We start from the raw sequence: 288358 nt of genomic DNA, 5'->3' as shown, positions 1-288358 counted from the left end.
AACCAGTCAAAGTGAAACAAATGCAGCAGTTTTTGGGACTCTGTAATTATTGTAGATCTTGGATCTTTTACTATTCAAGTTACATCAGTTCTGTACTGCAGGGACTTAAGGAAGTGCATAAAGTGAAGGGTCTGATCAAATGGTCTGAAGAAATGGGGTCATGCTTTCAGGAACTCAAGGCTGTGATCAGCAATTCTCTGGTCTTGGCAACCCCGAATTACAAGAACACATTTGATCTGTTGTCTTGCTCAAACGGGCAGGTGATTACAGTGGTCCATGCCCATAAAACATCACTGGCCTACAAACCTTCAGCCTACTATAACTGAAAGTTAGACCGAGTGACAGTTCCCTTGTGAGCAAACTTTAGCAGCAGCAACTTTTGCAATTCAGATGTCTTCAACCATTACTATGGGTTGCAAGGAGACATTGTATGTGGAGTGGAATTTTCAATCTTGGAAAAATCCAAGTCGACTTTGACGACCCAAACAGTGTTGGGTATGAGGTTAGTCTATCGAATACATCTATATATCCCATACGGTATCATTTAGTCAATCCTGCAACATTTGCAGCCGAGCCAGTGAAACCTGATGACATTGTCCATGATTGTGCAACATATGAGGGAGAAGAGGAAGAGAGTACGGGTGTTAAGGAGGATGCTTTGGAAGGAGGCGCGGTACTTTTTGTTGATGGGTCCTTGACAATCAATCAGGACACTGGTGATTGGCATACAGGTGCAGCTGTTGTGGACCTTGTGGTTGCAGAATACAAGGTCAGACTGAAGAAACGGTTGCCTTAGCATTACTCCATGTAAGTGGTGCAACTAGTGGCACTTATAGAGGTGAACAAGTGATTAAGGGGAAGGTGGTCACTATTTATTCTGACTCTGCGTATTTATCCTCCACTGTGCATCAGCCTTATCGAGGTGGCATAGAAGAGGGTTTAGGAGATCTGATGGGGCCCCTGTCCAGTATGCTGCACTGCTATCCAGACTAATCAAAGTGCAAACACTGTCCACAGAGGTAGGAATCATAAAGTGTGTTGCACAAACTAATCATACAAATTCAATAGCATTTGGAAATGAGGACACAGACAGTGCGGTGAAAGAAGACACATTTTTGTCATTCCCAGATCCCCAGAAAATAGAAACTGTGTCATAGCAGGTACAGTTGCCAGCTCCATACAGTGCAGTCCGGTTGCTTCTAATTATGGAAATGCAATGAAAAGCACCTAAAGAGGAACAGGAGCTTTCAGAAAAGAGAGGATGTGCCCTATCACCCACTGATTTTCTGTGGAGACAGGAGCTGATGGGGAAGGTATTAATGTCTGCAGAACTACTTCTTATGGATCTAGAGCAATATTACCCATCGCACACTTCTCAGCGAAAAATTTCAACAGAGCTCCAGGAGGTTCATACCAAACCTACAGCAACAGGTAAGTAGATTCATAGGAAACTGCATAGTTTTTAGGGAATTCAATCCTGGAAACACCAAGAGGACACTAAGGGGAGTTTTTCCTAGGCCCTCTGGGCCATTTGCAGAACTCCATATTGATTATCTCGATATGCTTGTGACATGTAACAATTACAAGTACCTTATAGTCGTAGTTTGCCAATTTTCCCAATGGCTTGAGGTTGGTCTCTGCATACACCCTGATGCTAAGTCTGCAGCAACACTTCTGGTGAGGGAGATATTTCCAAGGTGGGGAATTTGTGAGGTCCTGAAGTCCGACAATTGAACCCACTTATTTAATACCTTGTTCTCAGAAATCACTTTGCTCCTGGGAATTAAGCACAGGTTGTGTTCAGTGTACCACCCGCAGACCAATGGAATCATGGAGTGGTTAAATCGAATTCTCATGATCTGGTTGGCCAAAATGTATAGTGATTTAAGTAAAAAGTAGTCATACTATCTGTCATTGGTTTTGTTTTAATTGAGGAATCAGCCAGGGAAAGAGCACCACCTTAGCCCTCACGAGATCATGCCAGGATGTAGTTTACCCACACAGCTCTCACCTGCACACACAGCATCATATGCACATAAATCGGCAGAGGTCCTGGCTGAGGAGTTTAGGGAGTACCTTAGGGCATTAGCCAAAAGTGTCCACATTATTTATTCAAAGGTTGTGTCTTCTCATCTACAGCCTACAGGAGGAAGCAGCAAATATTCAGATGATCTGCCTAAGCAACCATTGTTTCCCTGGGATCTGATCAACATTTGCTAATTCGTCCAATGCTGGATTGAGTGTGTTCCATGGGCTGCACTGTGTGATTTTGCTGTGAAGGTGGAGGGCAGCACCAGCTGGATCCATATCAGTGATGTACAGGGTGCCTATCCATTGGAACAGGAGCAGGCTCAAAGTTCAGTATTTCTAAGGATTTGCAGTTCATTCCAGTGGAAAAGGGGGGCATGAATGAAAACCAGGAATTGAATTTCCTCCAAAAGAAAAAGATACTTTGTATCTTTAATGTGATTAGAATGATTGTTTATATGTATTTCTCGTTTCTCTTGTCATCATGTTCAAAGATGGCAAACAGCATGGATGTGAATGGTCTAAATTGATCTAGCATCATAGAATTTACTGATATTATTGAGGCCACAAAGGAATGTGAGCGCGAGATCTGTAGAATTTTGCTACTTCTGGTCTCTCTCCCCCATGCTTCGGGTGTCCCTAGGGTGTTTATCCCAGATGAAAGAGAGTTAGCAGATGCACTGTGTCTAGTGCACCTAGTTTTGTGCAGGGTCAGAGGGCGGTTCCAAGGGCCATTAGTCACGGCATCCATATTTCCTGTTGACAAAGAATGTTCAGCTACAGATCGTAAAGAGCAGAAGAATGCTCTGTGGATGCAAAGAGTCAATGGGCCTCATTCCGAGTACGGCGCTAACCAATGGCGCTATTAACGCCTTGGTTGACGCCGTACCCGGACCGGCAGCGCCTTGGTGGTTGGCGGAATTACCGCCCCATTCCAAGGTTGGCGGGGCGGTAATTCCCCAATCCCCATTTACCCTTCCCCATTCCCATTCTTGCCCCATAGGGCATAATGGGAGTGGGGAAGGCGTCAATTACGCCACCGTAAATTACGGTGGCGTAATTAACATCAAGGTCCCTTAGCGCCATGGTATTTAACGCCTGCTAAAAGCAGGTGTTAAAAGCACCATGGCGCTAAGGGAACTCGGAGTATGGCGGTAAGGGATTACCGCCACCGCTCTCGTTAGCGGTGGCCGCTATCCCTTAACGCCATACTCGGAATGAGGCCCAATTTGAGTTAGAAAAGGGCTTTTGTCACCAATAACAAATGGGAGCAAGGGGTGAAGAGTTGCAGAGCTGGAGTGATGAGGAGATTCTCAGTAGAAAGGGTGGCACGTGTATACCAAGAATGTGGAAATGTTTGAGAAAAATATGTATTTGTTTGTTTTGTTTGTTTTATTTGCTTGTATTGCTTGTATAGCACACTTAACCCTAGGGTATCTAGGTGCTTTTCTTAGGTACATGGTTACAATATGTACATGATATAGCAATAAAAGCAATGGAATACACAGTAATTAAATGTGATAATATACAAATATTCAAGTCATTACAGAGCAGAGAATATATACAGCATGTGTCAATTCATAACAGAGCTTGTGTCATCGGTTACATGAGGCTGCGCCTGTCCTAGGTGATATCAAGCTGAGCTACGGCAGGTCAAAAAGAAAGCAGGGTCAGGTAGTCGCAATAGCATAGGGTAGCTAAGGTAATTTAGTTATCTAGTGAGAACAGCCACGTTTTTACTTTCTTCCGGAAGGAGAGGAACATGGGGTAATTCCCGAGTGCTAGAGGTAACCTGTTCCATGTCTTAGCCGCGAGCACTGGAAAGCTGGTTCCTCCCGCTTTATTAAGTTTACATTATGGAATGTTCAGACAGTAGGCATAGTTAGTTCTGGTGGGTCTGGTGGGCTATTTTCTGGTGAATTTGTCTATCAGATATTTGGGAGCTGAGTTGTTTGGGCATTCATGAGTAATCATAAGCGTTCTAAAGGTGATCCTATCTTGGATAGGGAGCCAGTTGGTGTTACGACGGATTTGTGAGATGTGGTTAGATCGGGGAATACCTAAGGCAGTTCTGTGTGCGTTGTTTTGTAGAACTTAAAGTTTGTGAAGGTTCTTCTGGCTAGTACCCAAGTAGAGCGTGTTACAGTAGTCCAGTTTGGATAGTGTGAGAGCTCTAGCAAGGGTGATATAGCTGTCAGTGGACAAAAATGGTCTGCCGGCATTCTTGCTTCCTTGTCGACTTTGATGAAATTGCCGTCAATGTTTAACGAGGCGTATTTAGGACCATGTTTGTTAAGAGCTCAGTTTTGTCATCCTTTAGACAAAAGCCATTATTGCCCATCCAGGCCTGAATTTTGCTGTAGATTTCGTTTCAGAGTAAGTTACCTGAGAGAGTGATGAGAATTTGTGTATCATCTGCGTAATTCGTATATGATATGCCAAGGTCGTCTAAGTGATCAAACAGGATCTTCGTGAAAATATTATATAGGGTGGGGGGGACGGAGGAGCATTGTGGGACTCTACATGTTCTGGGGGAAGGGTCAGCTGAAGCAGCTGGGGAGAAGACCCTCATGGATCTGTCCGCCAGGAAGGAATTGACCCATGCTGCAGCTTTGGAGGAAAAGGAGGCAGCTGTGATGAGGTGGTTGGTTTGGATGTTATGGTCTACTAAGTCGAATGCTGCCGACAAGTCCAAAAGGAGGAGAAGAGCAGGCTTTCCATTATCCCTTACCTCATCCATTTTGATTTTCAGCTACAATAGGGCAGTTTGTGTCTTGTGTCTTGGTCTGAAGCCAGATTGTCTGAGGCCCAGAAGGTTATTGTTCTCAAGATGATTTTGGATCTGGACATAAGCAGCCTTGTCTAAGAAATTTAATGGGAAGGGCACAGTGGTGATGGGTCGGAAGTTGGTGGGAACATTTGGATCGAGATTAGGTTTTTTGAGGAGGGGCATGACGCAAACATCTTCAAGGTTTTTGGGAATGGAGCAGGATGCGGAAGAGGGGTTTATGAAGGAGGTGGTAAAAGGTGCAAATTCTTTGGCTCCTTCTTTTATGATGGAGGCTGGGCATATGTCTCCGTGGCACCTAGATGGCTTCTACCTCTTTGTTGGTGACAGGGGTGAATTGAAATACCTTCTTTTGATTGGCAGGTACAGAGTATTGGGGGCTTGGATTAGGTGGCGTATTGTCTAGTTTGCTAATTTTGGCAGTGGCTAATAAGCGGTTTCTTTTTGCTGCTATTTTTGATTGTAGTAGAGAGATTGTGTTGAGTAGGGCCTTTTGGATGTTGGAGCACCATTGGACGTCTTTCTTACAAGAGTCTGGAGGGGTGAAGGGAGATTGCATTTCTTTGAGGATGGTGAAAAGCTCTTTGGTACTGGATTTGGCACTGGGTATTCTGCTGTTATAATGTTTCCTTTTTGTTTCTAGGATAGCAGTTTTGTATGTGGCTGGGGCAGTTCTGAAATGATCCTTATTCAGTGTTGAGGTGTTTTTTCTCCAGGACGCCTCTGCCTCTCTTTTAGATTTACAGAGAGTTTTTAGTTCAGAGGTTAACCATTTGTTTAGATGTGCTAGTGGTTTGGCTTTCCTAAATTTAAGAGGAGCTCAATGGTCTAGTACCTTTAGAAGGTTATGGTTACATAGATCTACCATAGTGGTAGGGTCTTGGTCGGAGGATGGCTGGTAGTGGGTGATGGGCTGAAGCAGTGGGAGTATGCCTTCTAGAGAGATGAGGCAGTTGTCCCTAGTTAAGGCTGGGGGTGTCTGGAAGTCCTTGGGCGATGGATGTTTAGCATTAAGGATTTCAAAGGAGATGACATTATGGTCTGACCATGCGCATGGAGTATTGGAGAGAATGTTTGTGTTAGGGTTGAAGTCTGCTATTGAGTCTAGGATTCTGCCCTTGCAGTGAATGGGGCCATATATCCTTAGTGAAAAGCCTAGTTCAGAGATGGTGTTTTGGATTGCTACGGCTTTATAGTCTAGGTTATCGTGTAGGCCGAGATTCATGTCGCCTAGAAGCAGGATTTGCGAGCACGGTTTTGTGTTTTGTATAAGGAGGCCATTTATGTCTTCCTCAAAGGAGGAAAGTTGGCCCGGTGGTCTATATAAGATATGGATAAGGAGTGTCCGCTCAGCTGAAAGAGGGAGTTTCACTGACAGGAGTTCTCCTAAGGGGAAACCAAAGCTGTCACTTTCTCTGATGGCTAGAGAGTTTTTGGCAATAATAGCTACCCCACCTCCTCTTTTAGATGTTCTGTCGGATCTGGTGATATTATATTCATCTGTGACAGCTAGTGGAATAGCGGGGCCTGCTGCTGGGTGAAGTCAAGTCTCTGTAATTGCCAGGAAGTCCAATTTATTGGTAGTAATTAGGTCTGAGATGTCTAGGGCATGGACAATTAGTGATCGGGCGTTGATAAGGGCTCCTTTAATAGAGACAGTTTCTGGATGTAGTGTATTGGTATTAGGCATCTGAGTTTGTGGTGTGGAGGATAGTGGGAGCAAGAATCTATAGCAGTTGTGTTGAGGGTAGAGGACTTGTGTTGTGCAAAATACTTAGCAGACGTGCGGGAGCCAAGTCTTTTGTTTCTACTGATGATGGAGTAGGCTAGAGTCATGGTCATCAGTGCTGTCTTGTACACCGTGGGTTTGAAGAGCGTGGGGGGATGGCAGCTCACTTTGTGGTGCAGGATGTCTAAATCCTGCTGGGGAGTTGTAGGCAGATGCGTGTAAGGGCTAACTGAGTCGATAGTGAAGATAAAGTACAGTAAGACGAGAGGCCATGATATGTGAAAGCTCCAGCATGAGTAGGATGTTTTCCACCAAGTCGCCATAGGTAGGATAGGCTGATGAGAACTGGGTTGGTAGGTAAATTTCAGCTACCAGCTAAGCGTAGTTGTGGGTAGGGCAATCATAGTTAGGCACCAAATACTAATAGAAACAGGCCGTAGAGACGCAGAAAGGTTGGTGCGCAAACTATTGTGGTGAGAGTAGGGTATGCGGTAACACTTCACATGCAATAATGGTGGGGGATCGATTATCACCTTAGCATCTGTGATATAAATTACAAGTCGGCAGGCGGTTGGTCTAGGCAAGCTCTAACAGCTCTACACATGTTGGGCATGTATCATGTGACTCAATAAGATCATGAAGACGGCAGTTGATTATAGCATTAGGTAGAGCAGCTCGGGTCGTATGCAGCAACGTACAGTGCGTGCATATGTCTGACGCTTGGCAGGAGGTGCAGTGGATCAGGGAAAATATGGGAGTATCAATGGACGTACCACATGAGGCAGCACTACAGTTTGCTGAGATACGTTAAGTTAATGAAAGCAATAGACACACAGCTTGAGGCAGCAATTCAAATACAGTTAATAGTTGCGCGTTATTTGATAATGTGAATAAGCGCACAGGATAATGTCGCATAACTGTTAATAGTAGCACGTTAGCTTGTTCAGGCAGTGGGTGAACAATGAAGAGCAGAACAAGTCGGGAGCAGTAGTAAATGCATGAATGTTGGAACAAAAGCATGCTTCAAAGGGGTAACAATAAAATAGGACAGAGTCAGCACGTTGAGTTAGTAATGACACCTAGTCACAGTCATACAGCAGGAGGCTGTGCTACAATTGCTAATAATACGTCGTTTGAATAATGCGAATAATCGCGCAATGTGAGGCCGCATTACCAATAGTAGTAGCCCATCCAATTAATAAAGGCAGAGGGTGCAAAACATGGAACAGCACGGGTCGGTGGCAGCGGTAGGAATGGGAATAATAGAGCATGTACACACTTCAGTAGGTATAGGTTAAAGCAGGCAGCAAATACATTTGAAGGATTAGGCTGTCTGTAGGGAGACAAGCGCCATAGATGATAGCTATACATGGTGCATGGCTAATACAAATGATTTTGTAATCTATCTGCTGGTGAGGGTCAACGCATGTGTCATAATAAACGACACGCGAAGGACACATTTTAACGTAAACATGCGAGCGAAATCCGGGGCTGGGGTCCAGGAGTCTCAGAACGGGAGACGCAGCTAACTAGATCGGTAGGTGCAGATGATAAGGTGGCGTAATGTCAGATGATGGGTAAAGTTATTCCACAATATAGTATCTAGACTGTTAGTTAATATATGGATGTAATAGGGTCGCATACTATATCCGACAGTGTAGTAGAATCATGGATTAAGATATTAGATCATAGGTGGTATAATAGCACTGTGGAGGTGTCCATCTATAACGCTTAAGCGAGGATAGCGTGGGAGAAGTAAGGTCTTGGAATGGCTTACCTTAGGACACTTGTTGTGAGAAGATAAGGCACTTAGTTGTTGGAGGTCTGCACGAAGATGAAAAAGAGTTTAGGGACATGGCGTACTCATGCTCTGTCAAGCTCAGTCAGGAGCCTTTAACACAGCCTTTGACACAGGCTAGGGTGATGGCACTGTGCCTTTTGGCACAAATGGGAACCGTAGCCACAATGACTTGGCTGGAGGTACAGCTGCACTTCTAGACATTTCTTGCACTTCTGGCCCGTATGCCTACAGAAAGTTACCTCTAGCCTGGCGAAGCATGTGCAGTTTCACCACGTTACATGTGCCAGTCCTTGTTATATCTGAGCAACACTTAATCGTCCCCTGCCCTAAGCTCAAAGCCACATCTCTGCCACCTTTTTCCCCTGTGCCCCTTGCGTCCCCTGTATTATCACACATGTAGACCCCAATGACTCTGTCTGATCATGGAAAGAAGGAACTATTGCAATGGACCATCGGTTGAATTACCTTCTTCAGAAGCTTTGATGGACATCCCAGAACAGTATTGTTTGTTTAGTCCTACAGAAACGTTCTTTTCTTCCCACCTGGCACCCAAGCCGCAGCAAACGCCAAGTGGCTACAGGTGACATGGTACAAACTCTTGCTATTTGTGAATTCTTCAGAATCAGCTTACAGTGTCATCAAGGAGGAACTGCAGGTCCTGGGGCTCATAGCCTTGCAGAACAGTTATATCCTTGACCTCATAACAGCTGTGGAGGAAGGGGTCTGTCAGAAGATAGGAAGCACTCAGACTATTGCCGTTCTGCACGAGTTTAGGGTGGTCATGGAGAAAAAGGCTGGAATTATAATTGATCCTTGGTTAGACTGTCTTTTTTCTCGGTTGCCGTCTTGGATGAGACTAGCGTCAAAATGATAATGCCCATTTTTGTCTTTTTTCCTATTATCTTTTGTTCCTGTCTAATGTTTTTACGATGCTGTTCTGCCTATGTACCGAAAGCAGCTGCCATGATGACTGTGACGCTGTCCATAGCTAGAAGCACTACCATTTCATATCACATGTGTACTAGGACTGAAGCCATCTCGTGTCCTCCACCGAGTTGGGATGACTGTGTGGAGCAGCGGGTAGATTGTGGAAATGGTGTGGGGACGAGTCAGAGTTGTACAGGGTAGGAGTGAGCCCATCATGGGACCGATGTGAAGGATGATTGTAGGGCTTTCCCAGAGAAGATAGTTTTATTAGTCAAAGTATTAACTAAAGGGGGGAATGTTGGGGTGGTCAGGAAAGATCCCAATGAGAAAGAGGGGTTCACGTTGCATGCGCCATATCTGTGACTGGGGAAGCGGCAAAGTTGGCGCGATGTTGCAATTTTATATGTATTCAGTATAGTTCATGTGAAAGGGAAAAGTGTTACTTTAAGTGTTACTTTGTGTTTAAGATGATACATTTAAATTGTGCACATGCACAACAAGATAAATGTCAAAATGACCAATGAAATACAAATATAATCTGGGTACGGTGTGTCACGAAGTGCCTGAAAGCTGGGCAGTGAGGAGCTTCACAATGTGCATGTGAGAAAGAAGATTTGTTATGAAGAAACCACTGTAAAGAGGACATGGTAGTTATTAAACAGACATGCATTGATATACACAGTACGTAGTGTTCTCTTTTCATAAATTGGTTAAATTCTGCAGTCAGGATTTTGCTAGGTGTTTTCTGGGTCACTGGGAAAAACTGGTTTTGCAGCGTTTGGAGGCCAAAGGAAAGGTAATGATTAGCCATGACATTAGGCAGATGATCAGCCAACATGGGTTTTTTATGGCTTGCCAGTATTACGGAATTAAGATGCAATCTTTTAAGTGCATGGGTGCTTGGTATTTATTGTCAGGGGGATCGGCCATTTGCTTTTTGACCAGCAATAATCTTGGTGTGAAGGCAAACTCAAGGCCAGAGTGACCGATAATTCATGAGTTTTGATTGTTTTCTCAGGATGTGACTAGATGCTATGTGTGTTGAATTGGTAGTCGTTTAGATTAGAGTGTTCCGAAGACGCCAGCAAGTCAGTGTGGGTGAGATGGTTATCGCCAGTTCAAAGCAAACCTGTTAATTCTTTCCCTCCTCAAATTGTTTGAAGTTCTCTACTTGCAAACCATGTACAATTGAATTCTGGGTTAGGAGGTCTCTGGTCAGATGCGACTTGTAAAAAATTATGTTTGTATGTGAATTTGTAACTATGTGATGATGTCATGACTTACCATGGACAAATCCTAACAGGGAGTGTGCTGTATGCATTAACTGAAGATGGTAGTTAAGATAAACGTGACCAATGAGAACGGGGGAATTGGAGAAGGTTGGATTTCTTTTGTATAGGTTGGACCAATCGTGCGTGGGGAGAGGACTTGTAGTAAAATAAATGGGAGTGTTTTATCTGTTGCAAATATTTATATGATATGTCAGCTTATGTGGTTCACGGAAACTCTGGTCAGTTTAACTCTACAGCATCATATAGCTCCTCCTGGGTGATTGTACAATACATTTTTTTTACGTACAAATGTGCACTAGTTTATTAAGTGGTGGACCTGATTTGCCTTAAGGCGATTAAAGGCCCATCCACACATGTCCCAACTCTGCTCATTGATCCGATCCAGGTTTTACAATGCACCACAATTAATTCTTAGCTTGGATTCTTGTTCAAATACAGTTTATAGATGGGAGATCCCCAACAGGCTGCAATAAATCAAGCCTTACGTGGGCCAAAGGGAAAGTATGAGGAAGGTTCACCTTGAGATGCATTGGCCTCATTAGGACCCAGGCGGTAAGGGGTTTACGGCGGCGTAAACAGCGCCGACCCTTACCGCCTGATTCCAAGGTCCCTTAGCGCCATGGAGGATTTAACACCTGCTTTTAGCAGGTGTTAAAATCCATGGCGCTAAAGGACCTTGTTGTTAATTACGCCACCGTAATTTACGGTGGCGTAATTAACGCCTTCCCCACTCCCATTATGCCCTATGGGGCAAAAATGGGAATGGGGAAGGGTAAATGGGGATTGGGGACTTACCGCCCCGCCAACCTCGGAATGGGGCGGTAAGTCCGCCAACCACCATGGCGTAAACGTAGTTTACGCCATGGTGGTAAAGGTACGACCCAGGCAGTAACTTACCGCCTGGGTCGTAATGAGGCCCATTGACTCACTTGTCAAACTGAGGCGCTTCGGTTAACCAGGCACTGCATCTCTCTCGTGCTTTCATGGTTACAATACCAAAGAAGTCTTTGGAGACCCCCCACCCCTCGAGCATGCTGATCTGCCTCAGTCCTGCATCCCACAGGTGCCGCAGATTTGTAGCAATGGAAGAAATGTGATACACGTGAAGCAGGAAAAGGCACTATTCCGGCACCTCTCACTCAGAACTCCGGCAGTCTTCATTTGCCTTTGATTTTCCCCAGTGATGCAAAGCAGCTATTGGTTCCTGGCTTCTTGGAGAATATGTTCCCGGTTTTGAAGAAAGACATTTTCACTATCGTGTCCCTCGGCTTAGCTCTGCCTCTGCTGCTTCTTGACTCCACCCTTTGTGATTTCTCAATTTCCAGAAGGAGCATTTTAGTGGTTATCCAGAATCTCCTAAAAGAGATGTGGAATAGACATCATGAGGATCCCACGTGACCCTCGTTTAGCATATGGTTTACCTCTTTAGCCTATTGTCATTGTCTTCACGTTAGAGCTCAAGGTCATGGGTGATGCGCTGCCCTTTCCAGCTGTGTGTCCCTTGAGTCGCTCTTCTCGGTTGCTTCTTGAATCAATCACTCTGCGAGGTTCACCTTCTCCTCCACATTTTGTACATTTGTTCCTATTGATTTTATGAGATCTGCCTTCAATGTCTGAAACTGATCCTGAAATACGCAGGTTAGGTGTTCTTGGAAGGTTACTATCAGTGCATCAATTCTGATTTTGTTAAAGGGCCCTCATCTGGTGGGCTTCAGGGCATTGTTGGCGTTAGAGCTGCATTTGCTTTCCCTTTCCGCAGTGATTTGGGTTGCAGGCTCCATCTCACCGGGGGCTCGGCACCTCACTCATCCTCTCCCCCACACCCCACTCCTAAGATATTTGTATGTGATCCAGCACTTTCAGGCCCGGGCTAGGAAGTATGCTATTGCTGCTGGAGCGGGTCAGGGCGGCTCCACCCACCACAGTCGTAGGCTGGCCAGATGAGAGGAACCTCAGCACATTTCCATCAGCTATTGCAGCAAGCCCCGAGGTGAAGCGCTGGCCATCTTATGAGATGAAAATGGGGCCACTCTGAGGTTTAGGGTTCATGCCCTAGGGCTCTAACCTAAAACAGGATCTGGTCAAGTCGTTATTGGCTTCATTTTAGATGGGCTCCAAGCCTTGTGGAGGGAAGCTGAGCAAGCTTCCCACCCTACTCCCCAGTGGTTTATTTTTAGGTTTTGTTGTTCCTATACTTTTATTTTTTTTAAAAAGAGGTTCGGGAATGGAATTTGTTTTAAAATAAAACATACATGCCAACATTCTGACGTACCTGGGAGGGAGATTTAGTCATCGAAATCGGGAGACATAAAGTTTCCCATTGGAATTAATTGGGGCTGGGATTATTTTAGGTGGGAGAACGTGAAAAATAGCAACATTTTTCACAGAAAAATCAAATCGGAAGTCTCCCGCCTAAATCGGGAGGGTTGGCATGTATGATAAAAGTGTAGGAAGATGTTGAAACTTGCACTTCAGTGCACTGCACTGAGCATTTCCTTAAACAGCTGGTGTGTTTGTTTGGGCTTTAAATTGCATGTGGGAGGGGGCGTGGAGATGGGGTTTGTGGAGAGCGCGGGGGCAGGGCAACATAGTTCCACTACTTCTTTTCCTACACTTCGGTCACTGCTACACACCCATCCTAAAGATGTCTATAGTTTACATTTAAATGGACACATTTAAAGTTTGTAGTGTTTTATGTAACAATCCTATGACTAATAATGTGTTTATCTGTTTTGTAGTGATCAATTTATTCTAGGGCAGTCTACCTCTGCGCGTGCCGATAATATGCCAGGAGAGCAGAGCACTTCCGGGTCATATCTGTGCTTCCGGGTCAGATCTGCGCACAATAAATAACTAGAGTTTCCGCGTTTAATCCAAGCCAACATCTTCCCGCGCTGCCTCAGTGCTGTCTAAACAGGCGGTCAGCTGAGATAAACCCAGCGTGTCCTCCACTGGGATAAGCCCTCTGTAAGGACATGTGGGCGCTGCCAGAACTCCTGGACAAGGCCCAGATGGCAGGCCTGGGGACCTGGAACAGCACCGAGGCGTGTCATCACCACAGGCCCAGAGACAAGGAAGCTATGCAGGGCCATCAGCATTCTGAGATGGTCTTACACCATGCACCCATGGTGTAAGCGCCGGGTACAAGGTGCAGCACCAGGGACAGCAACAGCAAAGCCGCAGAGACCTGAAACCTTTGCAGAGTGATTAAGACTCCTGGGCGGTCACACAGCTGTATACCTAGGGACCGGGAAACTGTGCACAGCAATCAGCATTCTGACAAGGAAGGTCTTATGCATGCATGGTGTAAGCACCGGGAACAAGGTGCAGCACCAGGGACAGCACAGCACACCCCCAGAGACCTGAAACCTATGCAGCGTCATCAGGATTACTGGGGAGCTCTCACAGTGCACGCCTGGGGACCTGGAAGCCATCAGCATCCCGAGCCTGTGCAGACCTGGATAAAGGGACAGCCTGTGCAGAAGCACCACATTTCTGGAATAGACGTAGTGCAGACCTGAAACCTGTGTAGAGCCGCCAGCATTGCTGGGCAGGCCACACAGCACAGGCCTGTACAGTACCGGGCAAGTCACACAGCACATGCCTGGAACAGTGCAGTGCAAGTCACACAGCACAGGCGTAGACACCCAGAACGTGTGCAAAGCAACAAGCATTTCATTTAATGGACGTCACACAGTGTAGGCCTAAAGGTCTTGAGCCTGTAGCACTATGCAGGGAAGTCATCATTCTGGGAGAAGTCGCACAGAAGAGGCTTGGAGACCTGGAACAGCAGTTAGCATGAGACCCAGCGCATGCATGGAGACCTGTAGCCTGTCCAGAGCAGTCATCATTCTTGTGCAATCACACAGTGCAGCCGGCCTGGAAACCTGGAACCTTTAGATATACTGTGCAGGGCCTGGGCATGTCTCACAGCACAGTCATGGAGACCGGGAACAGCAGTCTGCATGTCACCCAGCGCAGACATGGAGACCTGTAACCTGTGCAGAGCAGTCATCATTCCTGTGCAATCACACAGTGCAGCATGCCTGGAAACCTGGAACCTTTAGATATACTGTGCAGGGCCTGGGCAGGTCTCGCAGCACGGTCATGGATACCGGGACCAGCAGTCTGCATGTCACCCAGGGCAGACATGGAGACCTGAAGCCTGTGCAGAGCAATATTCATTCCTGTGCAAGTCACACAGTGCAGCAGGCCTGGAAGTCTGGAACCTGTAGAAATGCTGTGCAGGGCCTGGGCAGGTCTCACAGCACAGCCATGGAGACCGGGAACAGCAGTTTACATGTCACCCAGTGCAGACATGAATACCTGTAGCCTGTGCAGAGCAATCATCATTCATGTGCAAGTCACACAGTGCAGCAGGCCTGGAAACCTGTACAGATACTGTGCAGGGCCTGGGCAGGTCTCACAGCACAGTCATGGAGCCCGAGAACAGCAGTCTGCATGTCACCCAGCGCAGATATGCAGACCGGTAACCTGTGCAGAGCGATCAGTTGTTCCATGGTGGTTCCAGGTGCCAGCCCATTCCTGTAGGCCTGCAGTAGTAATGTGCCCATGGACAAGCTTTTTTGTATTTGCTTTTCTAGGTAGGTCACACAGTGCAGGCCTGGAGACCTGGAATTATCTGGCCATCTTCATCCACTCAAGTTGAGTCCCAACTGCCTCTCCCTGAACACTCATTCAAACATGCACCAGCATTCTCCTGCGCTGTCAATCATTCAGCATGTACCAGCATTCACCTGCTCTGTCAATCATTCAGCATGCACCAGCATTCTCCGCTGTCAATCATTCAGCATGCACCAGCATTCTCCTGCGCTGTCAATCATTCAGCATGCACCAGCATTCTCCGCTGTCAATCATTCAACATGCACCAGCATTCTCCTGCGCTGTCAATCATTCAGCATGTACCAGCATTCACCTGCTCTGTCAATCATTCAGCATGCACCAGCATGCTCCGCTGTCAATCATTCAGCATGCACCAGCATTCTCCTGCGCTGTCAATCATTCAGCATGCACCAGCATTCTCCGCTGTCAATCATTCAACATGCACCAGCATTCGCCTGCGCTGTCAATCATTCAGCATGCACCAGCATTCCCCTGTGCTGTCAATCATTCAGCATGCACCAACATTCTACAGCTGGCATCCATGGATGGCCAGAAGCAACAGACATACAACAAACCCAAGATACAGCCGCTTCCTTCCTTACAGACAAGCCTCAGGGCCGGCACTAGGATGTGTGGGTCCTGGGCAGCAATAGATGTGTGGGCTCCCCTAATTTGCATGAATAGTGACAATAGTAGTATCACCAAATGAGTCTTTAGTACGCAAAGGTATCATGGAAAGTTAAATTATGTTGCCATACGAAAGATAGTAGACAAATACACTGTGAGGTCCAGTATATGACTTGTCAATATTAACATTTACCTATGTGTCAATATCAGGAGGGAGGCATTTATTTGAAGTAGCAGACTGCTGAATACCCTGTACAGACTCCTAATTTTGGTAGATCAAGCAAAGTTTGTTAAAAGTTGTGGGAACACTCACTTTGGTTAAGTGGCGAAGGCTGGATTTGAGACCAGTCTGCAATTCAAGAACTTGAATACATTTCTTCCCAGATGTAACTGATAGAAATACTGTTTGCAAAAGCTCTCTTGAAACTTTGGTTTAAAAACACTATCTGTGGAAGGCATTGCAAAAATATGGTGATTGTTTTTGCTAACTGAAACTAACTGCTGTTTTTTCAGAAGTTTCATAATTGTTTTTATTTTTATTGTGTATATATTTGTGCATATTGTTCAAATTAGCAATATGCTTTTGTTTTAGAAGCTACAGATACAGGGCAGGAGGAGTGGAGGAGAGTCGCAGTCTGGGCAGCCACTACCATGGAAGCAGTCTGTTGTCTCTTGCTATTCTTGAAGGTGGAGACACTTTGCAAAAACCTCGCCGACCCGCGGTGCGGAGTGGAGTAGAGTGGCAGTCTGGGCAGTCTGGGTGGGCTGTGCGGAGCTGTGACACAGGGGAAAGTAAAATCGGCAAGGAGCCCCTGGCAACGCCTCGGCAACCTCAGGTAGAGAAAGTGCATGGATACTGTGACAAAACAGTTGTGTGAGCTGTATAAGGTAACTTTTATTCATCCTGGACTGGTTGTCTTGAACCTGATATTCTACAGTACTATGGAAAGGAGAACGAGTACGCTGACTCTGGTATGAGGGCGCAGCAAGAACGTAACCAAACCCCCCTTACCGAGATTGCCCACAATGCGCAGCCAAATAGGGGGACCATCGACCACACTTTGGTTGGGTAAAATGCTAAAGGAGGTCCCGCTCGTTTCTGGAAACCTGTCGGGCCGCCGAAAGCAAGTATTACAAATAAACCAACAACCTGCTTGGAGACGACAACAGAAACCACACAGGCCAAGGGCCCAAAGGCAGCTAATGTGCCCCATTACGAGGTTGGAGGTATCCTTGCAGGTAAAACCAGCAAGGCTACCTCCAAACTTGCATACAGGTCCGCCACCCGCGAATGGGCAATTAACGGGCTATTCTGTCCCAGCCGGACCCGATAATTGCCCTTTTGCGGGTGCCGGGCACGGTACATCCCCATTCCCTTTGAGCCCCATAGGGCTCAATAGGAATGTGTGAGGGTGGTAGCACCGGTACTGTTAATAACGGTACCGGTGCTACCATCATGTTCTGCTCACGGGTGCTGGTGCGGCCACCAGGTCAGACCTGGTGGCTGCAAGGGTACCCGCAAAAAGAACTCCTAGTATAGTGGTACGGTAGAAATGGTGCCAGTAGCGATACCAGCGCCATTGTTGCCTTACCGCCATACTTGTAATGAGGCCCAATGTCTCTCGATGGTGGCAACCACAAACGGGACAAGAAGAGCTACTCCCCGTTTAAATAAAGCAAGGCCAGCCACAATTACGGGATTCTTTCCTTCGGTAGGCAAAAAACAAACAGCGAGTCAGCTCCGGGCCACAGTGATAACTGAGGGCACAACTTCTCCATCGCCATCCATGTGCAGAGACAACAACAATTCGCTATTGAACTTATGCTTGAATTTACAGCAAAACACAAGTAAAGCCCCAAACCTAGACACCATGGACGTTGGAGGGTCTGCAAATACAAATCTCTCGCTAACGCCGGATCTAAAAAGACTGCAATCCTCTTCCTCTAAGGATTCACTTGCTAGCGATTTTTCAAATACTCCTAATAGTGGCAGCTATTCCGGAGATCCAGTTCTGTATCCAAACATTTCTAAATTGACAGCGATATCAGCTACCATTGACGCTATTTTTGCCTCGTGTAACACACTGATGAAAGAAAAAGGGACCTGAAATTCATATTAATGAGAGTAGTAGATAGCATATTAGTTAATAGCAAGGTGTCGTTAGCCACGGTTTTGAATAACGACGACGAACTAGGGTGCAACTTATCATTGCTCTCGGACTATGGGACACCACTATTGTTGCCCTCCAGCTCATCAAATACAAATGAAGGCCCAAACCTAGGTACCGAATTGAATCGGGAGGATAGCTGAGGTGCAAAACGTTCACCTTGGAAGCAAGACGACGCAAAGCAACACAGGTTCGATCCCCGGGTGCACGCTTAGAAACCTCTGGGTATTAATCGCATTAGAAATGACCAATTATAATAATATAATAATATTTATAATCCAGAGGCATTACAAAATACGTCGGAAAATAAGATCTCGACCAAACGAAGAAGGAAAAAAAGAAAACACTGACACATAGAAGACAGCAGGAAGCGGGCCAAGAAAAGAAGAACGGTCGAATAGTCAGACTCTAGCACAGAGCATAGGTTCCAGGTTAAAATGTGTCGAAGGTAAAGACTGCTACATAATATCTCAAACAAGCATGAATAACGGCAAAAGCTCGAGACTGCATAAAGCACACCCCATCCTGAACCTGGAAAAATGTCTCAGAGCCCCAGAGTCTGGATAGCAGCCGGTTGCTGTGAATGAGTGGAAGGCACCTTACCCTCCGGCTGACAAAATGTTATCCAGGCTAAAGTGACAAAGACATTGCCGCCGACAATTAGTGTGGTGACAGATAATGAAGCTGACAAGGGACAGCAATTCAAATGTCAAAGTTTGAATGGAAACCCACACAATGCGGGTCACATAAGACCAACAAGGATATCCTATAGAAATGGATAGTCGGTACAGCAGAGCCGGCATAAGACCCCAGAAGGAGGCAACATACCCCCAACAAAATGCTTGGCTCTCCCCTAATGCAATACTCCTCACGTAAATAAACACTTCAAACAACAGTCCTTTTTTAAATCGCTCAAATTTGTTACAACTGGTACATCTGATTCCAGAACTAAATATAATAACGTCAGGAGACGTAAAGATGGTGGACTTGCCGAAGATGGGAAGCAGTACTAACTGGGCTGTAGCAACCTTCGTCTCAACAATCATTGTTCAACATATGATCGCCTGCTGTGATCAGTTTGTACAGTTGAGCTTATGGCCATCACAATACTCTGCACACAAAAGCAAGGAAACGGCAAAGACTTTGTCGATAGCGCAGAAGTGAGATCAGTGCAGAGCATAAACCACTGACCAAGTCCCCCAAAGTGTGGAACCAAATTTGTGTCTTGGAACACCAGGGGGTTCCACTCTTTTATGTTGAATCCGGATGGAGGGTCTTTACTAAATTTAGCTGACATTTTAGAAACTACAGGAAGCGTGCTCTGTAGGAAATTTGCTTATAGACGGTAATATGTTAACAACCCAAATGGCAAGCAAAGGAAAAGAAGGCCGACCCGTCTGGTGGTTTAAGAATAAGAATGAAGTATGAGGTGGCCCCTTATTTAAGTGGCATAATCTTGAAAGATTTGCTTGCTGTTCTGATCAGCAGCATTGATCATGACTCTCCATGAACCCCCAGATGGAAACTCCTCCCATGATTTACTTGAGGGTGTAACTAAGATACTGATGCAATAGTTCATGGAAGCGATATCGGGGGAGAGGACCGCGATTCTGGCAGGTGACTTCAACACCCACTGTTTATCAATGGAAGATCTGGAGGTTGGAACTTTTGGGGATGACAGTATATGTGTAAAGATGAACTTGTGTAGTAGAAGGCATTCTGTACTTTTGGAGAAAGGGAATAAATGGTCTGTTGCCCTAAATGAGTTCAGTATGCATCCACTAGTGCCGACTGATGGCACATATCTCCTGAACCTATGTACCTGCCAAGCTAGAAGGCAATCATCCTGTTTAGATGCCATTTTTATAACAGAAAATATAAATCTAAGAAAGACTAAGTGGTTAAGTTACACAACATGAGCGATCATGCAACAATGTCAGTCACATTAGCACTCCCAAGGAACCAAACTAAGAAATTAGTAGCAGCTCTCGAGACAGTCAACCCGCAAGGACATCGCTTAAGATGGACGGTTGCGAACATAGATCTGGCCAATCAAATGTTAACAAAGCTGATCAGCAGGTTGGAGAGCAGGGAGCACTAACAATGCAAAATATGCCTGATCTGGCGCTAAAGATCACTGACGCTGTTAGGTTAGACAAGAGAACCCACTCTATCACAGACCGCAAGGAGAATCTTTACGATCTAACGATACACAAGCTAAAGAAGCAACATCGTAATAGCGCTTGATCGATCAGAAAAGGGAAAATGCTAACGTATGAGGAAAAGGCGTTAGCCCTGAAAAAACTGCAGACCAAATATAAATCTCTTCTAAGACATCATAAGTAAAGCAAAAATTCAAGCATCTGGAAGATGGTCTACAGATTAATCAGGACTAAAGACGCTAAGAACGTTTGGCAACTATATCGCTCATATATAGCGATAAGCGCACCCCAGGAACTGGCGAACATAACTGTAGTTTCCTGAGAAAAATATATTGGAGAAACCTTTTGTACAGAGGTAGAAAGAATTGAGCAAACTCATACAGGTCAGGAGCTTTTCGGACTAGGTCAATTGATATTTGACAAGGACGATATATACCATCTAATTATAAAATCAAAGCCCTCTAGAGCACCCGAACACGGACAATTTACCAAATGTTGTGATTGGAAGGGATCCGGTGTTGTGGGCAAAGTTCTTCTATCAAGCCTTTAAGGCTATTATGAAGTGTGGCAATAACCATGACAGCAGGCCATCCTCCATTCTCATACCAGTTCACAAGAAAGGCGCAAGAGATGATCCAAAGAATTATAGACTGCTGGCGATGCTGGACACCATCAGCAGAAAGTTTGCAAAAATACTCTTAAAAGACCTAAATAGCTGGTGTGAAAATGGAGGATTGCTAGACTTGACCCAAACGTGCTTTAGTAAGGGTTGTAGCACAGCGCATTGTATCTGGGTCATTAGGCAAATACTAGCTGAAAGAAATCCTGGTTCTCGCTTATATGTCTCTCTTGTGGATTACTCGTGTGCGTTCAAATTGTGTCAACTGAGCCAGGTTGTGGCAAAAGTTAACATATTGGGGCATTCATCGAACACTTCTACACTTTATCAAGTAACTATATACAGGCACCCAGGTCACAGTTGGAACATCACAAATTGGAACACTTCCTCATCCAATAGATACAAATCTGAGGTTGCAACAAGGCTGCGTGCTTGCACCAACGTTATGCAATCTATACGTGAGTGATTTCTGCAATGCATTGCAGAAATGTGGCAGCTTTCCCCCCAAACTAGCCAGCAAATCTATGACCTTTCTATGCTATGCAGATGCTACTATCCTTATGGAGCAGACCCCACTGGTGTTACAGGAATCCTTGGAAGGGTAAAAATAATATGCAAAGGACAATGGGTTAAAGATTAACTGAAATAAGACCAAAGTCTTGATTCTGACAGGGAGAAAACAAAGAAATCTTACATTTTGTTGTCATCTAGGAAGGACTAAACTTGATGTGGTAGATTCATCTGTATACCCAGGTTGCTCTATCCTAGCGGCTCCCAGTAGTAGCGCATATAAGCTGCTCCCACTGATAAAGATTCTGGGCAGACAGCAGGGTGTCGCAAACTATGTGCATCGGAGGTGTGGGGGAAGCATTGAGGCTACGCGTGAGGCATATGTGGCAAGTATGGTGCCTGCAATATTATATGCTTTGGAAACCTTCCCGGAAAAATATGTAAAATGGTTGGACCAATTATTACCAACCGGTGATGGTTCTCTTGAAGTTTCAGAGTGGCAAGGAAGCTGTTCCAGAGGGAGGCCCCAGTCGAAGACAGAGATCTACCCCCAGCTTGTTTCTTTGAAAAACAATGGAACCTGAGGGAATTAGAGGTAGAGGTACGAAGAGCTTGAAAGGGGAGGTATTTACAGAGGAATAGCTTCAGTTAATTTGGCCCCAGGCCCCAGAAAGACATGGGGACATTGCAGAGGGTTTTGAATTTATTCCTTGCGGCCACTGGGAGCCAGTGGAGAGATTTCAGGGCTGGAGAAATACGACCCCAGAGGTTGAGGCCAAGGACAAATCTTGCAGTCCTGTTCTGGACGAGTTGTAAAGGACGGAGAGCAGAGACAGGTAGATTTAGAAAGAGGCTGTCACAATAGTCCAACCTAGAGAGAATCAGGGCTCGGGAGACAGTGAGCTTCTGGGGGAAAGAGAGAAAAGGCAGACTACCTCTGAGGGGGGTGCAATAGGAAGTTTGACTTTTTAGAGACATCAGAAATGTGGGCGGAGAAGGAAAGTGTGGAATCAAAGATGACCCCGAGATTCTTAGCCTTGCAGGTCGGGGTAGGAGGAGGGCCAGGGGAGGCCGGCCGGAGGGTGAGGGGAAAGGAGAGTAAAGGTGTTGCCGATGAGTAGGATCTCCATCTTGCTGCCATTCAGTCAGAGATCATTGGCGGCACTCCAACCCTAAATGGTAGTTAGGCAATCAGAGATGAGAGAAGGAGATGAGGTGGCCTAGGGAAACATGAAAATGAGTTGAGTGTTTTCAGCATAGCACTGGAATTTGGACCAGAAAATGGCAATGCATTGGGCGAGGGTTGCCAGGTATTGGTTGAAAATCCAGGGCGAGAGATTAGACCCCTGGGGAACACCACAGATAGAAAGGGAGACAGATAAAAGGAAGGATCCAAGTTGGACCTGGGAGGGTCAATTAGAGAGGAAAGAGATCAGCCAGGCCAGAGGCTGATCGGTGATACCCAGGTTGTCACGGAGACGGTTGAGCAGGATGGTCTGGTTGACTGTGTCAAAGGCAGAAGAGAGATCAAGTAAGATGAGGACAGAGGGAATGTTAGAGTCAAGGTTGGAGAGCAGATCTTGGAAAATCAGAAGTCGAAAACACAGAACAATTAAGTAAAAATCAGAGATACATAGAATATGCAAAGCAGGGTTTTCCATTCAATACCCCACAAAGCTATATCATTAAGCGGTCAAATGTGGAATTGCGGAGGTTTACAGTATATCTGTGCTTTAATATACAGCCGGTACCAGAGTATATTGGTGCATGGAACAGGATTCCCTATGATAGACGGAACTGTAGGTTATGTTCCGACCATATAGAAACAGCGCAACACACTCTTACTGGCTGTGAAGCCCTTCTTCCCCAGTATGGGAAAGGTTACTGTGGACTTCGATATGAAGATAATAGGCGATTCCCTGGTCATTAGTGTTGCTGCCTATCACATATGAAGGCATTTTGTATGAAAATTAACCTATTTTGTAATGACCCCATAAAAATAATCAAATAATTTTTCTAAATGGTCCCCCAAAAATAACCCCCCAAAATAATTAAAGAATTTTGGGCCCCCCAAAAATAGCCCCCACTAAAATCATCAAATCATTTTTCTAAAAGGCCCCCCAAAAGTAATTAAATGTTTTTTCTAAAGGGCCCCCCAAAAATAGCCACCCAAGAATAATTAAATCATTTTTCTAAAGGCCCCCCCAAAATAGCCCACCAAAAATAATTAAATACATTTTCTAAAAGGCCCCCAAAAATATCCCCCAAAAATAATTAAATATTTTTCCTAAAGGGCCCCCCAAAAATAGCACCACAAAAATAATTTGCAGTGTCATATTCTCTTCCTCCTTACCTCAGTCTCCCTCATACATGCCCTAATCCATAGGTGTCAAAGCGCCCTTCCATGCTGTCAGTTCTGGGAGCCCCCTCTCCTCAATGATGTGCGGGCATCTGCAGTTTGCCCCCCCATCTCCCTCTCTCCCAGCTCTGTTAGCATGTACCTTATGTCTGGTTGCGTGACTCTAGAGCAGTGGTCTTCAAACTTTTTGACCCCGACCCCCCCCTAAGAAAATGTTCTCCGGCCCAGGCCCACCCTATACACATGCACTCCAAAATTGTACCTGGTTGCGAACGGTTATCGCGCGCTGGAGGAGAATGGTGCCCCTAATGCAGGAGTGGGTGCCAAACACCAACTTGTTTCAAAATCATTGCTTGCATTTCCAAACTCAAAAGTGGTGCTTAAACTTGCAATCACTTGTTTGCCTTGAAGCGTGAATCTTTTTTTGTCAGAATACCATACAAACCTAGCATAACTTCTCCGGCTGACCACTCACAGCAGCGCTGTCCAGAAATAGCCCTAATGTGGGACATTGCAAGCAGCCGCACTATTCCTATGCATAAATAGTGAAGGAAATTGAAACTGTGATGGGACACTTCGAACTGAAAGCCTCCACACAGCTGCAACTACCTCAACTCCGTGCCTGCCTGCCAGGCAAACAACGTGAGTCACAGGTGCTTCATTTGTAAAGAAGGAGAACAACATTTAGAAACACAACAAAACCATATAATATAATGATTCATGACAAGAAGTCATGTCATGTCTTAGTTAAATGATTAGCATGCCTCTTTACTGACGAGACCCTGCATGCTGGCTACAGGAGTCCAAACTTGCGAGGCAGCAGGAGAAAGGCATTGCGAGACATTTCATGCCAGCATAGCAGTCAGAACTTCAAGCATCTGCAAATAAACACTGCTGCAGAATATAGATCAATTGAAAGGTTATTCATGTGTGTAAGTTATGCAAGTAGGCTCTTTACATGTATGTGTTTGCCATCATCCCCACCAAGCCATCTCATCCAGGTTAGAAGCTGAGGCGGAGGTTTCACATTTTTATGGGCAAAACCTAAGAATGCATTTGATAAAAATTGTGTGTAGCATCCCCGAAAAGGAAAATTAAAGAACTACAGTGCATGTTGGTTACAGCATGCAGAACTCTAATGAAGTCTGCAAAGGCTCGACTGGAGGCAAGGGCTAAATCGTACAACCTTGCAAAAAGATGATACAAAATGAAAGATTAAAAGCTTTGGTTAACTTGGAATGTTCTTATCCCCACTCTACTGAGCAGGGCCGGATTGGGAGCCAAAAGGGGCCCTGGAAAATGTTGTCAAAGTTGCCCAATATTTTGCTGAACGAGCGAGCATAGCGCGTGAGCCCAACACACTGTGCATTAGACAGGCCACGAGACACCCGGTCCCGCACCAAAAGGGTGTTAGGAAACCTGCTATTATTAAGAGTAGGAGATCGAAATTAACAGGAAGAAGGAACACCTGCCCTCCCCTGCTTCCAAGATGGTGCCAACTGAAGGGTATTTCTAGGCACTTTGAAAGGGCTAGGGTCAATCCCCAGGCCATGAATGAGTCCGGTGTTGTCTTCCCGCGGACCTTCCTCTGGTTCTGTGTTAACTGACTCGTAGATTGGGTCCTTTGTTGGGCCAAAGCACAGGTAGGTAAATACGAGCTGAGGCTGTTAGGGAAAATGGGCACCGTGAAATCAATGCCAACTGCTTAGTGCTTCTGGGGCCCCTGACCATGGCACGGTTGTCCCCCATCCCCTCTCCAAGCCTAGCCCTGGGCTCTGGCAGATGTAGGCCCCCAGGGTGTGTGGTAGTCACTAGTCACATTCTGTGAAGATTTTCCTTGGATCTGCTATTTGCTCTCACTCTACTTGGCTTTGTGAGGGAAGATGAAAACTCTGTACACTTGTCCCTGCACATGCTTTCTGTGCCCCAATGTGTGCAAACAGATAGGAACTATGTGAACATGATTCTGAGGGCCCTCTCAATGGGTTAACGTGTGCAAGGGATAGGAGCTATGTGTAAAGGCTTCTGAGAGTGCTATCAATAGCACAGGGTGTGCACAGAGGTAGAGGCTGCTGACAGGAAGACAGAAGTGAAGCAATTTTTCTAACGCAAACCCTGCAGCAGGTCTCAGAATTAGCAAGGCCTCAGAACCCAAGAAGCTGACTTGACAAACCCCATGTATTCTAGAAACCCGTGTCGAGCCCAGACAGTAGCTCACCTAGCTCATGGCCAGAGCCAACGCCAGGAACAAGGATGGGAGTAATAGATGAATGGAATGCAGGCACAAGATAATAGTCCCCAGGATGAGAAATGGTAGACTCCGAAGTTAATTCTTTGAATAAGAGCACAAAAAAAACCATTTGATGTCCAGGACCACGAGATCAGTAGGCCAAAAGACTTCATAGAAAAGTAACTCACTAGTGTCCCAAGTGGCCACAAAGGACAGAACATGCACATCAGAATTAGCTAAACCCTTAATAAATAGAAGGAAATCCACTCTCAAGCATGGTACCCTAAAACGTGATCCAGATACGCAAAACACTGGCTATTCATTATGAGCCAAACATAGATAGGACACCTGCAGAACTCCTTCACTACACACGCAGACACGAGACAGCATACACGGCCAAGCACAAAGGAAAGGGAAGGCCACATTGCCTCAGGATGACCAGGCGTATTCTTCAATTCTTTAATTGAATTTATGGCAGACTATAGAATGCTCTTCCTCCACTTATGTCTCGCTCATATCTTGATGTCTCGTCAAAGTGTCCAAGGTTGGTAACCTTGGCGACAACCAATGGAAAGTCCCCTTGCCATGACACCTATGATGAATAAAGTCAACCAATTAGCTGTCTCTGTAATGTTGTACTAGAAATAGTATCTATAATGGGATGAGTTCAGGCGGAGCCATTAGATAGGCATAGACAAATAACGTAAGTAACCCCTTTGCATTCTATATGTAGTTTGAGCTATTAACCAACCCAACTTCCTCATAGGTTTTGTAGACTGATTGTGTAATGTGGCATCATTGCAACATTGCGTTGGTACAAAATGTGCTTGCAATCATTGGAATTGTTGCGAGCCATGAGAGCAAGATGCTTGTATGCTGTCACAGCTAGGTTTAATTGTTTGAACAAAGCTGGGTTTTGATGTGCACATGAGTCCTCCATCATCAAGCATTATTCTGACTAATTGTGTGTTCCTGGGCGTACCTTAACACACCTCTTTACAACCATACCAAAGGCATGTGACTCTTTCTAGACATGCCTGGAGTGTGACCCTCTTTACAGTCAGATCTTGGCATGCACTCAGATACACACTTGTTAACAGACCCACCTTGCACATGCACCTATTTACACACACACACTCATGAAGAATGCACCTATTTACAAGCATACCTGGGGCACACACCTATTTAAAGACACACCTGTAGCACACGCTTCACCTGGGCCGTGCACCACTTTACAAACATACCTGAAGAATGCACCTATTTACAAGCATACCTGAGGCATGCACTGCTTTAAAGACACATATGGAGGGTGTGCTTCACCTGGGAAATGCGCCTCCTTAAAGACACACAGGATCACGCGCTTTACCTGTGGCATGAACCTCTTTACAGACACAACCGGATTACACACCTTGCCTGTGGCATGCACCTCTTTACAGACACACCTGGAGCACCTTACCTGTGGCATGCACCTGTTTACAGACACACCTGGAGCAGGTGCTTCATTTTTCATTTTATTAAATTCATAAACGCACTTTTTTCAAAAAGCACTGTACAAAAATATTAAAAAAGCGGAACAATGACATGATAAAGCAACATGAGTAAAAACAGAAGAGGGGAAAGTGGAAAGGGAAGATGAAAGGTGAACTTTCAGGTGAAATTGGAAAATATGAAGAGATGTGGCAGAGTGAAGAGAAAGAGGAAGAGCGTTCCAATGTTTAGGAGCCAGAAGAAAAAAGGACGGAAGCAAGAAGAGGCACAGGGGGGTTTATGAACATTGAGACAAAATAGGTTGTTGTGATCTTAGAGAGATAGACGGAACATGAATGAGAGAGCAGAGAAAGATAAGAGGGAGCCAAATCATGGGTACATTTAAAGACAATAGAAAGAAAATGATAAAGCAGATGTGATTCAAAGGGTAGCAGCGAAATGGAGTGTAGGGGAGATGTAATAGAAGCACAAGAAGATAAAGAAAAAAGATTAATGGAAGAGTTACAAACAGAACGAAGGAGTAGAAGAGGAGAGGCAGGGAGGCCAAGCACAAGAGATAAACAGTAATCAATGTGGGAAAAGACTAGCGGGAAGAGAAGAAGTTTAGACAGATACACCTGAAGCACGTGCCTTACCTGTGGCATGCACCTCTTTACAGACACACCTGGAGCATACGCTTCACCTGGGCATGCGCCTCTTTATAGACACACCTGGAGCATGCGCCTTACCTGTGGCATGCACCTCTTTACAGACACTCTTGGAGCACGCGCCTCACCTGTGGCATGCACCTCTTTACAGACACACCTGGACATGCCCCTCACCTGGGGCATGCGCCTCTTTACAGACACACCTGGACATGCGCCTTACCTGGGGCATGCGCCTCTTGCTAGACACACTTGGAGCACTGGCTTCACCGGGGCATGCACATCTTTATAGACACACCTGGAGCATGCGCCTTACCTGCGGCATGATATGATATGATATGATATGATATGCTATGGCATTTATAATGCGCCTATACACAAGTGTTTCAAGGCGCGACGAGGCAAGGGAGGGGGAACAGGGGGAAAAAGAGAACGATCCTACTAGGCCAGGTGTCAATCAGATCGCGCAAGTGCATGGGAAGGGGAAGGAGGAGAAGAGCGGGGAGGGAGGGGGATGAGGACAGTGCAGTACATGGGATAAGAACAATAATAAATAACAATAAATAGGAGTACGGCCAGCAGGTGGCAAGTGAAAGGGTAAGTGCAGACGTCTGGTGGTAAGTGCAGGAAGTGGGACCGTAGGGATGCAGAAACAGTCACCAAGTGCGGGGGTTGCCAGGAAGGCAGTACAGGAGTGCGACTGGCGGGGGAGTGGACCTGGGCCCGAGATCAGAGGGTGGCCAGGTAACCAGTGCAGTTTCCGTGTCAACCAGGAAATCAGCAAGGGAGAGGAGGAGAAAAGGCAGACGCGAAGAGAAAGGTTTTGAGGTGTTTACGGAACCGAAGATGGTTCTCCTCAAGTTTTAGGGAGGCAGGGAGGCTGTTCCAGAGGGAGGCCCCAGCCGAAGAGAGAGATCTACCACCAACTTGTTGCTTGGAGAAGCGACTGACCCTGAGGGAATTGGAGGTAGATGAGCGAAGAGATCGAGAAGGAAGGTATTTAGGAAGAGAGAGTTGGATGTATTGAGGCCCCAGGCCCCAGAAGGCCTTGTGGACGCTGCAGAGGGTTTTGAACTTAAATCTCGCTGCCACTGGGAGCCAGTGCAGAGTTTTCAGTCCTGAAGAGATGCGATCCCTGGGCTTGAGGCCAAGGACAAGTCTTGCAGTTCTGTTCTGGATAAGTTGCAGAGGGCGGAGGGTAGAAGCAGGCAGATTTAGAAAGAGGCTGTTGCAATAGTCCAACTTAGAGAGAACCAGGGCTCTGGAGACAGTGAGCTTCTGGGGGAAGGAGAGGAAAGGAAGAATACCTCTGAGGAGGTGCCGCTGGTAGTCGGACTTCTTAGAGACGTGTGAGGAGAGAAGGAGAGTGTGGAGTCAAAGATGACCCCGAGGTTTTTAGCCTTGCAGGTGGGAGCAGGAAGAGGGCCAAGAGAGGCCGGCCAGTGGGTGTGCTGATGAGGAGAATCTCAGTATTACTGGCATTAAGGCAGAGGTCATTGGCGGCACACCACTCCTGGATAGCAGACAGACAGTCCGAGATGAGGGAAGTAGAGGAGGAGGCCGAGGGTAGCCTGAAGATGAGCTGAGTGTCATCCGCATGCACCTCTTTACAGACACTCTTGGAGCATGCCCCTTACTTGTGCCATGCACCTCTTTACAGCCACACCTGGAGATGATGTGCTTCTCCTGTGGCATGCACTTCTTTACAGACACACCTGAAGCATGCGCTTCACCTGGGCCATGCACCTCTTTACAGACACACCTGAAGCATGCGCTTCATCTGAGCCCTGCATCTCTTTACATACACACCTGGAGCACGAGCTTCACCTGGGACATGCATCTCTTTACATACACACCTGGAGCACACCCTCTACCTGGGTCAGGCACCTCTTTACAGACATACCTGGAGCACACACTTCACCTGGGCAATGCAGCTCTTTAGAGACACACCTGGAGCATGCGCTTAACCTGCCCCATGCACCTTGTTATAGACATACCTGGGGCATGCTCTTCACCTGGATCATGCACCTCATTACAGTCTGTAAATTACAGACACACCTGGAGCACGCGCTTCACCAGGGCCATGCACCTCTTTACAGACACACCTGGAGCATGCGTTTCACCTGGGTCATTCACCTCATTATAGACACACCTGTAGCCTGACCTTCACCTGGGGCATGCACCTCTTTACAGTCTGTAAATTACAGACACACCTGGAGCATGCGCTTCACCTGGGGCATGCACCTCTTTACAAACACACCTGGAGTACGTGCTTCACCTGGGGAATGCAACTTTTTACAGACACGCCTGGAGCACAGTCTTCACCTGGGTCATGCACTTCTTTACAAATACACTTGGAGCATGCACTTCACCTGGGGCAAGCCCCTCTTTACAGACACACCTGCATGCACCTGATTCACCTGGGGCATGCACCTCTTTACAGACACACCTGGAGCACACCCTCCATTGGGGCCATGCACCTCTTTACAGTCACACTTGAGGCACAAGCTTCACCTGGGTCATGCACCTCTTTACAGACACACCTGGAGCAATCGCCTAACCTGTGGCATGCCCCTCTTTACAGACAACACTTGGAGCATGAGCTTCACTTGGGGCATTCACGTCTTTGCAAACTCACCTGGAGCATGCCCTTCACCTGGGGGATCCATCTATTTAAAGACACACCTGGAGCAAGCGCTTCACCTGTGGCATGCGCCACTCTACAGACACACCTGGAGCCCGCGCTTCACCTGGGGCATGCACCAATTTACAGACACACCTGGAGCCCACGCTTCACCTGGGGCATGCACCTCTCTACAGACACAACAAGAGCATGCACTTCACCTGGGGCATGTACCTCTTTACAGACACACCTGGTGCATGTGCTTCATCTGGGGCATGCACCTCTTTACATAAACACATGGAGCAATCACTTCACATGGGGCATGCCCCTCTTTCAAGACACACCTGCATGCACCTGCTTCACCTTGGGCAAGCACCTCTTTACAGACAAACCTGGAGCACAGCCTTCACCTGAACCATGCACCTCTTTACAGACACACCTAGAGCACGCGCCTCACCTCAGGCATGCACTTCTTTACAGATACACCTGGAGCATGCGCTTCACCTGTGGCCATGCACCTCTTTGCAGACACACCTGGCGCATGTGCTTCACCTGGGGAATGCATCTCATTAAAGACACACCTGGAGCATGCACTTCACCTGGGGCATGCTCCTCTTTACAGACACACTCGGAGCACAAGCTACACCTGGGCCATGCACCTCTTTACAGACACACTCGGAGCACAGCTTCACCTGGGGCATGCACCTCATGACAGACACACCTGGAACATGCGCTTCACCTGGGCCATGCACCTCTTTACAGGCACACCTGGAGCACTCCTTTCACCTGGGCCATGCACCTTTTTACAGACTCACCTGGAGCCCGCGGTTCACCTGGGGCATGCACCTCTTTACAAACACACCTGGAGCATGTGCTTCACCTGGGGCATGCACCTCTTTACAAACACACCTGGAGCAAGCGCCTCACGTGGGGATGCACCTCTTTACAGACACACCTGGAGCACGCGGTTCACCTGGGGCATGCTCCTCTTTACAGACACACCCGGAGCACAAGCTACACCTGGGCCATGCACCTCTTTACAGACACACCTGGAGCATGCGCTTCACCTGGGGCATGCACCTCATGACAGACACACCTGGAACATGCGCTTCACCTGGGCCATGCACCTCTTTACAGACACACCTGGAGCACTCCTTTCACCTGGGCCATGCACCTTTTTACAGACTCACCTGGAGCATGCGCATCACCTGGGGCATGCACCTCTTTACAAACACACCTGGAGCACAAGCTACACCTGGGCCATGCACCCCTTTACAGACTCACCTGGAGCAAGCGCTTCACGTGGGGCATGCACCTCTTTACAGACACACCTGGAGCCTGCACTTCACCTGTGTAGAGGAGGAGCCAAGTACCCCCCCTCCACAGTCAGAGATCATTGGCGGCACCCCAACCCTAAATGGTAGTTAGGCAATCAGAGATGAGAGAAGGAGATGAGGTGGCCTAGGGAAACATGAAAATGAGTTGAGTGTTTTCAGCATAGCACTGGAAATTGGACCAGAAAATGGCAATGCATTGGGCGCGGGTTGCCAGGTATTGGTTGAAAATCCAGGGCGAGAGGTTAGACCCCTGGGGAACACCACAGATAGAAAGGGAGACAGATAAAAGGAAGGATCCAAGTTGGACCTGGGAGGGTCGATTAGAGAGGAAAGAGATCAGCCAGGCCAGAGGCTGATCGGTGATACCCAGGTTGTCACGGAGACGGTTGAGCAGGATGGTCTGGTTGACTGTGTCAAAGGCAGAAGAGAGATCAAGTAAGATGAGGACAGAGGGAATGTTAGCGTCAAGGTTGGAGAGCAGATCTTGGAAAATCTGAAGTCGAAAACACAGAACAATTAAGTAAAAATCAGAGATACATAGAATTTGCAAAGCAGGGTTTTCCATTCAATACCCCACAAAGCTATATCATTAAGCGGTCAAATGTGGAATTGCGGAGGTTTACAGTATATCTGTGCTTTAATATACAGCCGGTACCAGAGTATATTTGTGCATGGAACAGGATTCCCTATGATAGACGGAACTGTAGGTTATGTTCCGACCATATAGAAACAGCGCAACACACTCTTACTGGCTGTGAAGCCCTTCTTCCCCAGTATAGGAAAGGTTACTGTGGACTTCGAAATGAAGATAATAGGCGATTCCCTGGTCATTAGTGTTGCTGCCTATCACATATGAAGGCATTTTGTATGAAAATTAACCTATTTTGTAATGACCCCATAAAAATAATCAAATAATTTTTCTAAATGGTCCCCCAAAAATAGCCCCCCAAAATAATTAAAGAATTTTGGGCCCCCCAAAAATAGCCCCCACTAAAATCATCAAATCATTTTTCTAAAAGGCCCCCAAAAAGTAATTAAATTTTTTTTCTAAAGGGCCCCCCAAAAATAGCCACCCAAGAATAATTAAATAATTTTTCTAAAGGCCCCCCAAAATAGCCCACCAAAAATAATTAAATACATGTTCTAAAAGGCCCCCAAAAATAATTAAATATTTTTCCTAAAGGGCCCCCCAAAAATAGCACCACAAAAATAATTTGCAGTGTCATATTCTCTTCCTCCTTACCTCAGTCTCCCCCATACATGCCCTAATCCATAGGTGCCAAAGCGCCCTTCCATGCTGTCAGTTCTGGGAGCCCCCTCTCCTCAATGATGTGCGGGCATCTGCAGTTTGCCCCCCCATCTCTCTCTCTCCCACCTCTGTTAGCATGTACCTTATGTCTGGTTGCGTAACTCTAGAGCAGTGGTCTTCAAACATTTTGACCCCGACCCCCCCCTAAGAAAATGTTCTCCGGCCCAGGCCCACCCTATACACATGCACTCCAAAATTGTACCTGGTTGCGAACGGTTATCGCGCGCTGGAGGAGAATGGTGCCCCTAATGCAGGAGTGGGTGCCAAACACCAACTTGTTTCAAAATCATTGCTTGCATTTCCAAACTCAAAAGTGGTGCTTAAACTTGCAATCACTTGTTTGCCTTGAAGCGTGAATCTTTTTTTGTCAGAATACCATACAAACCTAGCATAACTTCTCCGGCTGACCACTCACAGCAGCGCTGTCCAGAAATAGCCCTAATGTGGGACATTGCAAGCAGCCGCACTATTCCTATGCATAAATAGTGAAGGAAATTGAAACTGTGATGGGACACTTCGAACTGAAAGCCTCCACACAGCTGCAACTACCTCAACTCCGTGCCTGCCTGCCAGGCAAACAACGTGAGTCACAGGTGCTTCATTTGTAAAGAAGGAGAACAACATTTAGAAACACAACAAAACCATATAATATAATGATTCATGACAAGAAGTCATGTCATGTCTTAGTTAAATGATTAGCATGCCTCTTTACTGACGAGACACTGCATGCTGGCTCCAGGAGTCCAAACTTGCGAGGCAGCAGGAGGAAGACATTGCGAGACATTTCATGCCAGCATAGCAGTCAGAACTTCAAGCATCTGAAAATAAACACTGCTGCAGAATATAGATCAATTGAAAGGTTATTCATGTGTGTAAGTTATGCAAGTAGGCTCTTTACATGTATGTGTTTGCCATCATCCCCACCAAGCCATCTCATCCAGGTTAGAAGCTGAGGCGGAGGTTTCACATTTTTATGGGCAAAACCTAAGAATGCATTTGATAAAAATTGTGTGTAGCATCCCCGAAAAGGAAAATTAAAGAACTGCAGTGCATGTTGGTTACAGCATGCAGAACTCTAATGAAGTCTGCAAAGGCTCGACTGGAGGCAAGGGCTAAATCGTACAACCTTGCAAAAAGATGATACAAAATGAAAGATTAAAAGCTTTGGTTAACTTGGAATGTTCTTATCCCCACTCTACTGAGCAGGGCCGGATTGGGAGCCAAAAGGGGCCCTGGAAAATGTTGTCAAAGTTGCCCAATATTTTGCTGAACGAGCGAGCATAGCGCGTGAGCCCAACACACTGTGCATTAGACAGGCCACGAGACACCCGGTCCCGCACCAAAAGGGTGTTAGGAAACCTGCTATTATTAAGAGTAGGAGATCGAAATTAACAGGAAGAAGGAACACCTGCCCTCCCCTGCTTCCAAGATGGTGCCAACTGAAGGGTATTTCTAGGCACTTTGAAAGGGCTAGGGTCAATCCCCAGGCCATGAATGAGTCCGGTGTTGTCTTCCCGCGGACCTTCCTCTGGTTCTGTGTTAACTGACTCGTAGATTGGGTCCTTTGTTGGGCCAAAGCACAGGTAGGCAAATACGAGCTGAGGCTGTTAGGGAAAATGGGCACCGTGAAATCAATGCCAACTGCTTAGTGCTTCTGGGGCCCCTGACCATGGCACGGTTGTCCCCCATCCCCTCTCCAAGCCTAGCCCTGGGCTCTGGCAGATGTAGGCCCCCAGGGTGTGTGGTAGTCACTAGTCACATTCTGTGAAGATTTTCATTGGATCTGCTATTTGCTCTCACTCTACTTGGCTTTGTGAGGGAAGATGAAAACTCTGTACACTTGTCCCTGCACATGCTTTCTGTGCCCCAATGTGTGCAAACAGATAGGAACTATGTGAACATGATTCTGAGGGCCCTCTCAATGGGTTAACGTGTGCAAGGGATAGGAGCTATGTGTAAAGGCTTCTGAGAGTGCTATCAATAGCACAGGGTGTGCACAGAGGTAGAGGCTGCTGACAGGAAGACAGAAGTGAAGCAATTTTTCTAACGCAAACCCTGCAGCAGGTCTCAGAATTAGCAAGGCCTCAGAACCCAAGAAGCTGACTTGACAAACCCCATGTATTCTAGAAACCCGTGTCGAGCCCAGACAGTAGCTCACCTAGCTCATGGCCAGAGCCAACGCCAGGAACAAGGATGGGAGTAATAGATGAATGGAATGCAGGCACAAGATAATAGTCCCCAGGATGAGAAATGGTAGACTCCGAAGTTAATTCTTTGAATAAGAGCACAAAAAAAACCATTTGATGTCCAGGACCACGAGATCAGTAGGCCAAAAGACTTCATAGAAAAGTAACTCACTAGTGTCCCAAGTGGCCACAAAGGACAGAACATGCACATCAGAATTAGCTAAACCCTTAATAAATAGAAGGAAATCCACTCTCAAGCATGGTACCCTAAAACGTGATCCAGATACGCAAAACACTGGCTATTCATTATGAGCCAAACATAGATAGGACACCTGCAGAACTCCTTCACGACACACGCAGACACGAGACAGCATACACGGCCAAGCACAAAGGAAAGGGAAGGCCACATTGCCTCAGGATGACCAGGCGTATTCTTCAATTCTTTAATTGAATTTATGGCAGACTATAGAATGCTCTTCCTCCACTTATGTCTCGCTCATATCTTGATGTCTCGTCAAAGTGTCCAAGGTTGGTAACCTTGGCGACAACCAATGGAAAGTCCCCTTGCCATGACACCTATGATGAATAAAGTAAACCAATTAGCTGTCTCTGTAATGTTGTACTAGAAATAGTATCTATAATGGGATGAGTTCAGGCGGAGCCATTAGATAGGCATAGACAAATAACGTAAGTAACCCCTTTGCATTCTATATGTAGTTTGAGCTATTAACCAACCCAACTTCCTCATAGGTTTTGTAGACTGATTGTGTAATGTGGCATCATTGCAACATTGCGTTGGTACAAAATGTGCTTGCAATCATTGGAATTGTTGCGAGCCATGAGAGCAAGATGCTTGTATGCTGTCACAGCTAGGTTTAATTGTTTGAACAAAGCTGGGTTTTGATGTGCACATGAGTCCTCCATCATCAAGCATTATTCTGACTAATTGTGTGTTCCTGGGCGTACCTTAACACACCTCTTTACAACCATACCAAAGGCATGTGACTCTTTCTAGACATGCCTGGAGTGTGACCCTCTTTACAGTCAGATCTCGGCATGCACTCAGATACACACTTGTTAACAGACCCACCTTGCACATGCACCTATTTACACACACACACTCATGAAGAATGCACCTATTTACAAGCATACCTGGGGCACACACCTATTTAAAGACACACCTGTAGCACACGCTTCACCTGGGCCGTGCACCACTTTACAAACATACCTGAAGAATGCACCTATTTACAAGCATACCTGAGGCATGCACTGCTTTAAAGACACATATGGAGGGTGCGCTTCACCTGGGAAATGCGCCTCCTTACAGACACACAGGAGCATGCGCTTTACCTGTGGCATGAACTTCTTTACAGACACATCTGTAACATGAACTTCACCTGTGGCATGCACCTGTTTACAGACACAACCGGATTACACACCTTGCCTGTGGCATGCACCTCTTTACAGACACACCTGGAGCACCTTACCTGTGGCATGCACCTGTTTACAGACACACCTGGAGCAGGTGCTTCATTTTTCATTTTATTAAATTCATAAACGCACTTTTTTCAAAAAGCACTGTACAAAAATATTAAAAAAGCGGAACAATGACATGATAAAGCAACATGAGTAAAAACAGAAGAGGGGAAAGTGGAAAGGGAAGATGAAAGGTGAACTTTCAGGTGAAATTGGAAAATATGAAGAGATGTGGCAGAGTGAAGAGAAAGAGGAAGAGCGTTCCAATGTTTAGGAGCCAGAAGAAAAAAGGACGGAAGCAAGAAGAGGCACAGGGGGGTTTATGAACATTGAGACAAAATAGGTTGTTGTGATCTTAGAGAGTTAGACGGAACATGAATGAGAGAGCAGAGAAAGATAAGAGGGAGCCAAATTGTGGGTACATTTAAAGACAATAGAAAGAAAATGATAAAGCAGATGTGATTCAAAGGGTAGCAGCGAAATGGAGTGTAGGGGAGATGTAATAGAAGCACAAGAAGATAAAGAAAAAAGATTAATGGAAGAGTTACAAACAGAACGAAGGAGTAGAAGAGGTGAGGCAGGGAGGCCAAGCACAAGAGATAAACAGTAATCAATGCGGGAAAAGACTAGAGGGAAGAGAAGAAGTTTAGACAGACACACCTGAAGCACGTGCCTTACCTGTGGCATGCGCCTCTTTACAGACACACCTGGAGCATACGCTTCACCTGGGCATGCGCCTCTTTATAGACACACCTGGAGCATGCGCCTTACCTGTGGCATGCACCTCTTTACAGACACTCTTGGAGCACGCGCCTCACCTGTGGCATGCACCTCTTTACAGACACACCTGGACATGCCCCTCACCTGGGGCATGCGCCTCTTTACAGACACACCTGGACATGCGCCTTACCTGGGGCATGCGCCTCTTGCTAGACACACTTGGAGCACTGGCTTCACCGGGGCATGCACATCTTTATAGACACACCTGGAGCATGCGCCTTACCTGCGGCATGATATGATATGATATGATATGCTATGGCATTTATAATGCGCCTATACACAAGTGTTTCAAGGCGCGACGAGGCAAGGGAGGGGGAACAGGGGGAAAAAGAGAACGATCCTACTAGGCCAGGTGTCAATCAGATCGCGCAAGTGCATGGGAAGGGGAAGGAGGAGAAGAGCGGGGAGGGAGGGGGATGAGGACAGTGCAGTACATGGGATAAGAACAATAAGAAATAACTATAAATAGGAGTACATCCAGCAGGTGGCAAGTGAAAGGGTAAGTGCAGACGTCTGGTGGTAAGTGCAGGAAGTGGGACCGTAGGGATGCAGAAACAGTCACCAAGTGCGGGGGTTGCCAGGAAGGCAGTACAGGAGTGCGACTGGCGGGGGAGTGGACCTGGGCCCGAGATCAGAGGGTGGCCAGGTAACCAGTGCAGTTTCCGTGTCAACCAGGAAATCAGCAAGGGAGAGGAGGAGAAAAGGCAGACGCGAAGAGAAAGGTTTTGAGGTGTTTACGGACCCGAAGATGGTTCTCCTCAAGTTTTAAGGAGGCAGGGAGGCTGTTCCAGAGGGAGGCCCCAGCCGAAGAGAGAGATCTACCACCAACTTGTTGCTTGGAGAAGCGACTGACCCTGAGGGAATTGGAGGTAGATGAGCGAAGAGATCGAGAAGGAAGGTATTTAGGAAGAGAGAGTTGGATGTATTGAGGCCCCAGGCCCCAGAAGGCCTTGTGGACGCTGCAGAGGGTTTTGAACTTAAATCTCGCTGCCACTGGGAGCCAGTGCAGAGTTTTCAGTCCTGAAGAGATGCTATCCCTGGGCTTGAGGCCAAGGACAAGTCTCGCAGTTCTGTTCTGGATAAGTTGCAGAGGGCGGAGGGTAGAAGCAGGCAGATTTAGAAAGAGGCTGTTGAATAGTCCAACTTAGAGAGAACCAGGGCTCTGGAGACAGTGAGCTTCTGGGGGAAGGAGAGGAAAGGAAGAATACCTCTGAGGAGGTGCCGCTGGTAGTCGGACTTCTTAGAGACGTGTGAGGAGAGAAGGAGAGTGTGGAGTCAAAGATGACCCCGAGGTTTTTAGCCTTGCAGGTGGGAGCAGGAAGAGGGCCAAGAGAGGCCGGCCAGTGGGTGTGCTGATGAGGAGAATCTCAGTATTACTGGCATTAAGGCAGAGGTCATTGGCGGCACACCACTCCTGGATAGCAGACAGACAGTCCGAGATGAGGGAAGTAGAGGAGGAGGCCGAGGGTAGCCTGAAGATGAGCTGAGTGTCATCCGCATGCACCTCTTTACAGACACTCTTGGAGCATGCCCCTCACTTGTGCCATGCACCTCTTTACAGCCACACCTGGAGATCATGTGCTTCTCCTGGGGCATGCACTTCTTTATAGACACACCTGAAGCATGCGCTTCACCTGGGCCATGCACCTCTTTACAGACACACCTGAAGCATGCGCTTCATCTGAGCCCTGCATCTCTTTACATACACACCTGGAGCACGAGCTTCACCTGGGACATGCACCTCCTTACAGGCACACCTGGAGCACACCCTTCACCTGGGCCATGCATCTCTTTACAGACACACCTGGAGCATGTGTTTAACCAGTGGCATGAACCTCTTTATAGACACACCTGTAGCCTGCCCTTCACCTGGGACATGAACTTCTTTACAGTCTGTAAATTACAGACACACCTGGTGAATGCGCTTCACCTGGGGCATGCACCTCTTTGCAGACACACTTGGAGCACGCGCTTCACCTGGGCTATATCCTCTTTAAATACACACCTGAAGCATGCGCTTCACCTGAGCCATGCATCTCTTTACATACACATCTGGAGCATGAGATTCACCTGGGCCATGCACCTCTTTACAGACACACCTGGAGCGCACCCTCCACCTGGGTCAGGCACCTCTTTAGAGACATACCTGGAGCACACCATTCACCTGGGCAATGCAGCCCTTTACATACACACCTGGAGCACGAGCTTCACCTGAGCCATGCATCTCTTTACATACACACCTGGAGCACACCCTCTACCTGGGTCAGGCACCTCTTTACAGACATACCTGGAGCACACACTTCACCTGGGCAATGCACCTCTTTAGAGACACACCTGGAGCATGCGCTTCACCTGCCCCATGCACCTTGTTATAGACATACCTGGGGCATGCTCTTCACCTGGATCATGCACCTCATTACAGTCTGTAAATTACAGACACACCTGGAGCACGCGCTTCACCAGGGCCATGCACCTCTTTACAGACACACCTGGAGAATGCGTTTCACCTGGGTCATTCACCTCATTATAGACACACCTGTAGCCTGACCTTCACCTGGGGCATGCACCTCTTTACAGTCAGTAAATTACAGACACACCTGGAGCATGCGCTTCACCTGGGGCATGCACCTCTTTACAAACACACCTGGAGTACGTGCTTTACCTGGGGAATGCAACTTTTTACAGACACGCCTGGAGCACAGTCTTCACCTGGGTCATGCACTTCTTTACAAATACACTTGGAGCATGCACTTCACCTGGGGCAAGCCCCTCTTTACAGACACACCTGCATGCACCTGATTCACCTGGGGCATGCACCTCTTTACAGACACACCTGGAGCACACCCTTCATTGGGCCATGCACCTCTTTACAGTCACACTTGAGGCACAAGCTTCACCTGGGGCATGCACCTCATGACAGACACACCTGGAACATGCGCTTCACCTGGGCCATGCACCTCTTTACAGACACACCTGGAGCACTCCTTTCACATGGGCCACGCACCTTTTTACAGACTCACCTGGAGCATGCGCATCACCTGGGGCATGCACCTCTTTACAAAGACACCTGGAGCACAAGCTACACCTGGGCCATGCACCCCTTTACAGACTCACCTGGAGCAAGCGCTTCACGTGGGGCATGCACCTCTTTACAGACACACCTGGAGCCTGCACTTCACCTGTGTAGAGGAGGAGCCAAGTACCCCCACTCCACCTGCCCCGCCTACATTACCTAAAATGTATGAACCAAAGTATTTGACGTATACTGCACCAATAAGAAAGCAAGAAGATGAGCAACAACTCTGTGCAGTACCCATAAGAATCCCTATACCTAAGAGAATATGGGAAGTGAAGTACCCATTGAGGAAACCATACCTGCATCCAAGACAATATGGTGGCCATTTGAACGCGATTCCTGATGAAACAAAGAAACTGAATGACCAGGATGAATGTGACATCATACAAAGCTGAATTGACTCCATATAGAAGATAACCAGACCAGAGAGGCAGACGATTTACATGGAACGAAGAAGTACCAGGGATAAGTGAAATCTTGGGATCAAGATGAAGAGACTTATGCCATAAACCGGATGAAGATACTTAGTTTAAACATCTACAGATGTAAACATTATATAACATCAGATCCCTCCCTCGACGGCGAAGCTGTTCACCGCCGGTTAAGAACTTCGACGGTGGTGATTTCCCTGGAGGCGATCCACCGGCACTGCCGGACACGTGGCCTGGCCTCGCCGGCCTACACAGTAGGGAGAGGGGGTCGTGGGGGTCGTGGGTCATTTTCTGTTTCCCTATAAAATGCCTTTCTCTGTGGCCCTCCTTTCCTTTGAGGTTGTTATCACTGTTATCTGTATCCTCAGCTATGGAGAGGACTCCCTTTAGATTTTGCCCGCGCTGCAAGGGCAAATTTACGTGGAAGGACAAGCACAAACGGTGTAACCGTTGCTTACCCCTCGACCACAACGAAGATGGCTGTGCGGCCTGTAAGCTTCTTCGCCCAAAGACTTTAAAGGACCGCAGAGTCAAGAGGTGGGAAGCCTACGCCATGTCTAGAGCTGATTCCTCACCTGCCGCCGCCGAGTGTGACGAGGATAGTAATAACCCTACCTCCGTTTCGGAGGTTGTAGACCTCTCGAGGGAGCGTTCCTGTTCCTCAGCGTTTGTCCTCGGCCCCGACAAGTCTGGCTCACGCCCAATTTATGGGGATGAACACCTCGGCGACACTGACGCACACAAGAAACACACACATAAGCACACAAACCACGGCTCTTCCTCGTCGAAGATGAAGAAAGCACTAGCGCCAACGGAGACGCAGGTCCTACCGGCGGCCTCCACAGACCGTAAAGGTCACAAGCCCCCCTCGCAGACGCGACTAGCGACTGGGCTACCCCCAGATAAGGGCGCTATCACCAAACCGCCAGACGACGTGCCCCGTCAGAGAGCGCCCGTTGGCGTAGAGTACGCAATACCGGTAACGTCGACGCCACATGAACCCTCGGCGGACAATTTACTCGTCAAGAGCTTGGCACGTATAGTTTCCACTGATAGCCAGAGACAGACGGCGAAAGACACGCCGAATACCGCTCACAAGGACAGGGAAACGCCCAGAGGGTCAGAAGGAAGGCAGGGACTGCCCCCTCCTTCGAAAGGAACACCTAGCCTACGAGAAGGGTTCTCAAAAGGCGAAGGGAGTTTATACTCGACGTTATGGGATAGATCGAAATGCCTACAGACGGAGGGGCTTCCCTTTCCCCCCCCCAGACCGCTCTGGGTTACCACAAGGGACTCTAGAGAGACTCCAGTTTTGAATGGATAGAATGGAGAGGTTCATGTCTACTCCAAATCAACCAGTACCCAAGAGACCAAGAGAGGGACCTCAGGAGGACCCCAGGGCCAAATACCCTAGGCTATTTAACCCCCTCCAAGAGGATGCAGACTTATATGACCTCACTGAAGAGGACTCTCACTTTCATGAAGATGAGGAGTTCTTAAATAATGAAGAAGAACAGAACCTAGACGAGGAAGGTTTTGAGGACAACCCAGACATGGGTGGTCGGGGCTTCGAAGAAGACCCAGATGAAGGTGCTTCACAGCCCTGGCAGTCCCCATGAGCATCAACAGACCCTGACGCCCTGCACCTGTCCCCCCCTAAAGACTCACCAATCAGGAACACGTCACCTATAGATGACCAACCTACCTTCAATGCGCTACTACGCAAAGCAGCAGCACATTTTGAAATTGAGACAGGGGAAATTTGTCCTGACATAGACTTTGTGGAAAAGATTGGCAAGGAGAAACCCCATGCTAGCTAAACCATTCCCCTCCTCGCCTCAGTAAAGAGAAGAATCATTCCTTCGCTGTCTACACCTGCGTTGGTCAGAGGGGTCAACCCAAGGATCGAAAAATTGTTTAGTCCCTCTCCATCGGACCCATTATACATTCGGCGGCCACTCAGTACCAGACTCCTTGGTAGTAACAAACACAAGGAAGAGGGCAGGGGTTCCGCTATCAACCAGCGAGGCACCCCCAGATAAGGAAGGAAAGAAGCTGTATGCCCTAGATAAGAGGATTACAGCCTCAGCAGCTTTTTCCACCAGAATTGCCAAGAACAACTCCTTACTTGGAAGTTATGCAGATGCCCAATGGGGTAAATTATGCCAAGTCCTCGAGGAGGTGCCTGAGCCCTTACGAGCCCGGCTGCTGGCCATGGTTACTGAAGGAACCTTAGTACACCAGAGCATCATTAAGAATACTCTAGATGCTGCAGAAACGGCTGGCCGTTCTCTAGTCCAAGGGATCCTCCTCAAACGTCATGTCTGGCTCCGTAATTCAGGGTTCAAGCCAGAAACCCAAGCGTCACTCATCAACAAACCAATAGAGGATTCCAACCTCTTTGGGAAGGCGGTGGATGACACACTGGAGACTGCAAAAAAGGATTTTGATACCATAAAAACCTAGACCAGATTTCAAGGCCTCCCAATAAGCGAGGTTATGGCAACAAATGCTCTTTTCGAGGCCAACGCCAGCAACAACAACAACAGCAGCAATACTCTGCAGGTAACTGGTCCTCTAATCAAGGAACCAGTGGACAATACACCCAGAGAGGAAAACGGTGGCAAGGGAAGAGGTCGGGGCTCCACTCCTAGAGGTTTCAAGGCCACCAACACCAAATGACCCGAAGATTCGGGTCCCCTCCCATGCATCGCCGGTCTGGGGCCGGTTAACATCCTTTCTTCCAGCATGGGAGGGAATAACATCAGACCGCTGGGTACTGTCAGCAATAGCCCGCGGCTACTGCATAGAATTCAGTCGCTCCCCCACGTACAGACCCCCAAGGGGACGACGCCTATCACCGGAGCACCTCGCCATCCTTCTTCAAGAAGTGGACCAGCTACTAGAAAAAGGAGCAATAGAGGTCATGCCTCTATCACAGGTAACGGATGTATTTATTCAGTGTACTTCCTTGTACTCAAAAAGGACTTAATCATGCGCCCTGTACTAGATCTGCGCCCAGAAAACAAATTTGTAAAACCTCAAAAATTTCGTATGGTGACATTACAGGAAGTAATCCCCCTGCTATTTTAGGGAGATTACATGACAACACTGGACATGAAAGATGCATACTTTCATATTTTGATGTTGCCAGTGCACAGAAAATACCTCAGGTTCGTGATAGAGGGCAGACACTACCAGTTCAGAGTGCTACCCTCGGCATAGCGTCAGCACCGAGGGTATTCACGAAAGTACTGGCAGTGGCAGCGGCCCACCTGCGCAGGTTGTCCATACCAGTATACCCTTACCTCGACGATTGGCTCATAACAGGGGAATCCTACGAGACATGCTTCTCAAATACCCAAAAGACTGTATACCTTTTGTTCCAACTGGGCTTCTCCATCAACGAGAAGAAGTCCAGCTTAGACCCCAGACAAATCAAACAATTCCTAGGGGCTCTAATTCGAACAAAGGACTCTATACAGATATAACACCTATGCTTAGTTATTCACTTAGAACCAAACCCGCATCCCAATAGGTTTTTGAAATTTGCCACATAGGATGACGTTTGTAATGACACAGGTCAACACGTCAACTATGACCAATTATGGGTTTAAGAACCCAGCTTTTTTATGAAATGATTGAGAGTTGAGTATCGAGCGATTGCTGATGTTCGTTGTACTACCTGTTTTAATTACATGCATTAAAACAGAAAAACTTTTGCCAAGCTATTTGTGTCATCTGAATTATTGATGTTTGTTTAAAATATGCATCCCCATCCATCTCTAGGGTATTGCTACTCATCTTAAAGGGCTGGAAGCCTCCAGTTCACTTGGTAGCAGAGATTGATGGTTAGATAAGATACCATCGGCCGTCGACATAAGTCACTTTAGAGTCTCAGAAATATCACACAACCTTTGCCATTTGGCTGACAGGACGTGAAGCTCCCCGTTGATCGTGGTTAGAATAGGACAAAATCCTTGCAAGGAGGGTGTGACGGGACCCCTAGTTTGAATAGAAACCCCTCCCACATCTACGAGAAGCAGATCAGAAAGCGGCTCAAAGAGGTGGTAACGAAGGCGGTGATCCCGAGGGTCCGGAGACGAAAAACATGCGAACGCTGAGTGAATAAGACCAAAGAGAGTGGCAAAAGGGATGCATGCGTAGTAAATAACAGAGAGTAACGGAGGGAGGTGGGATAAAATGTAATGCAAGAGTAAGAGCGTAATATATATGTATATGGGGAAAAAAAATATTTACTTGAGTTTTGCAAAGTAATATACGAGGAAAATAGTTGTGAGGTGTAGCCACGCTATGAGGATACGCCCTGTTCCTAGACATTAAAGAGTGCTAGCAGAAGCTTTAATTCAGAGCCCCTTAAGTGGGACATATAGAAGATGAGATTTGTTTAAAGACTTTCTTAAAGGAATTGGCTTAAGTTCCAATCGGAGCAGAATTTAGAGGGTAAAACGAATCCTAAGAGAGTATCGTGAGGTGCATGTACATGTGGCCGGTCAAATCTGCCTGTTTTGTTTTATGTGGTTGTAAGGGGTGATGATGTCAGAGTTGAAAAAATAAATGTTCTAAGTAAATGAGAAACGTGAAGTTAAGACGCTAAAAAGGGATTATTTTAAGATTAAACTTTGATGGTTGTTTTTAGCAAGATTAAAGTAAAAAATTGCATTGTGACGGGATTGGAGCTTGCGACGATTGGTGCTTGCTGATAAGTGTATGTTGATTGAAACATAAAACTGAAAACTGTAACTAAAGCATAAGCGAAGTGGGAGTAAAAGGAGAAGTAAACGTTAGAAATGGAAGAAGTTAAGCCGTTAGTGCATCTTTGCAAACAGCTACCAAAGCATGTGCTTAAACTTAAACAGTGCAGTGCAGAATGGGTTAAAGGGACCGCAGAAAAAATGTTCATGCCCTGGCCACAAGGAGGATTGTTATCAAGAGCAGTTTTACAGCATATGACGGCATATTTGCATGCTGCGTATACAGGAAAAAAGTTAGAAAAGCACCTAGCGAGTCTAGAGCTTTGGAAAATGTATGAACATGAGAAAGAGGAAGAACCTCTTTTAGATTGGATACTCAATATATGCAACAAGGGGGGTGAAGAGCCTTCTGCTCCGCCCGCCCCGTCCGAAATGAAAGACAAGATTAAGAAAGAGGAAGGGTTATTCCCGTTAAGTGAACCCAAAGCAGCGACAGGATATAGCAATGCGTCATACGAGTTGCCTACGCAAAGTAGTTACGAGGGCCCAGAGAAAGATGCAGAGAAAGATATAACCTCCAAAGTCCTGAGGGACAAGGAGAGACGCGATAAGGAGAGAAGTGATCGAGCAAGCACATCTCTAGACATAAAGAGAGAAATAAAGAGGCTGAAAGGGAGATAAGGATAAAACTGATGAGATAGCGCTCGTACAGAACGAGTGGTTGGGAGGTCAGATTTTACTTAAACTCAATGGTAAAGGCATCGAAGATATGACAAAGGGGTGATCAAGACGAACAACATAGAAAAGCCAAAGGAAGGGAGGAACAATTGAAAGATGAAGGAGCGAAAAGAAGAGATAGACAAAGACAAGAACAGTTATATCAAGATGAGCAAGCAAATAAAAAGAGAGAGCAGAAGAGCAAAGAAAGCGTGATAATAAAAGAAGAACAGCCGATGAAAAAGAAAGGCTGAAAGAGAAAAGAATAGAAGCTGATGAACAAGAAAAGATAAGAGAGAAAAGAGTACAGAGGCATAGAGATGAGGAAATACAAAGGGCATATGAACGAAGGGATATGAAAAACAAAGAGGAAGATAGAATAAGAGAAGAGGCGAGAAAGTGCAGAGAAGTCGATGACAACATGGAACGTAAAAGGAGACAGAGAGCACGCAATCTTGAGTATCTTGAAAGGGAAGTAAGAGATCCCAATCCACGGGTAGACTGGGAAGATATAGAGGAATTATTTCCCGAGTCCGAGCCATTACCAGGTACGTCTAGAATAAATCTAGAAGACGAGTTTGACTCGCAAAGAGAGGAGTTGCACGAGCTGGGCACAAGAAGTATCAGACGAAGAAAGGGAAACCTACTTGAGGGAACAGAGAGGTGATATATGTGATCCAGAGGAATATTCGCCTTTGTATAAAAGAGTAAGATGGTCAGATTTAAAGATCAGAGCCTTTGACACAGTCAGACCGATGTAAGGGGCAACCCCATGGTCAGAGGGGGGAGTTCCCGCCCTATGTAAGCAGGCTAAGGTAATTGCCAGGTAGACAGCTATGTGGGAATAATACTCCAACAGTCGATAGACAAAAGATTAGAGATGAGAATGAGTTTGGATCATCGTAGTTCCCCTTGTTAGAAAAGGGAGGAGCCAGGCCACAGTATATATCATAGCCCCAGATGGACGGGGAAAACTTAAAATGTAAACTCCCGAATGTAACTTTCGGCGCTGGAAAATGGATACATGAGTTAGAAAAAATGACGTGAGGTAATAAATTAGCTATAGGGGATATTAAAGGTCTTCTAATCGCCATACTTGGTGAAAGAGCTGATGATGTATGGACACAGGCAGGTTACCCTGTTGTGACTACGATCAACACAGCGCATGATGGAGCACTGTTTAACAATTGTAGAGCAGCAATTTGGAAAGCGATTTGAGTACTGTATCCGGACACGTCCGATATGGGAGCTATCATGACATAAAAAATGAAGGAAGGAGAGGATCCGTTGTTTTACATTCAAAATGTTCAAGACGCATGGGCGCTTGAAACACGTGAGGGTTGGGGGATGTCTATACCTGTATTTTATCATATATTATGCCAGGAGATGCCAGAGCAGGTGCAGAAACAGCTCAAGAAATTAGTGGGGATAGAAGCAAAACCATGGACGGAAATTCAGTTAACCATTGCACATTATTGCAGACTCCTGCAGGAAAAGAATCGCAAAAAAGATGATGCACGAAAAGGTGAAGAAGCAAAGTTAGTTCAGAAAAAATTATACAAGTATGCCATTGAGGCGGCTATGTTAACTAATGTGGGTGGATGAAATTCGCAGCAGGCAGTGCACATGCCACAAGTAAATCACCAAAGACAGTTTGATCAGACAAATAATGGATATGCTCCAAGAGGAAGGGGATATCGAGGGAGAGGTAGGCAAGGTAATCAAGGGTATTGGCAGAATAATCAGCAAGGGTTTCAGAATATGCAAAATGGTAATCAAAACATGTGATATGGGAAGATCGGGAGACAACCTCTTGTATGTTGGGCATGTGGAATGACAGGGCACATACCTCGTATGTGTAGAAGCCAAGGCAGGGTACAGAATGCTCAGTTTTCAAGACAGGGAATGCCAAATCCACCTGCATATTCGCAGCAGAGCGGAAATGAAGTTGTGCAAGATCAAACAGTGCAGCAGCAAGCGCAGAGAGTGCAACAAGGCTTGCAACCACAGCATGTGACAGGTAATCAACCGCAAGGACAATCGCAGCAATCTCCTATGCAACTTCAGCAGAACACTAACACAGATCAACCTATGACATGTAGAATCGGAGGTGTCACTGTTGATGGAGGAAATCCATTCACGAGGGATGGAGTGAGACTGTACCTGCAAAAGGACAGCTCACTGGGAGACCTGATGTGTTCAGTCCTATCTATTACGCCGAATCCTCATGAGGAGCCAAGGGTAGACGTATTTCTAGGCTGCAAAGCTTATACCTTCTTAGTGGAAACGGGTGCATCACGCTCGTGTATACGTGAGGGCAAATTTTCAATGTCTGGCGATGCGATGAATACTCAGGGCTCTACAGGAGCAACAAGTTGTGTTCCTTTTACAGAAGAATTACCAGTCTATATAGGAGAATGTGATATGAAGGTACCACTGCTTTATTTGAGGCAAACGCCTGTCAACATATAAGGACGAGATTTAATGACAAAAATGAATATGACCATTTCGTTTACAGATGGTGGTATAGTATGCTCAACACCGGGAATGCACTATTTAAACATGTGCGAAATGATCAGGGCATACGCAGAACAAATAGGGCCTAGAGCAATACCATTGGAACCCAAAGTATTCCATTATGGAATACGCATTCTGTTAACATGGCTGACAGGTCTAGTAGGCAGAAATATGAGAATACCAAATGAGTTTCTATTTAGACCTCAGATACCTATGGATGCAGAAGAGGGGCACATTTTCCCCTTAGCCTTAGAAGCAGCTATAGTCCGAGGAAATATGGCTTTGTTTGATGCTACTGATGATAAGGGTAGTTGATGGAGCACAGTAATTGCCATTGAGGAAGGCAGCAGAGTGACTGACGTCACTGATGAAGATGTGTTTGGAGATCACAGATCTGACGATTTTGTGATATTTGAAATGCGCATTACTTATTGGGTCAAAGCGATTAAGAGAGAGGTCCCGCAGAGAATGATGCTAGTAAAGAAGTGTCCTGAATATTTTGACGAAGATATGGCAAAAGTGCCAATTTTAGTATGGACCACTGGCCCTTATGATGAAGGCCTACTGAAAGGAGTTGGGGAAGTGAAGATTAAATTGAAACCAGGAGCAATTTTGCCTCGAGAACGGCAATATCCCATGTCTAAAGAAGCAGATGAAGGAATTTTCAAGACGATTTCCGCCATGATGGATCAAGGTATCTTAGTGACGTCAGAGTCATCATGTAATACTTCGATTTACCCAGTGAAAAAAGGGAAAGGGGGTTCGTGGAGGCTAATCCAAGACCTTCACACAATAAACAAGATTGTAGAAGCCGAGTTCCCTCTAGTCGCGAACCCGTCTACGATTCTATATAATATACCTGTTGATGCACAATATTTCACTGTGATTGACTTGAACATGCGTTTTTCTCAATCCCATTGCGCAAAGACTCACAAGATTTGACATCATTCACTTTTAGACAAGTGAGATTAAAAAGCATGAGGCTGCCCCAGGGGTACTGTGAGTCTCCATCAATATTTAATAGAGTCCACCAAATGGACTTGAGCAATATTGCTTTATGTTGTGTTGTGTTACAATATGTAGATGACATTTTAGTTTTCAGCACCATGGAGGAAGAGTGTAGACGTGATTCTGTTCAGCTAATGATTATACTTGCTGACAAAGGATATAAGGTTGACAAGGAAAAGTTACAATATTGTCAACAGGATGTGTTGTCCATAGGCCAATTGATTTCACATGAGGGAAAGAAAGTTACTCCTGAAAGAGCTGAGGCAATTTAAAAAGAGCTAAACCACACACGATAAAACAGATGCAGAGTTTTCTAGGACTATGTAATTATGTCACAGCATGGGTCTTTGACTACAGCTCGTATACTAGGCCGTTCTTACAGGCCTTGCAGAAAGCACGGGAAACACAAAAGAAAATCGTGTGGACTGAGGCAATGGAAGAAGGGTTTGACGAATTGAAAAACCATTTGCACGGCTCCAGTTTTAGGGATTCCCAATTATGCAAAGGAATTATTTTTATTCTCGCACACAGATGGTACTTTTATGACAACAGTACTCACACAGAGAACTACATTGGGGTACAAACCCCTTGCATATTACAGTAGAATTTTGGACCCAGTAATGAGAGGTCACTTTCCATGCGAACAAGATTTAGCAGCCACCGCGTTCGCTATAGAAAAGGCTACAAACATAGTGATGGGATGCTCCATGACGTTATTTGTTGAACATGCATTATTTGCAATTTTAGAAAAACCAAAAGGCACGTTGACTACTCAAAGGGCTTCTGCCTTTGAGGTAATCATATTGAATCCAGCGATTAAAATAGTTCGATGTAAAATAGTGAATCCAGCTATGTTTATAGCTGAGCCTATCACCGAAGGAGAACCTTTACACGATTGTGCAAACTATGAAGAGTTCTGTAATAGGCTCCCTAGGGTAAAGGAGAATGCACTCGCAGGGGGAGAGATTGTCTTTATTGACGGCTCTTCAAGAATCGATCAAAATGACGGGCAAAGATATACAGGTGCCGCGGTAGTGAAACATTTGGCCAATGGAGAATTTCGACTGCTTGTTAGTACTCGATTGCCATCACATAATTCAGTGCAAGCTACAGAATTATTGGTGTTGATACTCACAGTCGAGAATCACGCAGACCAGGAAGTGACAGTGTACAGCGACTCCGCCTATGTGACTTCGACAGTGAATGCAGGATTACCGTGCTGGAAAAGGAGGGGGTACCTCCGAGTGGACGGCACACCAGTGCAGCAAGCAGCCTTATTGGACAGGCTCATTAAGGCACTACAACTCCCAGTAGGCATAGCAGTCGTTAAATGCACAGCTCACGCGAAAGGGACAAATTTTATCTTACGCGGAAATCAAGCAGCAGACGCTGAAGCCAAACGCATAGCAAATACAGATATAGGAATGATGAATATCCAAACCATTGATGTGAATGAAAGAATGACTGTGATGACATGTGTGGATGAGGGATATAATCAAATGCCTAAAACCTAAATAGTGGAGCTCCAAGGGGAGGCATTGAAAGAGGAAAAGAGCTTATGGAAGCGAAGAGGGTGTTCTTTAAACCCCTCTGAAGCATTGTGGCGACAAGACAAGACAAACCAGTGATGCCTATAGCCTTATAAAGGGTAGCGCTGAAACAGTTACATTACCCAGCGCATACAACTAGGGAGAATCTTGCTGTAACCACTGCTGAGGATTGGTTCGTACCGAACCTAATGGAGCATGTTGCCTTTTTTTTTTACAGTAAATAGTATTATTTGCCAGCAATTTACAGCTGGGCATACACTGTGCATAGTGAGGGGGGTCATCCCAAGACCAAACGGCCCTTTTCAGCACTCGACTATGTTGACATGATACAAGTTTGTAATGGATATAGATACCTATTAGTTGTAGTATGTCCTTTCTCCAAATGGATAGAGGCAGGTCCATGTACACACCCAGACTCTACCTGTGCAGCTAAATTCTTGGTTCATGAGGTGATTCCAAGATGGGGAGTGTGTGAAGTAATGAGCTTGGATAATGGACCTCACTTTGTTAATACAGTTTTCGAGCAGATCACCTCGCTGCTTGGTATAAAACACAAGTTTTCTTCGGCTTATTATCCGCAAGGGAATGGTATCTGTGAAAAGTTTAATGGCCTGTTAAAAGAAAGAATAGCTAAGTTTCAGCTTACTTTGAATAAAGGGTGTTTTCACTGCCTATCACTGGCATTGTATGCATTAAGTTACCAACAAGGTTCTGACCACCATCTTACGCCGCACGAAATCGTGACAGGCAGGTGAATGAGGACTCCTTTAATGCCTCCATCTTGAGTTAGAAGTGATGCTCAGCCGACATCAGAAGCTTTAGGATTGGAATTGCAAAACTATTTGAACTGTTTAACTCGCTTTTCTGTAATTTCAGGACAGTTGCAGAGATGAGGGTGCACGACAGTACAGAACACAGAAGGATATGCATCAACAAATCAAACTCCCAAATTTCTATGTCCAAGATCTACCCAAAAGACAAAATCCTGATTGTAATCACACAAGGAAAAAGTGGGACGAGCCCTGCTTTCACGGTCCTTTCATTGTCGAGGACGTGAGGCCATCTGCTGTCAAAGGGTAGGCAACCTTGGATCTTCCTGGGAGACACTAAAATCTATGCCAGAGAGACTCCTCTGCTTACACCCACAGCGAAGAAGCTACAAACATCGGGGAAGAACCACAGCACGTGCAGACGAGATCCAGAATGAGCAAGAAGGACGATAACCCGACAAGAGGAAAGCGTGACAAACCTTTTAGTTGGACTGTGGTTTAATTTGAACACTCCCTTTTCAGCTATAAATAAAAGGGTAAAAGGACAAATTTGAACACTCTGTGCATCCTAGTTGCAGAGTAATAGAACATCTGCATTCTTGAAAGCCACAGTAGGCTATTGACTTTGGACTAAGGCATGCTTAAACCTTGATAACAAGAAAAGTGAGAAGGATTTATTAACTTTTGGACTGAGGCACACTTAAGCCTTGATAAGAATAAGGATATGGCAAATTTTGACCTTGGACACAGCAATTGGAAAAGGATACAGTACCCGGATTCCTTCTATACAGAGCTCTTGTTCAGTGTTACTCATGGTGTTACGCAGTGATGACCTTTCTAGGCATATACTTACCTATTTTGAGTTGATGTTACGTTCGTATGCGTCACTGGTGGGGAGAACTTGCTGCACTCCAGATTTTGTTGGTCATACTGACAACGAAGAAATCGTTAGAAGATTGCTCATAATCATAACTGAAGAGTTTTTTGCAGTTGCCTGAGTTCAGTGAGGAACACACAAATGCCTCTATCACCTGACGCAGCACATAGACTAGTCAATGTGGTGTTCTTTCGATAATTGAAGACTACCCGCATCTCGTTGGAAGACACACTGATGTGGTAACCTGTCTTAGAGACCCAAGAAATACTGGAAATTTGAAAGTGATCGCTTTACCTTGGGCATACTCCTCTTTACAGACTCACATAATGCATGCGCTTCCCCTGTAGCAAGCACCTCTTTACAGACACACCTGGAGACCGTGCATCACCTGGGGCATGCACCTATTTACAGACACACCTGGATCACGCATTTCACCTGGAGCATGCGCCTCTTTACAGACACACCTGAAGCATGCGCTTTACTTCAGGCATGCACCTCTTTACAGACACACCTGGAGAACGTGCTTCCCCTGTAGCAAGCACCTCTTTACAGACACACCTGGAGCATGAGCTTCACCTGGGCCTTGCCCCTCTTTACATACACACCTGGAGCATGCGCTTTACCTGGGGCATGCACTTCTTTACAAACACACTTGGAGCATGCGCTTTACCTGGGGCAAGCACCTCTTTACAATCACCTGGAGCTCTTGCTTCCCCTGTAGCAAGCACCTCTTTACAGACACACTTAGAGACCGTGCATCACCTGGAGCATGCACCTATTTACAGACACACCTGGAGCACACCCTTCACCTGGGGCATGCAGCTCTTTACAGACACACCTGGAGCATGCGCTTCACCTGTACTATGCACCTCTTAACAGACACACCTGGAGCATGTGCTTTACCTGGGGCATGCACCTCTTTACAAACTCACCGGGAGCACTTGCTTCCCCTGTAGCAAGCACCCCTTTACAGACACACCTGGAGCCTGCGGTTCACCTGGGCCATGCACCTCTTTTCAGACACACCTGGAGCCCGCGCTTCACCTGTGGCAAGCACCTCTTTACATACACACCTTGAGCATGCGCTTCACTTGGGCCATGCACCTCTTTAAAGATACACCTGGAGCATGCGCTTCAACTGGGCCGTGCACCTCTTTGCAGACACAGCTGGAGCATGCGCTTTACCTGGGGCATGCACCTCTTTACAGACTCACCTGGAGCCGGCGCTTCACCTGGGGCATGCACCTCTTTACATACACAACTGGAGCACACGCTTCGCCTGGGCCATGCACCTCTTTACAGACACACCTAAAGCATATGTTTCACCTGGGGCAGGCACCTTTTACAGTCACACCTGGAGCATGCACTTCACCTGGCCATGCACCTCTCTACAGACACAAATGGAGCATGCGTTTCACCTGGGGCAGGCACCTCTTTATAGACACACCTGGAGCATGTGCTTTACTTCGGGCATGCACCTCTTTACAGACACACCTGGAGAATGCGCTTCCCCTGTAGCAAGCACCTCTTTACAGACACACCTTTAGCACGAGCTTCACCTGGGGCATGCACCTCTTTACAGACACACCTGGAGCATGTGCTTTACCTGGGGCATGCACCTTTTTACAGACTCACCTGGAGCACTTGCTTCCCATGTAGCAAGCACCTCTTTACAAACACACCTGGAGCCTGCGCTTCACCTGGGCCGTGCACCTCTTTACAGACACACCTGGAGCACGCGCTTCACCTGGGGCATGCACCTCTTTACAGACACACCTGGAGAACGAGCTTCACCTTGGCCATGCACCTCTTTACAGACACACCTGGAGCCCGTGCTTCACCTGGGGCAAGCACCTTTTACATACACAACTTGAGCATGCACTTCACCTGGGCCATGCACCTCTTTAAAGACACACCTGGAGCCTGCGCTTCAACTGGGCCGTGCACCTCTTTACAGACACACCTGGAGAACGTGCTTCCCCTGTAGCAAGCACCTCTTTACAGACACACCTGGAGCATGAGCTTCACCTGGGCCATGACCCTCTTTACAGACACACCTGGAGCATGCGCTTTACCTGGGGCATGCACCTCTTTACAGACACCCCTGGAGCATGCGCTTTACCTGGGGCATGCACCCCTTTACAGACTCACCTGGAGCACACGCTTCAACTGGGCCATGCACCTCTTTACAGACACACCTGGAGCATGCATTTCACCTGGAGCAGGCACCTCTTTACAGATACACCTGGAGCATGCATTTCACATGGGCCATGCACCTCTTTACAGACACACCGGGAGCATGCTCTTTACCTGGGGCATGCACCTCTTTACAGACACACCTGGAGCCCGAGCTTCACCTGGGCCATGCACCTTTTTACAGACACACCTGGAGCCCGCACTTCACCTGGGGAAAGCACTTCTTTACAGACACACCTGGAGCCTGCGCTTCACCTGGGCCATGCACCTCTTTACAGATACACCTGGAGCCTGCGCTTCACCTGGGCCGTGCACCTCTTAACAGACACACCTGGAACACGTGCTTCACCTGGGCCATGCACCTCTTTACAGACAAACCGGGAGCACAAGCTTCACTTGTGGCATGCACCTCTTTACAGACACACCTGGAGCCTGCGCTTCACCTGGGGCATGCACATCTTTACATACACAACTGGAGCACACGCTTCACCAGGGCCATGCACATCTTTACAGACACAACTGGAGCATGCGTTTCACCTGGGGAAGGCACCTCTTTATAGACAGACCTGGAGCATGCACTTTACTTTGGGCATGCACCTCTTTACAGACACACCTGGAGAATGCACTTCCCCTGTAGCAAGTACCTCTTTACAGACACACCTTTAGCACCAGTTTCACCTGGGCAATGCCCCTCTTTACAGACACACCTGGAGCATGCACTTTACCTGGGGCATGCACCTCTTTACAGACACACCTGGAGCATGTGCTTTACCTGGGGCATGCACCTCTTTACAGATTCACCTTGAGCACTCGCTTCCCCTGTAGCAAGCACCTATTTACAGACACACCTGGAGCTTGCGCTTCACCTGGGCCGTGCACCTCTTTACAGACACACCTGGAGCACGAGCTTCACGGGCCATGCACCTCTTTACAGACACACCTGGAGCCTGCGCTTCACCTGGGGCAAGCACCTCTTTACATACACATCTTGAGCATGCGCTTCACCTGGGCCATGCACCTCTTTACATACACAACTGGAGCACACGCTTCACCTGGGTCATGCACCTCTTTAAAGACACACCTGGAGCATGCGTTTCACCTGGGGCAGGCATCTCTTTACAGACACACCTGGAGCATGCACTTCCCCTGTAGCAAGCACCTCTTTACAGACACACCTTTAGCACGAGCTTCACCTGGGCCATGCCCCTCTTTACAGACACACCTGGAGCATGCGCTTTACCTGGGGCATGCACCTCTTTCCAGACACACCTGGAGCATGTGCTTTACCTGGGGCATGCACCTCTTTCCAGACTCACCTGGAGCACTCGCTTCCCCTGTAGCAAGCACCTCTTTACAGACACACCTGGAGCCTGCGCTTCAACTGGGCCGTGCACCTCTTTACAGACACACCTGAAGCACGCGCTTCACCTGGGGCATGCACCTCTTTACATACACACTTTGAGCATGCGCATCACCTGGGCCATCCACCTCTTTAAAGACACACCTGGAGCCTGCGCTTCAACTGGGCCATGCACCTCTTTACAGACACACCTGGAGAACGCGCTTTCCCTGTAGCAAGCACCTCTTTCCAGACACACCTGGAGCATGTGCTTTACCTGGGGCATGCACCTCTTTACAGACTCACCTGGAGCACTCGCTTCCCCTGTAGCAAGCACCTCTTTACAGACACACCTGGAGCCTGCGCTTCAACTGGGCCGTGCACCTCTTTACAGACACACCTGGAGCACGCGCTTCACCTGGGCCATGCACCTCTTTAAAGACACACCTGGAGCCTGCGCTTCAACTGGGCCATGCACCTCTTTACAGTCACACTTGGAGAACGCGCTTTCCCTGTAGCAAGCACCTCTTTCCACACAAACCTGGAGCATGAGCTTCACCTGGGCCATGCCCCTCTTTACAGACACACCTGGAGCATGCGCTTTACCTGGGGCATGCACCTCTTTACAGACACACCTGGAGCATGCGCTTTACCTGGGGCATGCACCTCTTTACAGACTCACCTGGAGCCGGCGCTTCACCTGTGGCATGCACCTCTTTACATACACAACTGGAGCACACGTTTCACCTGGGCCATGCACCTCTTTACAGACACACCTGGAGCATGCGTTTCACCTGGGGCAGGCACCTCTTTACAGACACACCTGGAACATGCATTTCACCTGGGCCATGCACCTCTTTACAGACACACCTTAAACATGCACTTCACCTGGGCCATGCACCTCTTTAAAGACACACCTGGAGCCTGCGCTTCAACTGGGCCATGCACCTCTTTACAGTCACACCTGGAGAACGCGCTTTCCCTTTAGCAAGCACCTCTTTCCAGACACACCTGGAGCATGAGCTTCACCTGGGCCATGCCCCTCTTTACAGACACACCTGGAGCATGCGCTTTACCTGGGGCATGAACCTCTTTACAGACACACCTGGAGCATGCACTTTACCTGGGGCATGCACCTCTTTACAGACTCACCTGGAGCCGGCGCTTCACCTGGGGCATGCACCTCTTTACATACACAACTGGAGCACACGTTTCACCTGGGCCATGCATCTCTTTAAAGACACACCTGGAGCCTGCGCTTCAACTGGGCCATGCACCTCTTTACAGTGACACCTGGAGAACGCGCTTTCCCTGTAGCAAGCACCTCTTTCCAGACACACCTGGAGCATGAGCTTCACCTGGCCCATGCACCTCTTTAAAGATACACCTGGAGACCGCGCTTCAACTGGTCCGTGCACCTCTTTACAGACACACCTGGAGAACGCACTTCCCCTGTAGCAAGCACCTCTTCACAAACACACCTGGAGCATGAGCTTCACCTGGGCCATGCCCCTCTTTACAGACACACCTGGAGCATGCGCTTTAACTGGGGCATGCACCTCTTTACAGACACACCTGGAGAACGCACTTCCCCTGTAGCAAGCACCTCTTCACAAACACACCTGGAGCATGAGCTTCACCTGGGCCATGCCCCTCTTTACAGACACACCTGGAGCATGCGCTTTACCTGGGGCATGCACCTCTATACAGACACACCTGGAGCACGTGGTTCACCTGGGCCATGCACTCCTTTACAGACCCACTTGGAGCACAAGCTGCACCTGGGCCATACACCTCTTTACAGACACATCTAGAGCCTGCTCTTCACTTGGGTCATGCGCCTCTTGACAGACACACCTGGAGCACACGTTTCACCTGTGGCATGCACCTCTTTAAAGACAAACCTGGAGCATGCTCTTTACCTGGGGCATGCACCTCTATACAGACACACCTGGAGCCCGCGCTTCACCTGGGGCATGCACTCTTTACATATACAACTGGAGCACACACTTCACCTGGGTCAAGCACCTCTTTACAGACACACCTGGAGCATGCGTTTCACCTGGGGCAGGCACCTCTTTACAGACACACCCGGAACATGCATTTCACCTGGGCCATGCACTTCTTTACAGACACACCTGCAGCATGTGCTTCCCCTGTAGCAAGCACTTCTTTACAGACACACCTGGAGCATGCGCTTTACCCGGGGCATGCACCTCTTTACAGACACACCTGGAACATGCGCTTTACCTGGGGCATGCACCTCTTTACAGACACACCTGGAGCATTTTGTTTACCTGGGCCATGCACCTCTTTACAGACACACTTGGAGCACAAGCTGCACCTGGGCCATGCACCTCTTTATAGACACATCTGGAGCATGCTCTTCACTTGGGTCATGCGCCGCTTTACAGACACACCTGGAGCACACGTTTCACCTGTGGCATGCACCTCTTTAAAGACAAACCTGGAGCATGCTCTTTACCTGGGGCATGCACCTCTTTACAGACACACCTGGAGCCCGCGCTTCACCAGGGGCATGCACTCTTTACATACACAACTGGAGCACACACTTCACCTGGGCCAAGCACCTCTTTACAGACACACCTGGAGCATGCGTTTTACCTGGGCCAGGCACCTCTTTACAGACACACCTGGAACATGTATTTCACCTGGGCCATGCACTTCTTTAAAGACACATCTTCAGCATGTGCTTCCCCTGTAGCAAGCACTTCTTTACAGACACACCTGGAGCATGCGCTTTACCTGGGGCATGCACCTCTTTACAGACACACCTGGAACATGTGCTTTACCTGGGGCATGCACCTCTTTACAGACACACCTGGAGCATGTGGTTTACCTGGGCCATGCACCTCTTTACAGACACACTTGGAGCACAAGCTGTACCTGGGCCATGCACCTCTTTATAGACACATCTGGAGCATGCTCTTCACTTGGGTCATGCGCCTCTTTACAGACACACCTGGAGCACACGTTTCACCTGTGGCATGCACCTCTTTAAAGACAAACCTGGAGCATGCTCTTTACCTGGGGCATGCACCTCTTTACAGACACACCTGGAGCCCGCGCTTCACCAGGGGCATGCACTCTTTACATATACAACTGGAGCACACACTTCACCTGGGCCAAGCACCTCTTTACAGACACACCTGGAGCATGCGTTTTACCTGGGCCATGCACTTCTTTAAAGACACACCTGCAGCATGTGCTTCCCCTGTAGCAAGCACCTCCTTACAGACACACCTGGAGCACAAGCTGCACCTGGGCCATGCAACTCTTTACAGACACATCTGGAGCATGCTCTTCACTTGGGCCATGCACCTCTTTACAGACACACCTGGAGCACACCCTTCGCCTGGGCCATGCACCTCTTTAAAGACACTTGGAGCATGCACTTTACCTGTGGCATGAACCTCTTTACAGACACACCTGGATCCTGGGCTTCACCTGGGGCATGCACCTCTTTACAGATGCACCTGGAGCACAAGCTTCACCTGGGCCATTCACCTCTTTACTTACACACCTGGAGCCTGCACTTCACCTGGGCCATGTACCTCTTTACAGATACACCTGGAGCCTGCGCTTCACCTGGGCCGTGCACCTCGTTACAGACACACCTGGAGCACGCGCTTCACCTGGGCATGCACCTCTTTACAGACACACATGGAGCACGAGCTTCACCTGGGCCATGCACCTCTTTACAGACACACCTGGAGCCCGCACTTCACCTGGGGTAAGCATATCTTTACATACACACCTTGAGCACGCGCTTCACCTGGGCCATGCACCTCTTTAAAGACACACCTGGATCCCGTGCTTCATCTGGGCCGTGCACCTCTTCACAGACACACCTGGAGCACGAGCTTCACCTGGGCTATGCTCCTCTTTAAAATACACACCTGGAGCACGAGCTTCACCTGGGCCATGTGCCTCTTTACAGACACACCTGGAGCCCGCGTTTCACCTGGGGCAAGCACCTCTTTACAGACACACCTGGAGCATGCACTTCACCTGGGGCATGCACCTCTTTACAGACACACCTGGAGCACGAGCTTCACCTGGGCCATGCACCTCTTTTCAGACACACCTGGAACACAAGCTTTACCTGGGCCATGCACCTCTTTACAGACACACCTGGAGCCCGCGGTTCACCTGGGGCAAGCACCTCTTTACATACACACCTGGAGCACGCGCTTCACCTGGGCCATGCACCTCTTTACAGACACACCTGGACCCCGCACTTCCCCTATAGCAAGCACCTCTTTTCAGACACGTCTGGAGCATGTGCTTCACCTGGGCCATGCACCTCTTTACAGACACACCTGGAGCATGCTCTTCACTCGCTGCATGCACCTCTTTACAGACACACCTGGAGCATGCGCTTTACCTGGGGCATGCACCTCTTTACAGACACACCTGGAGCCCGCGCTTCACCTGGGGTATGCATCTCTTTACAGACACACCTGGAGCACGTGCTTCACCTGGGCCATGCACCTCTTTACAGACACACCTGGACCCCGCGCTTCCCCTGTAGCGAGCACCTCTTTTCATACACATCTGGAGCATGTGCTTCACCTGGGCCATGCACCTCTTTACAAACACACCTGGAGCATGAGCTTTACCTGGGGCATGCATCTCTTTACAGACACACCTGGAGCATGCACTTCACCTGAGGCATGCCCCTCTTTACAGACACACCTGGAGCAAGCACTTCACCTGGGTGATCCACCTCTTTACAAACACACCTGTAGCATGCGCTTCACCTGGGCCATGCACCTCTTTACAAACACACCTGGAGCATGCGCTTCACCTGGGCCATGCACCTCTTTACAGACACACCTGGAGCCCGCGCTTCAACTGGGGCATGCGCCCCTTTACATACACACCTGGAGCACACGCTTCACCTGGGTGATGCACCTCTTTACAGACACACCTGGAGCACGCGCTTCACCTGGGTGATGCACCTCTTTACAGACACACCTGGAGCACGCACTTCACCTGGGGCATGCACCTCTTTACAAACACACCTGTAGCCAGCACTTCAACTGGGGCATGCACCCCTTTACATACACACCTGGAGCACGCGCTTCACCTGAGTGATGCACCTCTTTACAGACACCCCTGGAGCATGCGCTTCACCTGGGTGATGCACCTCTTTACAGACACACCTGGAGCACGCGCTTCACCTGGGTGATGCACCTCTTTACAGACACACCTGGAGCACGTGCTTCACCTGGGGCATGTACCTCTTTACAGACTCACCTGGAGCATGTGCTTTACCTGGGCCATGCACCTCTTTGCAAACACACCTGGAGTCCGTGCTTCACCTGGGGCATGCACCTCTTTACAAACACACCCGGAGCCCGCGCTTCACCTGGGGCATGCCCCTCTTTACCTACACATCTGGAGCATGTGCTTTACCTGGGCCATGGACCTCTTTACAAACACACCTGGAGCCCGTGCTTCACCTTGGGCATGCACCTCTTTACAGACACACCTGGAGCCTGCGCTTCACCTGGGGCATGCACCTCTTTACAGACACACCTAGAGCCTGCGCTTCACTTTGGCCGTGCACCTCTTTACAGACACACCTGGAGCCTGCGCTTCACCTGGGCCGTGCTCCTCTTTACAGACACACCTGGAGCCCGCTCTTCACCTGGGGCATGCACCTCTTTACAGACACACCTAGAGCCCGCGCTTCACTTTGGCCGTGCACCTCTTTACCGACACACCTGGAGCACGAGCTTCACCTCGGCCGTGCACCTCTTTACAGACACACCTGGAGCCCGCTCTTCACCTGGGGCATGCACCTCTCTACAGTCACACCTGCAGCCCGCGCTCCACCTGGGGCATGCACCTCTTTACCGACACACCTGGAGCACAAGCTTCACCTGGGGCATGCACCTCTCTACAGTCACACCTGGAGCCCACGCTCCACCTGGGGCATGCACCTCTCTACAGTCACACCTGGAGCCCGCGCTCCACCTGGGGCATGCACCTCTTTACAGACACACCTGGAGCCCACACTTCACTTGGGCCATGCGCCTCTTTACAGACACACCTGGAGCACGCGCTTCACCTGGGCCATGCACCTCTTTACAGACACACCTGGAGCCTGTGCTTTACCTGGGGCATGCACCTCTTTACAGACACACCTGGAGCATGCACTTCACCTGGGGCATGCACCTCTTTACAGACACACCTGGAGCACGTGCTTCACCTGGGTGATGCACCTCTTTACAGACAAACCTGGAGCATGCGCTTCACCTGGGGCATGCACCTCTTTGCAGACACACCTGGAGACAGACCTGGAGCCCACGCTTCACCTGGGGCATGCACCTCTTTGCAGACACACCTGGAGACAGACCTGGAGCCCACGCTTCACCTGGGGCATGCACCTCTTTACAGACACACCTGGAGCCCACGCTCCACCTGGGGCATGCACCTCTTGGAGCGTCGCCTTTTGACAGACACACACCGGGCAGGCGGCTCCTCTTGAGTGATGCACCCGCGCGGGGCGCATTTCGTGACTTGCACATCTGCACAAGGCGCAGATAATCGCCCTCGGACGTGTGTCCTCGGCGAGCTATTGTGGGGATGTGTGTGTGCCACGTGTACTGCACGCACCCTGGGCGTGCACACGCCTACCACACCTGCACTGTGAGCCAACTCCCTCCCCGGCCGAGGTGCAGGATTCTCCATGCAGAGGCATGCCTGCAGCACTCTGCTCCTGACTGTGCAGCGCCCTCTCCCGGGCTCCCTCCTCCCTCTCATCTCAGCCCTCCCCTGAGCGGGGCTGTCACAGTCAGAGCTGGAGCTGGAAGTTCCTGGAGGAAGGTCACCCTCCACCCCGGCTCCCGAGGCCCCCCGGGGTGCAGGGCGGACCCCCGCTGACCGGCACAGGTGGCGAGAGCGCAGGAGGAGGCGCCGCCCGGACCTCAAGGTTAGAAAATCCGCGAACTGCGGGTGTGCATGAGTGAGAGAGAGAGAGAGAGTGACGGCGCCTGGGGGCGTGAAGGGAGAGTGGGAGAAAGTCACAAGAAAGTGCTCCATGTAAGAAGAGACCGCCGGGAGCGGGGCTAGAGACTGCGCCCGTAGACAGCAGGGACACAAGATTACAAGCAGTAATAAACCAAGTGACTGCTGTGACAGGGAGACGGCAAGGAGAGAAGAGATAAACAGAAGACAGGCAGAGACAGGGAGACCCGTGCAGGCAGCGGAGAGAGAGAGAGGGGGGACAGGGGCAGAAAGAGAGACCACAGAACCAGTGAGAGACAGCCAGAAAACGCAGAGAGACGCCAATACCGAGGACGCGGAGAGAACTCTCGCAAATGCACGCTGTCACCGGGCTCCATCACACATGCACGTGTGCATGTGCGTACTATATGATAAGGTGCACACATGTACTCGCGTGTATGTGCAAATATGAAGGCTACAATGACATGGGTGTGTCAATGTGTGCTTATGTGCCTATATGATTTCACGTGTGCCAGTGGTTTTAACGTGTGTGCGTCTGTGTATAAAAACATATATGTGGATTTAAATACGCATGCACTTTCACGTGTGTACTGCTGTTTAGATATGTGTATGCCCACGTGTGCATTCATTTATGTTCACATGCATAAGTGTGTGTGTGAGCATTTACACGTGCACAGGATTTCTAAGAGTGGGTGGGCAGAACATACGGGCATGTTATTTACATGTCGTGCACATCTGCAAGGCCCAGAGGTGCTGGTACACATCTTCAGATGCATGTGCCTGGATATACATACACACATTTGTATACATGTGAGTGATACTTTTGTCAAGATTGCATGCAGCGCGTTGCGCTTGCTGCCTCCCACAAGCGCTGTAGTTTAACGGAATCGTTATCTGGTGCGGTAAATGGAAAGGCCCAAGCCACGTGGTTAATCAATGTCAGCCGAACCCTATGATGGCATTATTGGTCCTTAATGCCCGTGTCCTGGCATGGCTGCGTGATTTAACATGTGAAAACATAGCTCGGCTTCACAGGGGGTACACGCCTCACACCCGGAACCCGGGCCTCACTGCGAGTTCCGCGGCGGTCGCCTTCCGAGACAGAGTGGGGGGTTTCCCTCCGGCCTGGAGCAGGGGGTAAACCTCAAACTTCACCCCAGAAACGAGTGGGTTTATCACGGGGGAACAGAGGTAATCCCACAGTAAACCGGCGGGAAGGGTAGCCGAGTGTGGCGGCATTTCCAAGACATGCCGCAGAAAGAGGCGCAGTCTTCTGCACATAAGTAGCCACCAGGGGCCAGGTTACAGAAACTTTGCACCTGTTCAAGTGCAAAGTTTGCCCTGTATTAGCACCAGGGCAACGTGTGCCCTATTTTTAAAAACACTGGGACACATTAAAAAACGATAGCACCTGGACAAGTGCAGTTTGGCATATTAAAAGCACCAGGGCAAACATTGCCCGAGTGCAAAAAGGATGCATTTTCACTACATGTTTTCACCAGGGCAAAGTTGGCCCTCGTGCTAATGTGGAATGTTATTAGCACTAGGGCACACTTTGCCCTGGTGCAAACATGCATAACACATTTATCTGTTTAGCACTAGAGCAATTTTTGCCCTGGAGCTTTTAATATGCCAAACTGCACTTGTCCGGGTGCTATGGTTTTTTAATGTGTCCCAGTGTTTTTAAAAATATAGCACACTTTGCTCTAGTGCTAATACCGTGCAAACTTTGCTCTAGTGCTAATACCGTGCACACTTTGCTCTAGTGCTAATACCGTGCACACTTTGCTCTAGTGCTAATACCGTGCACACGTTGCGCTTGCACCAGTGCAAAGTTTCTGTAATCCATGTGGTATAAGCGTGTTTATAAACCCACACGCGATTGGCATGCACCTTTTGTGGCAGGGTGAGGTTGCTTCAGCAGAGCACGGTTTGTTTCTCAGTTGAGGACATATTTGGAGCAGTAAGTTGAGTGATGATGGCCCGAGGTTACGTCACTCAGCAGGTGGGCTTTTACTGAAGACAGTTTCCAGGTTTTTTGTGTGGAATGACTGGGCTTTCGCAGCTTCTGCCCGCGGTGAGGCCCCTGGTCCTGGGGAGCCCGGAATCCCGATAATAAGCTCCGTGTTTGCTGTTACTAGGACGGGGGCTGCTGCTGAAACAAGCCGCTGTAAATACATTGGACCGCAGCTGTTCAGTGCTGGCAGGGAATGGATTCCATGGGTCCAGATCTGCCCCCCTGCACTGCCCCACTCGCAGTGTGCACCATTCCAGCTAAACACACGCTCTGGTTTTGATTATTTAAAGTGTCTGCCATGCGTGGCGATACATCAGTGCAACTGACTAGCTTCAGACCCTAGGCTGCCCATTGGTCGAAATGCATAATGCATAGAAATGTTCATTTACATGAGTTACAAAAAGGATTCAGTATGGCGTCATCTTCCAAAGGTATGATGGAATCTCTCATAGGTACGATGTCATCTCTCAAAGGTATGACATCATCGCTCAAAGGTATGACATCATCTCTCAAAGGTATGCCAGTCCCTCTCAAAGGTATGACATCATATGTCAGAGGTATGACATCATATCTCAAAGGTATGACGACATCTCTCAAAGGTATGATGGCATATCTCAAAGGTATGACATCATATCTCAAAGGTATGACATCATCTCTCAAAGGTATGATATCCTATCTGAAAGGTATGATGTCATCTCTCAAAGGTATGATGGCATCTCTCCAAGGTATGACATAATTTCTCAAAGGTATGACGTCATCTCTCAAAGGTATGCCATCCCCTCTCAAAGGTATGACATCATATCTCAGAGGTATGACATCATCTCTCAAAGGTATGACATCATATCTCAAAGGTATGATGGCATCTCTCAAAGGTATGACATCATATCTCAAAGGTATGACGTCATCTCTCAAAGGTATGCCAGCCCCTCTCTAAGGTATGACATCATATCTCAGAGGTATGACATCATCTCTCAAAGGTATGACATCATATCTAAAAGGTATGACATCATCTCTCAAAGGTATGGCATCATATCTCAAAAGTATGACTGGTCAGCATCAGACTTGCCCCCACGCTCCTACAATTCAGAAAAGAACTCAAGACCCACCTCTCCAAGAAGTCTCTCCTCCTCAACACCTAGGCCACCATGTCGCCCCTCGCGCCACCTGACTCGTTAGACGCGGCCCGCGCAATCCTCCCTGCCACCCTGGCCCTCTGTATCCTACCCGCAGTGTATATCTGTTCCCTATGAAAAGCACTCTTTTATGCATCTGTAATGTTGTACACCTCTGTAAAGAGCTCTGTTGTGTACCTGTATTGGTGTTTACCTCTGTAAAGCGTTCTGTTGCTTCTCGAAGCCAAGTCCGCGCTCAATAAATACCATCTTAATAGTCATCTTTCAAAGAGACGCCATCATTGCTATGAATTGTTGGTTCTGAATAGGCAGCATGTAATGTATATACTCATGCTTCCATACATACGTGGGTTTGTAACTATATGTAGCAAGTATTTGTATTTGTATTTATTTATTTGTGAAGCGCGGCCAAGCTCTGAGGAAACTGGGCGCTAATCTTACAGGTTACACACGTGTAGGATAAACAGGAACATTAAACATTACAAGTTTCATAGACACAGACTATCAGATCTTACTGTGTGGGCACGGAAGTGCAGATATCCCGGAGGGATATCCCGGAGGGCCCAGAAAAGGTGCATCATTAACGTTGCTTACAGTCAGAGTTTGACATGTTAAGTGTACATGAATAAATAAATACACATGCGTAAGCAATCAGTGCAGTGGAGCACTCATTACATATGAAGGGGATGTGATGGTGGAGTACAGCAAGGGAGTATATGTACAGTAGGTCTGAGAAGTAGAGGGTAGGAACTTACAGTGCTGATCGGTTGTGAAGGGAGGTTTGGTGGGTTCATTTGGCAGAGAAGACGGGTTGATGTCTTGATCATGGAACCAGCTTTTTACCTTTAAGCGAAATTGTGCGAATGAAGGTTCTTCTCTGATGTGGATGGGGAGATGATTCCATTTCTTAGCCGCAAGGACTGGGAAGCTGGCTCCGCCTGCCCGTTGTTGGTTGAAACGTGGGATGGAGACCCTATGTGCTTGAGCAGATCTAGTAGGTTGCGCAGAGGTGTGGCGTGAAAGGGTGTCCACTAGAAAGGTTGGTGCCTGATTGTAGAGACACTTGTGAGTGAGTGAAAGTGACTTCAGATCTATCCTTTGCTTGATTTTGAGCCACTTTATAGATTGTCTAGTAGTTGCAATGTGGTGTTTTCTAGGAATGTTACAGGCTGAGATGTCCCCGGGTAAAGTGCATTACAGTAGTCGAGTTTTGATAAAACAAATGCTCTTGCTACTGAAGAGCAGTTTGTCAGAGTCAGGTAGGGTCGGCAAGCTGTGATGAGCTTGCAGGTCAGTGCCGTAGAAGAGGCTAAGGCATTGGTTTGTCTCGTAAATATGAGGGCAGAGTCCATGTATATTCCTAGGGTTTTTACCTCTTTTTCTACTTTAATGAGGTTACCATCCATGTTAAAAGATGAGAACATAGGCCCTAACTTGTTCAATTTGGCAGGAGAGCCAAGAAGGAGTAATTCGGTCGTTTTGTCATTTAGACGGAGACTGTGCTTTGCCATCCAGATTTGTATAGTACTATTGTACTCAGGAGACCTCTGGTCGGCCCATATAGCCGAGGTTGGCTCAGAGAGCACTTAAGACGGGATAGCTGCACCTTGAGATTGATAGGGGTGAAGATTTATTACTCCAACACCAATCAATAAGGACAACTCAATGGTTTTGCAAAGGGAGTCCGTTTAATGACAAGTACAAAAAACGGGGAGTCATGGCAATCAGCAGTGATGCGATAGTCTGTCTCGCTTCAACTCCAATGAACTTCATAAAAAACACATAATTTATACTGAAAATTCAACATGAGTTAACAAGCATTTCTATTGGTTTGGAAAAGGTAACTTTAATATAGGTTCTATATCTCTATATGGTAACGGAGTGAAGGGATTGGGTAAATACTGTCAGGTGGGCATCTAAGCCCTTCCTTCAAAATAGCTCCTGTAGATGTCACTAAAAGTACTACGTCCCATTGGTTCTACTACTATAGGACCCTAGATTATGTGGTCCATTGTGATTGGGTTGGCATCAACCCCATGCATAAATTTCCACTTTACTTAGCAGCACGCAGAATGGTCAGCCTGGTGCAGGGTGCCCCCTCAGCTACCTGGCCTTCCTCCAATTAAGGTTACAATCAATCATCACTTCAACAACAATGTGTCAATAATGTTACTGTGGTTGGCCTCGAAACTGCATCTTCTGTCTGGGAAAGTTCCGATATCTTCTCCTGGGCAGATGCCACACGTAGGTGTGAACTCGTGCTTCTCCTCACTCGGTCACGTGATGCAGACACAGTGAATTTTCCTAGTTACTCTTGATTTGTGCATTTAATTCTTATTCAGCTTGCCAGCTGCCTACGCTTCCTTATCTTGACCTTTCAGAGACAGGATATTCTGTTCTTAAGTTTCAATTAGATGTAGCTACTGTTCGTTCCTTCTATTGGTATGACCTTGGCTCTCTTGGCATGAGTTGCATCTGCTGAGTTTCATTTCAGCCCTCTCTTCTCATTTTGCTAGAATATGAATCTTGTCTTGTTTGGCCTCTAGTAACCTGAGTTGATTCTGCCTTTCGTGTAAAGTGGAACCGCACTTATAATAATGTGCTTTGTTTTGAGGTAGATTATGTACAATGGTACTTGCCACGCTATTCTTCTACTTAGCATAGTAAGCTGTACTGTTTTCTTAGCTTTCTTGCGGTTCCAAGCATATGTACAGGTGTTAGCTGGTTGAATATCTTCATCCTGCTTACAGCTTAACTCTCTTACACTTTGATAGCTTCCTATCACTTTAAACTCACAATCTGTTTTCTCATAGCGTTTTCGTCTCCTTGTGTCATTCTTGGTTTGTCATTTCAAATGATGGTTCTATCTGTGAGTCCGTCCGGGCTCTCTTGACGTCACCATTCGTCTTCCATTAAGACCTTTTTGGTTTCTTAGGCAATCTTCATTTCGTTTCATTTGTTGGTAGGGTCAATGGATACCTTACTGTCCATGGTTGTCTGGTGATTGGTACTTCAATAGGTGTTGCTCTTCTGATGGGTACTGGTCAGAGCCCTACTGCGGCTCTCTGCTGGTTTATTTGCTCATCATACGTCACATATTTTGGTGTGAATGTTCCTGGTACTTCAAAATGGGTGATGGGAGTGCAGGCTTTATTTGGGACCTCCTCTACCCTATAGATATAATTGAGTGTCTTACTGTCTACACTGTCTTCACCAGTGATGGTATGAGTATCTGGGTATCATCCACATAATTATTGTAAATAATACCCAGATGGTCATGTATATCAAAAAGAGGCTTGGTGAACACATTGTACAGAGTTGGGAAGACGCATGATCCCTGTGGTATCCCACAGGTCATAGGTGAAGCTGGGGAGGTGGCAGAAGGGGCGAGGACTCTCATGGACCTGTTACTGAGGAAGGATTCAATCCATGCGTTAGCTTGGTCCGAGAAGTGTGCGGCAAATGACAGGTGTTTACATAAAATGTTATGGTTCACCAAGTCAAAAGTCGCAGAGAGGTCGAGTAGTAGAAGTAAGGCTGACTAGCCTTTGTCTTTTAAGTTCTGAATTTGGGATTTCAAATTGACGAGTGCTGACTCTGTCCCGTGTCTCGGTCTGAACCCTGACTGTCTTAGTCCTAGTAGATTGTTTGATTCCAGGTGTTGCTGTATCTGGAGATAAGCTGTACGGTTCAGGATTTTCAACAGGAAAGGGACTGTGGTGATGGGTCTGGAGTTGGATGGGTTATTAGGGTCCAAGGAAGGTTTTTTTTAGTAGGGGGGAGTACAGAGTTTGTGTTAAATAAGAAGTTAATGAGCGAGGTAATGAACAGAGCAAGTTCTACGGCTGCCTCTTTGATAAGCGGGCCGGGACAACTGTCACCCTGGCAGTTCGACGGTTTAAGTTTGAGTATAATTGATTAAACTTCTTTGATGGAGAGGGTTTTGAATGTAAATTGCGGTATATTCAGAACCGGGCGAAGCGGTATGTCCTCATGGGTGGCTGTATCAATAAGGCTTTTTTTCTTTGGATTTTGTCTAGGAGTAGGCTGATTTTATCTTGGAGCGCCTTCAGAATTTTCGAGCACCAAGAAGTATGTTTGGTGCAAGTATCAGGTTCGGGGGCTGGTGTTTCTAGTTCTTTCAATATATTGAATAATTCCTTGGTACTGGACATGGCTTTAGCTATGCGATCATTGAAATGATCTTTATGGCCTGGATAATAGCTGCCTTGTAGATAGTTGAGGCGGCCGTGAAGTCGTCCTTGTTGGACTCTGATGTGGACTTTTTCCAGGTGGATTCTGCTGTTGTTTTTGCTTTCCTTAAAGTCTTGAGTTGGGGGTTGTAGTCCAGAGTTAAGACATGGTTGCATGAATTTAGAAGGCCTGATGTCAGTTGAACATGGAAGAATATGTGTCATGGTGAGGTGTAAGGTAGAGCCACTGGAGCACAAGTTGGAATCCATGAGTTGGAGACAGGGTAACGTGTCGGATAATATGTTGGGCAGTGTACAATAGATGGAATCGTAAATAATGGGTGCGAGCAATAGTTGTAGTAACAACATGGCTACTATAGCTAATAAGGGTATGCAATGCACATGGGAATGACTGTGCTGGTGGGCTTGAGTGTATGTATGTGTCTCTCTGTGCACATGTATAGACCAAAATATCAGGAACTGAAAAGTCACACCGCGTCTCTTGTTGGTGCCTTGAATATGGGTCACAGAGCTGAAGCGTGCAATGGACCAGCGAACGGAAACGCTGCCCGGGTGCAAGTGCAGTGTTGCACACCATTAGCATTAGGGTCCCGACTGCCTTAGCATAGCAACCTCTCCTTTCAATGCAAGGTTTGCGCCAGTGCCAATGTGGAATGGTATTAGCACTAGGCTAGAACGGTAAAGTGATTGTTAGAAGGTTTGGAATTAGTCTAAGCCACTGGAGTTGCTCTGGGCAACCCGCCAAGCCACCATAGGTCAGCCTCACAGCATGACAGACGAGGGAAGGCCACATGCAAACCAAGGGTGGTTCTGCCGGGCCATAAGCAGCACAGCTGCAACTCTCTGATGAAGCCCAACATGGCTGAAACACGTCTGAGTGTGCGTGTGTTTCTGGGCAGAGGAGATGTGGCCTAGCACTTCAAGCTGCACTTCTCCCATTGGTCTCAGGACGAAGGGTGATTTGCATATGGTTGTTTTACATCTGCAATGGCACAGACAGGCTGAAAACAGTGGTGTGAAGGTTCACCAAACCAATGCCAGTGGCTAAGATTAATTCACAACCTCCACCCGTCACACTTTTTAGCTTTAGTTTGTCTCCATAAGTGAGGAGGCTGTGCCCAGATATGGGGCGCTTTCTACTTGCACAAGGGGATGAGGTGTCAACGACTGTGGCAATGAGGTTTACGAGGGCGGAGTGTCCGGAGGTAGTAGAGTTGGGTTACCAGAGGTTCCGTGTGAAAGCTTGTGTAGCGTTGCCTTTGAGATGTTACAAGTGTCAGCAGTTTGGACATGTGGCGAGAGTATGCAGGAATGAGAGGCACTGTGGGAGGTGTGATGGAGATCATGATATTAAGGAATGCAAGGGGGAGACCCCGGAGAAGTGTGTGAATTGTGGAGGGGGGCACTCTACTGCGTTTAGGGGGTGTGAGAGTATTAGGGTGGCAAGAGAGGTGGTGCAGGTGAGGGCGGCAGGTTTGTCTTATGCGGAGGCAGTGGCAAAGGTGAAACTGGTACGAGTAGTGAACGAGGTGTGTGGGAGAGAGCTGGTGGTGGATGAGGCTGCGGGAAGGAAGAGAGTGGTGGGAGAGGTGAAAGGCGTAGAAATGATGGTTGTCCCGAAAACTGAGTTTATGTGCTTTATAGTGAGTGTGCTGGAGCGGGTTCAGGGGAATTTGTCATTCATTGTGTCGGATCTTATGAAAGGAGTGGTGGAAGCAGGGAGGAGGTTTTTGAATGTTGTGGATGTGTTGGAACTAGATGTGTTTACGAAGGTTGCTAAAGTGCGGAAACAGAGTGGGGTGTCGGCCTGAGAATTTTGCAGTGGAATACGAGGAGCTTGTTGAGGAATGGGCAGGAGTTGAAAGCGGTGTTGTGTGGGGAATTGAATGTTGATGTGGTTTGTATCCAGGAAACGTGGTTAAGGGGTGATCTGAGGTTTGTGATGCCGGGTTTTGAGTTGTTTCGTAAGGATAGGATGGAGGGGAGAGGGGGCGGTGTAGCTCTGGCAGTTCGGAAGGGGTTGGTTGCAAGGGAGATTGTGGTAGATGGAACTGTGGAGGTTATCGGGGCGGGGATTTGGGTAGGGGGATCTGAAGTTTTGGTGTTGAATTATTATAATCCGTGTGAGATGGTGGAGGTGGATGTGCTGTCTGGTGTGATAAGGGGACATGTGGGCCCTTGTGTTTTATGTGGCAATTTCAACAGTGCCAATACGTTGTGGGGTAGTGATCGGACGGATGCTAATGGGGAATTGCAGGAAGGTATGGCGGATGAATTGAGTCTGTTTTTGCTGAATGACGGTTCGGGCACGCGGTTGGATGTGAGGACTGGGAAGTTGTCGTGTTTAGATCTGACCTGGGTGTCTGCTGCGATTGCAGGTGAATGTGACTGGACGGTGCGTGAGGATGGGGATATGGGGAGTGATCATTCTGGCATTTTGGTGACTGTGAGGGGTGAAGTAGGGGTCAGGTCTCAGGTGCTTGGGAGTCGATTGAATCTTAGGAAGGCTGATTGGGAGTTGTATAAAAGATTATGTCAGGATTTGATTGTTCCTTGAGATACAGATGGGGGGGGTGGAGGAATGGAATGAGCATTTGGTGCAGGGAATGAGAGCAGAGTTGGTGGCAGCAGTTCCGGAGGTTGAGAAGGGGAAGGGTGGGAAGGTGGAGGTTCCTTGGTGGTTGGTGGAATGTTCATGGGCTGTGGCAGCGCGTAAGAAGGTGAGGGCCAGGGCGGTGAGAACGGGAATGTTGGAGGATTTGTTAGCATATAAGAAGGCGAAGGCGGTGGTACAGAGGGTGACTAGGGAAAGAAAGTGTGGATATTGGAGGGGCTATTGTGGGTCTCTGGGGAGTAATTCTGGTGTGGGTGAGGTTTGGAAGCAGTTCAAGCGGATGTCCGGGTTGATGAGGCCGCAGGGTGGTATGTCTGTGTTGTTGAAAGGGGTGGAGGTGGTCAGTGAAGATGGGAAGAAGGTGAATTTGTTGGGGGAGCATTTTGCGGGAGTGCACAGTTCAGAGAACTTCCCAGAGGCGGTGAGACTAAGTATGGGAGTGGTTGAGGAGGAGAAGCGGGAGTTGTTGGCGAATGTTGGGCCTTGGGAAGAGCAGTATGAGGTTCTGTTTTCTATGGTGGAGTTGATGGGGCGATTCAGAATGGAAAGTGGTCTAGTCCAGGGGTGGATGGGGTCATGTATGTATTTTTGGAGAAGTTGTCAGTGGAATGTAAGTTGGAGGTGTTAGCATTGTTCAATGAGATCTGGAAGAGTGGAGTTTTACCGAGGTTGTGGAAGAGAGCGATTGTGGTGGCGATTTTGAAGGGTGGTAAGGTCCCTACAGAGTGTAAGTTGTATATGCCGATTGCACTGACTGTTGTGCTGTGTAAGGTGATGGAACGGATGGTAGTTGAGCGATTGGGGTTTTACTTGGAGTCGAATGGGTGTTTGAGTGATTTTCAGAGTGGGTTCAGGAGGAATCGGTCGGTGGCAGATCCGTTAGTGAGGTTGGTGACTGGAGTGGAGGAGGCGTTGTGTGACGGGGAGATGGTGGGGGGCGTTCTTTTTGGATTTGGAGAAGGCGTATGATATGGTGTGGAGGAGTGGGTTGCTGGTGAGACTGTTGGAGATGGGTGTGAAAGGGAGGATGTTTCAGTGGATTAGGGCGTTTTTGGCTGACAGAACCTTTCAGGTGAGAGTGAGGGGGGTGATGTCTGAGGTTTGGAAGATGGAAATTGGGACGCCGCAGGGGAGTGTGATTAGTGCGATACTGTTTAATGTGATGGTGGATGGGTTGATTCGAGCTTTGGCGGGTTTCGGGTGTCAGATGGATTTCTTCGCAGATGATGGTGTGGTATGGATAAGAGGGCGGAGTTTGTTGTTGGTGCAGAGTCGGCTGCAAGCTGCGATAGTGCGTATGGAGGAGTGGTGTGGGAAATGGGGCTTTTCGGTGTCTGTAGATAAAAGTGTGAGTATGGTTTTCTCAAGGAGAAGAGTGCAGCAAGGGTTGGACTTGGTTTTGAAAGGTGAGAGGGTGAAAAGCGTGGAAGAGTTTCGGTACTGTTACTTGGGGGTGATTTTGGATAGCAAGTAAAATTGGAATTTGCAGGTGAATTGCATGGTGGATAAGTGTAAACGTAGGTTGAATTTGTTGCGGGCGGTGACTGGGAAAGAGTGGGGTGCGCAGCAGAAGTGTCTATGAATGTTGTATAAGGGGTTGATTTTGAGTGTGATGGATTTTGGATGCCAGGTGTCTGTGGGTTTCACGGCGAGTCAGAAGTTGCGGTTGGATAGGGTACAGGCGAGGGCATTGAGGGTGTGTTCGGGTGTGATGAGGTCCTCTCCAGTGAATGCGGTTCAGGTGCTTGTGGGAGAGATGCCGTTGGGGTTGAGGAGGGATGAGTTGAATATGAGATGGTGGGTGAAATGCAGTGCGAAGAGTGTGGCTCATCCGGTGCGTGAATGTTTGAAGTATAATTGGACGTTTGACTATTATAGGGACCGGTGGAGGAGGAAGGGGGACACTTTTGGGTTTCACATGTGGGAGAAAGGAGTGCAGTGGGGTGTGGGCGATTTGATGACTGTGACGGCTACAGATTTGGAGAGATGGCCGAGGTGGATGATGGGGTCTCCAAAGGTGTGTTTGGAGTTGGCGAATGTGGTGTCGAAGAAGAGAGGATTGCCGGGCGAGATCACAGCTTTGGGTCAGGCGTATTTGGCAGGTAAGGAAGGAAGCTAGGTGTTCACGGATGGTTCGAAGGATCCTGTGTCTGGGAGAGTGGGTATGGCGTATTATCTGGAAAGCTCTGGGGAGTATAAAGTGGGACGATTGACGAATGATGTATCGATTTGTACGGCTGAGTTGGTGGCGATTGCATTAGCGATTGATAGGGTGTGCGAGTTGGGGTTAGAGAAGGTGGTGATGTTTTCAGATTCATTGAGTGGGACCAGGCGATTGTGGCAGGGGATGGTGATAGGAAGGGTGTGATTATGGACATCAGGAGGAAGATTGATCAGTGTGTGCGTGGAGGAATGGATTTGGAGTTGGTGTGGGTTCCCAGTCACAGTGGCATTTTGGGTAATGAGTTGGTGGATCTGGCGGTGGGTGAGGGTATGAGGAGGGGAGCGGTTGATGTGAGGTTGCCTTTGAGTGTGGATGAGGTAAAGACTATGGTGGTGAGACGGGTCATGGAAGAGTGGCAGGAGAGGTGGGTGAGTGGGGTGAAGGGCAGGCGGATTTTTGGTGTTCGTGGGAAAGTGTCGGTGAAGGTGGATGCGGGGAGACTGGAATGGAGGAGGGGGGAGGTGGTGATGCTAAATCGGTTGAGGATAGGACATGTGGGGCTGAACGACTGTCTGTTTCGAGTAGGGAAGCGTGAGTCGAGGGATTGTGTGGTGTGTGGGGTGCCTGAGACTGTGGGACATTTTCTGCTTAGGTGTGAGAGACATGTTGAGGAGAGAGAATTGATGAGGGTTCGGTTGTCTGCGCTGGGTGTGGCTGAGCTGAGTGGGAAGGCTTTGCTGGTAGGTGATGGGGAGAGAGGCAGGAGGAGGAACAGTGTGATGTTGGATTTTGTGAGGCAGACTGGGCGGTGGGAGGAGTTGTGAGTTTATGGGAGATAAATATTGATTGGTGGGTCTGGTGCACATCATCCTTTAGGATGGGGAAGCGCCTGCGTGGGTCTGCCCACGCCTCTGATAATTAAGAAGAAGAACCACAGGGAGACAAGGTGCACCTCACTGATGAAGCTACACATTTCTGAAACATGTCTGGCGTTGCCTGTGTTTCTGTGCAGGCGGGGTCTGGCCTAGCGCTTCGGGATAGCCTGCTCTCATTGGTGGCAGGGCCAAGTCTGATATGTAAATGACTGGTCCACGTCTGCAATGATGCAGAGAGGCTAAAAAACATTGGTGTGGAAGTTTGCACGAATCCATTGCAGTGGTTAAGATTAACTAATAAACTTCCACCTATCACATGTGTTGGTATTAGCACTAGGAACTCTGGTGCAAACATGAATGGAAAGCATACATTCTTTTAAACTACGGCAGTTTTCCCCCCAGTGTAATACTGTGCAATATTGGACTTTCACCAGGGCACATCCATGTGCACCATGTCAGAGCAGGAGAGCTCAGAATCATTTGAATACCATACGTGATACTTGGCCTGCCTGTGTGTATAACATGTGGTCTGGTGATGCCGTGACCACGTGGTGTTTGGCGATGCTGCAGGCATGTGTTATCCAGCGCTATGGCACACAAGAGAGGCCTGATCATAAGGAGGCTGCCTGTCCTCTTGTTGGTGTTTCTGGAAGTGCTTGGTGATAGTGAGCACATGGTGCCTGGTGATACTGTAAGCACGTGGCGTATGGTGATAGTGGTGCCTGGTGGTACTGTGAGCATGTGCTGTATGGTGATAGTGAGCACATGGTGCCTGGTGATAGTGTAAGCACGTGGCGTATGGTGATAGTGGTGCCTGGTGGTACTGTGAGCATGTGCTGTATGGTGATAGTGCGCACATGGTGCCTGGTGATAGTGTAAGCACGTGGCGTATGGTGATAGTGGTGCCTGGTGGTACTGTGAGCTCTCTGTGCCTGGTGATAAGGATACTGTGCGCTCTAGCACCTTGAAGCGTCTATTGTGCTAGATTGACTTACAAATAACAGTCAGAGACCCAAATGACCAGACAGACAGCAAAAACATCCATCTAGTCTTTTTATTTACTGCTATTTCATTCAATTATACTGGGTGTCATAACTCCTCTCGGCCTCTAAAAACTTGCTCACTCGATCTTGCGTAGGCTTTTTGCATCTTTAATTGTCTACTGCTTGGCACTTGCAGATGTTTTCCTCTTTGCTTAATCTAAGAGAAATATGTCCTACGTACATGGCGTATCCTTTTGACTCTCCTTGCACCTTGCAATTATTCCTTGAAATAGCATCCTTGATCCCAGGCCAACAGACTCCTCTTTATTCCTCACACAAAGCTGTTTTTCCAGTGTCTCCTGATTCTGCAGCTCTTGTCTGTCTCCAGGTAGCTTGATCGGTTTTAATATGAGTCGGCGTCCATCTTTTCCACATGGCCGCTTTAGCCACATCATACTTTCCTCTGCAGAAAGCTTCTATATGTCTCGTCTGCTTTGCGTTTCTGCGTATATATACACTTATTAGTCCGCTGGTTACTTTATCTTCTTTGCATATATGATTTCTTGATATTCGATTACACGTTTCTCTTGTTACTTCAGTTACATCTTTATTCTTAAGCAGTTGCTCATCTTTTCTGTGCGTCTTTGTGTCTTCCCTCTATGGCGTCACTCTGCTCTCGTCAGATTTCACTTTCAGCTCTTTGATGTCCAATGGTGCGTGCAAACATCCTTCTACCCTCTCAGTGCAAGGGTACATTCGATACAGTTGTCTGAGGGCATATCGTCTCTCATATACGCAATGCAGCATTGGGATGATACCTGGTGTCCCACACAGGGCTCTTCTCCTACTGCTCATGTATGACATATGTGAGGGGGCAGGAGCTAGGGATGACATGTCCAACTGCTCCTCTACACCTGTCTGTTTCATTACTGGTGATATTCAGTCCTTGGCACCCGTGATACTCTAAGCACTCGATGGCTAGTGATACTGTAACCAGACAAGCCCTGGTGATATGATGATTGGTTATTTATAACACGCTTAATACCCAGAGGTTTCTAAGCGAGGTCCCGGGAATCGAACCTGTGTTGCTCCGTGTCATCTGGCTTCCAAGGCGAGCACGTTGCACCTGGGCTATCGTCCCGAGATGTACTAAGCATGTGGTGTCTGGTGCTGATGTAAGCACTTGGTCTACGTGGTAATAGGGAGCACATGGTGCCTGGTGATACTGTAACTAGACAAGGCCTTGAGCAAGTGTAAGCACTTGTTGCATGGGGATAGTGAGCACAGGGTGCCTGGTGATCATGAGCACCTGGTGCATGGGTATAATCTAAGAAGACAAGGCTGGTGATGCAGTATGCATGTGGAAACGGGTGCTGATGAAAGCACTTGGTGCATGGTGATAGTGAGTACCTGGTGCCTGGTGATACCATTCGCAGACATGGCCTGGTGATGCAGTAAGCATGTGACAACTGGTGCTGATGTTAGCACTTGGTGCATGGTGATAGTGAGTACCTGGTGCATGGTGATCGTGAGCATGTGGTGCCTGGTGATAGTGTAAGCACTTGGTGCATGTGATAGTGTAAGCACTTGGTGCCTGGTGATACCATTCACAGACATGGCCTGGTGATGCAGTAAGCATGTGACAACTGGTGCTGATGTTAGCACTTGGTGCATGGGGATAGTGAGCACATGGTGCATGGTGATCGTGAGCATGTGGTGCCTGGTGATAGTGTAAGCACTTGGTGCATGTGATAGTGTAAGCACTTGGTGCCTGGTGATACCATTCGCAGACATGGCCTGGTGATGCAGTAAGCATGTGACAACTGGTGCTGATGTTAGCACTTGGTGCATGGTGATAGTGAGTACCTGGTGCCTGGTGATACCATTCGCAGACATGGCCTGGTGATGCAGTAAGCATGTGACAACTGGTGCTGATGTTAGCACTTGGTGCATGGGGATAGTGAGCACATGGTGCATGGTGATCGAGAGCATGTGGTGCCTGGTGATAGTGTAAGCACTTGGTGCATGTGATAGTGTAAGCACTTGGTGCCTGGTGATACCATTCGCAGACATGACCTGGTGATGCAGTAAGCATGTGACAACTGGTGCTGATGTAAGCACCTGGTGCATGGGGATAGTGAGCACATGGTGCCTGGTGATAATCTAAGTAGACAAGGCTGGGGATGCAGCATGCATGTGGTACGTGGTGATAGTGAGCACAGGGTGCCTGGTGATACCATTAGCAGACATGGCCTGGTGATGCAGTAAGCATGTGGCAACTGGTGCTGATGTAAGCACCTGGTGCATGGGGATAGTGAGCACCTGGTGCCTAGTGATAATCTAAGAAGACAAGGCTGGTGATGCAGTATGCATGTGGTACCTGGTGAAAGTGTAAGCACGTGGTGCATGGCGATAGTGAGCACATGGTGCATGGTGATAATCTAAGTAGACAAGGCTGGGGATGCAGCATGCATGTGGTACCTGGTGAAAGTGTAAGCACGTGGTGCATGGCGATAGTGAGCACATGGCACATGGTGATCATGAGCACCTGGTGCCTAGTGATAATCTAAGAAGACAAGGCTGGTGATGCAGTATGCATGTGGTACCTGGTGAAAGTGTAAGCACGTGGTGCATGGCGATAGTGAGCACATGGTGCATGGTGATAATCTAAGTAGACAAGGCTGGGGATGGAGCATGCATATGGTACCTGGTGATAGTGTAAGCACTTGGTGAATGCTGATAGAGCGCGCATGGCGCCTGGTGATACTGTAATCAGACATGGCCTGGTGATGCATTAATCGTGTGGAGCCCAGTGCTGATATAAGCACCTTGTGCATGGTGATAGTGAGCATGTGGTGATTGGTGGAAATGCAAGACAACAAAGCTTGGTCCTGGTGTAAGCACTTGTTGCATGGTGATAGTGAGCACCTGGTGCCTGGTGATACTGTAAGCAGACACAACCTGGTGATGCAGTAAGCATGTGCTGTCTGGTGATAGGGAACACACAGTGCCTGGTCATACTGTAAGCAGACACGTCCTAGTGATGCAGTAAGCTTGTGGTACCTGGTGATAGTGTATGCACTTAGTGCAAGGTGATAGTGAGCACATGGTGACTGGTGATACTTTATTTTAAGCAGACAAGGCCTTGTGATGCAGTGAGTATGTGATGGCTGGTGCTGATGTAAGCACCTGGTGCATGGGGATAGTGAGCACATGGTGCATGGTGATAATCTAAGTAGACAAGGCTGGGGATGCAGCATGCATGTGGTACCTGGTGATAGTGTAAGCACTTGGTGAATGCTGATAGAGCGCACATGGCGCCTGGTGATACTGTAATCAGACATGGCCTGGTGATGCAGTAATCGTGTGGAGCCCGGTGCTGATATAAGCACCTTGTGCATGGTGATAGTGAGCATGTGGTGATTGGTGGAAATGTAAGACAACAAAGCTTGGTCCTGGTGTAAGCACTTATTGCATGGTGATAGTGAGCACCTGGTGCCTGGTGATACTGTAAGCAGACACAACCTGGTGATGCAGTAAGCGTGTGGTACCTGGTGATAGTGTATGCACTTAGTGCAAGGTGATAGTGAGCACATGGTGACTGATGATACTTTACTTTAAGCAGACAAGGCCTTGTGATGCAGTGAGTATGTGATGGCTGGTGCTGATATAAGTACTTGGTACATGGAGATAGTGAGCACATGGTGCCGGGTGATAATGTACGCAGACATGGCCTGGTGATGCAGTACACATATATAATCTAAAAAGATTGAGGGGAAATGATTTAATGGCCCCGAGATTCATCCCCCCTAAAAGGCTGGACTAAAGAACCTCGTTGCCTTTATGCTGTGCCCCACTGGCGGGAAGAGGAACACTGAGGTAACAATACCTACACCTTGCACCAAAATTACACTCAACCACTACCAAAATTTCATATTACAAAAATGATTTTATTAAGACAATAGTTTAAAAATGTATTAAACATTCCATGATAAAAAACACACTAAACAAACAAATGATTACCTAAAATTCATACCACTCAAATTTAATCTTTCAACCAACACACCTCACATACAAATGTTAGTCCACACTCTATTCAACATACATTGTTGTTCAGACACCTGTTGAATACTCAAAACAGAGAGCACACACATTCTGAATTGCTCCCTCTAGACTCTGTGTGTCCTTATTAGGCGAATCCTTGTTGCACAAGGTTCTGATTAATTCAATAATTAATTAAGCAAAGTTGCCTACAAATATAGCAACAACAACGCCCGACATGTTTCGTTCTCTTAACAATGTTAGACCAATGACAGAACTTCTTCAGGGGGAATTCGACATGCAGGTTTTCTTAATCTTTTCAAACATTGTGTGAAAGTGTTCTTCTGTGACCCTCTGGGAGACAGCATAAAAAACAGCTATAAATGATGCTGTTACTGAATCAAATGTTGTACCAGCAATGGAGTTCCTAGTCTCCCGTGGCAGACTTACCTTGGCAGCTTGAATAAATAACGCTGTTTCGTAGGCGTGTCTTCGGAGTAAAACAGCCCACCGCTGTGGTGACCACCACGTACAATGATGCCACTGTCAATTAGCAGCTCTGGAAAAACAAACGACCCTCAGTACCAAATGTAACCATCACCATGTACTCATGGTTAATTCACATATTGTTAACTCAGTGCTGAGCCCACTCTGCGTCTAGGCAGGACTAGCAGTCATACTTCCTTGGACGTCCCCCTGCACTGGACGTCAAGGGGCACATCCCGTGCCCTCCCCAATATAGGGACCTATGGGGGAAGAACCACGCCCCTCCAGGACGAGACAGCTCCATCCCTTCAAACTGCTCCGTGACCACCAACCCTCACCGAGTGCAGATCTTCCTAACGCTCGTGGCGTGGGCCCAGCATGCAAATACATTCCCGCGCCTAGCGCAACAAGCTGAGTGTGTGCTCAAATACACGCTATAAAAACCGCCATTTCAATACTTACATGAGCGGAAAAACATCGGTGGGGGCCGTCCCTAGTCGGTTGCACTCAGTCTCGAATGCGGGACCGCCCATTTCACCGGTCCGTCCAATTACCACTGGGACAAGGCGCCACTGGCTTGGCTCTTCCTATACGTTTTGCTGGCTCGATTTTCTGCAGAACAATAAGAACCCACTACGGTCCGTATTTATCTGAAGGCATCTATAATCCATTCAGACACAGCCTCGAGGCACACACCATCTCCAAGATGCTAGCACTAACCCTTCTTAAGACAGTGACTATGGTAACCAGAGGAACTAAAATCGTACCCGAAAAAGGGGTCGCAGCAACTAACTCCCCGCATGGTAAGGGTCCTCGCGTACGTGTGTCATCAATCGCCTGGTGCTGAAAATGACACTCTCCAGTCTTTCCTTAAATAAGGCATTGGAGCAACGCCGATGCAGTGAATTAACCGAATTGGGCTCCAATGACCGAAGTCACCAAAAGCATGCGAGCTGCAAGCGCCACGGCTAGAGTTCTAGCAGCACAGGAAACTCTACCGATGTTCCGCCATTATACTACTCATGGTAAAATCGAACAAGCACGAATAGTAATGATAGTGAGAGTCACTTTGCCATGAATATTAATAATGGTAAGAGTCACCTGGCCAAACTCACGTTTTAACTACTAATTTACCGCCATTGTGCTACTTATGGCAAATTCAAACACACCAGAGTTTGAATATTAGTAAGAGTCTCCTCGCCAAAGTGGAAGGTGGCACCTGGGTTCTGTAACTACTATTAGTCATTAGAAATATACTGCAACTCAGTCCGTTTCCGCTTGCATAAAGTGTTCAGCCCAATGGGCATATCTCCCGTATTGACATTTTACACCTCACAATCCTAATCCCCTATACCGTCAACTCACACCACGCAATTCCAGTCTATGGCTTCATTAAGTCCAGTGACAGCTGTGTCACATAAAAATATGAGCCATTGTTCTTTCGCCTGTAGCTTTTTGGTTATGACTGCTTCATTACCTGGTTGAATATGGAGCAGTACTGTCCATTTGAGGTCATGTGGTCCATGGTCCATCATTAAAAAATGATTGACCATGGGTGCTGTAGAGACCTTATTCTTAATACAGTTCCTATGTTCGGAAATACGAACTTTAATTTTTCTTTTGCTCATACCAATATAAAGCTTCCCACACTGGCACGATATAGCATACACCACATTACTGATGTTGCAATTACTAAAAGTCACTTGAGACAAGGGTTTGTTTAAGCCTAGGTCAACCTGAGCCGTCCTACTAGTCAGATGACAATTGACACATTGACCACACGGTGCATGGCCTGTTGCTTATGGAAGACCCCAATTTTTTGTACTACTCATCTGTTTTGCCGGTCGTCTTGTGATGTCATTTTTAGTGAGTAGATCTTTAAGATTTGGGCCTCTCTTGAAAGTGCATAACGGGAGATCAAGAGGGCATTCTCCACCCATCAGGATACGCCAATTTTTCTTAACGATCTAACTTGGTTCGTTTGGGGGGTATATGCACTTACAAATACTATACCTTCTTGCTCTTTTACTCTGTCCTTGTATTCTAACAGACCCGCACGATCGATATTTTTAGATCTTTTGAGTGCACAACGCACTATTTTGGTCGGGTATTTTCTTGCGAACAATTTTGAGCTCAGAGAACTGGCTTACGTCAGAAACATTTCTTTTGTGGAGCTATTACGTTTCAGCCGTAAAAATTGACCAGCAGGGAGATTCCTTGTGTGCCGGGGGTGGCAACTGCCAAACTCTAAAAGCTAGTTCTGGTCTGTTGGTTTATGGTATGGTCTGACCTGTAACATGTTACGGCTAGTGTCAACCCAAATGGTGATATTCCGAAAATCAATCTCTAGATTATTATGTGTGGAAGTAAACTTTAAGTAAGGATTTTGGCAATTGATCCATAACATGAATTCTTTGAACAATTCGACAGAGCCGTCCCACACTATCAAAATGTTGTTTATATAACAACGCCACAAACCCAACTTCGAAAAGTAAGGGTTAGTGGGGCTGTAAATGACCTTGCGTTCAAAACTTTCGACAAACAGATTCTCTGCCGAGGGGGCTACTGAAGAACCCATTGCAGTGCCGTGGGTTTGATGAAAAAGTTGTCCATTGAAACTGAAATAATTCTCGATAAGCAACATTTCAGCACACCACAGAATAAAACTATTTGGTGTGCTCCCCTCTGTTCTTTTAGTGAGGAGAACCTCTTCCAACACCTGTAAAGTTTCTTGTTGTGGGATACAGGTGTAGAGTGACACTATATCTAAACTCACGAGCAGTTGTGTATTCGGGTCAAATTGCATCTCTTCCACTATATTGATGATTTCTGTGGTATCCTGCACGAAAGAGTACGTAGTATGCACATAGGGTTTCAAATACCTGTCAGCAAATTTTGATAATGGCTCAAGGATAGCACCAGTCCGGGAGACAATAGGACGGCCTGGAGGGTTGACCAAAGTCTTATGAATTTTGGGTAAGATGTAAAATGTTGGTATAGTGGGATTCTTAACCATAAGATACTCACTTTCTTGTGGGTAAATCCAGCCTCTGGCACAAGCCTTCTCAACTTTGTGATTGATCAGGATCGAAAGCCTATTCGTAGGGTCTGTGCCGATTGGTTAATAAAACTGTCTGTCTTGCAATTGGCGCTGACATTCAGTTATATATGCCTGCCGGTTGAGCATGACAATTGCACCCCCCTTATCTGCTTTCCGCAGAATGATGTCTGAATTTGTAGCCAGACTTTCAAGAGCTGCTTTCTCGATCCTGGAAATATTTTGAAAAGGGCATTTCAGACCCTGACTCTCTAGTTGATGTAAATCGTGCCACACTCTCTTAGTGAAGACAACTGCTTCAGGATTATAACTACTGACTGGTGGATTAAAGGAGGATTTATTACGAAACCCACTCTCATTTTTCTCGACATCGTAATTCAGATTGAAAAAGAATTGTCGTAGGTGGATTTTATGCAGTAACTGTTCAATCTCTGCGTGTGTACGAAATTTATCATAACTCACAGTGTGTACGAACCCGAAACCTCTATTAATCAGTGCCTCTTCTTCTACACTGGGTAGGTATGAGGAAAGGTTCACTTATAGGGTCGGCTGCTGCGCAGCAGTCTCGGTTCATCCCAAATGTCGGAATCTGGCGTGGATCTAAAAAGATTGTGGTTGTTGTTGTGGACCTCCATTCATATTGCCCTGTTTTCACGCATTGAAATTTCTTCTGCTGCGTGAAGTCCTGCCTTGTCGGCCTTGGTTCCTACCTCGATGGCGAGAACCCCTGTACCCCTTTTGATTAGAGGAGTTCCCACTATTTGAACTGCGTGAACTAAAAGAAGTGTTCCCAAAACTGACTTGTCGACCTTGGTTTTGGCCACCTTGTTGTTGACGACTGGCAAAAGGGTCATGCCCTTCTTTTGTATACCGGAAAGCATTTTCATGTGAGAATTGAAGTAGATCTTTTTTCATTCTGCTTATCCGGTCTTGAGTACACAAACCTTTGAACTCTGTGATCTCTTTGATAATCTCGTCCAGGCGTTTCTTAAAAGTTTCTAGAGGCACCAATTTTTTAATCTCTTCCTCCATCTTTTCTAGATCGCCGGATATTTTAATTGTCATTTCCCGAGCTGTATCTATGATGAGGATCGTCCAATCACGTCCACACTTGTTAACAATGTAACTCCACTGGTTGATGAATTCTTTATTATCCAGAAACAAGCATGGCTCGTTACGGACTACTAAACCCTGGGGTAGAGTACCTGATCATAAATATTTGATCATAATTGAGCCATGCAAAATAACTCATCCCAGTTACTTAAATTTGTTATGAGCGAGCCCTCACCTTTATCTGAAAAGAGGGTAGACTGTGCCAATAATTCTAGAACATATTTATCATCGTAACTCTTAAGCCGCCATGATTAACGCTTCGACCCACAATTAATGGAGCTGGTACATTTACCAATTAACACTTTCAGTACTTCCAATGTTTGTTACTATCAGAGCTGCAACCGACGTGACACCACCTCGCGGTGCAACCACAGCAGGTGAAAAACCTACAGGGGTAACCCGCTCTACAAACACATATCAATCACATATACCCTGGTGATGCAGTAACCATGTGGCAACAGGTGCTGATGTAAGCATGTGGTGCATGGCGATAGTGAGCACATGGTGCATGGTGATAATCTAAGAAGACAAGGCTGCTGATGCAGTATGCATGAGGTGCCTGGTGCTGATGTAAGCACTCGGTGCATGGTGATAGTGAGCAGACATGGCCTGGTGATGCAGTAATCATGTGGTCCATGGTGAAGTGAGCACGTGGTGCATGGTGATAGGGAGCATGTGGTCCATGGTGATAGGGAGCATGTGGTCCATGGTAATAGTGAGCACGTGGTGACTGGTGATACGATAAGCAGACATGGCCTGGTGATGCAGAAAGCATGTGGTGCATGGAGATAGTGAGCGTGTCGTGCATGGTGATAGGGAGCATGTGGTTCATGGTGACAGGGAGCACTTGGCGCATGGTGATAGGGAGCACGTGGTACATGGTGATAGGGAGCATGTGGTGCATCGTGATGCAGTAAGCATGTGGTGCATGGTGATAGGGAGCGCGTGATGCATGGTGATAGGGAGCATGTGGTATCTGGTGATAGTGAACGCGTGGTGCATGGCGGTAGTGAGCGCGTGGTGCATGGCGATAGTGAGCGTGTGGTGCATGGCGATAGAGAGGGTGTGGTGCATGGCGATAGGGAGCGCGTGATGCATGGTGATAGGGAGCATATGGTATCTGGTGATAGTGAACGCGTGGTGCATGGCGGTAGTGAGCGCGTGGTGCATGGCGATAGTGAGCGTGTGGTGCATGGCGATAGAGAGGGTGTGGTGCATGGCGATAGTGAGCGCATGGTGCATGGCGATAGTGAGCGCGTGGTGCATGGCGATAGGGAGCACGTGGTGCATGGCGATAGGGAGCACGTGGTGCATGGTGATAGTGAGCGCGTGGTGCATGGCGATAGGGAGCGCGTGGTGCATGGCGATAGGGAGCGCGTGGTGCATGGCGATAGGGTGCGCGTGGTGCATGGCGATAGGGAGCACGTGGTGCATGGTGATAGTGAGCGCGTGGTGCATGGCGATAGGGAGCGCGTGGGGCATGGCGATAGGGAGCGCGTGGTGCATGGCGATAGGGAGCGCGTGGTGCATGGTGGTAGTGAACGCCTGGTGCATGGCGATAGTGAGCGCGTGGTGCATGGCGATAGGAAGCGCGTGGTGCATGGCGATAGGAAGCGCGTGGTGCATGGCGATAGGGAGCGCCCGTGCCCGGTGATACTGTGAGCACACAGTGCCCGCGTGGCCCGCGGATTGGGGCCCTAGAGTGATATGAAGCCAGGCCGTGGCCCCCTCTCGTGACAGGAGGAACTGGCTCGGTACCTCAGTGGGCTAAGAGCCTGGGAGACTTGGCAAGGATTCTGCTGATGTCAGCCCCGGAGCCCCCGCAGAATGACATCACGTGTTTATCATTTATCTTAATTAAAGACAGGAACTGGCATCATTGTAAGGATTTCCGACTAAGATATAAAACATCCCCCGCGAGCTCTTCCCAAAATTCCACAGGGATTTCAGCAACTGGGGTGAACTGTAAAGTGGGGGATCCAGGGAAGAGAGATAAGAGGGAAGGGGGGGGGGGCGGGCGAGTAAGAGAGGCGGAAGAGGGGTGCGGGGGATGCGCGAAAGAGTGGAAGACAATGGAGGGTGGAGGGAGAAAGAGAGAGAGGGAGAAGGAAGAGGCGAAAGGGGGGGTGCAGGGAGACAATGGAGGGTGGAGAGAGAAAGGGAGAGAGGGAGAAGGAAGAGCCGAAAGGGGGGTGCAGGGAGACAATGGAGGGTGGAGGGAGAAAGGGAGAGAGGGAGAAGGAAGAGGCGAAAGGGGGGTGCAGGGAGACAATGGAGGGTGGAGGGAGAAAGGGAGAGAGGGAGAAGGAAGAGGCGAAAGGGGGGTGCAGGGAGACAATGGAGGGTGGAGGGAGAAATAGGGAGAGAGCGAGGGAGAGAAAGAGGAGGAAGAGGGGTGCAGGGAGACAATGGAGGATGGAGGGAGAAAGGGAGAGAGGGAGAAGGAAGAGGCGAAAGGGGGGTGCAGGGAGACAATGGAGGGTGGAGGGAGAAAGGGAGAGAGGGAGAAGGAAGAGGCGAAAGGGGGGTGCAGGGAGACAATGGAGGGTGGAGGGAGAAAGGGAGAGAGGGAGAAGGAAGAGGCGAAAGGGGGGTGCAGGGAGACAATGGAGGGTGGAGGGAGAAATAGGGAGAGATCGAGGGAGAGAAAGAGGAGGAAGAGGGGTGCAGGGAGACAATGGAGGGTGGAGGGAGAGAGGGAGACGGAAGAGGCGAAAGGTGGGTGCAGGGAGACAATGGAGGGTGGAGGGAGAAAGGGAGAGAGGGAGAAGGAAGAGGCGAAAGGGGGGTCCAGGGAGACAATGGAGGGTGGAGGGAGAAAGGGAGAGAGGGAGAAGGAAGAGGCGAAAGGGGGGTGCAGGGAGACAATGGAGGGTGGAGGGAGAAAGGGAGAGAGGGAGAAGAAAGAGGCGAAAGGGGGGTGCAGGGAGACAATGGAGGGTGGAGGGAGAAAGGGAGAGAGGGAGAAGGAAGAGGCGAAAGGGGGGTGCAGGGAGACAATGGAGGGTGGAGGGAGAAAGGGAGAGAGGGAGAAGGAAGAGGCGAAAGGGGGTGCAGGGAGACAATGGAGGGTGGAGGGAGAAATAGGGAGAGAGCGAGGGAGAGAAAGAGGAGGAAGAGGGGTGCAGGGAGACAATGGAGGGTGGAGGGAGAAAGGGAGAGAGGGAGAAGGAATAGGCGAAAGGGGGGTGCAGGGAGACAATGGAGGGTGGAGGGAGAAAGGGAGAGAGGGAGAAGGAAGAGGCGAAAGGGGGGTGCAGGGAGACAATGGAGGGTGGAGGGAGAAATAGGGAGAGAGCGAGGGAGAGAAAGAGGAGGAAGAGGGGTGCAGGGAGACAATGGAGGGTGGAGGGAGAAAGGGAGAGAGGGAGAAGGAAGAGGCGAAAGGTGGGTGCAGGGAGACAATGGAGGGTGGAGGGAGAAAGGGAGAGAGGGAGAAGGAAGAGGCGAAAGGGGGGTGCAGGGTGACAATGGAGGTGGAGGGAGAAAGGGAGAGAGGGAGAAGGAAGAGGCGAAAGGGGGGTGCTGGGAGACAATGGAGGGTGGAGGGAGAAATAGGGAGAGAGCGAGGGAGAGAAAGAGGAGGAAGAGGGGTGCAGGGAGACAATGGAGGGTGGAGGGAGAAAGGGAGAGAGGGAGAAGGAAGAGGCGAAAGGGGTGGAGGGAGACAATGGAGGGTGGAGGGAGAAAGAGAGAGAGGGTGAAGGAAGAGGCGAAAGGGGGGTGCAGGGAGACAATGGAGGGTGGAGGGAGAAATAGGGAGAGAGCGAGGGAGAGAAAGAGGAGGAAGAGGGTTGCAGGGAGAAATGGAGGGTGGAGGGAGAAATAGAGAGAGGGAGAAGGAAGAGGCGAAAGGGGGGGTGCAGGGAGACAATGGAGGGTGGAGGGAGAAAGGGAGAGAGGGAGAAGGAATAGGCGAAAGGGGGGTGCAGGGAGACAATGGAGGGTGGAGGGAGAAAGGGAGAGAGCGAGGGAGAGAAAGAGGAGGAAGAGGGGTGCAGGGAGACAATGGAGGGTGGAGGGAGAAAGGGAGAGAGGGTGAAGGAAGAGGCGAAAAGGGGGTGCAGGGAGACAATGGAGGGTGGAGGGAGAAAGGGAGAGAGGGAGAAGGAAGAGGCGAAAGGGGGGTGCAGGGAGACAATGGAGGGTGGATGGATAAATAGGGAGAGAGCGAGGGAGAGAAAGAGGAGGAAGAGGGGTGCAGGGAGACAATGGAGGGTGGAGGGAGAAAGGGAGAGAGGGAGAAGGAAGAGGCGAAAAGGGGGTGCAGGGAGACAATGGAGGGTGGAGGGAGAAAGGGAGAGAGGGAGAAGGAAGAGGCGAAAAGGGGGTGCAGGGAGACAATGGAGGGTGGAGGGAGAAAGGGAGAGAGGGAGAAGGAAGAGGCGAAAGGGGGGTGCAGGGAGACAATGGAGGGTGGATGGATAAATAGGGAGAGAGCGAGGGAGAGAAAGAGGAGGAAGAGGGGTGCAGGGAGACAATGGAGGGTGGAGGGAGAGAGCGAGGGAGAGAAAGAGGAGGAAGAGGGGTGCAGGTGAAGCGGGCGCGTGGGAGGGTGGGAAGACATGGAGCGCGGAAAGCAGGTTGATGAAGGGAAAGGACGGGGAACAACGGCAGGACAAAATGTGGGGGAAGAAGTCAGAAACAGGAGCTGGGGATGGTAGAGAGGGGATGGAATGAAGGGCAGAGGGAGTGAAAGTAGCGATGAGCGAGAAAGGCGATGAGAGGAACAGAAAGCGGGAGTGATGGAAAGAGATGACCGGGGGCAGAGTAATAAGAAGTGGTGCGATGAAGGAGGGAAGTGTGGAGGCAGAGCTAGGAGGAGGTAAGGCAGGAAGGGGGAGGGCTGGCAGGAAGGAGGGATGTGTAGAGGCAGAGCTAGGAGGAGGTAAGGCAGGAAGGAGGGAGGGCTGGCAGGGAGGAGGGAAGTGTGGAGGCAGTGCTAGGAGGAGGAAAGGTATGAAGATGGGGGTGCTGGCAGGAAGGAGGGAAGTGTGGAAGCAGTGCTAGGAGGAGGTAAGGCAGGAAGGAGGGAGGACTGGCAAGAAGGAGGGAAGTGTGGAGGCAGAGCTAGGAGGAGGTAAGGCAGGAAGGAGGGAGGGCTGGCAGGGAGGAGGGAAGTGTGGAGGCAGTGCTAGGAGGAGGAAAGGTATGAAGATGGGGGTGCTGGCAGGAAGGAGGGAAGTGTGGAAGCAGTGCTAGGAGGAGGTAAGGCAGGAAGGAGGGAGGACTGGCAAGAAGGAGGGAAGTGTGGAGGCAGAGCTAGGAGGAGGTAAGGCAGGAAGGAGGGAGGGCTGGCAGGGAGGAGGGAAGTGTGGAGGCAGTGCTAGGAGGAGGAAAGGTATGAAGATGGGGGTGCTGGCAGGAAGGAGGGAAGTGTGGAAGCAGTGCTAGGAGGAGGTAAGGCAGGAAGGAGGGAGGACTGGCAAGAAGGAGGGAAGTGTGGAGGCAGAGCTAGGAGGAGGTAAGGCAGGAAGGAGGGAGGGCTGGCAGGGAGGAGGGAAGTGTGGAGGCAGTGCTAGGAGGAGGAAAGGTATGAAGATGGGGGTGCTGGCAGGAAGGAGGGAAGTGTGGAAGCAGTGCTAGGAGGAGGTAAGGCAGGAAGGAGGGAGGGCTGGCAGGGAGGAGGGAAGTGTGGAGGCAGTGCTAGGAGGAGGAAAGGTATGAAGATGGGGGTGCTGGCAGGAAGGAGGGAAGTGTGGAAGCAGTGCTAGGAGGAGGTAAGGCAGGAAGGAGGGAGGACTGGCAGGAAGGAGGGAAGTGTGGAGGCAGAGCTAGGAGGAGGTAAGGCAGGAAGGGGGAGGGCTGGCAAGAAGGAGGGATGTGTAGAGGCAGTGCTAGGAGGAGGTAAGGTATGAAGGGGGAGAGCTGGCAGGAAGGAGGGAAGTGTGGAGGCAGTGCTAGGGGGAGGTAAGGCAGGAAGGGGGGAGGGCTGGCAAGAAGGAGGGATGTGTAGAGGCAGTGCTAGGAGGAGGTAAGGTATGAAGGGGGAGAGCTGGCAGGAAGGAGGGAAGTGTGGAGGCAGTGCTAGGGGGAGGTAAGGCAGGAAGGGGGGAGGGCTGGCAAGAAGGAGGGATGTGTAGAGGCAGTGCTAGGAGGAGGTAAGGTATGAAGGGGGAGAGCTGGCAGGAAGGAGGGAAGTGTGGAGGCAGTGCTAGGGGGAGGTAAGGCAGGAAGGGGGGAGGGCTGGCAAGAAGGAGGGATGTGTAGAGGCAGTGCTAGGAGGAGGTAAGGCAGGAAGGGGGAGGGCTGGCAAGAAGGAGGGATGTGTAGAGGCAGTGCTAGGAGGAGGTAAGGCAGGAAGGGGGAGGGCTGGCAAGAAGGAGGGATGTGTAGAGGCAGTGCTAGGAGGAGGTAAGGCAGGAAGAAGGGGGGAGCTGGCAGGAAGGAGGGAAGTGTGGAAGCAGTGCTAGGAGGAGGTAAGGCAGGAAGGAGGGAGGACTGGCAGGAAGGAGGGAAGTGTGGAGGCAGAGCTAGGAAGAGGTAAGGCAGGAAGGAGGGAGGGCTGGCAGGGAAGAGGGAAGTGTGGAAGCAGTGCTAGGAGGAGGTAAGGTATGAAGATGGGGGTGCTGGCAGGAAGGAGGGAAGTGTGGAAGCAGTGCTAGGAGGAGGTAAGGCAGGAAGGAGGGAGGACTGGCAGGAAGGAGGGAAGTGTGGAGGCAGAGCTAGAAAGAGGTAAGGAGGAAGGAGGGAGGGCTGGCAAGGAGGAGGGAAGTGTGGAGGCAATGCTAGGAGGAGGTAAGGTATGAAGATGGGGGAGCTGGCAGGAAGGAGGGAAGTGTGGAGGCAGAGCTAGGAGGAGGTAAGGCGGGAAGGAGGGAGGGCTGGCAGGAAGGAGAGATGTGTAGAGGCAGAGCTAGGAGGAGGTAAGGCGGGGGAGGGCTGGCAAGAAGGAGGGATGTGTAGAGGCAGTGCTAGGAGGAGGTAAGGCAGGAAGGAGGGAGGCATGGCAGGAAGGAGGGAAGTGTGGAGGCAGAACTAGGAGGAGGTAAGGCAGGAAGGAGGGAGGGCTGGCAGGAAGGAGGGAAGTGTGGAGGCAGAGCTAGGGGGAGGTAAGGCGGGGGAGGGCTGGCAAGAAGGAGGGATGTGTAGAGGCAGAGCTAGGAGGAGGTAAGGTATGAAGATGGGGGAGCTGGCAGGAAGGAGGGAAGTGTGGAGGCAGTGCTAGGGGGAGGTAAGGCAGGAAGGGGGGAGGGCTGGCAAGAAGGAGGGATGTGTAGAGGCAGTGCTAGGAGGAGGTAAGGCAGGAAGGGGGAGGGCTGGCAAGAAGGAGGGATGTGTAGAGGCAGTGCTAGGAGGAGGTAAGGCAGGAAGGGGGAGGGCTGGCAAGAAGGAGGGATGTGTAGAGGCAGTGCTAGGAGGAGGTAAGGCAGGAAGGGGGAGGGCTGGCAAGAAGGAGGGAAGTGTGGAAGCAGTGCTAGGAGGAGGTAAAGCAGGAAGGAGGGAGGACTGGCAGGAAGGAGGGAAGTGTGGAGGCAGAGCTAGGAAGAGGTAAGGCAGGAAGGAGGGAGGGCTGGCAGGGAGGAGGGAAGTGTGGAGGCAGTGCTAGGAGGAGGTAAGGTATGAAGATGGGGGTGCTGGCAGGAAGGAGGGAAGTGTGGAAGCAGTGCTAGGAGGAGGTAAGGCAGGAAGGAGGGAGGACTGGCAGGAAGGAGGGAAGTGTGGAGGCAGAGCTAGGAGGAGGTAAGGCAGGAAGGAGGGAGGACTGGCAGGAAGGAGGGAAGTGTGGAGGCAGAGCTAGAAAGAGGTAAGGCAGGAAGGAGGGAGGGCTGGCAGGGAGGAGGGAAGTGTGGAGGCAGAACTAGGAGGAGGTAAGGCAGGAAGGAGGGAGGGCTGGCAGGAAGGAGGGAGGTGTGGAGGCAGAGCTAGGGGGAGGTAAGGCGGGGGAGGGCTGGCAAGAAGGAGGGATGTGTAGAGGCAGTGCTAGGAGGAGGTAAGGCAGGGGAGGGCTGGCAAGAAGGAGGGATGTGTAGAGGCAGTGCTAGGAGGAGGTAAGGTATGAAGATGGGGGAGCTGGCAGGAAGGAGGGAAGTGTGGAGGCAGTGCTAGGGGGAGGTAAGGCAGGAAGGGGGAGGGCTGGCAAGAAGGAGGGATGTGTAGAGGCAGTGCTAGGAGGAGGTAAGGCAGGAAGGGGGAGGGCTGGCAAGAAGGAGGGATGTGTAGAGGCAGTGCTAGGAGGAGGTAAGGCAGGAAGGGGGAGGGCTGGCAAGAAGGAGGGATGTGTAGAGGCAGTGCTAGGAGGAGGTAAGGCAGGAAGGAGGGAGGGATGGCAGGAAGGAGGGAAGTGTGGAGGCAGAACTAGGAGGAGGTAAGGCGTGAAGAAGGGGGGAGCTGGCAGGAAGGAGGGAAGTGTGGAAGCAGTGCTAGAAGGAGGTAAGGCAGGAAGGAGGGAGGACTGGCAGGAAGGAGGGAAGTGTGGAGGCAGAGCTAGGAAGAGGTAAGGCAGGAAGGAGGGAGGGCTGGCAGGGAGGAGGGAAGTGTGGAGGCAGTGCTAGGAGGAGGTAAGGTATGAAGATGGGGGTGCTGGCAGGATGGAGGGAAGTGTGGAAGCAGTGCTAGGAGGAGGTAAGGCAGGAAGGAGGGAGGACTGGCAGGAAGGAGGGAAGTGTGGAGGCAGAGCTAGAAAGAGGTAAGGCAGGAAGGAGGGAGGGCTGGCAGGGAGGAGGGAAGTGTGGAGGCAATGCTAGGAGGAGGTAAGGTATGAAGATGGGGGAGCTGGCAGGAAGGAGGGAAGTGTGGAGGCAGAGCTAGGAGGAGGTAAGGCGGGAAGGAGGGAGGGCTGGCAGGAAGGAGAGATGTGTAGAGGCAGAGCTAGGAGGAGGTAAGGCGGGGGAGGGCTGGCAAGAAGGAGGGATGTGTAGAGGCAGTGCTAGGAGGAGGTAAGGCAGGAAGGAGGGAGGCATGGCAAGAAGGAGGGAAGTGTGGAGGCAGAACTAGGAGGAGGTAAGGCAGGAAGGAGGGAGGGCTGGCAGGAAGGAGGGAAGTGTGGAGGCAGAGCTAGGGGGAGGTAAGGCGGGGGAGGGCTGGCAAGAAGGAGGGATGTGTAGAGGCAGTGCTAGGAGGAGGTAAGGCGGGGGAGGGCTGGCAAGAAGGAGGGATGTGTAGAGGCAGTGCTAGGAGGAGGTAAGGTATGAAGGGGGAGAGCTGGCAGGAAGGAGGGAAGTGTGGAGGCAGTGCTAGGGGGAGGTAAGGCAGGAAGGGGGGAGGGCTGGCAAGAAGGAGGGATGTGTAGAGGCAGTGCTAGGAGGAGGTAAGGCAGGAAGGGGGAGGGCTGGCAAGAAGGAGGGATGTGTAGAGGCAGTGCTAGGAGGAGGTAAGGCAGGAAGGGGGAGGGCTGGCAAGAAGGAGGGATGTGTAGAGGCAGTGCTAGGAGGAGGTAAGGCAGGAAGGAGGGAGGGATGGCAGGAAGGAGGGAAGTGTGGAGGCAGAACTAGGAGGAGGTAAGGCGTGAAGAAGGGGGGAGCTGGCAGGAAGGAGGGAAGTGTGGAAGCAGTGCTAGGAGGAGGTAAGGCAGGAAGGAGGGAGGACTGGCAGGAAGGAGGGAAGTGTGGAGGCAGAGCTAGGAAGAGGTAAGGCAGGAAGGAGGGAGGGCTGGCAGGGAGGATAGAAGTGTGGAGGCAGTGCTAGGAGGAGGTAAGGTATGAAGATGGGGGTGCTGGCAGGAAGGAGGGAAGTGTGGAAGCAGTGCTAGGAGGAGGTAAGGCAGGAAGGAGGGAGGACTGGCAGGAAGGAGGGAAGTGTGGAGGCAGAGCTAGGAGGAGGTAAGGCAGGAAGGAGGGAGGACTGGCAGGAAGGAGGGAAGTGTGGAGGCAGAACTAGGAGGAGGTAAGGCAGGAAGGAGGGAGGGCTGGCAGGAAGGAGGGAAGTGTGGAGGCAGAGCTAGGGGGAGGTAAGGCGGGAGAGGGCTGGCAAGAAGGAGGGATGTGTAGAGGCAGTGCTAGGAGGAGGTAAGGCGGGGGAGGGCTGGCAAGAAGGAGGGATGTGTAGAGGCAGTGCTAGGAGGAGGTAAGGTATGAAGATGGGGGAGCTGGCAGGAAGGAGGGAAGTGTGGAGGCAGTGCTAGGGGGAGGTAAGGCAGGAAGGGGGAGGGCTGGCAAGAAGGAGGGATGTGTAGAGGCAGTGCTAGGAGGAGGTAAGGCAGGAAGGGGGAGGGCTGGCAAGAAGGAGGGATGTGTAGAGGCAGTGCTAGGAGGAGGTAAGGCGTGAAGAAGGGGGGAGCTGGCAGGAAGGAGGGAAGTGTGGAAGCAGTGCTAGGAGGAGGTAAGGCAGGCAGGAGGGAGGACTGGCAGGAAGGAGGGAAGTGTGGAGTCAGAGCTAGGAAGAGGTAAGGCAGGAAGGAGGGAGGGCTGGCAGGGAGGAGGGAAGTGTGGAGGCAGTGCTAGGAGGAGGAAAGGTATGAAGATGGGGGTGCTGGCAGGAAGGAGGGAAGTGTGGAAGCAGTGCTAGGAGGAGGTAAGGCAGGAAGGAGGGAGGACTGGCAGGAAGGAGGGAAGTGTGGAGGCAGAGCTAGGAGGAGGTAAGGAAGGAAGGAGGGAGGACTGGCAGGAAGGAGGGAAGTGTGGAGGCAGAACTAGGAGGAGGTAAGGCAGGAAGGAGGGAGGGCTGGCAGGAAGGAGGGAAGTGTGGAGGCAGAGCTAGGGGGAGGTAAGGCGGGGGAGGGCTGGCAAGAAGGAGGGATGTGTAGAGGCAGTGCTAGGAGGAGGTAAGGCGGGGGAGGGCTGGCAAGAAGGAGGGATGTGTAGAGGCAGTGCTAGGAGGAGGTAAGGTATGAAGATGGGGGAGCTGGCAGGAAGGAGGGAAGTGTGGAGGCAGTGCTAGGGGGAGGTAAGGCAGGAAGGGGGGAGGGCTGGCAAGAAGGAGGGATGTGTAGAGGCAGTGCTAGGAGGAGGTAAGGCAGGAAGGGGAGGGCTGGCAAGAAGGAGGGATGTGTAGAGGCAGTGCTAGGAGGAGGTAAGGCAGGAAGGGGGAGGGCTGGCAAGAAGGAGGGATGTGTAGAGGCAGTGCTAGGAGGAGGTAAGGCAGGAAGGAGGGAGGGATGGCAGGAAGGAGGGAAGTGTGGAGGCAGAACTAGGAGGAGGTAAGGCGTGAAGAAGGGGGGAACTGGCAGGAAGGAGGGAAGTGTGGAAGCAGTGCTAGGAGGAGGTAAGGCAGGAAGGAGGGAGGACTGGCAGGAAGGAGGGAAGTGTGGAGGCAGAGCTAGGAAGAGGTAAGGCAGGAAGGAGGGAGGGCTGGCAGGGAGGAGGGAAGTGTGGAGGCAGTGCTAGGAGGAGGTAAGGTATGAAGATGGGGGTGCTGGCAGGAAGGAGGGAAGTGTGGAAGCAGTGCTAGGAGGAGGTAAGACAGGAAGGAGGGAGGACTGGCAGGAAGGAGGGAAGTGTGGAGGCAGAGCTAGGAGGAGGTAAGGCAGGAAGGAGGGAGGACTGGCAGGAAGGAGGGAAGTGTGGAGGCAGAACTAGGAGGAGGTAAGGCAGGAAGGAGGGAGGGCTGGCAGGAAGGAGGGAAGTGTGGAGGCAGAGCTAGGGGGAGGTAAGGCGGGGGAGGGCTGGCAAGAAGGAGGGATGTGTAGAGGCAGTGCTAGGAGGAGGTAAGGTATGAAGATGGGGGAGCTGGCAGGAAGGAGGGAAGTGTGGAGGCAGTGCTAGGGGGAGGTAAGGCAGGAAGGGGGAGGGCTGGCAAGAAGGAGGGATGTGTAGAGGCAGTGCTAGGAGGAGGTAAGGCAGGAAGGGGGAGGGCTGGCAAGAAGGAGGGATGTGTAGAGGCAGTGCTAGGAGGAGGTAAGGCGTGAAGAAGGGGGGAGCTGGCAGGAAGGAGGGAAGTGTGGAAGCAGTGCTAGGAGGAGGTAAGGCAGGAAGGAGGGAGGACTGGCAGGAAGGAGGGAAGTGTGGAGGCAGAGCTAGGAAGAGGTAAGGCAGGAAGGAGGGAGGGCTGGCAGGGAGGAGGGAAGTGTGGAGGCAGTGCTAGGAGGAGGTAAGGTATGAAGATGGGGGTGCTGGCAGGAAGGAGGGAAGTGTGGAAGCAGTGCTAGGAGGAGGTAAGGCAGGAAGGAGGGAGGACTGGCAGGAAGGAGGGAAGTGTGGAGGCAGAGCTAGGAGGAGGTAAGGCAGGAAGGAGGGAGGACTGGCAGGAAGGAGGGAAGTGTGGAGGCAGAACTAGGAGGAGGTAAGGCAGGAAGGAGGGAGGGCTGGCAGGAAGGAGGGAAGTGTGGAGGCAGAGCTAGGGGGAGGTAAGGCGGGGAGGGCTGGCACGAAGGAGGGATGTGTAGAGGCAGTGCTAGGAGGAGGTAAGGCGGGGAGGGCTGGCAAGAAGGAGGGATGTGTAGAGGCAGTGCTAGGAGGAGGTAAGGTATGAAGATGGGGGAGCTGGCAGGAAGGAGGGAAGTGTGGAGGCAGTGCTAGGGGGAGGTAAGGCAGGAAGGGGGGAGGGCTGGCAAGAAGGAGGGATGTGTAGAGGCAGTGCTAGGAGGAGGTAAGGCAGGAAGGGGGAGGGCTGGCAAGAAGGAGGGATGTGTAGAGGCAGTGCTAGGAGGAGGTAAGGCAGGAAGGGGGAGGGCTGGCAAGAAGGAGGGATGTGTAGAGGCAGTGCTAGGAGGAGGTAAGGCAGGAAGGAGGGAGGGATGGCAGGAAGGAGGGAAGTGTGGGGGCAGAACTAGGAGGAGGTAAGGCGTGAAGAAGGGGGGAGCTGGCAGGAAGGAGGGAAGTGTGGAAGCAGTGCTAGGAGGAGGTAAGGCAGGAAGGAGGGAGGACTGGCAGGAAGGAGGGAAGTGTGGAGGCAGAGCTAGGAAGAGGTAAGGCAGGAAGGAGGGAGGGCTGGCAGGGAGGAGGGAAGTGTGGAGGCAGTGCTAGGAGGAGGTAAGGTATGAAGATGGGGGTGCTGGCAGGAAGGAGGGAAGTGTGGAAGCAGTGCTAGGAGGAGGTAAGGCAGGAAGGAGGGAGGACTGGCAGGAAGGAGGGAAGTGTGGAGGCAGAGCTAGAAAGAGGTAAGGCAGGAAGGAGGGAGGGCTGGCAGGGAGGAGGGAAGTGTGGAGGCAATGCTAGGAGGAGGTAAGGTATGAAGATGGGGGAGCTGGCAGGAAGGAGGGAAGTGTGGAGGCAGAGCTAGGAGGAGGTAAGGCGGGAAGGAGGGAGGGCTGGCAGGAAGGAGAGATGTGTAGAGGCAGAGCTAGGAGGAGGTAAGGCAGGAAGTAGGGAGGGCTGGCAGGAAGGAGGGAAGTGTGTAGAGGCAGAGCTAGGAGGAGGTAAGGTAGGAAGGAGGGAGGGCTGCCATGAAGTCGGGATGTGTAGAGGCAGAGCTAGGAGGAGGTAAGGCAGGAAGGAGGGAGGGCTGGCAAGAAGGAGGGATGTGTAGAGGCAGTGCTAGGAGGAGGTAAGGTAGGAAGGAGGGGGTGCTGCCAGGAAGTCGGGATGTGTAGAGGCAGTGCTAGGAGGAGGTAAGGTAGGAAGGAGGGAGGGCTGCCAGGAAGTCGGGATGTGTACAGGCAGTGCTAGGAGTAGGTAAGGCAGGAAAGAGGGAGGACTGGCAGGAAGTCGGAATGTGTGGAGGCAGTGCTAGGAGGAGGCAAGGCAGGATGGAAAGAGGGCTGACAGGAAGAAGGGATGTGTAGAGGCAGTGCTAGGAGGAGGTAAGGTAGGAAGGAAGGGGGGCTGCCAGGAAGTCGGGATGTGTAGAGGCAGTGCTAGGAGGAGGTAAGGCAGGAAGGAGGGAGGGCTGGCAAGAAGGAGGGATGTGTACAGGCAGTGCTAGGAGGAGGTAAGGTAGGAAGGAGGGGGGCTGCCAGGAAGTCGGGATGTGTAGAGACAGTGCTAGGAGGAGGTAAGGTAGGAAGGAGGGAGGGCTGCCAGGAAGTCGGGATGTGTACAGGCAGTGCTAGGAGTAGGTAAGGCAGGAAAGAGGGAGGACTGGCAGGAAGTCGGAATGTGTGGAGGCAGTGCTAGGAGGAGGCAAGGCAGGATGGAAAGAGGGCTGACAGGAAGAAGGGATGTGTAGAGGCAGTGCTAGGAGGAGATAAGTTAGGAAGGAGGGAGGGCTGGCAGGAAGGAAGGAGGGAGGGATGTGTGGAGGCAGTGCTAGAGGAGGTGAGGCAGGAAGGAGGGAGGGCTGGCAGGGAGGAGAGATGTGTGGAGGCAGTACTAGGAGGAGGTAAGGCAGGAAGGAGGGAGGGATGGCAGGAAGGAGGAAAGTGTGGAGGCAGTGCTAGGAGGAGGTAAGGCAGGAAGGAATGAGGGCTGTCAGGATGGAGGGAAGTGTAGAGGCAGTGCTAGGAGGAGGTAAGGCAGGAAGGAGGGAGGGCTGGCAGGAAGGAGGGACGTGTGCAGGCAGTGCTAGGAGGAGGTAAGGCAGGAAGGAGGGAGGGCTGTCAGGAAGTTGGGATGTGTGGAGGCAGTGCTAGGAGGAGGTAAGGCGGGAAGGTGGGAGGGCTGGCAGGAAGGAGGGACGTGTGGAGGCAGTGCTAGGAGGAGGTAAGGCAGGAAGGATGGAGGGCTGGCAGGAAGTCGGGATGTGTGGAGGCAGTGGAAGGAGGAGGCAAGGCAGGATGGAAAGAGGCTGGCAGGAAGAAGGGATGTGGAGAGGCAGTGCTAGGAGGAGGTAAGGAGGAGGGAGGGCTGGCAGGAAGGAGAGATGTGTGGAGGCACTGTTAGGAGGAGGTAAGGCAGGAAGGAGGGAGGGCTGGCAGGAAGGAGAGATGTGTGGAGGCAGTGCTAGGAGGATGTAAGGCAGGAAGGAGGGAGGGCTGGCAGGAAGGAGGGAAGTGTGAAGGCAGTGCTAAGAGGAGGTAGGGAAGGAAGGGGGCAAGTAGGAAGGTGGGACGTGTGGAGGCATGCCAGGAGGATGTAAGGCAAGAAGGAGGGAGGGCTGGCAGGAATGAGGGATGTGTGGAGGCAGTTCTAGGAGGAGTTAAGGCAGGAAGGAGGGAGGGCTGGCAGGAAGTTGGGATGTGTGGAGGCCGTGCTAGGAGGAGGTAAGGCAGGAAGGAAGGAGAGCTGGCAGGAAGGAGGGATGTGTGGAGGCAGTGCTAGGAGGAGATAAGGCAGGAAGGAGGGAGGGCTGGCAGGAAGGGGGGACGTGTGGAGGCATTGCTAGGAGGAGGTAAGGCAGGAAGGATGGAGGGCTTGCTGGAAGGAGGAAAGTGTGGAGGCAGTGCTAGGAGGAGGTAAGGCAGGAAGGAATGAGGGCTGTCAGGATGGAGGGAAATGTGGAGGCAGTGCTAGGAGGTGGTAAGGCGGGAAGGAGGGAGGGCTGGCAGGAAGGAGGGACGTGTGCAGGCAGTGCTAGGAGGAGGTAAGGCAGGAAGGAGGGAGGGCTGTCAGGAAGTCGGGATGTGTGGAGGCAGTGCTAGGAGGAGGTAAGGCGGGAAGGTGGGAGGGCTGGCAGGAAGGAGGGACGTGTGGAGGCAGTGCTAGGAGGAGGTAAGGCAGGAAGGATGGAGGGCTGGCAGGAAGTCGGGATGTGTGGAGGCAGTGGAAGGAGGAGGCAAGGCAGGATGGAAAGAGGGCTGGCAGGAAGAAGGGATATGTAGAGGCAGTGCTAGAATGAGGTAAGGTAGGAAGGAGGGAGGGCTGGCAGGAAGGAGAGATGTGTGGAGGCAGTGCTAGGAGGATGTAAGGCAGGAAGGAGGGAGGGCTGGCAGGATGGAGGGAAGTGTGAAGGCAGTGCTAGGAGGAGGTAGGGAAGGAAGGGGGGCAAGCAGGAAGGAGGGACGTGTGGAGGCATGGTAGGAGGATGTAAGGCAAGAAGGAAGGAGGGCTGGCAGGAATGAGGGATGTGTGGAGGCAGTGCTAGGAGGAAGCAAGGCAGGAAGGAGGGAGGCTGGCAGGAAGGAGGGAAGTATGGAGGCAGTGCTACGAGGAGTTAAGGCAGGAAGGCGGGAGGGCTGGCAGGAAGTTGGGATGTGTGGAGGCCGTGCTAGGAGGAGGTAAGGCAGGAAGGAAGGAGAGCTGGAAGGAAGGAGGGATGTGTGGAGGCAGTGCTAGAAGGAGATAAGGCAGGAAGGAGGGAGGGCTGGCAGGAAGGAGGGATGTGTGCAGACAGTGTTAGGAGGAGGTAAGGCAGGAGGGAGGGCTAGCAGGAAGTCGGAATGTGTGGAGGCAATGCAAGGATGGAGGGCTGACAGGAAGGGGGATGTCTGCAGGCAGTGCTAGGAGGATATAAGGCAGGAAGGAGGGGGGCTGGCAGCAAGGAGGGAAGTGTGGAGGCAGTGCTAGGAGGAGGTAAGGCAGGAAGCAGGGGGGGCTGGCAGGAAGTCGGGGTGTGTTGAGTCAGTGCTAGGAGGAGGTATGGCAGGAAGGAGGGAGGGCTGGCAGGAAGGAGGCATGTGTTGATGCAGTGCTAGGAGGAGGTAAGCCAGGAAGGAGGGATGGCTGGCAGGAACGAGCAATGTGTTTATGCAGTGCTAGGAGGAGGTAAGGCAGGAAGGAGGGAGGGCTGGCAGGAACAAGGGATGTGTGGAGGCAGTGCTAGGAGGAGGTAAAGCAGGAAGGAGGGGGGCTGGGATGTGTGGAGGCAGTGCTAGGAGGAGGTAAGGCAGGAAGGAGAGAGGGCTGGCAGGAATTTGGGATGTGTGGAGGCAGTGCTAGGAGGAGGTAAGGCAGGAAGGAGAGAGGGCTGGCAGGAATTTGGGATGTGTAGAGGCAGTGCTAGGAGGAGGTAAGGCAGGAAGGAGAGAGGGCTGGCAGGAATTTGGGATGTGTGGAGGCAGTGCTAGGAGGAGGTAAGGCAGGAAGGAGAGAGGGCTGGCAGGAATTTGGGATGTGTAGAGGCAGTGCTAGGAGGAGGTAAGGCAGGAAGGAGAGAGGGCTGGCAGGAATTTGGGATGTGTGGAGGCAGTGCTAGGAGGAGGTAAGGCAGGAAGGAGGGAGGGCTGGCAGGCACGAGGGAATCTGTCGAGGCAGTGCTAGGAGGAGATAGGGCAGGAAAGAGGGAGAGCTGGCAGGAAAGAGGGATGTGTGGAGGTAGTGCTGGGAGGAGGCAAGGCAGGAAGTAGGGAGGGCTGGCAGGCAGTCGGAGTGTGGAGTAGTGGTGTGTGGAGGCAGTGCTAGGAGAAGGTAAATCAGGAAGTAGGGAGGGTTGGCCGAAAGTCAGCATGTGTGGAGTGTGGTGTGCCGACTTTGGGAGTGAACGTGCAAGACGTCCACTCACCAGTGATGTTCACAGTAAACTACTTTATTTGCACACTCTGCGCGCCCACATTAGCGTGGGTCAGCTGACCCTTGTGCGCGCATCGCTGTGTCCCTCGTCAGGTGACTACTGGCGATGCTACATTTCCTCCATCTACCGTCTTGGCTTTGGTATGGCGCGGCAGGGTCTATTATTGTTGGTACAGGAGCTGCATTCTCTTGCTCTGAAGCTTCATCTTTTGAGGTCTGCACCTCCCTTTCCGATTCATCTTCATCTCCCGAGTAGCCCGATGTCTCTAGTCCTCGTCTTCACTCCAAATATGCAGCCCTCTTGGTCTGCCCTCCCCTGCTTTTCTGAATAGTGAGCTGTTCCTTGTTACTGTCCATCCCTCTCTTCCAGCCATCACCATGGACCCTTTTGCATGGGTGATGGCCAAGGGCCGTGGGTCAAAAGGCGGGCCATCCTTGTGGGATTGTGTCTGACGCACCAAGACCTGATCTCATACTCCCAAGTCTGCAACTATTGCTCTGTTCGTTTTGTCAGCATATTCTTTAATTCCCTTTTCTTTACTTCGCTTTCATTCTCGTCCTCCTTTGCCGCCTGATCTTCATGAGGTAATCTTGAACGCATGGGGTGGCCAAACATCAACTCGGCTGGGCATGTCATGCAGTGTGTTGCGGCAGTGCCACAATAGCTGATATAATGATTGTTCAACAGGCATGTGGGTGATGTTTGCAATGCGTATTGCCCTTTTGACATTTGCCATAAAATGCTTCAGAGCCCTCTTTGCCTGGCGCCATAGTAGAGTAATCTTGCAGTGCTGGAAACCCATGTATGAAGTGAAATCCCCAAAGTCTCTGCTGATAAGCAGAGGACCATTGTCCAACTTCACCAGTTTGGGGTCTCCGAACGCTGAGAAGATTCCATCTAACACTGCTATTATGGTCATGGCAGCTGTAGAGGACACTATCTCTGCTTCGGGATGCCTTTAGTGTTCATCTAGTGCTACCAGCACATACTCACCCGATCTCAGGGGGCCGGAAAACTCTATTGCCACTTGCTCCCACACCCCTTCCGGGAGTGGGGTCATGTGCAGAGGTTCTGGGAATGCAAGAGGCAGTAGGGTGAGACAAATGTGGCATGATTTTCGCGTTGTCTCGATCCTTTTGTCCATGCCTGATAATCATACTTTCCTCCCGACAATGCGTTTTGTAGACACTATCCCTCTGTGGTTCTCGTGTGCAATTTCAACTGTGCGCTGGTGTAGTGCTGCTGGTAGCACAATGCGGTCCCCTTTTAGTATGAGAGATGAGGGGATATGCACAACTCGTCTTTGAACTTAGCAAGTGTTTTGAGAAGGTGCCCGTCAAGGGCCTGGTGTGTTTGGACGGAGGCTACGGCAGAGTTCCATGTGGCCAGCGAGAGCGTTGCATCTTCTGCTGTGCATTTCGTCAGTTCTGCCATTGAGATGGCTGATGGCCCACCTGGTGGATGATGTAGTTTACGTAACCATCCGCTCTACTGCCCGACAACTGGGACCCCGCAAACAGGCGAGGAAAGAGGATGTCCACTAGATTCTCGTCTTTCCCCGGTTTGAGTAAGATGACGTATTTGTACTCTTGTAAGCGCAACATCCATCTTGCTATCGTGGGTGACATTTGTGCATTCGGTTTTCCATAGATGGTAACAAGAGCCTGATGTTCGGTTATGATCGTGAATGGTTTTCCATAGAGGAACAGGTGGAAATGTGTGCATGCCCACACAACAGCCAGGCGCTCCTTCTCACCCTGTGAGTATCTCTGTTCAGCTTTGGTAATACTCTTTCTGGCATAGGACACTACCTTTCTTTGCGTGGGTTCACTCCCCGAGTGCTGGGCCAGGACTGCCCCGAGACCTACCGGGCTTGCGTCTACCATCACCTCAATTTGCATGTTTGGGTCAAAGTATGACATGCACACAGCCGTGGTGATGTCCCTCGGGATTCTATCGAAGGCATCCTGCTGTGATGGACCCCATTCAAAGAACCTGTCCTGTGTCATGAGCGATCGAATGGGTGTGCTTGTGCTGGCAAAATATGGAAGGTACCAGGTGCAGTAGCTTGCCAATCCCAAGAACGATCTCACTTGTGCAACATTCAATAGGCCGGGGGGGCCTACGTCAATGCTCGGATCTTGTCCGGGTCAGGCTGTATCCCGTTTTCATAAAATATATGTGTCTGAAGAACTTCAGAGTGCTTTTGTTGAAGTCACATTTTCCTTTGGGAAAAGTCAAGTTGGCATCGTCGAGTGCTGCGCAGACCTTCAACAGAGCGGCGTCGTAAGCTTCCTGGGAGCGACCAAATCTCAGGATATCATCACTGTAATGTATGCAGTGCGGTATGTGACAGATGATCCTGCGTATTTCTTCCTGAAAGATTTCCACTGCTCATGAAATCCCGAAACTCAGACGTTTTAGCCGAATAGACCTAAATGCATGGCGAAGGTCGTGATGTACTCTTCACTGAGCTCAATTTGGTGGTAGGCTTTGTTTAGGTCTAGATGAGAGAGTATTGTGGCCCCGTTGGGAAGATGCATCATGTCAGTGATGCGCAGTGACTGGTGATGCTCCCTGAGGATGGCTTGGATGGGCGCCCACATGTCCACAGACAATCTTATGTGACCATCCGGAACCCCTTTTCGGCACTGGTACCACTGGAGAAACCCATGGCGTTGGTCTTGATGCTGGTTCAATTATGTCCGCCTCTACGAGCGCAATCAGTTCCTTTTCTAACTGGTGCTGAATATTGAAGGGGATACCTCTGAAGTGCCTTGCGATGGGTTTCACCGTTTGGGTGACGGCAGGCGAGATGTACTTATTTGCCATGGTCTAATAGAGTATATGAATTAGTCCCATTTGGACGGCTGACTTGAAACTTAGCACACATCCGCCTGCAGCTTCTGTCGCCAGGACGTGTACCAGTATGTGATCTTGCTTGTCCCGGTTTCGACAGAGTTTTCCATGCACCCAGGCACTCGAGCGGTTCCTTGGCCCCGTAGGCATAGATGGCCACTCGTGCTTCCTTCAGTCTGGGTTTGCCCTTGAGTTTCTGATATTCTGCTCCTGGCATAGCATTTATGGTTGCTCCAGAATCAAGAAGGAACTCAAACTCTTGACCCTGAATGGAGAGTGGCAGAGTGGGACTGTGTTCTGATGCAGTGGGATTGCCTAATGCATGTAGGTATCCTCTTCTCTTCCTGTCTGTGCTAGAGTGCGACTCAGACTCGCTTGTAGATGGTGTGTTTGTGTGGAGCCAGTGAACCCGCCTCCTGACTTTTTGGCGGTTATCCAGCGAGTGAATGTTTTCCTCTTGTCTGCAACTTGTGCTCTGTTCCTTTTGTCAGCATATTCTTTCCTTCTCTCCTTTGCTTGGTCGTCCCTTCGCTTTACTTCGCTTTCACCCTCGTCCTCTTCTGCCGCCTGACCATCAGGTAATCTTGAGCGCACAGGGCGACCAAACATCAACTCGGCTGGGCGTGTTCCTGTTGCGTCTCTCCTTGTAATGTCGTCTTTCAGGGACCTCGTTCTTCTTTCTGATGATGTCGAGGCAGGGATTTGTGTCGGCGCGGCCCTTGTTCTGACGAGCTGGCTCCCGCCGCCTTTAGGTTTCGGCACATGCCGCAAAAATGGTCTTCACCCCTGCAGGCGGCGCATATTTGCCCAATGGCCGGGCATGACTCGTCATGAGGGAGTTCATACCCGCATCTAAAGCACTGCTGTTTTTCTTGTTGGCGTCTTGCACGGCGTGTTACTGACTCATGAGTTTGTTTATTCCTTCTTTTTATTCCTTCTTCCTTTATGGCTGGTGTTGCAATGTGTGTTTTGCTCAGGGTTGATATTTGGAGGTCTAAGGCTGATGACGTTCGTGCCAGAGCCAGGATCTCAGCTAGCGTGTGTGGTACCTGTAGCAGTTTCTTCCCATCCAGCGATAAGCTGGGACTTGATGGCCTCTTCCTTGTTATGTAGGTGGAATTCACAGTGTTTGACTCTGGACCTGGGGCGCGTCACAAACGTATCCATGCTTTCGCCCGAAGGTTGTGTCGTGGTGTGGAACATATGCCTTTCATAGTCAACGTTCCTGTGCCACGGAAAATGTTCTTTTAATATTTTCTTACGGTCCTCACTTCTATTCCACATCCTCTGGCAATTTGAAAATGATATCCCGTACCTGTGGGCCAGCCGTGGCAGAGAGCAGACCAATGATGCGTTTATCTTCTTGTAAACCCACTGCGTGCAAATAGACATCCCATTCTTTCATCCACCTGGTCCTCCTCGGACCTAGACTGGTGCTGTCTATGCTGTCAAATGGCATGATCGTTGGTACCAGGAGGCCTGGTCCTGGCCTTGCGCTGGGTCCGACATGGTGCTGGGGGGGTTAAGGCACCTGACGCTGGTGGACTGCCTCACTATATTTTACAGCTGCTTTCTGTCAGGGATGCTGAGGTTAACCTGATGCCCTGTGATGAACCGTTCACTGTCTTGTGCCCATTTTGGCCTCACGTGCCCCGCGTGCTACAAGCTGTGTGAAATGTCACACTGGTGCTTGCTGTCCCTTGGGCCCACACTCACCCCTTGCTATGACAGCTGGGCAGGCCTCACAGACCATGGAATGTGTCTTTTTTTCATTCTCGTTGCCGTGTGCAGGCACCATGGGTTTACCCTCTCATCTCGCATTTGTGGTTTTCCGACTAGTTCGGCAGGGGCCGCGCAGGACGTTGCGCGGGCACCAAAAGAAACACAAGTCCACACACCAGTGATGTTCACAGTAAACTACTTTATTCACGCGCCATGCACGCTCACATTAGCGCGGGTTAGCCGACCCTTGTGCGTGCTTCCGTGTCCTTCGTCAGGTGACTACTGTTGCTACAAGGAGGTGATGCTGCGAGGAGGCATGGCAGGAAGCAGGGTGGGCTTGCAGGAAGTCAGCATGTCTAGAGGTAGGGTGTGGAGGGCGGCGGGTTTGAAGCTAACTAGGGCCCTTGCCAGGGGGAGTTACAGTTGGGAGGAGCAAGAGCTGTAAGGAGGTCAGGATGTGTGGAAGCAGTGCTTGGAAGAGCTAGGGCAAGGAGTTAGGAGGGATTGCTGGTGTGTGGTGGAAGTGCTAGGAGGACATTATGGGAGCATGGAGGGCAAGGAGTTAGGAGGGATTGCTGGTGTGTGGTGGAAGTGCTAGGAGGACATTATGGGAGGATGGAGGGCTGGCAGGAAGGAGGTTAGGGTGTGTGGAAGCAGTGCTTGGAAGAGCTAGGGCAAGGAGTTAGGAGGGATTGCTGGTGTGTGGTGGAAGTGCTAGGAGGACATTATGGGAGCATGGAGGGCAAGGAGTTAGGAGGGATTGCTGGTGTGTGGTGGAAGTGCTAGGAGGACATTATGGGAGGATGGAGGGCTGGCAGGAAGGAGGTTAGGGTGTGTGGAAGCAGTGCTTGGAAGAGCTAGGGCAAGGAGTTAGGAGGGATTGCTGGTGTGTGGTGGAAGTGCTAGGAGGACATTATGGAAGGATGGAGGGAAAGGAGTTAGGAGGGATTGCTGGTGTGTGGTGGAAGTGCTAGGAGGACATTATGGAAGGATGGAGGGCTGGCAGGAAGGAGGTTGGGGTGTGTGGAAGCAGTGCTTGGAAGAGCTAGGGCAAGGAGTTAGGAGGGATTGCTGGTGTGTGGTGGAAGTGCTAGGAGGACATTATGGAAGGATGGAGGGCAAGGAGTTAGGAGGGATTGCTGGTGTGTGGTGGAAGTGCTAGGAGGACATTATGGGAGGATGGAGGGCTGGCAGGAAGGAGGTTAGGGTGTGTGGAAGCAGTGCTTGGAAGAGCTAGGGCAATGAGTTAGGAGGGATTGCTGGTGTGTGGTGGAAGTGCTAGGAGGACATTATGGAAGGATGGAGGGCAAGGAGTTAGGAGGGATTGCTGGTGTGTGGTGGAAGTGCTAGGAGGACATTATGGAAGGATGGAGGGCAAGGAGTTAGGAGGGATTGCTGGTGTGTGGTGGAAGTGCTAGGAGGACATTATGGAAGGATGGAGGGCAAGGAGTTAGGAGGGATTGCTGGTGTGTGGTGGAAGTGCTAGGAGGACATTATGGAAGGATGGAGGGCAAGGAGTTAGGAGGGATTGCTGGTGTGTGGTGGAAGTGCTAGGAGGACATTATGGGAGGATGGAGGGCTGGCAGGAAGGAGGTTGGGGTGTGTGGAAGCAGTGCTTGGAAGAGCTAGGGCAAGGAGTTAGGAGGGATTGCTGGTGTGTGGTGGAAGTGCTAGGAGGACATTATGGAAGGATGGAGGGCAAGGAGTTAGGAGGGATTGCTGGTGTGTGGTGGAAGTGCTAGGAGGACATTATGGGAGGATGGAGGGCTGGCAGGAAGGAGGTTGGGGTGTGTGGAAGCAGTGCTTGGAAGAGCTAGGGCAAGGAGTTAGGAGGGATTGCTGGTGTGTGGTGGAAGTGCTAGGAGGACATTATGGAAGGATGGAGGGCAAGGAGTTAGGAGGGATTGCTGGTGTGTGGTGGAAGTGCTAGGTGGACATTATGGAAGGATGGAGGGCTTGCGGGAAGGAGGTCAGGATGTGTGGAAGCAGTGCTTGGAAGAGCTAGGGCAAGGAGTTAGGAGGGATTGCTGGTGTGTGGTGGAAGTGCTAGGAGGACATTATGGGAGGATGGAGGGCTGGCAGGAAGGAGGTTGGGGTGTGTGGTGGAAGTGCTAGGAGGACATTATGGAAGGATGGAGGGCTGGCAGGAAGGAGGTTGTGGTGTGTGGTGGAAGTGCTAGGTGGACATTATGGAAGGATGGAGGGCTGGCAGGAAGGAGGTTGGGATGTGTGGAAGCAGTGCTTGGAAGAGCTAGGGCAAGGAGTTAGGAGGGATTGCTGGTGTGTGGTGGAAGTGCTAGGAGGACATTATGGGAGGATGGAGGGCTGGCAGGAAGGAGGTTGGGGTGTGTGGTGGAAGTGCTAGGAGGACATTATGGGAGGATGGAGGGCTGGCAGGAAGGAGGTTGGGGTGTGTGGTGGAAGTGCTAGGAGGACATTATGGAAGGATGGAGGGCTGGCAGGAAGGAGGTTGTGGTGTGTGGTCGAAGTGCTAGGTGGACATTATGGAAGGATGGAGGGCTGGCAGGAAGGAGGTTGGGTGTGTGGTGGAAGTGCTAGGAGGACATTATGGAAGGATGGAGGGCTGGCAGGAAGGAGGTCAGGATGTGTGGAAGCAGTGCTTGGAAGAGCTAGGGCAAGGAGTTAGGAGGGATTGCTGGTGTGTGGTGGAAGTGCTAGCAGGACATTATGGAAGGATGGAGGGCTTGCGGGAAGGAGGTCAGGATGTGTGGAAGCAGTGCTTGGAAGAGCTAGGGCAAGGAGTTAGGAGGGATTGCTGGTGTGTGGTGGAAGTGCTAGGAGGACATTATGGAAGGATGGAGGGCTTGCGGGAAGGAGGTCAGGATGTGTGGAAGCAGTGCTTGGAAGAGCTAGGGCAAGGAGTTAGGAGGGATTGCTGGTGTGTGGTGGAAGTGCTAGGAGGACATTATGGAAGGATGGAAGGCTGGCAGGAAGGAGGTTGGGGTGTGTGGTGGAAGTGCTAGGAGGACATTATGGAAGGATGGAGGGCTGGCAGGAAGGAGGTTGGGGTGTGTGGTGGAAGTGCTAGGAGGACATTATGGAAGGATGGAGGGCTGGCAGGAAGGAGGTTGGGGTGTGTGGTGGAAGTGCTAGGTGGACATTATGGAAGGATGGAGGGCTGGCAGGAAGGAGGTTGGGGTGTGTGGAAGCAGTGCTTGGAAGAGCTAGGGCAAGGAGTTAGGAGGGATTGCTGGTGTGTGGTGGAAGTGCTAGGTGGTGGACATTATGGAAGGATGGAGGGCTGGCAGGAAGGAGGTTGGGGTGTGTGGTGGAAGTGCTAGGAGGACATTATGGAAGGATGGAGGGCTGGCGGGAATGAGGTTAGGGTGTGTGGTGGAAGTGCTAGGTGGACATTATGGAAGGATGGAGGGCTGGCAGGAAGGAGGTTGGGGTCTGTGGTGGAAGTGCTAGGAGGACATTATGGAAGGATGGAGGGCTGGCAGGAAGGAGGTTGGGATGTGTGGTGGAAGTGCTAGGTGGACATTATGGAAGGATGGAGGGCTGGCAGGAAGGAGGTTGGGGAGTGTGGCGGAAGTGCTAGGAGGACATTATGGAAGGATGGAGGGCTGGCTGGAAGGAGGTTGGGGTGTGTGGTGGAAGTGCTAGGAGGACATTATGGAAGGATGGAGGGCTGGCAGGAAGGAGGTTAGGGTGTGTGGTGGAAGTGCTAGGTGGACATTATGGAAGGATGGAGGGCTGGCAGGAAGGAGGTTGGGGTGTGTGGCGGAAGTGCTAGGAGGACATTATGGAAGGATGGAGGGCTGGCAGGAAGGAGGTTGGGGTCTGTGGTGGAAGTGCTAGGAGGACATTATGGAAGGATGGAGGGCTGGCAGGAAGGAGGTTGGGGTGTGTGGTGGAAGTGCTAGGTGGACATTATGGAAGGATGGAGGGCTGGCAGGAAGGAGGTTGGGGTGTGTGGCGGAAGTGCTAGGAGGACATTATGGAAGGATGGAGGGCTTGCGGGAAGGAGGTTGGGGTGTGTGGCGGAAGTGCTAGGAGGACATTATGGAAGGGTGGAGGGCTGGCAGGAAGGAGGTTGGGGTGTGTGGCGGAAGTGCTAGGTGGACATTATGGAAGGATGGAGGGCTGGCAGGAAGGAGGTTGGGGTGTGTGGCGGAAGTGCTAGGAGGACATTATGGAAGGATGGATGGCTGGCAGGAAGGTGGTTGGGGTGTGTGGCGGAAGTGCTAGGAGGACATTATGGAAGGATGGAGGGCTGGCGGGAAGGAGGTTGGGGTGTGTGGCGGAAGTGCTAGGAGGACATTATGGAAGGATGGAGGGCTGGCAGGAAGGAGGTTGGGGTGTGTGGCGGAAGTGCTAGGAGGACATTATGGAAGGATGGAGGGCTGGCAGGAAGGAGGTTGGGGTGTGTGGTGGAAGTGCTAAGTGGACATTATGGAAGGATGGATGGCTGGCAGGAAGGAGGTTGGGGTGTGTGGTGGAAGTGCTAGGAGGACATTATGGAAGGATGGAGGGCTGGCAGGAAGGAGGTTGGGGTGTGTGGTGGAAGTGCTAAGTGGACATTATGGAAGGATGGGGGGCTGGCAGGAAGGAGGTTGGGGTGTGTGGTGGAAGTGCTAGGAGGGATGTGTGGTAGAACTGCTAGGAGATGCTAGAGGTGGGAGGAGGGGTGGCTTGCAGGAAGTCAGGATGGATGCATGAGGTGCAAGGAGGAGCTAGAGCGGGAACGAGGGAGGGTAGGAAGGTAGAAGGTGAGAAGATATAGGTGGAATCGGTTGCCCTAGTGCAAGGTAGGGTGGGAGTTGGTACGGCTGCATGGAGACACAACTGGTAAGAGGCAGGGCCGAGAGAAGAAGCAGGGTGATGAGGCTTAGAGAAGTGAGGCCAGGAAGTAGACATGACCATGAGGAGACATTAAAGGGAGGATAACGTTCTTGGGAGGCAGGGCTGGTGAACAGATGAGGAAGGGCTAGGGTGGCTGAAAATAGTGCTGGGAGGATGCAGGGCAGTGACGAGAAAGGGTCAGTGAGAAGGGTCATTAGTAAGAGGCTCGTGAATGGGTGAAGCAGGCCTGGGCTGGGGGGAATAGTGCCGGGAGGATGCAGGGCAGTGACGAGGAAGGGTCAGTAGTAAGAGGCTGGTGAATGGATGAAGCAGGGCTGGGTGGGGTGGAAATAGTGCCGGGAGGATGCGGGGCAGTGACGAGGAAGGGTCAGTAGTAAGAGGCTGGTGAATGGATGAGGCAGGGCTGTGCTGGGTTGAAATAGTGCCGGGAAGATGCAGGGCAGTACGAGGAAGGGTCAGTAGTAATAGGCTCGTGAATGGATGAGGCAGGCCTGGGCTGGCGGAATAGTGCCGGGAGGATGCAGGGCAGTGACGAGGAAGGGTCAGTAGTAATAGGCTCGTGAATGGGTGAAGCAGGCCTGGGCTGGGGGGAATAGTGCCGGGAGGATGCAGGGCAGTGACGAGGAAGGGTCAGTAGTAAGAGGCTGGTGAATGGATGAGGCAGGGCTGTGCTGGGTTGAAATAGTGCTGGGAGGCTGCAGGGCAGTGAGGAGGAAGGGTCAGTACTAAAGGCTGGTGAATGGATGAGGCAGGCCTGGGCTGGGGAGAATAGTGCCGGGAGGATGCAGGGCAGTGACGAGGAAGGGTCAGTAGTAAGAGGCTGGTGAATGGATGAAGCAGGGCTGGGTGGGGTGGAAATAGTGCCGGGAGGATGCAGGGCAGTGACGAGGAAGGGTCAGTAGTAAGAGGCTGGTGAATGGATGAGGCAGGCCTGGGCTGGGGAGAATAGTGCCGGGAGGATGCAGGGCAGTGACGAGGAAGGGTCAGTAGTAAGAGGCTGGTGAATGGATGAAGCAGGGCTGGGTGGGGTGGAAATAGTGCCGGGAGGATGCGGGGCAGTGACGAGGAAGGGTCAGTAGTAAGAGGCTGGTGAATGGATGAGGCAGGGCTGTGCTGGGTTGAAATAGTGCCGGGAGGATGCAGGGCAGTGACGAGGAAGGGTCAGTAGTAAGAGGCTGGTGAATGGATGAGGCAGGCCTGGGCTGGGGGGAATAGTGCCGGAAGGATGCAGGGCAGTGACGAGGAAGGGTCAGTAGTAAGAGGCTGGTGAATGGATGAAGCAGGGCTGGGTGGGGTGGAAATAGTGCCGGGAGGATGCGGGGCGGTGACGAGGAAGGGTCAGTAGTAAGAGGATGGTGAATGGATGAGGAAGGGCTAGAGTGGGTGGAAATAGTGCTGGGAGGATGCGTGGCAGTGACAAAGAAGGGTCAGTAGTCACAGGCTGGTGAATGGATGAAGCAGGGCTGGGTGGGGTGGAAATAGTGCCGGGATGATGCAGGGCGGTGACGAGGAAGGGTCAGTAGTAAGAGGCTGGTGAATGGATGAGGCAGGGCTGTGCTGGGTTGAAATAGTGCCGGGAACATGCAGGGCAGTGACGAGGAAGGGTCAGTAGTAAGAGGATGGTGAATGGATGAGGCAGGGCTAGGGTGGGTGGAAATAGTGCTGGGAGGCTGCAGGGCAGTGACGAGGAAGGGTCAGTACTAAAGGCTGGTGAATGGATGAGGCAAGCCTGGGCTGGGGGGAAATAGTGCTGGGAGGATGCAGGGCAGTGACGAGGAAGGGTCAGTAGTAAGAGGCTGGTGAATGGATGAGGCATGGCTGGGCTGGGTGGAAATAGTGCCGGGTGAATTCAGGGCAGTGATGAGGAAGGGTCTGTAGTAAGAGGCTGGTGAATGGATGAGGAAGGGCTAGGGTGGGTGGAAATAGTGCTGGGAGGATGCAGGGCAGTGACAAGGAAGGGTCAGTAGTAAGAGGCTGGTTAATGGATGAAGCAGGGCTGGGCTGGGTGGAAATAGTGCCGGGAGGATGGAGGGCAATGACGAGGAAGGGTCAGTAGTAAGAGGCTAGTGAATGGATGAGGCAGGGCTGGGCTGGGTTGAAATAGTGCCGGGAGGATGCAGGGCAGTGACGAGGAAGGGTCAGTAGTAAGAGGCTGGTGAATGGATGAAGCAGGGCTGGGTGGGGTGGAAATAGTGCCGGGAGGATGCGGGGCAGTGACGAGGAAGGGTCAGTAGTAAGAGGCTGGTGAATGGATGAGGCAGGGCTGTGCTGGGTTGAAATAGTGCCGGGAGGATGCAGGGCAGTGACGAGGAAGGGTCAGTAGTAAGAGGCTGGTGAATGGATGAGGCAGGCCTGGGCTGGGGGGAATAGTGCCGGAAGGATGCAGGGCAGTGACGAGGAAGGGTCAGTAGTAAGAGGCTGGTGAATGGATGAAGCAGGGCTGGGTGGGGTGGAAATAGTGCCGGGAGGATGCGGGGCGGTGACGAGGAAGGGTCAGTAGTAAGAGGATGGTGAATGGATGAGGAAGGGCTAGAGTGGGTGGAAATAGTGCTGGGAGGATGCGTGGCAGTGACAAAGAAGGGTCAGTAGTCACAGGCTGGTGAATGGATGAAGCAGGGCTGGGTGGGGTGGAAATAGTGCCGGGATGATGCAGGGCGGTGACGAGGAAGGGTCAGTAGTAAGAGGCTGGTGAATGGATGAGGCAGGGCTGTGCTGGGTTGAAATAGTGCCGGGAACATGCAGGGCAGTGACGAGGAAGGGTCAGTAGTAAGAGGATGGTGAATGGATGAGGCAGGGCTAGGATGGGTGGAAATAGTGCTGGGAGGCTGCAGGGCAGTGACTAGGAAGGGTCAGTACTAAAGGCTGGTGAATGGATGAGGCAAGCCTGGGCTGGGGGGAAATAGTGCTGGGAGGATGCAGGGCAGTGACGAGGAAGGGTCAGTAGTAAGAGGCTGGTGAATGGATGAGGCATGGCTGGGCTGGGTGGAAATAGTGCCGGGTGAATTCAGGGCAGTGATGAGGAAGGGTCTGTAGTAAGAGGCTGGTGAATGGATGAGGAAGGGCTAGGGTGCGTGGAAATAGTGCTGGGAGGATGCAGGGCAGTGACAAGGAAGGGTCAGTAGTAAGAGGCTGGTTAATGTATGAAGCAGGGCTGGGCTGGGTGGAAATAGTGCCGGGAGGATGCAGGGCAATGACGAGGAAGGGTCAGTAGTAAGAGGCTAGTGAATGGATGAGGCAGGGCTGGGCTGGGTTGAAATAGTGCCGGGAGGATGCAGGGCAGTGACGAGGAAGGGTCAGTACTAAGAGGCTGGTGAATGGATGAGGCAGGCCTGGGCTGGGGGAATAGTGCCGGGAGGATGCGGGGCAGTGACGAGGAAGGGACAGTAGTAAGAGGCTGGTGAATGGATGAGGCAGGGCTGTGCTGGGTTGAAATAGTGCCGGGAGGATGCAGGGCAGTGACGAGGAAGGGTCAGTAGTAAGAGGCTGGTGAATGGATGAAGCAGGCCTGGGCTTGGGGGAATAGTGCCGGGAGGATGCAGGGCAGTGACGAGGAAGGGTCAGTAGTAAGAGGCTGGTGAATGGATGAAGCAGGGCTGGGTGGGGTGGAAATAGTGCCGGGAGGATGCGGGGCGGAGACGAGGAAGGGTCAGTAGTAAGAGGCTGGTGAATGGATGAGGCAGGGCTGTGCTGGGTTGAAATAGTGCCGGGAACATGCAGGGCAGTGACGAGGAAGGGTCAGTAGTAAGAGGATGGTGAATGGATGAGGCAGGGCTAGGGTGGGTGGAAATAGTGCTGCGAGGCTGCAGGGCAATGACGAGGAAGGGTCAGTACTAAAGGCTGGTGAATGGATGAGGCAAGCCTGGGCTGGGGGGAATAGTGCTGGGAGGATGCAGGGCAGTGACGAGGAAGGGTCAGTAGTAAGAGGCTGGTGAATGGATGAGGCATGGCTGGGCTGGGTGGAAATAGTGCCGGGTGAATTCAGGGCAGTGATGAGGAAGGGTCTGTAGTAAGAGGCTAGTGAATGGATGAGGCAGGGCTGGGCTGGGGGGAAATAGTGCTGGGAGGATGTGGGGCGGTGACGAAGAAGAGTCAGTAGTAAGAGGCTGGTGAATGGATGAGGCAGGGCTGGGGGGAAATAGTGATGGGAGGATGTGGGGCAGTGACGAGGAAGGGTCAGTAGTAAGAGGCAGGTGAATGGATGAGGAAGGGCTAGGGTGGGTGGAAATAGTGCTGAGAGGATGCAGGGCAGTGACGAGGAAGGGTCAGTACTAAGATGCTGGTGAATGGATGAGGCAGGGCTGGGCTTTGTGGAAATAGTGCCAGGAGGATGCAGGGCAGTGACGAGGAATGGTCAGTAGTAAGAGGATGGTGAATGGATGAGGAAGGACTAGGGTGGGTGGAAATAGTGCTGGGAGGATGCAGGGCAGTGACAAGGAAGGGTCAGTTGTGAATGGATGAGGCAGAGCTCGGCTACGTGGAAATAGTGCCAGAAGGATGCCGGGCAGTGACGTGAAAGGGTCAGTAGTAGGAGGATGGTGAATGGATGAGGAAGGGCTAGGGTGGGTGGAAATAGTGCTGGGAGGATGCAGGGCAGTGACGGGGAAGGGTCAGTAGTAAGAGGCGGGTGAATGGATGGGGCAGGGCTGGGTGGGTGGAAATAGTGCCGGGAGGATGCAGGGCAATGACGAGGAAGGGTCAGTAGTAAGAGGCTGGTGAATGGATGAGGCAGGGCTGGGCTGTGTTGAAATAGTGCCGGGAGGATGCAGGGCAGTGACGAGGAAGGGTCAGTACTAAGATGCTGGTGAATGGATGAGGCAGGGCTGGGCTTTGTGGAAATAGTGCCAGGAGGATGCAGGGCAGTGACGAGGAATGGTCAGTAGTAAGAGGATGGTGAATGGATGAGGAAGGACTAGGGTGGGTGGAAATAGTGCTGGGAGGATGCAGGGCAGTGACAAGGAAGGGTCAGTAGTGAATGGATGAGGCAGAGCTCGGCTAGGTGGAAATAGTGCCAGAAGGATGCCGGGCAGTGACGAGAAAGGGTCAGTAGTAGGAGGATGGTGAATGGATGAGGAAGGGCTAGGGTGGGTGGAAATAGTGCTGGGAGGATGCAGGGCAGTGACGGGGAAGGGTCAGTAGTAAGAGGCGGGTGAATGGATAGGGCAGGGCTGGGGTGGGTGGAAATAGTGCTGGGAGGATGCGGGGCAGTGACGAGGAAGGGTCAGTAGTAAAAGGCTGGTGAATGGATGAGGCAGGGCTGTGCTGGGTTGAAATAGTGCCGGGAGGATGCAGGGCAGTGACGAGGAAGGGTCAGTAGTAAGAGGCTGGTGAATGGATGAGGCAGGCCTGGGCTGGGGGGAATAGTGCCGGAAGGATGCAGGGCAGTGACGAGGAAGGGTCAGTAGTAAGAGGCTGGTGAATGGATGAAGCAGGGCTGGGTGGGGTGGAAATAGTGCCGGGAGGATGCGGGGCGGTGACGAGAAAGGGTCAGTAGTAAGAGGCTGGTGAATGGATGAGGCAGGGCTGTGCTGGGTTGAAATAGTGCCGGGAACATGCAGGGCAGTGACGAGGAAGGGTCAGTAGTAAGAGGATGGTGAATGGATGAGGCAGGGCTAGGGTGGGTGGAAATAGTGCTGGGAGGCTGCTGGGCAGTGACGAGGAAGGGTCAGTACTAAAGGCTGGTGAATGGATGAGGCAAGCCTGGGCTGGGGGGAAATAGTGCTGGGAGGATGCAGGGCAGTGACGAGGAAGGGTCAGTAGTAAGAGGCTGGTGAATGGATGAGGCATGGCTGGGCTGGGTGGAAATAGTGCTGGGTGAACTCAGGGCAGTGATGAGGAAGGGACTGTAGTAAGAGGCTGGTGAATGGATGAGGCAGGGCTGGGCTGGGGGGAAATAGTGCTGGGAGGATGTGGGGCGGTGACGAAGAAGAGTCAGTAGTAAGAGGCTGGTGAATGGATGAGGCAGGGCTGGGCTGGGGGGAAATAGTGCTGGGAGGATGTGGGGCAGTGACGAGGAAGGGTCAGTAGTAAGAGGCAGGTGAATGGATGAGGAAGGGCTAGGGTGGGTGGAAATAGTGCTGGGAGGATGCAGGGCAGTGACAAGGAAGGGTCAGTAGTAAGAGGCTGGTTAATGGATGAAGCAGGGCTGGGCTGGGTGGAAATAGTGCCGGGAGGATGCAGGGCAATGACGAGGAAGGGTCAGTAGTAAGAGGCTGGTGAATGGATGAGGCAGGGCTGGGCTGGGTTGAAATAGTGCCGGGAGGATGCAGGGCAGTGACGAGGAAGGGTCAGTACTAAGAGGCTGGTGAATGGATGAGGCAGGCCTGGGCTGGGGGAATAGTGCCGGGAGGATGCGGGGCAGTGACAAGGAAGGGTCAGTAGTAAGAGGCTGGTGAATGGATGAGGCAGGGCTGTGCTGGGTTGAAATAGTGCCGGGAGGATGCAGGGCAGTGACGAGGAAGGGTCAGTAGTAAGAGGCTGGTGAATAGATGAAGCAGGGCTGGGTGGGGTGGAAATAGTGCCAGGAGGATGCGGGCGGAGACGAGGAAGGGTCAGTAGTAAGAGGCTGGTGAATGGATGAGGCAGGGCTGTGCTGGGTTGAAATAGTGCCGGGAACATGCAGGGCAGTGACGAGGAAGGGTCAGTAGTAAGAGGATGGTGAATGGATGAGGCAGGGCTAGGGTGGGTGGAAATAGTGCTGGGAGGCTGCAGGGCAGTGACGAGGAAGGGTCAGTACTAAAGGCTGGTGAATGGATGAGGCAAGCCTGGGCTGGGGGGAAATAGTGCTGGGAGGATGCAGGGCAGTGACGAGGAAGGGTCAGTAGTAAGAGGCTGGTGAATGGATGAGGCATGGCTGGGCTGGGTGGAAATAGTGCCGGGTGAATTCAGGGCAGTGATGAGGAAGGGTCTGTAGTAAGAGGCTGGTGAATGGATGAGGCAGGGCTGGGCTGGGGGGAAATAGTGCTGGGAGGATGTGGGGCGGTGACGAAGAAGAGTCAGTAGTAAGAGGCTGGTGAATGGATGAGGCAGGGCTGGGGGGAAATAGTGCTGGGAGGATGTGGGGCAGTGACGAGGAAGGGTCAGTAGTAAGAGGCAGGTGAATGGATGAGGAAGGGCTAGGGTGGGTGGAAATAGTGCTGGGAGGATGCAGGGCAGTGACAAGGAAGGGTCAGTAGTAAGAGGCTGGTTAATGGATGAAGCAGGGCTGGGCTGGGTGGAAATAGTGCCGGGAGGATGCAGGGCAATGACGAGGAAGGGTCAGTAGTAAGAGGCTGGTGAATGGATGAGGCAGGGCTGGGCTGGGTTGAAATAGTGCCGGGAGGATGCAGGGCAGTGACGAGGAAGCGTCAGTACTAAGATGCTGGTGAATGGATGAGGCAGGGCTGGGCTTTGTGGAAATAGTGCCAGGAGGATGCAGGGCAGTGACGAGGAATGGTCAGTAGTAAGAGGATGGTGAATGGATGAGGAAGGACTAGGGTGGGTGGAAATAGTGCTGGGAGGATGCAGGGCAGTGACAAGGAAGGGTCAGTAGTGAATGGATGAGGCAGAGCTCGGCTAGGTGGAAATAGTGCCAGAAGGATGCCGGGCAGTGACGAGAAAGGGTCAGTAGTAGGAGGATGGTGAATGGATGAGGAAGGGCTAGGGTGGGTGGAAATAGTGCTGGGAGGATGCAGGGCAGTGACGGGGAAGGGTCACTAGTAAGAGGCGGGTGAATGGATGGGGCAGGGCTGGGGTGGGTGGAAATAGTGCTGGGAGGATGCGGGGCAGTGACAGGAAGGGTCAGTAGTAAGAGGCTGGTGAATGGATGAGAAAGAGCTAGGGTGGGTGGAAATAGTGCTGGAAGGAGGCAGGGCAGTGACTAGGAAGGGTCAGTAGTAATAGGCTGGTGAATGGATGAGGCAGGGCTGGGCTGTGTGGAAATAGTGCCAGGAGGATGCAAGGCAGTGACGAGGAAGGGTTAGTAGTGAGAGGCTGGTGAATGGAAGAGGCAGAGCTGGGCTGGGTGGAAATAGTGCCAGGAGGATGCAAGGCAGTGACGAGGAAGGGTCAGTAGTAAGAGGATGGTGAATGGATGAGGAAAGGCTAGGGTGGGTGGAAATAGTGCTGGCAGGATGCGTGGCAGTGACAAAGAAGGGTCAGTAGTCAGAGGCTGGTGAATGGATGAGACAGGGCTGTGCTGGGTGGAAATATTGCTGCGAGGATGCAGGGCAGTGACGAGGAAGGGTCAGTGGTAAGAGGCTGGTGAATGGATGAGACAGGGCTATGCTGGGTGGAAATAGTGCTGGGAGGATGCTGGGCAGTGACGAGGAAGGGTCAGTAGTAAGAGGCTGGTGAATGGTTGAGGCAGGGCTTGGCTGGGTGGAAATAGTGCTGGGAGGATGCAGGGCAGTGACGAGGAAGGGTCAGTAGTAAGAGGCTGGTGAATGGATGAGGCAGGGCTGGACTGCGTGGAAATAGTGCCAGGGGGATGCAGGGCAGTGACGAGGAAGGTCGGTAGTAAGAGGCTGGTGAATGGATAAGGCAGGGCTGGGCTGGGTGGAAATAGTGCCGGAAGGATGCAGGGCAGTGACGAGGAAGGGTCAGTAGTAGGAGGCTGGTGAATGGATGAGACAGGACTGGGCGGAAATAGTGCTGGCAGGATGCAGGGCAGTGACGAGGAAGGGTCAGTAGTAAGAGGCTGGTGAATGGATGAAGCAGGCCTGTGATGGGTGGAAATAGTGCCGGGAGGATGCGGGGCAGTGACGAGGAAGGGTGAGTAGTAAGAGGATGGTGAATGGATGAGGCAGGGCTGGTCTTTCTGGAATTAGTGCTGGCAGGATGTGGGGCGGTGACGAGGAAGGGTCAGTAGTAAGAGGATGGTGAATGGATGAGGAAGGGCTAGGGTGGGTGGAAATATTGCTAGGAGGATGTGGGGCGGTGACGAGGAAGGGTCCGTAGTAAGAGCCTGGTGAATGAATGAGGCAGGGCTGGGCTGGATGGAAATAGTGCCGGGAGGATGCGGGGCGGTGACGAGGAAGGGTCAGTAGTAAGAGGCTGGTGAATGGATGAGGCAGGGTTGGGCTGAGTGGAAATAGTGCTGGGAAGATGCGGGATGATGACGAGGAAGGGTCAGTAGTAAGAGGCTGGTCAATGGATGAGGCAGGGCTGGGCAGGAAGGTGGTTGGGGTGTGTGGTGGAAGTGCTAGGAGGACATTATGGAAGGATGGAGGGCTGGCAGGAAGGAGGTTGGGGTGTGTGGTGGAAGTGCTAGGAGGACATTATGGAAGGATGGAGGGCTGGCAGGAAGGTGGTTGGGGTGTGTGGTGGAAGTGCTAGGAGGACATTATGGAAGGATGGAGGGCTGGCAGGAAGGAGGTTGGGGTGTGTGGTGGAAGTGCTAAGAGGACATTATGGAAGGATGGAGGGCTGGCAGGAAGGAGGTTGGGGTGTGTGGTGGAAGTGCTAGGAGGACATTATGGAAGGATGGAGGGCTGGCAGGAAGGGGGTTGGGGTGTGGTGGAAGTGCTAGGAGGACATTATGGAAGGATGGAGGGCTGGCAGGAAGGAGGTTGGGGTGTGTGGTGGAAGTGCTAGGAGGGATGTGTGGTAGAACTGCTAGGAGATGCTAGAGGTGGGAGGAGGGGTGGCTTGCAGGAAGTCAGGATGGATGCATGAGGTGCAAGGAGGAGCTTGAGCGGGAACGAGGGAGGGTAGGAAGGTAGAAGGTGAGAAGATATAGGTGGAATCGGTTGCCCTAGTGGAAGGTAGGGTGGGAGTTGGTACGGCTGCATGGAGACACAACTGGTAAGAGGCAGGGCCGAGAGAAGAAGCAGGGTGATGAGGCTTGGAGAAGTGAGGCCAGGAAGTAGACATGACCATGAGGAGACATTAAAGGGAGGATAACGTTCTTGGGAGGCAGGGCTGGTGAACAGATGAGGAAGGACTAGGGTGGCTGAAAATAGTGCTGGGAGGATGCAGGGCAGTGACGAGAATGGGTCAGTGACGAGGAAGGGTCAGTAGTAATAGGCTCGTGAATGGGTGAAGCAGGCCTGGGCTGGGGGGAATAGTGCCGGGAGGATGCAGGGCAGTGACGAGGAAGGGTCAGTAGTAAGAGGCTGGTGAATGGATGAAGCAGGGCTGGGTGGGGTGGAAATAGTGCCGGGAGGATGCGGGGCAGTGACGAGGAAGGGTCAGTAGTAAGAGGCTGGTGAATGGATGAGGCAGGGCTGTGCTGGGTTGAAATAGTGCCGGGAGGATGCAGGGCAGTGACAAGGAAGGGTCAGTAGTAAGAGGCTGGTGAATGGATGAGGCAGGCCTGGGCTGGGGGGACTAGTGCCGGGAGGATGCAGGGCAGTGACGAGGAAGGGTCAGTAGTAAGAGGCTGGTGAATGGATGAAGCAGGGCTGGGTGGGGTGGAAATAGTGCCGGGAGGATGCGGGGTGGTGACGAGGAAGGGTCAGTAGTAAGAGGATGGTGAATGGATGAGGAAGGGCTAGGGTGGGTGGAAATAGTGCTGGGAGGATGCGTGGCAGTGACAAAGAAGGGTCAGTAGTCAGAGGCTGGTGAATGGATGAGACAGGGCTGTGCTGGGTGGAAATAGTGCTGCGAGGATGCAGGGCAGTGACGAGGAAGGGTCAGTGGTAAGAGGCTTGTGAATGGATGAGGCACGGCTATGCTGGGTTGAAATAGTGCTTGGAGGATGCTGGGCAGTGACGAGGAAGGGTCAGTACAAAAGGCTGGTGAATGGACCAGGCAGGGCTGGCTGGGTGTAAATAGTGCCTAGAGGATGCAGGGCAGTGACGAGGAAGGGTCAGTAGTAAGAGGCTGGTGAATGGACGAGGCAGGGCTGGGCTGGGTGCAAATAGTGCCAGGAGGATGCGGGGCGGTGATGAGGAAGGGTTCGTAGTAAGAGGATGGTGAATTGATGAGGAAGGGCTGGAGTAGGTGGAAATAGTGCCAGAAGGGTGCAGGGCAGTGACGCAGAAGGGTCAGTAGTAAGAGGCTGGTGAATGGATGAGGCAGGGGTGGGCGGGTGGGAATGTGAAAGCAAAAAGAAGATATCGAGGCTGAGTACCCCAAAAGGAAACATACCAAACGCGGGTTCAAAAGATACACAGATCTTTATTCTATGACAGAACAGTTTCAAAGGACAAAGCGACAGATAGCTATCAGGCCCTCAGTACAACACAGCGAATAACAGCCCTGTTCGGTGTGTTCAGTGAGTGGGACTGTACATCAGAATAATCGCACCTTTTATACAATCCAAAACATGATGTCCAACCCACTTGTAGGTTAACCATTTCCTTGGGCTAGGGGTTCGTTCCTAATTTATGCATCCATACATTTAGGGGTTACCTTTAATACATTTGCCAACAAGTTACAATAGCAACAGTGTGTCTTTGGATTTCTCATTGAGCCTTTGCACATATCTTGGACAATATAGTAAAACAAATGTTCACATAACATGCTCGAACAGTATTTTGCACAATATATGTTCATGGATTAGTTTCGTTGGCACAGATAATCCTCTATGCACAGGTCAATGAAGGACAAGGTATCAGTACATGACCCTAACATTGGGCCTGCGGGCAGTTTACACATTAACTTGTACACAGAGGTCAAGACGGCCATGTTAAATTCAAAACAACACTGTCCACCATCTTAGAACACAGAGTGACTTTAGAGTGAGAATCTAAAATGGCGGTTGAACCTAAAATGGCGGCTAAGACTGATCTAAGGTCAGGACCTTGCAACATGGATTTCCTCGTAGAGCGACTTGGCCTAGGCCAATATATATACATACGATCAAGAGGGTATAATATGATTTCCCGTTCGACAAACGGTCCTTTTGGCCTATGCCAAGCGCTAAACTACTTCTAATAACTTTATGAATAACTCCACGTCTCAACGTCCATACACCCTGAATCACCATTGGAGATATCTATTGCTATTAGATCGGTCACTAAAATTTCTTTCAGCACATATTCATTGGAGTTCTTGTCTGGGGAGTATACCTTGCGTCCTAATGTACCCATCGCCTGTGCGCAACATCCTCCTAACATCATACATATACCAGGAAGGCATTGTATACAGCAACAAAGGAACAACAGAATTCCCAAAATGATCAGCAAGACCGAAAGTACCTTCCAACCCCAAGATCGCAAGAAGTCCCAGAACCAAGCGCTAAGATCCCAGTTTCCCTCATGAACATGCACTTCTGAACTTAGGACATGCAGATTCTGTATTGCCTTGAAGATAGTTGGGGAGGAATCTGGAACGAAAACACAGCAAGCAGACCCCACTAATTTACATACCCCCCACGTTCAGCCAGGATGACATCTAATGCCACCGGTTCTGAAGTGCTACTAACCTTATTGCTTTCTGGTCTAGAGTCATATTATAGAGTATGTCAGTGGTCCGGTTGATGGTTCTCTCCAGCACTCTTGCTAGTCTCCTGATATCCTCAGAGTTCATTATTTGTCCCCAAAATGGCACAAAGGATTTCGCTACGTCTCCCAGAACTTGTGCTGGAGTGTACGAGACTTTGAAACCTCTACAGTACTGGCTATGAATACCCCAGGTAACAGGATCCCAAAATAACAAGTTCCCTACCAATCCCTGGGTAACCATGGAAATGCTACATTACCACAAACAAAGTAGACAGGTTCTCCTACATACAAAGATCTGTCCTCCCCAGTCAAATTAGCAACGTTGGCACAACCTTTAAAATCACCCATTGACTCAGTACCATTCCTCTGTATGCAGAAAGAAACTGAATCGGGGCTATGATTGACAGTGTAGGAAGGAGGCGTGGCATCCTTATTGCCTATATGAGCCATTTAAAAAGAAATCAAAGATTGAAATGGACGAGACAGTCTATCGGAAGGCCTAATAGAAGCAACATTAGGCTTACTCCTATTTACAAAGAGCGAGCAACCCAAGGGAGTCAGAACACGTTTTTCAAACTGATTCAAATTAGTCCTTTCAAAGTTCCCTGAGATGCTATCGTTCCAGCGACCAAAGAATAGTGCTTTAAGAGAAGCATAGCATGCAGTTGTCAAAGGTAAAGGATGAGTATACCAACCCAGCCCTTATCCTCATGTTGCAGTAAATGTGAGCAGACCCAACAATTAGATTTGTTGAAGATGGCATGTATAGCATTCATGATGAGTAATAGAGTATTGTTATGGTAACTCTGTCTATGCTGAGAGTCTCTAGGAGATAGAGTGTGCAGATGCACGAAAGGAGTAGAAACAGTAGGTACATTTTCAGTCGGCAACAAATTCTCAAGTGGATGTACTTCTTCTAGGTACCAGAAGCCTAAAACAATGACTATTATAAAACCAATTAACATTATCACAAGACAGCAGTACGTTTTCGGGGCCCAAACATTTAAATGTTCATTTCCGTGGCTGGTCAGACAGTCTTTTCCCTTTTCCATACGAGCGGGAGCGGTTGCAGGCATTGTAGTCTTCAAACGAAAAACACCAGTGTTTTTAGCTGGCGACCTCCAGGCCAAGCACCTTCTTAGTTCTTCCACAAACCCTAGCCAACAGAATCCCCTTTTCAAACAATTAATTGAGCCAAAAGCAAGCCCTTGATGACTTTCTTTTTCTCTGAGCACACAGCCGAACCGTGCCGTAAATCTATTTTCTTGGACGCAGATCGTACCTTGTGATCCCTGGTACTGATTGATCCGTGAACAACGTGTCGTCACTTCCCACTGGAAGCGGTGAAGGAACAGAAGTAAGGTTACAGGCACAATTGGGGATCGCCTCTGAAAATAAAATGGATGGAGAGTGTGGGGGTGGAATGGCTGTTTCCCCATACCTCAAAGGATCAGGGAGAATCCCTGACACACTTTCGATGCCAGTTACTGCTTCAGGATCGTTGGTTGCAGTACTGATGAGGGGTTCTGCTTCTTCTGTATCGTATGGTACTGGGTGTGGAATTTTCTTGCTGTGCGTCGCATGGATCACATTTTTTCGGGCCTGACATTCGCACCGCCGTCTGTGTGACCAGAAGGACCTGGAAGGGGCCCCGCCAATGAGTTGTAAGGCAAGACAATCGCTCGAAGGACTTTACGCAGCCCCACTCCCCAGGTCGTATGCTGTGACGGGGGCCCTTGTATCGTCCAGGTAAAGCCTCTCGCACCTGGTGAGAAGTCAAATACAAGTTTTTAGTCAACTGGCTACAGTAATCTGAAAGAAGTACATTTTCAACATTTCTCAAGGAACGACATTTTGGAATGTTCCAGATATTAGCAGGCCTCCCCATTACCACCTCAAAGGGAGAGAGCCCAGTCTTAGTTTGATGGGTTGTACGCATCGATAACAACACGATCAGTAAGGCGTCCGGCCATTTTAGTTTGGTGCCGGTGTGAAAACATAAAAATAATATGAGGCCGGGAAGCCCAAAAGAAACACACCAACACAGGTTACAAAGAACATACAAGTGCTTTATTTAAAAGCTACAACAGTTACCAAAGTCAATTGACAAACGGATAGCTGTTCGGCTCTCAGAGTAACGTAACGAACTTCAACGAAGGTTCGATGCATTAGTAAGAGAGACCGTACATTGGAATACTTGGGTCTTTTATATGATTTGTCCAGCCCTTGGCCAACCCTCTCGCGGGTTAACCATTCTAGAGATTGGGCCTAAGGGTTCCTAGCCAGGTCAATCCTATAATTTATGCATTTTGATTAGTTTCGCTGATATAGTTGTATATTTACACATAGGTCAGCAATAGGACAAGGTCTCAGTTCGCGACCACAACAAGTAGCCTGCAGGCATATTAATTATTCGTGTGTGCGGAGGTCACAACGGCCAGAATCTTACTCAGAATGTCATTCGGCCTCCATTTTGATGTTCAGGGTGACTTCCACATTACAAGAGAACCTAAAATGGCGGCTTAATCCAAGATGGCGACTTACATTACTTTCTCTAAGGTCAAGACCTTGCTGCAGAGTTTATTCGCATATGATGTTTTAGACAACTTGGCGTAGGCCAATACACATACAATTGCTGCGATAGGAGGCATAATATTGTTTCAATTCCGACAGACCCTCCTTTTGGCCTATGCCAAGTGCTAATATCATTTCTAATACTTTTGCAAATAACTCCATGCATTGTCGTCCATACATCCTGAATCATTATCTGTAATGTCTATAGCCATTAGATCGTTCATCAGAACCTCTTGTAACACAAACTCTTTAGATGCTGTATCTGGGGCATACATTCTGTGCCCTACTGTGCTCACTGCTTGAGCACAACATCCCCCTAGCATTACACATATACTAGGTAGACATTGAAAACAGCAACAAAGGAATAGCAGGATCCCCAAAATAACCAGAATGACAGAAAGCACCTTCCAACCCCAAGATCGTAGAGAATCCCAGAACCAGGCACTAATATTCCAATCTCCCACAGGAACATGCACCTCAGAACTAAGGATGTGCAAGTTCTGTATTGCTTTGAAAATTGTCGGCGAGGAATCTAGTACGAAAACACAACAAGCGGACCCCACTAATTTGCATACTCCACCACGTTCTGCCAGAATGACATCTAATGCCATCCGATTTTGGAGTGCTACCAATCTTATTGCCTTTTGTTCTAGTGTCATATTGTAGAGTATATCCGTGGTCCGGTTGATGGTTCTCTCCAGTACTCTTGCTAGTCTCCTAATGTTTTCAGAGTTTGCTATCTCTCCCCAAAAGGACACAACTGATTTTGCTATATCTCCCAATACTTGCCCTGGGGTATCTCTGTTCTCGTCCCGCCGTGGGCGAGCCTTAGAAACCTCCAATGTACTAGCTACAAATACCCCAGGTAACAGGATTCCTAAATAACAGGTTCCCTGCCAATCCTTGGGCAACCAGGGAAATGCTGAACTACCACAAACAAAATAAACAGGCCCCCCTACATACAGAGGACTGTTCTCTCCAGTCAAATTTACAATGTTCAAACAACCTTCAAAATCTCCGATTGGCCGAGTGCCATTTCTTTGTACACAAAAGGGGACTGAATCAGGGCTATGATTTATAGAGTAGGAAGGAGGCACGGCGTCCTTATTGCCTATCGGAGCCATTTTAAAGGAAATTAGAGTTTGAAAGGGAAGAGATAGTTTATCAGACGGCCTAATAGAAGCAACATTAGGTTTACTTCTATTTGCAAAAAGCGAGCATCCCTGGGGAGTTAATTCACGTTTCTCAAAATCATTTAAATTAGTTCCAGCAAAGTTCCCTGAGATGCTATCATTCCAACGGCCAAAGAATAGTGCTCCAAGAGAGGCATAGCAAGCAGTCATTAAAGGTAAAGGGTGAATATACCATCCTAGCCCCTTGTTCCCATGTTGCGGTAAATGAGTGCAAATCCAACACTTATTCTTATTAAAAATGGCATGCGTTGCATTCATTACTATCATTAAAGTGTTATTATGATACTTTCGTCTATGCTGGGAGTCTCCAGGTGACAGAGTGAAAAGGTGTACAGAGGGAGTCAAAGCAGTAGGTACAATCTCAATTGGCAGTAGAGGTCTTAGAGGGTAAATTTCTTCGAAGTACCGAAGTCCTACGGCAGTAATTACACAAATTCCAACCATTATTAACACAACACAGCAATACGTTTTCGGGGCCCAGGCACATTGTTCGTTGTCCGAGTTGGTCACCCCTCTATTTACAAGTCCAGTGCGGGGAGCAGCGGTGGAGGTGGCAGGCATTGCAGTTTCTCAATCGACGACCCCAATGTTCGTTGCTGGCGACACTACGGTCGCGTGACTTCTTAGTCCTTCCCAACCCTAGCCAGCAGAATCCCCTTTTTTTCCTTATGTTCGAAAGGAACTTTCTTTTACAAGAGAAAACTTTCAATCACTTCTTCTTTCCAAATGCACGGAAAGACCCGTGCTGCAGTTCTATTTTCTTCGTCGAAGGTCGTACCTGGTGGTACCCAAAACTGTTTGATCCAAAAACAAAGCGTCGTCACTTCCTGAGGGAAGCGACGTATCGGAGGCGACGGAAGTCGCAGAACTTGAAACAGTGTTTTCCGGAAGTGACTTTTCCAAAGAGTGCGGAGACGAAATGGACTGTTCCCCAAGCTCCACGGGCTCAGAGAAATTCTCCGACGCACTCACAGCGCTGTTTGCTACTCCAAGATCAGAGATTGTAGCATCAGCGAGGGGTTCTGCTTCTTCTGTAACGTGTGGCATCGGGTGAGGAAGTTTCTTGACATGCGTCACGTGGATCCAGTGTTTTTTCCCAGACACCCGCACTGCTGTCCGAGTGACCAACAGCACCTGATAGGGTCCCCTCCAGCGAGGAGCGAGACAGGAAGACCTTTCGTAGGCCTTTACTAGGACCCAACTTCCAGGCTGAATATCGTGTCCTGTGCCCGTGAACCGTACAAGTAAAGCTGAGTGAACCTGATGATAAATGAAATACAGGTTTTTAGTCAACTGGTTGCAGTAGTCTACAAGCAATACATTTTCCACCTCCCTCAGGGCTTTAGGCTTCGGAAAACCCCAAATGTTAGCAGGTCTCCCCATCACTACCTCAAATGGAGAAAGCCCGGTCTTAGTTTGAGGTGTGGTACGCATGGCTAATAATACAATAGGTAAGGCATCTGGCCATTTCAATTTGGTGCCGGCACATGTTTTTGCAAGCTTATTCTTTAAGATACCGTTATGTCTCTCTACCAACCCGGCACTTTGAGGATGTCTAGCTGAGTGAAATCGTTTTTCAATGTGTAACGCTGTGCACATATCTGCAAAATTACTGCTGCAACAAAATGGGGACCATTGTCCGACCAAATTACCCTTGGAAGCCCAAATCGTGGAAAGAATTCTTTTACCATAGTCTTTGCAGTGGTCATGGCAGTAGCATCTTTAACGGGGAAAGCCTCGACCCATTTACTAAAAGCACAAATAATCACAAGAACATATTTTAGATTGTTACACCGTTCCATCTCAATAAAATCAAAGTGGATGACCTCGAAGGGAACAGAAGGGGGCCCAAAGCTTCCCCTTGGAGTTACTGTCCCCTTCCCCACATTGTGCTATAAGCAAATCATACAATTCTGAACATGTCGCTGTGCAGTCTTCAAAATGTTATCATTCACCCAGACTTGTTCTAACATTTTCGTGATCTGCTGAGCACACACATGCGTAGGACCGTGTGCCATCGTAACCATTGCCAGCACATATGAATCAGGGAGCAACCATTTTCCTTCAGATGCATCCACCCAACACCCATCATCATCCAGTTTCCCCATTCCTTCGGCCCACCGTTTAGACTCTTCTACTGTGGCATCAGTTTGAATATCTCGCACAGACCCAATACCCTCATCCATTACATAGGCATCTTTTGTTTCCCTTAGAGCATACATGTCTGCGCTAAGGTCTGTAGCCGTTTGCCTGGCTATCTGGTCAGTGAAAGCGTTCCCTTTTCCCACATCATCTATGACCTTACAATGTGCTGCACATTTCATGATCGCTAACTGCCTAGGGAGTGAGAGTGCCGAGAGCAATTGCACTATCAGGGGGCCATGCTGGATCTTGGTCCCATGTGAGGTTAGGAACCCTCTTTCCGACCAGAGCCTCCCAAAGTTGTGAGCCACCCCAAAGGCGTACTGGCTATCAGTATATATGTTTACTATACGCCCTTTGGAGAGTTCACAAGCTCGGGTCAACGCTATAATCTCTGCGGCCTGCGCGGAGTTATACGAAATTCTCTTAGTTTCAACAACGGTACTCAACATAGTAACTGCGTAAGCAGCTGTAGATGTACCATCTGGAAGTTTGAAGCAGAAGCCATCACAAAACAGCTCCCCTTCTGCATTGTCCAAAGGAGTATCTATAAGATCTATCCTGCCCTTCGTTTCCTGTTCAGTGGTATACAGGCAGTCATGTAATTCTTCGTCACCGCAAACAGTATTTTGCGGGAAAGGTAGAAGTTCAGCCGGATTAAGAACACAACACCTCTTAATTTGAATGTGAGGGGCAAACAGAATTAATTCATACCTTGTTAGCCGTGCAGAGGTGAGGTGTTGCGTTTGGGTTTTATTCAATAGGATATCTACAGAGTGAGGTACCATCAAAATTAAATCATGGCCTAGGACCATTCCCTCACTCTGTTTTACAGACGTGGAAGCAGCAGCGACAGCTCGCAAACATCTTGGCAAAGCGCATGCGACAGGATCAAGGGCGGAGGAGTAGTAGCCGCACGGCCTATTCTTCCCTCCGTGTTCCTGTGTTAACACAGTCAAAGCACATCCATCACATTCATGCACAAACAACACAAAGGCCTTATCATAATTTGGAGTACCCAGAACCGGTGCAGAGCATAACGTGGTTTTGAGAAGCTCAAATGATCGTTGATGTTCCGATTTCCATGCCAGTGGCAGAGAAATGCCCTTCTTCGTCAAAGCCAACATCGGTTTTATCACTAGTGAAAAGTTCGGGATCCACAACCTACAGTAAAAAGCCATACCTATTAAGGCTCTGACTTCCTTCTGTGTATTTGGAACAGACATGCCAGAAATGTGTTTTATTCTTTCAGGTGTCAATCTTCTCCCCTCCTTTGACAGGAGGTAGCCTAAATAGGTGACCTCCTGACAACAATATTGAAATTATTGAATGAAGCTTTATGACCATGTTTAGCTAGATGAACAAGCAACAGTACAGTGCCTTCTTTACAAGCACTTTCAGAGTCTGCAGCCAAAAGCAAATCATCGACATACTGAAGCAGTGTACAAGTAGGTGGCAATTCAAGGGTGTCGAGCTGCTCTTTCAAAGCTCTACTATAAATGCTTGGACTTTCAGTATACCCTTGAGGTGCCCGAGTAAATGTAAATGAACGTCCCCCCAAGGTGAACGCGAACAAATATCTACTCTCTTTGTGTATAGGAATGCTAAAGAAAGCATTTTTTAAATCCACAACACTGAAGTGCGTAGCCGTAGCAGGGATCATTGTTAGTATTGTTGTTACATCTGGCACAATTGGAAATTGTGGGGCGACAACTTTGTTAATAGCACGAAGATCAATTATGAGCCGGTATGGGATTGCATTGTCGCCTTACTTGTATACAGGCAAAATCGGGCTGTTACATAAACTACCTGCAATCTCCTCAATCACCCCACGATGCACAAAATCGGAGACAATGCACTTCAAAGCACGCTCGCCCTCAACTGATATTTTATACTGCGGAATGCGTGGTAATTTAACTCCACGTTTCAAAACTATTTTGACGGGTTCAATCTCTAGTACCCCAACATCATTGTCGTCAACTGCCTATAAACATTCCGGAACTACGCTAAACTCAGGAGGCAATGGTCGAATCAGAAACTGAGAATTGGGAAGTTGCTGTGGTGAAACCGTCAGTTGTACTCCATCAGAGGAACAATGAATTACTGCATTCAATTTCTTCAACAGATTTAACCCCAGCAAATTCTCTCAGCAGTTCGAAGTCAGAAGGAAGGGACAATGGTCCGTAAAGGGACCCAAAGAAACAGACACCGGTGAAGAAACCGGACAAACAATTGGTATACCAGAAAACCCTACAGAAACATTTGTTTGCCCTGACAGTGGAATGTTTGGAACCCGGGAATGATCAATGGAGCACTTTTGTGCTCCAGTGTCTATCAAAAACTGGTGTTTCCTATTCCCCACTAACAATTCAACGTAGGGGCCTTTCTGATTAACGGGAATAGGTGAAGGTTCCAAACCCTGCTTCGGGCAGTCCTAACGAAATAAAATGTCATCGGAAGGAAGCTCTTCAGAAAGGTAGGCAGCAGAAGGGTGATCAAATATGTTTTTTGTGTCCACACTCGAGGTCTGATTTTCCCGTGAAAAAGGTTACTGAGGATCTTGTGAAAACTGACCTCTATCAGGGCCCCCTGCTCCAGGGCGACTTCTAGGTCGTCTACCCATACTCCCAAACGCATTGTTTGACCTTTGTCGAAGGACGGGGCACTGTGCTCGCCAGTGACCTTCCTGGCGGCAATAGGCACATTGATTAATATTCACAGAACCCAAAGGAGCGTTTCCTTTTGGGACATACTGACCTCTGCTCTGTGTCGTACCTCCTCTGGGGTTTCTAACAATTTGTTGTAACAATACTTTAGACTTCAGATCTCCTTTCCTCTTCTCTATTTTCTCCTTTTCATTATTAACACGGTTCTCATAATACTGAGCCATGTGCAAAACTTTAGATTGAGATTTCGCCTGCCAAGCGCTCTCAGAGGACATAATCTGTGACTGGATGTCGGGCAACAATCCACGTACAAATTTGTCCATGAACAACCTTTTCCCAGACTCTGTACCCAAGTCCTGTCCACTGAAGTCAGAAAATACTTGTTCGAATCTATTAAAGAATTCGGTGGCGCCTTCAGTTTTTCCTTGAACACAGGCCGTAAGCTTGTCCCAAATAATTCTTTTCTCTGGAATTATAGTTTTTAATTTTGCAACAATTCTATCAGGCAAAGTGAGTATTACCTGAGGTGGTTTCTCACCAGCTGGTCTTTCCCCATCAAACCTAGTCATGTTAGCCCACGTATCTCCCAACCCTGGCACATTGTCTATTGTCCGAACCTGCTTCCATAAATCTACGGGTAGGAGTACAGGGAATAGCAAGTCAAAATCACTTAAGGTGAACACAGAGGACTGCAAAACAGACTCTATTTCTTTGTAAAACCCTGTCGGGTTTTTCCTGATATTGGGAATTGTTTGTCTAATAGTATTCACTTCCTGTCGTGAAAACGGGACGTGAACAAATTGCGATACATAATGCGCAGGGATATACATAGCGGGTGCACTAGTCCCAACGTTAGCAGGAATCTCAACCTTTGGGACAAATGTCGGAGGAACCTCTCTCATAGGCAACTGAGATATAGGTAACTCCGACCGCTTACTAAGCAACAGAGCCAGGTCGAGCGCTAAGGCAGTCGAAGAAGTGTCGGGCGAAAAAGCCCTTTTACAAATCCCCAATAACTCTATAGGACAACTAACCTTCTTCCTTACACATTCTTCCTGCAGGTACTGTACCATTACCTGGATCACCTTCCTTTGCATTTCCACTGTATATTGACTATACGTGTCATATACTTCATCTGGCGATATCGATGAATCCGAGATCCATCGAATCGCATCTTTGGTACAAATTCGTACTTTCTCAGGTGCCGATCTACGACACGGAAGGAACCGTTTCTGCACATACATACTGTCGTCTTCATCATCCTCATCTCGTGATTTTTCAAAGTCCCTCCTATACTCAAACAATCTTTCAACATGACCATGTACTTTCTCCTCTGTGTCCCTCGAAAGTGCTAAAGCATTTAGATCCCTCACCCCTTGTGGGAGATCCGAATTTTGTAATCTACCCCACATCACACATAAATGAGTCCCCAAACCTTCGATAAAAACTTTTTTCTCGGGAAAACTGTTCAAATTTGATAATGTGGAAAAAGCATTAACGTGATCACCTTTCTCCATACAGTGCTTAGCCCATGCAAATAATTCCCGTTTCTTGTCTGCAGAAACAGTATTACGAGTGACAATCTTTGACCCCGCACCCTGATCAACTTCAGTCAATAGGGAACCACTCGGGAGCGGAGGTGCAGGCAAGTTCAATAAAGGTGCAACTATCGGCGCAAGAGAAAGGGGTGGTACAATAGGTGGAGGAACAACAACTAGAGGAATAGGAACAATAGGTTGTACAGGGGGAACAGGAATAACAGCAGGAACAACAACAGGAATGGGCAGAGCAACCGGGAGAGGATCATACGGAGGTGGCGCAGAGGCACCAGGCCTGCGTTCGTTTAACAATTTTTCAATAAATTCTTCAGAAACATGGAAATCTTTAGAGGGATACATTTTCTGGATTCCGAGTGAAAAAGCCCTATCCATATTTTTAACTGACTCTGAATGTTTTTCCTTATCATATAACAATGCCTTTTCGGCATTTGTTTTATGACGGCGTGCATGTTTATCCCTACTTTTAAGCTGCTGCAATGCTTCTTTTTTCCAATTCTGCAAAACATCAAAGGCTGCAGATCTGGCCTTCTTTTTTACCAAGACTGATTCTAGGTATTCAATACGGGGGATCTCAAAACTACCATTGATTGGCCACTGAAATTCGGAGGCATGTCTGGTTTGTCTGTGCCAAATATCATTAAATACTATACTTCCAATGCCATACTTACAGTACATAGTACATGCCGGCGACCCCTCCTGTGGTGCCGGGTGGCTAAATTCCAAAGATTGTCGATCGCTGCGGAACAGAGCCCTAAAGCAGCTAGACAATTTCCCAGGCATTTCACAAAAAATTGGTGTGATCTGGTCAATAATTGTGTCTGCATCTACAATACGCCAAATTCAAATTGTCAGGGTTAAATTAAGAGCCGGGTCACGACTGCACCTGACCAAACCTAAGGAGGACCGTACGGTTTACCAAAGAACTTACCTAACGAATTTTACCTTATGTTTGGTGGTTTCGACAAATCTGCCCACCTCAAAAAATGGACCCTCATCAAGATGCCGTGTCAGACCACACGATTATCGTCCGAGGATCGGATCGTGCAGCGCTGCCGAGGTATCGCGTCTCGTTCGGTCGGGCCCGCAGTATCACACCGTCCGATCCCGGTTCGATAGTCTGAGTCAACCTTCAATGATCCGGCATCGATCTTGAGGGCCCCTATTCGGGCGCCAACTGTGAAAACATAAAAATAATATGAGGGCGGGAAGCCCAAAAGAAACACACCAACACAGGTTACAAAGAACATACAAGTGCTTTATTTAAAAGCTACAACAGTTACCAAAGTCAGTTGACAAACGGATAGCTATTCGGCTCTCAGAGTAACGTAACGAACTTCAACCAAGGTTCGATGCATTAGTAAGAGAGACCGTACATTGGAATACTTGGGTCTTTTATATGATTTGTCCAGTCCTTGGCCAACCCTCTTGCGGGTTAACCATTCTAGAGATCGGGCCTAAGGGTTCCTAGCCAGGTCAATCCTATAATTTATGCATTTTGATTAGTTTCGCTGATATAGTTGTATATTTACACATAGGTCAGCAATAGGACAAGGTCTCAATTCGCGACCCCAGCAAGTAGCCTGCAGGCATATTAATTATTCGTGTGTGCGGAGGTCACAACGGCCAGAATCTTACTCAGAATGTCATTCAGCCTCCATTTTGATGTTCAGGGTGACTTCCACATTACAAGAGAACCTAAAATGGCGGCTTAATCCAAGATGGCGACTTACATTACTTTCTCTAAGGTCAAGACCTTGCCGCGGAGTTTATTCGCATATGATGTTTTAGACAACTTGGCGTAGGCCAATACACATACAATTGCTGCGATAGGAGGCATAATATTGTTTCAATTCCGACACCGGCACACGTCTTAGCGAGCTTGTTTTTTATGATGCCGTTGTGCCTTTCCACTAGTCCGGTACTCTGAGCGTGTCTGGCTGAATGGAACTGTTTAACGATCTGTAATCCCGCACATATCTGCAGAATTACAGCAGCGATAAAATATGGACAATTGTCCGACCAGATGACTCTTGATAGCCCGAACCTTGGGAAGTACTCTTTTAACATAGTCTTTGCAGTAGTCATGGCTGTAGCATCTTTAACAGGAAAAGCCTAAACCCATTTGCTGAAAGCGCAGATGACAACTAACACATACTTCAGATTATTATTCCGTTCCATCTCAATAAAATCAAAATGTATAACCTCGAAGGGGACAGAAGGTGGACCAAAACTTCCCCTAGGAGTTGACGTGCCCTTTTCCACATTATACTGTAGACAGATCATACATTCTTGAACAAAGCGTTCAGCTACCTTAGAGATTTTGTCATAAACCCATACTTTTTCCAACATTTTTGTGATTTTACGGGCACATATATGTGTGGGACCATGGGCCATAACAACCATCATCATAATGTACGCGTCGGGAAGAAGCCATTTCCCTTCAACTCTGTCCACCCAACACCCATAATCATCAGGTTTCCCCAGGCCCTCAGCCTATTTATTAGACTCTTCTAATGTGGCATCAGCTTGGATATCCCTTACGGTATCAATACCCTCATTCATTGTACAGGCATTTGTGGCTTCCCTCGAAGCATACATGTCAGAAGAGAGATCAGCAGCAGTCTGTTTAGCTATCTAATCAGCAAAGCGTTTCCTTTTCCTGCATCATCTACTATCTTTTGATGCGCTGCGCATTTTACGATAGCCAGCTGAGTAGGGAGTGCAAGCGCTGAGAGTAGCCGTACTATCAGGGAGCCATGCTGGATTTTTGTACCATGTGAAGTCAAGAACCCTCTTTCTGACCAAAGTCTCCCAAAGTTGTGAACCACCCCAAAGGCATACTGACTGTCAGTGTATATATTCACGGTAAACCCTTCGGAAAGTTTGCAAGCTCGGGTCAATGCTATAATCTCTGCGGCCTGCGCGGAGTTATGCGTGATTCTCTTGGTTTCCACGACCGTACTCAATGTAGTGATTGCATAAGCAGCTGTGGGTGTACCATCCGGAAGTTTGAAGCAGGCGCCATCGCAAAACAGCTCCCCTTGTGGACTGTTCAAAGAAGTATCTTTTAAATCAATTCTACCCTTTGTCTCTTGTTCGGTAGTGTAAAGGCAGTACCTTGCGGGAAAGGTAAGAGTTCTGCCGGATTAAGAACACAACACCTCTTAATTTGAATGTGTGGTGCAAACAAGAGCAATTCATATCTCGTCAACCGTGCGGAAGTGAGGTGTTGCGAATGAGTTCTGTTCAGTAGAACATCTACAGAGTGAGGTACCATCAGGGTTAAAGCATGGCCTAGGACCATTCCCTCACTCTGTTTTACAGACGCAGCAGCAGCGACAGCTCACAAACATCTTGGCAAAGTGCATGCTACAGGATCGAGGGCGGAAGAAAAGTAACCGCATGGCCTATTCTTCCCTCCATGTTCCTGCGTTAATACAGCCAAAGCACATCCATCACATTCATGCACAAACAACATAAAGGCCTTTTCATAATTTAGTGTGCCCAAAACCGGTGCCGAGCACAATGCAGTCTTGAGCAAATCAAATGCACGCTGGTGCTCCAAGTTCCACGGCAATGGCGAAGAAATGCCCTTGTTCGTCAGAGCCAACATCGGCTTAATCGTTAACGAAAAGTTGGTGATCCACTGCCTACAGTAAGAAGCCATTCCTATCAAGGCTCTAACTTCTTTCTGTGTATTTGGAACAGACATGCTAGAAATTAGTTTTTTCCATTCAGGCGTAAATCTTCTTCCCTCCTTGGACAGGGGATAGCCTAAATAGGTGACCTCCTGACAACAATATTGAACATTTTTTATGCAAAGCTTTATGTCCATGTTTAGCCAGGTGAATAAGTAACAACACAGTGCCTTCCTTACAAGCGCGTTCTGAATCAGCAGCTAAAAGCAAGTCATCAACATATTGAAGCAGTGTACAAGTAGAGGGCAACTCAAGGGTATCAAGCTGCTCTTTCAAAGCCCTACTATAGATGCTCGGACTTTCAGTGTAACCTTGCAGTGCGCGGGTAAATGTGAAGGAGCGTCCCCCTAAGGTAAACGCGAACAAGTATCTACTGTCCTTGTGTATAGGAATACTAAAGAAAGCATTCTTTAGATCCACAACACTAAAGTAAGTAGCTAAAGCCGGAATCATAGTCAATATCGTCGTCACATCAGGCACAATGGGAAATTGTGGAGCGACGATCTTATTGATGGCACGTAAATCAATTATAAAATGAAAAAGAATTTCATTATCGCCTTTTTTATACACGGGCAAAATCGGAACATTGCACAAACTACCTGCAATTTCCTCAATCACCCCTCGATGTACAAAACCGGAGACAATGCATTTCAAAGCTTGCTCACCATCGATCGAGATCTTATACTGTGGAATACATGGCAGCTTTACTCCATGTTTCAAGACGATTTTAACAGGCTCAATTTGTAAAACACCGACTTCATTGTCGTCAATTGCCCAGAAACACTCCGGGACATCACTAAACTCCGGCGGCAAAGGTCTAGTCAAGAATTGAGAGACAGAAAGTTGCTGTGTTGAAATCGTCAAACGCACTCCATCAGAGAAACAATGAATTACCGCATTTAATTCCTTCAACAGATTCAACCCCAGCAAATTCTCTCCACAATTCGAAGTCAAAAGGAATGGACAATGGTCCGTAAAGGGACCCAAAGAAATAGGTACCAGCGAAGAAAACAGACAGGCAACTGGTGTGCCAGAAAACCGTACAGAAACGTTAATTTGCCATGACAGTGGAATGTTTGTAACCCGAGAATGATCAATGGAACACTTCTGTGCCCCTGTATCTATCAGGAATAGATGTTTCCTATTTCCCACTATCATTTCAACGTAGGGACCATTCTGATTAACAGGAATAGGTGTTGGTTCCAAACCCTGCTTCGGGCAATCCTAACGAAACAGAATGTCGTCAAAAGAAAATTCTTCAGAGAGGTAAGCGGAAGAAGGATGGTCAAAAATGTTTCTAGTATCCACATTTGGTGCCTGATTATCCTGTGAAAAAGGTTGCTGTGAATCTTGTGCAAACTGACCTCTACCCGGGCCCCCTACACCCGGGCGACCTGTGGGTCGTCTACCCATATTCCCAAAAGTGTTATTTGACCTCTGTTGGAGGATCGGGCATTGTGCACGCCAATTACCCTCTTGCCTACAATAGGCACACTGGTTAATATTTACCGGACCCAAGGGCACATTTCCTTGTGGAACATACTGGGCCTCATTACGAGTCAGGCGTTAAGGGGTTAACGGCGCAGTAAACGGCGCCGACCCTTAACGCCTGATTACAAGGTCCCTTAGCGCCATGGTGATTTTAACGCCTGCTTTTTGCAGGCGTTAAAATCCATGGCGCTAAGGGACCATGGTGCTAATTACGCCACCGTAATTTACGGTGGCGTAATTAGCGCCTTCCCCACTCCCATTATGCCCTATGGGGCAAAAATGGGAATGGGGAAGGGTAAAATGGGAAATGGGGATTTACCGCCCCACTCACCTTGGAATGGGGCGGTAAATCCGCCATCCACCATGGTGTAAACGTAGTTTACACCATGGTGGTAAGGGTACGACCCAGGCGGTAACTTACCGCCTGGGTCGTAATGAGGCCCACTGACCTCTAATTTGTGAATTACCCCCTCTAGGGCCTCTAACAATTTGCTGTAACAATACTTTTGTCTTCAAACCACCTTTTCTCTTTTCGACTCTTTCCTTTTCATTATTGACACGATTCTCATAGTACTGAGCCATGTGCAGTACTTCTGAATGAGACTTTGCTTGCCAAGCGCTCTCGGAAGACATGATTTGCGACTGGATGTCAGGCAGCAATCCACGCACAAATTTGTCTACAAATAATCTTTTCCCAGACTCTGTGCCCAAATCTTGTCCCCTTCGAGGTTATACACTTTGTAGGCCCCAGGGGTTGACTCTGTTGGTTCACTATAGAAGATGCCATCTTCCCAGTGTAACCTATACTCTCCAGGCTCTTGCCCATCTGCCTGAGAAGCTGCCTGGTGGCGAAGACCTTCCAGAGTTGGACATTCTCTTTGTCCCTTACTGAAGTCTGCCCTGTTGGGGCCACCTTCTGCCAGTAGAGACTGCAGTTTAGGATGGTTCACAGGATCAGGATCTCCAATGAGTTCCTGGCCTCCTACTAGATCTGAGTCCTCAGGCTCTAGTTCAACCACACAGCGTTGTACCTCAGTCTCAGCCTCAGCTGGAGCAGGAATCACAGGTGTGTCTTTTGATATCCTAGGAGATTTCCTGGTTGGCAACACTGGAGTGCTTTCTGCTGGTTTCTTTTTTGAAGTCTTGGGTTTCCCCTTTGCTTCTGGTTGCTTTGAAATAGCAGTTAGTAACTCTAGTGGAGTAGGAGTGATTTGTTTTTCTTCTCGGTAGAAGCCCGCCAAAAGGAAGAACAAAGGATCCCCGACCTTGGTTAGGAGTTTAGAGAAAGACACGAGAAAGAAGTTATATTAAAGTTCTGGCAAATAAAACCTACCGGAGTCAAGTTCATATTAAAATGCACCGGCGGTATGTTAGAGGCTGTCAGAAAAACTGGTAGCCTCGAACAATGGGAAAATCCCATAGGGAAATATTTGCCGTCAAATATTTACGGTAGTAACCACTGCCACCAGCCAGAAACTTTTGAGAGAGGGACTGTACGGTACCCTCTCGAAAATGAACATAAGGGAAACACTATTAACCCTTTCCAGTACCTCCATAGTAAGATGGTTTGTACTGGTTTAGTTAATAAAAATTGACTAGTAAAGTCAATTGAGACTTTACATGCCCTGGGAGACAGTAGTCAGTCCCAGGGTATGGAGTCTATGTTTGGGGGTTGCTACGACACCCCTGTGTGACTGCACTGAGGGTGCTGTGTAACACATTTGAGTAAAGATGGTTTCTATGGGGGTGAGAAAATCCCATAGATATTAAACACAAAAATAGCCTAGAACACACGTAGCAAAAATGCCTAAGAGTGGGAAAAAGAGTCTCACTCTTAGAAGGAAAAAGAAACAAACCCTTCAAACCCAGCAAAGCTGCTGGGAGACTCTATAGGTAAGGGAAATTAGTCATAGAATGAGATTTCTCCCTAACAATGGATGAGGCAGGGCTGGGCTGGGGGGGAAATAGTGCCGGGAGGATGCAGGGCAGTGACGAGGAAGGGTCAGTAGTAAGAGGCTGGTGAATGGATGAGGCAGGGCTGGGCTGGGTGGAAATAGTGCCGGGAGGATGCAGGGCAGTGACGAGGAAGGGTCAGTAGTAAGAGGCTGGTGATTGGATGAGGCAGGGCTGTGCTGTGTGGAAATAGTGCTGGGAGGATGCAGGGAAGTGACGAGGAAGGGTCAGTAGTAAGAGGCTGGTGAATGGATGAGGCAGGTCTGGGCTGGGTGGAAATAGTGCCTAGAGGATGCGGGGCAGTGACGAGGAAGGGTCAGTAGTAAGAGGCTGGTGAATGCGTGAGGCAGGGCTGGGCTGGGTGGAAATAGTGCCGGGAGGATGCAGGGCAGTGACAAGGAAGGGTCAGTAGTAAGAGCCTGGTGAATGGACGAGGCAGGAAAGTAGTAGAACGTTTGTGCCCGAGCTCCACCTGCTGAGCACTTTCTTAGGGTGCTTTTATTTATGTAAAGTGCTTCATTCAGCCCAAGCTTCCTCTGGATCTAGTCAGTGGATGGGATCAGGCAGGTTTGCAGAGCAATGTCCACAGGGCGGGCGTTCGATAGCTCGCCAGGTCTGGATGTAGCGCACTCTGGGTGGAGCCAGCAGGCTTTTGTTTGATGATCTCATTTCCTATTGAGCATTTTCTTGATTCATCTTTCAAAGAAGAACCTTGGGCCTTTGCCAGGGCATGCAATGCATTCCGCTCTAACAATACATAAGGCTTTGAGCTCAGACCGCTATGGAAAGGGGAGTCACAGGGAGTTATGACTCTGGCTCCATTGCACCAAGATAGGGTGGCCACCTGAATTCTGCACAAGCTGAAGTCTGCAGGTTTGGGTTCTGCATACGGATGTTGCATATCTCCATGCGTCACCCCCACTCTGGCCGCCACCCACTTGGAGGCGTGGAGATACACAGCGCTCCCCTCGCTAGGATGAAGAGATTTGGAGTGTTGGTATGTGGAATTGAGAACAACCCATGTGCAGCCTTAGACATTGTTGATGTGTTGGAGCTCAGACAAACACCCCACACACAATTCATACACCCATTTCCAATAGGGGCAGAGTGAGTGGCCACTATAGCCGAAATCAGCTCTGATTTTCCGCTCCCCCTTTACAGGTGCTGCCATTATAGCCTCATTCCAGGGACGTCATTTCACCAAAATGCCAGGGGTAGCGGAAGTGACATCACACGACCCTTGACCACCGATGGCATCACCGGAAGTGATCTCATTTGACCCCACCCCAAAGTGATATCGCGGGAAGCGATGGAACACAACCTTTCACCCATTGATAAAACAGGAAGTGGCATCACATAGCATTGTACAGTATGAAAAATATGGTTATATCACTATAATGTGATGTACATTTCATACAAGAATGGATCGCCATATGTATCATTAATATCAGTGTGTATAGGCCCATATTACCAAATTACTGTGAATGCAAGCAGACGTCCATGACCAAATGATAATTATGTGTTATTATATAGCACTTACGCTTAAGCGCTTTACATTGAAAAAGTATACACCCAATATCACCCAACCTGTGTTGTTACTCATTTATCGACCTCCGAAGGATGAAAGGCTGAGACGAGACGTTTAAGAACAGACTAAATCAGTGACTCACCCCCTGAAGTGTGCTTGAAATAAACCTTTAGTGAGTCTAGCAATTATTGTATAGAATTCCAGAAAGACAAATTACTTGGTATTCCTATTCATTCTTATTTAGGGTCAGTGCTGAAAGTGTTAGACTTGTGGCACACCTGTTCTTATTTTTCTTCTTTTTTTTAAGGGGCCTGTACAAGAAAGCCAGCAACTCCAGAATTAAAGAGCCACATGGTGCTGGCCACAGCCCAGGAGCTTGCATTACAAAATACAGAGGTCGCAGTTGCGACCTCTGGTGACCCCTAAATGACGTCCCTGCCTCCTTCCAGAAGAGTTTAGAAAACCTTGTGGTGTAGACACTGCCTTCATGATGCCCCCTCCATGGCATCGAAGAGTCCTGGCTATTCATAAGCCACCTGACCTCCAGGAAGCCTAAATAATAATAATAATCAGGAAGTAGAAAAAGAAGATTTCTTGTTCTTACTTCTGATCGCTCGAGCTTATAGGTGCTGGAATAGCTGGCATTATTATTATCCCAATTAATGATATTCAACCACCGCCAGCAGACCTTTTCCGTCTTCACAAAACCGGCTCAAAGTTGCTCGAGCACTCATTTGTTCAAAACCTGACTATTGTGTTATGGCCTTGGGGCGTGCCGGGGCCTCGCTCACACACACACACACATGCATGCAGGCACACAGAGAGTGGACGCCGGAGACGTGTGTCTGCTCCGGTCGCCGGCGCGAACTGCCGGCGCACCGCCTTTATTATTCACTACGCATGCGCGAGCCTCGATGCGGCTCGCGCATGCGTATACAATTGAAATTGCTACGCAACATCCCTCCTTTTCCCCCAAAACAAAATAACCTTTTCAAAACATGGGGCCAACGGGCCCATCATAACGTTCACGATACCTCTGCCTTGATTAAGAGGTAGGGTCCATGATGAAGTCTTTGAACCTCAGCGGTGGCTTGCGCCCCGCCCGGCTCGGGTACCTGCGTGCTCCGGCGTCGGGGTCCTCAGGTGCCGCCGGAGCCTCTGGCGGCCCATCGTCTTCCACCGGCAATCCCGTACTCGGGTCGGGATCATCTCTAACGGCTGCTCCAGGGGTTTCAGGTTCTATGCGCTTGAAGAACGAAACATTTCTGGTCACAGTCCCTCTTGCATTGGCGGCCGTGACCATCGACCCTTTGACGTGGGTCACGCCCAATGGTTGTGGCAGTGATAGCTTCCCCTCCGGCCTCCTGTTGCGCACCAGCGTAGTAGGCCTCTTGGTATTCTTTTGAAGAGGGCCTCTGCGGGGGCCACTCCGGTGGATTGATGTGGGGTCGTGCGATATTCTCTTAGGAACTCGACCAGATTTCGCCTGAGATCTTCACCCCCATTCACGGATATGCGGAACACTTTGTTGAGCGTTCGCATAAATCGCTCCACCTCGCCATTTGCTCTCGGCCATAATGGTGTTACTTTGCGATGCTTTATCGCCCTGTCCTCGCAGTATTGAGTAAAGCGCTGGCCCTGAAACGGTGACCCGTTGTCCGAGCAAATTTCGAGAGGGAACCCATGTGTGGCGAATATTTTGTCCATGGCCAGAATGGTGTGTTCGCTGCATGTGGATTTGACCAATTCCACCTCTGGGTATTGTGACCACTGGTCTGTCACCACCAGAAAGTATAAGCCTCGGCCCGTGGACCCTAAGTCCGCATGAACAGTCCCCCATGGGCGGTCACTCCTCTCCATGGCCTGAATGGGTGGCGCCTTCTCCACAGGGCTGGCGGCTTGACATGGGATACAGGCCTTCTCAAATTTCTCCACCCTTCCTTCCAGATCTGGAAACCAAACTTTCAATCTGAGCCGAGCTTTCATCTTGGCCATTCCTTGGTGTCCCTTGAGGGCTAGCTGTAGGACTTTCTCAACCAGCACTCCTGGTATTACGATCTGGTGCCCTCTTAGCAGGATTCCGTCATCCGCCACCGACAATTCGTGGCGTGCCTTCCAGAGTGCTTGTAGATCTCTTTGAGCTTCCGCGGTCCTTCGGGAGTTGTCAAGGAGGACTTCCCGCCATTCCCCGGTGTCCACCGCATCTTTTATTTTCCGGAATGCTTCGTTGTTATTGGACTCATCTGCAATTTCCTGACGCGTCAGGGCTACAGGCAGGGCGGCCCCCACAACTAGATGTACAGCTTCCACACAGTCCGCCACCTCCAGTGAGTCCCCGGGCCTCCCGGTGCCCGGATGGCACGACAGGTAATCAGCCGGGTTGTGTATCCCTGGTCGATATAGCAATTTGACCCCATATTCCATGAGGGCCAACATCCACCTTTCTATGCGCGGAGGTGGTTTGGACGATGTCCCAGACAGTATGGGGATGAGGGGTTTGTGGTCAGTTACCACCACAACTGGCTTCCCCAGAATGTAGATTCTGAAATGTTTACACCCCCACAGTATGGCCAAGGCTTCTCGCTCTATTTGGGAGTAACGCCTCTCTGTGTCGGTCAGGGCCTTGCTGGCATAGGCGATGGGCCTCATGGTCCCTCGCTGGTCTGCTTGCATGAGGACCGCTCCCAGCCCTACCGGGCTAGCATCAACTACGATCTCCGACTCGCGACCGGGGTGGAAGTACGCCATAGTTTCTTGCTCCGACAGGGCATTTTTAATGGCGGTGTACGCTCTTTGTTCCTTCCCTGTCCAAGTCCACGCCACATCATTTCTGGTGAGCGCCTTCAGTGGTTCCGATAGGGAGGCTAGATCTCGGATGAAGCGGCCACAATAATTGACAATCCCTAAGAAGCTTCTTACTTCGGCTGGGGACGCTGGTGGGGGGGTATCTCTGATGTCTTTCACCTTCTCCGGATCCGGGGGAAATCCCTCCAGCGTGAAATATAAACCCGAAAAATTCAAGCCTGTCCCTCAGAAATTCGCATTTCTCCTTATGTAGTGTTAAACCTACACTGCACAGTCTCTCCAGGGTATGCTCGAGGCGCTTCAGATGTTCCGCTTCTGATTTTGCAAACACTAGGATGTCATCTGACATGTTGATGACCCCTTTTAGTCCTAATAATGCCCCCCTGATGGCATTTTGAAAAACCTCTGCTGCGGACGAGATCCCAAAGCTAAGTCTTTTGTATTGATACAACCCCTCATGGGTCGTAAAGGTTGTAATATACCTGGACTCGGGGTGGAGTTCCAACTGGTGGTAGCCTGACCTCAGATCTAGCTTCGAGAAGACCCTGGCTCCCTGGAGCTCTCCCACGATGTCATCTAGGGTTGGTGTGAGATGGCGTTCTCGTTTGATCGCTACATTGGGCAGCCTCATATCTACGCAGATGCGTACTGCCCCCGGTTGTTCCGGCTTCGGGGCCACCACAATTGGGGAGACCCAGGGAGTGGGTAGATCTACCCTCTCGATAATGTCCTTGTCCACCAGTGACTGTAGTTCTTTCACCACTTGTTCCCTGAGATGAAAAGGGATACGCCGATGTTTAAGCGCAGTCGGCCTCACGGACTCATCTATGTGCAACCGTATGGGCTCTGCCTTGAGCTTTCCGATGCCAGTGAATATCTTCTCAAAACGCTGTAGTAGGCGGTCCAGATCTGGGAAGTACACAGCAAGGGTGAAGTGTACAATGTTGAGTGCTTCTGACGCGGCACAGCTTAGGAGGGAGTGGGGGCTCACGCTGGTGACGAAAAATCTCGCCTTTATTCTGTTTTGACCATGAGAGACCGGGGCCACAAACACTCCCTGGATGGGAAGAGGTGTGTCCCCTCCAAATGCGTAGATTCACGCTGTGGAAGTCGTCAGCCTTGGTGGGCCAGGAACACCATTGTACTGTTTTGTTGCAAGTACGCAGACGGACGCCCCAGTATCTATGAGGACCGGAGTTGGCATCTCGCTAATGTTGACGGTGCATTTGGGTTGTCGACGGTCCCCAGGGCCTTGCGCAATGCTTGAAATGAAAAATATTTCTTCATCTTCCTCCTCCTCTTCCGCGATATTGAGGTCTTGCATGCCCTGTTCGACAGAGGACACGCCCCTTACTCTTCCAGCGACACCTCTGCCGACTCTCTCTGGTCCTCTCAAGACTGTAACTGGCGTTGTTGCCCTGCACACTCTCGCATAGTGTCCCGGTGTCCCGCATCGACCACAGGTCCTTGCCTTTGCTGGGCACTCTCCCGCATGCGGCAGATCGTACCCACAGTACGAACACGATGAGACATTCCCTTGCGTCGTGGGCCCTTCACTTCTCTTTGGTGTCCATCTTGCCTTCCCCATGGCCGAGCGTCCGATAGCGTATGCCTCTTCCTCCTTCCTGGAGCGTGTAGCAGCGTCCATTTTCGCCCCTCTTGCCTCTGCCAGTTCGTACGCTCTCCCCATGTCCAGAATTTGCTGCAGAGTCAGTCCTGGCTCTCTTAGCACTTGTCTCCTCAGTTTACCTGAGCAGCAACCTTGCAGCAGTTGGTTACGAACCATTTCTTCCTCGTTGACCCATCTGCAAGAGCTCGCTAGTTGTCTCAGACGAGCGCAAAACTGGTCCACTGATTCCTCTTCTAATTGTTTCTCCGCACCCATGACAAACCTGTCGAAGTCAACATTCGCCATAGGAAGGAAGTGGTCACGGAAAGCTTGCTTGACCGCATCATAATTCGCTGCTGGAATATTGAGAGTGTCATAAATGCGTTGAACCTCGGTCCCTGCAGAATAGACCATGATGGCGATCTTCTCCTCATCTTCCATTTCCCCCGATGCTCTAAAAAACATTTCCAGCTTCTTAACCCATGTGATCCACTTCGGCCCTAACTTGGATGGGGGGCCCGTGGTGTCAAATTCAGGCATAGGCGCTAGGGTACTGTGCATTCTGCGAGGAATTGGGGCGACAGCATTTTCTTCTTCCTCTCCTTCTTCCCCCATGGTGTACTCACAGTGGTCCTTCTCTGGTAAGAGCCGAGGTAACTGGTGGTCTTCAGAGTGCAATCACACTCTCTTGTCTTTACCACAACCCTGTGGTATCTGGATGTTTACACCCCCACAGTATGGCCAAGGCTTCTCGCTCTATTTGGGAGTAACGCCTCTCTGTGTCGGTCAGGGCCTTGCTGGCATAGGCGATGGGCCTCATGGTCCCTCGCTGGTCTGCTTGCATGAGGACCGCTCCCAGCCCTACCAGGCTAGCATCAACTACGATCTCCGACTCGCGACCGGGGTGGAAGTACGCCATAGTTTCTTGCTCCAACAGGGCATTTTTAATGGCGGTGTACGCTCTTTGTTCCTTCCCTGTCCAAGTCCACGCCAAATCATTTCTGGTGAGCGCCTTCAGTGGTTCCAATAGGGAGGCTAGATCTCGGATGAAGCGGCCACAATAATTGACCATCCCTAAGAAGCTTCTTACTTCGGCTGGGGACGCTGGTGGGGGGGCATCTCTGATGTCTTTCACCTTCTCCGGATCCGGGGGAAATCCCTCCAGCGTGAAATATAAACCCGAAAAATTCAAGCCTGTCCCTCAGAAATTCGCATTTCTCCTTATGTAGTGTTAAACCTACACTGCACAGTCTCTCCAGGGTATGCTCGAGGCGCTTCAGATGTTCCGCTTCTGATTTTGCAAACACTAGGATGTCACCTGACATGTTGATGACCCCTTTTAGTCCTGATAATGCCCCCCTGATGGCATTTTGAAAAACCTCTGCTGCGGACGAGATCCCAAAGCTAAGTCTTTTGTATTGATACAACCCCTCATGGGTCGTAAAGGTCGTAATATACCTGGACTCGGGGTGGAGTTCCAACTGGTGGTAGCCTGACCTCAGGTCTAGCTTCGAGAAGACCCTGGCTCCCTGGAGCTCTCCCACGATGTCATCTAGGGTTGGTGTGAGATGGCGTTCTCGTTGATCGCTACATTGGGCAGCCTCATATCTACGCAGATGCGTACTGCCCCGGTTGTTTCGGCTTCGGGGCCACCACAAGTGGGGAGACCCAGGGAGTGGGTACATCTACCCTCTCGATAATGTCCTTGTCCACCAGTGACTGTAGTTCTTTCACCACTTGTTCCCTGAGATGAAAAGGGATACGCCGATGTTTAAGCGCAGTCGGCCTCACGGACTCATCTATGTGCAACCGTATGGGCTCTGCCTTGAGCTTTCCGATGCCAGTGAATATCTTCTCAAAACGCTGTAGTAGGCGGTCCAGATCTGGGAAGTACACAGCAAGGGTGAAGTGTACAATGTTGAGCGCTTCCGACGCGGCACAGCTTAGGAGGGAGTGGGGGCTCAGGCTGGTGATGAAAAACCTTGCCTTTATTCTGTTTTGACCATGAGAGACCGGGGCCACAAACACTCCCTGGATGGGAAGAGGTGTGTCTCCTCCGAATGCGTAGATTCGCGCTGTGGAAGTCGTCAGCCTTGGTGGGCCAGGAAGAGCATTGTAATGTTTTGTTGCAAGTACGCAGACGGACGCCCCAGTATCTATGAGGACCGGAGTTGGCATCTCGCTAATGTTGACGGTGCATTTGGGTTGTCGACGGTCCCCAGGGCCTTGCGCAATGCTTGAAATGAAAAATATTTCTTCATCTTCCTCCTCCTCTTCCGCGATATTGAGGTCTTGCATGCCCTGTTCGACAGAGGACACGCCCCTTACTCTTCCAGCAACACCTCTGCCGACTCTCTCTGGTCCTCTCAAGACTGTAACTGGCGTTGTTGCCCTGCACACTCTCGCATAGTGTCCCGGTGTCCCGCATCGACCACAGGTCCTTGCCTTTGCTGGGCACTCTCCCGCATGCGGCAGATCGTACCCACAGTACGAACACGATGAGACATTCCCTTTCGTTGTGGGCCCTTCACTTCTCTTTGGTGTCCATCTTGCCTTCCCCATGGCCGAGCGTCCGATAGCGTATGCCTCTTCCTCCTTCCTGGAGCGTGTAGCAGTGTCCATTTTCGCCCCTCTTGCCTCCGCCAGTTCGTACGCTCTCCCCATGTCCAGAATTTGCTGCAGAGTCAGTCCTGGCTCTATTAGCACTTGTCTCCTCAGTTTACCTGAGCAGCAACCTTGCAGCAGTTGGTTACGAACCATTTCTTCCTCGTTGACCCATCTGCAGGAGCTTGCTAGTTGTCTCAGACGAGCGCAAAACTGGTCCAGTGATTCCTCTTCTAATTGTTTCTCCGCACCCATGACAAACCTGTCGAAGTCAACATTCGCCATAGGAAGGAAGTGGTCACGGAAAGCTTGCTTGACCGCATCATAATTCGCTGCTGGAATATTGAGAGTGTCATAAATGCGTTGAACCTCGGTCCCTGCAGAATAGACCATGATGGCAATCTTCTCCTCATCTTCCGTTTCCCCCGATGCTCTAAAAAACATTTCCAGCTTCTTAACCCATGTGATCCACTTCGGCCCTAACTTGGATGGGGGGCCCGTGGTGTCAAATTCAGGCATAGGCGCTAGGGTACTGTGCATTCTGCGAGGAATTGGGGCGACAGCATTTTCTTCTTCCTCTCCTTCTTCCCCCATGGTGTACTCACAGTGGTCCTTCTCTGGTAAGAGCCGAGGTAACTGGTGGTCTTCAGAGTGCAATCACACTCTCTTTCTTGTCTTTACCACAACCCTGTGGTATCTGGGCTGTGGTGGTTCCAAAAATTTCTCTGGAGCAGTGCAGGAGGCAGATGGCGCACGAGCACCCTCTCGGGCCTCAACCACTGCACTCCGCGTGTAGAGAAGAGAAAAAGAAAATGGCCGCCGGCCGTGCGCGTGGGTCTGTGTGCACCCGATCGATGCACACGCAGCAGCGTTCCTTCACTCCGATGCCGTTGGAGCGGAGGATGGCTCCGTGTCCGTCCTAGTCGCCAGTGTTATGGGCCTTGGGGCGTGCCGGGGCCTCGTTCGCACACACACACACGCATGCATGCAGGCACACAGAGAGTGGACGCCGGAGACGTGTGTCTGCTCCGGTCGCCGGCGCGAACTGCCGGCGCACCGCCTTTATTATTCACTACGCATGCGCAAGCCTTGATGCGGCTCGCGCATGCGTATACAATTGAAATTGCTACGCAACATATTGCAACTCTCTGTTTTGCGGCACCTCTGCCAAAAACCTTGGCAAACTTCAGTCAATCCAAAACTATGCACTGCGAGCAGCCCTTGACATCGGAAAGCGGGACCACAAAGCCGAGGCCAAGAGATCCACCCACTGGCTTCCCGTTAAGGACAGAATCAACTTCAAGATCCTGTACATCACACACTGCTGCCTCTCCAGCAACGGCCCCGCCTGCATGGCAACAGCAATCTCGGGACACACTACAAGAAGGCCACTACGCACGACCTACAAACACTGCCTCATCACCCACAGATTCAACCGTAAAAAGGGGTGGAGCAGCTTCCCAGCCTGTGCGCCTGCTCTCTGCTCCTTGGCCACCTCCGCGACTAACTATTCTACAGCTGAAAGAAGCTCAAAACCTACCTCTTCAACTAAGACTCTCTCCCTCCTCCTCCCCTTGTGTCCGCTCCCCCTTTTTCTTTGACTGTAACCAGTGCCATGATGCCCACGGGCTTGACACACTTAAATAAATAAATAAATGTATCTATCTCAAAAAAACAAAAGGATAGGTCTGCCCTGTAACGTGATTCGAACTTGTGAAGTGCAGGCTTGCTCCATGCCAGAGGAGAGCACTTACCTTGTGAAGTACCCACCCATCAGCCTACACTTTACACTCACCTCCATCTAAAAGCAGAGACTCTCCTTACGTCCGTTTCTCGTTGCCCTGGTCCTCGCTTGCTGCCCGCCACAGGCGGCATGAAAGTGTCCTGTACTAGGACTTGGCAATGACCCCATCTCTATGTAGGTAATGGATATAGGTGTGGGATTTATAAAGGGTACTGGTGCACTGCACATGGGTGCTGAGGCCAGTAAGTTAGAATCAAGGGTGCAGGGCAGCTGAGAGGGGTAGTGGGGGTGGGTAGGTGGTAAGCAGTAGGGTGGAGTGATTAGCGAGATGCTCATTGTAGAATAGGGCCTCCAGGTCCTTCCTGCAGTGTAAGAGGGAGGGGGCCAGTCCTATCTGTGTTAGTAACGTGCTCCAGAGACTGGGGCTTAGCAGGAAAGGCCTATTCAGCCAGTGGTTCCCTCTTGCAGCTCGTCGTTTCCAGCGCTCCGCTGCTTCCTGGCAAGGCTGGCACTTTATGCGTGTCATGGATCCAGGCAATACCCCTTACATTGCTCTTATCAGAGAACTCCATAGTCAATGCATCTGTCAGGGGTATGGAGGGTGCATTGGATCAGACTTCACCATGAAAGGCTTTTACCCCCAGGAAATCCATAGTTAAGGCATCTGTCAGGGGTATGGAGGGTGCATTGGATCAGACTTCACCATGAAAGGCTTTTGCCCCCGGGAATACCTGTGACAGGATGCCATCTGTTGAGGCAGGATAGCATGACCTTTGATTGTTAATAACAAGATGATGCGGGCAATTCTGTGTCTGAAAGTGAGATCTGCTAATCCGACCCACATTCATAATACTCTACGCCTCGAAACCAAATGCACACATGTGCCTTGCCTTGACTGGCTCCTGACATCCCCAGAGGCTGCCCTGCATTGTCAGCAGGGCAGGTTCAAAGGGCACGTGTGCATTCCTGAACACGTCTGCTGGAACGCAAACTTTCAGAAGTCGCTCTCCACCTCTATGCACCTCCATCTTCCAGGAGCACAAGAACATGTGGCGCCGCTCATCCCCCGAGACCCTGGACTTTATCTCCCAGTGACTGCAAAGAAGCCCGAAAGAATGTCTACCTCCTCAAGATGCTTTTTGAGCCAGTTTGACCGTGCTGGGCTCACTTCGAGGCGCTATAGGAACAGTGGTTCTGCCTTTGGTACTCCAAGCACTCCCATCTCTTTAACTGCTCTTCAAGCTACCTAGACGCTGACTCGACCTATTTAGAAGATGGCGTCAACTCGAGCTGATCACTAGCTTCACTCCGTGGAAGCAGCCGACTCGCTGCAGCTTGACCGCAGACTTGATTGAACCACAATATCGTCTCAACCTGACTTGAATGCTGACTTAATTCACCTGCTGAAAGGTGTCGACTTGCCTGTCGGGAATGCCGACCCAGCCCTGCAGAAGGTTCGCCTTTATGCCGAACCGACCGCCGACTCAACTCACTGGAAGACATCGACTCGACCCATCTCGCAGAGCTGTCTCGATCCACCGGGTGTCTGCTCCTCCAACCATGTCAACGCCGACTCACCAGTGGGAAAGCATGACTCAACAGATTGGCTGTAGTAACGCACCTAGAAGCCTGGCTCAATGCGGTAGTCTTGGATGGTGCTGGATCAGACAGTGATTCAGCCTTTGGCAGCTGGTCCATACATGCAAAGGAGGCTGAAGATGCACGAGACCCATTAGAAAATGATGTTGGGTGGCCCTGTTACATGCTTCTGGGAAAACCTGCATGCATATGTTAACATCAAACATATATTGGTTTGGTTTAAGGTGTTCAAAGGCAGTGGAAAAATACTGAATATCTTTTTTTTAGTTGGTGCAGTGTCTCTTGGGCACACACCTGATCACAGAAGCATTACCTCCACGTCCACTCTTCCTCGTCACAGTACTTACCTCATGAGGCCCCTGCCTCCGACTCAGGACCTTCTTCTATTTCTTTAAATCCCTATAACTCCTCTCCCACATCCACGTCACTCAGTTTAATTTTTCCTGCGTCCGCCAGGCTGGACTTTTTCTTCCCGGTGCAGGGCACTGGGGAGCACCGACTGCTGGCCCCCTGGGGGGGCTGTGTGGCAGGGCCCTTGGCTCCCTCGGGTCTGGGGCTGCTCCTGGGTCCCCTGCGGGGCTTGGGGTCACAGTTGAGCTGGATTGCCTTGCTCGGTTCTTTGCTGGGCTCCGAACCACTGCTTGAGCATTGTGCCCCGGGTCCTGCACACCACGGGGGAAGGTAAAGAGAGGGGAGGACTGTGCTTGATGTTTTTCCCCTCTCCTGCTGGTATGGCCATCTTTGCTCCTTCGATAGGCCGTTTCCTCGTGCTCTGTGTGCACATCTTTATTGGAAATAATGGCAAGCGCTTGGCAGTATGGCCTAGCCTTCCCTTTTTGTTGTGAGGCCTCTCTGCTTCTTGTCGTGGGGTGACAGTGGCAGAGAGTCTTTGAAAGTGCGGGGGCTCTGTTTTGCCACAGGCATGTCACATACCACCCGCTCCTCAGAAACACGCAGCCCAGGATGAACCGGATGTTGGCTGCATTCTTTGCTTGCAGCCTGTGAAAACGGCGCAGATTTGGGCACGTCTGCAAGCAGCCGGAAGGGTACCGGCCTGGCATAGTCTACACTTCGGGTTCGAGTCTCTGCGGTGTTGACTCGGCCCTTCATCCTTTCTAGACCAACGCATTGGAACGATTTAGAGCTTGGAGCTACTAGCTACTGGATACAAGGCTCAAGCCACCTCTCTGTCATGTGGCGAGTTAGTGGTGTGTTTGGGTCTGTGCTAGCCATGGACGCAGACTCTTTGTCCTGTCCTCTTCCTCTGAACTGCGCGAGGGAAGGTCAAAGGAGATGATTTTTCTTTTCCCTTGTCCGGCATGAAATTATAGAAAATGCATAATGGAAGTAACGGCCATGCAGGGGGTTCCCAGTGTCTCTTCTTTTAGGGCCTAGGTCCTCTGGTGCCGACGTGTTGCTTTCACGCCTCCTCTCAGACGCGTGGGAAGTGATATGGCACATGGTGGCACATGTCTGTGCTTAGAGGGGTTCTCAGAGCCCCTGGTGCCGGTGGAGGGGGATGCCCCTTCAGTGGGTTTTTCAAGTATAGGCATACCCCATCTAGGGGGTTGCCTTTGATGTCTGCTATCCGGGATGGATTGCTTTGCCCCGCTTTGTGACAGTACTCTGCCCTTTTGACACCAGCCTGGTGGCTCCTTTGTCGGCTGAGGGGGCCATGTTCTGCTGGACTTCTGTGCTGTCCTGTATCTTCCTTTTGATAGGTCGGATCTTTTTGTGGGCTGACAAGCATGCTGTTATATTGCTGCGCAGGCCTGCTTCAACGTCCTGTGATTTTCGTCTGGTGCAAGTGCAGTGACTGGCGGTTTTCCCTGGCTCCTCATCTCTATCTTCTCAGATGTGTATGGGACGAGTGAGGTTCGGCTTCCTGGGTAATGGGCTCCTTCCGGAGGGGGATATCAGTTGCCGTTCCTGTTTCCTCCTGTCCAGGTTTGTATGGTTAGGACTTTGGTACCCAGCTCACGGTCCAAGTAGTTGGCCATGGGATCCGTTCTCTCCGAATGGTTGTTGTGGGTTACCCTCTTGCCCGTTCCTCGCTCTGGTCAGGGTCAGGCTTTCTACTTGCGGGTATTCCTGGTCCCTATGCCTTCTAGGATGTGTCACCTGCTTATGTGTCTCAAGGCCCTGCACTGCTTGTCTGGACGGAACGCTTCAACGTGGGGGCTTTGCGGAATGTACTCTGGATGTTTTGCAGGGGGGGCGCTTGCTGGCTTTTCTGGTCTGGGTTCTTAAAGGCAGTATGTCTCGGCTCACCTGTTGCTGAAGTTACAGGGCACGTGGTGTCTTGCGTGTTTTCCAGTTCCTTAGGCCCGTCTTCAGTTACATCTACTCTCTCCCACTGGCTCCCGACGTCTCGGCTTTCGTAGTTTTGATTTCAGTGTCCCCAGTGCTGCGAGTCTCCCTGCTATGGTGGCGGGGAGTTCCAAGTCTACAGGCTAAGGTGGGCATGGTCCTTCCTCCTGTGGCCTCTCTTACTACTGACGCCAGCAGAATGGGTTGGGGGGGTCTACATTGGGCGTCCTCCCAGCTCAAGGGTTGTGAGATCTGGGGAGAGCCAGCGATCATCCAATTGGCAAGAGTTGTGCCATTATCCAAGCTTGTGTGTACTTCGAGGAGTTGCTGGACGGTCGGCGGTTTTGGTCCGATCAGACAATACGACGGCCTTGGCATATGTGAACTGCAAAAGGGGTCCGGCTGTTCCTTGAATGCTCTGGCAGCGCTGATAGGCACCTGGGAGGAATCTCATCTGGTGTCTCTGGTGGCCTCACGTATCAGAGGGGTGGACAATGTTCAAGCGGATCTTCTCAGTCGCCGGTTTCACTCCTCTGCGGAACTGGTCCTGTCGGCCCAGGTCTTTGTGGTGACCTGTGTCAGATTAGGGTCCCTGGTTCTAGACCTGTTTACATCCCAGGCCTCAGCAGAAGTTCCCCTCTTCTGCTCTCGGTTTCAGGCCGAGGGGATTGCGGGATGGACACCCTCTCTGTACAGTGGCTTTGGGGTTTTCCTTATTGCCTTTCTGTCTATTCCCCTTCTGCCCCAGGTGGTTTGGTGCATCAGAGCTTCCAGGGTGACTGTGTTGTTGTTAGCTCCGTTCTGGTCCTGCCGGAGTTTGCCCCCCTCTCTGTTGGAGCTTCGGTCCTAGGAACCTTGGCTGGTTCCGAGGTGGCCGTGTCCCCTTCAAGGGGATCTGCGGTTTGATGTCCACCGGATGCAATGGGCAGTGTGGTTATTGCTCAGTCTAGGCTGATATCTCAGGGGTTCTCAGGTCCTGTAGTTGAGTCCATAATGTATGCTCTTAGACCCTCCACTCTGAAGATGTATGGCAGGCATTGGGGCCATTTCCGAGACTGGTATGGGCAGCCTGGGATCCCTCCTCTGCGTTCTGGCCTCTCTGCTATCCTTCGATTCCTCCAGGAGGGGTTTTGACAGGGGCCTGACAGTTTTTTCCAGGCTTCGCTCTCGGTGGGCCTCCATGAAATTCCTTTTGGGGGACTCTGATGGTCACTTGGATGGGGAGGGGTTGGTGGGGAAGTTGCTCCAGGGTTTTCTTCTACCCATCCTTGTGCTGATAAAGGGCTTCCCCCTTGGGATCTCCCTCTTGTATTACGATTCCTTCAAGGGCCTCCTTTTGAGCCCATTTCCGAGATTGATATCAAACATCTTACACTGAAATCTGCTTTTCTTATTGCCCTCAATTCTGCCCACAGGCTTGGGGAGATTGGGGCTCTCTTATGTCACCCTCCTTTCCTGAGGGTGCTGCCAGACTCGGTGCTGCTGAGGTGTGGTCCGAAGTTCCTCCCTTAAGTTGGATCTCGGTTTTCATACCTCTCAGGATCTGGTTCTCCCTGACTTCTTTCATGATCCGAGAATGCATGAGGAGGTGGCTCGGCTTAACATTATGTCTGGCCCAGACGTGCTGGAGTATTTGGCTAGGCTTGCTTTTTACACCAATCTGATAGTCTTCTGATTGCTTGTGGTCCGGCTGGGGCTGGGCATAACGCATCTGTGGTTTCCATTTTCCGATGGTTCCGGGTTGTGATCCCAGTGCCTATATTGCTTTTGGCTTGCCTGTGCCTGCGCACGATCAGGGGCGGTCCACCAGGGGTTTGACGGCTTCCTGGGCCGATGCAAGGAGGGTTTTCTCTGCAAGAGATTTGTATGGCTGCCGCATTGGCTGGTCTAGGCATTTTCATGAACCGCTATGGGTTGAGTTTCTCCCACTCGGGGGTTGGTTTCTTCATGATTGGAGTATTGTCTGTGCAGATGTGAATTAAGAGTTATTGTGGGTGTGTTTTGCTGCACTGTTTTTGGCTCTGTGTCTCATTGGGACCTTTTCCCCGTTGCTGCTTTGGTATACCTCATGAGATAAGTACTGGGACGAGGAAGAATGGACGTGGAGGTAATGCTCTGATTACTTCCAGGTAATCTGCATTACTCCTAGTCCTACTCTTCCTCATCTCAGTACTGACGCCCCACCTCACCCTCCCTGCGGGGAAGGTCCCATGCTCTGGCTTGGTAATATGAAACTGAGTGACATGGATGTGGGGGAGGAGTTATAGGAATTTAAAGAAATAGAAGAAGGTCCTGTGTCGGAGGCAGGGGCCGCATGAGGTAAGTACTGTGACGAGGAAGAGTATGACTAGGAGTAATGAAGAATATCAGTAAGTAATCTGAGAAATATATCCCAAGGAAGGGGAAGGAGTTCAATGCAACACAGGTGGAGGACTTCCGTTGGGGGAGGCAGTTGTCTGGTGCGCACATTACAATGGGAATATGTTTTCTAATGCAATTCCAATGGATGTTTTCCCTGCATTTGTGTTTTCATCCTTTAGCTTGCATAACTCGAGCCACGCCTTGAACCTAATTAATCACCACGAATATTTACCTACCCACCCGCAAGAGCTGGAAGGAGGGCAAAGCGCGTCTGTGATTATTGAGCACCTTTCAGAGGGGTGTGTTTTAGACCAGCGAAGGGTGCCTTTAAAGGGACAGAGTGTTATAAGCTGCTGCCAGGCTCCTGGGGATTCTGTGACCTGAAGTCCTGGCATCGGGCAGAGTTCAGACCAGTAGGCAAGCAGCCGTACTCTTCTGCCACACTCCAACTACTGCCCTGTCGTCCCTTTTCGGGTCTACACACAACCTTTAGTTTGTGAAGAATTTCCATTACTACGGGAATATGTACACAGCATCTGCAATCCTAGATAAAGCACTACAGGGAGGGGGAGAATAGCTGCAGATTATCAGGCGACAGTTTTATGGGCCTCCACACAGCAGAGCGAGAAACGACAGCCAGCGGGGGAAGCTGAAACGCTAAATGACCGCTTAGGAAGAGCTAACAGGCCTTCTATGTCAGTGTCATTGGGAGTCTGCTTAGGTGGGGATAGCCATTTCAGTTGAAACAGTTGAAATACCCTGACGCTGGCCCTGCAAATCCGGCTCGGGAGTGCTGGCGGACTGTGCGTGACGGCCGGGCCGCAGGTGTGCCCAGCACCTGCCGTTTCTGACTCATTTCTTCTGTTTCTGAGATAACGCTGCCTTTCACGTCTTTTGTTTGCGGAGCATTAACAGGAACAGAGGCCCCCTTGTAACGTGATCCAGGGTTGCAGGGACATTTAGCCCTGCAGGCTGGGAATGAGACCACCGCTGTTCAGGTTGCCCAGGAGGGGCCCAACAGACGGCCATGAGACTACCTTACCCGCCTGCCTGGGCCTGCTCTAGGATGTGCGAGGCCCCGTGAGGTAGAAGCCTCTTGAGGGGCGGGGGTATTGAAATAGCTGAACGTGGTAATACAGAGAATGACGTCACAGGAGTGAAATCAGTATTTCATACTCACTAGTGCATCATGGGACATTGCATTTAAAGTGGCCATGAGGGAGCCAGGAGAAACAATAACTTGGGAAATAGATAGGAGTTATCTAGACAAGCCTAGGCGCTCTGGAACAACCACAGCGGTGATTTGGCACAGTACAGAAGCTTGTTGGCGCCTAGGTTCTCTGGAATGACCATAGCAGTGATTTGCCACAGTATGGAAGCCTCTTGGCGCCTAAGCGCTCTGAAACTACCCCATCAATGATTTGGTGCAGTGTGGAAGCCTGTTGGCGCCTAGGCGCTCTGAAACACCCACATCAGTGATTTGGCACAGTGCGGAAGCCTATTGGTGCCTAGGCACTCTGAAACAACCACATCAGTGATTTGGCACAGTGCGGAAGCCTGTTGGCGCCTAGGTGCTCTGAAGCAACCACAGTGATGATTTGGCACAGTGCGGAAGCCTGTTGGCGCCTAGGTGATCTGAAACAACCACAGCGGTGTGACGCCTAGGTGCTCTGGAATGACCACAGCAGTGATTTGGTACAGTGCGGAGGCCTCTTGGCGCCTAGGCACTCTGAAACAATCACAGCAGTGATTTGGCACAGTGCGGAAGCCTGTTGACGCCTAGGTGCTTTGGAATGACCATAGCAGTGATTTGGTACAGTGCGGAAGCCTCTTGGCGCCTAGGCGCTCTGAAACTACCACTTAAGTGATTTGGCACAGTGCGGAAGCCTGTTGGCGCCTATGTGCTCTGAAACAACCACAGGGGTGATTTGGCACAGTGCAGAAGCATGTTGGCGCCTAGGTGCTCTGAAACAACCACAGCGGTGATTTGGCACACTGCGGAAGCCTGTTGACGCCTAGCTGCTCTGGAAAGACCACAGCATTGATTTGGTACAGAGCGGAGGCCTTTTGGCGCCTAGGCACTCTGAAACAATCACAGCAGTGATTTGGCACAGTGCGGAAGCCTGTTGCCGCCTAGGCGCTTTGGAATGACCACAGCAGTGATTTGGTACAGTGCGGAAGCCTCTTGGCACCTAGGCGCTCTGAAACTACCACTTAAGTGATTTGGCACAGTGCGGAAGCCTGTTGGCGCCTATGTGCTCTGAAACAACCACGGGGTGATTTGGCACAGTGCAGAAGCATGTTGATGCCTAGGCGCTCTGGAATGACCACAGCAGTGATTTGGTACAGTGCAGAAGCCTCTTGGCGCCTAGGCGCTCTGAAACTACCACATCAGGGATTTGGCACAGTGCAGAAGCCTGTTGATGCCTAGGCGCTCTGGAATGACCACAGCAGTGATTTGGTACAGTGTGGAAGCCTCTTGGCACCTAGGCGCTCTGAAACGACCACATAAGTGATTTGGCACAGTGCAGAAGCCTGTTGGTGCTTAGGTGCTCTGAAACAACCACAGTGGTGATTTGGCACAGTGCGGAAGCCTGTTGACACCTAGGCGCTCTGGAAAGACCACAGCGGTGATTTGGCACAGTGCGGAAGCCTTTCGGCACCTGGGTGCTCTGAAACACCCACATCAGTGATTTGGCACAGTGCGGAAGCCTATTGGTGCCTAGGTGCTCTGAAACTACCACGTCAGTGATTTGGCACAGTGCAGAAGCCTGTTGGCGCCTAGGTGCTCTGAAACTACCACGTCAGTGATTTGGCACAGAGCAGAAGCCTGTTGGCGCCTAGGTGCTCGGAAACAACCACAGTGGTGATTTGGCACAGTGCAAAAGCCTCTTGGCGCCTAGACGCTCTGAAACGACCACATCGGTGATTTGGGAAAGTGCGGAAGCCTGTTGGCGCCTAGGTGCTCTGGAATGACCACAGCAGTGATTTGGCACAGTGCGGAAGCCTTTTGGCACCTAGGCACTCTGAAACTACCACATCGGTGATTTGGCACAGTGCAGGAGCCTATTGGTGCCTAGGTGCTCTGAAACTACCACATCAGTGATTTGGCACAGTGCGGAAGCCTGTTGGCACCTAGGTGCTCGGAAACAACCACAGTGGTGATTTGGCACAGTGCGGAAGCCTCTTGGCGCCTAGATGCTCTGAAACGACCACATCGGTGATTTGGCAAAGTGCAGAAGCCTGTTGGCACCTAGGTGCTCTGGATTGACAACAGCAGGGATTTGGCACAGTGCGGAAGCCTTTTGGCACCTATGCTCTCTGAAACTACCACATCGGTGATTTGGCACAGTGCAGAAGCCTATTGGCGTCTAGGCACTCTGAAACGCCACAGCAGTGATTTGGCACAGTGCGGAAGGCTATTGACGGCTTGGCACTCTGAAATGACCACAGCAGTGATTTGGCACAGTGCGGAAGCCTATTGGCGCCTAGGCGCTCTGAAACAACCACATCAGTGATTTGGCACAGTACGGAAGCCTGTTGGCGCCTAGGTGCTCTGAAACTACCACATCAATAATTTGGCCCAGTGCGGAAGCCTGTTGGCACCTAGGTGCTCTGAAACGACCACATCAGTGATTTGGCACAGTACGGAAGCCTGTTGGCGCCAAGGTGCTCTGAAACTACCCCTTCAGTGATTTGGCCCAGTGCGGAAGCCTGTTGGCACCTAGGCGCTCTGTAACAACCACAGCAGTGATTTGGCACAGTGCGGAAGCCTATTGGCACCTAGGCGCTCTGAAACAACCACATTGGTGATTTGGCACAGTGCGAAAACCTATTGGTGCCTAGGTGCTCTGAAACAACCACATCAGTGATTTGGCACAGTGCTGAAACCTATTGGCGCCTAGGCACTCTGAAACGACCACATTGGTGATTAGGCACAGTGCTGAAACCTATTGGCGCCTAGGCACTCTGAAACGACCACATTGGTGATTTGGCACAGTGCTGAAGCCTATTGGCACCTAGGCGCTCTGAAACCACCAGAGCAGGGATTTGGCACAGTGCGGAAGCAAATTGCTGCCTAGGCGCTCTGAAACGACCACCGCAGGGATTAGGCACAGTGCGGAAGCCTCTTGGTCTAGCATTATATGAGGGGCAATGCTAGGCTACTGGACCGCCATTGAGTTAAGTGATGAGGCCGTGACTTGAGCCCAGTCTGTAATTTGGGCACAAAACTTCACCGCTCTGGTTGATGAAAATGTATAATAAACCAACTAGAGAAATATTTAAATCTTTAGAGAAATATGTTATATGTGCAGAGTAAAGCAACAAAGAAGAGTCTAAAAAGGGCAAACCCTGGGGGTCCTTATAAGTTTGCCGCTCTTGTAAAAGTGCCGGTAAAAGTGGTAGTGATTTCGTGACCGGCACTTTTCCCGGACCAAAAGTGCTGGAGGCAAATCAGGCCTGCAGTGGAAAAAACAGCCAATATTTTCTGCACCAGTGTTACATATGCTGGAAATACCAGCAATCCCATGGAATGGGTATTTACCGCTGTTGCCGGCACCTGGATTATCCTGGTAATCAGGGGGCGGTAACGGTAGGTCTGTTTCCCAGAATCACACCAGAATTACCGGCGGGATACCGGGAAACTCGTAATTACTCCCTTTAGCTGAGAGTTTGCAAAAGTGTAGAGGGGTTATTTTGAGGCCCTGTCTTGAGAGTAGACACAGATTTCAGCAGCCGTCTGGAGCTGTTTGGGAGCTTTTAGTTGTAAAATCCTTGTCATTTGTTATCCGTCCGTAGCTGTCTGGGGGGGGGGCTTTCAGATGTAAAATCCTTGTCATTTTTTATCCGTACGGAGCTGTGTGGGGGCTTTCTGATGTAAAATCCTCGGCATTTCTTATCCGTCCAGTTTCAGATGTAAAATCCACATAATTTCTTATCCGTCCGGAGCTGTGTGGGGGCTTCCAGATGTAAAATACTCATCATTTCCTATCGGTCCTGAGCTGTGTGGGGGCTTTCAGATGTAAAATCCTCGTCATTTCTTATCCGTCCAGAGCTGTGTGGGGGCTTCCAGATGTAAAATACTCAACATTTCGTATCGGTCCGGAGATGTTTGGGGGCTTTCAGATGTAAAATCGTCGTCATTTCTTATTAGTCCGGAGCTGTGGGGGGGCTTTCATATGTAAAATCCTTGTCATTTCTTATTTGTCCGGAGATGTGTGGGGGCTTTCAGATGTAAAATCGTTGTCATTTCTTATTCGTCCGGAGCTGTAGGGGGGCTTTCAGATGTAAAATCGTCGTCATTTCTTATTAGTCCATATCTGTAGGGGGGCTTTCAGATGTAAAATCATCATCATTTCTTATTCGTCCGGAGCTGTGGGGGGGCTTTCAGATGTAAAATCCTTGTAATTTCTTATCCGTCCGGAGATGTGTGGGGGCTTTCAGATGTAAAATCGTCGTCATTTCTTATTAGTCCGGAGCTGTGGGGGGGCTGTCAGATGTAAAATCGTTGTCATTTCTTATTAGTCCGAAGCTGTGGGGGGGCTTTTAGATGTAAAATCCTTGTCATTTCTTATTTGTCCGGAGATGTGTGGGGGCTTTCAGATGTAAAATCGTTGTCATTTCTTATTCGTCCGGAGCTGTATGGGGGCTTTCAGATGTAAAATCGTCGTCATTTCTTATTAGTCCAAAGCTGTGGGGGGGCTTTCAGATGTAAAATCATCGTCATTTCTTATTCGTCCGGAGCTGTGGGGGGGCTTTCAGATGTAAAATCCTTGTAATTTCTTATCCGTCCGGAGATGTGTGGGGGCTTTCAGATGTAAAATCGTCGTCATTTCTTATTAGTCCGGAGCTGTGGGGGGGCTTTCAGATGTAAAATCGTTGTCATTTCTTATTAGTCCGGAGCTGTGGGGGGGCTTTTAGATGTAAAATCGTCATCATTTCTTATTCGTCAGGCGCTCTGGGGGGGCTTTCAGATGTAAAATCCTTGTCATTTCTTATCCGTCCTGAGATGTGTGGGGGCTTTCAGATGTAAAATCGTCATCATTTCTTATTCGTCCAGAGCTGTGGGGGGGCTTTCAGATGTAAAATCCTTGTCATTTCTTATCCATCCAGAGATGTGTGGTGGCTTTCAGATGTAAAATCCTTGTCATTTCTTATCCGTCCGGAGATGTGTGGGGGCTTTCAGATGTAAAATCGTCATCATTTCTTATTCATCCGGAGCTGTGGGGCGGCTTTCAGATGTAAAATCGTCATCATTTCTTATTCGTCCAGAACTGTGGGGGGGCTTTCAGATGTAAAATCCTTGTAATTTCTTATCTGTCTGGAGATGTGTGGGGGCTTTCAGAAGTAAAATCGTCATCATTTCTTATTCGTCCGGAGCTGTGGGGGGGCTTTCAGATGTAAAATCGTCATCATTTCTTATTCGTCTAGAGCTGTGGGGAGGTTTCAGATGTAAAATCCTTGTCATTTCTTATACGTCCGGAGATGTGTGGGGGCTTTCAGATATAAAATCGTCATCATTTCTTATTCGTCCGGAGCTGTGTGGGGGCTTTCAGATGTAAAATCGTTGTCATTTCTTATTAGTCCATAGCTGTGAGGAGGCTTTCAGATGTAAAATCATCGTCATTTCTTATCCGTCCGGAGCTGTGGGGGGGATTTCAGATGTAAAATCCTTGTCATTTTTTATCCGTACGGAGCTGTGTGGGGGCTTTCTGATGTAAAATCCTCGGCATTTCTTATCCGTCCAGTTTAAGATGTAAAATCCACATAATTTCTTATCCGTCCAGAGCTGTGTGGGGGCTTCCAGATGTAAAATACTCATCATTTCGTATCGGTCCGGAGATGTTTGGGGGCTTTCAGATGTAAAATCGTCGTCATTTCTTATTAGTCTGGAGCTGTGGGGGGGCTTTCAGATGTAAAATCGTCATTTCTTATTAGTCCGGAGCTGTGGGGGTGCTTTCAGATGTAAAATCGTCGTCATTTCTTATTTGTCCGGAGATGTGTGGGGGCTTTCAGATGTAAAATCGTTGTCATTTCTTATTCGTCCGGAGCTGTAGGGGGGCTTTCAGATGTAAAATCGTCGTCATTTCTTATTAGTCCATAGCTGTGGGGGGGCTTTCAGATGTAAAATCATCGTCATTTCTTATTCGTCCGGAGCTGTGGGGGGGCTTTCAGATGTAAAATCCTTGTAATTTCTTATCCGTCCGGAGATGTGTGGGGGCTTTCAGATGTAAAATCGTCGTCATTTCTTATTAGTCCGGAGCTGTGGGGGGGCTTTCAGATGTAAAATCGTTGTCATTTCTTATTAGTCCGGAGCTGTGGGGGGGCTTTTAGATGTAAAATCGGCATCATTTCTTATTCGTCAGGCGCTCTGGGGGGGTTTTCAGATGTAAAATCCTTGTCATTTCTTATCCGTCCTGAGATGTGTGGGGGCTTTCAGATGTAAAATCGTCATCATTTCTTATTCGTCCAGAGCTGTGGGGGGGCTTTCAGATGTAAAATCGTTGTCATTTCTTATCCATCCAGAGATGTGTGGTGGCTTTCAGATGTAAAATCCTTGTCATTTCTTATCCGTCCGGAGATGTGTGGGGGCTTTTAGATGTAAAATCGTCATCATTTCTTATTCATCCGGAGCTGTGGGGGGGCTTTCAGATGTAAAATCGTCATCATTTCTTATTCGTCCAGAACTGTCGGGGGGCTTTCAGATGTAAAATCCTTGTAATTTCTTATCCGTCTGGAGCTGTGGGGGGGCTTTCAGAAGTAAAATCGTCATCATTTCTTATTCGTCCAGAGCTGTGGGGGGGCTTTCAGATGTAAAATCATCATCATTTCTTATTCGTCTAGAGCTGTGGGGAGGTTTCAGATGTAAAATCTTTGTCATTTCTTATACGTCCGGAGATGTGTGGGGGCTTTCAGATATAAAATCGTCATCATTTCTTATTCGTCCGGAGCTGTGTGGGGGCTTTCAGATGTAAAATCGTTGTCATTTCTTATTAGTCCATAGCTGTGAGGGGGCTTTCAGATGTAAAATCATCGTCATTTCTTATCCGTCTGGAGCTGTGGGGGGGCTTTCAGATGTAAAATCCTTGTCATTTTTTATCCGTACGGAGCTGTGTGGGGGCTTTCTGATGTAAAATCCTCGGCATTTCTTATCCGTCCAGTTTAAGATGTAAAATCCACATAATTTCTTATCCGTCCTGAGCTGTGTGGGGGCTTTCAGATGTAAAATCCTCGTCATTTCTTATCCGTCCAGAGCTGTGTGGGGGCTTCCAGATGTAAAATCGTCGTCATTTCTTATTAGTCCGGAGCTGTGGGGGGGCTTTCAGATGTAAAATCGTCATTTCTTATCCGTCCGGAGATGTGTGGGGGCTTTCAGATGTAAAATCGTCGTCATTTCTTATTAGTCCGGAGCTGTGGAGGGGCTTTCAGATGTAAAATCGTCATTTCTTATTAGTCCGGAGCTGTGGGGGGGCTTTCAGATGTAAAATCGTTGTCATTTCTTATTCGTCCGGAGCTGTAGGGGGGGCTTTCAGATGTAAAATCGTCATCATTTCTTATTCGTCTAGAGCTGTGGGGAGGTTTCAGATGTAAAATCTTTGTCATTTCTTATACGTCCGGAGATGTGTGGGGGCTTTCAGATATAAAATCGTCATCATTTCTTATTCGTCCGGAGCTGTGTGGGGGCTTTCAGATGTAAAATCGTTGTCATTTCTTATTAGTCCATAGCTGTGAGGGGGCTTTCAGATGTAAAATCATCGTCATTTCTTATCCGTCCGGAGCTGTGGGGGGGCTTTCAGATGTAAAATCCTTGTCATTTTTTATCCATACGGAGCTGTGTGGGGGCTTTCTGATGTAAAATCCTCGGCATTTCTTATCAGTCCAGTTTAAGATGTAAAATCCAAATAATTTTTTATCCGTCCTGAGCTGTGTGGGGGCTTTCAGATGTAAAATCCTCGTCATTTCTTATCCGTCCAGAGCTGTGTGGGGGCTTGCAGATGTAAAATACTCATCATTTCGTATCGGTCCGGAGATGTTTGGGGGCTTTCAGATGTAAAATCGTCGTCATTTCTTATTAGTCCGGAGCTGTGGGGGGGCTTTCAGATGTAAAATCGTCATTTCTTATTAGTCCGGAGCTGTGGGGGGGCTTTCAGATGTAAAATCGTTGTCATTTCTTATTCGTCTAGAGCTGTGGGGGGGCTTTCAGATGTAAAATCCTTGTCATTTCTTATCCGTCCGGAGATGTGTGGGGGCTTTCAGATGTAAAATCGTCATCATTTGTTATTCGTCCGGAGCTGTGGGGGGGCTTTCAGATGTAAAATCGTCATCATTTCTTATTCGTCTAGAGCTGTGGGGAGGTTTCAGATGTAAAATCTTTGTCATTTCTTATACGTCCGGAGATGTGTGGGGGCTTTCAGATATAAAATCGTCATCATTTCTTATTCGTCCGGAGCTGTGTGGGGGCTTTCAGATGTAAAATCGTTGTCATTTCTTATTAGTCCATAGCTGTGAGGGGGCTTTCAGATGTAAAATCATCGTCATTTCTTATCCGTCCGTAGCTGTGGGGGGGCTTTCAGATGTAAAATCCTTGTCATTTTTTATCCGTACGGAGCTGTGTGGGGGCTTTCTGATGTAAAATCCTCGGCATTTCTTATCCGTCCAGTTTAAGATGTAAAATCCACATAATTTTTTATCCGTCCTGAGCTGTGTGGGGGCTTTCAGATGTAAAATCCTCGTCATTTCTTATCCGTCCAGAGCTGTGTGGGGGCTTGCAGATGTAAAATACTCATCATTTCGTATCGGTCCGGAGATGTTTGGGGGCTTTCAGATGTAAAATCGTCGTCATTTCTTATTAGTCCGGAGCTGTGGGGGGGCTTTCAGATGTAAAATCGTCATTTCTTATTAGTCCGGAGCTGTGGGGGGGCTTTCAGATGTAAAATCGTTGTCATTTCTTATTCGTCTAGAGCTGTGGGGGGGCTTTCAGATGTAAAATCCTTGTCATTTCTTATTTGTCCGGAGATGTGTGGGGGCTTTCAGATGTAAAATCGTTGTCATTTCTTATTCGTCCGGAGCTGTGGGGGGGCTTTCAGATGTAAAATCGTCATCATTTCTTATTAGTCCATAGCTGTGGGGGGGCTTTCAGATGTAAAATCATCGTCATTTCTTATTCATCCGGAGCTGTGGGGGGGCTTTCAGATGTAAAATCGTCATCATTTCTTATTTGTCCAGAGCTGTGGGGGGGCTTTCAGATGTAAAATCCTTGTCATTTCTTATCCATCCAGAGATGTGTGGGGGCTTTCAGATGTAAAATCCTTGTCATTTCTTATCCGTCCGGAGATGTGTGGGAGCTTTCAGATGTAAAATCGTCATCATTTCTTATTCATCCGGAGCTGTGAGGGGGCTTTCAGATGTAAAATCGTCATCATTTCTTATTCGTCCAGAACTGTTGGGGGGGGACTTTCAGATGTAAAATCCTTGTCATTTCTTATCCGTCTGGAGATGTGTGGGGGCTTTCAGATGTAAAATCGTCATCATTTCTTATTCGTCCGGAGCTGTGTGGGGGATTTCCGATGTAAAATCGTCATCATTTCTTATTCGTCTAGAGCTGTGGGGGGGGTTTCAGATGTATAATCCTTGTTATTTCTTATCCGTCCGGAGATGTGTGGGGGCTTTCAGATATAAAATCGTCATCATTTCTTATTCGTACGGAGCTGTGTGGGGGCTTTCAGATGTAAAATCGTTGTCATTTCTTATTAGTCCATAGCTGTGAGTGGGCTTTCAGATGTAAAATCATCGTCATTTATTATCCGTCCGGAGCTGTGGGGAGGCTTTCAGATGTAAAATCCTTGTAATTTCTTATCCGTCCGGAGATGTGTGGGGCATTCAGATGTAAAATCATCATTTCTTATTTGTCCGGAGCTGTGGGGGGGCTTTCAGATGTAAAATCCTTGTAATTTCTTATCGGTCCGGAGATGTGTGGGGGCTTTCAGATGTAAAATCATCATTTCTTATTCGTCCGGAGCTGTGGGGGGCTTTCAGATGTAAAATCCTTGTCATTTCTTATCCGTCCGGAGATGTGTGGGGGCTTTCAGATGTAAAATCCTTGTAATTTCTTATCCGTCCAGAGATGTGTGGGGCATTCAGATGTAAAATCGTCGTCATTTCTTATTAGTCCGGAGCTGTGGGGGGGCTTTCAGATGTAAAATCGTCATCATTTCTTATTCGTCAGGCGCTCTGGGGGGGCTTTCAGATGTAAAATCCTTGTCATTTCTTATCCGTCCGGAGATGTGTGGGGGCTTTCAGATATAAAATCGTCATCATTTCTTATCCGTCCAGAGATGTGTGGGGCTTTCAGATGTAAAATCGTTGTCATTTCTTATTAGTCCGGAGCTGTGGGGGGGCTTTCAGATGTAAAAACGTCATCATTTCTTATTCGTCAGGCGCTCTGGGGGGGCTTTCAGATGTAAAATCTTTGTAATTTCTTATCCGTCCTGAGATGTGTGGGGGCTTTCAGATGTAAAATCGTCATCATTTCTTATTCGTTCAGAGCTGTGGGGGGGCTTTCAGATGTAAAATCCTTGTCATTTCTTATCCATCCAGAGATGTGTGGGGGCTTTCAGATGTAAAATCCTTATCATTTCTTATCCGTCCGGAGATGTGTGGGGGCTTTCAGATGTAAAATCGTCATCATTTATTATTCATCCAGAGCTGTGGGGGGGCTTTCAGATGTAAAATCGTCATCATTTCTTATTCGTGCAGAGCTGTGGGGGGGGCTTTCAGATGTAAAATCCTTGTCATTTCTTATCCATCCAGAGATGTGTGGGGGCTTTCAGATGTAAAATCGTCATCATTTCTTATTCGTCCAGAGCTGTGGAGGGGCTTTCAGATGTAAAATCCTTGTCATTTCTTATCCGTCCGGAGATGTGTGGGGGCTTTCAGATGTAAAATCGTCATCATTTCTTATTCGTCCGGAGCTATGGGGGGGCTTTGAGATGTAAAATCGTCGTCATTTCTTATTCGTCTAGAGCTGAGGGGGGCTTTCAGATGTAAAATCCTTGTCATTTCTTATCCGTCCGGAGATGTGTGGGGGCTTTCAGATGTAAAATCGTCATCATTTCTTATTCGTCCAGAGCTGTGTGAGGGCTTTCAGGTGTAAAATCGTTGTCATTTCTTATTAGTCCATAGCTGTGAGGGGGCTTTCAGATGTAAAATCATCGTCATTTCTTATCCGTCCGGAGCTGTGGGGGGGCTTTCAGATGTAAAATCCTTGTAATTTCTTATCCGTCCGGAGATGTGTGGGGGCATTCAGATGTAAAATCGTTGTAATTTCTTATTAGTCCAGAGCTGTGGGGGGCTTTCAGATGTAAAATCGTTGTCATTTCTTATTAGTCCGGAGCTGTGGGGGGGCTTTCAGATGTAAAATCGTCGTCATTTCTTATTAGTCCGGAGCTGTGGGGGGGCTTTCAGATGTAAAATCGTCATCATTTCTTATTCGTCAGGAGCTCTGGGGGGGCTTTCAGATGTAAAATCCTTGTCATTTCTTATCCAATCTGAGATATGTGGGGGCTTTCAGATGTAAAATCGTCATCATTTCTTATTCGTCCAGAGCTGTGGGGGGCTTTCAGATGTAAAATCGTCATCATTTCTTATTCGTCAGGAGCTCTGTGGGGGCTTTCAGATGTAAAATCCTTGTCTTTTCTTATCCGTTCTGAGATGTGTGGGGGCTTTCAGATGTAAAATCGTCATCATTTCTTATTCGTCCAGAGCTGTGGGGGGCTTTCAGATGTAAAATCCTTGTCATTTCTTATCCATCCAGAGATGTGTGGGGGCATTCAGATGTAAAATCGTTGTCATTTCCTATTCATCCGGAGCTGTGGGGGGGCTTTCAGATGTAAAATCCTCATCATTTCTTATTCGTCCAGAGCTGTGAGGGGCTTTCAGATGTAAAATCCTTGTCATTTCTTATTCCTCCGGAGCTGTGGGGGGGCTTTCAGATGTAAAATCCTTGTCATTTCTTTTTCATCCAGAGCTGTGGGGGGGCTTTCAGATGTAAAATCCTTGTCATTTCTTATCCATCCAGAGGTGTGTGGGGGCTTTCAGATGTAAACTCCTTGTAATTTCTTATCCGTCCAGAGATGTGGGGGGGCTTTCAGATGTAAAATCCTCATCATTTCTTATTCGTCCAGAGCTGTGAGGGGCTTTCAGATGTAAAATCCTTGTCATTTCTTATTCGTCCGGAGCTGTGGGGGGGCTTTCAGATGTAAAATCCTTGTCATTTCTTTTTCGTCCAGAGCTGTGGGGGGGCTTTAAGATGTAAAATGCTTGTCATTTCTTATCCGTCCGGAGATGTGTGGGGGCTTTCAGATGTAAAATCGTCATCAATTCTTATTCGTCCGGAGCTGTGGGGGGGCTTTCAGATGTAAAATCCTCGCCATTTCTTATCCATCTGGAGATATGTGGGGACTTTCAGATGTAAAATCGTCATCATTTCTTATTCGTCCGGAGCTGTGTGGGGGCTTTCAGATGTAAAATCGTTGTCATTTCTTATTAGTCCATAGCTGTGAGGGGGCTTTCAGATGTAAAATCATCGTCATTTCTTATCCGTCCGGAGCTGTGGGGGGGCTTTCAGATGTAAAATCCTTGTCATTTTTTATCCGTACGGAGCTGTGTGGGGGCTTTCTGATGTAAAATCCTCGGCATTTCTTATCCGTCCAGTTTAAGATGTAAAATCCACATAATTTCTTATCCGTCCTGAGCTGTGTGGGGGCTTTCAGATGTAAAATCCTCGTCATTTCTTATCCGTCCAGAGCTGTGTGGGGGCTTCCAGATGTAAAATCGTCGTCATTTCTTATTAGTCCGGAGCTGTGGGGGGGCTTTCAGATGTAAAATCGTCATTTCTTATTAGTCCGGAGCTGTGGGGGGGCTTTCAGATGTAAAATCGTCGTCATTTCTTATTTGTCCGGAGATGTGTGGGGGCTTTCAGATGTAAAATCGTTGTCATTTCTTATTCGTCCGGAGCTGTAGGGGGGCTTTCAGATGTAAAATCGTCGTCATTTCTTATTAGTCCATAGCTGTGGGGGCCTTTCAGATGTAAAATCATCGTCATTTCTTATTCGTCCGGAGCTGTGGGGGTCTTTCAGATGGAAAATCCTTGTAATTTCTTATCCGTCCGGAGATGTGTGGGGGCTTTCAGATGTAAAATCGTCGTCATTTCTTATTAGTCCGGAGCTGTGGGGGGGCTTTCAGATGTAAAATCGTTGTCATTTCTTATTAGTCCGGAGCTGTGGGGGGGCTTTTAGATGTCAAATCGGCATCATTTCTTATTCGCCAGGCGCTCTGGGGGGCTTTCAGATGTAAAATCCTTGTCATTTCTTGTCCGTCCTGAGATGTGTGGGGGCTTTCAGATGTAAAATCGTCATCATTTCTTATTCGTCCAGAGCTGTGGGGGGGCTTTCAGATGTAAAATCCTTGTCATTTCTTATCCATCCAGAGATGTGTTGTGGCTTTCAGATGTAAAATCCTTGTCATTTCTTATCCGTCCGGAGCTGTGTGGGGGCTTTCAGATGTAAAATCGTTGTCATTTCTTATTAGTCCATAGCTGTGAGGGGGCTTTCAGATGTAAAATCATCGTCATTTCTTATCCGTCCGGAGCTGTGGGGGGGCTTTCAGATGTAAAATCCTTGTCATTTTTTATCCGTACGGAGCTGTGTGGGGGCTTTCTGATGTAAAATCCTCGGCATTTCTTATCCGTCCAGTTTAAGATGTAAAATCCACATAATTTCTTATCCGTCCTGAGCTGTGTGGGGGCTTTCAGATGTAAAATCCTCGTCATTTCTTATCTGTCCAGAGCTGTGTGGGGGCTTCCAGATGTAAAATCGTCGTCATTTCTTATTAGTCCGGAGCTGTGGGGGGGCTTTCAGATGTAAAATCGTCATTTCTTATTAGTCCGGAGCTGTGGGGGGGCTTTCAGATGTAAAATCGTCGTCATTTCTTATTTGTCCGGAGATGTGTGGGGGCTTTCAGATGTAAAATCGTTGTCATTTCTTATTCGTCCGGAGCTGTAGGGGGGCTTTCAGATGTAAAATCGTCGTCATTTCTTATTAGTCCATAGCTGTGGGGGCCTTTCAGATGTAAAATCATCGTCATTTCTTATTCGTCCGGAGCTGTGGGGGTCTTTCAGATGTAAAATCCTTGTAATTTCTTATCCGTCCGGAGATGTGTGGGGGCTTTCAGATGTAAAATCGTCGTCATTTCTTATTAGTCCGGAGCTGTGGGGGGGCTTTCAGATGTAAAATCGTTGTCATTTCTTATTAGTCCGGAGCTGTGGGGGGGCTTTTAGATGTCAAATCGGCATCATTTCTTATTCGCCAGGCGCTCTGGGGGGCTTTCAGATGTAAAATCCTTGTCATTTCTTGTCCGTCCTGAGATGTGTGGGGGCTTTCAGATGTAAAATCGTCATCATTTCTTATTCGTCCAGAGCTGGTGGGGGGCTTTCAGATGTAAAATCCTTGTCATTTCTTATCCATCCAGAGATGTGTTGTGGCTTTCAGATGTAAAATCCTTGTCATTTCTTATCCGTCCGGAGATGTGTGGGGGCTTTCAGATGTAAAATCGTCATCATTTCTTATTCATCCGGAGCTGTGGGGGGGCTTTCAGATGTAAAATCGTCATCATTTCTTATTCGTCCAGAACTGTGGGGGGGCTTTCAGATGTAAAATCCTTGTAATTTCTTATCCGTCTGGAGATGTGTGGGGGCTTTCAGAAGTAAAATCGTCATCATTTGTTATTCGTCCGGAGCTGTGGGGGGGCTTTCAGATGTAAAATCGTCATCATTTCTTATTCGTCTAGAGCTGTGGGGAGGTTTCAGATGTAAAATCTTTGTCATTTCTTATACGTCCGGAGATGTGTGGGGGCTTTCAGATATAAAATCGTCATCATTTCTTATTCGTCCGGAGCTGTGTGGGGGATTTCCGATGTAAAATCGTCATCATTTCTTATTCGTCTAGAGCTGTGGGGGGGGTTTCAGATGTATAATCCTTGTTATTTCTTATCCGTCCGGAGATGTGTGGGGGCTTTCAGATATAAAATCGTCATCATTTCTTATTCGTACGGAGCTGTGTGGGGGCTTTCAGATGTAAAATCGTTGTCATTTCTTATTAGTCCATAGCTGTGAGTGGGCTTTCAGATGTAAAATCATCGTCATTTATTATCCGTCCGGAGCTGTGGGGAGGCTTTCAGATGTAAAATCCTTGTAATTTCTTATCCGTCCGGAGATGTGTGGGGCATTCAGATGTAAAATCATCATTTCTTATTCGTCCGGAGCTGTGGGGGGGCTTTCAGATGTAAAATCCTTGTAATTTCTTATCGGTCCGGAGATGTGTGGGGGCTTTCAGATGTAAAATCATCATTTCTTATTCGTCCGGAGCTGTGGGGGGCTTTCAGATGTAAAATCCTTGTCATTTCTTATCCGTCCGGAGATGTGGGGAGGCTTTCAGATGTAAAATCCTTGTAATTTCTTATCCGTCCGGAGATGTGTGGGGCATTCAGATGTAAAATCATCATTTCTTATTCGTCCGGAGCTGTGGGGGGGCTTTCAGATGTAAAATCCTTGTAATTTCTTATCCGTCCAGAGATGTGTGGGGCATTCAGATGTAAAATCGTCGTCATTTCTTATTAGTCCGGAGCTGTGGGGGGGCTTTCAGATGTAAAATCGTCATCATTTCTTATTCGTCAGGCGCTCTGGGGGGGCTTTCAGATGTAAAATCCTTGTCATTTCTTATCCGTCCGGAGATGTGTGGGGGCTTTCAGATATAAAATCGTCATCATTTCTTATCCGTCCAGAGATGTGTGGGGCTTTCAGATGTAAAATCGTTGTCATTTCTTATTAGTCCGGAGCTGTGGGGGGGCTTTCAGATGTAAAAACGTCATCATTTCTTATTCGTCAGGCGCTCTGGGGGGGCTTTCAGATGTAAAATCCTTGTAATTTCTTATCCGTCCTGAGATGTGTGGGGGCTTTCAGATGTAAAATCGTCATCATTTCTTATTCGTTCAGAGCTGTGGGGGGGCTTTCAGATGTAAAATCCTTGTCATTTCTTATCCATCCAGAGATGTGTGGGGGCTTTCAGATGTAAAATCCTTATCATTTCTTATCCGTCCGGAGATGTGTGGGGGCTTTCAGATGTAAAATCGTCATCATTTATTATTCATCCAGAGCTGTGGGGGGGCTTTCAGATGTAAAATCGTCATCATTTCTTATTCGTGCAGAGCTGTGGGGGGGGCTTTCAGATGTAAAATCCTTGTAATTTCTTATCCATCCAGAGATGTGTGGGGGCTTTCAGATGTAAAATCCTTGTCATTTCTTATCCGTCCGGAGCTGTGGGGGGGCTTGCAGATGTAAAATCGTCATCATTTCTTATTCGTCAGGCGCTCTGGGGGGGCTTTCAGATGTAAAATCCTTGTCATTTCTTATCCCTCCTGGGATGTGTGGGGGCTTTCAGATGTAAAATCGTCATCATTTCTTATTCGTCCAGAGCTGTGGAGGGGCTTTCAGATGTAAAATCCTTGTCATTTCTTATCCGTCCGGAGATGTGTGGGGGCTTTCAGATGTAAAATCGTCATCATTTCTTATTCGTCCGGAGCTATGGGGGGGCTTTGAGATGTAAAATCGTCGTCATTTCTTATTCGTCTAGAGCTGAGGGGGGCTTTCAGATGTAAAATCCTTGTCATTTCTTATCCGTCCGGAGATGTGTGGGGGCTTTCAGATGTAAAATCGTCATCATTTCTTATTCGTCCAGAGCTGTGTGAGGGCTTTCAGGTGTAAAATCGTTGTCATTTCTTATTAGTCCATAGCTGTGAGGGGGCTTTCAGATGTAAAATCATCGTCATTTCTTATCCGTCCGGAGCTGTGGGGGGGCTTTCAGATGTAAAATCCTTGTAATTTCTTATCCGTCCGGAGATGTGTGGGGGCATTCAGATGTAAAATCGTTGTAATTTCTTATTAGTCCAGAGCTGTGGGGGGCTTTCAGATGTAAAATCGTTGTCATTTCTTATTAGTCCGGAGCTGTGGGGGGGCTTTCAGATGTAAAATCGTCGTCATTTCTTATTAGTCCGGAGCTGTGGGGGGGCTTTCAGATGTAAAATCGTCATCATTTCTTATTCGTCAGGAGCTCTGGGGGGGCTTTCAGATGTAAAATCCTTGTCATTTCTTATCCAATCTGAGATATGTGGGGGCTTTCAGATGTAAAATCGTCATCATTTCTTATTCGTCCAGAGCTGTGGGGGGCTTTCAGATGTAAAATCGTCATCATTTCTTATTCGTCAGGAGCTCTGTGGGGGCTTTCAGATATAAAATCCTTGTCTTTTCTTATCCGTTCTGAGATGTGTGGGGGCTTTCAGATGTAAAATCGTCATCATTTCTTATTCGTCCAGAGCTGTGGGGGGCTTTCAGATGTAAAATCCTTGTCATTTCTTATCCATCCAGAGATGTGTGGGGGCATTCAGATGTAAAATCGTTGTCATTTCCTATTCATCCGGAGCTGTGGGGGGGCTTTCAGATGTAAAATCCTCATCATTTCTTATTCGTCCAGAGCTGTGAGGGGCTTTCAGATGTAAAATCCTTGTCATTTCTTATTCCTCCGGAGCTGTGGGGGGGCTTTCAGATGTAAAATCCTTGTCATTTCTTTTTCATCCAGAGCTGTGGGGGGGCTTTCAGATGTAAAATCCTTGTCATTTCTTATCCATCCAGAGGTGTGTGGGGGCTTTCAGATGTAAACTCCTTGTAATTTCTTATCCGTCCAGAGATGTGGGGGGGCTTTCAGATGTAAAATCCTCATCATTTCTTATTCGTCCAGAGCTGTGAGGGGCTTTCAGATGTAAAATCCTTGTCATTTCTTATTCGTCCGGAGCTGTGGGGGGGCTTTCAGATGTAAAATCCTTGTCATTTCTTTTTCGTCCAGAGCTGTGGGGGGGCTTTAAGATGTAAAATGCTTGTCATTTCTTATCCGTCCGGAGATGTGTGGGGGCTTTCAGATGTAAAATCGTCATCAATTCTTATTCGTCCGGAGCTGTGGGGGGGCTTTCAGATGTAAAATCCTCGCCATTTCTTATCCATCTGGAGATATGTGGGGACTTTCAGATGTAAAATCGTCATCATTTCTTAGTCGTCCGGAGCGGTGTGGGGGCTTTCAGATGTAAAATCGTTGTCATTTCTTATTAGTCCATAGCTGTGAGGGGGCTTTCAGATGTAAAATCATCGTCATTTCTTATCCGTCCGGAGCTGTGGGGGGGCTTTCAGATGTAAAATCCTTGTCATTTTTTATCCGTACGGAGCTGTGTCGGGGCTTTCTGATGTAAAATCCTCGGCATTTCTTATCCGTCCAGTTTAAGAAGTAAAATCCACATAATTTCTTATCCGTCCTGAGCTGTGTGGGGGCTTTCAGATGTAAAATCCTCGTCATTTCTTATCCGTCCAGAGCTGTGTGGGGGCTTCCAGATGTAAAATCGTCGTCATTTCTTATTAGTCCGGAGCTGTGGGGGGGCTTTCAGATGTAAAATCGTCATTTCTTATTAGTCCGGAGCTGTGGGGGGCTTTCAGATGTAAAATCGTCGTCATTTCTTATTTGTCCGGAGATGTGTGGGGGCTTTCAGATGTAAAATCGTTGTCATTTCTTATTCGTCCGGAGCTGTAGGGGGGCTTTCAGATGTAAAATCGTCGTCATTTCTTATTAGTCCATAGCTGTGGGGGCCTTTCAGATGTAAAATCATCGTCATTTCTTATTCGTCCGTAGCTGTGGGGGTCTTTCAGATGGAAAATCCTTGTAATTTCTTATCCGTCCGGAGATGTGTGGGGGCTTTCAGATGTAAAATCGTCGTCATTTCTTATTAGTCCGGAGCTGTGGGGGGGCTTTCAGATGTAAAATCGTTGTCATTTCTTATTAGTCCGGAGCTGTGGGGGGGCTTTTAGATGTCAAATCGGCATCATTTCTTATTCGCCAGGCGCTCTGGGGGGCTTTCAGATGTAAAATCCTTGTCATTTCTTGTCCGTCCTGAGATGTGTGGGGGCTTTCAGATGTAAAATCGTCATCATTTCTTATTCGTCCAGAGCTGTGGGGGGGCTTTCAGATGTAAAATCCTTGTCATTTCTTATCCATCCAGAGATGTGTTGTGGCTTTCAGATGTAAAATCCTTGTCATTTCTTATCCGTCCGGAGCTGTGTGGGGGCTTTCAGATGTAAAATCGTTGTCATTTCTTATTAGTCCATAGCTGTGAGGGGGCTTTCAGATGTAAAATCATCGTCATTTCTTATCCGTCCGGAGCTGTGGGGGGGCTTTCAGATGTAAAATCCTTGTCATTTTTTATCCGTACGGAGCTGTGTGGGGGCTTTCTGATGTAAAATCCTCGGCATTTCTTATCCGTCCAGTTTAAGATGTAAAATCCACATAATTTCTTATCCGTCCTGAGCTGTGTGGGGGCTTTCAGATGTACAATCCTCGTCATTTCTTATCTGTCCAGAGCTGTGTGGGGGCTTCCAGATGTAAAATCGTCGTCATTTCTTATTAGTCCGGAGCTGTGGGGGGGCTTTCAGATGTAAAATCGTCATTTCTTATTAGTCCGGAGCTGTGGGGGGGCTTTCAGATGAAAAATCGTCGTCATTTCTTATTTGTCCGGAGATGTGTGGGGGCTTTCAGATGTAAAATCGTTGTCATTTCTTATTCGTCCGGAGCTGTAGGGGGGCTTTCAGATGTAAAATCGTCGTCATTTCTTATTAGTCCATAGCTGTGGGGGCCTTTCAGATGTAAAATCATCGTCATTTCTTATTCGTCCGGAGCTGTGGGGGTCTTTCAGATGTAAAATCCTTGTAATTTCTTATCCGTCTGGAGATGTGTGGGGGCTTTCAGATGTAAAATCGTCATCATTTCTTATTAGTCCGGAGCTGTGGGGGGGCTTTCAGATGTAAAATCGTTGTCATTTCTTATTAGTCCGGAGCTGTGGGGGGGCTTTTAGATGTCAAATCGGCATCATTTCTTATTCGCCAGGCGCTCTGGGGGGCTTTCAGATGTAAAATCCTTGTCATTTCTTGTCCGTCCTGAGATGTGTGGGGGCTTTCAGATGTAAAATCGTCATCATTTCTTATTCGTCCAGAGCTGGTGGGGGGCTTTCAGATGTAAAATCCTTGTCATTTCTTATCCATCCAGAGATGTGTTGTGGCTTTCAGATGTAAAATCCTTGTCATTTCTTATCCGTCCGGAGATGTGTGGGGGCTTTCAGATGTAAAAACGTCATCATTTCTTATTCATCCGGAGCTGTGGGGGGGCTTTCAGATGTAAAATCGTCATCATTTCTTATTCGTCCAGAACTGTGGGGGGGCTTTCAGATGTAAAATCCTTGTAATTTCTTATCCATCTGGAGATGTGTGGGGGCTTTCAGAAGTAAAATCGTCATCATTTGTTATTCGTCCGGAGCTGTGGGGGGGCTTTCAGATGTAAAATCGTCATCATTTCTTATTCGTCTAGAGCTGTGGGGAGGTTTCAGATGTAAAATCTTTGTCATTTCTTATACGTCCGGAGATGTGTGGGGGCTTTCAGATATAAAATCGTCATCATTTCTTATTCGTCCGGAGCTGTGTGGGGGCTTTCAGATGTAAAATCGTTGTCATTTCTTATTAGTCCATAGCTGTGAGGGGGCTTTCAGATGTAAAATCATCGTCATTTCTTATCCGTCCGGAGCTGTGGGGGGGCTTTCAGATGTAAAATCCTTGTCATTTTTTATCCGTACGGAGCTGTCGGGGGGCTTTCTGATGTAAAATCCTCGGCATTTCTTATCCGTCCAGTTTAAGATGTAAAATCCACATAATTTTTTATCCGTCCTGAGCTGTGTGGGGGCTTTCAGATGTAAAATCCTCGTCATTTCTTATCCGTCCAGAGCTGTGTGGGGGCTTGCAGATGTAAAATACTCATCATTTCGTATCAGTCCGGAGATGTTTGGGGGCTTTCAGATGTAAAATCGTCGTCATTTCTTATTAGTCCGGAGCTGTGGGGGGGCTTTCAGATGTAAAATCGTCATTTCTTATTAGTCCGGAGCTGTGGGGGGGCTTTCAGATGTAAAATCGTCATTTCTTATTAGTCCGGAGATGTGTGGGGGCTTTCAGATGTAAAATCGTCATCATTTCTTATTCATCCGGAGCTGTGGGGGGGCTTTCAGATGTAAAATCGTCATCATTTCTTATTCGTCCAGAACTGTGGGGGGGCTTTCAGATGTAAAATCCTTGTCATTTCTTATCCGTCTGGAGATGTGTGGGGGCTTTCAGAAGTAAAATCGTCATCATTTCTTATTCGTCCGGAGCTGTGGGGGGGCTTTCAGATGTAAAATCGTCATCATTTCTTATTCGTCTAGAGCTGTGGGGAGGTTTCAGATGTAAAATCTTTGTCATTTCTTATACGTCCGGAGATGTGTGGGGGCTTTCAGATATAAAATCGTCATCATTTCTTATTCGTCCGGAGCTGTGTGGGGGCTTTCAGATGTAAAATCGTTGTCATTTCTTATTAGTCCATAGCTGTGAGGGGGCTTTCAGATGTAAAATCATCGTCATTTCTTATCCATCTGGAGCTGTGGGGGGGGCTTTCAGATGTAAAATCCTTGTCATTTTTTATCCGTACGGAGCTGTGTGGGGGCTTTCTGATGTAAAATCCTCGGCATTTCTTATCCGTCCAGTTTAAGATGTAAAATCCACATAATTTTTTATCCGTCCTGAGCTGTGTGGGGGCTTTCAGATGTAAAATCCTCGTCATTTCTTATCCGTCCAGAGCTGTGTGGGGGCTTGCAGATGTAAAATACTCATCATTTCGTATCGGTCCGGAGATGTTTGGGGGCTTTCAGATGTAAAATCGTCGTCATTTCTTATTAGTCCGGAGCTGTGGGGGGGCTTTCAGATGTAAAATCATCATTTCTTATTAGTCCGGAGCTGTGGGGGGGCTTTCAGATGTAAAATCCTTGTCATTTCTTATTTGTCCGGAGATGTGTGGGGGCTTTCAGATGTAAAATCGTTGTCATTTCTTATTCGTCCGGAGCTGTGGGGGGGCTTTCAGATGTAAAATCGTCATCATTTCTTATTAGTCCATAGCTGTGGGGGGGCTTTCAGATGTAAAATCATCGTCATTTCTTATTCGTCCGGAGCTGTGGGGGGGCTTTCAGATGTAAAATCATCGTCATTTCTTATTCGTCAGGCGCTCTGGGGGGGCTTTCAGATGTAAAATCCTTGTCATTTCTTATCCGTCCTGAGATGTGTGGGGGCTTTCATATGTAAAATTGTCATCATTTCTTATTTGTCCAGAGCTGTGGGGGGGCTTTCAGATGTAAAATCCTTGTCATTTCTTATCCATCCAGAGATGTGTGGGGGCTTTCAGATGTAAAATCCTTGTCATTTCTTATCCGTCCGGAGATGTGTGGGAGCTTTCAGATGTAAAATCGTCATCATTTCTTATTCATCCGGAGCTGTGGGGGGGCTTTCAGATGTAAAATCGTCATCATTTCTTATTCGTCCAGAACTGTTGGGGGGGGACTTTCAGATGTAAAATCCTTGTCATTTCTTATCCGTCTGGAGATGTGTGGGGGCTTTCAGATGTAAAATCGTCATCATTTCTTATTCGTCCGGAGCTGTGTGGGGGATTTCCGATGTAAAATCGTCATCATTTCTTATTCGTCTAGAGCTGTGGGGGGGGGTTTCAGATGTAAAATCCTTGTTATTTCTTATCCGTCCGGAGATGTGTGGGGGCTTTCAGATATAAAATCGTCATCATTTCTTATTCGTACGGAGCTGTGTGGGGGCTTTCAGATGTAAAATCCTTGTCATTTCTTATTCGTCCGGAGCTGTGGGGGGGCTTTCAGATGTAAAATCATCGTCATTTATTATCCGTCCGGAGCTGTGGGGAGGCTTTAAGATGTAAAATCCTTGTAATTTCTTATCCGTCCGGAGATGTGTGGGGCATTCAGATGTAAAATCATCATTTCTTATTCGTCCGGAGCTGTGGGGGGGCTTTCAGATGTAAAATCCTTGTAATTTCTTATCGGTCCGGAGATGTGTGGGGGCTTTCAGATGTAAAATCATCATTTCTTATTCGTCCGGAGCTGTGGGGGGCTTTCAGATGTAAAATCCTTGTCATTTCTTATCCGTCCGGAGATGTGTGGGGGCTTTCAGATGTAAAATCCTTGTAATTTCTTATCCGTCCGGAGATGTGTGGGGCATTCAGATGTAAAATCGTCGTCATTTCTTATTAGTCCGGAGCTGTGGGGGGGCTTTCAGATGTAAAATCGTTGTCATTTCTTATTCGTCAGGCGCTCTGGGGGGGCTTTCAGATGTAAAATCCTTGTAATTTCTTATCCGTCCTGAGATGTGTGGGGGCTTTCAGATGTAAAATCGTCATCATTTCTTATTCGTCCAGAGCAGTGGGGGGGCTTTCAGATGTAAAATCCTTGTCATTTCTTATCCATCCAGAGATGTGTGGGGGCTTTCAGATGTAAAATCCTTATCATTTCTTATCCATCCGGAGATGTGTGGGGGCTTTCAGATGTAAAATCGTCATCATTTATTATTCATCCAGAGCTGTGGGGGGGCTTTCAGATGTAAAATCGTCATCATTTCTTATTCGTGCAGAGCTGTGGGGGGGGCTTTCAGATGTAAAATCCTTGTCATTTCTTATCCATCCAGAGATGTGTGGGGGCTTTCAGATGTAAAATCCTTGTCATTTCTTATCCGTCCGGAGCTGTGGGGGGGCTTGCAGATGTAAAATCGTCATCATTTCTTATTCGTCAGGCGCTCTGGGGGGGCTTTCAGATGTAAAATCCTTGTCATTTCTTATCCCTCCTGAGATGTGTGGGGGCTTTCAGATGTAAAATCGTCATCATTTCTTATTCGTCCAGAGCTGTGGAGGGGCTTTCAGATGTAAAATCCTTGTCATTTCTTATCCGTCCGGAGATGTGTGGGGGCTTTCAGATGTAAAATCGTCATCATTTCTTATTCGTCCGGAGCTATGGGGGGGCTTTGAGATGTAAAATCGTCGCATTTCTTATTCGTCTAGAGCTGAGGGGGGCTTTCAGATGTAAAATCCTTGTCATTTCTTATCCGTCCGGAGATGTGTGGGGGCTTTCAGATGTGAAATCGTCATCATTTCTTATTCGTCCAGAGCTGTGTGAGGGCTTTCAGGTGTAAAATCGTTGTCATTTCTTATTAGTCCATAGCTGTGAGGGGGCTTTCAGATGTAAAATCATCGTCATTTCTTATTCGTCCGGAGCTGTGGGGGGGCTTTCAGATGTAAAATCCTTGTAATTTCTTATCCGTCCGGAGATGTGTGGGGGCATTCAGATGTAAAATCGTTGTAATTTCTTATTAGTCCAGAGCTGTGGGGGGCTTTCAGATGTAAAATCGTTGTCATTTCTTATTAGTCCGGAGCTGTGGGGGGGCTTTCAGATGTAAAATCGTCGTCATTTCTTATTAGTCCGGAGCTGTGGGGGGGCTTTCAGATGTAAAATCGTCATCATTTCTTATTCGTCAGGAGCTCTGGGGGGGCTTTCAGATTTAAAATCCTTGTCATTTCTTATCCAATCTGAGATATGTGGGGGCTTTCAGATGTAAAATCGTCATCATTTCTTATTCGTCCAGAGCTGTGGGGGGCTTTCAGATGTAAAATCGTCATCATTTCTTATTCGTCAGGAGCTCTGTGGGGGCTTTCAGATGTAAAATCCTTGTCTTTTCTTATCCGTTCTGAGATGTGTGGGGGCTTTCAGATGTAAAATCGTCATCATTTCTTATTCATCAAGAGCTGTGGGGGGCTTTCAGATGTAAAATCCTTGTCATTTCTTATCCATCCAGAGATGTGTGGGGGCATTCAGATGTAAAATCGTTGTCATTTCTTATTCATCCGGAGCTGTGGGGGGGCTTTCAGATGTAAAATCCTCATCATTTCTTATTCGTCCAGAGCTGTGAGGGGCTTTCAGATGTAAAATCCTTGTCATTTCTTATTCGTCCGGAGCTGTGGGGGCGCTTTCAGATGTAAAATCCTTGTCATTTCTTTTTCGTCCAGAGCTGTGGGGGGGCTTTCAGATGTAAAATCCTTGTCATTTCTTATCCATCCAGAGGTGTGTGGGGGCTTTCAGATGTAAACTCCTTGTAATTTCTTATCCGTCCAGAGATGTGGGGGGGCTTTCAGATGTAAAATCCTCATCATTTCTTATTCGTCCAGAGCTGTGAGGGGCTTTCAGATGTAAAATCCTTGTCATTTCTTATTCGTCCGGAGCTGTGGGGGGGCTTTCAAATGTAAAATCCTTGTCATTTATTTTTCGTCCAGAGCTGTGGGGGGGCTTTAAGATGTAAAATGCTTGTCACTTCTTATCCGTCCGGAGATGCGTGGGGGCTTTCAGATATAAAATCGTCATCATTTCTTATTCGTCCGGGGCTGTGGGGGGGCTTTCAGATGTAAAATCATCATCATTTCCTATTCGTCCAGAGCTGTGGGGGGCGGGGCTTTCAGATGTAAAATCCTTGCCATTTCTTATCCATCTGGAGATATGTGGGGACTTTCAGATGTAAAACCGTCATCATTTCTTATTCGTCCGGAGCTGTGTGGGGGCTTTTAGATGTAAAATCGTCATCATTTCTTATTCACCCGGAGCTGTGGGGGGGGCTTTAAGATGTAAAATCCTTGTCATTTCTTATCCGTCCGGAGATGTGTGGGGGCTTTCAGATGTAAAATCGTCATCATTTCTTATTCGTCCGGAGCTGTGGGGGGGCTTTCAGATGTAAAATCAACATCATTTCTTATTCGTCCAGAGCTGTGGGGGGGGCTTTCAGATGTAAAATCCTCGCCATTTCTTATCCATCTGGAGATATGTGGGGACTTTCAGATGTAAAATCCTCGTCCGTTCTTATTCCTCCGGAGCCGTGTGGGGGCTTTCAGATGTAAAATCCTCTCCATTTCAGATCGGTCCGGTAATGTGTGGGGGCTTTCAGATATAAAATCCTCGTCATTTCTTATCCGTCCGGTGCTGTGGGGGGGCTTTCAGATGTAAAATCCTCATAATTTCTTATCACCCCAATATCAATGCAAAAACAGAGCGTGTCTCTGCCATTCACTGCTGATGAAAAGGCACTCATTCAGTTGGTAAGGACATGTTAAAATGGTACTGGTCAGGGAACTCTGGAGATTTCCTGGTGGGGCTTTGCACCATCGGAACGGGTGGACTGGCCTACTGGGAACTCTTGAGATTTCCTGGTGGGGCTCTGCACCCTGAGCAGGGGTGGACTGGCCCACAGGGAACTCTGGAGATTTCCTGGGGGTCTCTGCATCCTGGTCAGGGTTCAACTAGTCTACAGGGAACTCTGGAGATTTCCGGGTGGATCTCTGCTCCATGGGCAAGGGTGGACTGCCCTACAGGGAACTCTGGAGATTTCATGGGGGTCTCTGCATCTTGGTCAGGGTTCGACTGGTCTAAAGGGAACTCTGGAGATTTCCTGGTGGGGCTCTGCACCCTGGGCAGGGATGGACTGGCCTACAGGGAACTCTTGATTTACTGGTGGATCTCTGCACCCTGGGCAGGGGTGAACTGGCCTACAGGGAACTCTGGAGATTTCCTGGTGGTCTCTGCATCCTGGTCAGGGTTCGACTGGTCTACAGGGAACTCTGGAAATTTTCTGGTGGGGCTCTGCACCCTGGGCAGGGGTGGACTGGCCTACAGGGAACTCTTCAGATTTCCTGGTGGGACTCTGCACCCTGGGCAGGGGTGGACTGGCCTACAGGAAACTCTGGAGATTTCCTGGTGGATCTCTGCTCCATGGGCAAGGGTGGACTGGCCCACAGGGAACACTGGATATTTCCTGGGGGTCTCTGCATCTTGGTCAGGGTTCGACTGGTCTACAGGGAACTCTGGAGATTTCCTGGTGGGGCTCTGCACCCTGGGCAGCAGTGGACTGGCCTACGGGGAACTCTTTAGATTTCCTGGTGGGGCTCTGCTCCATGGGCCTCCTTTGAGTGGGATGAAGTAAAGAATGTGTTGCAAGGCTTCCAGTATATGTAAATATGGAACCACTTTGAAAAACATTTGCAGGACCACTTTTAGTTCCTAGTGCAGTCCTGTTTGGAGCATCCTAATGTCTGCAGCCCTCCGCCCCAAATGAACAAGGAGGAGGCAAGTGCAGCCCCCGGGCGCTGCTGCTAGGTATCCCCAGCCCCTCAATCTGGGCATCACTGTTAGGCCCCAGGCGCCGCTGCTAGACGTCTCAATGCCCACAGCCCGGGTGCCGTGAAGAGGCACCCCACCCCCTCACCCTGGTCGCTTCTGCTATGCGTCCCCACCCCCTCAACCCAGGTGCTGCTGCTAGGCGCCCCACCCTCTAGCCCCAGGCACCGCTGCTTGGCATCCCCACCCCCTTGCCACAGGCGCCGCTGCTAGTTGTCCCCATCCCCGTGGCCCAGGTGCGACTGCCCCTCACCCCGGGCACCGCTAATAGTCGCCCCACCCCCTCACCCTGGGTACCGCTGCTAGGCTCCCCCACCCCCTCTCTCCGGGCACTGCTGCTAGGCGCCCCACCCCCTCACCCTGGTCGCCGCTGCTAGGCTTCCCACCCCCTCGACCCGGGCGCTGCTGCTAGGTATCCCCACCCCCTCAATCTGGGCATCACTGTTACGCACCAGGCGCCGCTGCTAGACGTCTCAATGCCCTCAGCCCGGGTGCCGTGAAGAGGCACCCCATCCCCTCGCCCCGGGGTGCCGCTGCTAGGCGCCCCACCCTCTAGCCCCAGGCACCGCTGCTAAGCATGCTCACCCCCTCACCCCAGGCGCCACTGCTAGGTGTCCCCACCCCCTCGGCCCGGGCACCGCTGCTAGGCACCCTACCCTTCTCCCCGGGCCCGGCTGCGGTGGCTCACCCCCTTGTCCCGGGCACCACTGCTAGGTGTCCCCACCCCCCTGCCCTGGGCGCCGCTGCTAGGCACCCCACCCCCTTGGCCCAGGCGCAGCTGCTAGGTGGCCCACCCTCTTGCCACGGGCGCCGAGGCTAGGCTCCCCACCCCTTCATCCGGTGCGTCACTGCTCAGTGTCCCCACCCCTCGCCCCGGGCACGGCTGCGGTGGCCCACCCCCTTGCCCCGGGCACCACTGCTAGGTGTCCCCACCCCTCGCCCTGGGCGCCGCTGCTAGGCACCCCACCCCCTTGGCCCAGGCGCCGAGGCTAGGCTCCCCACCCCCTCGCCCCGTGTGCCACTGCTCAGTGTCCCCACTCCTCGGCCCAGTTGCCACTGCTATGCTCCCCACCCCCTCGCCCTGGGGCGCCGCTGCTAGTCGCCAGACCACCTAACCCCAGGCACTGCTGCTAGGCATCCCCACCCCCTCGCCCTGAGCACCACTGCTAGGTGCCCCCACCCCCTCGCCCCGGGCACTGCTGCTAGGCACCCCACCCCCTCGCCCCGGGTGTTAGGCAGAATCACCTGCAGCACCCTTTTGGAACACTACAGGCAATTAGGTAGCGATGGCTGAGCAGCCAGACTTATCTCAAAAGTTTAAGTGAGCAGTAGAACAAGTTACACAAAGGACCAACCAATACTTTGATTCAAGCAAACACTTACTCAAGGTTTCTTAGTAAAACAATTTACATTTATTTACTCAATCATTTGTAAAACATTACACTAGCACAAGCAGCTCAATATCACACACTAATACACCACAAAAATCCAACTGGTAAGTAACTGAACAGGTTTAGCTCCAAAATGAAGTGGGAGCAAAATGGCACTTCAGATACTTAATAAAGGAGGGAAAAGACAAGGTTATAAGAATAGACAGCCCAAATACATTCATAGGCAGGGCAAAGGGTTTCAGTTAAATACAAGCAGCAATTCTTCTCAGCAGGCCTGGGCCAAAGTCAATGTTTCAGAGTCTTTTGATAGGATAGCACAGTTCTGGTATATAACGGTTAAGTCTTTGCCACAGATTTTTAAAGGATTTGGCTTGGCAAAAAGTTTGATGAATGTTAAGGGAAGGACAAGCCTTTGTAGTTGAGGAAAGATTCACGCACTTTCTCGATGGCCGAAAAGATTTCCAGACCGCGTTTGCACAGTACCTTGTCAATGAAGAAAGCTGTGGCTGAGGCAGTTGTTCCTGGCAGCTCGAGCAGATCTTGCTGTTCTTGAGCTTTAGTCGTGGGGACAAGAAGGAGGACGTCGGGAGGTTCCTGCACTGCCCAGGGAAGAGGCCAAAAGCTGTAGCAAGACGTCGGTTTAAGGTGTGAGTGCCTTAAAGTCCACAAGCTGTTTTCCTTCCTTCTGGCTATCCGGTTTTCAACAGCACTCTGATGAAAATTCGGCCAGAATAGGACGGTGCCCAGGTGGCTTGCGAGTTGGTTGTTTCCACCAAACTCAAGGGAAGAAGTTAACCTTGAAGGGCTTCTCTGTCGTCTGAGTTTCAGGCAATTCCGACCTGCAGCAGGGCTTCACCGGTCGTCCAGGAGTTGCAGCAGTCCTCTTCCTTCTTCTCCTCTTCGGTTCTTTTGTTCCAGTGGTCGACTCTGCTTTCCAAGTCCCAGAGACCTGCTTTTAAACAGTTTCCCCCCCATTAATTCCAGCCAGGCTGTCACTCACACAGCAGGGTGGCTGTCCTTGCCGGACAGCCAGCCAGCCAAACATGCCAGAGTGCATTCAGGTCTCCTAGAAGACTAAGCACAGGAAATTTCGGGCACCTCCCTCACATCCTGTCCACCCCAGACACCATGGTGCCAGAGGCAGGCTTCAGCACTGAAGCCCGCCAAAGGCCAACGAACAAAGGGACCAAACTTGGTTTTGTGCGTAGAGACAAACACAAGAAGACTTTTCGTAAAAGAAATGGCAAAAAAAGATGACCGGAGTCTGTTTTTACAGATAGGTCTTGGGCGCCATATTGAAAAACATGGCTGACCTGATATTTAGCTACCGTTGTTAGCGGTCGGGAAAAATCACGGTAGTTGATCTAAAGCACTACCACCAGCCATTTAAATTAGGAAAAGGTAACATTTTACTGTTACATGAGTGTTTTGACTCGGGGGATGCTAGGCAACCCCTCCAGCACTCTATAGGAAGATAGGGTATGCTGGGTCAGTAAATTTAAAAAGACTAGTAAAGCCAATTTAACTTTACATGTTCTGGGAAACGGTAGTCAGTCCCAGAGAAGGTATTTAAACCTTGGGGAGTCTGAAAGACACCCCTGTGCCACTGCACTGGAGGTGCTGTGTGACACACAGATAAAGATGATGCACTGGAGTTGTTTTAAAACTCCATAACCAAAGAACACAACATTAAAACACACATCAAGATATATCAAAGAGTGGGAAAAAAAGGCTCACACTCTTTCTAGGTAAAAAAATCAAATCCCAGAAATCTAGCAAAGTTGCTGGGGGTCTCAAACGGTAAGGGAAATTAGCACATTTTGAGAATCCTCCCTAAAACCGGGCGCTGCTGCTAGGTGTCCCACCCCCTCGCTCCGGGCACTTCTGCTAGCCTTCCCACCCCATCACCCGGGCAGCACTGCTAGGCACTCCACTCTCTCACGCAAGACGACGCTGCTAGACTCCCCACCCCCTCACTCTGGGTGCCACTGTTAGGCATCCCACCCCCTCGCCCCGGGCCCCGCTTCTAGGCACCACACCCCCTCGCCCCAGGCTCTGCTGCTAGGATCCCCACCCCCTCACCCCGGGTGCCAGTGCTAGGTGTCCCCACCCCCTCGCCCAGGCGCCACTGCTAGGCTCCCCACCCACTCACCCCGGGTGCCGCTGCTAGGTGTCCCCACCCCCTCGACCTGGGCGCCGCTGTAGGCACCCAACCTCCCCACCCCAGGCGCTGCTGCTAGGCTTCCCACACCCTCGCCCGGGCACCACTGCTAGGCACCCCACCCCCTCAACCCGGGGCGCTGCTGCTAGACTGTCCACCCCATCGCCCCTGGCGCCGCTGCCAGGCGCCCCACCCCCTCGCCCTGGGCACTGCTGTCAGGCATCCCCACCCCCTCCCCTGGGCGCTGCCAGAGCCAAGGCCGCCCCTGAAATGAGTCCCCACCCCCTCGCCAAGGTGTCACTGCTAGGCTCCCCACCCACTCGCCCCGGGCACTGCTGCTAGGTGTCCCCACCCCCTCACCTCAGGTGGCGCTGCTAGGCACCCCACTCCCTCCCCCGAGCACCGCTACTGGGCACCCCACCCCCTCTGCCCAGGAGCCGCTGCTAGGTGCCCCACCCCCTCTCTCCAGGGTGCCGCTGCTAGACTTTCCACCCCATCGCCCCGGGCGCCTCTGCCAGGTGCCCCCACCCCATAGCCCCGGGCGCCACTGCCAGGCGCCCCCACCCCCTCGCACCGCTGCTAGACTTTTCACCCCATGGCCCTGGGCGCAGCTGCCAGGCGCCCCCACCCCCTCGCCCCGGGCACCGCTGTCAGGCATCCCCACCCCCTCCCCTGGGCGCCGCCAGAGCCTTCACCTAATGGGATATGCAAGGCTTCTCCCCTGCCAGAGACGACAACGAGGCATCAGAACCCTGAGCTTTGAAAATGCCCACTGTGGATGAAATACCTGTCAAGAGAAGCCAGGCTCCCATCCCTAAAGGAACCAAAAGTACTATTTCACTGACGGATCTGAGTGTAGGTACCAGGAAACACGCATATAACACTTGATGTACCCGGCGTATCGTACGCCAATGTCTCTCTCTCTCTCTCTCTCTCTCTCTCTCTCTCTATCTCTCTCCCCTTGTTAAGTTTACAATTATAATATATGAACATATATATATATATATATATATGCGGGATCGGTTGCTTTTCCAATTAGTTTATTGATAAGAGAGTTCCCCCGGCCTCGGCACAACGTCTCCCCACCCGAGAACTGAATCTCGCGTTCCAGGAGACGTTGCACCGAACCCGGGTATGGTTCTAGAATTAACAATATCATAACATCTCCCCTCCTCAACAACAAAAAAAAATTGAACAGTAACATAGACAACTTGATAAAGAACAAGAACATTAAATAATTATGTAAATACTTGAAAGGATACAGAGCATGTAATCTTCCTTGAACTAGTTACTGCTCCAGTAAAGTCACATGTTTGCTAATAATAATATATGTAATCTTCCTTGACACGTGGTATCCTTTTCCTGGTTTTCATTCCAGAGTCATCATTATCTATGCTGTCTCTATGGCATGCCATTTTGGATGATGATGGCTCGACTTCCACCTGGACACCTCTCCTTTCCATCCTTTCATTATCATCCATCACCCGTTTTATTTTCTCATTAGACCTGACAATGTCATCACATGACCACCTGCTTCCGTCTTCTAATGTCACAGACTTATTAGAACAATCTCCAACTCTTTGTGGATAACAATACTTAGATTCACTTTCATGACTCTTCTTGGTTCTCTCACTTGAATCCAATCTCCAACTTTAGCATTGCTCTCTACTGCATCTTTTTTTGTCATAATATTTCTTGTATTTCTCTTGTTTATCCTTCACTCTCCTAATGACTGCTTCCATATCCACAATTTTAGTCTTATTTGATATCAACCAAGCTGGGCTCAACCTGTTATTGGCAACTCTTCCCCTCATCATGGTGAATGGTTCTTCCTCTGTTGTAGAATGTGGCGTGAATCTATAAGTGATTATAGCTTCCTTGAGAGTTTCTCTCCATGGCATATTGTTTACAATAGCCAATTGAATGGTATCCTTAATGAAGCGATTCATTCTCTCCACTAGTCCATTCCCCATGGGATGATACAAAGCTGTGGTCTTGTGTTTGATAGCTCTCTCTTTGAGAAACTTTTGTATCTCAATCGACATGAATTGTGCACCATTATCTGATATTAACTCTAAAGACTCTCCTTCCCTGTTAAAAATTTCTTCTAGAAATTTCTTGACTTTCATGGCTGACACAGATTCCTCCATATTACCACATTCTATCCACTTTGAAGTATAGTCAACCAACACAATAATATAAATTTTATGAAGTTACAAAATCTCATACGGACCTGCTATATCAATAGCCAATTTCGTCCAAACAGAATTCGGTATGGAAACAGGCTGTAGGGGTGTGGCTCTGGTGATCCTTCCTTTGTCGCTAACTGCACATGCAGAGCATTCCTTAACAATATTTTCAATTTTACTTCACATATTTGGCCACCAAAAAGTCTCTCTTACTCTCCTTTTTGTGAGGTTTCTGCCTATATGTCCCTCGTGTGCTATTTCCATTATCTTCTCTCTCAAACTCGAGGGTGGAACTATTCGATCTCCACGAAATATACAGACTTCATCACAAGACATTTCATCCTTCTTATCCTGCCAAGCTGAAACTTCATTATCTATTTCTTTCCAATCGCTTTTAATAGCTTTTCTTAACTTCACTTGTTCTTCATCCATCCCGCTGGCTTAGATCCAATCTTCCTTAGTAAAACTAGGATGTATTTGTGCTATCACACTGTCCATCTCCACTTCTTCTTCTTTGGCCTCATCTATCGAGGAACACGGCAAACGAGAAAAACAGTCAGCAACCATGTTAGTTCTGCCTGGGGTGAAGTTAACCGTCACATTGTATTGCATTATGATCAAAATCCACCTTCTGATCCGAGGAGACATCAAATGCGAATTTTTCGGACTCAGGGTATGAATCAAGGGTTTATAGTCAGTCTTGATCTCAATGGGACTCCCCCATATTAAACCTTTGAAGTGTTCCAGGATACACATTACTGCTAAAGCTTCTTTTTCTATAGTGGAATAATTTTTTTCAGCATCTCTTAAAGATCTAGAAGCAAAAGCAATTGGAACTGCTAGTCCATGTTGAATTTGTTCTACTAAACCTCCTAGTCCTACATTGCTGGCATCAACTGATATGATGGATTTAGCCCTACAGTCAACATCTTCAAAGTGGGGGCTTTGTTTATCATTATCTTGATGGTATCCAATTCACTTTTGCATTCAGCTGACCACTCAAATTTAACCCCTTTTTTCATCAAACTCCTCATACCTTTCGTTCTGTCCGTGTAGTGATCAATACATTTGGAATAATACTCCGTCAAGCCCAACAAGCTCCTCAGCTGTTCTTTGTTTGATGGTTCAGGCAACTTGAGTATGGTATCCACCAGACCCTCCTTGGGTCTTATTCCTTCACTATCGATACAATGGCCCAAATAGGTTACTTCTCTTTTCTTTATTTTGCATTTTTCAATTTTTAATGTGAGTCCTTTCTGTTGTAATATTTGCAAAACTCCAATAAGTTTGGCATCATGATGTTCTTCCGACATAGCTGAAATCAAAATATCATCCTGAAAAAAATATACGCCACTTAAGCCTTCAAACAAGATTTGCATTAGTCTTTGAAAAACAGCAGCTGCAGATGCCAATCCGAATGGCATCCTCTTGAATTGAAAAGCACCCAACGGAGTTATGAAGGACGTGAGATGTCTAGATTCTTCCTCTAACACAATCTGATGATATGCAGAAGATAAATCAAGCCTGGTAAAGTATTTGGCAGGTTCCATTGTTGAGAGCATCTCTCCTATGTTAGGTAAAGGGTGGCGATCAACCCATATTCTGTTGTTTAAATCCCTTAAATCAACACACATTCGAATGTCACCCTTAGGTTTTCGCACTATCACAATGGGAGACAACCATTCTGAGCTTTCTATTGGCTCGATTATATCATGGAAGCATAACCTTTCCAATTCTTTCTTCAACGGTTCTCTAGTGCCCACCGGTATATTTCTCACTTTATGGACAACTGGTATGGTTTCTTTCTTCAGGATGATGCGATGTTTGAAACCTTTGAGCATACCTATCCTGTCATTAAATATTTCAGGAAAACTTTTCACTAGAGTGGCATCAGAGTCGCAACATCTTTCTCTCTCGCTCTCTCTCTGTCTCTCTCAGTCTCTCTCTCTCTCAGTCTCTCTCTCTCAGTCTCAGTCTCTCTCTCTCTCTCTCTCTCTCTCTCTCTCTCTTTCTCAGTCTCTCTTAGCCTCTTTCTCTCTCTCTCTTGCCCCTTCTCTCGCTCGCTCACTCTCTTTCTCTCTCGCTCTCTCTCTCTCTCTCTGTCTCTCTCTAACTCTCTCTCTGTCTCTGTCTCTGTCTCGTTCAGTCTCTCTCTCCCTCTCTCTTGCCTCCTCTCTCACTCGCTCTCTCTCGCCTCACTCTGTCACTCTGTTGCCCTCTCTGTTTCTCTCTCTCCATCTCTTCATTCTCTCTCGCTCTGCCTGTCTCCCTCTCTCTCTCCATCCTAGTCATTGCTGACAACAGCACAACCAGAGAAAAAGTACAGTTATCTTGACTGCGGACCGGGAGGATAGCTCAAGGGCAATGCAAGACAACGCAGAGCGTCACGGGTTTGAATCCTTGTCCCGCACTTATCGCCGTATATGAAAAAATGAGGGGTGGGGTGCTGTGTATTTTACGGTTAAAAGAAGGAGAGCAGGAGGGACAGAGGGGTTCCCAAAGTGGGGACCAGTCTGGTATTTTAAGACCTACATTGTCACGCGTGTGTGTTGCATGAAGGTCACCTCACGCTGAAGAATCATTTTCCATATTGGGGAAGCAAAAGGACACATATAGGCTCTGAGGTATTGGGGGGGGTGCACGGTTGCTGGATAATGACAGAACTTTCAAGGGATCAGAGGACTAGACAGCAGGACCCAAAACTGCTTCTCATGTTCAGTTTTTGTTGATTATTAGTGTGTGTGCCTACTGTAACAATATGTGTGCGTTCAGCAGCACCACCAGCGCCAATGAGTGGCCAACACACACAACTGGAAATGGCCTTAGCACTCATGGAAGAAATAGATCGTTGGTTTTCACTAAATGGTGCAAAAAAACTTTAAAAGGCATTATTGAGTTTGAATATTGTCAACTAGCTGTTTTAAAAGGTTACAGTGCTAAATTCTAATGATCACTTCCAATATATAGTGTTTTCATAACAAGGATGTTACAGTTGCCTTGCTGCAAAAACCTATCATCAAAACATATACATTATTTTCTAATAGAAGATGAACATTCCAAGATAGACAGTGTGGAGATACCTCTGGGAGAAAGGGTACAAATAGCACCAGTTAAGGCTCCTGCCTTCTTTGCATAAAATCAAAAAGCTTTTAGGAGACATAAGTATGAACATATATCTTTATATTTGACTTACATTTTTACTGAAGTCAACATTTTGTTTCAAACAATTCTAAAGATCATTCCCTTTTCTCCTAATATTAATTTGTGTATTTATATAAGCTCATAAACCTGTAATGAACAGACAGCATATTTCTGTACCAATTTCATTGTGGTCATGGTTGAAATGGATATTAGCTTGTTTTCCATGTCTTGAGACACTTCTCAATGCGTATATCTAATGAGAAAAAAATGCAAAAACATATGTACAATTCCCTAGAACAGGCATTAAAAAAAAAAAAGTTACGTTGTTACGGTCACTAAATGAAAACTAATGTTGAAAAATGACATTCGAAAAATTTCAGCAGGGTTCATTGTTTCTTCATTTACTTTAGTCGTGCTGTTAGCTACTTGCTTTTCTACTTCTACATTCCAGAAGTATTTCTTCATAAGGTGTCTTAAAATAATCCAGTGTGATGTTTAATTTGTGTGGCGTTTGCCAGGGCTGAGCACCGGGATTTATTTTCAAGCATCAGCTCTTGTTTCACATTCAGTTTAATTATTTTTTTACTGTCTGTAAGTCCTGGTCACACAACAAGCAAATAACAGTTTGAGCTGCTGTGCTGGTTTTCCAGACTTAGACCACATGGAGCCAGAAGGGCGGGCGCAGCATTGGGGGCTTGTGCTGGCCATGTCATCACACTGCTCTGGGCCCTTCCTTGCTTGCTTCTGGTATGCAGCCCGCACCAATACCAGGCGAATGCCAGGCTGCCAACTCCCTGAATCTTAAACACACACTGGCACATTACTTCAATCTATGTCTTCAGTGTCATTACTGGGGCAAGCAGGCACCTGCCATAGAGAGGACAACAACAGGACAGTTAGCAGCCAACAGCACCACCACAAGAGCAAAGCTGTGAGGAAAGGCCACTGCCAAGGAGGCCGACCTATGGATGATCGTGCTGAGGTGTTTGGTAGAGGAGTTATTTATTTATGTATTTGTCATTTGTATAGCGCACATAACCCTGAGGCATCTAGGCGCTTACGCTCTTGAGTTCTGTAATTATATTGCCTGCATTTGCCCTTCACTTTCCCGTTGGAAGAAAGCGCTTTTCCTCTGTTTTCCGAGGACAGACATTTAATGTGTCCCACTTGCCACCTATTGAGTCAGAGAACCTTGATAAGAGGATGTTGTGTTTAAAGAAGCAATTCAACATTTGAGCCAGATTACGGAAACTTTCCACCGGTGCAAGTGCACAGATGCGCCGTGTTATCATTAGGGCAAACTTTGCCCTGATGCATAAATGCATTGCTAGTGCATTTTTGTTGACCTAGTGCTTACAACATGAAAAATGGCACTTGTCAAGGTGCAAATGTTTTCAAACACGTCCCCAATGTTGCAAGCTTTGCCCTAATAGGGTGCAATTTTGCACTTGCACCAGTGCAGCATGTCTGTAATCTGCCCCTGGTGTCTCATTTCAGTCCACATCTCATATGTTACATCATTTTGACAGGTGTTTGTTAATTGCACATCTGCCAGGGGTGGTGCACTTATCACCCCAAGGAGCCGGTGGGAGTTGCAGCTGCAAACCCTAAACATGTTAACACCATGGAGTGAGCAGTTGGTGGAGATCTGCCACCAGACATGACAAAGGTTTGCTAGGAAATGTTTGTGCCCTGGCACTAACTTATTTAAAAATTAAGCACTGATGATGGCTACAAAACGAAAAAAACTCTCAAAAAGTCATCTCGTTTGGAGAGAAAGAATAAGTCTAAACAGAGAGCGTGACTCTTTGCTGAGGACGCAGAGAAGCACTTGCCTGTCATTGCGGGCCATGTTTCTCGAGCGTCCCATTTAATTCAGTTCAGTGCCGGACGATCCATTGGGTCAAGTAGGCAGCGGCCTAGGGGTCCCCGTGACGAGTCAAAATTACAAAACGCATTGGGAGATCATTTACGAGGGGGGGCAACATTTCGACTGCCTAGGGGGCTCCACAGGGTTTAGTCTGGCACTGCCTCAGTTTCAGTTCCTCATGTGATACTTTATTCTTATAAAGGCACTAAACCCTGCAATGTTCCATTACTTAATTGGAATGTTCTTTGTACCAATGTTCTGCTATAGGAGATTGGGGTCTCTATCACAAGTTGGGCAGAATCCCAGTGGTAGTAGCGCTGGGATACCGCCCTATGAAATTTGTGTTACCGCTACTTGGTCTGGTGCAATTTGCGCTGGATCACGAGTAGTGGTAAGGTGATAAATCCCCATTCCCCATTGGGTCCAGGGCACCCAATGTGGTTGGGGGTTGCTAATAGCGCTGAACATGCCCTCTCTGCTGGTGTGTACATCTCCAGCCCAAGGCTGGAGGTGAATGCATCCAGTAAGGGCCAAAAACCATGATTGGGCGGAGTGGTAAATGCGGCGGTAATAGCGTTAATACCGCATATTACCACTCCACCCAACTCATGATGCGGCCCCAACATCCTAATCCGAAGAGGTCAAATCGTACTGACGATATAAACCTTCTTGCAAACAGAGACAAGAATGTATTCAATAAATGTGGATTTGACATTAATAAAGTCCTTAATTGATTAGTATTGATTCTTTAGTATGTTAATGTTGAATGTTTTCTTAAGAACATATTTTAATATCCGCGCTCTGAAACACTTGTCTATGAGCCAGATATAAATAAAATGTCATGTCATATCATGAGCAGCTGGACACTCTGCGTGGGTGGTCACCCATAATTTCACTTCTCTCCACGCCGACTTATAAAATTGGCCAGTGCTTGAGTAACATGATTACTTTACACAGCGATTACCATGATATGATATGATAGGTTATTTATAGGGAGATTATAACCATCAGAGGAGGTGGAAATGAGAAAAAGTGCAGATTATGCAAGAAAAATGAGGCGATGGAATCCTTGAAACATCTGGTGATGGAATGCACTAGCATGGAAACACAGAGAAACCAGTATCTCCCCTCGTTAGAAGACAATTTATGGATCTTCGATACGAATGAGCTGTGGAATAGATTAATCTCCGGTGAAAACAACAAGTGGTCACAAGCCCTAGCAAAACTAATTGAAATGGCGTTTGACCAGATTAGACAATCCGAGAGTAATAAAGGGCAAATCAATCAACCCATTTGTTTAGTCACTGGAGACCTGGGGGAGGCTCTGTAGAAACTAATAGAACCCGGAGACATGAATTTTACATTGCGAAGGAGGAAAGCCTGCCTTATTTTTGACAAAACTCATTTTTTACCGAGTAATAGTTCAAAAAAAATAAATAAATAAATAAATAAATAAATAACACGCTTAATACCCAGAGGTTTCTAAGCTCGGACCCGGGAATTGAACCTGCGCTGCTCCGTATCGTCTTGCTTCTCAGGTGAGCACGTTGCCCCTGAGCTATCCTCCCGAGACATGAAACAAGTTCAGTGACAGCAACGGGAGCTTGATACCCTCCTGCATCTGCAAACGTATTGTTGGTAAGGGTGACGATTCACTTGCAAATATACAATGCATACAACATGTTGGTGTAACCTGACCCTGAATCTGCCAAGGGGGTCGTTTGTGTACCATCTAAGCTAAGTGCAGAACGTTTTGCTGTTCTTGCCACCTATGGTGTTATCTGACACACAGAGTACAAACTGGCTGGTGGACTCACTCACGCGGTTCTCTATTACTTTTCTTAAATTCTTTTATTAGGTGTTCAGTTTATTGCAAATGTTTACCTTGATACAAAATGTCACATGTAATTATAAAGCAAGCAATTAATTTCCATTGTCCTCTAAAAACATAGCAATACATCACACCCAGGATCTCTACAATAAATGACAGTACTTCTTTCATAAAATGTGTTATTGCAGAAATCAACCTAAAATAATTTCCTCTGTAACAGCATTCCCACCATTTGTCAGCACAGTAGTTTCTGGTGATTAAGTCACCTAGGTGTCTAGTTCTTGTGTTCCCACCATTTGTCAGCACAGTAGTTTCTGGTGATTAAGTCGCCTAGGTGTCTAGTTCTTGCGTTCCCACCATTCGTCAGCACAGTAGTTTCTGGTGATTAAGTCGCCTAGGTGTCTAGTTCTTGCGCTCCCACCATTTGTCAGCACAGTAGTTTCTGGTGATTAAGTCGCCTAGGTGTCTAATTCTGGTGTTCCCACCATTCGTAAGCACAGTAGTTTCTGGTGATTAAGTCGCCTAGGTGTCTGGTTCTGGCGTTCCCACCATTCGTCAGCACAGTAGCTTCTGGTGATTAAGTCACCTAGGTGTCTGGTTCTTGCGTTCCCACCATTCGTCAGCACAGTAGTTTCTGGTGATTAAGTCGCCTAGGTGTCTAGTTCTTGCGTTCCCACCATTTGTCAGCACAGTAGTTTCTGGTGATTAAGTCGCCTAGGTGTCTAGTTGTTGTGTTCCCACCATTCGTCAGCACAGTAGTTTCTGGTGATTAAGTCGCCTAGGTGTCTAGTTCTTGTGTTCCCACCATTCGTCAGCACAGTAGTTTCTGGTGATTAAGTCGCCTAGGTGTCTAGTTCTTGTGTTCCCACCATTCGTCAGCACAGTAGTTTCTGGTGATTAAGTCGCCTAGGTGTCTAATTCTGGTGTTCCCACCATTCGTCAGCACAGTAGTTTCTGGTGATTAAGTCGCCTAGGTGTCTAGTTCTGGCGTTCCCACCATTCGTCAGCACAGTAGTTTCTGGTGATTAAGTCGCCTAGGTGTCTAGTTCTTGCGTTCCCACCATTCGTCAGCACAGTAGTTTCTGGTGATTAAGTCGCCTAGGTGTCTAGTTCTTGTGTTCCCACCATTTGTCAGCACAGTAGTTTCTGGTGATTAAGTCGCCTAGGTGTCTAGTTCTGGCGTTCCCACCATTCGTCAGCACAGTAGTTTCTGGTGATTAAGTCGCCTAGGTGTCTAGTTTTGGCGTTCCCACCATTTGTTAGCACAGTAGTTTCTGGTGATTAAGTCACCTAGGTGTCTACTTCTCTTAGATCTTAAGCTGGGACAAAAAATGGTTAAGTGCTGTAAAGATTCAACCTGCTCCTGACAAAATCTAGAATGAGCGTTGTTTGTTTCCGCTTGAAGTCTTGCAAAGAGAATTTCCTTGTCTGAAAAATGTTTAACCTAAATCTTATAAATAAGTTTCTATCTTCAGAACTTTGGCATTTTGTCACGTATTTTGGAACAATATTTAAAAACCTAGAGTTTTTTTGGCAAGAGTGCCAATGTTATCATTTCTCATCTTTCTTTCTGTTTCTTCCCAATCAAGAAACCATCATTTGTGTTTTAACCGATCTGGGTTATTCACGAGGGACCATTCTGTTGAGTCAATGCTTTCTAATACTTCTTTACATCTTTGCATCTATAACTCCAAAACCCAGTCTGCTGTTTTTCCTGGGTTTCTCTTTAAGATTTTGAACTGTATTGGACTGTCATCCATAATCACTTTACGAAAAAGGGACAGGGAGTTCAAAACTATTATTATGTACATTGATAGTAGGCCTAATTCAAATCGTATAGCAGTTACAGGTAAACAATTAGGTAAACCCAATATCTATTCCCAGATAATCCCTCTAGTGAGTCCCATGTCTCCCAAGGCGTGGCCAACGCTGTCTCAGCACCCTAAGTAGAGCCGTTTCTAGGGGGGGCTGAGGGGGCTATAGCCCCAGATCTTTTCCCAGATAATCCCTCTAGTGAGTCCCTATCTCCCAGGGCGTGGCCAACGCTGTCTCAGCACCCTATGTAGAGCCGTTGGTAGGGGCGGGGGGGGGGGCTGAGGGGACTATAGCCCAAGATCTTTTCCCAGATAATCCCTTTAGTGAGTCCCATGTCTCCCAAGGCGTGGCCAACGCTGTCTCAGCACCCTACATAGAGCCGTTGCTAGGGGGGGCTGAGGGGGCTATCGCCCCAGATCTTTTCCCAGATAATCCCTCTAGTGAGTCCCATATCTCCCAAGGCGTGGCCAACGCTGTCTCAGCACCCTATGTAGAGGCGTTGCAAGGGGGGGGGCTGAGGGGCCTATAGCCCAAGATCTTTTCCCAGATAATCCCTCTAGTGAGTCCCATGTCTCCCAAGGCGTGGCCCATGCTGTCTCAGCACCCTATGTAGAGCTGTTGGTAGGGCCGGGGGGGGGGGGGCTGAGGGGCCTATAGCCCAAGATCGTTTCCCAGATAATCCCTCTAGTGAGTCCCAGGTCTCCCAAGGCGTGGCCAACGCTGAGTCCCATATCACCCAAGGCGTGGCCAACGCTGTCTCAGCACCCTATGTAGAGGCGTTGCTAGGGGGGGGGGGGCTGAGGGGCCTATAGCCCAAGATCGTTTCCCAGATAATCCCTCTAGTGAGTCCCATGTCCCCCAAGGCGTGGCCAACGCTGTCTCAGCACCCTATGTAGAGGCATTGCTAGGGGGGGGGGCTGAGGGGCCTATAGCCCAAGATCTTTTCCCAGATAATCCTTCTAGTGAGTCCCATATCTCCCAAGGCGTGGCCAACGCTGTCTCAGCACCCTATGTAGAGCCGTTGGTAGGGGCGGGGGGGGCTGAGGGGCCTATAGCCCAAAATCTTTTCCCAGATAATCCCTCTAGTGAGTCCCATGTCTCCCAAGGCGTGGCCAACGCTGTCTCAGCACCCTACGTAGAGCCGTTGCTAGGGGGGGCTGAGGGGGCTATAGCCCAAGATCTTTTCCGAGATAATCCCTCTAGTGAGTTCCATATCTCCCAAGGCGTGGCCAACGCTGTCTCAGCACCCTATGTAGAGGCGTTGCTAGGGGGGGGCTGAGGGGCCTATAGCCCAAGATCGTTTCCCAGATAATCCCTCTAGTGAGTCCCATGTCGCCCAAGGCGTGGCCAACGCTGTCTCAGCACCCTATGTAGAGGCGTTGCTAGGGGGGGCTGAGGGGGCTATAGACCCAGATCTTTTCCCAGATAATCCCTCTAGTGAGTCCCATATCTCCCAAGGCGTGGCCAAAGCTGTCTCAGCACCCTATGTAGAGGCGTGGCTAAGGGGGGGGGGGGCTGAGGGGCCTATAGCCCAAGATCTTTTCCCAGATAATCCCTCTAGTGAGTCCCAGGTCTCCCAAGGCGTGGCCAACGCTGAGTCCCATATCTCCCAAGGCGTGGCCAACGCTGTCTCAGCACCCTATGTAGAGGCATTGCTAGGGGGGGGGGGCTGAGGGGCCTATAGCCCAAGATCGTTTCCCAGATAATCCCTCTAGTGAGTCCCATGTCGCCCAAGGCGTGGCCAACGTTGTCTCAGCACCCTATGTAGAGGCGTTGCTAGGGGGGGGCTGAGGGGGCTATAGCCCCAGATCTTTTCCCAGATAATCCCTCTAGTGAGTCCCATATCTCCCAAGGCGTGGCCAACGCTGTCTCAGCACCCTATGTAGAGGCGTGGCTAAGGGGGGGGGCTTAGGGGCCTATAGCCCAAGATCTTTTCCCAGATAATCCCTCTAGTGAGTCCCACGTCTCCCAAGGCGTGGCCAACGCTGTCTCAGCACCGTATGTAGAGGCGTTGCTAGGGGGACTGAGGGGGCTATAGCCCCAGATCTTTTCCCAGATAATCCCTCTAGTGAGTCCCATGTCTCCCAAGGCGTGGCCAACGCTGTCTCAGCACCCTATGTAGAGGCGTTGCTAGGGGGGGCTGAGTGGGCTATAGCCCCAGATCTTTTCCCAGATAATCCCTCTAGTGAGTCCCATGTCTCCCAAGGCGTGGCCAACGCTGTCTCATCACCCTATGTAGAGGCGTTGGTAGGGGGGGGCTGAGGGGCCTATAGCCCAAGATCTTTTCCCAGATAATCCCTCTAGTGAGTCCCATGTCTCCCAAGGCGTGGCCAACGCTGTCTCAGCACCCTATGTAGAGGCGTTGCTAGGGGTGCTGAGGGGGCTATAGCCCCAGATCTTTTCCCAGATAATCCCTCTAGTGAGTCCCATATCTCCCAAGGCGTGGCCAACGCTGTCTCAGCACCCTATGTAGAGGCGTTGCTAGGGGGGGGCTGAGGGGCCTATAGCCCAAGATCTTTTCCCAGATAATCCCTCTAGTGAGTCCCATGTCTCCCAAGGCGTGGCCAACGCTGTCTCAGCACCCTATGTAGAGCTGTTGGTAGGGCCGGGGGGGCTGAGGGGCCTATAGCCCAAGATCTTTTCCCAGATAATCCCTCTAGTGAGTCCCACATCTCCCAAGGCCTGGCCAACGCTGTCTCAGCACCCTATGTAGAGCCGTTGGTAGGGGCGGGGGGCTGAGGGGCCTATAGTCCAAGATCTTTTCCCAGATAATCTCTCTAGTGAGTCCCACGTCTCCCAAGGCGTGGCCAATGCTGTCTCAGCACCCTATGTAGAGGCGTTGCTAGGGGGGGCTGAGGGGGCTATAGCCCCAGATCTTTTCCCAGATAATCCCTCTAGTGAGTCCCACGTCTCCCAAGGCGTGGCCAATGCTGTCTCAGCACCCTATGTAGAGGCGTTGCTAGGGTGGGCTGAGGGGGCTATAGACCCAGATCTTTTCCCAGATAATCCCTCTAGTGAGTCCCATATCTCCCAAGGCGTGGCCAACGCTGTCTCAGCACCCTATGTAGAGGCGTGGCTAAGGGGGGGGTTACTGAGGGGCCTATAGCCCAAGATCTTTTCCCAGATAATCCCTCTAGTGAGTCCCAGGTCTCCCAAGGCGTGCCCAACGCTGAGTCCCATATCTCCCAAGGCGTGGCCAACGCTGTCTCAGCACCCTATGTAGAGGCATTGCTAGGGGGGGGGGCTGAGGGGCCTATAGCCCAAGATCGTTTCCCAGATAATCCCTCTAGTGAGTCCCATGTCGCCCAAGGCGTGGCCAACGCTGTCTCAGCACCCTATGTAGAGGCGTTGCTATGGGAGGGGCTGAGGGGGCTATAGCCCCAGATCTTTTCCCAGATAATCCCTCTAGTGAGTCCCATATCTCCCAAGGCGTGGCCAACGCTGTCTCAGCACCCTATGTAGAGGCGTGGCTAAGGGGGGGGCTTAGGGGCCTATAGCCCAAGATCTTTTCCCAGATAATCCCTCTAGTGAGTCCCACGTCTCCCAAGGCGTGGCCAACGCTGTCTCAGCACCCTATGTAGAGGCGTTGCTAGGGGTGCTGAGGGGGCTATAGCCCCAGATCTTTTCCCAGATAATCCCTCTAGTGAGTCCCATATCTCCCAAGGCGTGGCCAACGCTATCTCAGCACCCTATGTAGAGGCGTTGCTAGGGGGGGCTGAGGGGCCTATAGCCCAAGATCTTTTCCCAGATAATCCCTCTAGTGAGTCCCATGTCTCCCAAGGCGTGGCCAACGCTGTCTCAGCACCCTATGTAGAGCTGTTGGTAGGGCCGGGGGGGGGCTGAGGGGCCTATAGCCCAAGATCTTTTCCCAGATAATCCCTCTAGTGAGTCCCACATCTCCCAAGGCGTGGCCAACGCTGTCTCAGCACCCTATGTAGAGCCGTTGGTAGGGGCGGGGGGCTGAGGGGCCTATAGTCCAAGATCTTTTCCCAGATAATCTCTCTAGTGAGTCCCACGTCTCCCAAGGCGTGGCCAATGCTGTCTCAGCACTCTATGTAGAGGTGTTGCTAGGGGGGGCTGTGGGGGCTATAGCCCCAGATCTTTTCCCAGATAATCCCTCTAGTGAGTCCCACGTCTCCCAAGGCGTGGCCAATGCTGTCTCTGCACCCTATGTAGAGGCGTTGCTAGGGGGGGCTGTGGGGGCTATAGCCCCAGATCTTTTCCCAGATAATCCCTCTAGTGAGTCCCATGTCTCCCAAGGCATGGCCAACGCTGAGTCCCATATCTCCCAAGGCGTGGCCAACGCTGTCTCAGCACCCTATGTAGAGGAGTAGCTGGGGGGGGGGCTGAGGGGCCTATAGCCCAAGATCGTTTCCCAGATAATCCCTCTAGTGAGTCCCATGTCGCCCAAGGCGTGGCCAACGCTGTCTCAGAACCCTATGTAGAGGCGTTGCTAGGGGGGGCTGATGGGGCTATAGCCCCAGATCTTTTCCCAGATAATCCCTCTAGTGAGTCCCATGTCTCCCAAGGCGTGGCCAAAACTGTCTCAGCACCCTATGTAGAGCCGTTGCTAGGGGGGGCTGAGGGGGCTATAGCCCCAGATCTTTTCCCAGATAATCCCTCTAGTGAGTCCCATGTCTCCCAAGGCGTGGCCAACGCTGTCTCAGCACCCTATGTAGAGGCGTTGCTAGGGGGGCTGAGGGGGCTATAGCCCCAGATCTTTTCCCAGATAATCCCTCTAGTGAGTACCATGTCTCCCAAGGCGTGGCCAACGCTGTCTCAGCACCCTATGTAGAGCCGTTGCTAGGGGGGGCTGAGGGGGCTATAACCCCAGATATTTTCCCAGATAATCCCTCTGGTGAGTACCATGTCTCCCAAGGCGTGGCCAACGCTGTCTCAGCACCCTATGTAGAGGCGTTGCTAGGGGGGGCTGAGGGGGCTATAGCCCCAGATCTTTTCCCAGATAATCCCTCTAGTGAGTCCCATGTCTCCCAAGGCGTGGCCAACGCTGTCTCAGCACCCTATGTAGAGGTGTGGCTAAGGGGGGGGGGGGCTGAGGGGGCTATAGCCCCAGATTTTTTCCCAGATAATCCCTCTAGTGAGTCCCACATCTCCCAAGGCGTGGCCTATGCTGTCTCAGCACCCTATGTAGAGGCGTTGCTAGGGGGGGCTGAGGGGGCTATAGCCCCAGATCTTTTCCCAGATAATCCCTCTAGTGAGTCCCATGTCTCCCAAGGCGTGGCCAACGCTGAGTCCCATATCTCCCAAGGCGTGGCCAACGCTGTCTCAGCACCCTATGTAGAGGCGTTGCTAGGGGGGGCTGAGGGGGCTATAGCCCAAGATCTTTTCCCAGATAATCCCTCTAGTGAGTCCCATGTCTCCCAAGGCGTGGCCAACACTGTCTCAGCACCCTATGTAGAGGCGTTGCTAGGGGAGGCTGAGGGGGCTATAGCCCAAGATCTTTTCCCAGATAATCCCTCTAGTGAGTCCCATGTCTCCCAAGGGGTGGCCAACGCTGTCTCAGCACCCTATGTAGAGCCGTTGCTAGGGGGGGGGAGGCTGAGGGGCTATAGCCCCAGATCTTTTCCCAGATAATCCCTCTAGTGAGTCCCATGTCTCCCAAGGCGTGGCCAACGCTGAGTCCCATATCTCCCAAGGCGTGGCCAACGCTGTCTCAGAACCCTATGTAGAGGCGTTGCTAGGGGGGGCTGAGGGGGCTGTAGCCCCAGATCTTTTTCCAGATAACCCCCCTCTAGTGAGTACCATGTCTCCCAAGGCGTGGCCAACGCTGTCTCAGCACCCTATGTAGAGGCGTTGCTAGGGGGGGCTGAGGGGGCTATAGCCCCAGATCTTTTCCCAGATAATCCCTCTAGTGAGTCCCATGTCTCCCAAGGCGTGGCCAACGCTGAGTCCCATATCTCCCAAGGCATGGCCAACGCTGTCTCAGCACCCTATGTAGAGGCGTTGCTAGGGGGGGCTGAGGGGGCTATAGCCCCAGATCTTTTCCCAGATAATCCCTCTAGTGAGTCCCACATCTCCCAAGGCGTGGCCAATGCTGTCTCAGCACCCTATGTAGAGGCGTTGCTAGGGGGGGCTGAGGGGGCTATAGCCCCAGATCTTTTCCCAGATAATCCCTCTAGTGAGTCCCATATCTCCCAAGGCGTGGCCAACGCTGTCTCAGCACCCTATGTAGAGGCGTTGCTAGGGGGGGCTGAGGGGGCTATAGCCCCAGATCTTTTCCCAGATAATCCCTCTAGTGAGTACCATGTCTCGCAAGGCATGGCCAACGCTGTCTCAGCACCCTATGTAGAGGCGTTGCTAGGGGGGGGCGGAGGAGGCTATAGCCCAAGATCTTTTCCCAGATAATCCCTCTAGTGAGTCCCATGTCTCCCAAGGCATGGCCAACGCTCTCTCAGCACCCTATGTAGAGGCGTTGCTAGGGGGGGCTGAGGGGGCTATAGTCCCAGATCTTTTCCCAGATAATCCCTCTAGTGAGTCCCATGTCTCCCAAGGCGTGACCAACGCTGTCTCAGCACCCTATGTAGAGGCGCTGCTAGGGGGGGGCTGAGGGGCCTATAGCCCAAGATCTTTTCCCAGATAATCCCTCTAGTGAGTCCCATATCTCCCAAGGCGTGGCCAACGCTGTCTCAGCACCCTATGTGGAGCCGTTGCTAGGGGGGCTGAGGGGGCTATAGCCCCAGATCTTTTCCCAGATAATCCCTCTAGTGAGTCCCATATCTCCCAAGGCGTGGCCAACACTGTCTCAGCACCCTATGTAGAGGCGTTGCTAGGGGGGTATAGCCCAAGATCTTTTCCCAGATAATCCCTCTAGTGAGTCCCACATCTCCCAAGGCGTGGCCAATGCTGTCTCAGCACCCTATGTAGAGGCGTTGCTAGGGGGGGCTGAGGGGGCTATAGCCCCAGATCTTTTCCCAGATAATCCCTCTAGTGAGTCCCATGTCTCCCAAGGCGTGGCCAACGCTGAGTCCCATATCTCCCAAGGCGTGGCCAACGCTGTCTCAGCACCCTATGTAGAGGCGTTGCTAGGGGGGGCTGAGGGGGCTATAGCCCAAGATCTTTTCCCAGATAATCCCTCTAGTGAGTCCCATGTCTCCCAAGGCGTGGCCAACACTGTCTCAGCACCCTATGTAGAGGCGTTGCTAGGGGAGGCTGAGGGGGCTATAGCCCAAGATCTTTTCCCAGATAATCCCTCTAGTGAGTCCCATGTCTCCCAAGGGGTGGCCAACGCTGTCTCAGCACCCTATGTAGAGCCGTTGCTAGGGGGGGGGAGGCTGAGGGGCTATAGCCCCAGATCTTTTCCCAGATAATCCCTCTAGTGAGTCCCATGTCTCCCAAGGCGTGGCCAACGCTGAGTCCCATATCTCCCAAGGCGTGGCCAACGCTGTCTCAGAACCCTATGTAGAGGCGTTGCTAGGGGGGGCTGAGGGGGCTGTAGCCCCAGATCTTTTCCCAGATAACCCCCCTCTAGTGAGTACCATGTCTCCCAAGGCGTGGCCAACGCTGTCTCAGCACCCTATGTAGAGGCGTTGCTAGGGGGGGCTGAGGGGGCTATAGCCCCAGATCTTTTCCCAGATAATCCCTCTAGTGAGTCCCATGTCTCCCAAGGCGTGGCCAACGCTGAGTCCCATATCTCCCAAGGCATGGCCAACGCTGTCTCAGCACCCTATGTAGAGGCGTTGCTAGGGGGGTCTGGGGGGGCTATAGCCCCAGATCTTTTCCCAGATAATCCCTCTAGTGAGTCCCACATCTCCCAAGGCATGGCCAATGCTGTCTCAGCACCCTATGTAGAGGCGTTGCTAGGGGGGGCTGAGGGGGCTATAGCCCCAGATCTTTTCCCAGATAATCCCTCTAGTGAGTCCCATATCTCCCAAGGCGTGGCCAACGCTGTCTCAGCACCCTATGTAGAGGCGTTGCTAGGGGGGGCTGAGGGGGCTATAGCCCCAGATCTTTTCCCAGATAATCCCTCTAGTGAGTACCATGTCTCGCAAGGCATGGCCAACGCTGTCTCAGCACCCTATGTAGAGGCGTTGCTAGGGGGGGGCGGAGGAGGCTATAGCCCAAGATCTTTTCCCAGATAATCCCTCTAGTGAGTCCCATGTCTCCCAAGGCATGGCCAACGCTCTCTCAGCACCCTATGTAGAGGCGTTGCTAGGGGGGGCTGAGGGGGCTATAGTCCCAGATCTTTTCCAAGATAATCCCTCTAGTGAGTCCCATGTCTCCCAAGGCGTGGCCAACGCTGTCTCAGCACCCTATGTAGAGGCGTTGCTAGGGGGGGGCTGAGGGGCCTATAGCCCAAGATCTTTTCCCAGATAATCCCTCTAGTGAGTCCCATATCTCCCAAGGCGTGGCCAACGCTGTCTCAGCACCCTATGTGGAGCCGTTGCTAGGGGGGCTGAGCGGGCTATAGCCCCAGATCTTTTCCCAGATAATCCCTCTAGTGAGTCCCATATCTCCCAAGGCGTGGCCAACGCTGTCTCAGCACCCTATGTAGAGGCGTTGCTAGGGGGGTATAGCCCAAGATCTTTTCCCAGATAATCCCTCTAGTGAGTCCCATGTCTCCCAAGGCGTGGCCAATGCTGTCTCAGCACCCTATGTAGAGCCGTTGCTAGGGGGGGGGGGCTGAGGGGCTATAGCCCCAGATCTTTTCCCAGATAATCCCCCTAGTGAGTCCCATGTCTCCCAAGGCGTGGCCAATGCTGCGTCCCATATCTCCCAAGGCGTGGCCAACGCTGTCTCAGCACCCTATGTAGAGCCGTTGCTAGGGGGGGGCTATAGCCCCAGATCTTTTCCCAGATAATCCCTCTAGTGAGTCCCATATCTCCCAAGGCGTGGCCAACGCTGTCTCATCACCCTATGTAGAGGCATTGGTAGGGGGGGCTGAGGGGGCTATAGCCCAATATCTATTCCCAGATAATCCCTCTAGTGAGTCCCATGTCTCCCAAGGCGTGGCCAACGCTGTCTCAGCACCCTATGTAGAGGCGTTGCTAGGGGTGCTGAGGGGGCTATAGCCCCAGATCTTTTCCCAGATAATCCCTCTAGTGAGTCCCACATCTCCCAAGGCGTGGCCAATGCTGTCTCAGCACCCTATGTAGAGGCGTTGCTAGGGGGGGCTGAGGGGGCTATAGCCCCAGATCTTTTCCCAGATAATCCCTCTAGTGAGTCCCATATCTCCCAAGGCGTGGCCAACGCTGTCTCAGCACCCTATGTGGAGCCGTTGCTAGGGGGGGCTGAGGGGGCTATAGCCCCAGATCTTTTCCCAGATAATCCCTCTAGTGAGTCCCATATCTCCCAAGGCGTGGCCAACGCTGTCTCAGCACCCTATGTAGAGGCGTTGCTAGGGGGGTATAGCCCAAGATCTTTTCCCAGATAATCCCTCTAGTGAGTCCCATGTCTCCCAAGGCGTGGCCAAAGCTGTCTCAGCACCCTATGTAGAGCCGTTGCTAGGGGGGGGGAGGCTGAGGGGCTATAGCCCCAGATCTTTTCCCAGATAATCCCTCTAGTGAGTCCCATGTCTCCCAAGGCGTGGCCAATGCTGCGTCCCATATCTCCCAAGGCGTGGCCAACGCTGTCTCAGCACCCTATGTAGAGCCGTTGCTAGGGGGGGGCTATAGCCCCAGATCTTTTCCCAGATAATCCCTCTAGTGAGTCCCATATCTCCCAAGGCGTGGCCAACGCTGTCTCATCACCCTATGTAGAGGCATTGGTAGGGGGGGCTGAGGGGGCTATAGCCCAATATCTATTCCCAGATAATCCCTCTAGTGAGTCCCATGTCTCCCAAGGCGTGGCCAACGCTGTCTCAGCACCCTATGTAGAGGCGTTGCTAGGGGTGCTGAGGGGGCTATAGCCCCAGATCTTTTCCCAGATAATCCCTCTAGTGAGTCCCATATCTCCCAAGGCGTGGCCAACGCTGTCTCAGCACCCTATGTAGAGGCGTTGCTAGGGGGGGGCTGAGGGGGCTATAGCCCCAGATCTTTTCCCAGATAATCCCTCTAGTGAGTCCCACATCTCCCAAGGCGTGGCCAATGCTGTCTCAGCACCCTATGTAGAGGCGTTGCTAGGGGGGGCTGAGGGGGCTATAGCCCCAGATCTTTTCCCAGATAATCCCTCTAGTGAGTCCCATGTCTCCCAAGGCGTGGCCAACGCTGTCTCAGCACCCTATGTAGAGGCGTTGCTAGGGGGGGCTGAGGGGGCTATAGCCCCAGATATTTTCCCAGATAATCCCTCTAGTGAGTACCATGTCTCCCAAGGCGTGGCCAACGCTGTCTCAGCACCCTATGTAGAGGCGTTGCTAGGGGGGGCTGAGGGGGCTATAGCCCAAGATCTTTTCCCAGATAATCCCTCTAGTGAGTCCCATGTCTCCCAAGGCGTGGCCAACGCTGTCTCAGCACCCTATGTAGAGGCGTTGCTAGGGGGGGCTGAGGGGGCTATAGCCCAAGATCTTTTCCCAGATAATCCCTCTAGTGAGTCCCATGTCTCCCAAGGCGTGGCCAACGCTGTCTCAGCACCCTATGTAGAGGCGTTGCTAGGGGGGGCTGAGGGGGCTATAGCCCAAGATCTTTTCCCAGATAATCCCTCTAGTGAGTCCCATGTCTCCCAAGGCGTGGCCAACGTGGTCTCAGCACCCTATGTAGAGGCGTGGCTAAGGGGGGGGCTGAGGGGCCTATAGCCCAAGATCTTTTCCCAGATAATCCCTCTAGTGAGTCCCATATCTCCCAAGGCGTGGCCAACGCTGTCTCAGCACCCTATGTAGAGGCGTTGCTAGGGGGGGCTGAGGGGGCTATAGCCCAAGATCTTTTCCCAGATAATCCCTCTAGTGAGTCCCATGTCTCCCAAGGCGTGGCCAACGCTGTCTCAGCACCCTATGTAGAGGCGTTGCTAGGGGGGGCTGAGGGGGCTATAGCCCAAGATCTTTTCCCAGATAATCCCTCTAGTGAGTCCCATGTCTCCCAAGGCGTGGCCAACGCGCTCTCAGCACCCTATGTTAGAACAGGAATGACCTTTTGCTTGTAAAATGTAATGACCAGGATCAGTGAAAATGTCTCATATTTCTTGGGTAGAATTTGCCCTTGCGCCCTCAAACTGTTGGTTTTACTTTTGAATTTGCAGGGCGTCGTGGGCATTTGAATTGAAACACAGCCCTAAATATTGAGTTGCACTCACCACTTTCCCCAAGCAGCAACGATATGTTTCTTTTCTTGTTTGTTCGCCACACAGGTTTCGTAGCATTAGGATCTCTGATTTTTCTACCTTTATTCTTCGGCCATTTTGTTCTACATAACCCCGTAAACATGCGAGGCTTCGCTGCAAGCCTATTGGTGTCTGATCTAAAATTACTAGGTCGTCAGCGTAATCCATCCAGCCTTGGGGGGGTGCCATTTATTTTGGGAAGACAAACTGTTGACAGGTTAAAAGTGTCTTTCAAATCGGAGATTAATGGGCTGAACTGGGCTGAACTGGGCTGATGCAACGAACAGCACTGCTTTAATCCTCTAAATGTCTGGATCTTTTTTGACAACAGCCCTTCCGTGTTTAATGGCACTTGAATGGTCGTTTCCTCGTGTAGGGCCATGATTGCTAAAAGTAAGTCTGGGGGGCAATGCCAGTCAATCATCTTTCTCCAAAGACCATCGTAATCGACGCTGTCGAAGGCTTGTTGTAAGTCTATAAAGGCCAGAAACAGGGGTCTGTTGTTCTTTATGCTCTTCATGCTCAGCACATTGAGAAGGAATAGATTCACTTTGCTACCTGCGCTTCCGACGAATCCAGTTTGTGGAGAGTCCAGGTTTCCAGAATTTGATGTCCATTTGTTCAGGCTCTTCAGCAGCAAGGAAGCAAACACTTTCTCTAGCACATAGTCATTTTTTGGATCCGTCCTCTCGCCCTTCTTGAATATGGGGACCAAAACTGCGCATTTCCATGATGGATGCACCTGAGCCTTCCTCATAACACGAGAGAATAGAACGTGATAAAATTCTGTCCAATCTTCTGGGGCAGATTTTAGAATATAATTTGACAGGCCATCTGGCCCCGGGCCGCGGGCGCTGCTCACGTTGTTAATAAGGGCCAGGATGTCCTCTTTTTCAAACGGAATAGACTAGGTTCTTAGCTTCTTTAAGCACACAATAGTTCCCTTTGCAATGGGAGCAGCATTATTATTCCTAATTTCCCAGAACTTTTGGGAGTTTTTTCCTAGGATGCTTTTTCTGGATCATGGTGTACTTATGTGAGATGACCCAGTTCCTATACTGTGGTTTACACCCCCTGAATCTTTCATCTCTTGACACTTTGGAGAGTTCTTGCAGATGTTTTAAATCATTTTGAAGTCTTTTTTATTGGCATGCAATCTCTTGATCGAATTCGTGCTTTCACTTCAATTGCAGTTTGTTCCCAACGTTCCTTTTGTCTCTATTGTCACTGAGAGTGGGTCTGTAGTCTGTCGCTGGACAATGAGCTTTGATAAGTCTCTGGAGATGTTCTGTCATTTTTGGGACGTCGCTTGGCATGATCTGAAGTCTGCCCCGTGCCGGGGGCATCTCAATTGTTTCTGACCACCATTTTTGCTTGTTTTTAAGTGGTCTGATCCATATTAATTTTATCATTTCGTGGTCACTTGATTTCTTCCTCACCACTTCAAGGGACTTAATTTCGTGTAGGATGTTAGAGGACGCAAAGAAGTAATCCAGAGTTTTTTTCATGAGACCCCGGTGCCAGGTGGGAGCACCAGGGATGTCACCCTGGGTGTTGCTATTTAACATGTGTTCGTTTCTTTCTTTCATGGTTTGCAACAAAGATATTGCTCTCCCTTCTTCTGCTTTGTTAGAGCTTTGCCAGTCTGCGAGCTCCCTGTCCTTGTGTATTAGTCAATCTATATTCAAATATCCACAGATGGTGACAATTACTTGTTTGTGTTCAACAATCCATTTGTCAATCACATTTGTCACCTGTTCAGCGAAGTCGGTTGTCGTGTCATCAGCCGGATGGATTCCAGTTTACATTAATCAGCACTAACCAGCAAATTTTCAATTAGTAGCGATTGTATGTACAAGTTAGGGTTGTATGTTTTTTTTACCCTTAATGCCACTTCTTATAGTTGTCATCAATCTCGACATCGGTCGACCCTTTAATCCTTTTTTTTCTGGATTTAGATTTAGACTGAGCAACCGTCCACTAATGGTGTTTCCCTCAGCCAGGTCTCTTGCATGCAAAAGATTTCAAATGTGTCTGCAACATACTCTACACTTGTGAATAAGTGGGTAAAACCCCTTGTGTTCCAGGATGAGACTATGACTTCGCCCTTCTTTTGACATTAGTTTTCATTACGTGTTGACAGGGCCTTTGCTAACCAGCTCTAGGATTCCTCATTGTCTAGATCGATCCCTTTTTTCCGGGCTTCCCAAAAGGATCTTCTTGCACCCCTCATGGAGTTAAAGGATATTTTGAGAGGCTTTGGGTCACTGGTAGCTTTGAACAAGTCTATTTGCAGGGTTTTGACAGACTCAATGTACACTTTAAGGCCTTTCTCGTGGGTATGTTCAGTGAACGTGTTGGTTCACTCATGCTGTCCCTTCTTCGGAGTATGACATCATTTCTCTTGGTTTTCAACTCGCCCTTTTTGTTTGCTGTTATGTCAAAGCCCAAGCCCCTTAATGTTGTAGAGGCCTCCAGTAAGTGATTATCGACTAAAGAGGAAGGAATATGTAGACACACACATTCGAGCCTCTCCTCGTCACAAAACTCAACCACTGTGATGTCTACTGAGGTTAAGGCATTGAGGTCTGGTACATGGTACGTGGTGAAACAAGCGAAGAGTGTTATTTCGGTTTAGGATTAGACTGTCCTCTGTATTTAAGAAGCGCTCAAGTGTTAGCTGGTTTGTACTATACAAACGCTTGGTTTCTCTTTTGCTGACGTTGGTGAGAGCTTTGAGGACCAAGTCCTGGCTTGATATGATTGGGCTTCCTGCCACGTGATGTTTGGTTTATTGGGGGATTCGGTTCATCCTCCATGGCTTCCCACCTCTGCGTTACCTCTGGAAGTTTGAGGCCTGGAGGGTTCTTTTTGGATCTCTTGGTGGGCTCTATCTAGTCGCGCTCCCTTCTCCACCAAAGTCGCAAACAGAGGTTTCCTGTCGTGATGGAGGTTTAGTCTTGTAATTGTATGCTTCACTGGTTGTGGAGAAGGACTGAGGGAGTCACCCATTGATGGAGACAGGGTTTCATTACTTTTTACTGTTTCCAAGCCGTAGACCAACATGTTTAGTAAGTCCTGCTCGATGTCGCCAGGCAAGGGTTCCTCTAAGTCTATTTTTACGGTTATAGGTCAAAGGATCGAATCAAAAGGATCGAAATGCAATAGGGTCGAATCAAAAGGAGCGAAAACAAAAGGGTCGAACCTTTTAATTTTTTTTAAAACATTTTTTTGGGGGGTTCCCCCCTAAACCCTTGTTTTTGCTGTAAAAAACACTTTTTTTTCCTATACGGAAACCCAAAAAAATATACATTTAAAAAAGGGCATTCAACCCTTTTTTTTCGGTCCCATTGACTCGACCCTATTGTATTCGATCCTTTTGTTTTAGATCCTTTGACTGGACACCTATTTTTACAGCTTCTTTAAAGATGGTCTGATTTTGATTGTCTCGTTTGGCTTTTGTTTTTTTAAAAATATTTTAAAGTTGGATCTATTAATTTTGAACCATGCATTTCTCATGAATTTTCTAGAATCGTTCAATTTGATTTTCTTGATTGATTGTACATTTTTCGATTTTATTTATTTGCTGAGGTGGGACAGGCCACATAGGGTTTTCTTGCCTTTGCTTAGGGTAGAAAATGGAAAATGTTGGTCCTTCCGAGGGAGTCCGTTCACTCAAGATTGAGGGCCAATGCTGGGGAAATGGTGTCTTCCCCTACCTCCGGAGTGTCTTCTTCTGCAGGAGACTTTGTCATGACCCGGAGAAATTGCCCCTTCTGGACCTCATGGTCATTGTCACGAAGGGCTTGTACTCCTTGTTCCTCCCAACATGGCCGTACCAAGCTCCGTGCTATGGACTAGCTTTCACGTCGTGGCACGTACTATAAATTGGTCATGCCCCTGTGGGTCCGCGTGTCTCAACGCTATCTTCGGTAGTGACCCGACGTGTGTTTACTCTCTACATTGGTTTCCTTTGATCCTCTTACTTCCTTCCTTGCCTTTTATCCTGTTCCTGGATTTCCCCCCCCTACTTACTCATTCATTGCTATCTTGGATACCCTGGAACCACGAACTTCCCGGAACTCTGAACGCATCCTGCAACCTGACGAGGCTCGGGCGAGCCTATTCAAGACCCGAACCATCCACAGGAAGAGTCCTGCGGCCGAACAAGGGAGATCCCGATCACAGGTGAGACGGGGGGAGATTTACGACAGTTTGAGACACCAAACGATCAATACGGATTCTACCATGGAGAATGCTATTCAGGACCTGATGCGCGGAATGCAAGAACTTTCCACAGAGATGCAGAATTTGGCAGGAGTGGTTGATAAATACGACGGCTCAACAAAGACCTTACGTGGATTCCTAGATTCTTGTTTGGTACATTTTACCTTCAAGCCCTACTATTTCTCAACTCCTAGGGCTAAGGTGGGCTTCATAATATCGCATCTTTCTGGTAATGCCCTTACATGGGCCACTCCTTTACTCAATTCAGGGGATGCTCTCCTGAATGATTATGAAGGGTTCATCGCGGAACTCAAGACCATGTTCGAACGACCAGAGCTGGTCCACGGTGCTCAAGAGAAGTTACTTGACTTCCAACAAGGATCCCAAGACATGTTGACCTATGTTACCAGATTCAAACAGCTAGCCAAAGAGGCGGACTGGCCCCTGGAAGCCAGTTTTACCTTGTTTCGCAGAGGTCTAAATGAAGAGATTAAGGACGAGTTAGCCAGGGTGGCAAGTCCTAGTTCATTCCAGGCCCTCCTGGACTTGTCTATGCAAATAGACTTCAGAATCCAAGAAAGAAAGGCGAAAAGAAAAAGAATAAAGTCTCAATTCAAAGAAACTCCCCTGAGAATACTACAAGGACAGAATCTGCCAAGAATCCGAGCACTGATTCTGAACCCATGCAACTTGGAGCCTTTCGTGGGCCAATTTCCCCACAGGAAAGGCTAAGAAGAATACACACAGGCTTATGCATGTATTGTGCCTCAGATAAACATCTAGTTAAAGAGTGTCCCCTGGCTCCTCCCCGACGCTCGGGAAACGCCAGCTCCCGATCCTAAATGGAGCAAGGTTTCGGGAGAGCGATGTTTGCTCCACATCAATTCCATCCTTGAATTCTCCTGGACAAAACAAATTGGTGATATTACAGGCCTTTTTATCGCCATCCAAGGACAAGGTCTACCCCATACTGGCCTTGGTGGATTGCGGAGCAATGGGAGTCTTCATTGATCAAGATTGGGTCAGAAGTCATAACATTCCATATGAAGCAAGAAGTTTTTCACAGCCAGTGGAAGCAATTGACGGAAGACCTCTTTCCTCAGGACCCATAAGTCTGCAAACAAGGGAGATCCATCTTTCCATAAATCATCATCAAGAAAGAATTGTGTTTGACATTATAAAATCAGCCCATTACCCCTTGGTTCTGGGCATGCCCTGGTTACAAAGGCACAATCCATATATTAACTGGACAGCCGGATCCTTATTCCTGGGCTCGGAGTTCTGTATGAACCATTGTTTAAACCTGGATACCTCAGTCACAGCTTCTATAAGTCTACCAAGGTGTCCAGAGACACCACTCATGGTTTCCAATATTGTACAAGTTCCAGAGATCTATCAAGGGTATGCTGATGTATTCTCTACTGCCATTGTTCAAGCCTTACCTCCACATAGACCCGAAGACTGTGCCATAGATACTGAACCCTCAGCAGTGATTCCCTTTGGCAGGATGTTTATCCTTTCAGAACCTGAAAAGAGAGCCCTCCGGGAATACCTAGACACTAATCTTGAGAACGGCACCATAAGACCTTCAAAATCACCAGCTGGTGCTTCCAATTCATTGTTCTTCGTTCCCAAAAAGGATACCAAAGAGCTTAGACCTTGCCTGGATTATCGGGGCCTAAATCAATACACCCTGAAAGACAGATACCCACTACCCCTGATTTCGGATATCCTTGAAGCTGTGAGAGGTGCAGTGATATTCACGAAACTGGATCTCAGAGGTGCTTACCATTTGATCCGTATCCGGGAAGGATACGAATGGAAAACAGCCTTTAGAACACCCTTTGGTCACTTTGAATTCCTAGTCATGCCCTTTGGTCTGACTAATGCTGCCGCAGTCTTCCAGCGTTTTATGGATAGGGTGTTCTCTGACATGTAATTTCTCGATGTTATCGTCTACTTGGATGACATATTGATCTTCTCCAAGGACTCCTTGAAACATGAAGAACATGTAAAAGCAGTACTTCAATGTCTCCGTGAAAATCAACTTTTAGCCAAACCAGAAAAATGTTTGTTTCATGTTACATCAGTTCACTATCTGGGATTTGTCCTTAGTTCAGAAGGAATTAGTATGGACCCTTCAAAGGTGAAGGCATTACTGGCTTGGCCCGCCCCAACATCTGTTAAGCAAATACAATCCTTCCTGGGGCTTGCCAACTTCTACCGGAAATTCATTCGCACCTTCTCCGAGATTGTTCAACCCATTGTTAATCTCCTGAAGAAAGACGTTCCATTTAACTGGTCTATACCACAAGACAAGGCATTCCAACGCTTGAAAGAAGAATTCACTCAGGCCCCCATCCTGGCCCAACCTGACATAAATCGTCCTTTTCTAGTGGAAACTGATGCCTCCAATTACGCCATAGGAGCAGTTTTAAAACAAGAATCCGATGATAAGTTGGAACATCCCATTGATTATCTCTCACGGACCCTGACCACCAGCGAGACTCACTACTCAGTCATGGAGTAGGAGTTATTGGCTATTCGTCATGCCTTCACTGAATGGAGACATCTACTCCTGGGTGCTAAATATCCAGTTCAAGTCCGTACTGATCATCGAAATCTTCAGGTCCTACAATCCATGTGCAGGAACAGTAGACAAGCTTGATGGGCCTACTTCTTTGCTCAATATCAATTTCAAATTTCACATGTTCCTGGATCGCAAAACTTGATTGCGGATGCTCTTTCTCGGCGTCCCGACTACGTTCCCTTGGAGGATAAGATCTATCCTAATATGTTTCCACCCACAATCTTTGTAGCTCAAGCGATCAATCTCCTGGAAGAAATCAGAGTACAGGCTCAATTATCTGAACTCTGGAAGGACATATCGAAGAAAAATCCCTGGCGTCTAACAATCAAGGAAGGATATTTATTCAAGAACAATTCAGTGGTCATTCCGACAAAAGAACTTCAACAGAAGGTAATGAATCTATGCCATGATACTCTTCACTCCGGCCATCGAGGAGTAACCAACACCTTCCGTCTTATACAAAGACAGTTTTGGTGGCCAGGGATGAAGTCCGGTGTAGTTCAATACATCAAGACCTGTGCTATTTGTAGTCAGAACAAATACGATAATCAGAGGCCGGCGGGTCTGTTTCTACAACCTATGTTGCCAACCAGACCCTGGGAAGTTATTGCCACTGACTTCATTGTTGAATTACCACCTTCCCGAGGATATACAACCATCATGGTAACCATTGACTTGTTCACTCATCTAGCTCATTTTACACCATTGTATAAACTACCATCTTCCTCAGAACTTGCTGGAATTTTCCTGGAACATATTTTTCATCTTCATGGCCTTCCTTCCAAGATTACTTCGGATCGGGGACCTCAGTATATTTCACAATTCTGGAAACACCTCTGTCGTGTTCTAGGAATCCAATGTGCCCTTTCTTCAGGCTATCATCCACAAACCAATGGGGCAACGGAACGAGTAAATCAAGCCCTGGAACAATATCTTCGTTGTTTTGCCACCAAGGTTCAAGACGATTGGTCTCTCCTTATACCTTTAGCCGAATTCTCCTACAATAACTCAGATCATTCAGCTCTCAAGATCAGCCCTTTCTATTGCAGTCAAGGTTATCACCCGTCTGTTTTACCATCAGTTCTTCCAGAATCTACTCCGGTACCTACCCTTGACTCTTAGATTGAGATGCTGATCGACTTACAAAGAGAGGCCAAGGATCAGTTACAACAGGCCCAGACTCGAACCAAAAGATATGCGGACTCTAAGAGAAGACCATCACCTTCCTATTCAGTTGGCGACCAAGTCTGGTTAGCCTCAAAAATGTTACCTCGACATCTACGACCAAACAAATTAGCTCCTCGCTATTATGGTCCATTTTTTATAAAGGAGATCATCAATCCCGTCTCCTTCCGACTTAAGCTTCCGGATTCCTGGAAGAAGATACATCCAGTCTTCCATACTTCCCTGTTGAAACCCTACGTTAGTTCTACTAGAAAACCCTTCAAACCCACACCTGTTGTTGTGGACGACCAGTTGGAATATGAGGTGTCCAGGATATGTGATTCCTGGTATAGGAGGGGTTGATTACAATATCTGGTCGAGTGGAAAGGCTACCCCCATAGGGAGAGAACATGGGAACCAGTTTCTAATTTAAAGACCCCTCGTTTGCTCAGAAGATTCCATCTTATTCACCCAGGCAAGCCTGGAGGAACTAGTCTTCGGAGGGGGCATGCTGTCATGACCCGGCGAAATTGCCCCTTCTGGACCTCATGGTCATTGTCACGAAGGGCTTGTACTCCTTGTTCCTCCCAACATGGCCGTACCAAGCTCCGTGCTACGCACTAGCTTTCACGTCGTGGCACGTACTATAAATTGGTCACGCCCCTGCGGGTCCGCGCGTCTCAACGCTATCTTCGGTAGTGACCCGACGTGTGTTTACTCTCTACATTGGTTTCCTTTGTTCCTCTTACTTCCTTCCTTGCCTTTTATCCTGTTCCTGGATTTCCCCCCCTACTTACTCGTTCATCGCTATCCTGGATACCCTGGAACCACGAACTTCCGGGAACTCTGAACGCGTCCTGCAACCTGACGAGGCTCGGGCGAGCCTATTCAAGACCCGAACCATCTACAGGAAGAGTCCTGCGGCCGAACAAGGGAGATCCCGATCACAGGTGAGACGGGGGGAGATTTACGACAGACTTAGAGGACCCATTATCATTCAGGGTTCTGTGCCCATTTCCATTTGGTTCTTATCCTTTTTCATGTGCCACTTGCGTGCTGGTGGATGCACGTGCGGAGGCCTCTTGGTTCTGTTCCACTGGCCCGACTCCTGTTCAGCAACTGTGTAACGGCACCCGGCCATAGTTCTACTGACGTTTCATCTTGGTGCACAGGTTTTTTCATAGTTCTTTTTGCACGTTTACCTGATTGTTGGCTGTTCCAGGCGCTATTTCCATTGCAGTTCTGGCAACATTCCCTTCCTGGATCGGTATGCACGTGTTCAAGACCTCTATCCGCAGAGTCATTAGATCATTCCCAGTTTTAGCTTCCACCTCTCTTTCTTGGTCCCATCTTTCTTTGGTGGTATCAATGAGATATTCAACATAAATACAAATAAACTCATCATTGCCGTCAAAGTTGATTGGTCTTTGAAGTTATCATCAATGGTCTCCTAAAGTTTTAAAACTGGGGCGAGAGAGATGGTGAGCGAGGACATTAGCAATGTTTGATTGTTTGCCGCGTCTTGTTGATGTTGGGTGCTTGAGTTATGTCCGGCCCACCCCTCTGTCGACTATCAAGTTTGTTCAATCTATGCAGTCTCTTTTCTAGTCTGGAGTCGATCCTGTTTGGGGAGGAGTCGGATGACCACAGATCTGAGGTAGAAGACTTTGTCAAGTCTGATCGGAATACTTGAGATCCACATGGTCTACGTGTACGACAACATGGGAGGTTTCCTTCAACGTTGTTATCCATCAGTTGTTGGTTTATTACCTGGTCTTTCATCGTTTGCAGGATTAACCTCAGATTTCACTGTGGGTGTTGTAGTGTTTTGTGTTTATGTTTGACGTTTCAGGGCTTCTTTCTTTACTTTCAGTTGGGATGCACGATCAGCAGAGTCATGGGGGGAGCATACAGTTGAGCTCAGCCGGCAAACAGGATTCAAAGTTACTATAGGGTCCAGATTTGTTGGAATTACACGAGTCGTCATGGAGTTTGTAGAATACTCTGGGTTCTTTGCCATGCGTACGCTGGGTAAAATGTTTGAATTTGTCACTAAGCACGGTTGAGACCACTCACGTGGACTCAGATTTAGGTCATCGATGGCGGTTTGACTTGTGAACCGCTGTCGCTCACGAGTGTTTTCTTTCAGCTGTCATTGAGTTCATTTACTTGCTGGTTCGTCAATGGGTATTTTTCTTGGGAGCTTTCCTCTGATGTCTTCACCCTGAGAGACATTGAGTGGGGAAGTGGAAAATGGAAGCGCAGTCTGTTTCACCTGTGGCAGCAGCTAGAGGGTCTGAGTCTGACACCTCAGCTGCTGTCCGTGAGGTTGCACCATTAATTTGGTTCATCACAACTGTTTGTTTACCACACTCTCGGGGGCTTTGGGAGAGCATCTAATTGGATGCAAATAATCTACTGCCACCCGTGGCACACCAAAAGGGAGAAGCTGATTTCTCGTTATGAGATTTAGAACTCAGTGCCAAGGACTTGTCTGGGTCTTTACCACTAAATGAAATATCAAGGAGTATCGGGCGGCTGTTTGGAAGATTTTGTATTATGGATTCAAACATGATACTACTTGGACGTGGCGTCGACTCCGCGGTCTGAAGCATGACCGCGACCAAGTTTGGCTAGGACGTTGGAGGAGTGGGGTTAATACACATTAAATCGCATGTACCTTGCAAAGGGATGGGCTCTTCGGTGCGATCTGACTGCTCCCCTGTGTTTTGTTTTGGGTGTTCAGAGAGTACAGTGTAAGAAGCTGCAGGCGAGGTTGGCTTCTAGTGCGTTGGGGGACGCCCTGTGCCGGGTCCGGCTCCATGATCTGTAGTTTGGGCTTGGCTTGGGGTTTTCTGTCTCTTGCCTCGGACCACAGGGAACACAGGAAATACACTCCAACCACACTCTGCGATGCTCTGCGTCATTGTGAGGCTTTAAAAAAAAGATCCTCCTTGCACAACAGAAACTGGAGAAAGACTGTTCTGCTCCCAGCCGGCAAGATTTTGTTTCCAGACACAGGCAACACAATGCAGCCGCAGCCCGCAACGCTCCGCGTCGTTGTCAGGCTTTAGTAAAGAAAAGCTCCTCCTTGGGCAACAGAAACTGGAGAAAGACTGTTCTGCTCCCAGCCGGCAAGACTTTGTTTCCAGACACAGACAAAACACTGCAGCCACACTCCGCGACGCACCACGTCATTGTCAAGCTTTAGAAAAGAAAAGCTCCTCCTTGGGAAACAGAAACTGAAGAAAGACTTTTCTGCTCTTAGCAGGCAAGACTTTGGTTCCAGGCACAGGCAGCACACTCCAGCCGCTTCCTTTTGATGAGTTGTACATAGAATCTGTGCAGAGGTTTTCAGAGTTTGTGAAAGGAGCCTCTCCTTCTATACACAGTGCAGTATTTCCCCTATAGCTGGACAGTTCTTATTGTTTGCAATGTGTGTACGACAGCCACTCACTCGCTCACTCCTGACCGTCAAGTCTTATATTTGGCTAGACTACCATTCTATTTGACCATTATTCAGGAGATCATCAATAAAGTCGTTGCACTTTTTAAGGTTGACGATGACCTGATGTCTCCTCCAGCTTTTGGTGCAACCGTGGCTGCCTGCCAGAGCTTCGCAATGTCATCCCAGAGTTTATCTCTGCCAAAATAAGTAAAATAATATATTCCTCTCTGCTGGTGATACCCAGGATGGAGACCGAATAATTGCTTGCTGAAACTCTGTAATCTAAGTTACTGGATTTATTTAACTGACATCGGTCTCCTTGAAGGATGCAGAGCCCAAGCTTAAAAGTATGAAATCCTATAACTCTCCGGCAAATCCTATTGCTACGTCTGCTTTCAGTAGGATTCACTACATATGTATCGTGCCAGTCACTCAGACCTTGAATGTTTAATTTCGAGAACACTCATTCCCGAGCCTCAACCCTGCCCTTAAACATTCTCCAGTGAGCCCAGCCAACATTCTCTACATAGTCATCCTGCCCAGACTAGAAGCCTTTGGTACCAGCCAAGTCCAAGGTGTTGTGATAGATAGAAAGTCTTTAGAGAGTCATCAGTCTGGATTTGGTCCTGACCATTGGACTGAGTCGTGTCTTTTGTCCAGTAATGCCACCTTTGAGCTTTAGACTTGGGACATTGTCCACTGCCTATTCATTAGACTTCTCGGCAGCCTTTGGGAATATGGAGCCTGGGTACCAATAAACAGACGGCCATTGTCTATCTCGCCGAGCCCTTGACGGGATCGCACCATGTTTAATGGTTCCAGAAGACAGTGCTTGGCTCCTCTAGATACGTTACTCTGGACACCCCTTTTGGCTGGCCAATGATCGCTCTTATCTGTCGCCTCGTGTTCTGCCTCATCATTGTGTGTTGACACTCTACTCTTGGCTGGCCTCATGTGCTGATGATACCACTCTTCCTCTAAATGGAATCATCCTGGTCTTGACCAGTCCCAGCAAAGGACTGTATCCACCATTCAGTCCTGGGCGCGATCTTACTGGCTTCAATTGCCCGTGTCCAAGACAGAACTTTCCGTCTTTGGCCCTTCATACGTCTGTACACCCCTTATACCTTCCCATCAGTTACCTTCCGCCCGGACTAATGGCTCCATGTCGCTGGTTATGACTCAGAATCTCGGCCGCCATACCGATGGATAGCCTTGTGTTGAAGCACCCTCATATTCTTTTGGTTAAGAAGACCTGCTTCCTCTGTCTTAAACATACTCTTCCCTTTCTTTCAAAAGAAGACTATTTAGTGGTAGTTGGGGCCATGATTAATGTTTGCTTTGACAACTGCAACTGCTTTTGTAGAGAAACAGAGGCAAGGTGAGGCGCGCACTCTAGTTCCCAGTGTTGAATACCTGCTGCATTTAATGAGAATTTACCAGACACACCTGAAAAGGAAAATAAACACAGCCTCCCTGATGATTGATAGAGTTAAGAAAACGTTTGGAGGAGAAGACTAACTTGCTTTAGCAGGTAAATCTGACTGGGAATCAGAGTGCGCACCTAATCTCCATTTCTTCTTACAGTGTTTCAAGAGTCCTGGGTCAAGAGGCAGCAGCACCAGGGTCCTCATGCCTTACTATGGAGTGCCATAAACATGATTTCCGCCCTCCCCCTATCAATGGAAAGATGTGTGCTTTGGAGGAGAGTTGGTTCCTAGTCACCTGCATTGAAAATGTGTGCGACTACATGTACCAGAATCCTTAGAGATTTTAATGAGAATTAACCAGACACACCTGAAAAGGAAAAGAAACACAGCCTCCCTGATGCTTGATAGAGTCAAGAAAACGTTTGTAGGAGAAGCCTATCTGTTGCTTTAGCAGGTAAATGTGACTGGGAATCAGAGTGCGCTCCTCATCTCCATTTCTTCTTACAGTGCAACTGCTTGTTTGCTGGTATACCACTCTCTTCCATCAACAAGTTACAGGTTGTTTGAAATTCCGCCGTTCGGCTCTCTTTGGGGCTGAAAGAAGAGGGACCAGGCCTCAGAAGGCCAAAGTCTTGCCACTGAGTTCAGGTGAGAAATCGTTCGCTCGTCAAAGTTCTGTGTCTAATACACTAATGTCGCTGGGGTTTGGGGCCACAATATCTCCGAGCCTGTATTCATTGTAATATTCGCCCGATGATCTTTAGGAGCTGCAAAGAAACCCTTGCTTTTCACCCCAGTTCACGATGTGCCACTCGTGGTGATCAACGTTTCTCTGTTTGGGGTCCAAGGCGATGGAACCTTTGGCCTGAGAAGATCCGGTCTGAACCGAACTATCTGGTGAGATTCCCTGGTCTCTCAATAGCTGTTCCAACCGCATTCTTAGCCAATGGGGTCTGTATGATATGATATATGATAAGTCATTTATAACACGCCTCTACACAAGTAGAAAGAATATCTAGAGTTGTGCAGGTGGTGTAGCTAAACCTTCTGAGTACACCCCCTGCTAGCTAAACTGTCTGAGAACACCACCTGCCAGCTAAACCTTCTGAATACACCCCCTGCTAGCTAAACCTTCTGAGTACACCCCCTGCTAGCTAAACCTTCTGAGTACTCCCCCTGCTAGCCTAACTGTCTGAGAACACCACCTGCCAGCTAAACCTTCTGAATACACCCCCTGCTAGCTAAACCTTCTGAGTACACCCCCTGCTAGCTAAACCTTCTGAGAACACCACCTGCTAGCTAAACCTTCTGAGTACACCCCCTGCTAGCTAAACCGTCTGAGAACACCACCTGCTAGCTAAACCTTCTGAGTACACCCCCTGCTAGGTAAACCTTCTGAGAACACCAACTACTAGCCAAACCTTCTGAGAACACCACCTGCTAGCTAAACCTTCTGAGTACACCCCCTGCTAGCTAAAATGTCCGAGAACACCACCTGCTAGCTAAACCTTCTGAGTACACCCCCTGCTAGCTAAACCGTCTGAGAACACCACCTGCTAGCTAAACCTTCTGAGTACACCCCCTGCTAGGTAAACCTTCTGAGAACACCAACTGCTAGCCAAACCTTCTGAGAACACCACCTGCTAGCTAAACCTTCTGAGTACACCCCCTGCTAGCTAAAATGTCTGAGAACACCACCTGCTAGCTAAACCTTCTGAGTACACCCCCTGCTAGGTAAACCTTCTGAGAACACCAACTGCTAGCTAATCCTTCTGAGTACACCACCTGCTAGCTAAACCTTCTCAGTACACCACCTGGTAGCTAAACCTTCAGAGAACACCACCTGCTAACTAAACCGTGTGAGAACACTGCCTGCTCGCTAACCTTCTGAGAACACTGCCTGTTAGCTAAACCTTCTGAGAACACCGCCTACTAGCTAAATCTTCTGAATACACCCCCTGCTAGCTAAACCTTCTGAGAACACCCCCTGCTAGCTAAACCTTCAGAGAACACCACCTGCTAACTAAACCGTCTGAGAACACCACCTGCTAGCTAAACCTTCTGAGTACACCCCCTGCTAGATAAACCTTCTGAGAACACCAACTGCTAGCTAAACCTTCTGAGAACACCACCTGCTAGCTAAACCTTCTGAGTACATCCCCTGCTAGCTAAACCGTCTAAGAAAACGACCTGCTAGCTAAACCTTCTGAGTACACCCCCTGCTAGGTAAACCTTCTGAGAACACCAATTGCTAGCTAATCCTTCAGAGAACACCACCTGCTAACTAAACCTTGTGAGAACACTGCCTGCTAGCTAACCTTCTGAGAAAACCGCCTGCTAGCTAAACCTTCTGAGAACACCACCTGCTAGCTAAATCTTCTGAATACACCCCCTGCTAGCTAAACCTTCTGAGAACACCCCCTGCTAGCTAAACCTTCAGAGAACACCACCTGCTAACTAAACATTCTGAGAACACCGCTTGCTAGCTAACCTTCTGAGAACACCACCTGCTAGCTAAACCTTCTGTGAACACTGCCTGCTAGCTAAATCTTCTGAGTACACCCCCCTCCTAGCTAAACCTTCTGAGAACACCCCCTGCTAGCTAAACCTTCTGTGAACACCGCCTGCTAGCTAAACCTTCTGTGAACACTGCCTGCTAGCTAAATCTTCTGAGTACACCCCCCTGCTAGCTAAACCTTCTGAGAACACCCCCTGCTAGCTAAACCTTCTGAGAGCACCACCTGTTAGCTAAACCTTCTGAGTACACCCCCTTCTAGCTAAACCTTCTGAGAACACCACCTTCTAGCAAAACCTTCTGAGTACACCCCCTGCTAGCTAAACCGTCTGAGAACACCAACTGCTAGCTAAACCTTCTGAGTACACCCCCTGCTAGCTAAACCTTCTGCGTACACCCGTTTTAATGTTAATGCCTCCTACTATCTAACCCTTCTGAGTACACCCGTTTTTATTTTAATGCTCACCTGCTAGCTAAACCTTCCGAGTACACCCGTTTCTATTTTAATACCTCCCGCTAGCTAAACCTTCTGAGTACACACGTTTTTATTTGAATGCCTCCTGCTAGCTAAACCTTCTGAATGCACCTGTTTTTATTTTAATGCCTCCTGCTAGCTAAACCTTCTGAATACACCCGTTTTTATTTTAATGCCCACCTGCTAGCTAAACCTTCTGAATACACCCGTTTTTATTTTGATGCCTCCTGCTAGCTAAACCTTCTGAATACACCTGTTTTTATTTTGATGCCTCCTGCTAGCTAAACCTTCTGAATACACCTGTTTTTTTTATTTTAATGCCACCTGATAGCTAAACCTTCTGAATACACCTGTTTTTATTTTAATGCCTCCTGCTAGCTAAACCTTCTGAGTACACCCGTTTTTATTTTAATGCATCCTGCTAGCTAAACCTTCTGAGTACACCCGTTTTTATTTTAATGCACACCTGCTAGCTAAACCTTCTGAGTACACCCGTTTTTATTTTAATGCCCACCTGCTAGCTAAACCTTCTGAGTACACCCGTTTTTATTTTAATGCCCACCTGCTAGCTAAACCTTCTGAGTACACCCGTTTTTATTTTAATGCCTCCTGCTAGCTAAACCTTCTGAGTACACCCGTTTTTATTTTAACGCCTCCTGCTAGCTAAACCTTCTGAATACACCTGTTTTTATTTGAATGCCCACCTGCTAGCTAAACCTTCTGAATACACCCGTTTTTATTTTAATGCCTCCTGCTAGATAAACCTTCTGAATACACCTGTTTTTATTTTAATGCCACCTGCTAGCTAAACCTTCTGAATACACCCGTTTTTATTTTAATGCCTCCTGATAGCTAAACCTTCTGAATACACCCGTTTTTATTTTAATGCCCACCTGCTAGCTAACCCTTCTGAATACACCCGTTTTTATTTTGATGCCTCCTGCTAGCTAAACCTTCTGAGTACACCCGTTTTTATTTTAATGCCTCCTGCTAGCTAAACCTTCTGAATACACCCGTTTTTATTTTAATGCCCACCTGCTAGCTAACCCTTCTGAATACACCCGTTTTTATTTTGATGCCTCCTGCTAGCTAAACCTTCTGAGTACACCCGTTTTTATTTGAATGCCTCCTGCTAGCTAAACCTTCTGAATACACCCGTTTTTATTTTAATGCCCACCTGCTAGCTAACCCTTCTGAATACACCCGTTTTTATTTTGATGCCTCCTGCTAGCTAAACCTTCTGAGTACACCCGTTTTTATTTTGATGCCTCCTGCTAGCTATGTAGTAAACATATTTTTGGGTAAAATCTTAACAGTGCCATCTGCTAAAAGTTATAATGCACTCTTGTTTTTTAAAAAATAATATGCATTACACTCCACCCCCCCCTTAATGCTAATTACCCGCCTGATAAAAACAAGGAATATGTACTCACACCTGCATTTATTTCCCGTTCATTTATGCAGCATGTATTAGTCATGTATCTCTTTTTCTTTATTTAATAAAATACTGAGGGTGCTTTAATAGCCGTACTGCGGTTATGGTCCCTCCTACCTCGTTAAACTTTAACCTTTTATTCGGTTTCCAGGGCCCATAACGCCCGGTACGGGCCCCCCTACAGGTCCATAAAGCTATATTAGAGTCACCAACGAGTTCATTGGCCAGGTACCTGCCGGTCCTGAATACCCGCACTTCTTTTATTTACAAGGCATAGTGCCGGCACTTCTCAGCAGGAAGCCAATGATTTAATGGAGGAGTACCAGTACTCTGCTAGAGTGCTTTAGTGAGTACCTGCACTTCTTCTATTTACAAGGCATAGTACCGGCACTTCTCAGCAGGAAGCCAATGATTTAATGGAGGAGTACCAGTACTCTGCTAGAGTGCTTTAGTGAGTACCTGCACTTCTTCTATTTACAAGGCATAGTACCGGCACTTCTCAGCAGGAAGCCAATGATTTAATGGAGGAGTACCAGTACTCTACTAGAGTGCTTTAGTGAGTACCTGCACTTCTTTCATTTACAAGGCATAGTGCCGGCACTTCTCAGCAGGAAGCCAATGATTTAATGGAGGAGTACCAGTACTCTACTAGAGTGCTTTAGTGAGTACCTGCACTTCTTCTATTTACAAGGCATAGTACCGGCACTTCTCAGCATGAAGCCAATGATTTAATGGAGGAGTACCAGTACTCTACTAGAGTGCTTTAGTGAGTACCCACACTTCTTTTATTTACAAGGCATAGTGCCGGCACTTCTCAGCAGGAAGCCAATGATTTAATGGAGGAGTACCAGTACTCTGCTAGAGTGCTTTAGTGAGTACCCGCACTTCTTCTATTTACAAGGCATAGTGCCGGCACTTCTCAGCAGGAAGCCAATGATTTAATGGAGGAGTACCAGTACTCTGCTAGAGTGCTTTAGTGAGTACCCGCACTTCTTTTATTTACAAGGCATAGTGCCGGCACTTCTCAGCAGGAAGCCAATGATTTAATGGAGGAGTACCAGTACTCTGCTAGAGTGCTTTAGTGAGTACCCGCACTTGTTTTATTTACAAGGCATAGTACCGACACTTCTCAGCAGGAAGCCAATGATTTAATGGAGGAGTACCAGTACTCTGCTAGAGTGCTTTAGTGAGTACCTGCACTTCTTCTATTTACAAGGCATAGTGCCGGCACTTCTCAGCAGGAAGCCAATGATTTAATGGAGGAGTACCAGTACTCTGCTAGAGTGCTTTAGTGAGTACCTGCACTTGTTTTATTTATAAGGCATAGTACCGACACTTCTCAGCAGGAAGCCAATGATTTAATGGAGGAGTACCAGTACTCTGCTAGAGTGCTTTAGTGAGTACCTGCACTTCTTCTATTTACAAGGCATAGTACCGGCACTTCTCAGCAGCAAGCCAATGATTTAATGGAGGAGTACCAGTACTCTACTAGAGTTCTTTAGTGAGTACCTGCACTTCTTCTATTTACAAGGCATAGTACCGGCACTTCTCAGCAGGAAGCCAATGATTTAATGGCGGAGTACCAGTACTCTGCTAGAGTGCTTTAGTGAGTACCTGCCCTTGTTTTATTTATAAGGCATAGTACCGTCACTTCTCAGCAGGAAGCCAATGATTTAATGGAGGAGTACCAGTACTCTGCTATAGTGCTTTAGTGAGTACCTGCACGTCTTCTATTTACAAAGCATAGTACCGGCACATCCCAGCAGGAAGCCAATGATTTAATGGAGGAGTACCAGTACTCTGCTAGAGTGCTTTAGTGAGTACCTGCACTTGTTTTATTTATAAGGCATAGTACCGAAACTTCTCAGCAGGAAGCCAATGATTTACTGGAGGAGTACCAGTACTGTGCTAGAGTGTTTTAGTGAGTACCTGCACTTCTTCTATTTACAAGGCATAGTACCGGCACTTCTCAGCAGGAAGCCAATGATTTTACTGGAGGAGTACCAGCACTGTGCTAGAGTGTTTTAGTGAGTACCTGCACTTCTTCTATTTACAAGGCATAGTACCGGCACTTCTCAGCATGAAGCCAATGATTTTACTGGAGGAGTACTAGTACTCTGCTATAGTGCTTCGGTGGGTTTCCATTTAAGGCGCTGAGAGTCACCGCTGAACGATGCCCTCCTATTGACCCCACCTACTGACGAGGGCAAGTGGAGCCCCAGTTGGCAAGGAACCGCGAAAGCCCGGAACACACTGTGCCAAGGGAGGAAAAGAGAGCACAGTGCCTGGCATTGTGTGGGCACCCAGCGAACCAGTCCTACGTATAGCTAGCTGTTTGGCCAAAACAGTGGCACAGGCTGAGTAACACGACATTGCACCCCCGTCCCCCTCTCCCCTTGGCAACACTCCTACCGGGGCAGTCCCGAATAAGGGGGTTCCGTGGTAGAGGTGGAAAGGGCAGCTTCTTGGTTTTGAAACTGCCTGAACAAGAGAGGCCTTTGTGACCTTGAAAGTGAGCAGCCACAAGTTGTAAAGGTCACCTCTGCAAGACCTTGTGTGAAAATATGTCATTGTGACCGTGCAGAAACGGGGCGATGCTTTTCCTCGTGGCTTAAATCCTTGTGGCGTAAACAGCTCGTGCCCGAGAGTGCCAGGAGGCGACAAGCACAGATCACCCCCCACCCCCAGGACACAGAAATGTGTGCAGCATTTTATGCATTCCGTGTATTTACTTTGGAAGGGCTTGTCTCGGTTGCCATGCCAACAAAGTACTCTTCATGGAATTCTATTTTATCTGATCCGAGAGAGAACAGTGTGACTCACTCCCGCCCCTGGGCCCTGGATCTCATCGCTCTTTGGGGGCGAGGAAGGACCACACCCCTCCCCGGGGAGGGCTCGGGTCACATTCCCGCCCCTCTCTTTGAAATCTGGCTTTGAAACCTCCATCCATCTTTGTGCAGGCAGCCCTTTAGAAAAGCCATCTTTTATCGGCGAAGTTCAAAGCTCTTGTTTTGCAGAAGTGTTTGGTTTCCTTGCACTTGCGGGGAGGGGGGAGGCGAGTGAAAGGCAGAGGCAGGGAGCAGGTGATTGAGCTCTGCCCTCACCTGCCTGGAGGTAGAAATCAAGAACACGCCAAGGGGTGCACACACAGTAAGGTTAGTACCCCGCATCCCAGCGTTCTTCTTCGTCTTGTTAGGATGACTCCAGAAACCCGAAGCCGCGATTTCCATCTATTAAGATGGTGTTCGCTAAAATTAGCACCAATCAGCCATCGACCTCCACTAGTTCTCATCCCACTTCCCCGTCTCCTGCACAAACTGAAGCAGGAACCTACACTGTTCATCCATCACCCCTCTATTCCAACTGAACAGATCGGATAACCCCTGTACAACCACCCCAATGCCACTCACCCTGACTCTGAGCAATTCTCGTTCCACATCAAACCTCACACAGTCCAACATATAATGAGGCACCGTCTCTGGGCACCCGCAAGCCTCACAAGGCGCTGATGCAACTCTACCCATCAAACACTACCATCCCGCCAACCCCACATGACCCACCCTAAGGTGATTTAAAATAGTTTCCTCCCTTCGTGTCAACTCCACCCCCCCTCAAACGCCCGAACCCACACGTCCATGCACACTGCATACAATTGCCGCCCCTTTGAACTCCTATCCCACTGATCCTGCCACATATCCTTCATCTTTCCTCGCACCATCCCCTGTATCTCAGCCACATTCAATGGGACTTTCACATCCACCTCCCGCGCAACGTGGCCCCATACGCAGCCCGATCCACCAACTCATTACCCAAGACCCCACAATGACTGGGAACCCAAGCCAACTTCACCACGGTACCCCCTGCAGGTACCCCCTGCAACACACTCCTCTAATCGCGGTCTGAGCACAACTATATCCCTCCTATCACAATTCCCCTCCTTGATAGCCAACAATGCACTCATCGAATCCACAACACCACCACCCCAGCCAACTGTTTCCCTACAATCCTAAGCACCGCCATATTAATAGCCATTAACTCCGCCGTGCAGACGGATACATCATCCCACATCCTAGCCACCCAAAACTCTGCATCCGCCTGAAAATAACAAGCCATCCCAACGCTGTTCCTCTCCGGATCCCTGGAACCATCCGTAAATACTTGAGTGCCAACTTTCCCCTCCACATACTGCACCGCCAATTCACCACAGATCACCACCCTTCTTGATCACCACCTTGGCCAAATCCAAACAGACAATTGGATCATGCTGCATCCAAATAAACCCTACATCTCTATCCACGTCTTCCACCATACACAACCCCTTCACCGCCAATCGTTTCACCAGCCTGTCCGCATGGAATCCAAAACTCCCCCCTTTCCTCTCCCAACTCCCACTCTTATAAGCATGCATCCAATTAACCACCAGACACTTCTTCACAGGATGCCACTCACTGAGGGACTTACAATGCAACCAATACTTAGCACTCAACTCCTCCCTTCTCAAATCCAATGGCAACATCCCTGCCAACACTTGCACGGCCTCTGTGGGGGATGACCGAACAGTCCCAGTCACAATTCTCATTGCCCTTTCCTGGACACCATCCAACACATTAAGCTGAGTCCTACTATAACTGCACTGCAGCTGAACTCCGAACTCCAGCACACTCCTGACCAACCCCACATACAACATCCTCATACTCCTCTGCCCTCCACCCCACTCCACACCCGACACTGATTTCAACAAATTAAGAAGCTGTTTACACTTTGCCACAGCCTTTTCCACTTGCAACTTCTATGACATGCACTCATCCAAGAGCACACCAAGATACCAGAATTCCGACACCCGGACCAACACATCCCCGCTGTACTTGAGATACAAACTGACACCACTACGTCGCCTGTTAAACAGCATACACACCGTTTTAGAGGAGGACACCTTAAAACCCCAATCCTGACACCACCTTTCCATTACCTCCAAAGCCGCCTGCAACTTTCCTTGAATCACTCGTCCCACCTTACCCCTTTCCCAAATCACTCCATCATCTGCATAGAATCCCACCTGACAAGCACACTCCCAAACTTTCTCCATAAGGCCATCCACCGCTATAAGAAACAAAATAGAGCTGATAACACTACCGTGGGGTGTCCCATTTTCCATCAAAAACTCTCGGGAAAACACATCCCCAACACGCACCCGAAACACCCTATTCATCAGAAAATCCTTAATCCAGGAAAACATCTTCCCCTCCACACCTTTCTTTCGCAAAACACATATAGCAACCCATCCCTCCACAATATCATACGCCTTCTCCATATCAACAAAGATCGCCCCCACCATTTCCCGACAGGACAATGCCTCCTCCACATCGGTTGCCAACGCCACAACTGCATCCATCACAGATCTAGACTTACGAAACCCATGCTGATACACACTCAGTTGCTGCTCCGACTCCAGAAAGTGCACCAGACGGCCACACACCATTTTTTCCATCACCTTGCACAAAACAGATTTCGAAGCAATGGGCAGATAGGACCCACACAACCCAGCTGGCTTCCCCAATTTCAGAATCGGGAGGATGACAGCCCTCTTCCACCCACTAGGCAGTGTACCGTGATCCCACACAACATTAAACAGCCGCAACACCTCCAGCAAGCAAAAATCCGGCAAATGCTGCAAATAAATATAACGTACCCCATCCTCACCCGGACTTGAATCCTGTCGGTCCCTTAGCACAGCCCACACCTCACACAAAGGGAAGGACATATCCATACTGGATGTCCATTTGTCCTCAACATTCAGCACACCCCGATTAACAGCCATGAGCTCTGCCATTTTCCGTCTGGACACCAGAGAATAATTTTCTGTGCTATGCACACCCGCAAAATACTTTCATAGTGCCTCTGCTTTCCCACCCGCATCTGTAATAACTGAAATCAGAGTTCCACCACTCGCCTGCCCAGACATACGCCGAAACCTCGCCCACACCTTTGACAAACATTTTATTTATTGTATTTTATTTATTAGAATTTATAGAGCGCACTACAGCCCTCAGGCATAGAGGCGCTATGAAAGACATGAATGGAGACTTGATTCAGGGTTCCATGAATGCGGCCCAACAAAGTTACTTAATGCATAGTGATCAGCTACATTTACAGGAAAACAGACAGTGTGTACAGCAGTTTGCGAATGAACATGAGTAAACATATCACACAAAAGCCTAGTTTTGATAGCTTTCCTGAAAGCTGAGTGAGAGTCAATCTGTCGGAATTACAATGGGAGGGAGTTCCCGAAGGTAGCAGCCATATTGGGGAAGCTAGTGCCACCCGCCCGCACTCTGTGTGTGATGGGTGCCGTTAATCTATTGGCATACGCCGCTCTCGACGGTCTCGAGGTGGTGTGGGGGACAATTCTGTGGGCTAGGTAGGGGGGGGCAACCCATGAAGGCATTTATGCGTCAAGGCCAGTGTTTTAGAGTACTACAACAATTTCGCCAATACACTCGCTTATGACATCGAATCACCCTCTGCACCAGCGCCCTAGCTTTTTTATATGCGACAATGTCCACCACCACTTTAGTATGCACGTCCTTCCGCTGCTTCCTTTTTCTATCCTGAACAGCTGCTGTACATTCTGATGACCACCACGGGTCGTCAGGTTTCTGGAAGAGCTTACCTCGACCCGGGGCCAGTTCCGCCACAACACTCTGAAAGATATGTATGTTGCAGAGCCAAATACATCGCATCCACAGTGGGTGGCACCTCCTCCCCTGAGCATCACCCACCCCATCACACCCATCAACCTGCTACACCCCTCTCCAAACTTGACCCAATCCAAATTATGGAAGGTACACTCCCTCGGGCAGAACTTGCCGACTTCCCCACCCTGACACCCACCTCTACGGATATAGACCCATGATCACTCCCCATCTCCCCATCTGTCCTCAGTATCCAAACACACTTAGAAACCAAAGATGCTGAGACCCAGGTCAAATCCAAACAAGATCCCATACCGGTATGAATGTCAGCCCTAGCATGCCCCGGCCAGTTCAAGAACACAAGCCCACACGCATCAGCCAGCACCTCCAGATAAGCCCCATTAACATCTGTCACAGCACTATTCCACAACGTATTGTGGCAGTTAAAATCCCCACAAAAAATATACCTGTCACGCTGCCCCAAGGCCTGCTGCAAAGCCCCCACATCAAGAGGTCTACACGGATTGTAGAAATTCAAAACTACCAACACATCAGAACCTGTAAATAACTTCACACCAATCAACTGCAACCCCCCCCCGCCCCAAACTCAAGGACAGAACATTGAATACCATGCTTCACCAAAATGCAAACCCCTGCCCCACGGCCCGCCAGTCTATCTTTCCTAAACAACACATACCCGGGAAACGAAAATGAATACCCTCTCTCGACCACATCTCCAGAACACACACAACGTCAACATCACCCACTTTCACCAACTCTTTCTTCAACTCCTGCCCATTCGCCAACAAACTCCTCGCATTCCATTGCCACAACCTCAGATCCCTGAACCCTCACAGGGAACGCATCCCAGTGTTGACCTTTGACAAAGGAGTAATTTCAGCAAGATCATAGGATTAGCGGAAGTGACGTCACACGACTCAGCTTTAGTCCTGCTGTGGGACCACACTAGTACATTCGAGGCTTCCAGATGTTACTAAACAATTATTAATATCACGTACAAGCACCCGGCTACCAAAACTGACTAGCTCTTTAGCTGGAATTGTGTAATTTAGGGTGACCAGATTTGTAGGGTGGCCAACCGTCCCGTATTTTGCAGGACTGTCCCGTTTTGGAAGACTTTGCCCCTTGCAGGACAGGGAAAAGTCCTGACTCCGTTCAGTAAGCAGTCTCCACCCAGGTCTCCTTTTTGTGCCTGCTACCGCAGCCTTGTCAGCCGTGCTGACTGTTATCGCTCTAACACCTGGCTTAATTCAAATGCTAACACTTTGTTCCTGGAATAGCGATGGTCGTATTTACCGTTAAAAAAACATGACCATCACCTCTCAAGGACAAACTTTTAGCAATGGAATTAAGCTGCGTGTTAGAGTGGTAACAGTAATTCACCAAGTGCTTAAAGAACAAATGGGGTATGCCAAAGCTGAATGATGCTGTGATGCCATTGCCACCGTTTGTGCAAGCATGATGCCAGGAAGTTGGCTACCCTACCAGATTGCCGTAATGATGAATGACTCACACACAGTAAGTTATAGATATGGCATCTCTAGATATGATAACTTTATTGAGAAATAAAGACGCCAAAGCAGGTCCACCCGCATGGATGTCAGGGATCCAACTGTCTAAGTCGCTGTTAACGGTCTCAACTGTCACTTCATGAGAAGCACTTTTCTTTACCTCCAGATGCTGCACAGTCGCTGCACGGTCCATGCTCCGCCACCTTCCATCACATGTCACCACATGCATTTTGTCCACCCTCACCACCTTGATGGGATCAGAATAATGGGAGTAGCCTTTCAGTACACTAAATGGCTTCATTATACACACTACATCACTCACACACACCACCCTCCCCTTCAACAGCTTCTGCTCACTTCCAATGTGTTCATCCTCAACCAACCTATGTGGGAACAACTCTGAATGCATCTTCCTACCCTCACCTTCTCAAACGGAGTTAAGTCTGTTAACACATGTGGCATGTCTCTGAACACTCTCCCAATTTCCTAAACACTTTTCCTTCAATCAAGACCATTAGCAAATGCCAATTGAATGGTCTCTTTTATAATACCATTAGTGCATTCAATGAGACCATTGGCCATGCGATGGTACAAAGCGGTACAGTGATTATCGATACCATTACCATCTAAATAGTCATGCATTAACCGCGACAACAGCTGAACTCCATTATCAGAAATCACAACATTGAGATAGCCTTCTCTAGAGAACCACCTTTCCATAAAATCAATCACGCACTTGGTAGAAATGCTTTCCACGAACTCCATCTTGACGCATAGTCCACTACTACGATGGCAAATCTATGTTCCTGCCCCAACATACTCACGGGCCCCATAAAATCAATAGCCACTTTCTCCCATGCATGCTCTATAACATCAACAATCCCAATCCTCATCGGTTGGGTCTTTAACGATGTGTCACTAGCCCCACAGGGAACACAAAAACCCACCTCCTCATCCACCATGTTGTCCACAGCAGGCCATAAAAACTTGGCTCTCAACCTGCATTTGATTAAACCCTTACCAAGATGGCCTCCATGAGCACACTTAACCCATTCTCTCCAAAGCGATGTTGGAGGAACCAACAAGTCTCTTGCCAAGCCCCTCATTGAGCTGCTCAACTCATTCTGTACCTTGTAGAACGGAGAACTGACCTCCACACCAGAGCACCACCCACGCTCGGTCCTAACCACAACCTCCTTCAATTCCATGTCACACTCAAGGCCCTCCAACCAAATCTCCTTGGAAAATGCACTGTCCACGGTATTCACCCACTGCGCAATCCACTCATCGCATTCCACCTCCCCCTCATCAGAAACCATGCTCGAGGACCTCAATAAGCAATATGACACTGGATTACAATGTCCCGGAACTATTTTCACCACAAAGTTGAATCCCTGCAATGCAGACAACCATCTAGCTAACCTTGGTGTAGCCAAACCCGAGCCCCTTGTGGAAAATAAATGCACCAAAGGCTTATGATCACTTCTGATTACATAGTTAATTCCTCAAACATACGTTTAGAAGTAATTTGAAGTCCAATAGCATGCCAAGCTCTCATGCTCAATGGTAGAATACCTTGACTCTGTCGCCGTGAGGGCACATGATGCAAACAAATGCACCTCCACCCCTTTATGGACTGACTCAGTACAGCACCCAAACCACATGCACATGCATCCACAATATTTATCATCTGTGCCAAGGGATCGAATCTGTATAAAGTGGGCGCGTTAGCCACTTCCTGCTTCATCATCCTAAACACCTCCTCTTCCTTCTTCCCCCATGTTAAGACGGATTTCTGAACTCTGTCCTGGTGGCGCAGAAGTTCAGAAGGCCAACCTAATTACTTGGAACAGGGTAACCTCTGGACGAGCCAGACCAATCAAGGTAGCGATCGCAGCGGTCAAGACTAGGTCTCAAGAGGGGTGAGGGTGACTGAAAGCCCGCAATGAGCACACAAAGCAAGAACACTTACAAACTACTCCAAACAGTTGTTATATTAAAAATATATACACATTTATTCCAAGGCCTTTAAAACAATGACCGTAGCGAGAAAATCACAATATAACGATAGTAAACCAACACATACCATATCAATACAATATATATACAAATACAACAAGTCTCAAGCGTTATATGCACGAAATGGGTAGTCCACCTAAAAGGGAAGGAAGACAGGCAGTGCGAAATAATGCTTAGACCCAGTCCGCCTTCAGAGGCACCTAACTAGATGGAAGTCCGAGCCCTGCGAAGAGTGGAGCCTTGTGCTCAAAAGTACCTGCACGCGCTGGTGCCAACGGGCAAAAGGAGAAGCTCTTCGAGGGAAATCAGGCAGTTCAGTTTAGTGCACAAAAGAAGAAGAACAAGTTCCGCGACTCAAGCGCAGCCTCCACAGTGGGCAGAAGCAGAGCGCGAGTACGGAAAAGGGCGCTGTTTTGACACAGCGGGGAAAAGCAATGGGCTCCTGCAGGAGGGCGACCAGATCCTAGCTATGCTACTCACCGGTCCCCGATGCAAGCAGACCCAGGCTTCTCCGCGTCAGTTTCAGCAGCTGGCAGGTTCAGAAGAGCAGGGAACGCCTCGTCATCGTGTTGAGTAAAAAGACGTCCCAATTGAAGAAACCCGCACAGTTTGTTACCACAGCAGGGCAACGGAGCGGCCGTGTGTATCTGAGCCAAATGTACACTACTCACTTCAGACCTGGGAACGCCAAGTGTACGAAGCGTGTGAGAGTGACAAGGACTCGAAATACTACACAACCTGGCGGCGGTTACAGAGCAAGACTCCCGTGTAAGCTGGTCAGTCAGCTGGATGGCCCAGAGACGCTTCTGAAGGCTTACTGGCAGGAGATGGTGAAGATGCCGAGAATAGCTGTTCCCGCTATTCCAAGGGTCAAAGTACCAGTACAGGCCTTCTGGTTCGATCAAAGGTGAAAAGGGTTTCACAAGGCGACAGCAGTGCAGAGGAGAAGTCCTTCAGTGGGTCACCAGCGATTCCTCGGTCCAGCCTCGTGGTTGCAGGATACTTGGCTCCTGTATTCCTTTGTTCGTGAGAACTCAGGAGATCGACATGGTAGTGGTGTTTCCAGCCCCCTCTTATCCACGGTTCCCTTCGCGCCAAAACGGAGGGGACCCAATGGGAGATCCGCTCATCAACACTCACACCATTCGTGGACCAATCACGGACCACGGTGGTCCCAGGCATTCACACCACCCTAGACTCTCTGGCACCCAGGATGTGTATTGGGACCAGACATCCCAGCCCACATCCTGGAGGCACACACAAGACATGTAGAAGCCCGCGAAAGCATCCGTGTTTCGCGGGAAAGTACATGCCCAAATAAGGAAGGCCCCGGGTCGGCTCGACCTGGGGAAGGTGAAGGGAGCAAGACGGTCAGCGGACAGGACAAAGGATCCTCGTGGTCTGGCCATTTTGGGAGCCAGGCCACCATTTTGGGTTAAGCGCGAGAAACGCGCTCAGAACGCCAAAAGGAGCTCAAAACACAAGAAACGATCGCTGCCACCATTCCCGTCCCTGAATCTCTTGCACCGATCAGATAAAATCCTAAACGAGTATCTAGGGCCTGTAGAAGGCTAGAGACCCAAGAGAGCTGTGACTTAGCTTACAGTGCCCTCTTGTGTCATGTTGCACGAAAGCCGCAACATGATAAAAGAAACTACGGGAAACAGCGTTCCCCGGTACTGACTGTCTTAAGGGCATGTCAGTTTCCCCGTAAGAAAGGAGCGAAAGCCCAGAGGAGTGCAGCAGAAGGCTGCACTTCTCTGGCAAAGTCGAGAACAAGGTGAAAAACAACAGCAAAAAGTTTAGGGGTTGCCACATGGAAGGAAAATTACCTACAATTACGAAATCTTTCCTAACACCCCACACAAACTCTGCCCTCACTTTCAACAGATCTCTCAATAAAGAACATTTTGCAAAAAGGTTTTCCACAAATATAGCATAACATTCCATTACGCCCAAGAATGACCTCAACTCATCCTTGTTTGAGGGCGACCTGATCTCCAAAAGAGCATTTACCATCTCTGGGCAGGTTTCCAAACCTTTGCCAGACAATCTGTGACCCAAGAATGACACCTGATGTACTTTAATTTGGCCTTTTTCTTTCTTTTTTTTTACCGCCTCTAGTCTACTGAGAACTTCATGCACCCTCACCTCATGTCCCAACTCAGATTTTGCTCCCACAAGAATATCAGCCCGAAAGCATTTTACCCCGGGAACATCCCCTAATAAATCTCCCATGATCTTCTGAAAGATGGCAGACACTGACGCCAGGACAAAAGGCAATCTTTTAAACTGATATGCCGCCATGGGTGTGATAAAACCTGTCAGCACTCTTGACGTGTGATGCAAATCCACCTGGTGGTAGGCTGACGACAGGTTGAGCATTGAGTGCCACTCCGCCTCATGCATGATTGTTAATCATTTCATTCACTCTTAGTAAGGGAAGTCTGTTGATCAATATGTTGCGATTCATATCCCTTAAATCAATGCAAAACCTGATCTGACCATCCAGACGCTGGGTCACGACAATGGGGGACAACCATTCAGTACACTGAATGGGTTTGATGATCCCCTGCTCACACAATCCCAGCAGGTCAATCTCACCTGTCCTGACACCTGACACCTGACATCACGACAGACGATTGTGCATTAGACACCGACGAAAGTGACTCTGATACTGACATCAGCGGAAGCATGAGAATGCATGATGCTTCAACCTCCAGTGCTCACCAAACGGTCACCCGACTCTCCCCTCAAAACCAGGATATGGATTTTCGGGACAACCATCATTTGGGACGCTGGGAAAAAGGGTCCAATTCCAGGAGAGTTCCAGCAGAAACGGGACATCTGGCCACCCTGGTTAAATCTCAGGTGTTACACTTCAGCTGATGAGGTCCACAAGTCGCAAAATGGCGGCGGCAGATGTTCCCTTTAGCAATCGCCAAATAACGGCCAAGATGGCCATCCAAACCTGCTCAGATGTCCCTACCATAGGGCCACTGCTGCATGCAGAGGATCTGATAATTCTGCATTGATGAAGAACCCAAAAAAAAACCCAACAATGTTCACAGATCAGCGTTCAGTTTCTTGCTGCTATTTTGAGAGTCCGCATCTCAGCTCCTCCTACGGAAGGGTACAGAGAATGATGTCCGAGCACAACCAATTGAGGTCATCTGACGACTGCCATTGTAGCCCAATGGTATTGTGGGAGAGCCGGTGATGGGGCATCAAGGAAGATCTGCCATCGAGCACTGATCACTGAGTCAAGGAGGCCCACTGGACATCAGATCTATCATATGAAAGCCAGATTGGCGTCGGGGGACCAGAGAGCCTTGCTGCAGCATCAAGAGGAATCCTGGCAATCATTTTGACATAACCTGTTCCAAAACGATCTTTCGTTGTTTCCCTTGTAAGTGAGAGAAAGCTTGACTAGCTCTTTCTTTACTGTCAGCACGATGTGAGGATCCACTAGGGACGTAACCAATCAGCAGGCCGTTCCTTGAGGATCCTCGGGAGCCAATGGCACACAAGCCCTATCGGAGTAGCGCCGCGTGCTTGCTCCTCACCACTAGGGTTTGCAAACATGGACTTAGGCAATCACAGGACAAGGCTCTACATTAAAACTTGATCTCGCACAGAAGGGATAGAAGAAACCACTGCTTGGAAATAGACTCCCTTTGTATGTATTCTTCATGTGTGCTGATACTGCATGCTGGCAACTTCCCTAGGCTAGGTTGGTATAGGTTGATTACTACTCCCTAGGTTACTCTCGTCCTCAAGATCCACCCTCTTAGTTACTTTAATACAGTCTCCAAAAGAGCTAGACTGTGTGTGATTGGACATTGCCTGCCTTCGAAATCTCAAATTCTTTTGGCACAAGTGATTGATGCAAATTTTCAGTCAGTACAAAAATATGCATCCAATAAAATACCTCTTGTGAACCTCTTCGCACGTTTACACAAATCAGGGGTGTTTGTGAATTTTAGAGTCCACCCCCAATTCTCAAAAGGGATGCGCTTTAAAATACACACAATAAAATCAAAGAAATCACAAATAATTGTATACAAATCTTGCCTCTGCTAAACGCTCCTACTATTCTAACCTTCTCCACTCCCAAGCCTCCCACCCTTGGCGCATCTTCCAAACTCTCTCTCGACTTCTCTCCCCTCCTACCCCTGTTCCCTCTACCTCTTCTACCCTTTCTCCCTCTGACTTTGCTAATTTCTTCTCCTCCAAGATTCTTGCCCTTCGGCAAAAAATCAACTGCTCCTCTTATTCCCCCTCTTCTCCCTTTCCCCCTCCCCCTCATCCTGCATGTCTGACTTCTCGCCTGTCTCCCCTTCTGACGTCTCCACCCTCCTCTCCAAAGCCCACCCCACGTCTGCTCCAACCGACCCACTCCCTTCCCTTTTTATCCCCAAGATCTACCCTCTTCTTATTCCCTACTTAATTTCCTTCTTCAACACCTGCCTTTCCTCAGCTACCTTCCCCTCTGATTTCAAGCACACCACTATCATCCCGATTTTGAAGAAACCTTCTGCTGATCCCCTCTCACCTCTAACTTCCGTCCTATCTCTCTTCTCCCATTCCTCTCTAAGCCTCTCGAGCGCTTCGCCTACTCTCAGCTCGCATCCTTTGTCACTAATCTCTCTCTCCTACCCCCCTCTCAATCTGGCTTCCGTCCTAAACACTCTCCTGAAATTGCCCTCACCTACATCCTTAACTCCCTCCTCTCCGCTCGACACTCTAAGCAACTCTGTCCTTATTCTTATTGACCTCTCCGCTGCCTTCGACACTGTCGATCACCCCCTTCTTCTCAACACTCTTTCTTCCTTTGGATTCAAAGGCTCTGTTCTTAACTGGCTATCCTCTTACCTCTCCTCCCCCTCTTTTACTGTTTCCTGGGGAGGCTGGTCCTCTCCAACCCAGCCTCTAGAGTACTGCCTCCTTTCCTTCTCTTCCTTCTCTACCGACCTCCACCTGAAACTCTCTTCCTGTCTTACTGCCATAAAGAACTGGATGTGTTCCTGCTTTCTCTCCCTCAACACTGACAAGACTGAAGTCGTATTCTTCCCCTCCAACTCTCTCGCCCCTCCCTCTCCTTCACCTTTCATTCACTTTCCTCATACTAATCTCCCTATCTCTGCCCATAATCACAACCTAGGCATTCACTTTGACTCCTTTCTCCCACCATATCTCTCTCACTTCTCGTGCCTGTCGCTACCACCTCTTCAATATACGCAAAGTCCTCCCCTCTCTCACTTTCCATGCTACTAAACTTTTAATCTCCTCCCTTATCTTCTCTCGCCTCTTCTACTGCTCCTCCTTACTCTTTGGACTACCTACTTCTCATCTCGCCCCCCTCAAATCTATCTACCATTCTGTCGTCCGTACCCTCTGTCTCCTTACCTCCCGTGACTCCATCTCTTCTTCCCTTTCCTCCCTTGGTTGGCTTCCATTTCTCTCCCAACTTAAATTTCACTTTCTCTGCCTAGTCTTTAAATCTCTCCATGGTCTTGCTCCCCCGTATCTCCCCTCCTTCATCTCTTTCTACACTCCCACCCGCTCCCTTCGTTCTGCTGAACACTTCCTTCTCACTGCTCCTCCGTCCCCTTGTGTCCCCTCCCGTTTCCGCTCCTTCCAGCTCCTAGCTCCCCTGCACTGGAACTCCTTACCTCTCTCAATTTTCTCTATTCCTACCTTCTCCTCATTCCGCACTTCCCTTAAATCTCTCCTTCTCCATTCCCTGCCATGAAACCCTTCCCCCTTCTTGCTTCCCCTCCTTCCTTTATCTTTTTCTCCTTGATCATCTCCCACCCCTCCCACACCACCCCACTCTCACCCTTTCCCCTTCCGTTTCTCCCTCCTCCTTCTCCTCCTCACCCCTCCCCCTCCCTCTCCCTCTCCCTCACTCTCCCTATTCCCTTCAGTTTAATTGCTCTTCTTACTGTTTCATAGTTGTAATTTGCTTCTGCTGTTATATTGTTATATGTATCAAGTTGTTAAAATGTTCAGCATTTTGGAGTACAGCGCTATATAAACAAAATAAATACAAATCTGAAATGTGCGTGCATCAGCAGATGACTGCATTAATGCACCATCATCCATGTCCCTCCCTGAAATCACCCCCCTCCCCGTCCCTCACCATCCATCCATCACCATCCATCCTCCACAAAGTAACGCGCCTCATCTACTCCGCACTGGTCCAGAGAACATCCACCAAGGGTGCCACTTCCATGGACAGATCCTCCTGGTCTGCACCAGGGGCTCCACCCAGACCCCTGTCCCTGTCCAGATGCATCTCCTGCAATGTTAGCAGCAGACGCCACTCTCCAAGTGTGAACATTCCTGCCGCTTTAAAAGACCGCACTACGCCCCCCCCTCAACCCCCTCAGCAGTGTGACTTCTCAAACGTGGTGCCACCACATCACTGTGGGAACTCTCTCTTGAATGTGGAAGTCACCATCTTCCCAGAAGTCACCCAGAGCAGGACTCTAGCCTCTCTTCATCCATGGAGGGAGTCTGGAGGCTACAGGGATACATGGGCCACCTCCACCTTTGGCATCCAGCCTCAGCCTTAGTGAACAGGTGGCATATCGGCAATGCCAGTGCACCACTACTGCACTGCAGCATGCTGGCCACTCCAAAGCAGAACCAGTTATCTCAGTTTCAGAACTGTTGTAGGCTCACCACCCAAGTGTAGAAGAGCCTAGCCTCTACTACAAGACATGTGCCACCATAGGCAAGCCACCAATGCTGGCACAGAGAAGACAGCTCTCAACACGACTGTTGTCCACGTGCAGGCAGTTCAGCCTTCAGGATAGGCCCTGCAATTCCTCAGTATAATCCATTTCCACAGGTCTACACCCCGCCACCACACTCCAACGGTGCGGTCCAACCGCCAGAGCCCTCCATGAACACCCAATGAGGCCAGCATAATTCTGCAGTTGATGCCCCATAATCTTGGAGATGGATGTGGTCCATGCGGGCTACTCTTCATAGTTTTACACTGAAACTGAAACACTGGACTGAGCGTTAGACGCATAATGGGGCGTACGCACAGAGTGAGTGATTCAACCAGACTATTTGGGCTGTGTGGTTGGGCACTCATCGTAGCTTCTTTCGAGGAGTCTGTTTCATGTTATATTTCTTTCAGCCTGAGATCCCACGTGTTGGCTGTGGTTTTACCTTCAGAAAAACACTTGACTTAGTGGAGTGGGGTTAGGTATGGAGTGCGCTGAAAAGATCTGAGCGCGGCCATTAAATACTGAACTGGTTTTAGTTGCTATGCAATATCCCTATCACTCAGGTTCTGAGCAATGATCAGCTGCCTTCCCCCCTTAATGCTGGGACGCTGAATGTGGCAAGGGTGCCACAACCGCCCACTGTACTTGCCAATGACTTTGAACCAGTAGTGAGGCCCTAGACTCTGTGACCGAGACGATGGCACTGTTTGGGAAGCTCCCTGGGATTATTCAAGACTCTTTGTTCCGGGAGTCTGGTGGCCATTGGGCTGCTTGAGCAACATCTGAGCTGTTCTCCCTCACTTCTGGTGCTAGGAGTTTTAATCCATGCCCTGATGAATCAGGGTACCTTGGGGGGTAGGGCTGTATGTGACATAGCTGCCAGCATGATTCATTCCAATCTATAGGTGCTTATCCAGTCCTGGTTTTTCTGTTGCATTCTGGGACCCATAGTCTGAGTTTTATAATGGGATGATTAGAAGTACAAGTCCCAGAATGCAAAGACAAAAACAGGACTGGCTAAGCAGATACAGTTTGGAAGGGATCATCTTGGCAACTATAATGTGAAAGCACAGCTGGGGGCAAGGGTGAATAAGTGGGTGAGATTTCTTCAATCGCTGGTGAGCGAATTCTTAGCTTGGTTGAAGACTTTTCTTCTGAAACTGATGTGAGGTGAGAAGGTTTTACAGGTCAGATTGGAGATACTAGCCGGAGATCTCTCTAAAAGGCTGCTTGGCAGCACCTGACTTGCTTGGCTATTTGGTTGTATAACTCTGGCGCTCTATTTTGGTTCTCAGAGGGGTAATTCCCCACATGAGAAAATTAACAAATCTGACCAGGCCCCATTTGTGTTGACTACTGCGTTATAGGTTCATGCAACTGTTGTCTGAACAGTCAACACCAACTTAGATGCACATAACAAGCTTGGAGGCATGGGGTAAATTCTCGATGAAGCAGCCTCTGATTTTGTCTGATTTCTGTGACGCTGCAGGTCTCCTGGACTAGGATTTACTCAAGATAAAAGTATTAAACAGAAGCAATACAGTCATTTGCCATCTGAGTGGGAATCTTTCACCAAGGAATTCTTCCTGAGCCAAAATGGCTGATGGCCTCATGTTATGTTGCAGTATTCGTGCCCTGGGAAGGGCGCTCAGCCAATCAGATGGCTGGATACATGGGCCATGAACACACAATGTACTGCCTGCATTTCCCAGCCACCCAAGGCCCTTCCCTAGGTGCCACCATCTTGAGTGTGGGTAGGCACACCCTGTTGCCTCCCCATGCCTCCATGCTCCCCCCAACTCCTCCAAGAAATCGGCAACCTTCCCCCACACCCTCCCTCCCTCCCTCTGTCCCTCCCTCCCTCCCTCGCCATTTACCCGCTGAGCTGGAGCTTTCTGCTCAGGTCCCAGCGCTCTCTCCCATCCTCGGCGTCCACCACAGAAATAGAAAAGGGACTAGGTCCATGCTCTATTTACTATGGCAGGGTCATATTGTTTTTTTTTGTATTTGTCGTGGGAGATTGGGTTTGAGCAATATGCGATGAGCCCTTCTCTCATGAAAAATAATAGCTAAAACTATTTGCACACGGGGCGGTGTCCCGGGGTGCGAATAGCAATCACCCCTTTTTTTAGGGTGTGTACATAGCCGGTAACAGCCCTAAGCCTTCGCCGAGTCCCTCACTTTGCTCGGGCCTGCCTAGGCTCAGACAGCAGGTCATTACCAGCCATGTATGCTCCCCTGACACAGGGATGATGCTATATTACAACATACGAAATATACTGAAGGCAGCAAGGCTTCAATTGCCAAACATGTGTGGGCCTTGCAAGTGAATCCAGACAATGGGTAACGTGTGTTCAGCATTGATTCAGAGTGGGAAAATGTTACTAATGCTTATACTCACCTGTCACAGACGCGGGTTCAGTAATCATCTGAATGCCACATGCTCGGCTGCCAAAGACTCCTCTGACATCTGCCGTGTCCCGGAAGAGCTTGATTTGGAAGTTCTCGGTCTCACCGCGACATGGTTCATGGCCAGCTCTGTCACAAGCTTTGACACTGTCCTTCCAGATGGTGTCAAGATCATCTCGGAACCCAGAACTAACCGTCTCGGCAGGGGTGTAGCCTTGATTTTCCCAGAGTGGGTCCCTTCTTCTATCATTCCTATGCAGGGCTACTCCTCCTTTCAATGCCTTGTCTGCAGGCTCTTTATCTCTCGTGGCCTCTTCCTCACTGTGGCCACCATCTACAAGCTGCCTGGCCGGGACGCCCTCTTCCTCTCTGTGTGTGCGGACCTCTCCCTCCTTGCCTCTACCTCTCAACTCCTCCTCCTCAGGGACCTGAACATCCACCTCACTACCCCTCAGGTCAAGCCGTCCTCAGCACTGCCACCTACCTTCTCGGTAATACGACCCATGAAGCGTGTGTCAGTGGAGGCTTTTGCTGCTACTTTCTCTCCTCCACCTACACCTTTGGCTGACTCACAGTCTGACACAGCTCTCCCTAACCTTCATCTCTCTAACACTTGTGATGTCCTTGCCCCTGTCATGAGGATCCGCTTGAAACCCACTTCCAAGTGCAACTCTTGGTATGATTCCGACTTCGCCACTCTTAAACGCAAGTGTAGTGCGGCTGAAAGGAAGTGGAGGGCAACAGGTGTACCCTCTGACAAACTGGCCTGCTGCCTGCTCCAAATGCAGTACAGACTCTCTGTCCTCTCTAAGAAGAGAGCCTACATCCAAGCCTGAGTCTCTGCGGCATCTCACAACTTGTCCACATCTGCAAGGGGCTGGCCAATCCTGCTGCAGTCTCTATCTCTCCTGTTTCCTCCCAGGCCCTCTGCATGGCCATGGTGTCTCATTTTACCACTAAAACTCAGGACATCCTGTCCACTCTCTCTTCCTCTACCTACTCTTCCTCCTCCTCTGCCAACCCCGACCTGTCTTTGGTTGCTTCCCCTCCTCCTTTCTCATCCGTTTACCTGTTCACACCTGACGATGTTTCTAGACAAGTCTGATCCATGAAAGTCTCGTCAAAGCAGGTTCTCACCTGCTCATCCCCAACCATCAAGAACCATATTGACACCCGGGCTCCAGTCTTGGTCAATTTCTGCAATCACTCCTTTGCCACTGGAACCTTCCCCTCCCCCTTAAGCACTCTCTTGTGCACCCCCTTCTCAAGAAGCCCTCTGCCGATCATTCCTCTCTGGCTAACTATCACCCAATCGCATCACTCCTTTCCTGGGGAAACCCCTGGAAATTCTGGCCATCTCCGAGCTTAATCTGCATACTGAATCTGTTGGTTGTCTCCACGACCACCAGCCTGACTAAAGAGCTGCCAGAAGCACTGAAACTGCTCTCCTGAACACCCATGAAGACTTGCTTTCTAATCTTGACTCTAATCATCCTTCTGTCCTCATTCTCCTCGATCTATCCTCTGCTTTTGACACAGTCAACCATGCCATCTTGCTCAATCGCCGCCGTGACAACCTGGGTATCACAGGTCAGGTCCTGTCCTGGTTGACCTCTTTTCTCACTGATCAATCCTCCCAGGTCCAAATGGGGTCTTTCCTCTCTTCTATCTCTCTATCTACTTGTGGTGTTCCTCAGGGGTCTAACCTTTCTCCCTGGCTATTCAAATACTACCTGGCACCTCTGGCCCACTGCATCACTACATTCTGTTCTAATTTTCAGTGGTATGCGGATGACACCCAGCTCTCCTTCAGGCTCCCCTCAGCCATCTCTGCTCCTTCTCTCATACCAGACTTTCTGGCCACAATTCAGGAATGGTTTGCTGCCACTGATCTCTGCCTTAATGCCAGTAAGACCGGGATCCTCCTCATTGGGACACCTGCTCCCTCCTTTCCTCTCTCTCTCTGGCCGTCCACCCTGGGACCTCTTCCTGCTCCTTCCTGTGAGGCTAAGAACCTTGGTGTCATCTTCAACGCCACCTTCTCCTTCTTTCCTCACATATCCGACACCTCTAAGAAGTCACACTTGCAGCTACACCTCCCCAGAGGTATTCTGCCTTTTCTCGCTTTCTCCCAGAAGCTCACTTTCTCTAGAGCCCTGGTCCTCTCCAGGCTGGACTATTGCAACAGCCTCTTTCTAAATCTGCCTGTCTCTACTCTTCCACTTTTACAACTCATCCAGAACAGGACAATACTTGTCCTTGGCCTCAAGCCCAGGGACCATACCTCTTCAGGTCTGAAATCTCAGCACAGGCTCCCTGTGGCTGCAAGGATCAAATTCAAGACCCTTTGCATTGTCCACAAGACTTTACGTTCTCTCCTCCTAAACATCATCCTTCTTGAGCTCTCCGCTCGTCCACCTGCAATTCTCTGAGGGTCAGACGCTTTTCCAAGCAGAGAATGCGGGGTGGATCTCTTTCCTCGGCAGGGGCCTGCCTCTGGAACAGCCTCCCTGCCTCTCTCAAACTTGAGCAGAACCACCTCTGGTTCCGGAAGCAACTGAAGAACTTCCTTTTCGCGTCCGCTTTCAATCTTCCTCTCCCCTGCTAATGTCCTTGATAGCTCTGCACACTGACCTGGCCACCCCTGAACACGGGCCCAGGCTCCTGCATGTCCAGTTGCCCTGGCACTGCCTTCGGGCTCCCTCAACACTTAAGGGTCTGTATCTGCAACCCTACAGTCCCTTCTCTTTGCACTTAAGAGCCACCCGCTGGCTGAACTCATTGAGTCGCCTGCACCTCCCCTCACCCCCACTCCCCCTTGGCATTTCTCCCCTCCCCTCTTCCCCGCACTTGCACGATCTGAATGACACAAGGCTTAGTAAGATGGTTGTTTGTCCTCCTTCTGTTTCCCCCTCCTTGTCTTGTCACACCTAGAAACACTTGTGTACAGGCGCGTTATAAATGACCTATCATATCATCATATTCTGAATGTCAAGAAGGCAGCCAGCTCTAACCCAGAAAGCTCTTATCAGATGGGTGAAGGATATTGATGATGCACCAGGGATGTCTGTGCGTCGACAATTGATATACATACCTCTCATCTCTGGGTTATGTCTCACACACACTACAAATTCACACAGTGGCTGTACTTCACCCCGGCTAGGCATACATGAGATGGAAAAGAACATGTCAGATGCCTGTTCTAGGTCCAGGTTAGACATGCAGGGTTCCTGCGCTTGACTTGGAAATGTACATAGGTGGTCAAGGGTGGGTTTTTGTGTCTGCTACTTTAAGTTGCGGGTGCAGGTTGGGTTAATCCTGATCTGAACTCAAAACCAAGCTCATTAGATTGCCGCTGGTTTTGTCTAAAAGAAGAACACAAGTGACATGGGTGTAGAAAGCTGTGTCTAGACATGTGCACAGGTTTAGTGACCTGGTAGAACCCTGTGTAGTTGTAATATGTTTATAGCCAACCTATTGCCCTAGAATGTATTTAGAAAGTATGAATGCTCCCAGAAACCAGCTGATGAGTTGGATGAAAGGAATTTGGGGATCCTGTGGATGAAAAGGATCCATTGAAAGAACTGCTACTTGGGGTGTTATAGAATACCTGCAGGGGAGCACCATGTCCAAATAGATGTGTGTGATTAGTTGTTGATTAATTACAATTTAAATAAAGGTTTCTTAAATAAGTATTTCCCTTCGGCTATTTGAGAAACCGGAAACAAGAGCTACCCCTTAAGTGCTAAGGGTGTCTATGTTTGTCCTGAATTCCCATAAGGACTCATTGTAGGCTCTGCCTACACCAGCATATTAATATTTCTTTGATATTGGTTTTGGTTGAAGAGATGGTCTACTTTGATGACCCATGGTTTTACACCTGTGTTTCTTCTCCTTGCAGGTTCTGCACCATGAATCGCCTTCAGCTGCTCGCCACACTCTTATGGATTCTCTGCAGACAAGGCCTTCACGGTTCTCCCACGGACGGCTTGACAGTGCCTCATGATCGTATCCCACTAGTCATTCCGCAGTCCACAAAGCCTTTGGACCGGCCACGCTTCCTGGCCGAGCCCATACTGGACCTCACAACCCACTGCGATGAGGAGTGTGTGAAGCGGGAAGCAGGGCTCTCTCCCCAAGACTTCCAGGAATATCTCTCCTACGAGACGGTGTATGCCAATGGCTCTCGCACCCTCACCACTGTAGGGCTTCAAGGTGTCAGTTCCAGCAATGCCACAGCAGGTGCGTGGAGCAGGAAGCGTACCAGAAGACATGTGCGCCACAAACGCCACATCTACGGCACGGATGGGCGGTTCTCTATCACAGGCAAGCGGTTCCTGCTGGACTTCCCATTTTCCACCACGGTCAAAATCTCCACGGGCTGTACTGGCATTCTGGTGTCAGAACGCCATGTCCTTACAGCGGCCCACTGCGTTCATGATGGCAAGGAGTATGTCAAAGGTGCCAGGAGAATAAAAGTGGGCTTCTTGGTGCCACATAACTCGAGGAACCTGACGCAACCAGACAGGCTGGTCATGCGTTGGGCACGGGTGAAGCGCACCCAGGTGCCAAAGGGCTGGATAAGAGGTCCTAGCGACCTCAGCATGGACTACGACTATTCGCTGCTGGAGCTACGGAAGCCGCATGACCACCCTTTTATGAAGCTCACGGTCGCCCCTCCGGTGGAGGATATGGCAGGAAAGAGAATCCATTTCTCCGGCTTTGACAGTGACCGCCCAGGCGAGCTGGTCTACCGCTTCTGTGGTGTGGAGGATGAGTCGGCACACCTCATCTATCAGCACTGCGATGCACGCCCAGGGGCCAGTGGCTCTGGCATTTATGGAAAAGTCTGGGACTCAGGGAAGAAGAGGTGGGAGAGGAAGGTCATTGGGATTTTCTCAGGCCATCAATGGCTTGAGGTGGATGGTGAGCAGCAGGACTACAACGTAGCTGTGCGCTTCACCGCCATGAAGTATGCCCAGGTCTGCTACTGGATCAATGGCAATTACAAGCATTGCCAGAATGAGTGATGCCTACGGGAGAGGAAGGCCATTGGCATGTCCTTGGACTACCAATGGCTGGAAGTGGATGTTGAGCAACATGACTATGCCATGGCAGTATGCCCAGGTCTGCCACTGGATGAACGGCAACTACAGGCATTTACAGAATAAATGAGGCCCATGCCAGCCTTTGTTGTGCGGGGCAGGTGGAGAATTGTCTTGCAAAATTCACTTTAACTGTGCCTGTCATGGTTTGATTGGCTCACAACAGCTAAATGCACTTAGAGAGAGTTGTGGAGGATGCGTGCTGCTGACTCAAGGCTCACACGTGGGCAGCCTCCCAAGTCTTAGAACTTGCCGAGGCCATGACAGGACTTGACTACCTTTACGACAAGTGTCCTTCATCAAAATACCCTGAGCGACATGTGACAAATATTTTGTAGAGATTAGTAGCTAAATACTGGTTCCTGTTGGCAGCACCGAGCCTGCTGATTTGCTATGGCCAACTTTTGGTGCAAGAGGAGCTCGTCACCCAAGGTGGATACCCACCCCGGAAGGCATTCGGCCCTAGGATCTGTTCTACGTAATGATGAAATTCTATTGCATTTGGGACATTGGTGGGGTGAAGTGCATGCCCTGAGTCAAAGATGCAGATAACTTCTCACGGTTTAAGGTCCTCCGACCTGCTAATGCACTTACAAAGGCCTTGCTCTGCCACTAAGTGTAAAAGGCCTATCTTCTTTCTACCAAGTCAGGATCTTCTTCTGCTGATTGGCTGCGCAGAGCGACGCTCTTACTTTCCTGATTGGCCTCTTTGCTTTTTTTGCACATGTCTCTGCTCACTCTGAGGCACCTTGTGATAATTGCCAGGATGCCCTGACTCTCCAGAGTCACTATGGGGCAATCCCTCTACTCCAGGATTCCAAGGAGGGATTCAGTTCCTGGAGCCACTGGGCCTCCTTGTAACGCCTGGAGCTGTCACTGCCCTTGGTGGAGATATCAGATGAAACACTGCACTTTTATTGGACGTCGCTTCCTAACCGGGGCCTTGGTTGTTCTTACTGTCATGCATCCGGTGGGAGGAGACCATACTCGACGGTTCAATCACAAACAGTCATTTCTGGGTGAGGATGTTGATGATGTGGAGGAGGAGAGAGCACCTGTGGAAGGCCAGCGATAAGAATAGGTGGAGAATAAAACGATGAGAAGATGGAGATAAAGATGAAGAGAGAGAAAGTTCAGTTGATGCGTACAGACGAAGAATTGACATAATAGAGGGACTCATTGAGAAGCTGATATGCAATAATAGGCACGTATCCCGCTGCATCTCAGACTCCCCCCATTTCTAAGCACTGTAACAATTGCAGGTATTATTACCCAATGTATTGTTATTCAATCATGAATAGTCAATTGGGATGCCAGTGATGATGGGGATGGTTATCTGTAGAAAAGGTTGAGTGGATAACTAGTTGAGAATGATGACCATGAAGATCCAACTGGTGGCCACAAGTGAAGGTTGACTTAATGAAAAGAGTAAGTGATCGGAGATGCCTTCAGAGAAGGGAAAGCTGCTGCATAGATGTGGTGAATAACGGCAATGGTAAGAAGACTCTGAATTGATGAGATAGATACTGGTGCTCACCAAGAAGGTGGAGTTGATGGATAGACACAATATAAAATGGTGATGATAGAGAAGATTCAGTGGATGTCTTTTGTAGAAAGTGAAATTGATGAATAGCCAAGATAGTTGAAGGGGGTGACCCTTCAGGCTTAGTCGGCGAATAGAGCAGAACATAGCAAGTTCTTACACAGAAGGCTCAGTCGGTAAAGAGTTGAGATGGATGAAGGCACCCTTTAGAACATGAATAGTTTGTCAAGTGAGATGGTAGGAGGGCCCTTTAGAGGTGTGAGATGTTGAATAGATGATATGATGTCAACAATGATAGAGAGGGTTAAGTGAATGAGTTGGTGAAATAGATGATTGCTATGAAAGGGATGAGTGAAGAAGATTGCAGAAGATGTGGTGAGGCTCTTATGTCACAGTTTCTCTGGGTGCTTTTGGAGAAGTGTGTACTGACGATAGACAGTTGAGTATTAAGATGGCCCCAATGGGGTAAGATTAACTGATACAGAAGAAGACCATTCATGGTGGCTGGTTAGTTGCAGGTGACTGACCGAGAATATCAATGTAGAACATGGGGTTACACAATTGAGAATGCAGTGTTTGTTCATAGATGAGATGAGTGAAGTGCGGAGTTCATTGGTAGAGGATTTAGACGAGTAGACGATAAGGTGGAGTTCTTACAATGTTAAAGATAAAGGGCGTGGAAATAGTGGGTAGTTGATAGAATAGAGACTGGTTGATTTATAGAGGAGAGGTAGACAGTGGACGGAGGAATTGGAGATGCAGAGATGATGAATAATGGATAGATCTCATAAATAGCATGAATGATAACTGGGGATATGGAAATGTTGGACAAAAAAGTAGAGATGATGATTGTGTACAGAGGACATGGAGATCATGGGTGATGACTAAAGCACAGGAAGATGGTCGATGATGGTTAGCAGACATGTGGAGCATAGATGATAACTGGAATACATGAAGATGTTTGATAATGAATAGAGGACATTGACAGGGTCAAGGGGGGAAGAGGGCAATATGATGTGTAATGGAGGCTAGAGGACTTGCAGCTCATAGATGATGACTGGAGGTCATGGAGATTGTTGATGATGGCTAGAGGAAATGGAGCTCAATGGAGATCATGCATGATGACTAGAGGACATAGCGGTGGTCAATGATGGATAGAGGATATGGAGATGAAGGATGATGATTAGACCACATGATGATGGCCGATGCTGATCAGAGGACACAGAGAGGTTAGATGAGGATGGAGGCCTTTGAGATGGTCAATGATAATCAGGATATAGAGGTGGTCGATGATTAACTGAGGCCATAGAGATGGCAATAATGGATAGAGGACATTGTGATAGTTGAGCACAGCTAGTGGACATGGAGATATTAGATGATGACTCGAGGACATGGTGATGATCAATGATGACTAGAGACCATGGAGAGGGAGATGAGGCTAGAGGTCCTGGAGATGATTATAATGGGGTCATAGACATGGTTGATGATTTTTAGAGGACATGAGGATGGTTGATGATGAATACAAGTGATGGAAACATGGGTCGAGGAACAGAGGAGATGCAATGAAGGGTAGAAGACATGTAGATTGTGGATGGATGATTAAAGTCGATCCTGGGTGAAAGATAGTGAAGATTGCGGGTGAAAGATTGAGGGGATTGTGGATGATGTATTGAAAAATGTGGAGAAGGTGGATTCTAGATAGAGAACCTGGTCAAATCTGAATAGACGGCACGTTAACGATGGTTGAAGAAATGATGACCAACATTGATGATGCACATTTAATGTTTTTCTCCCCTGAGCCCAGCGTTCATCGTGCCAGGAGAGAAATTATACAGCACACTGCACCTGCCGATCGTGATTGTCTTTTCTGCACTACTAGTGTGCGTAATTACAGAAAGTTGTTTTTTACCCTTTTGTGCAATAGTTTGACAATAAATGTTTTTCCATGAAAGCAACCATTTTGAACGATCCCATGTTTACCTAACCTGCCGTCTCAGCTACAGAATCGTCCTCATTATGCAATCCTTGATTTCTGCAGATCAACAACAGAGGTTTGTATTCAATGGCCACCTTCAAAATGTTGCTCTCGCTCCATCCACCTTGCGATCCAGAGGAAACCCCCGGGTGCTTCAGAGGCAACCACCAGGTGCTCCAGTGGCAACCCTGGGGTACTCCAGAGGCAACAACCAGGGGCTCCAGAGGCAACCCTGTGGTGCCCCAGAGGCAACCCCGGGGTGCTTCAGAGGCAACCACCGGGTGCTCCAGTGGCAACCACCGGGTGCTCCAGAGGCAACCCAGGTGCTCAAGATGCAACAACCCGGTGCTCCATAGGCTTCCAATTTAAGAATGCTTTCTTCAAATAGAGAATCGAAACAGTACCTTTATATGAAATTGAGGAATTTAGTAACAGTGGAGTAGATGACATAGAAATCCCTTCAATTTGACCAAGTGAGAAATTGTGTGATATTGTCAGATAAGCAACCGAGTGAATGATACTATATTGGTGGGTGTCTAATGTATTAATAATACAGTGAATGGCATGATATTGACTGAGGTGAAATGTATTAACTAACAAGTAAACAATACGTTGCTGTTTGATGTCTTATTTTTAATCATACACTGGAAAAGGACGGTGTAGTTGGCAGCTTTATTTATTAATAAGAATGGATGGTACAGTGTTGTTTTATTATAGCACATAAGAAATGCATTGTTTAGAGGAGCAGATTATCACATACCAGAATGTATCATATGTTTAAAAACAAGGGGCTGTGCATTATTTTTCATCAGGCTACTTTCCACCGGTGCCATTTTCAGATAAACATTTGTTTTTTGTTTGCAAAGTCTTGGTAGGACAAAAGATCAAGTTGAAAACATTGTACATTTTTCTCCATCTATCCTTTTCATTTTATTGCTGATAACCTCAGCATGAAGCCAGGCGTTGAACCCCCCCCTTTTCCTAAATCACGTGATATCTGTACACGTGCTGCTTGTCCCAGCTTGCAGCCAACATTGTACACCCACAACTATACCGACTCGCCTCACTTATTCCAGCAGAAAAAGATTTCAAGTCCCAACCATCAATGCTTCCTGTCACCCCCATGCCTCTGTCCTCTGGTGGCTTGGTGCCTTAAAGCAAGAAAACCGAGGAGGAATTACTGGAAAGCGACCCAAGGACCTTTATAAACTCGTGGAGGACCCTGCCCAAAGTAGTCATTTAGGCAGCTATTTTATAATCATCACCCATTTAATGATTAAGTTTGTATTTTCAAAATGGAAGTAAATGATTGTCGATATCTTTGCAATTTTCGGTCTTGGCAGTGCAACTAAGGGGGCGGGTGGCGTCTCTTGGCCAGAGATCAGAGAGCTGTCGCAACTGTGAATCCTCGCATTCTTGCACTAGGGCCCGCCTCCTGCAGCAGTATATTGTCTATGTAGGTAGTGGGATCTCTACCTTCTTCCCCTTCCAGCAGCTCAAGGATTCGGATATTACTCCTCTCTGGTCTTCATTCTGAATCCTCGGCTCTGTCTTCTAGCATGTGCACTTTCAATTTCAGGTCTTGAATCATGAACTGCAGCTCATTTGTGGTGGTCGTCACTGCATCCACCTTCGTCTCACTAACTCTAGCTGCCAACACAGCATTTTTGCTTAAGATTCTGGACCGGGTGGCATACATACAGATCGCTGAGCACCTAAAGTCATATCCCATTCTTAATGACCATGAGTCAGGTTTCCGAGTTGGATATGGCACGGAAACCGCGCTGCTCGAACTTAAATCCAAATTGATGGCTCGTATGGATAACAAGGAGGCTTCTCTGCTTATGCTGCTAGATCTTTCCGCAGCTTTCGACCTGGTGGACCATAATATCATGGCCACCAGGTTGTCCGAAGTGGCTAATTTCTCCCCACTAGCATGCAAATGGGTTTTGTCATTTCTCAGCAACCGAGTTAGCAGAGTCTTCCAAGGCAACGCCGAATCTGAGCCCATTCTTACTACCTGTGGTGTTCCTGAGGGTGCCTGCACTTCTCCCTGCTTTTACAATATATTTACGGCCCCCCTGTTTGCAATGTTAGACCATGAGAATATCATATTTACCAACTATGCGGATGACACTCAATGTGTCATCCCGCTTCTCGGGTCTCACAGACTGGATGAAATTGCCATTAATAAAGTCTTTACTATAATTGAAACCTGGATGGTTCATAACAAGCTGGCACTAAACAAATCCAAGACCGAACTATTGGTAGTTGGCTCACCGCATACCATTACTAAACTTGGCTCACAGTACGACAATTTCCAGCTGGGTGAAGAATCCATCAAACCTTTGAAAAAAGTAAAAACTCTAGGAGTAACCTTTGATCAACATCTGTTGATGAAACAGCATGTTAGTAGTATTGTCTCTTCCTGCGCATACTACATTAAACTCTTAACACATCTAAGGCCTCTTATTTCTCAGGATAATGCAGAAACTATTGCGAGAGCAATAGTAGGCTCTAAAATAGACTACTGCTCAAGCCTTCTTATGGGAATTAACAAATCTGAAAGTAACAGGCTACAAATCTGTCAAAATGGGGCTATTCGAGCCGTTATGAAACTCAAGCACAGAGATCATGTTACACTAGCGAGACGTGAGCTGCACTGGTTGCCTGTGGCCGCTAGAGTTCTATTTCATACCCTGACCATTGTCCATAAGTGCAGATCTGGGAAAATGCCGGGTTACTTACAACTATTACCCATAAGAATCAACACAAGAGCACTTAGGTCTAATGACTCGTTCTTCTTATCTGAACCTAAGTGCAACACTGTCAGAGCAACTGACTCAGCCTTTTTCTCTGTTGGTCCCAGAGCTTGGAATGCTCTACCGCTGGAGCTAAGATCTACCGAATCTCTGGAAATCTTTAAAAAAAGACTAAAGACATATCTGTTCCATTAAACAACCTTTTGCCTGTGATATTCTCGCTCGGCCCTGCTTTATGACATTGTCTTTTGTTTTCTGTTTTCTGTGTTTTGTAGTGCCCTTATGCCTTCGGGTTCATGGCCACGCTACACAAATATATTAAAGTAAAGTAAAGGCTGGGAAGGACTTGCTATTGCCCCAGGTGCCGTGCTCAGCAGCCTGCTGGGCGGGACTCACTTTTGCCCCATGTGCCTTGCTCTGCAGGCTAGGCAGGACTCGCTATTGCCCCATGTGCCTTGCTCTGCAGGCTGCTGGGCGGGATCACTTTTGCCCCATGTGCCTTGCTCTGCAGGCTGGGCGGGACTCGCGTGTGCCCCATGTGCCTTGCTCTGCTGGCTGCTGGGCGGGACTCGCTTGTGCCCCATGTGCCTTGCTCTGCAGGCTGGGCGGGACTCGCGTGTGCCCCATGTGCCTTGCTCTGCAGGCTGGGCAGGACTCGCTATTGCCCCATGTGCCTTGCTCTGCAGGCTGCTGGGCGGGACTCGCTTGTGCCCCATGTGCCTTGCTCTGCAGGCTGCTGAGCGGGGCTCGCTTTTGCCCCATGGGCCTTGCTCTGCAGGCTGGGCAGGACTCGCTTTTGCCCCATGCGCCTTGCTCTGCAGGCTGCTGGGCGGGACTCGCTTGTGCCCCATGTGGCTTGCTCTGCTGGCTGCTGGGCGGGACTCGCTTGTGCCCCATGTGCCTTGCTCTGCAGGCTGGGCTGGACTCGCTTGTGCCCCATGTGCCTTGCTCTGCAGGCTGGGCAGGACTCGCTATTGCCCCATGTGCCTTGCTCTGCAGGCTGCTGGGCGGGACTCGCTTGTGCCCCATGTGCCTTGCTCTGCAGGCTGCTGAGCGGGACTCGCTTTTGCCCCATGGGCCTTGCTCTGCAGGCTGGGCAGGACTCGCTTTTGCCCCATGCGCCTTGCTCTGCAGGCTGCTGGATGGGACTCGCTTGTGCCGCATGTGCCTTGCTCTTCAGGCTGGGCGGGACTCGCTTTTGCCCCATGCGCCTTGCTCTGCAGGCTGCTGGGCGGGACTCACTTGTGCACCATGCACTTGCTTTGCAGGCTGGGCGGGACTCACTTTTGCCCCATGTGCCTTGCTCTGCAGGCTAGGCAGGACTTGCTATTGCCCCATGTGCCTTGCTCTGCAGGCTGCTGGGTGGGACTCACTTTTGCCCCATGTGCCTTGCTCTGCAGGCTGGGCGGGACTCGCGTGTGCCCCATGTGCCTTGCTCTGCAGGCTGGACGGGACTCGCTTTTGCCGCATGGGCCTTGCTCTGCAGGCTGGGCGGGACTCGCTTTTGCCCCATGCGCCTTGCTTTGCAGGCTGCTGGGCGGGACTCGCTTGTGCCCCATGTGGCTTGCTCTGCTGGCTGCTGGGCGGGACTCGCTTGTGCCCCATGTGCCTTGCTCTGCAGGCTGGGCAGGACTCGCTATTGCCCCATGTGCCTTGCTCTGCAGGCTGCTGGGCGGGACTCGCTTGTGCCCCATGTGCCTTGCTCTGCAGGCTGCTGGGCGGGACTCGCTTGTGCCCCATGTGCCTTGCTCTGCAGGCTGCTGGATGGGACTTGCTTGTGCCGCATGTGCCTTGCTCTGCAGGCTGCTGGGCGGGACTCGCTTGTGCACCATGCGCCTTGCTCTGCAGGCTGTTGGGCGGGACTTGCTTGTGCACCATGCACTTACTTTGCAGGCTGGGCGGGACTCACTTTTGCCCCATGTGCCTTGCTCTGCAGGCTGCTGGGCGGGACTCACTTTTGCCCCATGTGCCTTGCTCTGCAGGCTGGGCGGGACTCGCGTGTGACCCATGTGCCTTGCTCTGCAGGCTGGGCAGGACTCGCTATTGCCCCATGTGCCTTGCTCTGAAGGCTGGGCCGGTCTCACTTTTGCCCCATGTGCCTTGCTCTGCAGGCTGCTGGATGGTGTGGTGATCGGGGGGGGCCGCTGGTGTAATGCGGGCCCCTCCGATGTATGGGCCCTGCGCGCTGCAACGCCGCGCAGGAACAGACACGGAGACGTCTGCTTGCTCCGGCGCTCCGGCTCCAACTGCCGGGCGCCGCCTTTATTACTAACTGCGCATGCGCCGGCTTGTAGGCCGCGCATGCGCATTCTGTGTACTACGTACACAACATCCCTCCTTTTCCCCTTAAACAACAAAACCATTAAACATGGGGCCAACGTGGCTCAAACATTATATACTTAACAGACTTTTGTTGCTCAGGTCGCTGAGTCCATAATAAAGTCTTGGAACCTTTGTGGAGGGCGGCGTCCCTCTCTGCGGGGGTACCTGGGCGGTCCCCTTTCGACATTCTCTGGCTCCGCAGGGTCTCCGGGCGTGTCGACGTTCTCCGGTGGTGCTTCTGCCGCCTGCCTTTGGCCAGGATCCGGTTCTTCTTCAGAGGTTGCTGGTCCTATGCGTTTGAAGAAAGACACATTTCTGGTCACTGTCCCACGCGCGTTCGCCGCCGTGACCATGGATCCCTTGACGTGGGTAACTCCCATCGGGTGTGGTTCATATGTCATTGAGAGTTTCCCCTCTGGTTTCCTGTTCCGGACCAGGACGGTGTCCCCTACCGCTATCTCTTTTTCCGGCAGCCTTCGCCTCATTGTCTCCTTCTCGTTCCTCGCGGCCCTGTCCGCTGCCACTTGTGTGTCATCAATCACCCCCGGGCGTCGCTCTTCCGCTTCCGGTATCAACCCTCTGGGTATGCGCTTAAATAGTGCCTCGGCGGGCGCGATTCCGGTGGACTGATGTGGGGTGGACCGGTACTCACGGAGGAATTCGATCAGATTATGGCGCAGGTCTTCCCCTCCATTGACGGAGATGCGAAAAATTTTGTTAAGTGTCCGCATGAACCGTTCAACCTCTCCATTGGCTCTCGGCCACAGTGGGGTCACTTTACGGTGCTTGATGCCTCGTTCTGCGCAGTATCTGGCAAAACGCTGCCCTTGGAATGGAGCGCCGTTGTCCGAACAGATCTCGAGCGGGAAGCCGTGGGTGGCGAAAATTTTGTCCATGGCCAGGATGGTGTGATCGCTGGCGGTGGATTCTACGAGTTCCACCTCCGGGTACCTTGACCATTGGTCCGTTACCACTACAAAGTGTAGGCCTCTGCCGGTCGAGCCGAAGTCTGCGTGGACGGTACCCCACGGCACGTCGCTCCGTGGCATGGTTTGGATGGGCGGGCTCTTTTCTGCTGGACTCGCGGCTTGGCAAGGGATGCAGGCCTTTACGAACTCGGTCACCCGGTGTTCCAGGTCGGGGAACCAGACTTTCAGCCTCAGGCGCGCCTTCATCTTAGCCATGCCTTGATGTCCTGTGTGGGCTAGCTGGAGAACTCTTGTGACCAGGGACCTGGGGATCACGATCTGGTCTCCCCGCAGTAGTAGGCCGTCCGTGGACACCGAGAGCTCGTGTCGAGCCTTCCACAACAGTTGCAGGTCTCTCTGCACCTCTGGGTTTCTTCTGGCATTGTTCAGGAGAACGTCTCGCCATTCCCCTGTGGCAACCGCTCTTTTCACTCGCAAGAATGCCTCGTCAGAGTTCGAGTCATCTGCAATGTTCTCCCTCGACAGGGCTACTGGCAGGGCTGATTCAACGACGAGATGCACAGCGTCCCCCGCGTCAGATAACTCTACCGGATTCTGGGCGTCCCTCGTGCCGGGGTGGCGGGACAGGTAGTCTGCGGGGTTGTGGGTGCCTGGGCGGTACACCAACTTGACGCTATATTCGATGAGCGATAGCATCCATCTTTCGATCCGGGGAGGCGGCTTGGAGGAAGTGCCGGACAGGATGGGAATCAGGGGTTTATGGTCAGTGACCACGACGACGGGTTTGCCGAGGATGTATATCCTGAAGTGTTTGCATCCCCACAGGATGGCAAGGGCCTCTCTCTCGATTTGCGAGTAGCGCCTTTCCGTGTCGGTGAGGGCCTTGCTAGCGTAGGCAATGGGTCTCATCGCTCCCAGTTCATCGGCCTGCATGAGGACTGCCCCTAGTCCTACGGGGCTGGCGTCAACTACGATCTCTGATTCTCGGCCGGGGTGGAAGTAGGCCATTGTCTCCTGCTCTGACAGGGCCTCTTTGATGGCATTGAATGATCTTTGTTCCGCCGCTGTCCATTGCCACGGTACGTCATTCCTGGTGAGTGCTCTCAATGGTTCTGATAGGGAGGCTAGGTCTTTGATGAATCTGCCGCAGTAATTGACCATCCCTAAGAAGCTCCGAACTTCTGCAGGAGATGTGGGCGGAGGTGCGTCTCTTATGTCTTTTACCTTGCCGGGATCAGGTGAAATGCCGTTCGCATGGAAGGTGAACCCGAAGAATTCCAGCCGATCTGTTAGGAATTCGCACTTTTCTTGGTGCAGTGTAAGACCTACCGCCTGGAGTCTCTCAAATGTGCGTTCTAGCCTTTTAAGGTGTTCGCTCTCTGACTTGGCGAAGACCAGAATGTCGTCGGACATGTTAATGACACCCCTCAGGCCGGACAACGCTCCTCTTATGGCGTTCTGGAAGACCTGAGCCGCGGATGAGATCCCGAAGTTGAGTCTCTTGTATTGGTACAATCCTTCGTGCGTCGTGAACGTAGTAATGTACCTCGACTCGGGGTGCAGTTCCAGTTGATGATAGCCAGATCTGAGGTCTAGTTTGGAGAAGACCTTGGCGCCTTGGAGTTCGCCGACGATATCGTCCAGGGTGGGTGTGAGGTGGCGCTCTCTTTTGATGGCAGCATTTGGTAGCCTCATGTCTACGCAGATGCGCACAGCCCCTGGTTGCTTCGGCTTCGGGGCCACTACGATGGGTGAAACCCACGGGGTGGGCCCTTCTACCCGTTCGATGATGTCTCGGTCCATTAGCTGTTGCAATTCTGCTTCTACTTGTGCCCTCAGGTGAAATGGAATTCGGCAGTGTTTGAGGGCTGTCGGCCTTACAGATTTGTCGATGTGCAAGCGAATGGGGTCTGCGTTCAGTTTGCCGATGCCCTTGAAGAGACTTGCGAACTTGTGTAGCATGCTCTTTAGATCTGCCTGGTATACCCCAAATGTGAAATGCACAATGTCAAGCGCTTCTGACGCAGCACAGCTCAGCAGCGAATGGGGGCTGACGTCGGTGACGAAGAATCTTGCCTTGATGGAGTTCTGTCTATGAGATACTGGGGCAACAAATGCACCTTGGATGGGTAAGGGGGTGTCGCCACCGAATGCATATATCCTCGCCGTTGATGTCGACAGTTCTGGTGGGCCTGGCAGGGCTACGTAGTGTTTGGTGGCTAGCACGCAGACTGAAGCCCCGGTGTCGATGAGGATGGGGTGGGAGTGCCCTTGATGTTGACGGTGCACTTGGGTTGGCGTTTCGTGCTGGAACATCTTGCGATGCTGGAGATGAAGAAGACTTCTTCCTCCTCCTCCTCTTCTTCTTCTGCGAGGTCTAGGTCTTGCAGGCCTTGATCAATGGAGGAGATGCCTCTCACTCTGCGAGAACTGCCTCGCCCCACTCTCTCTGGTCCTCTCGCCGTTGTAACAGGGGCAGCCGCACGGCACGTTCTGGCAAAGTGGCCCGGTATGCCGCACCGGGCGCATGTTCTTGACTTGGCTGGGCAGTCACCGCTGTGGGGGAGGTCATACCCACAGTTCGAGCACGATGGGGCGGTGCTTGGAGTGGGCGCGGTGTCGGGCTTTCTCGGCGCCCATCTCGACCTATTCGCAGCCGACCGTCCCACTGCAAATGCGTCTTCGTTGTGTCCTGGTCGCGAGGCAGCGTCCATTTTCGCGCCTCTGGCCTCTGCTAGTTCATGTGCTCTGCCCAGGTCTAGAATCTGCTGGAGGGTTAGGCCAGGCTCCCTCAACACTTGCCTCCGAAGTTTGCCGGAGCTGCACCCCTGCAGTAGTTGGTTGCGGACCATTTCCTCTTCGTCGGCCCATCTGCAAGAGGTCGCCAGGTGTCTCAGGCGGGCGCAGAATTTGTCTAGGGGCTCATCGTCCAATTGTTTCTCAGCGCCCATGACGAACCTGTCAAAATCCACGTTGGCCATGGGTAAGAAGTGGTCTTTGAGTGCCTGCTTGACTGCGTCGTAAGTGACCACGGGGATGGTCAGGGAGTCGTAGATCTTGTGGACTTCTGCGCCTGCTGAATAGATCATGGTCGCAATCTTATCATCATCGTCGTTAACCCCTGCTGCCCTGAAGAACATGTCCAGTCTTTTGACCCACAGCAGCCACTTCGGTCCTAGCTTGGAAGGGGGTCCGGTGGCATCAAACTCTGGCATGGGGGCTAGGGAGCTGCGGGCTCTGCGGGGAATCGGGGCTGCGGCACCCTCATCGTCTGCGCCGTCACCCATTTTTTCGCTTGGTACTCACAGGTGGTAGATGCGGCCTTGTGGTAGTGGTGGGAGCGAAATCCCCTTCTTTCTTCTTAGGTGCCACAGTCTTGCACCAGCAAGACTGTGGGTGTTCCAAAAATTGAATTGTTGTTGTGTTTAATTTTTTTTTTCCTGACGCCATCGGCGAGTGGCGCACGAGCACCCTGTTGGGCCGCAACCACAGTCGCCACGCGCGACGGGGAGCGGGTCGAAGAAACAAAAATGGCCGCCGGTGCGTCGTCAGTCCGTGACGCGGCGGACTTAATCACAGCGTTGCAGCCGGGCACGGGAGTGGGCCGTGGCTCCTCCTCGTCGCCAGTGTGGTGATCGGGGGGGGCCGCTGGTGTAATGCGGGCCCCTCCGATGTATGGGCCCTGCGCGCTGCAACGCCGCGCAGGAACAGACACGGAGACGTCTGCTTGCTCCGGCGCTCCGGCTCCAACTGCCGGGCGCCGCCTTTATTACTAACTGCGCATGCGCCGGCTTGTAGGCCGCGCATGCGCATTCTGTGTACTACGTACACAACAGATGGGACTCACTTGTGCCGCATGTGCCTTGCTCTGCAGGCTGCTGGGCGGGACTCGCTTTTGCCCCATGGGCCTTGCTCTGCAGGCTGGGCGGGACTCGCTTTTGCCCCATGCGCCTTGCTCTGCAGGCTGCTGGGCGGGACTCGCTTGTGCCGCATGTGCCTTGCTCTGCAGGCTGCTGGGCGGGACTCGCTTTTGCCCCATGGGCCTTGCTCTGCAGGCTGGGCGGGACTCGCTTGTGCCCCATGTGCCTTGCTCTGCAGGCTGCTGGATGGGACTCGCTTGTGCCGCATGTGCCTTGCTCTGCAGGCTGCTGGGCGGGACTCGCTTGTGCACCATGTGCCTTGCTCTGCAGGCTGCTGGGCGGGACTCGCTTGTGCACCATGCACTTACTTTGCAGGCTGGGCGGGACTCACTTTTGCCCCATGTGCCTTGCTCTGCAGGCTGGGCAGGACTCGCTATTGCCCCATGTGCCTTGCTCTGCAGGCTGGGCAGGACTCGCTATTGCCCCATGTGCCTTGCTCTGAAGGCTGGGCCGGTCTCGCTTGTGCCCCATGTGCCTTGCTCTGCTGGCTGCTGGGCGGGACTCACTTTTGCCCCATGTGCCTTACTCTGCAGGCTGGGCGGGACTCGCTTGTGCCCCATGTGCCTTGCTCTGCAGGCTGGGTGGGACTCGCTTTTGCCCCATGTGCCTTGCTCTGCAGGCTGGGCGGGACTCGCTTTTGCCCCATGTGCCTTGCTCTGCAGGCTGGGCGGGACTCGCTTTTGCCCCATGGGCCTTGCTCTGCAGGCTGGGCAGGACTTGCTTTTGCCCCATGTGCCTTGCTCTGCAGGCTGGGCGGGACTCGCTTTTGCCCCATGTGCCTTGCTCTGCAGGCTGGGCGGGACTCGCTTTTGCCCCATGGGCCTTGCTCTGCAGGCTGGGCAGGACTTGCTTTTGCCCCATGTGGCTTGCTCTGCAGGCTGCTGGGCGGGACTCGCTTTTGCCCCATGGGCCTTGCTCTGCAGGCTGCTGGGCGGGATTCGTGCACAGTCCCTGCCTGTCTCGAGCTGTGCCTCTGTGACTGATGCTAGTGCAAGCGGTCTAGAAGGGATAGTTATAACCTTAGGAATGTCTCATTACCTGGAGCCTGTGGCACCTGCCGAGTCAGCAGATGTGAAGAATGCGAGTCTAGGGGACGCGTGCCGGGAGGGTGGCTCTCTGCAAGCAGCAGGGTGGGACCTGTCTACACAGGCCTCCCCTGCCTAGCCTCCCAGGCCTGGCTCCCAGTGGAGGGGGCTCAGGAATGTGGCAGGGATGACATGGCATACAGGCACGCTTACACGTGATAATCTGTCTGCACATCCTGGTAATATGATGTTTATACGTAGTGCTAAATTGCCTGAGTTATCCCGCTACTAAGTACTGTAATAGGGGCTTTAAGTGGACATGGGCTAGCCCGGACCAAACCCCGGCAGTCACTGAGATGGGCTCCCGAGTTGGGGCCCTTCCGGGGCTCCCCCAAAGAGGCCCAGCAACAGCGACCTCTCAGGCAGCCGTTTTGCCTTTTCTTTTTTCTAATTCGAAATGCTGGCACCTGAAGCCAGCCCTGTAACTGAGTTGGGCTCTGGCTAAACCTGCTGTGCATGTCTCTTTATTCAGAAACAGGAGGGCTGGTTTGGCCAGTCTCTCCTATTGAGCATGGTACATAGGCCATGCCCCTAACAAGAGCCCCCCTCAATGTACCACCTCACTTAAAGCACTGACTGTAATAGATGTTGAGATTGCCAAAAGTAACTGTCCTCAATTTACCTTTCTGAGGAAGATGAAAGGCTGATTCTGCGCTGCGGGGACTCGCACCTGCGACTCCAGGCTGCACACAGCTCGTTGAGCCATGTTACCACTTGCAACAGCAGGCGCCAGCTTGCAAGGCAGGCGTGTACTTACAGAAAGAGAGTTTAAGTACAGGCAGAGAAACACCATCCACTTGGGAGGAGCACTATGTGCACGACCACTGCACACACCCAGGTCACTGAGCGCTGTTTCATCTACATATGAATATCTAGTTAACAACCAGTTGCATCTGCGGTGTCTGTCTGTCTGTCTGTCTGTCTCTCTCTCTCTCTCTCTCTCTCTCTCTCTCTCACCAGTTCTCTTTCTGCTCTCAGGGACTCATTTCACCAAAATACCAGGGGTAGCGGAAGTGACATCACACGACCCTTGACCTCCGATGACATCCCCGGAAGTGATGTCATATAACCCAATCTCGTAGTGACATCACAGGAAGCGATGGAACACAACCTTTCAGCACGCAACAAAACAGTGGCATCACATAGAATTGTTTCGGAGTACACTACAGAAAATATAGTTAAGATATCAATGTAAAGTGATCTACATTTCATACAAGAATGGATCACCATATGTAGCGTTAATATCAGTGTGTATAGGCGCATATTACCAAATCACTGTGAATGCAAGCAGACACCCAAGGCCAAACGATAATGATGTGTTGCGCTTCATATAGAACAAATATACATACAATATCACCCATCCTGTGTTGGTACTCATTTATAAACCTCTGAAGGATGAAAGGCTGAATTGACCTTGCTGGGGGTCGAACCTGCAACCTGCAGAAGACACACACATTGCAGCAGCCAGTCCTCAGCCAACTGAACTATCTTACCAGCTATAGTCATCGGAAAACCAGCCACTCCAGAAACAAAGAGCCACACGCTGCTGGCTACAGCCCATGAGCCTCAATGTTAAAAAAAGAAGAAAAAAATATGTTTTTTAGGGGTAGCAAAAGAGACCACAGAGGTAGCAAGGGAGAACTCAGGGGTCGCTGGTGCGACCCCTGGAGACCCCTACATTATGTCCATGTCTGTTCTCTGCTACGCTCTATCTCTTCCTGTCAATCTGTGTGTTGTCTTTCTCGCTGTGCTCTACTTCCCGCACTCTCTGTTCTCTTTCTCTGTCTGTTCTCTGCTTCTCTTTCTCTGTCTGCTCTCTTCTTCTCTCTATCTCTTCCTGTTTCTCTGTGTTCTCTTTCTCTCTGTGCTCTACTTCCCTCACTCTCTGTTCTCTTTCCCCGTCTGCTCTCTGCTTCTCTCACTCTCTGTTCTCTTTCTCTGTCTACTCTCTGCTTCTCTCTGTCTCTTCCTGTATCTGTTTGTGTTCTCTTTCTCTCTGTGCTCTACTTCCCTCACTCTGTTCTCTTTCTCTGTCTGGTCTCTGCTTTTCTCACTCTCTGTTTTCCTTTTCTATCTGCTCTCTGCTTCTCTCTGTCACTTCCTGTCTGTATGTGGTCTCTTTCTCTCTGTGCTCTACTTCCCGTTCTCTTTCTCTATCTGTTCTCTGCTTCTCTCTACCTCTTCCTGTCTCTCTGTGTGTTTTCTTCTCTCTGTGCTCTACTCTCCTCACTCTCTGTTCTTTTTCTCTGTCGGCGCTCTGCTTCTCTCACTCTTTTCTCTTTCTCCATCTGTTCTCTGCTTCGCTCTATCTCTTTCTGTCTCTCTGTGTGTTCTCTTTCTCTCTGTTCTCTACTTCCCTCACTCTTTGTTCTCTTTCTCTGTCTGGTCTCTGCTTCTCTCACTCTTTTCTCTTTCTCTATCTGTTCTCTGCTTCTCTCTACCTCTTCCTGTCTCTCTGTGTGTTCTCTTTCTCTGTGTGCTCTGCTTCCCTCACTCTGTTCTCTTTCGCTGTCTGCTCTATGCTTCCCTCACTGTTCTCTTTCTCCATCTGCTTCTCTCTGTGCTCTACCCCTCTCTCTCTTCTCTTTCTCACCATTTCTCTATCTGCTCTCTGCTTCGCTCTCTCTTCCTGCCTGTGTGCTCTTTCTCTCTGTGCTCTACTTCCCTCACTCTGTTCTCTTTCGCTGTCTGCTCTCTCCCTCTCCCACTCTCTGTTCGCTTTCTCGCTGTTTTCCTATCTGCTCTGTGCTTCTCTCTGTGCTCTTCTTCTCTCGCTCTCGGTTCTGTATCTTTACTCCATCATTACTTTTTTCCAGTTGTTATTTATAATCCCTTTGAACTTGTAGGATAAATTGCTGAATGTACTGACAAATACCAATGAATAGTCTTTCTTGTCTTTCCGCTCGCTGGATTTCTGCTCGAGCAAGGCAACTCTATGATCTTTTGACAAGTTTATATGGATACCCATGATCAACCAATTTATTGAAAAATGTATTTGCTCCCATTTCATACGACTCCCTGGTGGCCACGGGTAATAGGACATCACTCTTGTGATAATTGTGTTATGTATCCATTGACGAAAAACTATATCTGTAAATCTTGGGTTAAAACGCAAATGGATGATCAAAGAACATACACATTGTAATACAGACAACATCACAAACGTAATCACCTGTCCATGACATTGTAATTATATTGTAAAAACCAACAGAAAATGTAAAACGAGAATGATTCAATATAGGAGCTGCTTTTCCTTTTTCTTTTTCTTTTCTTTTTATTATGATTTTCCTTTTTAAAAAATTATATGTAAAAAGTCGGGATATTTATTTGTATGACTAACACACAATTAAAAAATATGAATAGTAAAAACAATCAATTTCTGGATACATTAAGATCAAAATGCAATGAAATATTGGTGTTAACTGATTGACGCCTTAATTCACAATCCAATGAAAACTAAGGAGTCAATGAAGCGCATGGACTGGATAAGAACGATAGAAAAAATGAGAGCGGCCAACATTTCATCATCATGGACGCTGATAGATTAACCAAGATCTGTTCCCCTGCCTATCTAAAGAAGTCAACAAATCCAGGAGCAAGGATGGAATTCTTAAGGTTTAGATTAAACCTTTTACTGACCCTGGAAATTCGGCATATTAGAGGGACAGAAAGGTTTCCATCCGACATCTGTGACACATGTCATGCAGGGGTAAGACAAACAGCCCATCATCTTCTATCGGAATGCACAGGAACATGGATCGTAAGAGTGAAAAGATTCCAAAGATTCGAACATCATATCAGAATCTTTGACACCCTGATGTTTTGACAAAGACTTGCCTCAGGAAGTGAGATGTTTCTTACCGCTGAAGCAGTCTTACTACTAAAAGAACTAAAATTAACCGGCAATAAGGATTAGAAAAACTGAGCCGACCACAACATCTTGGATGGACGGCTTTTCCTATTCTGATTCTGTTTTGAAATTAATTCTTGATAATTCTTTGATGTGCGTGAAAGTGTTCATATACACCCGTGTGGTGTATATGAACACTTTCATGCACACCAAAGCAAGCAGCTTCCACGTTGCAGAATGCTTGCTTTGAAAACACCCGATTTTCGGGCTGTAATCAATCTGCTGGCTGTACCAGTGCTATAGCCCGCAGACTGAGCAATCAGCTTCACAGAAACACCACTAGGGTGTTCTAATTACCTCTATGATTATGTTTCTATATTTGTATATCTGACATGAGTTGTTTGTTGTCTTTTCTTTTCATTCTGATTTTACTTTTTTAAAGGATGTGTAAAAAGTCAGGTTATTGATTTGTATGAAAAACACACAATTAAAAAAACAATAAAAAAATAAAATGGAACAAACCCCTTTGGTTAAAAAGTTTATTGAACAAGTCCATACACATACAGACTTTCAATGGGTTATCCTTAAAAAGGTCAAAGGAAAGCATCAAGAAGAGATCAACAGAAAATTGCTCAATTTGGAGCAAAAATTGATTTTCTTGACCAAGAGTCACATTATGGGCTTGAATGAAAACATTGCGTGGCACAATGTTGTGTAGTCATTGAGTTCCCATCAGCTTCCAATGTGGGATCATTTTCGGGGAATCATCTTCTGTAACCATGAGCATTGAGTTAATTATCCAGCGTTCTATGGTAACCATGTACTGTATCTTCCCATGTTTGAGTATGAACTTTGCATTCGAGACAATAGTGCATCAATGAGATCCTGGCCAGTGGGTTATAATGAGTATTTGTGATTTGATGACACTTACAAAATCTGTATATGTTTGTAGAATATTTGTGGTATTGTCTTTAATATTACACTAGCTGTCCGCGGCCACGCGTTGCTGTGGCTCAGTCTGGTTAAATGGAAAACAAAGAAAAGAGAAAGCGCATGTTTCTAATTTGTTTAATTTCACAACGCTTGTGGGTAGTTTTTAATGGCTCTGGCGGTTCTCCAAATTGAGGCAGTTTAATGGTCCCGGCGGCGCAACACATTCCTTTCGTTTCTCCATTATTTTCAGAGCCTTGCAATAAGGACACACTTCAGTCATGGTGCGGATGAGAACATGCCAGCTCAAACTATAATCATCAGCTGGGTTGTACCGGAATGCAAGGTGATTGTAATCGTGTGATTGCTGAGCACGGAGTCGTGTTTGACGCTGATCTGCTGTTTCTCATTGACGTCTTTCGGCCACTCTCAGCCTGTCGCGTTCATTCTGTTGAGAACGAAGCAGATCTGAAGCTGCAGAACGCTTTCGCCGTGCTCGCAGCCGTGCATCCGGAAGTCTGGCTGCACGTCGCTCTGCTGCTACCTCAGCACATATTTGAGCCATTCTAAATAATTTGTATAGCGTGTGTTGCTTTTACATCCAACAGATGGCGCTGTTTTTCAGAAAAAGCATGTTTTTACCTGTCACAGGTGTGACATCTATGTATAGTGGGTATATAAAAACATGTGCCTATTCGAATGCAACGTTGTGTCAAAATTTCAAAGCAATCGGCGAAGAACTTTCAGAGATTTAAGATTTTGAACAAATGAATATTTACATTTTTATTTATATAGATTGGTCTAAATCCTTTGATTCAGAAAACATTGCACATGGGTCTACGGGAGAATGAGACCAATCAGCTTTACGTGTGGAATAGGGTTATGTGTGTAAGCCAACCTGAACTGTAGCACCCCCTGTGTGGCGCTGCCCCTTTAATGGACGCGCTTGCGGCGGCGTGACGTTGCATGCCGCCGCGTGCAGTATAAATAAAGGGGGCGTTCCCGGCCGCGTTAGTGCGACCGGGAAGCCCGAGCAGAGCGACGTCTCCATGTGAGTCTGTTAGTGCTGGGGGCTTACGGGCATCATGAGTGGGGGTCATGGGACACTCCCAACAGTTTCGCACGAGGTCGGTGTAATGCCTGGGCACGGCGGTGAAAGTCGCTTCAATTTTTCTTCCTAAAACAGAGATCCTTGAAGCTTTTCGTTTCACGCCGTAGGCCGTGCAATTACCATGCAGCAGGCCGCCATCTTAGATTTCGCCCGTGGACACTCACTGGGCTCCGGTTTGAATGGTGAGGGGCATCAAGGCCAAATTTTTGGACAAACTGTTAGCAGGCAGTTATACCTAGACACCCATGACCCATGCCCGAATTTTGGATTTTTCTTGATTTCTGGGCTTCCTACGTTGAGTGAAAGTGAGGTGAAGGGCTGAAATGGCTGGGCCTGCTTAGCCCAAGACCTCCTTGGCTCAATTTTTGGGGCATCTGTGCCTGAACACAGCACCGCTGCAGCTGAGGAATCATTTTTTTCATCATCCTCTTCCTCATGATACCAGGCTGCTGCAGCTGAGGACTTCTATTTTCTTCATCCGCTTCAACATCATGTCTGGCTGCTGTGTCTGTGCATGAGACATTCTGTGGGGGTGGAATCTACCATCATCATCATCATCATCATCACCAGGTTGGACATTGTATTGTCTGTGTGTGTCAGGACTGTGCTGTGGTGGTGAGAGTGAGTTGCGACTCCCAAGATCCACACTGGGGGTGCCTGTGCGCACTAACCCATGAACGGCCCTGGTGATCAGGACGGTGGGCAGTCTGCAGACCAACAGCAGCCTCCAGCCCAGTCCCAACTTCCGGTGCAGCCTCAGGCCCCAGCAGTACTTCAGGCCCCACTGCCTCAGGCTCCACCCGTGGCACAACCGATTGTTCAGCCACCACCTCCTGTCATGGCCCAAGCACGGGCCGCAGCGCCTCTGCAGCCTATTCCTGAGTTTGATGTCTCCGGCACACCATCCAGCCTGGGGCCCAGATGGAAGAAGTGGGTGGACCGCCTCGATATGTATTTTAGGGCCACAATGGAGACGGACGATGACAGCAAGCTCGCCACCATGCTCTATGCGGCAGGACCTGCAGTGCAGGAAATCTTTGATTTCACTACAAACAGCTGATGGCTCCTATGCGGCTGCAAAGATGGCCCTCCAGGCTCATTTTCTGCCAACACAGACTATGAAAGGTTTGTGGTGCTGTCTGCAAGGCAGAAGGAGGATGAGACTTTAAAGACTTTTTATGGCCGCCTCAGGCACCTGTCGCTGGCGTGTGCAGGGGGTGATGCGGAGGACATGATTCGAAGGTTGCTCATACAGGCGTGTTCCTCAGGCAAACTGAGACGGCAGGTGCTGAGAGAGCCAGGCACCATGCTGGCTCGCATACTCGAGCTGGGGCGCTGCCATGAAGTGTCCGAAGCCCGGGCGTCCAGGATGGAGGCTGGCATACGTCGGTCAAGACCGAGGAAGTGTGTGCCATATGGCGAGGTGGAAGAGGCGTCAGAAGAGCTGGATCTGGCCTCCGTGACAGAGGTGGAAGAGCTGGTGAGTCGTGCCAGAAGTATGGCTATGACCTACCCCACCCGGCTGAATGTCCTGCGTTTTGAAGAACATGCGGAAGGTGTGGTCTGGCGGATCACTATTCCCGGGTGTGCAAGGCAGCCCTGCCTGGGATGGTGCCCAGAGGCCCTGTTCTGTCCGGGTTCCTTCCCCAGAATCGCCCACCAAATGTGGCATAGGTCGACCAGAGCGAGGAGGGTACCCAAGTGGAAGAAGAAGAGGAAGAAGATGAAGAAGAGGAAGAGAACATTTTCTTTGTGTCGAGTGTGGGGGCCCTCAAATCGAAGAACAGGCGACAGCCAAGGTGTGTGGTGGTGGTCAACAAGTCACCGTCCCAGTCATCATGGACACGGGTGCGCCGGTCAATGTGATGGCCCGTGGGCACTATGATGCAATGGACATGCCTCCCAAACAGGTCAGCCCGAAGGCCCGCATCTTTGCCTTCGGAGGTTTGGAACCCATCCCGCTGGACGGTGCCTTCGGTAGCCAAGGTGGAGCATGATGGCTCACAGATCACTACACGCTTCTATGTTACGCCGGTGAGCACGAACACTCTCCTGAGTTGCGCTGCAGCGGAGGCCCTCGGCATCGTCAGCTTTGCATATTCAATGTATCTTGAGTATATCAGCGACCTACTAAACAAGTACTCCGCTCTGTTCAATGGAATTGGACAGATGGCTGGTGACCCGGTGAGGCTACACATAGATGAGTTGGTGCAGCCAATAGCCCTAAAACATCGCAGGGTGCTGTTTCATCTTTGAGAGCAGGTGGACAAAGATTTGGACAATCTTGTAAACCTCAATATTATCGAGAAGGTAGAGGGTCCGACTCCCTGGGTGTCTCCGATCATCGTGGCAAGGAAACCCAAGCAACTTGACTCTGTCCGCATCTGTGTTGATAAGAGGCTGCCTACCAAGGCCATTAAAAGGGAGAGACAGCTTACTCCAACGATCAACAACATAATTGCAGAAGTGCAGGGAGCTCGGTTTTTCTCCAAATTGGACCTCCGGGCGGGCTACCATCAGGTGGTCTTGCATCCTGAATCAAGATATATTACGATGTTCACCACCCACCGTGGACTCTACCGCTATAAGAGACTCCGTTTTGGCGTGTCATCGGCAGCGGAAGTATTACAAAATATTATCTGGGGCGCCCTCGCTGACCTAAAGGGCGTCTTAAACATTAGTGATGATATCCTAGTGTTCGCCAGAACTGAGTTGGACCACCTGCGCAGGCTGGCAAAGCCTTTGAGAGACTGCAGTCGCTTGACCTCACCCTTCACAGGGGGAAATGTGAATTTTTGCGCCCGTCCATTGAGTTCTTTGGCTTTGTGTTCAAAGAGAGAGGTGTGTCGCCAGATCCTAAGAAGGTCCAGGACATTAAGAAGGCACAACCACCCAAGTCGGTGTCCGATGTGAGGAGTTTCCTCGGCATGGTTACTTATTGCGGACGTTTCATCCAGAACATCGCCTCAGGATCTGAACCGCTGAGGGCCCTTACTAAGAAGGAGTCCACCTCTCATTGGGGTCCCCTCGAGCAGGCGGCGTTCGATGATATTAAGAGTGCTCTCGCGGCTGAGGGTACCATGGCGTTCTTCGATCCTACCCTGCCATCCGAAGTCATTGTGGACGCCAGCCCTTTCGGCCTGGAGGCCATATTGACACAAGTCGATCGAGATGGGGGTGTTCACCCGGTGGCCTATGCCAGTAAAGCGCTGTCTAAGACCGAGCAGCGGTACTCACAAATTGAGCGTGAGGCTGTGGCAGTACTGTGGGGCTGTAGGCATTTCAGACTCTATGTTCTGGGCCGCCCGGTGACGGTCGTGACAGACCACAAACCCCTGCTTCCCATCCTAGCAGGGTCCTCATCCAAACCGCTGGTGAGGATAGAGCGGTGGATGCTTGCCCTCCTGGAGTATGGGGTCACTCTGGTGTATCGACCAGGGGCAAATAATGCAGCGGACTATTTGTCCAGACATCCGGGCGTGCATGGAGGGGAGGAGCAAGACACATGTACCGAGGAAGCAGATGATCATGTCCGCATGGTGGTGGAGGGGTATCAGGTAATAATATCCCCATATATATGGTCGCCGTAAATAATATCGCCGGGAAAATGTTGTGGTGATATTATTTGGGTGACCATATATATGGGGACAGGGGCAAAATGTTTGAGGGTTGCGGGGGTGTCCCCCGCATATTCCATGCAATAATGTCGCCACAAAAAACGGCCATTTTTCAGCGATATTTTTGCATGGCGAAATTTTTGTGGCGACATTATTACATGGAACCGGTGGAGGCGGACACTCCTAACGCTATGCCCCTCGAAGACCTGGAGGCAGCAGCAGTGGAAGACGAATGCTTCCAGGTCCTAAAACGCTCCATGCAGCAGGGCTCCTGGAAGTCAGTGCTCGAATCCCTGGCCGGACAGACTCAAGAGGCCAAGACCGGGCTGGAGCAGCTGTGGAAGGTGAGGGAAAAGTTGTCATTCTCGGCATCAGGCCTTCTGCTCAGAGGTGACAGGATTGTCGTTCCCCAGTCAAAGGTGAAAGAAGTGATCACCCTTGCCCACCATGGACACTAGGGCGCTGCGAAGACCAAGGCCCGGCTATGGCTTAAGGTGTGGTTTCCCGAGTTAGAACGTAAAGTGGATGACTTTGTGGCTGCCTGTGTCTGGTGCCAAGCAGCGTCCCCTCTGCAAAGAGAACCGGCCATAGAGGCGATGCCTCGGGGGACGCGGCCCTGGGAGGTGGTGCACACGGACTTTGGATCTACGACGCTGGGTACCCACTTCCTGGTGGTCGTGGATGAATACTCAAGGTATCCAGAGGTAGAGTTTGTGGACTCGGTGGCCTTTGAGCACTTGGTGGTGGCTGTTGAGAATGTGTTTGCGGACCATGGATCTCCCCATACCCTATGCTCTGACAATGGGGCGCCATTCCAAAGCGAGCGGTTCTCGGAAATGATGGAGGGATAAGGGGTACAGCACAGGAATGTCACCCCCCTCTGGCCGAGAGTGAATGGCGAGACCGAGAGGCTGATGAGGACACTAAACAAAACCTTCAGGATTGCCCAAGGCTAAGGACAGTGTCTGCAGAGCAGCCTTTTACCAGTTCCTGCGGGTGTATCGCACCACCCCGCATGCCTCCACGGGGGTGGCACCGGCTGAAGCGCTGTTCAAGTGATGCCCCTGAGGGTTGCTGCCCGAGGTGAGGGAGAAGGAGCCTGGGGTCATTGACGATCAGCTGGTGGAGATATACCGGCGGCTGCGAATCGAGCAGGAGAACGTTAGAAGAGGGCTCCGTCCACAGCAACTGGAGCCAGGAGACGAGGTCCTCATCAGGAACATGCATCCCCATGGAAAGCTCTCCCTCCCCTACGAACCGGAGCCACTGGATGTGGTGGCTGTCAAGGGGTCCATGGTGACAGCTTCGGCTGTCACCCGGAATGTGAGCTTCTTTAAGAAGCTAGGGGACCCCAGAACTGGGCTTCCCCTTGAGCCGGACCTGATGGAGGTATCTGAGGATGGAGGAGGCCAATCCTCCATACCCACGTCCCCCGCCCGGGGAGTGCCATCGGATGGACTGCCCATGCCGGAGGTAAGCGGGAGGTACCCCCAGAGGGCTGGACGAGGGAAACCCGCTTACCTCAGCGATTATGTGTTGGGACACATTTCATGATTGGCCCGTGGGCCCGTAGTGTTAGTTAAGGGGATCCAGGGTGGTTGTGAATAAAGGGGTGTGTGGGGATTGTTTGAAGTTTTGTGTTGACATGTTATTTGGTTTGTGATGTTCAGTAGTAAAATATTGTTGTTGGTCCTCATGGAAAAGGAGGAGTGTAGAGCTGCCCCTTTAAGGGACGCGCATGCGGCAGCGTGACGTTGCACAACGCTGCGTGCAGTATAAATAAAGGGGGCATTCCCAGCCGCGTTGGTGCGACCGGGAAGCCCGAGCAGAGCGGACGTCTCTGTGTGAGTCTGTAAGTGCTGGGGGTTTACGGACATCGCGAGTGGGGGTCATGGGACACTCCCAACACCCTGCACCTGCATACTGGGGAGGTTCAGGTGTGGAATAAGTTAATTTGCATAAGAGCTTTTGGATCAGCAAGGACCACATTATGCATAAATACATCACAGTATATACCCATTGAGCAACCCCCCAGTACCTGTCGGTTACTGGACATATTTTTTGGTCAAGTATCTACATTCATGTGATTTTAGTGTTTCCCTTGTACTTAGGTTGGATCTTCACAGACCGCTGCTTGGTATTTACATTCAGGGTAAAAAGTGTTTCCTAATGCACTATTTCGGAGTTTTTGCATCTCTGTTCAGTGATATATATGTCAACAATTATCGCGGGCATGTCCCTGCGGGTATGACGTCATTGCGCACGCGGACGCGATGACGTCTTGTCTTCACAGGGGCAACCTTAGTATAGATCACTGAGTTCTAATTAAGAACTAAAGGGCCAACATTCCATGGGAAGCTGTGTCATCCTTGGACGCCATGCTGGTGGATAAAGCAGTCTTGGAATGCTTCACTTTCCTATGCAGCCAGCATCATTTTGAAACAGAAATCTCCATCCTTTGTGCTGTCTCGCATTTTTTGAGTAAGAGGGGGACCTGGCACAAATTAGATTTTATTTCACATGTCAGTTGGGCACATTTGAAGTGTGTTCAGAATTTCAGATGTTGCTGTGTTTTTCCATTGCTTAACTGTCAATAGAATTGTTGATTTTGCAATAGGATATATATTTGCGGTATTAGGCATTATCTATTGTATGGTTTATTTTAGAATCTGTCCCTCTGCAGGTATGATATGGGGATCAAACCTGTGTTGCGTCTTGCTTCAAAGGCAAGCACGTTGCCCCTAAACTATCCTCCGGAGTTAAATGTGATATATATCATGAGTAATATTGAACAGAAAATTGAGCCTGTATGACAGGAGGCTTTCAACATTATTGAAAGAGAACCTTTTTGTGTGTAACAGCCAAAGTTGCCCATGTAATCCGTGCTGTACAACGAAGTACAGCAAAGTGCCAAAGCTTTCCGTAAAATATATATTAAAGTGCTATCAAGAGCAAGCAACCAGACCAGTATATTCATAGCTCAGCCATAATACCATCCAACATTTGGGAACAGTTAAGGGGGAGATTTTGTTCCCAGAATAGGGGTGTTTTTCCCCCCATTGAATTGCTTTGGTGAAAAGGGCATCTTGCAGCACAAAATTCTATTTTCATGGCACATTTTTAATTTACTTGAGAGTGTGAAGGAGTGCTTGGCAGGCTACAAGAGCAACAGCAACTGAAATGCCACACATCATTGCAAACAACCAATACTTCTGTTTATGGTCACCATTATTATATAGAGAGCGCCATGAGTAAAGTGAGTCTTTTTTTGGAATGGCATTTACTGCAAACTGAATCCCTTCTAGGGGCTCCAAGTTATGGCAGATAATGTACAGTGCGATTAAATGAGTTGTCCAAGATCACACACTTTGGTTAAGTGGGGAAGCTAGAATTGAAGCCATATTAATGACTGGAAGCGATTTATTTTTAAATTTCTTTTTCCACTTATGCTTTTCTTGTTGTTTATTTTTTAATATGAAGACTGTACCTACACATTGTCTGTAACTAGGTTGTGATACCGCTGGGTCTGAGTGTATAACAAATGAAATAAATAAATAAGATGTTTCAATTTCATATGTATCGAGTGTAGTTAATAATGGAAGGGACCCGAAGCCAAAGACAGATCAAGCAGCCCCACAAAAAGCCACCCTTAGCAAGGACTATCGCCTCGTACCACAGAAGAGTTTAAGTTCAACAGTGATTTGATGAACCCATCACATTGGCACCCCGCAGAATCCCAACCATCCACCTCAAAGGATACAACTAGGCCCACAGCTAAAGGCCACCACCTCCCAGTCTCACCAAAAACCCTAAAGCAAAAAGATCCTAGCCAAAACCACAATGCCGAACCCAGCCGGCAGCCGTCTATAGATCTCCTACGACCTTAGCAAAACGGGCAGTGCCGGAAAAAAAGCCAACGACGAAGCAATCACACCAATGCAAAGGAGAGCTCGAACTAAAAGTCCTCAGTACATCGAAGACCATTCCTCACTGCTGCACCCACCCAACACACCTACTCTTAACAAGAATAGAAAAAGGGTGGTAAAAGGCTAGACGAAAAACACATCAATCTTTAAACTTGAGCAAATCTCAAGTAAAGAAGGATACATTGTACGGAACCGGAGAACAGTCCTAACACCATGAATAAAGTTAGCTCCCTCCGACACCTTACCACTGAAGACTTTTACCTTATTGAACCCTACCACAGTGAACACAAAACCAAAGCCTACCTCCACGTAAGAAATGATGCAATCTGTGAAATCCCTAAAGAAGTCATCAAAGACCTCCGTCAACTGGGCTTCACCCTCCATGAAATACTGAATTCACACACTCGACAATCAGAACCTGACTCTAGATAGAGGACATCACCAAAAAAGCAGCCCAAGCCATCTAAAACGGAATTAAGGAATAAACCAAACTACTGGCAAACTAGTCCAACTCGTACCGATAGTCGTCATAACAAAACGGACAAGTACCATGAACAGCGCGGACGAGACAACTACACCAAGACTCATCAACGAGGGGACGATCGCCATGGCCACGACCATAACACAAGACAAATAAGAACTCGATTGACCAGGATAGACTCTAAACGAGCTGAAAAAAAACGATAACAATCATGACAGCAAAACCGGGCGAGCAAAGGACTCTCCCTTGAGGGAAAACGCGGACAAAAGGCCCAGAGAAAAATCAGCAAAGGGCCCATGGAAATGGCTGACAGATTAATTTGGCCAAATGAAGAAGAGATAGCAGCGACCCCCAGGATCTCAAAGCCTCATCAAACAGCCGAGCTCCACCACAACAAAGATCATCAAAAAACCGATGACGATGGGATCTTGGAACACCAGGGGTCACAAACACCTAACCCGCCCCAGCGACGTAAATCTGGGGGCCTTTGACATCATATGCCTCCAGGAAACATGGCTCACCAACAAACGGTCATTAGACGGTCATTAGACGGATTCTCGATTGAACTATCTCCAGCAACCAGGGCACTCATGGGTAGACCATCATCAGGACTTTTGACAGCGACCCGCATAGGGTCAGGCCTGACCATCAGAAGGAAAATAATGGAGACATACAGAATACTTCCTATCCTAGCAGAATGGCACAAGCCCGACTCAAAGTCCGCTGCAGGAACCGCCTCCGACCTGGCCATAGTCAACTTATACTGGAACCCTCAAAAAACAACCAAGTCTGTGGCAAACACCATCGATACCATCTATATAGACCATGACATTGACAAGATCATCATCTGTGGCGATCTGAATGCGAAAAGGTAGACACACTTAGCATGACCCCAGCAGCTTGCACCACAGCTGACGAAAGAGGCCTGGCATGGATGAAACTCATGAAATCAAGAAATCTGCATAACGCCTCTGGGGTCTTAGCACACACTATGCAGATTCCCACATGGGAAAGGCAGGAGTCCTCAGCTACACTGGACTACATCTTCAAAGCCCAGGCACTGAGCCCGTACATATCCTCCTTCAAAGTCCTGAAAACAGAAGAAAGTGATCACAACCTTTTGACGATGTCCTGGGGGGAGGCAGGACTTGACAAAACAACTTACCCTGTACCAGTGGAATCAAACAGACAGCAAACTAGACTGTGCCTAACTACCGACAACATTCGAACAATGAAAGAAAAACTGATTGCCGCACCTGAAGAAATAGCCTTGTCTCTGAATATCCAGAGACCAGACTATCTACCACTATTGGAACCGCATCGAGTCATCTTCGCAGGAAGCAAGCCACAGCACCAGGACAAGAAACACACCTTTGACTCCTAGGTTGTGTGCCAACGCTGCCAATTGAGAAACTTAAAGAAAAGGGCACAGACACGACAAACAGTCGTGTCGTGGTCCACATATTTTAAGGCAGCCAAGATCTACAAGTCATGGATCAAACATCACAGACTGACAATGCACCAGAACGACGCTGAAACAATGTTAAAAACCCTGGCCTCAAAAAAATCTAGAGACTTTTGGACCCTCCTAATAAACACAACGGGCCAGAAAGTAGCCCCTATCTCTAACTACGTCTCTGAACCAGACTGGATCAGTTTCTTTACAGATGTTCAGGGCTCCATCTCCCCTGCCAACACTCTCCAAACATCTCACCCAGGAACCCTGGGTATCGCTGACTGATGAAAGTGACATCACGAGAGCCATAATCAAACACAAGTCCTCGCGAGCCCCAGGTCCGGACGGCCTCATGAACATCGATCTGAAAAAAACATCCAACAGAATGGGCAGCAGTGATCAGCCAAATCTTCAGGCAGTGCAAAAAAATCAAAACAAATCCCGACATCATGGACTGAAGCCATCCTAGTCCCGATTTATAAAAAGGGCTGTAGAGAAAATCCAGCCAACTACAGACCCATCGCACTTTTGGACATCATCGGAAAAAAAGTTGCAAGCCTGCTGTTGACGCACTTCCAAAAATGGGCTAGAAACTCCCCCAGCGCTGACCTGTTCCAGACAGGATTCCTAAAGGAAACAAGCACAGCGGTTAACCTACTACTCTTAAACATTGCAAGTCTAAAGTAAAGTCAGGCTCCCCTCGGGTGTACCTGGCCCTAGTGGACCTCTCGCAGGCCTTTGATAAGGTCGATCGCAATAAACATTCGTCCAAACTCAAAACATGGAAATGCCCCTCGGCAATACTGGACCCGATCATGGCACTACACACCAAAACATCATTCTGTGTTCGCCTCAACCACAAGGGCTTGCTCTCGGACAGTATCCACTCGGAGAGAGGGGTCAAGCAGGGATTCCCCCTTGCGCCAGCCTTGTTCATCGCGTTTCTTGGAGATTTTCAAAACTCTGAAAATAACATCCAATCCTTTCCGCCAAAAATAGGCCAGACCTGTGTCTCCAGACTATGGTATGCTGACAACTTGATCCTACTGGACCAGACTAAAATTGGACTTCAACGCCAACTAACAAACTTGGCAGTATACATGAAAGAAAATAACCTCAAAAAAAACAAATCCAAAACCAAGGTTCTCCTCCTTTCCAAATCTGCCAACAACAAAGAAGGAAAAAACAGGGACGGCCACACCTGGTACCTGGATAAGGTAAAGATCGAAGTGGTAAAAGAGTACAAGTACCTTGGTATCTGGATCGACAACTCGTTAAAAGAAACCACAATGCAAAAATATCTATGGGACAAAATATGAAACCTCGCAGCACAGACAAGAGAGGTAAACAGAATATTTGGAAAATATTCACTTTCCCCGGCCATACAACTCTACAAGTCAAATGTTATTCCGACCATGACATATGGAATGAATGCCTCCTTAACCATGCCCGCATCAATCTGGTTACAGCTGGAAGGCTACTTATGGAAATCGGTTCTTGGCCTTCCGAAATCAACCACCATGGCTGCAGTCCGGCGCTAACTGGGCCTTCTCTCCCTAGCGGCAGTGGTGGAAAAGAGCGCCATGCAACTGTACAGGAAGACTCTGCAAACTGACACTCTCGCAGTGTACCAAGTAATCGCGGCAGAAATCAAAAGCAGGACCTGTAAACCACTGAACAACTGGGTAAAAACCCTTCAAGGAAAACTAGAAGACCTTGCCTGTACAGAAGAACAGCTCATCTGCAATCCGGCAAGAGTGTCAACCAAGATCGAACTCCAAGACTGGATCACTACCAACGACAAAGCTTTGGAAAATATGCCATTCCTGCACCTGCCGCCAGTTTACAATAGAAAACCAATAAAGTACTGTGAAAAATGTCCAAACAAAATGCTGCGAAAGCTCTTTATGAGAGCTAGGCTAAATCAACTACACACCAGGGAAGTCCAAACCATTAGACGACTGGCAGTATCTAGCCTCTGCCGTCTCTGCAATAACCAAGAGCAACAAGAAACAATAAGACATTTTCTTACGACCTGCCCACAACTGACCAAGGAAAGAGAAGCCCACATCTCACCACTTATATCTTATCCAATGGCAACAGACGAAGCAACGATTTGGTCTCGGTTAATATCTGGAGAATCCTCAAGATGCACAATGGCATCTGCCAAATTCCTGGACGCAGCCTTAAAGAAAATCAACACCCCGGCAGCAGTACCAGACCCAACATAAGTCATAAACCGTCCAAATCATACTCCACGCCATGACACTTCTTCACCTAAGTGGTGAGGCGACTAGCAGAAAAACCAAAATTACAAAGACAACAAGACAACTTGTGAAAACCTTTTAAATGGTTAAAAGACAAGTAAAAATAAATAAATAAATAATGGATGGGGTATGTTACTTTTAGTGTTACTTTTTTATTAGCATTGCTACATTTTTGATTCACACGCATGCAGAAAGATAAAATGTTAACACCGCCAAATGAAACATAAACACGATTCAGACATAATGTGCTAAGGTGCTCCCAGAAGCAGGCAATGAGTATGTTTTATAATGCACATGTGAGAAAGGGACCCTGTCCTGCAAGAATACATCGTAAAGGAAATATGGTATTCACCAAACATGCATGCACACTGAGAAAACATGTAAAGGGGATTTATGAATCTACATGTAGTAGGAATTTTATAAACAGATTAAAACACAGCAGTCAGGGGTTGACTTTCAGAAACTGGTTCGGCTGAGTTTCAAAGGCCACAGGATGGGTAAATAAGTAACTGTGACCTTTGCAATGATTAACGCAGCTAAAGTAGCCGGCCATAGTTTTTATGGTCTGATAAATATCACAGATAGCAGATGTAATCTCCCGAGTTTGACAGAGGGTTTTCACTATTTTCGCTATTTGTTTTTTGACCAGCAGGAAAACATGGGGTAAGTCAATGCTTGAGGCAAAAGTAATTGAAACACAGGCGGTTCAATTCTATTTTCAGATGTGCTGTGAAATGGCAGTTATTTAGATTGGAATGTTCAAATGGAGACGGGGAACCGGGGGATGAGATAGTTATCGCTAGTTCAAAGAAGAACTGATTTACCCAGCCTTCTCCATACCACTTGAAGTATTTATGCAAACCATGTGCAATTAAGAGTTAAGGTTTAAAGGACTTAGGCCAGTTATTGCTAGTAATGAATTATGTTTGCATACACATGTTTAACTGGTTGATTATTATGTGGGGCCAGCGGTGGACACATGCCGGCCTCACAGGTGCTGGGGGCCAGGCACCCTGTTGGAAGGCGGGGTCACCCAGACTTACAGTCTTTGAAGGGTGGGACCATTATAGGCCATGGGGACACAGCCTGGGTGCCAGGGGCACCATGCAAGACGGGAGCAGCCTGGATGGTGGGTGCCTGAGTTGGACCCAGGGCACCAGGCTGATCTGGGGGGCCCAGACCAGCAGGGACCTGCAGGACTGTGATCACACGGTGTG

The 288358-nt window shown here is 49.3% G+C and overlaps 1 protein-coding gene across 1 annotated transcript; it reads left to right on the top strand.

Moving 5' to 3' along the window:
• Window positions 1-63598: 63598 nt before the first annotated feature.
• On the top strand, window positions 63599-258465 carry LOC138480714 (serine protease 23-like). The gene is made up of 2 exons (XM_069612420.1): window positions 63599-63866; window positions 253764-258465. Exon 2 carries the CDS (start codon window positions 253774-253776, stop codon window positions 254890-254892), a length of 1119 nt encoding a protein of 372 aa, XP_069468521.1. The 5' UTR covers window positions 63599-63866; window positions 253764-253773; the 3' UTR covers window positions 254893-258465.
• Window positions 258466-288358: the final 29893 nt, after the last annotated feature.

This window comes from Ambystoma mexicanum, chromosome 5p, assembly GCF_040938575.1.
Source record: "Ambystoma mexicanum isolate Mex_15411 chromosome 5p, UKY_AmexF1_1, whole genome shotgun sequence".
Lineage (NCBI taxonomy): Eukaryota > Metazoa > Chordata > Amphibia > Caudata > Ambystomatidae > Ambystoma > Ambystoma mexicanum.
This window is presented reverse-complemented; position numbering and strand designations above follow the sequence as displayed.

Coding starts and splice junctions, on each gene's coding strand:
- LOC138480714 (XM_069612420.1), top strand. CDS start 253,774: ATGAATCGCCTTCAGCTGCTCGCCACACTCTTATGGATTCTCTGCAGA.